General features: G+C 49.3%; 9 protein-coding genes and 1 long non-coding RNA gene across 29 annotated transcripts; 3 read left to right on the top strand and 7 right to left on the bottom strand.

Annotated features, from left to right (window-relative positions):
• Positions 1 to 41345: 41345 nt before the first annotated feature.
• On the top strand, positions 41346 to 112997 carry GPSM1 (G protein signaling modulator 1). Of its 3 annotated transcripts, XM_062590654.1 has the most exons (15): positions 41346 to 41447; positions 62865 to 63086; positions 63629 to 63764; positions 64058 to 64200; positions 65880 to 66003; positions 67193 to 67308; positions 67636 to 67791; positions 69716 to 69824; positions 72733 to 72859; positions 85855 to 85925; positions 89657 to 89836; positions 106721 to 106880; positions 110085 to 110293; positions 110657 to 110853; positions 111361 to 112997. In XM_062590654.1, the coding sequence occupies exons 1-14, from the start codon at positions 41389 to 41391 to the stop codon at positions 110843 to 110845; spliced, it is 2001 nt and encodes a 666-aa protein (XP_062446638.1). In that variant the 5' UTR covers positions 41346 to 41388; the 3' UTR covers positions 110846 to 110853; positions 111361 to 112997. The 3 variants fall into 3 exon arrangements, with proteins under 3 accessions (XP_062446638.1, XP_062446637.1, XP_062446639.1); XM_062590653.1 differs by having other exon boundaries at positions 110657 to 112997; XM_062590655.1 differs by lacking the exon at positions 89657 to 89836 and having other exon boundaries at positions 110657 to 112997.
• A 5548-nt stretch (positions 112998 to 118545) lies between these two features.
• Positions 118546 to 120622, bottom strand: DNLZ (DNL-type zinc finger). Its single transcript, XM_062591198.1, has 3 exons — positions 120425 to 120622; positions 119515 to 119654; positions 118546 to 118830 (listed from the first exon to the last, which is right to left on the bottom strand). Exons 1-3 carry the CDS (start codon positions 120617 to 120619, stop codon positions 118659 to 118661), a joined length of 507 nt encoding a protein of 168 aa, XP_062447182.1. The 5' UTR covers positions 120620 to 120622; the 3' UTR covers positions 118546 to 118658.
• Positions 120623 to 121047: 425 nt separating this feature from the next.
• Positions 121048 to 131412, bottom strand: CARD9 (caspase recruitment domain family member 9). Of its 10 annotated transcripts, none has more exons than XM_062590813.1 (13): positions 131326 to 131412; positions 129775 to 130045; positions 128503 to 128640; positions 127721 to 128046; positions 127076 to 127255; positions 126725 to 126877; positions 126090 to 126215; positions 125776 to 125967; positions 125152 to 125193; positions 124470 to 124518; positions 122941 to 123008; positions 122234 to 122328; positions 121048 to 121401 (listed from the first exon to the last, which is right to left on the bottom strand). In XM_062590813.1, the coding sequence occupies exons 2-13, from the start codon at positions 129956 to 129958 to the stop codon at positions 121293 to 121295; spliced, it is 1662 nt and encodes a 553-aa protein (XP_062446797.1). In that variant the 5' UTR covers positions 129959 to 130045; positions 131326 to 131412; the 3' UTR covers positions 121048 to 121292. The 10 variants fall into 10 exon arrangements, with proteins under 10 accessions (XP_062446797.1, XP_062446800.1, XP_062446799.1 ...); XM_062590816.1 differs by having other exon boundaries at positions 121048 to 121389; positions 122246 to 122328; XM_062590815.1 differs by having other exon boundaries at positions 126725 to 126874.
• Positions 131413 to 133238: 1826 nt separating this feature from the next.
• SNAPC4 (small nuclear RNA activating complex polypeptide 4) lies at positions 133239 to 152871 on the bottom strand. The gene is made up of 23 exons (XM_062590739.1): positions 152469 to 152871; positions 151458 to 151501; positions 150252 to 150410; positions 149533 to 149658; positions 148522 to 148600; positions 147797 to 147878; positions 146753 to 146857; positions 146024 to 146096; positions 145565 to 145729; positions 145065 to 145212; positions 144045 to 144151; positions 143664 to 143758; positions 143063 to 143157; positions 141708 to 141793; positions 140496 to 140894; positions 139798 to 139887; positions 139325 to 139568; positions 139149 to 139219; positions 138735 to 138833; positions 138463 to 138490; positions 135676 to 137789; positions 134689 to 134816; positions 133239 to 133750 (listed from the first exon to the last, which is right to left on the bottom strand). Exons 1-22 carry the CDS (start codon positions 152647 to 152649, stop codon positions 134697 to 134699), a joined length of 4710 nt encoding a protein of 1569 aa, XP_062446723.1. The 5' UTR covers positions 152650 to 152871; the 3' UTR covers positions 133239 to 133750; positions 134689 to 134696.
• Positions 152872 to 153114: 243 nt separating this feature from the next.
• ENTR1 (endosome associated trafficking regulator 1) lies at positions 153115 to 157079 on the bottom strand. Its single transcript, XM_062590740.1, has 7 exons — positions 156941 to 157079; positions 156690 to 156854; positions 156105 to 156178; positions 155238 to 155349; positions 154583 to 154645; positions 153725 to 153864; positions 153115 to 153287 (listed from the first exon to the last, which is right to left on the bottom strand). Exons 1-7 carry the CDS (start codon positions 157064 to 157066, stop codon positions 153194 to 153196), a joined length of 774 nt encoding a protein of 257 aa, XP_062446724.1. The 5' UTR covers positions 157067 to 157079; the 3' UTR covers positions 153115 to 153193.
• A 216-nt stretch (positions 157080 to 157295) lies between these two features.
• Positions 157296 to 164169, top strand: PMPCA (peptidase, mitochondrial processing subunit alpha). Its single transcript, XM_062590705.1, has 13 exons — positions 157296 to 157349; positions 157464 to 157633; positions 157734 to 157813; positions 158204 to 158286; positions 158614 to 158708; positions 158879 to 158979; positions 159384 to 159647; positions 159783 to 159875; positions 160277 to 160395; positions 160856 to 160946; positions 161370 to 161432; positions 161876 to 162020; positions 162305 to 164169. Exons 1-13 carry the CDS (start codon positions 157297 to 157299, stop codon positions 162472 to 162474), a joined length of 1527 nt encoding a protein of 508 aa, XP_062446689.1. The 5' UTR covers position 157296; the 3' UTR covers positions 162475 to 164169.
• A 216-nt stretch (positions 164170 to 164385) lies between these two features.
• INPP5E (inositol polyphosphate-5-phosphatase E) lies at positions 164386 to 175485 on the bottom strand. Of its 3 annotated transcripts, XM_062590703.1 has the most exons (11): positions 175432 to 175485; positions 173962 to 175115; positions 171681 to 171804; positions 170727 to 170824; positions 169890 to 170014; positions 169615 to 169734; positions 169123 to 169230; positions 168024 to 168185; positions 167559 to 167674; positions 166908 to 167044; positions 164386 to 165764 (listed from the first exon to the last, which is right to left on the bottom strand). In XM_062590703.1, the coding sequence occupies exons 2-11, from the start codon at positions 174816 to 174818 to the stop codon at positions 165632 to 165634; spliced, it is 1980 nt and encodes a 659-aa protein (XP_062446687.1). In that variant the 5' UTR covers positions 174819 to 175115; positions 175432 to 175485; the 3' UTR covers positions 164386 to 165631. The 3 variants fall into 3 exon arrangements, with proteins under 3 accessions (XP_062446687.1, XP_062446686.1, XP_062446688.1); XM_062590702.1 differs by lacking the exon at positions 175432 to 175485 and having other exon boundaries at positions 173962 to 175365; XM_062590704.1 differs by lacking the exons at positions 164386 to 165764; positions 166908 to 167044; positions 175432 to 175485 and having other exon boundaries at positions 167564 to 167674; positions 168056 to 168185; positions 173962 to 175372.
• A 385-nt stretch (positions 175486 to 175870) lies between these two features.
• SEC16A (SEC16 homolog A, endoplasmic reticulum export factor) lies at positions 175871 to 207685 on the bottom strand. 5 transcript variants are annotated; one of them, XM_062590661.1, is made up of 32 exons: positions 207597 to 207685; positions 200946 to 203528; positions 199650 to 200177; positions 198734 to 198879; positions 195987 to 196072; positions 194957 to 195092; positions 193968 to 194166; positions 192681 to 192858; positions 191761 to 191903; positions 190928 to 190989; positions 190559 to 190697; positions 190043 to 190285; positions 189607 to 189704; positions 188807 to 188888; positions 188496 to 188613; positions 188131 to 188242; positions 187733 to 187838; positions 187109 to 187249; positions 186898 to 187011; positions 186068 to 186272; positions 185630 to 185878; positions 184929 to 185017; positions 183548 to 183706; positions 182792 to 182869; positions 182506 to 182562; positions 181702 to 181813; positions 181261 to 181398; positions 180553 to 180653; positions 180116 to 180190; positions 179433 to 179492; positions 178436 to 178510; positions 175871 to 177521 (listed from the first exon to the last, which is right to left on the bottom strand). In XM_062590661.1, exons 2-32 carry the CDS (start codon positions 203451 to 203453, stop codon positions 177453 to 177455), a joined length of 6606 nt encoding a protein of 2201 aa, XP_062446645.1. In that variant the 5' UTR covers positions 203454 to 203528; positions 207597 to 207685; the 3' UTR covers positions 175871 to 177452. The 5 variants fall into 5 exon arrangements, with proteins under 5 accessions (XP_062446645.1, XP_062446640.1, XP_062446642.1 ...); XM_062590656.1 differs by having other exon boundaries at positions 199650 to 203528; XM_062590658.1 differs by having other exon boundaries at positions 192681 to 192798; positions 199650 to 203528.
• Positions 207686 to 208521: 836 nt separating this feature from the next.
• On the top strand, positions 208522 to 213224 carry LOC134148750 (uncharacterized). Its single transcript, XR_009960269.1, has 2 exons — positions 208522 to 208725; positions 212587 to 213224. It is a non-coding gene; the product is annotated as an uncharacterized LOC134148750 (long non-coding RNA).
• NOTCH1 (notch receptor 1) lies at positions 212913 to 255147 on the bottom strand. 3 transcript variants are annotated; one of them, XM_062591212.1, is made up of 34 exons: positions 254950 to 255147; positions 253408 to 253489; positions 239461 to 239723; positions 238792 to 239130; positions 234047 to 234169; positions 233590 to 233823; positions 233225 to 233380; positions 232897 to 233082; positions 232382 to 232495; positions 231575 to 231688; positions 230805 to 231038; positions 230530 to 230640; positions 229679 to 229871; positions 229256 to 229401; positions 228828 to 228941; positions 227503 to 227622; positions 226899 to 227051; positions 226186 to 226414; positions 225745 to 225946; positions 225476 to 225629; positions 224980 to 225164; positions 224403 to 224535; positions 223832 to 224089; positions 223638 to 223750; positions 222418 to 222989; positions 221182 to 221610; positions 220228 to 220376; positions 219403 to 219619; positions 218952 to 219042; positions 218515 to 218680; positions 217452 to 217747; positions 216882 to 217029; positions 216674 to 216771; positions 212913 to 216213 (listed from the first exon to the last, which is right to left on the bottom strand). In XM_062591212.1, the coding sequence occupies exons 1-34, from the start codon at positions 255005 to 255007 to the stop codon at positions 214744 to 214746; spliced, it is 7650 nt and encodes a 2549-aa protein (XP_062447196.1). In that variant the 5' UTR covers positions 255008 to 255147; the 3' UTR covers positions 212913 to 214743. The 3 variants fall into 3 exon arrangements, with proteins under 3 accessions (XP_062447196.1, XP_062447199.1, XP_062447198.1); XM_062591215.1 differs by having other exon boundaries at positions 223832 to 223951; XM_062591214.1 differs by having other exon boundaries at positions 229256 to 229395.
• Between the last annotated feature and the right edge of the window lie 24800 nt (positions 255148 to 279947).

The following is a 279947-nucleotide window of genomic DNA, read 5'->3' as shown; positions in this document are numbered from 1 at the left end:
CCTAATTCAGACTCTTCAATGCTTGTAGTTACCAGTGATGGCTTCATCTACAGGTTAAAGAGGTTTCTATAGGGTAGTCTTTTTAATTGCTTCAAATGTGTAATAGAAAAAAGGGAAGCAAATGGTTTTTTAATGGGTATACAGAGAGCTCATCACTTTCAAAGCCATATGAGGATGTCTCCTTAAATATTAACAAATAAGGTCATTTTATACAAAAAATTTACAAGCTAAATTTCTTGATGGTTGTCTGAATAGCTTTTAATACTACTAGTTGGGCCATTCTGAAGTATGGAAATCTCTTAAGATAGAATTTAAAACTGGGAAACATTTTCAACTTGCGCCTCAAACTGAATGATGCTGTTGCTGTTCACCTCACAGACATCTAATGGTATTGATCTCAAGGTGAATAAAAAGTTTGTTATACTCTGTTTTCGCTGCTCTTGAACATAATTTTCCTAAGTGTGGCTATTGCCAGATGCATTCGTTGTGTTGCAACATCGCGTGTTAAAGAAAATACCATCTGGCTAAACTTCATGTCCTCTTACATTATGATGAATGGCATTTTACTGCATACCCAGATAGCTTCAACGTTCATATGCTCAGTCGCTTTAAAAAAATGCTATTTATTAAATCACTTTCTGCTGCACCTGCAGAATCTCAGTAAAACCTTGTAGAATCTCTCTGACATATAATTAAAAAAACTGGGCTAAAAGTCTCATTTTTCTAATCATTTGAAGTTAGACAGAAGCACTTACTGCTGCTTTGTTCAAGGACAGCTTTTCCTCTTTCTGCCCATGTCAGCAATCAGTCCAAACCAGTTATTACAAAAATACATACTTGCAACTTTAAATACAGGCAAAACTTTAACTACACTAGTGGCTGGGAGTATATGAAGATGGAGTAAAAAGGGTCCTGAAAGGCTGCTGTGGAATGGAGCAACGGATCTGGAAGGATCTGATCGGCTGGCACCCAAGTGAAGGCAGTCCCTCCCCTTTCCAACACTGCTGCGCTGGCCCTATTGCCATTACGCTCTATTATTTTATGACACTCTTCAGATAAGGGAGGGGATGGGTGAAATGCCACCGAGGCATTTCAGTACTGTGTTAGCATGCAAGCACTGAGCTGTAGTGATGACACGTTAATGGCGATACAGAACGAGGTTGCCTAACCCCTGACACAGCTGAGATACGCAGCATAAGTGAATGGGATGGCTGAAATTCCCCTCTTTGGCCCTTCTTCAGCAAGACCTATAAACCAAGTGCGATCCCTAAGGAAGAGACTCTAAACCTGAAGGCTATGTTTGTGAACCCCAGAAAAACAACAGGCTCATCTGCATTCCTGAGTACTTCTGTAAATCAGTATTTCCAGGCCCATCAAATCTATTTCTTCTCTATGAATACATTTGGTATCTTGCTTGTCATTGAAGAGTAGCTGCTTGCTAAATTATGGGATTAATGTGGCCTGTACTGCTCCTGTCCTCTGCATATTTTGTGTTTATAGCTAAATCCTTTAGTGCATAAGGTTGGCCAGAGTTCAGCTTCCAGCCAGATGTTGCAGCACATGGCAATATCTCAGTCTGCTGCAGACACTTCCACGTGTGCCATCCCACACACCGAGCAGCAGAGCAGCTCCTGGCACCAGCTAGCATGAGCAGAGCCCGGCCTGAAGTCAGACCTAACCGTAAAGCTGAATTTTCGCAAAATTTTTCTCATCAATTACGTTCAATTCCCTCAATCCACTACACTTCTAGTAGGGATACCAAAGCCCAAACCGTTACACCAAAGCAACACAAGACCCCACAGAGCAAGAAATACAAAGAAGTCTACAAAATTTGTGGTGGCATTTTACAGGTAACAACACACTGTGGGACAGCAGCATGGAGAGGGATGAAGTCCTGACTTCTTGTTGTGCACAGGAAGACCATAGTATATTTTATCAGCCAGCTAATAAGCTTGTGAGGCTGTGGAAAGGAACCAGTTCAGAGGGGGAAAACTGGTATCAAAGGCAGTGAGAGCAATGCTTGTGCTACCTGCCACAGAGTTGAAAGGCACGCTATGCTTCAGCACTGCTGTCACTGCAGACTGCTTCAGAGATGCTCCAAGGCCGGTGATTGAGCTCACTGGAGCTCGTCAGGCTTTTGTAGAACTCAAAAGATGGTGTAGGATTTTGAATCAAAACACTAAGAGCTCTCTTATCTCAGAACTATCCGTGAGGAGAGAATTAGCTGAAACTGTGCAGCTACACTTCTCTGTTCTCCTCTGATTCCATTAATTTAATCATTTCTACCTCTCCTATAAGCAAGAAGGCAGCTCCCTCTAGTGATACAAAAAAATGTGAAATCAGTTGTTAAAGGGAAAGATAATTTTATGTATGGATATGTTTTCTTTGTGCTCCAGGTTAAAATTCTGCATTTGAAGAACAAAGGAGAGCATTCCATTTGCTTTCCTAATGCTAAGTACTTTAAACCTGTATCAAATGCTGAAGCTTCAACATTTAGAAAATACTTGTTTAACATGAATTTCAGTTTATACCTTGTTCTCTCTCAAATAAAGAAAGGAAAAACCAAGACTCTGGTTCACTCAGATGAGCTGAGTGATTTGTAATCCAATCACAAAGCTGTAGGAATAGATACAGTGAAAATGGTTTTAAAAGCATCCAATTCCCTTATTTAATAGCAATATAAACAACTTGGGTACCAGGCCATATTCAGAGGACATGTTGCAGTATCAAAGAAAACTGAGTTTAGCTCGCTGTGGAAGAGACCTGCTGGTCTGGCAGGAATGATGGAAAGGCTTTATGCAGTGGTGTCTCTGAGATAACCAGGATGTGCAAATCGCTTCCTCATCAGCTCAATTAGTTACAAAGTTTTGTGCCTAAACTGACTAAAGATGCATACAGCAGCTTCGTGGGCTATTTTCCAGTGATCTCTGTGGAGATGATCTGTGTTTGTCACAGCACACACTTACTGTGTTTGCAGTTGTGGATTTTATACTAACTGTGTTTAGAAAGAAAATTCAACTGTTCTGGACAAATTCACTCCTATTGCCGGCAGTAAATAGTTACAAATATTTTGTGAGCATCTGTTTCCTGTAGTGTGTTTTATTATAATTTGAAAATGAATTTTGTTATTTTGCCAAATGTGTTTACTACAGAAAAATTTTAATGCCTTTGGCGTAGCAATTAAGAGTTAGGTGATGCATGTATCTTTCAAAGTAAATATTTATGTTCTGCAGCAGTCATATAATTACACATCGTTATGCTGTGTGTGCACCGTGACTTGTGCCTTCTTCTGTGAAAGCGAGCAGAACCAGCTGACGTTGCGAGGCATTACAGCAGACAATGCCGCCCGCCTCTCACTATCCTTTCCCTGACCAGGGTGGGGAACAGAGCCACTTGTGACCCATATTTCAAAACCACATTGTCTTCCAAATGACAGTACTGTGCCTCATCTGCAGCAACATGTCCCTTTATCGGAACTGCTGGCTCACCAGCCAGCCGTGGGGTTGAACACAGACCCTGTCAGCTCCTGCAAATGCAGGAGAAGGTAACGTTTTCTCTTGGCGTGCAGACAAGGCAGCAGTTCCTGTTGTTCAAGTGGTGAACAGTGGATGGCAGGGTATTTTTGCCAGATAGTTCCCAGAACTGGGGCCCTTAGTTATTAATCCTAAATAAGTACAATGTCTTTTGCTTATGGTAAACTGTTCAGACAACAGACTTAGTGTCCAATCACATAAGATGCCCTCCTATTCCCTGGGGGTTGGGGAGAAGCATGGTAAACAACGCTGGCTTCTCTACCACCTCAAAATCCAATATTACTTATGAAATTTTGTGGGGAAAACAATGAAGAACCCTTAATAAGAGCAAAGGCTTTTTGTAAGTACTCTCTTTGAGGAAAGGTTATCTGATCTTTTTCTTTTGTGTCTGAAAAGCCCTTAAAACAATGCACCATCTGCTACTGTTTGGTAGAAGCAAGCAGAGATCTCTGCTCTCTGTGAACTATTGTGTGCTGTTTAACCCTTTCGGCAACAAACTTTCCCTTGTTTCCATGAACGCGCGTGTTCTGCGGAGAAGTCGCAGTGCTCTGCATGCTGCCTGTCTTTGGCCAGCCTCGCACGTTCCCGTCGGAGCTCTCCGTTCTGTCTGCGTCCTTTACCAGCCCCTGTAAACGGGCTGTGCCCTGGCATCGCTTGTTGCACAAGTGGGATAATATCCCATACTGATCTGACATGGTAATTCTGACGAATTAATCGCAACACTCCTAGAGACCTTCAGATGAAACTCCAAGGGACTGCAGCTGATAACACTGATCTGAATTGCAAAGAACTATTCATTCGTATGACATAGCATAAGGAATACCTTCTGAGGGTACTGAGTAACCCCCGCACTCTGCCACTTCTTTGGGAAAAGCCATCTTACCAAAGTCCCACTCAAAGCCACCTCGAATCGCAGCGCCGGTGGGCAGAGGGGCAGCGGGTTCGAATGTGCGGCTGTCAGGTGTCCCCAGGCTCCCTGCAGGAGTCTGGTTTGCGACTTCCTCTTGGTTCTGAGCTTTCGGGTGGGCATGCCCCTGAGCTGGAGGTTCCCTCTGTGCACTGTGTTAAGGCAACAAAAACATTGCTGAGAGAGTTTTTGAGGTCATGCACAAGTATAAACAATCTGTTGAACTAAAAAAAATGATCATTTCAATAAAGCTAGCATTTATTAAATTTTGTCAAATAAAAACAAAAGACTAACCAAGAAGTCATACTTGCCAGTGTACAAAGTTCCCTTTCTTGAACCTGGATGATGTTGAGAAAGCTAACAGCACTCTTCATTACCTACTCTAATTACTGCTCTGAAAGAGCTGGATTTTGTTCAACCTGGTGGAAAGTAGAAACAAGAACCTTGCAGTTCTGAGGCTTAATTTATTAGGGTTGTGTGGTACAATCTGTGCCCTTGTTAGTACTCAGTTGCACAATTAGCTCTGAACCTTGGCAAAGCTCTTTGAAATCTTTTTATGCAAGGTGTTGTAGAAACACAAAGTATCATTCTGTGTTCCTTAGGTTTCTAGGACTTGCGTGTGGCTATGGCCTAGTTAAGATTTGCTATTGATGTATGTTATTTAACACTGCAAACAATATCAGCACCGAGGCCTACAGTCCTGCCAAAGACCTCAGCTACCTGGTTGCATTTTGTTTTGATCTGTAGCTATTTGAACAAAAACTAAACTCTGAACTAAAACTCACTCATAGCTGGTATGCTGCATTGGTGCAATGTCCACCGTGTCCTTTCTAAAAGCCAGAACACGGCTTAGCTAAAAAGATTAGGAAGGAAGGTGTGAAAATGGGCATTTATTGTGCTGAAACACAGGCAGGGCGACTGAGACATATTGAACTGGTGACAGATGTTTTCTGCTTTATACGGAAAAATGAATGTGGATTTTTTTATCGGCAATCAGCTTAGGGAAATCTCATTTCATTTTTCTCATTAATAAGCTTTGCTTTGTTTTTCATGACCCAAAAACTGCTATAATGATTAGAACAGCTTCCGCTAACGCATGTCTTGGATGTTGTCTTCAGAAAGTGGGAGCAAAGGTGGCTGAGTGAGAAACAGGGGAGGTAACACGCATTTATCACAAGGCAATTCTAGTATTTGCTGGGCAGATGCAGCGAGCATTGTTTCTGCATTTGTGTTGTTTTGGTTTCTTAGTCAACTCCACTGTTGCTTTTGGCTCTTAAGAAACGCCTACTCCTCACTACAAATACTGATGCCAAGGCCCCGTTCCAGCCTTGCCTGGTTCCTGGGAGGGCTCGTGCTGCTATCCATGCGAGTCAATACAAACTCTCCAGAAAACCTTGTGATTACACAGGTACGATCAGCAACCTTTCTCATCTGAACACAACCAGCTTTGCTGTGGGCATAAATTATCCCAAACGGCAGATGAGGCTCTTTGGAACTGCACCAGTGAGAGGGATAGCAGTAGTGGGGCCGCAGCAGGAAGCAGAGCTGTGATGTAGCAGCGAACCATGCTGGGACATCGGGCATCTGTCTGCCTACCGCTTGCTCTGCCTTAGCCTGTGGTCCTGCTTTGCTCACTTTCAAAAATGAACTTGCTGCAAAGTATTATGAACTTTCTGACATCTAAGAGATACTGAATGTATGAGAAACCCACTTCTACAGGCAACTGAATCAAAACAAGCCTGAGATTGCATAAATGTTTTCTGGCAGTTTGAAGAATTACCATCCGTGGGTCATTTGCATTAGCAACAAATCTCCATCAGCCGCCCCTGTGGACTGCAGAGCAGCCGTGCATGAAATGGGAACATTGCTTACGGAAAGATGCACCTGTGGGGTTTCTTGCATGAACATGAATCACTGCTTTCACAGCTATAATTAAACATGTAAACACAAAACTGTGCTGTTGAAACTGGCTATAGGTAAGATCATGTTCAAGTGCCTTGATTTTGTAACACTGGATGTGTTGTATTTGTGAATGAAGCTGGCAAGCAGTCAGTTGTTAACAGGTGGCTTTGTTTAAGTGAACTCTTTTTGGGAGAATATTTATTCTAGCCAAATGTGGACTCATAACTCACTAACTCTGGTAGTGTTCTTTACATCATATATTTTTTATATGATCTCTTTACTGTAACTACTGCTGCATTAGAGGGAGCACTCAGCTCCCAAGGAGATGAACCTGGAGCTGTCCACAACTATAGCGGCACTGTCCACTGTAGTTAGAGCTAACTACAGTGATATTTTATCTGTATGTATCTCTCCTCATCTCGTGAAGAAGCGATTACAACAGAGTTGTAATTTATTGCTTGAAAGACTTTATTGGTGAACTTTTTCCTGTGATGCCCTGGGGACTTTGTTTGACTCTGCTGCTCAAAAACATGGAGCTTTGCTTTCTCAGTAATTGCACTGTTGAGGAGATCAGTGCAATTTATCTTCTTTCTTTTTTGTCTGATGCTTGTCCATTACAGCTGAAGGGCTATTCCCATCTGGGTCCATGGGGGTTCTGCACCTACCTTCCATTAGTGTGAATTAGAGTTGCATATAAACACACATGCCTTAGGACAAGAGTAATAGACTCTACCATTTTTTTAAGGCTGGTGGGCTTCGCACACTGAGGTGTAGTGTGTGTGCAACTGTGATACTCTTCAGTGCATGCTATGAGTGGTGAGCACTCATGTTTTATAAATTTGCCATCTACTGTGACAGAACAACTCCATAATCCTTGCAACTGATCCTTCAGAGCAGAAATCAGTCCAACCTTTGTGAATGCAAGAATTGCACACAAAGAACAGGGTTTTAACTCTCAGTAATTCCCGTAATTACTGTTCATAAGTTTGGTAAGCTGAGTTGTCTGGACTTATCTCTCTTATTTTCATTTTCCTTGTTTGCTTTGAACTGTAAAGCTGTAAACAATCCTCTTAAAAAGAATGCTGTGCCATATTAAAGGCATTTTCTATATGCATGGCAAAGTCCTGCCTTCAGTTAAAAAACAATGCTCTTCCTTCCACCACAGCTTCCTGCAGTTTAATATTTAAACAGATGGGAACACTGTGATTCATGTGGTGCGCTCCTGTTGCTTCTCCCCCCACCCCTGTCTGTCTCACTAGGGCCCAGTCTGCTCGCTGACTCCAGCACAAAACCACCAGTTCTAGTGCAATTACTCTGCATTTGCCTCTCTGTAAATAAGATCAGAAATCATTTCACTTCCTTGGCCCTTCTGAAGTAAAAGGCAAAGCTTAGCATGAGACTGGCTTTTCAGGTTACTTCCTTCTTGCTCCTCTCACAGCAGGAGCAACGTGCCAGGACAGGGAGGTTGCCATGGCCAGTTCAGTCCCAGGCACTGCAACTGCCTCATGGAGCAAAGCCCTGCCATCCCTTCTGGGGCAGGGATCAAGCAGCAAAAACGCCCTGTCTCTCTTCTCTCAGAATTGGAATTTAGGGACACGGCGGCATCCTCACTGCGACAGGTGTATTGTACAAATGTCCGTTCCTTGCTAAAGCCTCTCCAGGTCGTATTTAATCTTCCAGGCCTTGGGGATTTATTCTCTAAGGGAAGGCTTCTCTGCAGACAGATCATGTGGTCTGCGCTGGGACTCTGTGGCTTTGTCATTCTCTGATGGCTGAACAGAGATACAGTTTGATTTGGGGTTAACTATTGCTTTTGAGCTGACAGGTCCCTTCATGGTTCTCCTTGTAACCAGAGATGATACAAATAAGTCTTTGCTTGGTAAGATACAGGTTAAGAGCAAAGGGTTTACTATTTACTGTCAGCTACATGAAACATTTAATAAACATAGGCTGACTGAAAACTTAATCTACATTGATCTAATCCTTTTTTCTAAACTTCCTGTTTCAAAACATAATTTCCATAATTACCATGCTCTGCTATGTGTCTGCTCCAAGGAAACTTAAACGTTTATGCGTGGATATTGCTACACATATACACAACCTGTAGAGCTGCAGCAAACATCATTTCTCACCCATTTTTTGGAGCAAAGTGAGTGAAAACAATTACTATAAACAAATCTATAGTATTCAGTTGATTAAATCTCTCTTTAATCCCCTGCAAAAAAAGGAGATCAATGGAGATTTAACTAGGTACTCATAAAGATAATCAATTTACTCTTCTGTCAATGCCATATGTTAAAATACTGGGGGAGAAGGGAGATGCGACCTGCGTGTTACTTCTCAAACACTTTTACATCACACAACAATACCTCGTTATTCAGAAACAGATTCACAGAACAGAATACTTTCTGCACCCTTTTCGGCTCTCATCTTTGGCAGCACAGCTTAAAAAGGACAGAACCGTATTCATCTGTTTTCATTTAAGAGTCATCTCCTCCATCACCTCTCCGGAGGCTCTTGACAGTCCGCGGCGGGCGGGGCGGCGGCGGCAGCGGCAGCGGCAGCGGCGGCGGCGGCTTCGTGCGCGCCCCGCGGCGGCGGCGGCGCCCTGCGGCGCCACCTGGCGGGCGGCCCCGGCGCCGCCGCCGCCCGCCGGCGCGCACGGCGCCCGCCCGCGGGGCTCAGCTGGTCCGCGGCGGCTGCTAGTATTTTCCCGGATCGGGAAAAAGTGAGGCCTCCGCTCCTCAGGCAGCCCGAGCAGCGCCTTGGCTGCCGTTCGAGCAGCCTGTGCCGACATCACTCTCCCCTTCAGCTCCCAGTCCCACACCCCAGCCTGCTTACAAAGCTGGGAGTTTGAATCTACGGCAGAAGTTCTGCAGAGCAGCTCTCTCTCTCTTAAAAAACAGGACTTAAATTTTCCTGTTGATCTTCCAGCTCTCTACAAATAGGTGGTTCCCTTTTTCAGTATATCTTGTGTCAAAATCTGCCTACTTGGCAATTCTCTGGGTAAGGGATGAAGAGCAGTCTGACTCCAGGCTGAAATGGTGCTATTCATTTTAACTGCATGCGTGTGTGGCACATTTAGCAGAGAATAATATATCCAGATTTGTTTACCTTCTAGGGAGGAATCTGTGAGATGGAGAGGCTGAGCTGGTTATTGGCTTTTCGTGCAATAGGTTTATGTCCACCTCAGAGCCTTTATTCACCACAAAACCTTTTAAAAAGACAAATGAAAGTCTTTAATAAATATGCTCTTCATAGAAATGAAATGGTCCAAGTTTTGGCATCTATTCTCTGCCTATTTATGTGTGAGCACTTAACTTTCATATAACTCTTCTAATTCACAGGTTTCTAAGTACTTGGCATTAGGCTTTTAATTCTTTCTGCCAGGAAAACCCAGGCACCAGAATGTGATGTGTCCAAAATTAATGACAAAGCCACAGATAAAATTCATAGGTATAGTTTTAGAAGTGCAGTAAGGGGAGAAGAAACTCATTAGATCATTACCAAAGTTTTGCAGTGCCACAGCCTCCACTTCGATCCCATTCCCTCCTCTCACAGAGGGACTGACTGACTTTTCAGTGCTATCCAAAAACTCATATAAGAAAAGTCAGTCATTACTAACACTTTGCCTTTTGCAGAGGGTCCCCCAGGCTGCCTGTGCAGCTTGCTCAAGGCCTCTGTGGCTCTTCTGCAGACCAGATCTGAGAGCTGTGCAGAAGACAAGCCTGCAAACACTCAGGGCTCCTACAAGCACTCCTGCCAAGCAGTACAGATCCAGCCTGGAGGACTTGCTTGTTAGAGGTTTTCCAAGGCACTGCTGACTTCCAATAGCCAAGAGGAAATTGGGAACGAACACTAGCTCATAGCTCTGAAGATCTCATGCTACATTATCGGAGTGTCCCTGCTGCATCTTATCAGCGTGACCTACCTTTCAGGGTGTTGCTCAGGTCTTCCCCAGTGTTGAAATGTCTCTGTCTTGCACTACAGGTGATCCATGGTAATTTTTTGCTTGCAGCACTCATGCTAGATGAAGGAGTAGGTATTGTTTTCTGTCTGTCCTGGATTGTTGTTCCCTCAGCGCTACCCACAAAACTAATCTCACCCAGTCCATGAAATTCCCTATCCGATGATACACATAAATCATCAGGATTTGGGGCTTCCAGAAGCATCTGTATCGTCATTGTCCTGTCTTGCTCATCCTTGGATGTCTCATACGCTGAAGATCCTTTGAAAAGGTCTGAAGTTGTCTGTGTTGATATTTTGTCAGTAGAGTCTTGGACCCTGCTTGCTGCCTTCAGTCTCTTAGTTGCTAATTCAACCTTTTCTGCAAGTTCCCTGGATAGACTATGTATGGCTTTCACTCGATCCTGTTTGCTTCTATATGGAGAAAGACCAAAAGGCAAGTCCTTGGAGTCAGGTTTTGAATCCTGCCAAGGAAGAGAGAATCTCTGTGGAGGTGTATACAGAGCTGGAGAGCAATTCCTCAAATCCTCACATTTCAGAGAACTGAGAAACCAGCATTCAGATTCCAGTGGTGCTAGAGAAGCTAATGCCTCTCTCTTTTTAGGTGGTTGAACTGTTTCTGTAAGTAGATCCCTGTTTAAATAAAAAGGAGAAATGTCAGATTATAAAGACAAAGTAACGGTAGCCTTCCGCACAGATCAGTGTTCTCAGGTAAAGCACTTCACAAAAGAATAAGACATTTCCCTGTCTCTGGATACATTTACCAAACAATAGGATGAAGATGAAGCATGAAGTGCTGACAAGTAAGGAGAAGAATCAGAATCTTGCCAAGAGCTGACAAGGAATAATTATATTTGGAAATACAAAGCATAAAAGCAGGCAGAAATGTTTGCCTCAGTCTGGAGAGCCAGAGAGTCAGTCTCCTTCCATGCTCAAAGATTACAGAGCTGGGCCATGCACTGGAGAACTCACCTATTTCTAAGGAACAATCAGTATTTTTACAAGTCTTTAGTAGGCTCTGTTTCTCTCAGTAAGATCTCTTCCTGAAAGCTTTCCGTCTTTAATAATCTTGCTGAGGCATGGTGACAGTCTTAGACCTCCCAGTGAGAACTGTCACCATTCATTTAATGGGCTGGTAAACCAGCGCGTGTAGAGACTAGATAAAGCATATGCAGGTGATTTAATGCATTGGCAGGAGAAAGAAAATCTAATTTCATATTCTGAAACACAGACGTCCTGGCTCACACTGTTGTCCTGTAAACACTATGGACTTGGATAATGAGGCTGATTTTAAGGGGAGGTATCCAATCAGTTGCTCTATTTACTATAATTTGCGACAACACTTTGAAAATCTCCTGTGTGTGCTGAGAAAGAGGCTATCTAGGATGCTTTTCACGTCCGAGTACCTGCTTCTGGGCTCTTTGCATGGTAGGGTGTGGGATGGTTTATGCACCCAGGCCATAAAATTCTTCTCCTGGGTCCCACTACTGGGCTGTTTCTGAAACAAAAGCAACCGTTAGTTAAGTGCTAAATAACTACATAACGAGCATTTGGCTTTTGTTCCATTTAATAATTGGTCAACGTAATCAGAAAACTGCATATGCCAAATAACAAACCTGTTATTTTAGCTGAAGCAATGAAGATTTCCAGGCTTTTGACCCTGATGTCAAGGGTTCCAGCCTTACTAATGAGCCCAGCAGATCTTACCATAATTAGAATGGTAATTACCGTAATTAGAATGCTCTATTTTTCCAGATAAAACTCTCTCTCCCTGACACTTCAAAGCATTTGTGTGAAGTGTTTCATCTCCTGCACAGTGCTGTAGTGATCAGGACTGAGGGATTTTCAATCTACCACTCCTTTATGACTTACTTGCTCAGGTTTATACTGAGGACTTTCTTCTGCAGAAATTGTTTCCTTGATGAGCTTATGCTTCTGGTCAGAACATGTTTTCTTTCCAAAAGCTTCTTTCTGTTTCCTGTATACTTCTTGTAGCCTCTTATTTCTCATCTCCATAGCCTGCACCAAACACTTCTTCTCTTCCAGGCTTTTTTTCTTTCTTTCTGCATTTTTTTGATACATAAATTCTTGAATAATTTCAGGGCTGTAGGGGTGAGGTTTTTTCATGTTTGCCCTCCTATTTGAAAGGTGATTAACGTTTTCCTTTTCAGACCATTTCTGTGCCAGGCTTCTTGAGCCTTTCTGTCTTTGAGGAGAAGTGCTTTTTCCTCTGCTGCATTTTCTGTACTCTGTTTCAGCTCTCATTGGTGAAGATCTCATCTTTTCCCCACTGAAGGCAGAGGGAGTCATGTCCTGAACTCCAGGTGGAGGAGGATTGATCCCTAGGTATTGTTGCAGATCTACCTTTCCTCTTGCAGTACCTTTTGGGAGCCTGGTATTTCTGTGTTCATCATGATGTTTGCTTTGCAATTGTAGGTTCCTCAGTATTTCTTTTGTATCCCCGTCTGGTGTGTTTCTGCCCCTTTCAGCAGGTTCACTAGGGGATACCACACAGCTTTTGAATACAGGGCTTTTCCCCACAGGTTCATTTCCCTTTTCTCTAGGGCTCTGTTCCATCGCTGGCATTGCTACAAATCCTTTACCGGGCTCTATGAAAAGCATTTTGAAACAACAGTGGTATTATTACTTCAGTGATGTATCAATTCCTGTCTTTATCATGTGGCATCTCAAAACCTACTTCCTACTATAGATCTGAAGACTATTTGCACGTGTAGCCCAGGCTTGCGTACTTGCTATAAAATCCTCAGTGTTCTAAGGAGACGGCAAGCCTTTAAGGGCTAACCTCGGTGCTGCAGTGGCCAGTTGTACAAATGATGTGTGTTCTGTGGCCCTTCGAGGTAAACATAATTCCATATACAAAGGTAGTGAAACCCTTTATCTCATAAACATGCGTGTGTAGCCCAAGGAGAACTCAGTGGTCAGCCTTGGCCATAGGAAGACCCAGGGAAGCTACACAGCTCTGCTTGTCAAACCAGCCCAGCCGAGAAGCAGAGTGTGCTAGTACTGGGGTACCCCGAGCGGATGCTGTACCTCTGTCTGCCACTGCACTGTGCTAGGGAGATGCACCCTGTGTCATGATCCCAGCAAGTCTGGATTTAAGGACACAGTGCATTTACAGTGTCACTATCTTCAAAGCCATGGTGGACTCATTGTGCCAACTGACTGTGGACAACAGATTTAGTAGTTGTTCTGGGCAGTGAATTATTGCATGACAAGTGAATTATTGCAAAATTCTTTAAAGATAGCTGCTCAGAAGGAGCATTTGTTTCATCTGGTTTTAATCAATTGTTGGCCACTTTTTTGTTTGTGTGCCAAAACAGCTAATGTAGCAGTGAGAAGAAACTCTATCCAAGGTATTTGCAGTGATGTGCTCTTCAGCTGTGCTCTTCAGCTTTGCAAATTTAGGGGGTGGACCAAGCAACTTTCTAGCTAACTTCTGACCTTCTCTCCATGAAGAAGCTCCAGGTAGCTTTGTACCTGAAATGGAAGATTCATATTGAATTACTAAAACCTCACAAATTACTTGAAAGAAAATATTTAACTCTATTATAAATGTTTTTATTTATGATTGCCAGGAATCACACTCAAGATGTGGGGAGATCTAAAAAGCTTCAGTCAGAACACGTTTTTTAGAAAAGCCTGATACTACTCTGAGGCAAAAAGTTTTAAAGCACTTAAAATTTGCGGCTAGTCACTCTGCTAGGGTCTATTTGCCATCTGACAGAGAGCCAGTTCATGAATCAGGTAAAAGCAAGACATGAAGGCTCAGTAATTTCCCAAGGCTTTACCATGATCATTTATCACTGGTATCATGTTCACACAGCTGTTACAAGCTTTACTCAGAAACCAGTGACTCCTAAAGTCCTCAAGAATGCTAGAAAGAGGCCAAGGCACTAGCATTGGAGAGCATCATTCTCTGATGGCAGCTGTAGATAGTTGGTACTTGCTGGGTACTAACTAGCAGATTTGAGGACTGGAGGAAGAAAGATAGTGAAAATATGATTTTCCTTGTGATTACCTCAAACTCACCAGAGTAAACTAATTCATTTTTAAACTGGTGAGAATCAGCAGGATGCAGTGTGCAAGAATCAATGAATGATACTGGACGAGGGACCATGTATAATGCAAAAATAAATGATGCAGCATGCAGCACAAACAAATTATTCTTCCTTAATATGTGGTGTCACATAATAGACAACATTTATCACCGTTTTACTTCATAATTTCAGATTGCATTCACAGCATGCCAATACTTTTGCTGGCGTAATTATATATTTATAGCAAACACTTCTCCAGCAGAAGGTGACTAAACAGATACTTATTTGTTTTTTGCATGGAAGTTTCCTGCCTCAGAGTTTCCCCAAAGAAAACATTTAAGCTTTGTTTTAAAGAAAAGATTTTACACTTAAGTGGGTATTAGCCTATCCAAAGATATCGCTCAGTACTTAGCAGGAGTTATAAAATCATTTGACTAAGTTAGGCTTTTCTAGCTTCTATTTGGTAAACTTGTCTATGTCTTGAGCTGTCTGTGAGCAGCATCCCTGACAATTGCCTGCTAGATGAGAAGCACTTTCCAAGATTGGCTGGTTAAGGGAGTTGTCCTGAAATCCCCCTTCACTTTGTGAGTAGCAGCTAGAAGACAAAGCAATACACTCTTGGCTAACAGCCCTGGGCTTCCTACCGTGGCCAGTGATGGAGACATGGCCATCTACGCCAGCTGAATTTGAAGCAGCTTCCAAGATGTTCGGCCATGCAACTGGCTTCGCTGCCATCTCTGATGGCTCATCTTAATTTGTCAATTTGGGTCGTGTCACAGTGAATGGTATTTTGCAGACAAGGAAGAGCTTCACTCTCTGCGTGGTGAAGCCACAGGGAGCTGCTTGGGAGCCTTCAGCAGAATGGCTCCCTAGAGCTGGGTGGTTTGGCATGTGACAGCCCAACCCATGAAGCTACTGCCAGAATTGATTGGGCTCAGGAAGACTGAGACCTATCAGTGTTTTTAATAAAACACCTTGCTGTATTATTTTGCATTCTCGTTTAGCAGGAATAAAAATGAAGACGGATGCATTTATTTCATATGCTGTCTAAGTTTCTCTGAATGCAATAAACAAATTAGTATGTACATCTAACACTTCAAGTCTCATTTCAATTAAATCTTTTTTTATCTACCCGCTTTTTAACTGCAGTAACCATCATGCCAAGAGCATGAACATTATGCCAAGTTCAAGAACACCTTGAATTTCTGATGAAAACACTTGCTAGAAGGAAATGTTTTGATTTAAACATTCTCCTGTTTTTTCCAACCTATGAACAGATGAATATTTTATAGCTGCTGTAACTTAATTTTTTGTTAACTACAGCAAATTCATAATTCATCAAATTCTTGAGTACTCTGGCTCTGACCTCCGACCCGTCATTCATCTCGCTGTAGCCCTGCCTTGGCTCCTTTGCTGACAGAAACTAATAGCCAATAAAGACACCCTGACACTGGCAGTTACAATGATGAATGTTTCGGGTGGCATGGTCTTATTATGACCCACTCGCAGAGGAAGATCAAGCCATTTTTCAAACAATTCATTCAAACAAAAAAAAAAGGAGGGAGAAGGAAATTATTACATATTTCATGCATTTTAAATAGTACTTGGGTAACAGAGCACATGATGCTGCTATACTCATAATTTCATCTGCACAGTATCAGATAGCTTAGATCTTTTTCTTTCTGTTCCTCACAAGTTGCACATCCAGGACCTTTGACAGTGTAAAACACAACTGCTTTGAGGGATCTACATCCATAGCACTACTGCTCTTTGCCTTGTTCCCTACAAAGTTTGAATGCAATCATTTCTAATGCAAAATGATAGCATTAAAGTGGGTAAAATTACTTCAATGATTCAAACTTGCACTTAAGAGACATAGTTCAAGGAAACCTGTGAGTTAGTGATGAGGACTCCTGCTGCTGAGTATGCGGTAGGGTCATGGATAACTCATCTGACTTTTTATTAGTTTCATTCTGTCCCTATTTTGTGGGCCAGGAGATTTTTCCCTTTTGGTGGCTCTCTTAATTCACTAGAGAACACCAAACTGAATAGGTGACGGATGCTTCTTCCATCTGGACAAATGGCTTATTTTTCTTTTGGGTGATTTTCAGTCCTGGCAGGCTGGACTTCAACTGCTGTAGGCAATGGCACAACAAATTGTCAAAAGTACCAAAGCCCAGTTCTTCGGTAACGCTCGCTGGCATGCCTTTGGTGTGAATTATGCAATGAGCCCTGTGCACGTGGAGCCCAATGCATGGTGTGCAGAAGTGGCTTGCCAAACTTCACCAAAATTCAGTGGCAGCAAGTGACATGGGGTGGTCAGGCTGCCACCCTGTCCCGGAGGCAGCAGCACGAGCAGCCAGGCCCGACACTGGGCCTTGTGCCCTCGTGCTGCTGTGGCCACCTCCCCGCCTTGAACAAACGTTGATTTGCATCTGTCACCTCAGCAGTTTCCTTTGTCGCTTGTTTGCCAGGCCTAGGCCCTGATCCTTAACTGCAGGTGCTAAGAGTTGATATTATTTAAATAATCAGCTAAAAGTTTTACCAGGTGACTGTCTGGACGCTGTTGTCCAGATAGTTCTGTCTGTCATTTCTCATGATTTTCATCCTTACCTTTATCTGTCACTGCTCTCTCCAGAACTGATGACCTGGGTGAAGGCCGCCTCTGGCTTTGTGTTTGAATTCTCCATTCTGAGCTTCTCACTCCTTGAGCCAAAAGAAAAAGCACAGAAAAAAATAGCATGTAACTAAATCAAACTGCAAACATGAGAACTGTCACTGACAAATCAAACAGGTAACACAAATTCTAGGTGGCAGCTGCTAGCCACCTTTTCATGGCCAACTGTGCTCCTGGGAGCAACAACAATTCCATTTTCCCCATTTGTCGTGCCATGCCGTGCCTTGGGAAGCCAATTCAGACCTCCAAGTGTCCCGAGCTGCAATGGGTGAATGAGGAGACCCAATCCCACTCATTAGGAATGCAAAATTGGGAGCCTCTCCACACACACTTGCTAGCCAGAACAAGCAGGATTTCACTTTTTGGGGTGCTGGAGATGTCCCTGCAAAGAAAGCATTTGTGAGGATGCCTGAGGCTATGCCCATTGCCCCATCTACCCATTCCACGTCCCCTGAACTAACTGGGTGCAATGTGACACCTTCCCCTTTGGTGTCTCTCCGGAGATCCAGCTAACCTTTCTCTGCAGAATACACGAACATTTGCATACTCAGGCATGTGGCCTGTAACAAATTGTTAAGATACAGCATTGCTAACCTGGGATCTTGAGGGCTTTTTTATAATCCCGCCATCGTCCAGGGATGCTAAATTCTTCTCGCTGTGGTATTTCACACTCTTCATCAGGCAAGAAAAGAGCAGACCTCTGATTCACAGCACTGAAACCTAGACAAATAGATATCCAAAATCTGCTAGGCTACAAGCAGTGCATACACTTGTACTCAGTAGCACTGAGCTCCTATATGTATGAAAAGCAGAAGCAGGCTTCTCAGGACAGACTGCAGGACATCTGACTGGAGTAATATCTGGCAAAGCAGCTGTGACACTTTTTTTGAGCTTTAGAGCACAATCAGGCAAACCAAACTAGCGGCTTCTGAATGGAGAGCCTGGAGCTGCTCGTCTTTGGCCTCAGAGGCTGCCTCGGTTCTGCAAGTGTAACTGCTTGTCTGCAGTTCCCTCAGTTTTGTAAAATGATTTGAGTTAAAAAAAGAAAATAAACTAGCTGTCCTACTGAGAATGCTCAAAAGAGGCTCAGCAGGGACTGTGGCTCTGGCTCCTGTGTATTAGTGTTTCCAGTGATGCTAGAAAGTGTTGCCTGCTGCAGCTGAGACGGGGAGACCGTGTCATGCTGACAGTAGCACCCAGAGACCCAAAGGAAGCTCCATAAAGCACATCTGTACATCGCTGCAGAGGTGATTTAGGGCAGATCTAAGGGAAATGCCCATGGAAGCTGGTGGTGTGTGAGAGGAGTAAGAATTCAGTACATAGAGCTTTTCAGCTTGTGTTCTCTGGTCCAATACAGCCTCAGTAACCCCTGTTGGTGAAAGGAGAGCCCAGTGGCTGGGCTCCCCTGGGCAGCCCTAGGACCTCCCCTGCTCTCGAGTCCAGCCTGCTACTCACAGCGACCTGAGATCTTAAATCACTCTAAATCAAAGTGACAGGCCCAAATTTAGCAGCAAAGCAGGATAAGGAAATCTAATAATATTTGCTTTCAGATCCACACTAGTTCCACTGAATGAACTGTTAAATCCTCCGTAATGCCTCTGAACTACACAATTTCTGCTTTAAATCACCTGTAATGCCTCTCCATGTCACCATGCTGCTATTTCCCATGTGCTGACATCACCCATTTCATGCTTCATTTCTGGCAAGGGGCACAATGTGCAACGACATGGCAGACTGGAACAGCCACGCTGGCAGGTTAAAAAATAGAGTAAAATACAGGGACAGCACCAGACACGCTGAGGGCTTCTCTCGCAGATCCTCAGGGGAAGCACCAGGCCACTTGGTTCCTTTGTATACCTGCTTCTGTGCCAACAAATGCAACCAGAGACCAAAAGGCTGCTGATGCAGCTGTGCTATTTGCAGTGTGTTCCTCTATGGCAGAAAGGATTCAGTGCTTGGGAGGAAAGGGGAGAAAAGAATATTTTTGCAGCAAATTCTTTACTGTTATGTGGAAAGAAATTTATGAATTTATGCATGATGGGGAGTAAACTCAGTAGAGAAGTGAACTCAGCAAGTGGGTAGCTACTGATAGCACAAGGAGGCTTATAGCTCCCTCCTGGGCTGCAGAAATGAATGAATTTACCACATGGACACGGCTGCTGCCCAACATATCCCAAAGCATGAGGTGGAATCCCACCATGCCAAAAGACTACAAGGTAATACCCAGTTTCAGCCTTGCTCCATAGATGCTGGTCTGCTACTAACCTCTGTAAGCTGGAGCAGGAGGAGCAGAAATGACCTTGCGCACCATTCGTTTTTGTGGTGGCTCCTTGGCATGGGTGGCATTTGGGCACTTCTGCTCCTGCGCTGCTGCTTTCTGGTGTTGCTTCTGTGCCCGGATTCTCTCCTTGAGTTGCTCTAACTTCTGCTTGGGATTGCTCCTTGCAGGGGAATGCGATGGGTGATGCAGAGAGCAGGCAGGTTTTCCCAGTTGTGCTATTTGACTCCTCCTTGAATTTGTCTGGTCACTGAAACTGTCCATTCTTGGTGGGTACAGGCTCTCCGCAGGAGACCAGGTGTCGGCTGTGCCTTCTCCATCCTCAGCTTCCCTCCTGCCCGGACTGCAGGGTGCTGAGAGTGAGTCTCCCTCGCTGGAGAGAGGCGTCACCCTGGACGAGCCAGAGCTCACAGCATCACTCTCAGAGAAACAAGCCTGCGACCAAGCAGGAGGCAGAGCAGCACAATTTTCCCTTCTTAGGAAAAGGAAAAACAATATTAAGTAAGCAGGGTGCATTATTAGATTGTTCATTAGATTATGCTAGTGAATAACAAGTGTTTCTAGAACACACTCTGCTAGTGATCTCCCCTAGGATCAACATGTCAAATACCAGGGGTTTGGGAAAGTGCAGAAGGAACTCTGGTCTGATATGAGTTATTACAAGCGTGGGCTAAGGCAGATAGACGCACGCAGAGAGTTAATGTCAATGCAGTGGCTTGTTCCACTGGCTTGTTAGCATTTCCGAGGGTGAAATGATTTGGTGACATTTTCTTCTTTTTAGCAGAGTAGGGTGCCAAACTTTTTCTGAAGTCCTGCCTCCCAGAATTTGAAATCCCTTTGAAGCTATGTGTGCCTTGGCTTTTCCATCCCCTGACCACTGCATTTTTAGCTTACTATTTACCTGCAGGCCGGAGGAATCTCATTGCTCTTTTTCTCAGTCCAAGCTGTTTCATCTCCATTTCTCTCACCTTCTGCAGTGTGACAAAATTCTGTCAATGACAGCTGAGAGCTTCCTTAAACAATCATTAAATGAACATAGTCTACTTTACTGGAGACTATTCCCCACTCAGATCTGGTCCTTTGGACATCGAGCTGGATTTTGTTCAAAAGCAGTAAAGAGCCTTGGGACTGGCTCTGTCTGCACTGCAGTTCTGGGATGGAAAAGTGAGTTTACTCTTTGATGTGAAAGTTTCTGGTAAATATTTCAACCTGCTGCTACCCTCTGTCTACGCCATCCTAGTTGGCAGGAGAGGCTGAATATCTGGTAACTAGCTGGCATGGAAATCCATGCTGCCTTTAGTGCTCCTTGTCCCAGCTACTTGAGTAGCACCGTAATAAAAGCCGTTAAAGCGTGCTGTGGAGGGTCACACAGCGCCGCTGCCATTTAAACCTCGTGATGAACATCCATCTCATCTCCCCCCTCCCCGACTCAAGTGGCTCGGCAGCAAGCAACTAGGTCCACATACAAAGCCCTTGTGCTTAGGGAGGAAATAGTAGCTACAAATATTAAAAAGCTGGCAGCTTACACTGTTCCCAGCCAACAAGCTCTCTCAAGAACAAACACCCAGCAGATGCAAAAGTAAGTCTGTTGTTGTCATTTGTTTCTAGGCGTCCTGGGGAACTTTACACAGCTTCCTGCTTTTCTCTTATTCCATTTTTTCATGTGACTATGATTTTAAACAACTTAGCTATTCACTTCAAAAATGAACAAGCAAAACACTGTGTTTACATCACTTCAGTCACGCCTAGGAAAAAACTCTGCAGATAAAAAGCACAAGTAGCTTTCTCTTCGCTGTAGCTGGTGGACATTAACTCCACATCTTTTGCCTGGGCTCTCTGCAGCAAGGCGCGACTCCTCATGCTTTGTGAAATCCCGCTGGGAACATTAACAGCTATCTGATGAAAATATACATTTTCTTCAATAAAGAGGGCCTTTCACCCTCTCCTGTCACCTTCTGTTCCCTCCAGGACACCAAAACAGCCCCCTAGTCTCAGCAATATTTTCCCGTAACTCAGAACTCACCAAAGCTTTCTTCATGCCAGAGCTTTCTTCTGGCTGCCTGTGATTTGGCACAACTCCACATTTGATGATCAAGTTTGTTTTCAATCCTCTGTAGCTGTAAAAAGGCAGATTTTTCTTTTGAAGGAAGACATATGCTTTTTTTCTGTGGTAGCATTTTGCTGGCATACACTGCTTCTCTGATTAATTTTGTACTCCTAGTTACTTTGTAAATACTGGCATGCCTGAGCATGTTCCACGGGGTATTTCCTACAGTTGGGAGGAAAGCAGTGAACTGGGAAGATAAGAGATGAAATCAACTCTCACACCATTATTTACACTTTTCGCGTATACATGTGCCTCAGGGTTTTACCAGGCCTGTTCTGATGTTTTAAAAAATGGCATAAGCTGAGAGTAACTCCAAGCAGTAGCGAATATAACAGTGCAAAACTAGTGTCAGGCCTTGAGCGTGCAAGCAGCACCATGCATGGATAATATTATTCATTCATCCTAGTAATTGCACCATTACGATTGCCGCTGCTGTGCCTGGGGTAAACAGTACCCTGCTAAGGGGACAACAGGGCAGCCAGGACTCAGCGGATGCCCCAGCGCCGGGGGCATCAGTTATTATTCTGCCCTGGGCTTCAGTCACAAGTGAGGCAAACCTTTATGGGCTCTCGTCACTCACTCTGAAGAGTTTTGTGAAATTTAGTAAGATTCTTTGCTTTTCCCCTTATCCCCCTTTTGGCATTTAGAGAATGATTAAAGATGCTATATGCTCACTGCAAAAAAGAACAATTTAAATGGCATTTTTAGAGTACTTTCAAGCACATTATCTCCATGAAAGCAAACTCTGCAGAGGCAGTGCGCAGGTGGCTGACAGGGAGCACTACAGGTATGTGGCAGCCAGTGTCCCTGAACCACACTTACCACCGCTTTGGCTTTCTGAAGACTCTTCCAAGCCAGGGCCACATCTGTGGAAAGCAGAGATAAGAGAGGCACTTCAGCATCTCTTCACAGCTCTCTTCACTGTTGACGATTTCCCTTCATGCCCAGCCCAGAACAGTTTATAGAGTTGGTGGTTGCAGCACAGAGTTGCTCCTGGAAAATTGTGTCTGGGCTGCTTTTAGCTATCACTGCTTTCAATGTGCATTTAATTCTGTCAGAGCTAATGCTTATTCAGCAAAATCTTCACTTATGTTAGTTGTAGTTTTAGTTTTGCCTGTACTTAGAGAAGAGACTGAGCTGATCTTTCCCATTTCAGTCCTATTTGGTAGTACCAGGACTACTTGTGAGTGTGAGAACAGGTTCTTTCTCATGTGTCTTTTTACAGAAGAAACAAAGCAACACATCAGATACAGAGAACCTCCTACATTCAACAGAAATTCAGTCTTGGGGATAGCTTCAGGCTGAGGAAAATTCAAAGAGCAGCCCCCTCTGTTTGAAAGCAGCATGAAATTGGGAGTTTAGATGTTGCCATAAATCTTTATTATTATCTTTATTATCTTGTAACATGGAATCTCTCAGGTAGCATTTCCTACTGAAATGGCAAACTATTTCTGTGGGTTAGATCAATCCCCCACCTTGGTTTATATGGAAAAGGAACTTATTGCAAGCTGTCTATGGGACTAAGCAGAATAATTAAGAGAGAATTAATCTACTATCTATCTGAGGTGCTTGGGATATATCGTTACCAAAGTGTGTGAGCCTCACATGGTTACTCATCTATTTATTCCTCCAGTACCACAAAGGTTTGGGGAGATATCTCACGTCCTGGGACAGGACTCAGACAGCAGCTCCTCTTTCTCGCTCTTTTGTGCAGCTCTGGTGCATCTTTCTATCTGATACCACCTTTCTGTCAGAGCAGCTATCGGATTGCAAAATCCTCCTAGTGACAAGGTACAGTTTTTACTTGTTTGGCCAGTTGAGAGTACCCAGTTCCTCATCTGGGCTTTACCTTCATTAACCACATCAGGCTAAAGTGACAGAGCTTTTCTCCCCTAAGATCTGGGCCTGAGTTAGCTAATCTCGGTGCAAGATCACGCCAGCACTGTGGAAAGAGGGAGTCTGTAGCAAAGAGTTACAAAACTTTCCCACACTCCACATCTTCAAAATATTTGCTTCGTGGTGTTCAAAGTTATACAATGCAGATTAAACTAAACACTTAATGCCTTTAGATAAAGGAAAAGTCCTTGGTTTAAAATAAAAATATCCAAGTCTTTAACCATGATCATGTAGAGGAAAATGGAAACTCATTATTTCATAACAGCTAGCGGAACTGATTCTGCAGATGCAAAACGGTTGCTCATCTTTCAGTCATGCTGTAGATCTGATATCCATATCTAAAATAACCATGAGAAAGGACTAGTCATTGCTGTCCTTTGGGAACAGCCTTGGTCTTGGTTTTAGCTACTTTTTCCTCATCTATAATTGCTGTCTGCCTCAACATTTACATTTCGGCAGTGTTTGCAAATGTTGACTGTTATTAAATTTCTTGGTGTTGTGAGAGAGTCCTAGGGAGAGACAGGATACGGCACAAGGGTAAATATCCTGCTCCAGGCAACCACTACACCTCTAAACAGTCAAGAAAGTCAGCTCCCTCCCACATCCCCTTACTGCCTGGTTAACACCTTACCTTTCGCAGCCTTGTCCATGGATGGAGCAAACTCTTCACTGAGGACCTGTGCCAAAGCACCTAGAAAAGCATTTAGAGAGGATCTCTGAGAGGACTAGAGTATTTCTAGGGTGATTAATCGTAGGAACTTCTAAAGGAGGGTATGAGGAAGAGCTCAGCACAGAATATCCCAGTCTCTGCTCCTTCCCTGAGCTGAGCCACCCTCAGGCACTCGTCCCTGGCAGCAGCCAGGGCAAAGTAAATGTTCACCTGAGGTGAGTCCCCGGTCAGCCCCTGCCCTGCCCGCGAGCGTGCCGAGGAGGAGGAGGAGGCTGTGCAGGAGGTCCACCAGCACAGCTAGCCACCAGCCCTCACCACACCTTTGTTTGGGCCCCTCTGTGCAGGGCGACGGTAACGGTAACGACAGCGCAGGGAGAGGTGCTAGAAACTGGGAAGAAAAACAGCAACAAGAAGAGCCTCAAGGCTGATCTCAGCTTGCAAACGTGTGGCAAGGTGCCAACAGCTTTCTTGACAAGCATTTGCATCCTTTCCAGGGCAGCTGGCACCCTGGCAATGGCCTGTTTCAGGGTTGGGTGGCCACTGAGGAGCAGGAGAATAGGAGCAGCTCCACAGTTTGGGATGGAGAGAGAACATGGTGCCAGAGCGGGGAGAGAAACCAGACCTGCACGAGATCACACCTAGGACACCTCTCCATCCCAGGACACCTCTCCTCGCACCGTTCTGTGGGCTCACCCAGCCTTTGATCCTGTTCTCTGCTGCCCTCTCTGTCACCCCTGATCCCTCGGTTTCAGGAGAGTGGAGGATTTAATTCTGAATATTGGCTTTTATTTAGGAGGAAGTGAAATAAAAAGGTTTCTAGTCTTTGTGACTGCAGAGAAAAGCTTGAGCTAGTGTATAACGAAGGCTCAAAAAAAGTAGATGGAGCCAACTCCATCTGTGCTGGTGTGCCTTTTTTTTTTAAATATCATGGGTTTTAAGTCTGAGCATTTGAAATTTGGGGTAGCCATTCTGGTTCTTCAGGTCTCCCTGCTTTCCTCCTAGCATTCGAAACCGATGGGAAGGAACAGGCTCTTCAGCAAGCAGCAGAGGGCACACGCAGCTCGCAGACCGCCGAGGACGCGGTGCCTTCAGCGCCGGGAGGCTGCGGCTGCGGTCGCAGCCCTGGAGAAGGGCAGCAGCCACTTGCTCGCACACAGCCGCCGAAGGGCAGCAGTAGGAAAGCCCTGCTGTCGCAGCAGTTCACTCTCCTTTTCTGTTTCATGCCCTTTTCACAGGGCATCTTTCTAGCAGGCTTCACTGGGTGGTGGCATCCTGGCCTGTGGTCTGCCAGCTCGTGTCCCAGACCCCCCTGAGATTATGGCTACAGGTGGCTAAACAACCCCCAGGGCACCTCTCAGCTGGTGAATTTGCTCTGTCCTGTTTGCATACTGTCCATGCATTGCTTTGAAAGAGTTGGTCTCTGAAGTTCCTTTCACCCAAAGGTACTCACAACTAATTCTTGGATCTGCAATTACAATTGAACCTACTACAATCACTGTATAATGCCAAGACTAGGGTGATCATTTGATACTGTTTCTATTCCTTGGTTGGATGATGCTTAGACATTGGTTTCCTGTGAAATTCTTCCATTCATGAATTTTAAATTTCTTTCCCACAAATATTCTCTCACATATGCTGAAGTTTTGCAGTTCCCAAGACTATGCTTGCTGTTGGCTCTGAGATTTCCTGAAGGTACATAAATATAATAAAGACAAGCAAATAGGAAAAGAAACATTTCTTGCTGTCCTCCAACAGTGAGCACCAATTACTGCTGTCATGGGCTGAATTTCAGCAAAGACCCTGAGCAGAGGCTGTGTGTCCCGTTCGAGGTTCCAACTCACTGCAAAGCTGATGTACTGCTTCACCAGCTTTTTGGTTAATACTGAATTTGGCTCTTGTTTCTGTTTTATGTCAGTTATTTGTTCACGCTATGCAATGCTACTGATGTGCTTTAAGCAGCAAAGTCTGTAGGTCTTTTTATTACTGGAAAGTAGTTAGATGGTGAGGCAAGATACTGACACCACATCCTTTCATCTACATGGATCCCTGTGGTCTCTAAACAAGTTTGCTTGAAGAAACAAACTCAGGCTGCTAATCTAATAAATGTTACTGCAGTCTGTGCTCAGATATCTACAGTACTTCAGCTTTTCAGGTCTAACCAAACAAGGAATTCCCGAGCTGCGGACCAGAGTTGCAAAGTTCCCATTTCAAGATGTTCCAAGCCAACATTTTGACCTGATTATAGAGGTTCCAGTGCTAGGAATGCGGAGCTTGTCCCGAAAGGGAACCACAGCTATTCAGGGTGCCTGAGTGATAAGAGCCTTAATTACAGTCTCTGGGTTCACAGGCAGCCGTTGTGCTAGGCAAGCTGGTGTACTGAGGAGCGAGGACAGAGCAGGAATGTGAAACCTCAGCAGCGGGAGGGCAACTTTCAGTGAAAATCTGTCATTTGGGAAACTGTAAGAGTAACCACAGAAGTCCAGGGTTTGACCCACATCTGCTGAGTTCAGTTGACCAAGTCAGTGCCTGGAGCAGGAGAGCATGTGCCGCGGCAGGCAGCACTTTCCGCTGCGCACAGGCAACGCTTTGGAAGCCGCTCGGGTCAGACTGGCGTCTCTTTTGGCACCAGCCTTCCTTAGCAAGCTGTCGGCCTTGACGAGAGCCAGGAGAGTGACAGATTGCCAGCATGTTATGCTGCACATCTTGGAGTGTTAGACCACAAATCTGCTGAGAGATGAGGAAGTGAAACTTATAATTGGACCAAATCCTGCTTCTGCAGCTCATGCAACTCCCAAGTCAAGGAGCCAAGCCTGAGCCGAGGCAGCTAGGAGCAAATCCATCTAGAGCTGTACTTTCTATCTGCATGAGCAAAATGAGTCAGTCGTGTATGATTCTGTCCTGCTGACTCCACGGCTCCTATCACGTGTAACTAGGACAGAATTAGGCCCAGTGTTTTAGCTTATGACGCATCAGCCTTCAAGCACTGAATTTCCCCGACAGAGTTATTTAGACTGTCACATACAGGTTTTAGCTGACTAGACAGCCCCAGACTATTGCATCCAGTGGCCATCTTAAAGAAGCCAATTTCAAGTTTTTTAGGGAAGAATATTGCAGGGATCCTTGCAGCTCAGAACCTGTGAACAGAGATGCTGCTTACCTTGTTGCACAGCGTTCTACTGTGGAGAGCATCTTGTCAACGTGCGAGTCTGCCGGTCTTCAGTGGCACACTTACATGTGCAACGATGAACTAGGACAAAAAGTGTCCAGTTCTGCTGCATTGTGGCATCCTGAGCTTCAAGGTGGTTTCCTAGCACTTGTGCAATTCAAAAATAAGTGGACCTGGTAATTGCTCAACCCTGTAGAAGTTTGTTTGGAGTCTGAAGGTTGATTTGACACTGTTGAGGCTGCAGAATCTCCTCCCAGTGTCTTTGGTTCCTACTATAGTGCACTGTCACTGCTTAGGAAATATTTACAGCAATAACCCACAATGCCTAGCAAAATTCAGGAAGTTCATATATATGTGAACCAAGAAAAGAAATTCCTCCAAAGTCTGCGTGGTTTGAAACAGCAGTACGCCATGCAGTTATAGTTTTGTGCTCTCTATATATGTTCCAGAGGTCTTATAAACAGCAACTCTACTGTTCCTACAGCTGCGGCGCATAGGTAGGACAGTCCTTGCTTTTTCTTGTTAGTTGGCCCTATGTGCTTAGCTCTGAGTGTGTTAACAGGTTCCCTTACTGATGGGAAACATCTAAAGGAACTAAAAGGAAAAAAAAAAGATACTTGTTTGTTTTTCTTTTTCTTTTTCTTTTTTTTTTTTTTTTTTTTTTTACAGTGCCTGACTATGCAATTTATGTTGTAAAGCACTTTTCACAACATTTCCCAGTTAGCAAACAATCAAAGCACAAATCTAGACTTCGATTGCAAGCTGGATGTGACATGAATTTTATAGCAAGCATATGGTGGGAAGAGGCAGCTCATTAAAATAAAGTGTACTGTTCTGAAGTCTGACAGCCAAGGACTCAGACTACATCAAAGATCTGGGTATTTAGGTCCTTAATTCCTATGGATTTCAGGACATCATGGGACTGTTTGTTGCCCATATACTGCTACACGTCTATATCTGGCTCTTTTATCTCCCCATGCCTCAGTTCTTTATAAACAGTGAAAGAAAATATCCCTTCCCTTCTTAGCACTTTTTGGCTGACCAGGCTGTTTTGCACAAAGACACCCTAAGATACAAACATAAGGAACAGATCACTTGGTGCTACGGTTTAGAAGGTGTTAAACTCCACACAACCTAGTGATGAGACTGAACTTGGCTGCAGAATTTTTGCTGGTACCACTGTTCTTATTTATTTTTCATTTGACCCTAACAGCTCACGTGGATTCCCATGTTTTTAGGAATAAGCAGATACTTTCCCCATGGTGTCTGTCATACACTCAATTAATGCATTTTACTAATCAACGTGCAGAGAACTGGCCAAATGCAGAGAGCAGGCTACCACTCAGCTGCCCCAGGTCTAAGGAGGGTTGTGCTGCAGTGAAGAGATGCTCTTCTGCAGTGATTTCTGCAGCTAGAAACACAAGGAAATACTAAGCTTGTATTTTCCTACTGAGGCCCTGAAATGATAAGAATAAAGTATCAGGAAAACTAGACCTTCAGAATATCTGGATTTATGATGAGTGCCAAATGATGTCTGGAAAGGGGCAGCGAGTTCTCTTTATGTGCTTATATATATATATATATGTATATGTATATATATGTGTGTGTGTGTATATATATATATATATATATATATATGTATATCTCAATCATCCAGCTATTGGGGAAAAGTGTGAAGATAAGAAAAAACTATTTATTTATGGCCTCTTTTTTTCCCCCCATTGATAGGAGAGTATGTGAATGGAATTTGAAGCAACGGACGGTGGAGCTGCCTGTGCTGTGCAACGATCGTGGGAGAGCACCGGGTTTCCATGGAAACGGGCTAGAGTAAACGGGGCTCTCCAGCTGTACGGAGGGATGCATAGCACCAGCCTGGGACGAGGCAATTTAAATCAACGATCTTCAGGTAAAACAGCACGTTTCCTTGCACGTCATCTCCATGCACTGTAAAATGAAAACGGGCAGGGTGGGTGGAGGGGGAGAATGACAAGACGACAAGGTTTTCTGAGGTGTCTTAAACCAGACCAAACCCCGCATAAGCCAACACAAAGACTCTAATGTGTTTTGCTTCGGGCTGGACCTGGCGTGTGACAAGCAGGCGTATGTTTCCTGCGCATCAAAATGGAGCCATGGGATAGGCACAGGGACGTACCCCAGCTGCGCCCCTCGAACTCGTAGGGGAGAGGAGAAGCAGAGTCTGTTCCCTGCTTCCCCAGCCCCTCTGACAGCAGACGTTGTAGCTCAGGTACTCTGCCTGGTTTGATTTTTTGGTTTTGAAGCTCGAGGAGAGTCCATCTGGCTAAGACTATCCCTAGGCAGACCAGGAGGCTTTGGGTAGTTGGTGCACAGACACTTGTTAGAGGAGCTTTCTGAGGGGCTGGACACCTATTATCCTCTAACTGTCAATAGGTGTTTCAGCTGCTAGTGTGACTTTTTTAACAGATATGGAAAGGTTAGATTTTCCAGAGCAACTAGAATTCATTTTGGAACATCTCAGATATAACCCCCAAAACAGAAAGCTAAGGCTGTAACTGAGACAACTCATGCTGTAAGTAACAAACAGTGCTTCTGTAACAAGGGATCAGATGGGTGCAGAATGATTTATTTGTTTCAGATTCTCTCATTTATTGACATTCACATATAGTGATATATGGAATGGCATGAGGCAGCAACAATACTATTCTTGCAGTGCTGCCTTCATCACCATATGTTACCAAGACCTGAGTGACAGAGCCACTTATCTGCTGTATCAGACACTGTGCGCCCGTCCGATCCTGCTCCCAGATAAGGACAATGGTTAAACATCTCTAATATGCAGGGAGCCACCACGGGGCTGCTGTGTTTATTAGCTCTGCAGAACTGCATGCACTTAAGAAGGCTGCCTCCTTCATATCCAGGAATGAAACTCAATCTCATTACTCACCATGTGTCTTGGGCTTAGTGTGGCTGGATTTAAACATGCAGTTAGTGTGCAAGTGGGTACATTGGTGACGTCAAACAAAAGACAGGAAATTCCTTCCGAGTTGGAGAACACAGCATCCTTGGCTGCAAAGACTTACAGCCTCTGTACGATCCCAGGGTAAAATCATATTTTACCCTGTGCATCACAGCTCTCTGTTAAAATGTTACTTTGTTCTGCTTTAACCTTTCCACAGAGCATCAAACAGAGCTGTCAAGAATGACAAGATTTCAGTCTCTTCTTTCAGGGGGAGTTTTTGTTCAAAACTCAAATGGTCCAATCAAAATCAAAACTGAGGAATCGGGTCCTCCTGTCCTACCTCTACCGTTGCCTTTATGTCTTTGTCATCAATGCAGTAGAAGCTACCAGTAGACTTTCCACCTCCCTTTTGCAGAATTTCCTCTCTGAAGTGCTTTCCTTGTACCATCAACATCCTTCAAAATCCTGCCTTTCAGTTCTTTATCTCCACTCAGCTATTTGCAGGCCACTTAACACAGACCCATAAGCAATCATTTGCAAATGACTTAGTGAGAAGCTTTATCTAATTACCTAGGTAGAAACTCTTGGTCAGGCTAGTGTATTATGGTATGCACAGATGCACCATGACAGCTCATCTCTGATATACAACAGCTGTCTTGTATCAGAGTTGAACTGCTCAGTCCCAGTTAGGACATTAATACAGGCAACTATAATAGATTATTAAAGTAGAGGAGCTGTGTATATCTCACTTATCAACATGCCATGCCCTGAGGCCACTGACTCTGCTCACAAACCCACCCCATTTCCCTTTGATTGTTTGTTTTACCACCAGTTCCAAAATAACATTTTGTCAACAGAGAAGCAGCAGGGTAAGCTAACAAAAGAGATTGTCTTTTGCTTTGTTATGCTCTGTCCAGTCAGGTTGTCCTTAGATCTACTGCTGTTTCATTGCTACTATTCCCTGAGATGATAGATAGCACAATCATTTAAACTGGGATCATTTTTGACTCTGACTGGCACTTGTTTGTCTGGGCTTTTTTCCCCTTTCCAGATAATACTGTAAACTGGCAAAGATATTGCCTTATTATTCACCAAATTAATCTATATGTAGCTGAGTGCAAAGGAAAAGAGATATTAGCTGCATCCCCATTTCCAATGGAAAATAAATACAACATAGGTTTGAAGGCCAAATTCTCTGCTGATGTAAACTAGAAGAGCCCTGTTACTGTAAGTAGGCCCTCCCAGTTTGTGTAAGTAGAAAAAATGACACTGAGGAATTTCTATTTGCTTGCACTGAAGTTGGTGGACATGTTACACCTGACTTCAGTGATAGAAAAAATGAATCCTGGACACCTGGAAGTGCTGGCTATTTAGAGGCTGAACTATGAGCAAGGAGTACCAGCAACACGCAAGAGTGTGGTAGGAAAACCTGGACTTGTTTATTTACGCTGTCTGGTAGAAACGTAGTAAGTTTGTAGAGACCTAACCACATGCAAATGAAATCCTGAGCTGTCCTGAGCATAGCCAGGACTGGAAAGATTCCCAGATGCCACTTTTCTGTTTCTATGACAGCATCATTTAGCAGCTCTCCAGTGAAAGTCAAAAACAGCAATCAGAAGGTAGGCACACTGTTCTGAGGAGCCAAGCTACTACCTCAACTGCCTTTGCTTTTCCAGGAAAAGTTAGGGGATAGGATTGTAAATGCGGACTAACATCAGGCTTTGCTACTCCCAGACCTTTCCTTCAGAACCAGGATTATGTTCTTTCCAAGAGGCTAACACAGCCTTCAGGCTCGGTCAACAAAGGAGACAAATGTTTGATCTTAATAAACAACTTGAGCAAATGCTAATATTTGTTTTCTGCCTTAGGCAATACAGGCTGCTAAAGTGTGATCGATATTTCAGTACATATTACAATAAAAACATGAGTGCCACATCAACCATAATGCTGACATTCACCAACCCAGAAAAAATATCAAATATCAATAGATAAAACTAATCAATAGGTAAAATGAGTGGCCTTACAGATGTCAGAGACAGATTGTCTAATTAGAGTTCTAACGTAACACTGAGTAAATACTCTCACTCGGTGAATTTTGCATCAAACTGAGAACTTTTGTTTGAGCTGCAGCATATTCTTTAAGCATCATCTTTCACGTATCCACTAATGGAGCACTCAGTTTCTAAGTTAGTTGTTTCAATGTTTAATTACCTGCACTTAAACATCACATCTTATTTCTAGTCTAAATTTGGCTAGCTGTAAGTTCTGAATACAGGGTTTCGTTGTGCCATTTCTACTAAATTAAAAAGGTTTCTATTGTCAGAAATTTTCTTGTCTCTAAAGGTAACTGTCACCTTCATTAAGCCACATCTTAAGAGTTTCTAAGAAAGTTAAATCAAATGGGCTTCTTGGTTTTCCAAATTTTGCATCAGTCTGGCAGCTCTTTGCTAAACCTTTTCCAGTTTTCTGACATGCATTTTCAAGTGGGGACACCAGCTGAGATTAAAACACCAGGAATGTTCTCCCAGTTACAGGACACAGACACAATACTATTTCCATGTTTCACCTGAGGGTGCCCTGCTTACCCACGCAAGGACTTCTGTGTTCTTTGCTGCAATGTTGCTTCGTGGTCTTGCACTTAGTTTGCTGCCTCCCAGTGCCCATATAACCACCTCCTTGCCACTGCATTTCAGCACGTGGAGTTTCACCAGGTCTGCGTGATCTGATGGAGATGTGGTGATATTAGTCTGTGCTGGAATGCATGCAGCTCCCAAGAGTCCCACTCTATCAAACAAAATAATTTAAACTCACCCACTATTTGCTGCTGTTCCTCTAAATCATATATTTTCCACAAACTTCACCAGTAATGACTTTACATTTACTCTCCAGATCAGTGATAAAGATGTCGAGTAATGCTGTACCAAGACTAAACTGTGTAGGACACACGAGAAATTCCCCCAACAGATAATTACTTTTAGATGCATGTTACCCAATTTTCCATCCATTTAGTATAAGCTACATTGATTTTGTTAAGTACTATTTTTAACAGAATGTCATGCAAGATTAAGTCAGCCGCTTTGCAGAAGTCTAAGTCTGTTATGTCAGCAGAATTACCTTTACTAGCTGAATCTATAATCTCCTCAAAAGAAAGATTGCTTGTTTGATGAGCAGTTTTCTGGAGCAATGGATTGACATTCCACGATCCGTTTGATTGTGTCCTAAATTAGCATGGCATCAGTATTGGACTAACAAGGCTAAAGTTACTTGGGTCATCCCTGTTACTTTTCTAAAACATTTCAGTTCACTGCTAGCTTCTTTTCAGGCCTTTGAAACTTTCCTGGTGTCCTGCAATCTGTTTAAAACCCGGTCCGAAAATACAGATTATTACTTCTGGAAGTACTGTTTAACGCTGTCCTCATATTCTGTTAAATAATAAGTACAGACTTGCTGCAACAAAATGTGGGGAAACCAAACAAACAAACATTGTGCATCCTGCTACTTAGCAACATCGAGCTGTAAATGGCGATAGCTTTGCGTTTGCTTTCATTGCTGATTAAGAAATGGAAGTGTTTAGCCGTGAGGCTGTGTGGTTAGATTGCAGCGTTGGCTGTAAGCAGAACAAGCTTCCTGTCACAAAATGCTGATTTGGGGACTGCAAGGGGCTGCACTGCCTGTCTCACCGCAGAAGCCTCCACGACCTCACCCTGCAGTTGGCAACAGGGTTCCTTTAGCCATCTCCTCCTGCTTCTTCCGCTTCCGATTCTCAATTTTTGGTCAGTTAAAGAGAAAAACACCGTGCCTGTTACTTGCTGAGTGTTTGAAAAGCACTTTAAGAACCTCAGCTAAGCAACACAATTAAAGCGTAAATATTGACAGTCTGTTTTAAAACAAACCAAAACATGCTTGCTTGTAATTAACATTATTACCAACTGGTACAATTTAAAAAGGAAAGAAAGCCTCTCACAAAAACATGTATTTTCCCCCTGGGTCTTCAAGTATAACAAAAGATTGCTTGCTATTTTAGTTAATGCTAACAGGACTTTTTTCCAGACTTTCAGTAGGAGAAATTCGTTATTCAGATGTTGACTTTTAGAATCTGAAGTTGGTTTAAAAAAAAAAAAATTGCCACCACAAATATGAGCTAATCGTGACTATAAGCTCTGGGGTATTTGACTAAGCAATAAAGCTTTGATAAAACACCTCCAGGAAAAGCATCCTATTGCTGCCATTCAAGTCTTCCAGGCGCTGGAAAGAGCCAGTGCATGAATGAACCACTGGAGAGGTTCCCGTCACCTCGATGGCGGTTTGAGCCAAGTCCTCGGAAGCACTTCTGAAGCAGCCACCTTGCAGGCCGTCAAACGCTCCCGCAGCGGCAGCGAGTCGGGAGGGACCGTGCTCCACGGAGCAGATGCTCCCAAGCAGCGAGAAGCAGCGGTGGGATTTTACTGAGAGATGAAAAGGAGGTAGAAATCCGTGTGTTGCTCAAGCACGTCCAGCTGGCTGAGAACATCACCGAGATACCTGGAGGCGTGTGTGAGAGGAGATTAATAATGCCATGGCTGTTTGCATCCACCCCCAGCTGGCTGTCAAATATCATTCATCTTGGATGCTGTAGCCTGCTTCAGCCTTCCCGCCCGCCTGCCACTGCAAGGCAGCCAGGTGCGACCACGGGGAAGGAGGAGGGCGAGCACTGAGGCCGCGGCGCCAGGCAGGCTGGCCCGGAGCGAGGCTTGGAGCTGCCTCTCGCCTCTGTGAGCTGCATCCAGAGAAGGACGAGCCGAGGAGGAGGCTGGCGCGCCGGAGCAGGCCGATGTTGCAACAGGCACCAGCTGCCTGTGCTTGAAACTTCCCGAGTCCAAGCACCTTCCTAGGTGCTCTGTACAGAGAGTCATTTTGTTCTGAGGTAAAGAGAAACATTGATGCTGAACTAGAGGCACTGTTTTTTTGCATGCAAGGCATACAGGAGATTAGCACAGGGAAGTTAGGACAGCCCCTCCTCGTCTTGCCTAGAAAACGCCTGTTTAGCAAGCAGGGCCAACGTCAGACCATAGAAGATGAGCACTGAAACCAGAGCTCAGCAAGCAGCATGGTGGGAACGATAGGATGGTTGGGGTGGGATGGGATGGGATGGGTGGGAACCCATCTCAGGTTCTCATCAGGATGCACCAGCGTCTCGGCCAGGGCTGACTGGAGCTTCAGGACAGGGAAAAAGAAACTGTCCTCCCTCAGCATGGGTGGGAATGGCAGGAAGAAACAGGTCTTATGTCCTTCTCTATCCTCTCCATTGCATCAAACAAGCTACGGTCTTGAGGGCAAAGGAATTTTAAGCATTTCTTGCTGTTTATTTAATGAAGCATTTCCCATCCAGTCTGAAAGCCGCTGGAAGCAGATGAGTTCTGCCTCTTCCAAGACTGAGACGACTATTAATGAAAAGGAAATTCAGGGAGATCAGAGGCACAGGATGTATAAATAAGTACAAAGCTGGCAAGGCCAAATCTTGAACTGCTGCACACAGCCAAGCATACAAGAATGAAATTTGAGAAACGCATCAAGACCTCGATGTGTGCGTCCATGCCATATCAGGAGGAGAGAAGGGTGGGCATGAGGGGCTGGTGCTGGGTGGAGAAAGCTAACAGCCCTCCCGCCATGCTGCCTTCCAGGCTCTGGGAAGGAGTTTGCCGCTGGCTTTCCTGCCCAACAAGTATCTTAGCTGCTGCAGCCCAGGCAGTGCAGCTCTGCATGCGAGCATGAGCTCCAGAGCCGGTATCTTTGCTCTGCAGTGTCGCTCTTCAGGCACGCAGCCTGCACATGGCTAAATTATTCAGAGAAGCTTGTTCCTCAGAGCTTTTCCTGGGTCTCTGTGTTCCAGGTGCTTTTTAAAAGCTTTTTTCATGGTCAGCAAAGCAGCTCTTCACCTTCAGATAATCCGTACATATTTCATGTATGAATAATATTGCCAGCTGTGACTTTCTATGACAGGTTATCTGCAAGTCATAATAATCTTTTCTGCTTCTATTTGGAGAAGAAATAATGTTTCCTCACTGAGTCCCACTCTTTTGCCTTAGGATCAGATTCAGCAGAAGGAAGGATTGCAGAAGCCCTTGAGAACTCTCAGTCCTTTCAAGGTCCCGAGCAAAGCTCTGCAGCACAGCAGTTTTATTTAGACCCATTAGATCTTCCAGATCAAGGCAGGGTTCTGTTCCCTGAAGAAAGATATTGAATCTGACTTCTCTTAATATGTTGTTTTAAATAACAAGAATGGCTGAGCATTCCTGCTGAAACCCACCCGTGTCCCCTGAGGAGTTCCCTGCACACCCCTAGGCTGTTCTGAGCGGGCTGTTGCAGCAGCTCATATAATTACATTTTATGAAAATCCCAAAGCCAAAGCAAATGCTCCTGGTTCACACAGACTGCATGTGGCCTGGATTTACACACCAGCCCTGAGACCCTCCAGGGACTTTTTTTTGCTTTTTCTTTAGCAAGTCTAACGTCTCTCTCAACCATCTTCACAGTGGTTTCAGGCTTAATCAAACAACTTTGCTCGCAGCTCAGTAATACATTTAAGATCTTAAGACATTAATTCTCACTCCTTCCCCAGGAGGGATAGGTAAAACTTTGTTGTTTCATTTTCTCCATTTTAAAAACCAGCCCATGGCATCACCAAGAGTGGTGTTTCACAAGAAAGCAGCCCTGGCCCAGGCTACCCTGACCATCATCCCCTCCCTCCCAGTCCTCCGCTCCTGGCCTTGTGCCTGCATCTGTGCAGACACTTGCCCAATAAACTGGGAAGGAAACCAGTCCAGCTGAAAAATACCCACTGTGCATGAAGAGCTGGTCTAATGGGTTGTTCTTCATCTGGATCAATTCTCCGCTTCAGTTCAGCGTGGCCGTGTGAGTACTTGTGCTGGCCCCGTGCTGAGGAACCATGGGGGCGGCTGGGAAAACAGAAGCAGTTGGACTGTCTTAACCATCTACTGATCTAATCAAAGCCTGAAAGGTTAAATGACCTGCCTGATGGCACAGCCTTGTGCAGAAGAGCAGAGGTGATATAGATATTAAATCTGGGCTTGGAACAAGAAAATTCTCTTGTTCATTATGTCATGGTCTGTTGACATCTGTAGTTTTCTTATTCTGTATTTAATATTAAAATACAAATGGCAGTGCAGAACTTGCATATTAGAGCATGTCTGGTACAAAAGAGCCTGTGTGCACTAGCCTGGTTTATCCTGTCTCTTTCTACAACATTTTGTCACTTCGTTTTTTTCCCTTACCACAAAACTGCTTTTAATATACATTTTTTTTGCTTGCTTGCTCACATCTACTCACTTTAAGCTACTGCTCTTACTCTCAAAGGAATTTTGCTAATTGTGAATTCGTATCTATGTGTACTACTAAGAGTACTCTGTGCACTTCCTGAAACTTGAAGTAGCATTTATAAGCCTGCTCACATAAGGAAGTTACATCCACTGAAGTAATTTGGTATAAAAAAAAAAGGTGCAAACTTCCTCACAGATCCATTTATCTTCATTTAAATTCACAGCCGTAAAACCACCTTATATAAGCCAGGTCAAAGTTTCCCCCATTTTGCAATGTGATTCTTTTTAGGTTGGTTTATTTAAATTGGTACTATTCTGTTTATAGACTAAGATCACTGAATTGCCTAAAACATGAAAGAAGGGGACAAGGAAATTATTATTATCCCCGCGCTGATCTGGTTTATCTATTTTGTCCGTACATGCATTAGCACACCATTTACAGTCTCTCTTTCCTTCCCCAGTCTGATAGTGGTCAACTTTCAGCCTTGCTAATGCTTTCATAATCTTTTTGCGAGTGTGGCTGCTGAGGGCCTGCTTTCCTGTGGATGTGTTTCCTGTGATTGGACTCTTATTTAAGGGTGAGCTCTGAAGCGAGCCCCCTTCTGCTACCTGCCTGCACCCGTCTTCAGCCACATAACAACGCTGGAGTTATCGCTGCCCCCTTCTCTTGGCTGGCACAAGAATAGGTCTCTCTCCTCCATCTATCCTAACATTTTTCAAGAAGCTCATAGGGTCTCTCCATCTTCAAAATCACTGCCTTTCCTTCAAACTTGTTCAAAGTGAGTTATGACTTAAAACACTGTCTGTGAGACTGGATGCACCAGCCTATACGCTGAGATCACCTGTGCCTTCTGTCATAGGAAACTGCTAAAAAGTGGAGGAGAAGGTAGCCTGGTCTGCATCCATAGAAACACAGAACATAGCCTGCTTTTCCTTGCATGCTGCTTTTAAAGGCATTTAGAAAAAAAAAATACAGCAAACTTTTTCCGGGAAGCTGGACCATAGCAAGGTGCTGTCAGAATCTGCCAGTTACAAAAAAGCAGAACAAGAAGGCAGTTCAAGGTGACAGTGTTTGATTGCAGCTATTGCTAGTAACAGTTGACAACTACAGTGGCAGCTCAGCAGTGACTTCAGCTCAGGGCTGTTAGCATCTGAAGTCTGGATTACATTGCTCTTCTTGCACATAAACCCCAGCAGAGGCCAGCAGCAATCCACTTCAGGAGCCACACAAAAGCCTCCTGCTAATCAAGAGAGACCTTAGTGCTTTGGAGGGAACACCCAATTCCTTAAGTGTCTGGATGATGAAGACATCAAGGCAATGGAGCTCTTTTGTATTATGCTGTGATAGCCTTGGATATCAAATTTTAAAAGAAAAATTAAAAACTATTTAAGAAATTCTAAGGATCCTGCAACACTATTGCTTCGTGTTGTGATCCTGCCTGTGTTAATCAGTGAAGCAAAGTTGTATCTAGTCTATGTTCAGATCAGAGACACTCAGTAACTGGGAAGAACAAGATGATGCAGGTAATTTGATAGGCCTTACTCTTTTCTTGGAATTAGTGGTGCTTTAAGATGCAAGGAGCAAAAAGCCACTGGAGTTGCTGCTTCTCAACAGAGGTGTATAATGTCAGACTATCTACAGGCACTCTGCATCTCCTGCGATGCAGCCCAGCCCCTCTGTTTTGTACCCGATCCCCTTCCTCACAATCCATTCCCTTCTTTTTGCTGCTCAGTGCAGCAGCCCTGTTCATATTTAAAGATTATTACTCCATTTCTTCTTCATCGTACCTAAACTGAACAAATCGATTTCTCATACCTTTCTCCTCATAGGTCATGCCAGACACATTCATCTGCAGTCTCTCTAATTGCTCTGTGTGCTTCCCAATGCATGATGCAACGTGGACACAATTCAGCAGTTGGATTAGTGACATTTTTAAGGTGTTGGGAGTTTCTTTCTCTTTGCTGTCACGTAATTTGCCTATTTCATTGCAGCTGAGCATCAGATCTGAGTTGTGGCTAAGTTCCAAGCACTAGCAGGGAGCTTCTTGGCATGAATATGTAGGGTTAACCAAACCCAACCCACAGAGAAGTAATTGAATTATTTCATCTAATGAATTCAAATCTATTGTGACCTGTTTGCTACTTCTACAAGAAGAAAAAGAAGCTGAGTTTGTCAGATGATAAATTATCCATTGCAAATTCATGAATTTTAAGGCCAAAGGGGCCCATTATGCTCATCTTAGTCTGACCTCCTGCATAACCCAGGCCAGGGAATTTGACCCACTGATTCCTGTGGCATTAACATGTGGGTGACCCATTTGCTCAGAGCTCTGTGCAGTACCATTTATCCTGGCCTGAGCCCAGACTGGAAGCTGGCCTCCACCCTCCTTTCTTTTGCTCCCCTCTCCAGCATTGTTTCTCTAAAAGGCAATTACTCCATCTGCCCACATTCACTAAATGCCGACCGACCCAGCGCTGCGCCTAGCGCAGCAAAGCACCCTCTGTCTCCTGCGGTTAAGGAAGGGCCGTAGCCAGAGGCAACAGCAGCTGGTTTTCATTTTTTGCAGTAGCATTCTTGACTTGAAGAGTGGTTGGGAAGGAGGGGAGACAAACACACATTATGGATCTACCAAATTCTCTTACTGAACTGTGAGTCGTTTCCACACATTCACAACAGCTCCTCATGCCAGGATGTTTGTTGCTCTCAGTGAAACTACAAATCTGGGCGAAAACTGGCTAGTGAGCGGCATGGTATCGCAGCCTGGCCCCAGCTGGCTGTTTAGGGGGGTGGAGGGCGCTCCCTTTCCATCGAGTGGGTTGGAGCATGCCCAGGCCATTGGTATGCCTCCTTGGCTAGGAGGAAGCTCTCAGCATGGTGGTCTCAGCTTTTGCTGCTCTGGTTTAACTAGAGAATTGAGCATATTCCTAAGCAAGGACATGGATACAAGCTTGTTTTATGGTTTTGTTTTGGATTTAAATGCCCAATCAATTAGCTCTGTGGAGAGAGGCTTTTGTGGTTAACTGCTAGGGTGTTGCTGATGATGCCTTCCACTGAGCAGCAGCTCTGCTAGCTCTTGAGAGGGGCTTTTGTACAGGTCCCCAGAGAGAAATGCTCTAATAAGCAGGACCCAGCTCTTGGATCCCTCCGACCACAGGTTCCCCTTGGCTAATGTGGATGGAGAGTGAGCTGCTGGGATCTGCCGAAAGCTATAATTTATGCTTGTGCTTCTCTGGGGTGTCTCTGAGGGTAACAGTGTTCAACTTGGTGTTGCTGGATAAGCAGTGCTAGATTAGAGCCAGGCTGCGTGACCAGCCCACTAACTTTCATAGCAGCATCACAGGCCTAGGAAACAGAAGGAGCTAGGTGCAATGTTTGAAGATGACCTGCCTCCATCTCTAGATGCCAGATTAACAAGTAGTAAAGGCTCTAAGATTCGATTCGACACACTTACCACGGAAAGAAAGCTGCTGTGGGCCAGCGACACATCTTCCCCAGCTCCCAAATAGCCTCACTCCTCACTCTCGGCTCCTCAAACCTGGGGCTTAGCTGACAGTGCGCAGTGCCAACGAGCACCGCCTGGTGCAGGTGCCCCAGGAGGGCATCACCCTCCCACTCGTGTAACGGGAACAGCTGGGCACGGTCCTCTCGGCTGCTCAGCCCACCTGCCTCCCGGTGTGGGCACTTACTCCCTAGGACAAAAGGGCTTCAGGAAGCAAGGACGGAGGTTGGGTGTTGTGGACTCCAGCGCCTCCGCTCCGCGTGGGTCAGAAAGCGGCCGCGCGTCAGCGCTTTGCCGTGGGGCCGGCAGCGCCGAGCACCGCCGGGCCGCGCCGGGAGGAGGAGGAGGCAGGGCCGCTGCCGGCCGCGGGCTGACATCAGGCGGCGGGGAGGGGCCTGCCCGCGAGTTTCTTCGCTCGGCGCATCACTTCCTCGCCGCTGCCATACTCCGGTGCCCGGTGCCGGGCTGCCGCCCATGGCGCGCCCGCCCGGCGGGGAGAGCCCGCGCTGCGCCGCCCGCCGGCTCCACGCGAGGTGAGCGGGCCGGGCCGGGCCGAGCCGAGCCGCGCCGCGGCGCCGAGCAGCCCCCCGGGGCAGCCGGGCGAGCGGGGCGGAGAGGAGCCCCGGGGCGGGGGGGGGGGGGGAGCGGTGCGGCGGCGGTGCGGCGGCTGCCCCGAGGGGGGCTGCGGGGGCCGAGCCCCGGCCGTGGCGGGGCCGGTGCTGGAGTCGCGGCCGTGCCGGGCAGTTGCATGGGAGGCTCTCGGTCGCACTGCAGAGGCTGAGAGTCTCGGCTTCAGAATCGGGCACTACACGAATTCGTAGAAGGCTGGAGAAAATGTTTTCATGAACACCAGGCAGAGGAGCTTTGGGCTATCTTGCCTGCTCTCTTCCTCCTATTTTGAAGAGGGAAAAAAAAAAAAAAAAAACTCTGCTGGAGCCAATCTAAGGCCTTATGGTGTGTTTGGAGCACTGTTATTTACACTGCTTGTCTTCATTGCGGTTTATTTTTCCTTCTAGTAGTCAGATGTGGGGGCAATGCAGTATCTGGAGTAAAGACAGGGGGAACATCTCAATGGTCTGCAGTATAGTAGCTTTTCCTCAACTCTGTTTGTATGCTTCCCAATAATCTATGAACAGCAGCTAGTGGGTTGTCTAGTTTTAATGAGTATTGGTTCATTAGGACAGCAGGTGTTTCTTGTTTTTGTCATACTGTGTAGCAACTCCTGGGAAAATGAAGAGAACATGGTTAAAACTATTGGTCTGCCTACCCTGGTAGAGCCGTAGAGGAATACACTGGCTTTTGAACAAATCTAATCCTTTTTCTCATCCCCCCCCCCCTTTTTTTTCCTTGAAAACTTTCCAGGGAATAAACTTTGGTCCTTTTTATAAAACAAATCCTAGTGTGGGCTTCATACCTCTAACACATGCCCATGCAGCACAGTGAACCCTGCTAAGTGAAGGCAGAATAGAAGGGAAAGGGTAAACGTCCAGCGTCTCTCCTGCTGCTGCAACTGGGAGGGAGTGTGCTGCTAAAATTCCCTGCAGTGTTTTCCAGACTTGCTCTGCAGGCCTTGAAAGTATGTGAAAATGGAGCCTCCCTGTCTCTACTGCACCATTCACTGGAGAGCTGTAACTTAGTTTTTCCTTGAACTTCACTTCTACCCCTATGTAGAAGCCTCCAGCTTGAAGTAACTGACTGTCAAGTCCAGGCTGCAGGCCTGGCTGGGGCGCTGGGCAGCAGCTCAGGCACTTCGGACCCTTTGGGTAGTAAAGCCCATAATGACCAGCAGTGGAATCAAGTCTTGGTGTGGTTTGCTGCAGTAAGTGAAGGGTAAGGACCGCAGAAAGGAGCGGTGTGGCTGTCAGGGTGGGCAGGCAGCCCCAGATCTACTCTCAGGGGAGGGAGGGGAGAAAAATTACCCAAAGGAAGAAGGTGGAGTGGAAGGAAGTGTGTCACAGAGATGCAGTGAAGTGAAAATGTCTGTTCACTGCACCCCTTGGTATTTCCCTATATCCAGCCCACCCTAAGCAGAGGCATCTGTGCTGTTGTTCGGCTGCCGGCTGACAACCTGGGTGCTGATTTCCCCAAACCCTTTTATCTTACAGATACCTGAGTCAGGAGTAACTCTGCTATAGCAACAGTATGTGGTGTGCATTCTTACAAAAGTTTGTATGTGTCTTTTTGTTGGCTCTTACTAACCTTGCAGATGTCACTTACTTCTGTGCTTTTGGTACAGCACAACCATTAGTCTAGGAGAGGCAGGTTGGAAATATAGGGCTTTGGAGGCGTTTGAACAGTTGTGTCTGTCTCCAGGACTGGTTGGTCCATGTTTACCAGCACCTGGTGTTGAGCTTGGGCTCTCTGGCAGGGCTCATTGGAAAGGTCAAGTTCTGTGATTGCATCCACAAACCCGAGCTGAGCAAGTATCACATGAGCCTGTGCTGGCAGGAGATCTGTATACGATTTTTCTTTCCATGGGGTTTTTGATCTGGTTCTAATTCAAATAGATCCAGCTCAGTTGTGTGTAATGTCTGAGGACTTTGGCTTGATAGCCCCTGGGCTGCAAGACCTGTGCAATACTCCCTGCAGCAGGTGCTGTACTCTTCACCACTGCTGCACAACCCAACCTCTTATTTTTTTTTGTGCTGGCTCTCTGACCTTGCTGGCCAGCACCAACTCCACCAAAAGACTGCCCTGGGCCACAGTTCCTGGGAGTGCCTGTGCAGCAAACTCGCACTAGGGACAAGTCTACCAGTGTCCACAGACCTTTGCTTTTAAAAGACAACTCTGAAGGAATGGACATCTGGGAAGAGCATCACAGCACTGCCTTGATATCATGGATCTGATTGATCCCACACGGAAAGGACATTAATGTGGCAAGCTGGACCAGGAGTGCATCGGACAGGAGTGCATCGGAAAGCTCATCTGAGAGCACATCTTGTTCCTTCTGTCCTTTGGCCTCCATTTCTCTTTCTTAGCTTTGTCTTTTCTGGCGGTGCTACGTATTTTCCAATAGATCAGTTGGCTTTTATAATGTTTACTATCTTCTCCTGATTGTGGTGTAAACAATCTGTCTTGCTCATTATGTCACTATAGCAGGTACCTGACCTGAATGAATGTTGGGTAATTACAGTGCTCTCTTGGAGCACCGTGGATTTCTCTCCAGAAGGCAACTTTGTCACCCTCCGATTGCAAACTGAGATGCAAGAGTTGTTGCCCTTGTGCAGAAGGCAGCGAGAGAGGCCTCACCCATGTGTGATTGAGCATGTGGGTCAAGACAGGATAAACCTGTATTTGCAAGGCAAGGTAGGAAGAAAAGTTATGTATAGCAGTGTGTTCATCCAAAGATGAATGGTTGGGGTGGTCTGCCCTCTGGAATGGCTCATGTTGTTTTAATGCAGTTACCATGAAATAGTCTGAGCATTTTCCAGATACTATACTTGTAAAATAAACTTGAAAAACTTAAAGAATGGACTTGATGTTATGTTGAAAGCAGTTAGAGAGAAAAAGAATGTTGTATGTGTGGCAGTATTACTTGCTATAAAGATATGATTAAATACCACCTCTTAGAAAGGAGATAAGTATTTTCTATCTATCTACATGCAGAGATGAAAATTAGCACTACTAGCAAATCTAGATCTTGTTGCTCAGTAGGAATTTCACTGAGCTGAATGTATAAACCTTCTGCTGATAACTACTGGCACTGTATTACCTTGGGCTGGATTTGCGCAGCAGCAAAGAGCTCTGTGTCTACAAATCCTCCGAGCCTAAAGGTAGGAGAGCTGGTGGCTCGTGGGAGGATGCTGGAGGAAGAGCCCCATTACTTTGTTCAGTAGAACTGGCAAGAGGCTCAGGTGATGGAAATCCTTTGAATTTCCAAGAATACCTCTGATCTACTGTGATGGCAGCTATTGCAGATTCTGGGAATAGCTTCATGCTAGTTGATTTGGCTGCTGTGCTGCAGAGGAGAGACTCAACAGCTCATCCGAACAGATGAAAGCTGTTGTGTAAGCAGGACCTCTGTAGAAAATATGGTATTTTCATGGGCTGAATTGGTGCAATTTTGCAGACTATTTTACCTGCTGTTTGTGTCTCTGACTTCCTGGCAGGTTTCCCACTATCTCCCTATTCTGATACTCCAATTTGCCACGACTTTTCCCCTCTTTCCTCCGGGTGAGGATCTTCCTGCTGAAAGTGGCAGCACTGAGAGGTGTTGTTGAATGTGCTCTGTCCTGGATGAGCGGCTTTGCGAAGTTGGCCTGGTTGAAGCACCACAGGGAAAATGTGGTGTACCACAGGGAAAAAGCTAGGAATGACCCCCTTTTTGCCTCTCTCTACCCCACAGGTTGTACTTGAAGCTACTTGATTATTATGTTTGAAATATTATTTTGTTTCTTAAATTGAAGTCTGTCTTCTGTAGGCCTATGCAATCACTTCCTTTAGGCAAAAGGATGTGAAAAACAGGGCAAACATTTCTAAAATAGCTGTGCTGCATAATAGGTTGCCTAAGCACAAATTATATGATCGCTTAGCACGCAGTATTGGTTTTTGTTGACATTTGTTTTGGGACATTTTGAATAACTTGCTTGTAGTTTCAACATCTGAGTAATGTGGTCATCTCCAAAGCAAAACAAGCAGAACTGCTAGTCGCTGCTGCAGCAGGGCGAGAGGACCCTTGCTGTTTAAGCTTTGGACTGGGAATCACTTTCTGGCTATATCACACATTTCCCCAGGACCTCGGGCATCCCACTTAGTTCTTCTGTGTCTCACCTTGTGTGTGTAGGGGGGAGAGCAGCTCTTTCCCTTCTCCCTCCAGTCTCTGCCATTAACTGGCTGGTGTGTGTTTTGGGCAGGGGGTATTTTCTACCTGTGCAGTGCCTAGCATGGTGTGATCTTCATTTTCTGCCCTCTAGGTGCTGCTGCAATACAAACAATTGTTGTCTTGGGAGTTGAACTGATTCGTATGTTTGTGTGCATGTGAGTCAAATCGGTATGAAACACTTTTTCCTGTGCTGGCTTAGCCAGTTTGTGCTTAAGTCACTTGAGGCAGAGCTGACATCCTGCTTGGTATGTCTCTCCCCCCCCAGAGTGGGAGAGCTGTCCCTCTAGAGTCTTTATCCTGAAATACTTCCTGTGGTACCTGGGATCCATGCCAAAGGGATGGGAAAGGGAATTTGGGGGAAGGGATGGGGACTGGCTGCACGTCTTGGTTTGCACTCCCCTCCTCCAGGTCGGTAATCATCCCAGATGATCTGGCTGCTTCAGTGCTCTGCCACCTTGAGCAGGCCCAAGGGGACCCTGCCTTGTCCTGGCCCTGGGCTCCCTGCACAGCTCACAGTTTGTCCTGTTTCTCACTTGTTTGCAGCCACACATCTGCTTGCTGGCCAGCCAGGTGCAGGTCTGTCCCAGGCACTGTTCACCCAATGAAATCTTGGGTCCTAACCAGCACCGCTTCCTCAGCGCACATATCGCTCAGCCCTGAAATAACCATGCACTCCTCCCAAGGAGTATCGGGCGGGTCCTGAGCCTCCTTGTCATGTGCTCTCGTTCCAGCCCTGCTTTTCACTCTGTGCTGTCTTGCATCCTCTCCAGCAGATGTGGCCTTCAGTTACCAAAGAACATAAATTCACTGTATCTTTCTATCCTGGTGTAGTTAGTGTTCTGCTATTTGCCTTGTGCATTTGTGCTCTAGATGATGCCCAGACTTGCATTCAGCCTTGCTCTAGGAGCGTGTTTGACCTCTGCCAGGTTTTCTGCTGCAAGAAACTGGTGGCACCAAGTTTCCTGAGGTGGAGGGATGGATTTTATTTAACCCCTGATGCTGTTTTGCTCCAAGAGCAAACTTATCTCAATTGCTGCCTGTGTATACCTTGTTTCCCAGCCGCAGGCCTGCCCTGTGTCTTGCTTTGATTGACCAGCCCCACTTCCAGAAGTAAAAGCCACATCCCTGGTCCAAAAAAAGGCAAGCAAAGCCATGAAGCAAAAATATCTCCTGCCTCTGGGTGTTTGGGCTGTGGAGTCTGACCACAGCATGGGGCTGTGGAGCTCTGGGCCTACACTATTTATATATTGCCAGCAGGAAAGCTTTCCATTGACTGAGGTTTTCTGTCCTTTAAGATACTTTAATTAAAATCTTATTTGACAGATCTGATTTGCTAACTGGCTTAGATTCAACTTGTATAAATGGGATTCTTTTCCCTACTGAAAGCTGAAGGAGACATAATCTTGTTGGAAGGCTACTTGCATTTTTAAGTCCCAGCTCTGTTTAATGAAGTAAGAAGAACATAAATAAACAAAAACCTCCAACCAGAAAAATACCTCCCCTCAGCTGGTGTTAGTGCCTGGTGTGCAGAGGCAGGAAGGGACCCTGGCAGGCCGGGCTTGGGCGCAAGGTCGTGCAGCCACCCGATGGGCAGCGTGGCAGCTCCTTGGACAACGCGCAGCAGAGTTATGCAAGAGGCTAGGGAAGGAAGTGAAAAATTTTCATTACAATGTAGTTTCAAGGGCAGTATTAAATAAGCATGTTGCATTGCAACCCTGTGTTTAACTGATGTGTCCCAGGATGAAAAGCTGGGGCTGGAAGAGGCCTGACCGCAGTGACATCTGCCTGTGTCAACGAGTGGGGCAGGTGTGGGCTCTTTCCAGGGCTGAACCTTGGAGGTGCTGGCCTGGGAGCCCTCTGGGTGGGTGGCCGTACCCCAGGGCCCTGGGCCCTGTGAAAACCTGGGAAAGAGGGAGCAAGCATTTGCATTCTCAATATCCAGTGGTTCTTCCTTATTTCAGTGGAAGCCATAAATAGAGCCCTCTGTGGCACCCAAAACTTCAGAGGAGTAGCACAAACCCTGAAAGAGCTATTTGGAAGACAGTCCTGCTGCCTGATCACCACCTTCAGAATAGAAATAAATAGCTTAAATCTTTTTGCTATTCCTTCTTTTCCTTCACTGAGAGAGTTTTGCCCGAAGATGACAGGCAGGGGAACCACAGGCCTTTCCCTTCTGGCTCTGGGATTACAATGATACTTTTACAGAAGCTTAATCTCCCGTTGTGAGTCAGTAGCTCTGTGCGGCTGCTCAACCCGAAGGAATTTCAGATACCTCCTCGTCTCTGTTCTTCTCTTACCTTTGCCTTTGCATCCTCTGCAGCAGCTGGGTTAGTTTTGTGGCTCTTCTGCAGAAGTTTGGGACACTTTAGCTTCAGGTGCTGCAGGAGAAAGTTTAAGTGAATTAAAATTTGAGGAAAGCACTTAGGCTCATACTAGTATGAATGTAACAACTCAGTGTAGCAGCCATTTCATGCTGAGCCCAGGCTCCACCCAAGAGCAGATGTTTTGCCTTGGAAGCTCCTCTTGAAAATGCGTGGATAAAATCTGGCCCCATCAGTTGATCTCTACGCGGTTTGCTCTGAGCTCAGCTGTGCTCTTGGGAAGTGGCTCGGCATGTGCAGCGTTGAGTGGCAGTGCTCGCTTCCCACCTGGGGATCTGGCTGTTTCCCTCCTGTATTCAGGCTCGGGGGCTGCGTGGAGCTTGCTGCAGCCAGGGGAGACCCGCAGTGAGTTCCTGCGCTCTCCAGCGTGGAGCTGCTGGAGTACAAATTAGCTCCAGGGCAGACGTCTCCTCCACAGCCCCCACTGCAAAGCCAAGGTTGCTGTTCATGTGCTCCATTGGTGGAGAACCTGCTTGTGCCAGGGGAGAGCTGGGAAGCACCAATTAACGTTCATCTCTCCAGGGCCATCTGTTAATTACTGCCCCAGTTTGTATCACAGCACTGCCCAGTGGCCCCATGCCGCTCTGCCAGACCAAGCGGATCCTGCGAGGGTTGCATCCGTTCCAGGGCTTTAGAGCACCTGGTAAATATTAGCATTTTGTTGCAGCCTTTCTGGGAGCTGCTGTTTCTGTTCTCAAGGAGGAGAAGTTGTGTAGGCTGAGGGTGAAGGAGCGCGTGGGTGGCAATGCTGGGTGTCCTGGCCTTCCTCCAGTGCTGCCTTACCCGCATCGCGGTGAGGCTAATGGTGATTTGGAGGGAAGACTTCTGTGGGAATTGTCCTCATGTTTCAGAGACCCGTACGGTGCAGTTGCAGCACTCGTACTGCACCGTGTTACAGTGGTTCTGCTTAAAATGGGAGGGAGAGGAGGGCTGCTGAGAAGGAAGTCACCAGGTGGCAAACTAAGTCTCAGGTTTTGCCTGTTGACTCCACAGCGTAGCAGCACTTGGGTTAGGCGCTGGCTGCCAGTGCTTTGGGGAAGGTCCCATCGCTCCTGTGCTCCTGGCTGTCGTGTCACAGCTGATAACGCGTCAGAAAGCAGCTCTGTTCCAGCAGTTGCCTTCTGCAGAGACCTGTGCTGAGAAAGGGGCAGTGGGGATTGCACCTTGCTGCAAAACAGAGGCCGTCGGGTCTGGCTTGTTTACTGGCCGAGCCCTTGGCAGCACAAATGCAGGAACATAAACCACCAGTGACTAAAATGGAAATGCCTCGCACCATGAGCAGGCTGTGTTTCTCTTTCCTTTTCGACAAACGAGCCCATCTGATTTTGGAGGGGAGTAGCTTCGTTAGGAAATCCACAGGCCAGCATCTCATGGTGAGCGAGAAGGGACTTAGCTGTGTAAATGCAGGTGAATACCTTGGTTTCATGAGGCTCTGCGTGTGCCTCAAGACAGTTCCTGGCTTGTGATTTCTGCTGAATGTCGGGGTCCCTGCATGGTGGTGCCGCAAGGATGAAGGGTCACCCGGGAAGGACACTGGGTGACCGGCGTTGGGCTCCCCCTGTTCCTGAAGGTCCCTGGATGAGGCTGCTGTTGCTGCAATTTCAGGGCATCCTTCTAGATTTGCTCAGGCAGGATGAGCCCAGCCCTGCGAGGTGGCTAACCCTGTGCACGGGGGCAGGCTCGCGCGCCCAGAGACGGGGTGGCCGCTGTGATAGCGGTGCTGGTAGGGGAGGAAGGAAGGAGATGCTGCGCGGAGCTGGCTCCAAGTGAGAACTGAGTCACTTGTAAAGGCTGTCAGCTCTCCCAGAGCTGGTTGCCCGAGGCTAGTGCAGCATGCAGAGAGGAGACATTTAAATATATATATATATATATATATATATATATGCACGCACACTTATAGGAAAGAAAAGTAACAGCTCATAACATGTGATTGAAATTAAAAAAAATAGCAGTAAAGCTGTGTTGTAGAGAGTGTAACTGCTCCTGAAAGGCTCTTGCAGAGGCTGTTTGTGCAGTGCAAATGCAGCTACTCCACAATCCCCTGGATTAAAGCAGACAGGCTTTTCCAGCACACAAAATCCATATGGAAATGGTCTTTCCTGTGTGTCACCAGCTTCCACAGCCCACCACCCTTGCGTGTTAAGGTAAGGAGCTCTCTTGTCATCGTCTCGTCCTCGCTGTCGCCTCGGCTCCTGAAGCATGCGCGGTTCTCGGCACAGTGGCTTGCTTTCACTGTTCGATGAAGATGTCTCTGTGCAGGAGCCGAGATCTTCTGGAGACATGCATTATTCAGGAGCCAGTATAAAATGAACTCCTGTGATGTGGGCATGTGTGCAGCCCTGATGCTACGTCCTCCCTTCTCCTTTCCCCTATGGAGAAGGGGGAGCGGCGAATCTCTAGTTCTGTGTAAAGCTCTTGCAGTCCACTGTGAGGTTGCAAAGAAGGGGCTAACCTAAAATAGGTCTGTGGAGAGGTCTCCACAATCCATTCTTGATCTTTCTGTCATCTTACCTGTGCACTTCCCCTGGGCAGTGAGGAAGGCGGGTTGTGTAGCTGACCTAGCAGACATGGCTATGGGGGAGGCATAGCCATCGGCCAGTTGTTTGCACCATGGCTGAGTTGTGCTGATATTGCAGGGTCAGAATGAAGCCTCGTGTGGTGTTGTGTCCCAGGCTGAGGGAGAACTTGTCTCAAGCGTTTGCAGACTTAATACAGAAGTTCAGTGCAGTGGTGCCAAGCACTTCCAGAGCAGGTGTTACTGATGGAGCTAAGCTAGGACAGAAGTGCTAAAAATTCTGGAAAATGCGGTGGAGGATGAAGCTTACGTGATCCTCTGGGAGGAGTGAAACCAGCTTGCAGAATGCTGGAGCTCCAAGGTTTCTGTGGAGCTACTAGACACCTGATACAGACTGTGCTAGACAGTGGGTCTGTTCTCCTCGGATTAGCGAAACAGTGTAATTCTAACTTGCCTGCGAAGGGTGTTGCTGCGAGTTGGTGGCCTAGCCCGCTCCTGGGAATCCTGCTGTGCTTCGATATATGGGCTTGCAGATTAAACATATAGCAAGTGTAGCCTTCTTCCATAATGCCGTGAAGAAACAAAATCTACTTTTTAAGCACTGTCATGAACCTTGCCTGGGGCCCATGTTGTGCTGATTTAGGAGGGGAAACCCGAACACCCGCTGTTGGTGAAGGATTGCTGGCAAAGCCCAGGAGCACCTGCATGGCCGCTCTGTGGAGCGGCTGCTGTGCGCCCGTGGGGCTGGGCTGGAAGTGTGACTTGGAGCAGCCCGGCCTCTGCGTGGGGAAATCTGTGCCCAAATCCGCTTGGTGCCTCACTGCTGCGATGCTGGTGGGATGGAGGCAGATGAGGCTCCACATGAGGCTTGGGCAGATTTGCTACCTTTGAGTCTGGTTTTCTATGGAGGAGCTGCAGAGCTCTGTTTGGAAATGTTGGCTCAGGCTGCTGAGATGCCCTGACTGATCTCTTGGGGGACCTGTTTCCTGTGTGGGTTTCTTTTTTTCTTTTTCCCAATCCTCCTCTCTCTTGAAACCGATGTGGAACATCATGTTTATGAAATCCAGCGGGGTGCAGTGTGGCTGTGCAACAGCCTAGGAGAGCAACCCTGGCCTGTGCTGAGCTCTCGTTGATTTGCAAATGCAGGGTTTTTTTTAGAACACGTATATGTGTCTGGGTTTATTTCTGATTTTTTTTATCACCCCTGAAATTTTCAGGGGGAGCTTGACAATGCTTTTAACAGCCCTCAGTGTGAACTGGCTGTAGAAAAACAGGGCTTGAGCGGTGCTGTCTGCTCTGCTGCAGCTTTGCTGGGGAAGAGCTGTCCTCGTGCCTGGCACGCCTTCAGCCCGGCCGCTGGCTCTGCCCTCCTGCCCCCAGGGACCTGGGGGAGCCACAGCATCTGCTTTCCTTCATGACTTTTGCTGCTTTGGATGTAGAGTTTGAAAAGGGAAATTGCTGCTTTTGGGGGATTCACTGGGGCTTGATCAGTTCCTGCTGATCTGCTCTTTGAATGCTATAGAAGTGTGGAGGAGGGTCAGGTTCATGCTCTTTCTGACACTAATAGCTCATGCAAACCCCTTTCCAGTGTGAGCACTGGTGCTGCTGAGGGCTGCAGAGCATCTGCAGCCCCGGGAGGTCCCGCGGCAAGCTGTGCCCTCTTGGTGTGGGGCTGGAGGGAAGCAGGTGAGACGAGAAGGGAACGGAACCAAATTGGCTGCAAGTTGCTGAGAAGTCGGTGGGAAAACTTTTGGTGTGAGCTGTATTCTTGTCACCTTCTGCCCCACAGCGTGCCGATGGGAATTGGCCGTTTCCCATGTGCTGGTGTGCAGGGAGCACGCGGCCTCCCTGACCACTGCAGTTGGGATGATGCAAGAGAGGGTCAGGATGAGTCTGTCCGCGTGGAGGGAGACCGGGCAGTGGAGTGGATGGCCAGGACAGGCAGAAGAGGTTTCCTCTGTCCTGCCAGAGTGAGCCATAACTCGTCTCCCAGTGTTGATGCGACTTGGCAGCATCTCTTCAGTATGCAGTTGTTTTCCTGCTGCAAGCCCACGCTTGAAGGCGAGAGCAGCTTGGCAGCCTGAGAGAGGAAGAAGGGGGGGCTGCAGCTGAAGGGGCTTCCAGCTTGAAATGAGAAAAGACTTGAGCCTCTGGCCTCTGTTTCTGGGAAAACAAGACTTAACTTGACTTCAGAAAAGTAATTTGGGGATGGAGGAAAGGAAATCTCATCAGGCCCCTCAGCCTGCGCAGTTGCACAGAGCAACTGGAACAGTTTTGCTGGGTGGAGTTTGTCAAGCTGGGCTTGACCAGGGCAGCAATTGGGGCTTGCTGTGCAGCCAAAACCGCCTTACAGCTGGATTCCCAGCCTGCACGCAGACTTTCTCAAACCTTCACTATCACAATTTGCATTGCTCTTCCCCTGTGGTCCTTGAGGCCTCATCCCTGGGGTGATGAAGAGGATGGGAGGTCCCAGGCAGTCCCTTGTACCATCCTGGATGTGCAGGAGAGCAGCTGGGCCCTGTGGGTGCTGACTGATTGGCCTGTGATGTGTCTGCATGGGGCAGGCATGTGGGGTCTTTGTTGCAGTGGAGAAGAGGGGCCTGAGTTTGAACATCCTTACTTTAAAGGAGAGAAGCAGTGTAAGTGAGAAATAAGCCCCAAAACTATGAACTCAGCCATTTGCAGTAACAGATTTGGTATGAATGCAACCTTGTATATTGGTGGGTGAAAGCAGTTGAATAGCCTGAGTAAAAGAGGTAATAAGAAAATTGATTGTCCTCATGGTATAGCTGTTGAGGAGCCAACTGCTTGTAGACCTATTTGTTTTGCTGCTGTATATCATAATTGTAACATGCTGTATTTTATAGCAGGAGCGATGCACTGATTTAAATCAAAGCATGTATTTTAGTGAAAGGATGTGTTGACCTAATTGCCAGACTAATGGTATAATGAAAAGCCATTCAGACTGCATGTCCTCTGTTGCCCTCCAGGTTCTGGAAGTGACTGAAGGAAGTAGTGCTTCACTTCTGGGGAAATCGTCCCGAGAGCATTGTTCACTCCAGCATGATAGACTGATTTCAGTGAAGGCACTAACGCTGTGCAAGAGAGCAAATCCCTTCTAGAAGTCGGGAGGCTTCTCCTGTTGTGCTGAAATCATCACTGAGTCCATTTTAAAGTATCCTCTGTGGCAAAATACAAATGCCTCAAAGCTTGGCCCATTGCAAATGCAGGGCTTGCTCGCTTCTCTGCAGGGCAGGTTTCAGATGTTAGAGGTGCTCTCCTGACTGTGGTCTGCAGTTAGGGCGATGAGACATGCTTGTGATACTCCAGTGATTGAGCCTCCTCCTTTGTGTCTCCTGGGAAGAAGTCCTCACCTGTGAGTACTGTTAATCCGTTAGCATTTGGCAAGTTAGTCCTGCTGGCCTCTACTGGTATTTTCCTTTGACTGCAGTGGCAGCCGTTGTTGGTGTTAAACCCTTCTGATCCATGTGCAGAGGTTCTTCAGAAGCTTTGATCCTCGCCCTTTTTGAAAGTTAGTTCTCCTGTACAGTTTTGTTCCTAGACATCTTGATCAGTTCATGTGTTTTAATTGATTTAGCAAAGTTGAGAGTCAGAACATGGTTTAATGAGTTAATTTTCAAATTGATACATTCCTAATCATCATTCTCAGGCTTACCCCGGGGAGGATGCAACAGAGGCTTCAGGAGCCCAGACTCCTGGGTGCTTTCCTGTTCTCTACAGCTGACTCACCATGGGCAAGTTGGGTTCTGCTGAATCTTAGCTGCTTTTTTGCAAGGCCTGGACAATAACTACCCTCGCACCTTTGCAAGGTATTCTGTGATTCAGGGCTGAGGAGGCTCTGCACACACCAGTGCACCTTCACCAGTCACTTCACAAAATGTTGCTAGAACAGCGGGTGACTCCTATCTGCCTTCAGTTTTGTGTGTCCCTGTAAATCAAAGCCACAGAGAAGGTCATCCTGCGTGGCCCTAGGTCGAAGAGAGAGTCATGTGCTGTGCAAGCAGAGAGGCCCTGGGCGACTTTTGCTTCCAGGCAAGCTGTGGGGAGTTTGCATTTGAGTTTTTGACAATGACGCAGCTTGTTGGAGCCATTCTGAATTGAAATGGGGTCTTATTCAGCTCTGCTAATAAGAGGGTAAATGCAGCTAAATACAGCTGTTGTCCTCACTGTCATTTGGTATTTATTAGCAAATATGCAGTAGAATTGAATCCCTTGTAAGTACTCTGTAGCTAATGGTAGATAGCAATTAACTGAAATGAGTACTGTTGAGCACTGATGCTACCATCAGCGAGAAGAGGAGGAGATTTGGAGCCAGCACACAGAGCCAGCAGCTTCCAAACCCCCCCTTTAATTTTTCCCTCTGGGTTCTCCATTTCATGCCCTTATCAAAAGACTGCAGTGAAAATTGCTTTTTTTTATCATCCCTATCTCACATTCTTTAGAAAATGTAAAAGAAACAGACCCAGGGATTTGGAACTGATTTTGGTGCTAGAAAGGACTGGGTCTGTTTCATCTTTGGCTATTTCTCCCCAGATAAAATAAGATTTTTGTTTTCTTCCCCTCACCAAGATGGTGAAATGTAGGTGAGCCTGCCCCAGAGATGCAGCTCCCCATTGCCTGGGGATGGCAACTAGCTTCCAGATGTGCTTCTGGGCACCCTACTTCCTACCAAAGCTAGTTTGAGTCAGGCTGATATATCTTGATTTGTTTGCTGCCTTCCCTTGTCCGTCCTGATACAGTGCCTCGGGGAAACCCCTTGTCAGAAGGGGGTTAGTAGTTGGCCGTGATGGGGCTGAGGGCTGGGCGCATGGAGCTGCGCTGCAAGGGGAGTTGGCAGGTGGGTGGATTGGCATTGCCGGCTGAGCTGCGCAAAAACTCATCTTGGGAGTAGTCTAATCAAGTATTTTCATTAGTGCCTTTGCTGCAAAACAGAGCAGGTTGCTAATGGGTGTGCTGACGATGCGAAGGTACCGGCAGCGTGGGGAGGATGAGTATTGAGTAGTAGGAGCTGGATGACTGGCAGCTCTGGTGTCATAGAAATGTGTTGATGTTTAATGGTATGAAGTTGCAAGGTCATATACTTAGGAACTCGTAATAAGATTTTCTTCTCTGAGATGGAAGCAAGCGAGAGGGAGGCAGGCAGGCAGGCACATGTGGGTTTGCCGAGGGGACTGGAGCCTCCAGCCTGTGATGAGCAAAGCCCTGCTCGTCGGGGAGCGAAGCCTCTGCCCGAGCAGAGGCACCAACTGCCGCAGGTTGTGCGAGTGCCCCGGGGGACAGGAGCCGTCTAGCACAGCAGACAAAGGCTAAGCAGATATAAACTTACGGTAGATGAGCTTAGGCTGTACATGAGGATCTGGAACAGCCTCCTGCGTGGGGCTGGGCCGTCCTAGAGACCTGGTGGCGAGGGCAGCACCCTCGGATACAGGGTGACCCGGGGCGGTTCCCGCGAGCTGTGTCCCAGCGAAGGGTCTGTGAAACCTCCCTGAGGAGCTGGAGCAGCTCCTGCTGAGCTCTGCTAACGTGTCGTTAGTGGTTCAGATTCACTGGCTTTTTTTCCCATGTACAGAAGTTGTGCAAAGGCTGGGAAAGGAAATTACTAAGGGGGTGTAATTCCCTTTCTCAGACTGAATATTTTCTTTAAGGATGTGTGGGCAGTTATTTTTTAATTCATATTTACTTAGTTAAGCCAGTGAATGTGCTGAGCACCTGATAAATTCGATCTCTTTGATTAGAAAATAATGTTTCATTGCCCCTGTTGCCAGTGCTCTGAAATTAATTTATTTTCATATAAAATTCAATCAGATTACAAGTATGATGCTAAAATCTGTTGCATCATTAATTCATATTAATAAAAGCAAGTTTTAGACTAAGACTGTTTACTATTGTCACTTTTTTCCCTCCTGACTACCGATCTATCTGTTTGTTATTTTATTCTTGACTTAGACCTGCAGCAACTCTGGTTTGGAATGAGTTTTGCAATGGAGCCCCAGATATGAACCAAGTACTTTAAAATAAGCAGCTTCCCCTTGCAGGTGAGAAGAGGCTCTCTTGCCATGTGAGTTTGGCAGTGTCCTCACTATGTGAATTTTCTCCCTCCTTGAAGAGCTACTATTTTTTTTTTTTTTAAGCAACAGGCAACTGTCTCCTGGCCATGTCTTGTGACATGACATTTTCTGCATAGCCCGATGGGTCTGTTGTCAGCAGGGTAAGTGCTGTGGACGAGATGGTCCAGACAAGGCAGCCCTGAGTGAGGGAGAGGGAAGGTTCGAGTAAGAAGGGTTTATTGCTGAACACTGTATGATCTCCTCTTTCTCTGCCAACCAGCCTGCTTGGTGTGGATGTGGGGCTGATGAGCTGACCTGCGAGGGGGATGTAGCTTTGTTCACCTCTGGCATCTGGCCTTATCCTCCTGGCTGCACATGCTGCTTCAGACCCAGCTGTGGCCCAAGATCTTGCCAAGTAGCGCTTGGCAGGAGGAAGCCTGTGCTGTTTCCCGGGCTGGCAGGGAGTGACAAATGCAGTCATGTCCATACCGTGTTTGTGCATTTGGCTGGGGAGCCACAGAGACTTGAGTGGTGAGGGGGATGAAGTCTGGGAGATCTGACTGCAGCTTCAAGCTTCTGAACATGCTGTGAGCAGTGTTTCCCTCTGGGGACCTATAAGCATCACAGAAGTCCTAATTATAGTGCTGTTTTGACAGCAGTCATGGTAATTGTTGTTAATGGCATTGATAACACCTTGAGCTGCTTGCTGTATTTCTCTCTTGGCAGCATTAGCAGCATCCCCAGCACTCCTGGGACCCTTATTGCCTTCTGTATATTGCTGTGTTGCATGAAAACATTTGCTGCTTTAGAGTCCTTGTTTGGCTTATGTACCTTCTGCAAAGGAATGTTATTGCTCTTCAATTCTTCCAACTAGTTTGAGGCAGGCAAAAAGCAATGTGTGAGATATTTCATCATTAGTTGTTATCTGACAGTGATGAATGACCCTGGGAAAACCTGTTAAAGGCAAAATCTGCCTTCAGCTCAGTTATCCTTCAGAGAAGCAGCTGAGGAGGGAGGATGGGCTGGCAAGTAAACTGTTGCCTTGGAAGGACACTTGAGGTTCCCAGCTCTGCACTGGCTTGAGGAAGAGACAACTTCATCCTGTCACCGTATGGTGGAAGGTCATCCCTTTCCTGCCTCATGGGAGCATTGGGAAGCAACATCCATTCCTGTTTGTGAAACTCATAGCTGTCACATTGATGGGTGCCAAGCAATCTGCCAGTGTTATGCCACTCACTTGCTCCTGTGGCAGAGTACTGTGCAGGTTGCCTAACTTGTGTGTGGCCAAACATTGGGTTTATATTTGGCCTCTTACTGCTTTTAATAAAATTGTTGTTGTTGCCCTCTGTCATAAGCACCTTTATGAAAGGAACTAAAGTGCTCTGGGAGCCAGGCTTGTTGCTGTCTCCTGGGAAGGGTGCAATTGCAGGGGCTGAGGAACGGTGGGACTCGCTTGGCATGCCTGTTGGGAGCCAGGCTGGGAACTCCGGCTGCTGCTCTGTGCAGTGTTGCTCTCATTCCTTGGTTACAACTCTCTGCAGCTGAGCCTGTCATTGGCCTCTCTAAAGCTTTATTCTTACCTGGTAAGAATAGACATGGTCTATCATCTCCACAGGTTCAAAAGAAAACATTTTGCTACATGTGGTGTAGTGCTGTTCTGGTTTGGTACTTGGTGTGTTTTCTGGGAAGGTTGTCAGGCCTTTCTGTCTGCTCATGGTGGGCCTGGGATCTGGGACGGATGTGGCACCAGTACCTGGATATTCTGGATGTACTTGCAAATCTGTATGAGCAGTCTGTGCCCGTTTAGAGCAAGGCTTATGAACAGAGCTCCTCCAAGTGAGCCTGCGTCCTTCCCCCCAGTATCTCTGTGCAAACCCAGAGTCAGGGACCTACTGTGCTGTTAGCTATAAGGTTGAATGTGTGTTGGGAGGGAAATGCTTCAGTATCTTAGCTGGGGAGAGTAAGAGAAGCAGCTGATGTTTTGCAACGTCTCCCTTTTGAACCACACCATATGGCTAAGCCCAGCACCCTCCACTTGTCAGCAGTAACTTGCTGGCTCAGGAGGGAGTGAATCTTCTTTTCTGGTATTAGGTCATGAGTAGTAAGAGCCTGCTGAGATGGGGCAGGCCCTGGTGAGTTGCTTGGGTGCCAGCAGAGGAGAAATGTGGTGCCATGGAGGGTGTGGTGGGTTGTGCCCTCTCAGATGAGGATGTTCTAGAGCCTGTTTAAATAGGCAGGTGTGTGCCTTATGGGATCCTCTCTCCTGCTTTTACCTGGTCTTTAAGAACTGCTTAGGTCCTTTCTGGACCTTGCAAAGTTTCCTGGGTGCCAGATTGACAGGCTCCAGAGAGGCCTCATTCATCTAATGTGTGCTCCTGCCCAAAGAAAATCCTTTTCTTGGAGGATATGAGCTACTGACCAAATGAGAAGTTCACAGCAGCAGAAGCTGTTCTGCCCTGAGTGGAGTATATGGGCTCCAGCAGGAATAGCTGGGCCTGGAGACAGAGTGCTCTGGGAAGGACCAGTTCAGGAAGGAGGGAGCTACTTGCCTTCATCTCTGGCAGTCTTGTGGGCTGTGTTGGGACCCCTTTATCTCTCTGGGCAGCACTGAAGAGAGGTGAATAAACAAAGTCTTTCAGTCACTTAGGAACATTGATTATCGCACTCAACTCATCTGCCTGATCCCTGATACCAACAGAGGACAAAGGATATTTCTCTTAGAGGGAAGAGAACATTACTTTCTCTAACTCTTTGGAAATAAGTGTAACACTGTTTCCCCTTCTCTTAACAAGGGCAGCATGTGGGGGAGATGGAGATATTCCCAGGTTAACCTGTTTGAGATTCCAGCAGCTCACCAGGAATGTTGCCCTAGCAGATGGAGTGAAAACGTGGAGAGCCCCATGTTGCGTAGACATGATGCCCTCAACATCTTCAAAACACAGGCTTCTACTTGTGAACTTAATGATCTGCAAAATTCTCCCTAGTGACCTTGGCCATGCTGCTTGCTGCTGCTAGTGGGCTTGGAGCTTGGGTTTATGTCCAGACAACGTGAGACCTGCAGGAAAAGAGGTAGAGGAGGGCTCACATGTGATCTCTGGGAGGAACCGGGCTCCAACTTGAGTCTGTCAGTGCTTTCCCTTTCCTTTGCTAGAGTCTGTCAAGGTTAGTTCAGAGATGTATGTGTATCTGTGTGTGCATGTGTGTGTGCTATATATATATATATATAATATTTCCCTTAATTGCTGTTCTCAGTTCTCATCCCTTCCCATGGCAGCCAACGCTTGGCTAAGGGTGTTGCAGAGAAAGAGCCTCCTCTCCCTTTCCTGTGTTTGCTTAGGTCCCAAACTGAGCAGTGATGTTAATTAGAAAAGTCAGACATTCTGCAAAGCAGCCTGCTGAAGGACAAACAGATTTTAATTAAACTCTGTGTGTGTTGGAGGGTCATGTCACTGCGTTATGCCTGGATAGTTCCTATGGGAACACCAGGAAAGTGCCCAGAGTGTGTGTGTATCAGAATATAGGTCCTGAGGCACAATTTTCACTTCTGCTTGTTTTCACTGGCAAATATAGCCTGAGCAAGATGCTACTCTTAGCGTTTTACAACTTGAGTTTTGGTCCTGTAGGCTTCCATGGGATCCAAGGGATCCATGGTTTAAAGCTTTTTAAGTTGCATAGAAAACGTGGTCTGTACTCGACTGCTGTGAGTTAGAGAAACTGCTCTCCAGCTCAGTTTTCAGACTGTTTACACTTGATAAGCTCATTCTCAAAGACACCGTGGCTGTTGGAAGAGCTTTGTTTGTGTTGTAACTTGGACTGGAACTCTGTTGAAGTTTGCTTCTCTCTGCAGTCATCTGCTTGGAACTCACCATTGCTCCTGTGATAATCGCTCATTCCTGTGTTTCAAGTACTCTTAAAGTTCGTCTCTGCTAAGCTGCTTGGACTGAATCTTGCTGATTTGAGTATAAGGTCTTTGTCTTTCTCCAGCTGCCAAGGCGCCTTAAAGCTGTTTGGGAAGTATGGGCAGATATGTGCCAGGACTTGATGATACCACATATCTGTTCTAGTGATCTAGAACCTGTGAATGTTTGTTGAAGCTCGTGGGAGTTTGGTACCTCCCAAAATGCAGGAATGGGCCCTTCAATGCAGTGTGCTCTGGGATGAGCCTGTTCTTACCAGTTTTCACATGGCCTGGCAGCAGGATCGATAGAGAAGAGCTGAACATTTTTAGTAACTTTTTTTTTTTTTTGTGCTCCTACCAGGGAGCATTCAAGACGGGGACTGATGTTGCGCTGGCACAGCAAGCAGCCTTCCTGCCCAAGTCAAATAGCCACTCGAATGCAGGCTTTGCAGTGAGCTTGAAATCAGATACTTGTGTGGGAGTTTGGGGGGGCTCAAATGAGCTGTTTCACAATCCCTTTTTCCTTGTTATTCAACGGTTGTGGGGACAAACAGCAAGATGAGAGTGGCCCCAAGGGTGTTGGGAGGGAGAATCTGACACCAGCCCTTTGCTGCCTCAGCCTGGGCAGTCTGTACAGCTCATGGCTCGTGCACTGTCCTGGGCTGGAGCATGGCGTTCGCTTGCAGAGCGCTGGGTGCTTGGTGTCCCGGCAAGGCCCCGAGACCCCAGTGCTGGGCTGCAAGGGGCAGCAAGAGTGGCTGCAAGGTGGAGGCGTTTTTGGGGATCCAGGAGGGAACAGCTGCGGGAGGTGGCAGTTGTGCTGCTGTAGCAGCAGTGATCTGCAAGCTGTTCTCTTGGTCTGTGTGCTGCCATCCAGCTTCTTGCAAGCACTTGTTCACTGAGACTACAGTAGAAACTTTTTGGAGTATTTGTTATATAATAAAACAAATTCTGGTTTTGTCTGAGCCTTATTTTTCTGACTCTGGACAAGTTAGCTTCTGCCCCTGCTCCTGTGCATAAGTAGCAGGTATCTACCTTTTGGCCTTTGTATAGCTTTGACTTTTTAAGCAGATATAGTGGAAAGAAGAAAGCAAAAAGATCAAAGAGAGGCCTGAGAACGGAGAAGCAGCATGTGTCTGCTCTGCAACACGCTGTGTCCGTCCACCTTGTGTAAGGGCTGACTCGGCAACGGGCAAGACGTTTCCGTGTGCGAGCTTTCGAGCGCCCGCTCTGTCCCTCGTGAGGGCTGGTGCGGACGCGGGGCCGCCCCTGGCTAGCGGGGACTGCTGCACCTTAGGGACCTTGGGTGCTTCCTTCGCCTCAAAGCAGCGCCGCTGGCCTCGCTCCTGCGCCGCGGCTGGCGGAGCGCTCGCGCGGGCGGCACGGAGCGTGCCATTCCCAACGGTGTCGAGAAGCGCAAGGGCGGGAAGCGAGCTGGGAGGCTGACGTGCCGAGAGCGCCTGTGGAAAAAGTGACAGCAGGCAAGTTAATGAAAAGCAGACACCGAGCGCTGCGAGCTGCGCAGCCAAGAAATTCTGCACAGTGCGGAGTTTTCTCTGCTATCCAATGAAAATGTGTTACAATTTGGCTACCCTCTCTGTTACCCCTGGGGAGGGTGGCTCTGGCCCGAGTAGCCTGGGCACTTGGCTCCTGCACCACTGCGGAGAGAAACGGATGCCGTGTTGCTGCACTGGTGTGAACGTGAGGCCGGGGAGTCGGGAGGCCCAAGTTTCCTGTCCTGCTGCCTACCGTGATGGCTCGAGGGTTGTCTTCTGCCACTTGCGAGCATGGTCGGTATGTCCGGGGGTTCCTGTGCCTCATGCTCGGAGCTTAGTTTTTCCGAGGGGCTGAGCAGCCGCCATGCCCGTGGAAAACTGGTGTCCTTGTGCGCGTGTGTCTTGCGCAGCATGCTCGGCTGCCCTGGGAGAGCTGGCAAGGACTGAGGGGGTCTCATGGTTTGGAAATGGTCTGCTGGGACAACAGGAATTTTGTCTCCCTGTCACACTCTTACCTGCCTGCAGCACTTGGAAATGAGACTTATCCCTGGATGACTTAGTTCTTGTAAATGTTACCTATAGCTTTTAAAGTCTGCTTGGGCTCTGGCCTCAGCTGGTCTTGGCAGGTATAGGAGTGTAGGCATGTGCTGTGTTGGTTGGTTCTGCCTGGTGCAGTGAGTACAGGTGTACAGTGATGTCTTTAACCATTGCGTAGCAGTATGGGTACACTACTCTCCAAGCCCTAGAACTGGCTGTCTTGCTTTTGGCAGAATGGAGGCGTCCTGCCTGGAGCTGGCCTTGGAAGGAGAGCGTCTGTGCAAGGCTGGGGACTTCAAAGGTGGCGCAGCCTTCTTCGAAGCAGCGGTGCAAGTGGGGACAGAAGACCTGAAGACTCTCAGTGCCATCTACAGCCAGCTAGGCAATGCCTATTTCTACCTAAAGCAGTACTCTAAGGCCCTGGAGTACCATAAGCATGACCTTACCCTGGCAAGGTAAGTGTGTTGGCTGTGGTTCATCTTAATAAGCACAATCTGTCAGGGCTTGAGTGAAGGAAAGATCTGCAAGGTCTGTGCCCAACAGCCTGAGGAAACCTGCCCTAGAAATGAGTATCCAGATCTAGCCCTGAGACATGGCATGGCTGTCCTGTGGAAAACTTGGGAGATGACAAGACTGAGCCAGCCACCTTCAGGGCAGGGAGGCAGAGAAAGGGATAGGAGTATGAGGAGGGTGCAAGGAGTAACAGCAGGGTTGTGTCTAGCTCTCCCATCCCCAGGTCCTCTTTGTAGTATACTTTAAACCATTGGATTTGTGATACAGTTCACCTGAGAAAGCAGAACAGTGAGTAAGGATCTGTCTTAAACTGAGCAAGCTTATATGGAGCACCCCAGTTGGGCCTGTGGGCTGGGTGCTGCTGGATGTGGTACCCATACCGCACAGTGCTTCCAGGCTCACTGCAATTCTGCCTCCAATAGCTGGTGATTGAATGTACATGAGCTCTTTAAGAGCCCTTTTTCTTCCTCTGGTTGTCTTGCAGAACCATTGGGGACCGCATTGGAGAAGCAAAGGCAAGTGGCAACCTTGGGAATACATTGAAAATACTTGGGCAGTTTGATGAAGCTGTTGTTTGTTGCCAGAGGCACTTGGACATTTCTCAGGAGCAGGGAGACAAGGTAATTGGTTCCTGGCAGCCTACAGGAAATATTTCCTGTCTTTAAGAATAATCTGTTTGCAAGCCAGCAAATGTGACATGGTGGAAGCTAGCTCTGGAAGGAGATGAAGTGTAAAACTCCATTCTGGCTGCATTGCAGCTCTGACAGTAACAGCTGATGTGACACTGAAACTGGGGAAGGAAAACGTGGGCCTCCTGGCTTTGGCTGAACATCTCTGTCTAGCAATGGAAAGGTCCGTATTGCAATATGAAGTGTAACACCTTGTGATTCCCTATTTTTTTCCCCCCTTTTAGGTAGGTGAAGCCAGAGCTCTCTATAATATAGGCAATGTTTACCATGCAAAGGGAAAGCATTTATCTTGGAACATGGCACAAGACCCAGGCTATGTGCCTCAAGAAGTCAAGGACACACTACAGAAAGCTTCAGAGTATTATGAGTAAGTATCTAAGCCTGACCACCCCTTCCTCCTGCAGGGAGTAGGGCTGGTCAGGCATCAGTGACTGATAAAATACATACAGGTACGCCTTTGCTGAGCTCATCCTGCTCAGAGCTTAATCTGTTTGTGGTGTTCCTGTTTTGCTGATTAGCTTTCAGGATCTGCAGGGTAGATGCACTCTTACCATTAGGTTAATGATAGGTGCATCAGGTGAAAGATGACAGTATTACTAAGTGCTGTTGGAAGCCTTTTCCTTAAGACCTTTGAGGATGTGTGAGTACTGCAAGATGTTTGCTATAAAGAATGAGACTGGGAGCAGCATCTTTAAGAATCACCACTGACTGTCGTGAGTCTGAGCTTCCATGTGTATAGACTCTGCATGTCTCTAAATTCTGCTTTCCTTATTCCCCTGCCAGGTACAATGAATGTATAAAACAGGATAATGCTGGAGATCTGGGAGTAGTTGTAGAAAATAGATAGGGCAGCTATAAATCCCCTGGTCTGGACCTTAATATTTTGATAGATTAAGCTAGTGTACTTGATTTTGCAACTTAGGTTAGCAGCCTGTGCATGCTGTTTCTGCTCTTCAGCTGGCCAGCTGAGGCTTGTTGCAAGTGGTGCAGCTTGCATGCTTTCACATGTGCAGTGGTATTCTGTATTGGTGCAAATGTATGGGGGTTGAAATAAGACCCAGGTGCTTTGCAGACTGATACATACTCACCTGCTTGGAGGCACAGGGCAGTTTGGTAGTTTGCTACTCTGGGAGGAGCAGCTGTGTGAGGACAGGCAGAGATACAGAAATTTTATGCTTTGCAGAAGCAAAGCTGGGCCTCAGTCTTGTCTCTGGGGTCAAAGCTGTATGCTGCTGCCTATTTTTGCCTTCTTGTTTTATCAAGAATGATGTTTTGCATGTTGCAATGAATAAGGAATATTCCCTGGAGGGGTTCAGGTGTGACAGCAAACTCTGTTCGAGGAGCACAAGAAAGGGACTGCAAGCTTTTAAAAATTAGAACTAAAATTCCCCCTGGTATTATCCTGATAAAATTCAGTGTAGATCGAAGTGCAATCTGTGCAATTAAGGTCAACAGTCTGCTCCTGCTTTTAGCTATTTTTGGAAGTAAAACTAACTCCTGTAGTCCCTGCTGCTCTCTGCTGGCTATATTGAGAATAGATCCGTGTGTGTTGCTGCTGGGGCCGCTGGGAGCTCTGTGCTTGCTTGTGTGCGCTGTATGTGCAAAGGGGACAGAGAGGAGTAGGACGCCCGGTGGACACAGCCCTGGCTTACCAGTGTGGATCTTACTCCTGTTGCCAATTTTGTCCCTGTCCTGCTGGGGGAAGCTCTGTTCTCATGCTTCTTGTACCCACCTCTGCACTGTAGAGACTGTTTCTTATTTAATATGGGGACACGACTGGGAGTGCGAGCGCTTGTGTGGATTGCCTGAGGCTGAGCGCGCAGCAGTGACTTGCACTACTCACTCGATACAAGCTCCCAGAGCTCTTCAGAATGCACAGATCACCAGGCTGCTCTGCCATGGGGTGCCTGAGCCTGGAGAAGTTGGGCAGGGGCAATACCTTCTCTAGGGTTAGCTCCCTTTTCCTCAGGGCGCGAGTCCTTGCTGTGTCCCCTATGGCGAGTGTTGGCTGTGTGTAACCTGAGGTACTGCTCTGCTTCCTTTCAGGAGGAACCTGTCTCTGGTGAAAGAGCTGGGGGACAGAGCTGCCCAGGGCCGTGCTTATGGCAACCTTGGCAACACCCAGTACCTACTTGGCAACTTCAGTGAAGCTATAGCCTTCCACAAGGAGGTAAGAAATGGCCATGACACTTTTCTGGGGGCCAGGGATTGAGGGAACAGCCTTTCTTCCCAGAGTATCCCAGTGAATACAGGGAGAAGTGTGTCCTGAGCTGCTGTTCTCCCTCCTGGCTGAACATCAGGGTCTGGTCCTGCTGTGCTAACTCATGCTGAGCAACACCGTACCCCATTCCCCCTCAGCACCTAATGACTGGCTTGAGGAAAGGGTACTGTTGGCTTGGAAATACAAAGGAGATTTCCAAGGGCAAATTTGCAACTGAACCTAGCAAGGCTCTTCTGCTCTTAATTTGTGTCAGTATAAATTTTAATAAATGCAAACCATGAATTTAATTAAGCTGCTGAAAGAGCTGCCAAGCAGGAATAAATGTTGTTTGCAGAACATAATAAGCTTCTATAAAGCTTTACAGAGGGGTGAGGTGACACAGTCCCTGCTCACACTCAAATACAATTCAGTTTCCAGTTCAGAGTCTAGTTCAGTTCCTGGATGGTGGAGAGTGCTCAGCACCTTGGAAATTCAGGTCCTTTCATAGCTTTTCTGATTTTTGAATGTGAAAAGGTCTGGGGGACAGCAGCCAGCAGTGCTTTGGGAGGAGGAGTTTGAAGAGGATAGGAAAACTCTGCCCTGACTCTGTAGTAGGAACAAGTGCTTCAAAGCTGAGGGTGAGAGGTGGAGTGTGGGGAGCTGGTTGCAGGAGAGGCAGGACTGAGGGATGCAGGCAGGGTCCAGGGAGCAGCTACAGTGCAGATGGTGAGATGAAGCGTGCACATGTGCACGTTTACTCTGTGCCACAGCACAGTGAGATGTGACAGACATCCGTGTTCCTGGGTGCTACAGTCCATCAACCTCATCCACTCACTGCCTAGCTTGAAGCTCTTCATTCTCCAATTCCTTCAGCTACTGAAGTATGTGTGTAACTCCTTATGCACGTTAAGTTAAGCAGATGCCCACTAACCAGGCGGGAGTGGGAGTTAAAGGAGGCTGTAACTTCCACTTTTCCAAAGGTTCTACCCGATGCTGAATTGAAAGAGATTTCCTGTGGCATCCAGCTCTGATAGGCATGTGTACCACTACCTTCCTGGATGAGAGTTTTGCAAAACCAGAGAATAATCTTCTGGAAAACTTCCTGTTTAACAGAAACCTGCCAGTGGCTGGCCTATGCTCACTGATCTGTCTGTTGCAGCGCCTTGCTATTGCTAAGGAGTTTGGGGACAAGGCTGCTGAGCGGAGAGCGTACAGCAACCTGGGCAATGCGCACATCTTCCTCGGGAGGTTTGACATCTCTGCTGAGTACTACAAGTAAGTGCTGGCTGTTAAGGCAGGCTCAGGGCAGGTGTTCCCTGGAAATCCTGACCTATTGCAGTAATGCATAGGCTTGGGGGGATTGGTGGCAAATGGCGCACAATGGCGAGGTTAAGGACAAGCAGGTCTCACTATCCTGCAGCAGAGAACTGGCATTTGGGTAATACTGTCACCTGCCCAGCAGTCTGCAGCATGTGAGAGGCATTGTCATCAACCGATGCCACACTGAAGTAGTGACTTTTTCCTGCCACGTTGCATAGGTGTCCTGCAATTACTAGGTCTCTTCATTTGTTCCTCCTTTCTTTCTACCTTTCTCCCTACCAGGAAAACTCTCCAACTCTCCAGACAACTCAAAGACCAAGCAGTAGAAGCCCAGGCTTGCTACAGTCTTGGAAACACATATACACTGCTTCAAGACTATGAAAGAGCAATTGAGTACCATCTAAAACACCTGGTGATAGCACAGGAGCTGGGAGACAGGTAAGGGAGATCTCAGGAGATGCAGTTTGCACTCTGGCTCAAAGCACTAGCCCTTCCTTGTTGGTTTATTTTTCTCTACGGCTGGGGATGAAGAACTGTGATTTGTGTTCTCAGAGTGTTCAGAAATCTCTCAGAACCTGGGTAGTAGTGCAATCATTTGATAATAAAGCAACATGATTAAGATCTTTATCATGTCACTCAAGCTTTTTTTCACAGAGATCATGCCCTTTAAGCTGTGCAAGTGTGGGTTGAATTAGATTCCTGGTAAGAGGTACTTCAAGAAAACCATTGTTTTCAATGCTTTCCCTTCAGCTACTGCTATTTTCTCCCAGTGGGACCCTCTGAAGCTCCTCACATTCACAGTAATTACCTATTCCTTAGAAACCATGCCGACAGCACAGGTATACCAGCTTGTCTTCATTGCTCTGAGATAGTGCTGGAAGCTTCCACACTGAAACAAGCAGTGGTGGGGAGGCAATATGTTTTGCTTGGCTTCATTCATTCTCCTTCATTAGGAGGCTTGGCCTCAGTCTTCTCGGGAGGTAGTTCCTTTCTCCTGGATACTCTCCCTGTTGTCCTGGAGTCTCCCTGCAGCTTAAGTGACTTTGCAGCAGCCTTGTTCAGTCTTACTGTTAATGACTCTTTGGGAAGCTGTATCCTCCACTAGATGGAGCATAGACATTAAAATGGGAGTTGTGTGGTACTATGCAGGCAGTATCTGCTCAGGGAGGGTGTAATCCCACCCAAGGGTGAATCATGCTGTGGGGGTGCAGGCCTGTGGGCTCCTGCATTTCTGGGAACACACCCCATGAGCAGAAGGTATTGAACAGGATGACAAGAAAAATGTTGAAATGCTGATCAACCCGCCTAAACCTCTGAAAAGGGAGTTGCAGTCATGCTGAACCTCCCCTTGCGCCCCCATGTGCTTTTTTTATCCCATCACCCCCCACATCTGCTCGTTTGCAGAGCTGAGCACATTCTGCTGAGCAGGGTGGCTCTACCTGCTTGTAGAAAGAGGTGCCAATAGCTACTCCAGGGGAACCCTGGGTCTAGTGCAGCTGGGGGTGAGGGCTGCCTGGGGTGGCAGGGTCTCGTGTTCACCTGCTTCCTCTAGCCTCTGAATATAAGAGGCTGCACCCTGGAGCTTTGTGGAAGTAGGACAGTGTTTGCTCAGCTACTGTGTGCAGTTTCAGTTTGTGCACACATCCTGGGTGATGCGGTCCTGGCATTTAGCAGGAGAGTGTTGCAAGCCTGCAATGTTTTCTCCTTGTCACATTCTTGCTAATTTAGCTCTGGGCTGTTGTTGAACAGCAGGGCTGAATGTTACATGCCCTGTTGCTGGGGGCACCCATGAGCCTGTGCCTGTGGTGGGAACAGCTGTTTTCCTTCTGTGGACCCTCAGTGGGAGGGTGCTGAACATCTGGCTCTGTTTGAAGATGATCTTACTGAATTGGTTCCACTGGCCAGTGACATCCCTTGCTTGTTTTCTGCTGTTTTGCCCCAGGATGAGGTGAAGGCTTCAAGGGCAGATGCAGGCTGAAGCTGAAAAGGTGTATTGTGAATATCTGGAGAGAAATCTTTGCTGTGCAAGGTGGAGGCTGGAGATAAGTTCTGGCTCCTGCTCTCAAGCTAGTGCTCACAAATGGAACCAAACCATTTGGACTGTTGCTAGACTGCTTAGCTTCTTGTCACTTTGGGTAGAGACCCATTTCTGAGGCTGTTGCTCATCTCCTGATCTTATTGGCCTCAGCAGAATAAGAGCTTGAGAAGTAAAGTGCATTTCATTTCCCTATGTAGAACCTTTCTGTAGGTGAAAGCTTAGCTAGGAGACCTGACTCACTGCTGTCAAGAGGGAGGCCCTGAAAGGGCTGCTGTGCGGTGTCTTGTCTAGCATTTCTGTGTTTGACAATTTCCTGTTTTGCAGGGTGGGAGAAGGAAGAGCCTGCTGGAGTCTTGGAAATGCCTATGTCTCCCTGGGAAGCCATGAACAAGCCCTGCACTTTGCAAGGAAACATCTTGAAATCTCCCAAGAGGTAAGAGAAACTGTTTCAGATTAGAGGGAACTGGTCCTTCAGACTTTTCTTATGCCAGTAAGATATGTTGATGTAGTTCTTTAGCTGTTAATGCTCTTGAAAGCATGTCCATGTGTTGTTTCAATGCTGTCTCTAGGAACCACAGGCTTCCACCAAACTGTGGCTGCAGTATTTGCTGTGCATTGCTGTTGACTGATATTCCTGGGTGAGAAAAGACCTGGGGCCAGTTTTCTAGTGTGCTGGCCAAGCTGTTCTGCGCCCAGCTGTGTGTAGGAGCTCAGATACCTGCTGATGTCCAGTCCTTTAGTAAGCTCCCCTTCCTCTGAGAACAAGGCTGTGAGGTCGTGGCTGAGATCAATCTGGCGATTCTAACTCTGATCTGGCCTGGTTTGCTAGCGAGTGAAGTACCTGCAAAAAGCAATGCCAACTTCTGCCCTGTGGCTGCTGACTTGAGTGAACTTGCTGTGTTTTGGCACAGTGTGTACATGTGGCAGGTTATTTCCTTTCAGTGGAGCAGGGGTTCCTGCAGTGATGTGGTAAATTCTAGCATTATCCCAATACAATTGATTACCGATGACGGTATGAGCATAGCCTCAAGCTAACCCTGTGTTGGTGCAGCACCATTGGGGAAGCTGTTAGTGCAGCTGTGTAAATGTCCAGATTTGCTTGCCCAGCTAGCTGCAGCTTTCCTGATATAAAAACATGAGGCATTTTCGGGTGGCTCAGAAATACAAGAAAGCAAGAACGGCATTGTTTGCTCTTTCCAGTGTGTTACGAGGAAAGTGGCCATGGCCTCTTTAGTGTTCCCTAGATGAAGAAATTGCCCTTTTGAAGACCTAATTGAAATCATCATGTGCAAGTGCTTTGCGTGTTCTTCTGCCTGTCTATTAGACTGGCTAAATTCCGGAGTAGGACTGACATACCAGCCTAATTATGCACTTAATTATACTTATCAGACATGCAGAAGGAATACTGTTCTTTGGCACTGTACGTTTTAGGACAAATTAACTTCAGCTTAAGTCTTCTAGGAGCATTGTAGCAGGGGAGCGATTACTCAGAGCCAGATGGCAGCTGGCTGTGTGCAGCGTGGATGAGAGCTGACGGGAAGAGGGGAGCAGCAGTGGCCCTGGTGACTTCCAGGGGTGGAGGGGAAGCCTTGGGGGGCTTGCAGTGCTGTTCTTGTCCTGGGATGATGGCTGTGATTGTGGGGCATGTCAGGAGAAGGATACTCATGGCAGGTGGCTAAAATTCGCCCATGCTGTTAATTTTGGAGCAGTGCAGGGGCTGTGCCCGTTTGTTGGGAGGACCTGCATTAGCATCTAGTGATTCTGTTAAAGCTGATGTTTTAACCTTGAAGAAAGTTAGCTACTTCCACTGTTGTAGCTTAATCCTTCATAGTCAGTGGAGAGCATGCACCAGCATTTTGCCCAGGAAAACTTAAGCTAAACCTTTGCACACTAATCTTTACCTCTCCTATTGCCCTCCACCACTAACATAAATCTGATGGTGACATTTGAATCTAAAATGAGATCTGCCAGGAGCAACTACACCAGAAGCTGCTGCAGGTTTGATCAGAGGTTACTGCAGAATTTCTTTGGAAACAGCTGGATTAAAGGATGTATACCTAAAAATCTTGGTGTCTATCCCAGCTCTCAGACACTGCTCAGGAGGCCTTTCCCATCCCTGCATGTGGCAGGGTGCTTTTGGGAAATGGAGATAGCTGAGCTGAAGGCAGAAAATGTAGGGTTCTGCTACAGTGTGTGTTAGGCGTCCTCGTTGTTCTCCTGCCAGTTGTTATCTGGTGTTAATGGGGCCTTAGAGAACCTGGAATGAGTGGAAATCAGGGAAGCATTTAACAGAGCGCATCAAGGACTGTAAGACCTAACCAGAACATGGTAATTTCTCTGGAGATGGTGTCAGCACCAAATCTCTTGTAATTGGCAGGGGATTTATGGCTGGTAAGCTGTTTGATCTGGCTCCCTTTAGTGGTGCTTGGGGCTTTGTCATAAATAATATGAGGATTTACGATTTTGTTCTAGAATGGCTTATACTGCAGAGTCTATCTCAAAGGACCACAAAAGAGCTGTTGCAAGGCATTTAATAAGGAGTCAGCTACTCCAAGGAAACAGCAAAGGTCTTTCTCTGTCACAGAGGCTGTTATTTCTCTAAAGACGAGAGGCTGCTTCTGAGTGACCTCTCTGTGCTCTCTGGTGACATGTGGCACAGTAATTTTCATACTTGATTAACCTTTGAGGAGCCTGCAGCAGTGTGTCATGTGACTCCTCATGTTAGGTAGCAGGTGCCACTGAAAAGATCTCTTCCTGAAGGTCTAACATAGTGGGAGATGGGAGTTTGGAAACAATTCAGAAGAGAAGAATAGGAACTTGGATTGTGTCTCAAATTCGTTATCGAACGAGCCACAAGTAGGACAGAAATTCTCAAATTAGCATCTCATGATGTCCCTAATTCTTTTCCTTCCCTCCTCCTGCCTTCCTAGCAGGTGAAACCTGCAGGGTTGATTTAGAAGGGCATTATCCAGTGTGGCATTGCTTGAGTATGTCGTCTTTTTTGGAGCCCTGTGTGGGTAGATCACTAGGAACAACTCAAAGCTCTGTGGATCTGAGCCAGGAGAGAAGGGGGTTTGGAGTATCCAAGCTGTGAATGTGACACTGCCCATGTGGCCGGTAGCTGCGCGCCTGCCTGGTGCTCGGCAGCCACGGAAATGCTTGAGGAAGAGGGCTGAGAGCATCAGGGCTCTCTGCCAACCCGTATATGACTGACTGCAGGACAAACCAAATATAAACATGGGTGGTTTTGTCCTGACTTGGGGCTGGCAATCTTTGTTAGGGGCTGTTTGCTTAGCACACGTTGCCTTTTAAACAGCAGCCTTTTGTTTTTTACTCTGTAGATTGGGGACAGGAATGGTGAGCTGACAGCGCAGGCGAACATGGCCCAGCTCAGGTCGGCTCTTGGCCTGGGCCCTGGGGATGAGGACGGCACTGTGGCCCACCGTTATTCTGGCTACGAAGCGCAAGGTGAGTCCTCAGCACTGAAGGGCTTATAAAAGGTGTGGGGAGGCGCATGGGAAGCGGGAGGTGTTTGCAAGTGTCTGGGAAGGAAGTATGAGTGCTGGAGCAAGATGAGGCTATTAAGAACCTTTAACGGAAAGGCAGACTGCAAGGCATTTGCAAGAAGAACACGAAGATGAGCTTTTTGTGGCACGTTCTTATAGTGAAGTCCTGTGGCCCAGTCCTCCCCTGTCTTTCTGCAGCAGGATTGTTTCTGTGTAGGGCTGGTGTGAAATGCTTCCCCCAACAAGCAGCATGTGGGCAGGTTCTGATTCTCCTTTCCTGCTCTGTGCTTTCCATAAGCTGCAAAAACAGGGAAGGAGCCTGCCCTGGAAAGAGCACAGAGTAGGTTAACAGAACTAATCTGCATTGGGAATGAAATTCCTTGTGCTAAGCAGCAAAAACTTTTTCTCTTTAAAGCTCTGCAGTCCCCTTTTTACTGTTTTGACTGATAGAGCAAGCTTTCAAAAGGTGTCTGGCAGGGATTTTTGGATGCTTCAGTTCTGAGTAGTATCCGAGGAAAGAGCCTACAGCACTTGCTGTGAAGGCAAGTTGTGAGCATCAACATGCTGGGTGCTGCCTCACCCCTTGAGCCCTTACAGTGATGCTCAAGTTAGAAACAAAGATGTTACAAGACTTGGTCACAGCAGGCAAATTGGCATTCGTCACTGCCCTGGGTCGCTGTGCCTCTGCTCCCTGGGAGCGCGCAGCTGAGTCCCCGCCGGGCTGACGCCTCGCTGGCTTGCGGACCGTCTGGAACTGCCCGCTGCCGAAGCTTGTGGGTGCCTGGCATGGGGCACTTCCAGCTGGCTGCTCTGTAGCTGTGTACAGGCTTGTTAATTCACACAAATGAAATAGCATCCCAGGAGGTGCTTACTGATTAAATATGACCTTGTTCACACTGCCTCAGAAAATGTCTGTGTTCTTTTTCCTGTTGGTAACACTGGCTTAGAGATTGTGCTTTGGGATGCAGAAAGGCTGGCTGAGAGTGTTTGCTCTGCTTATTGATCTTGAAGGTGTAGCCTGCTATGGCAATGCTAAAGCTTTTCCAGGGAAGTCAAGCTGTGGCCGAGGGAGCTGGCATGCCCTGCCATGCCCCATCAGGAGCCGCGGTGGGAGCTGAACAGAGCTTCCTCAAAGGCTGTGCAGGGCATAACAGCTATGCCAGCCTCTTTTCCCAAGTCAGCTTCATCTTTGTAACTACTGATGAATTTATTAGCTAGGGCCTGACACTGATTTCTGACACCTCATTACTTGCTTCCTTTGGCAAATGATTTTTTTCTGCATGGGGGACAAGGAGCTAACCTTGCTGCTGTTCTTGGAACAGTGAAGTGTGGTGGAAGGGTGATGTGGATGCCAGCCCTCAGGCAGGGGAGTGGAGGGGTATGGGATGAGTACACTGAGGACAACATGGACCAGACACTGCTGCGTGCAGACACACATGTTTGACTAGATATGTGTGCATATTGTGTGGAAGAGCTGCAGCGGGGAGGAGCTGGCCCAGATTTATCTGCCCCATGGTTCTGGGAGAGGGGCTCTGCCATATGGTATAACTGGGAGTGCACAGCCTTTTAGCTGGAAAAAAATTAAGAAAGGGAGCACAGGAGTCTCTGCTTTTGTAGTCTGGGCTCAAACACAGCCTACTGTGGACTGTGAGGCATCATGCACTCAGCTGAGAGCCTCACTGAGTGAGGCTTGGGGAGCTCTTGGCACGTGAAGGTTAGGGCTTAAGGCATGTGGGCAGATGTGTTCAGTCACTGGATGTAGCAAAGATGGATGAGGCAGGAGAAGGCAGGGCCCATGGGCTCTTTCCTGCTCTTTGATCCAGATGTGCTGTGCCATGCTAACATCTGGACCTTGCGTTTTTTTTTCTCTCCTCTGGCAAAGCCAAAGATGCCCTGCTGGAGGGAGGGAAAGGGCTGAGCTGCGCTAATTAAAGGCTGCTCAGCAGAGGCTTTTGGAGATTACAGCAACCTCATTCATCTGTGGTGCTGTTGCTCGGGTGCCTAAGGTAGGGGCTGTTGTAAACACAAGGACAAAATGTCCTCTGAGGGGAAAACAGCAGTCGGTGGGCTCATGGGGCAGGGCAGGTCCCCTTTGCAGAGCGGGGCTTTCCCAGCTGGTGGGATGTGCAGCTCCTTGCCATGTCCCGGGAGCCTGCTGGGGGTAAAAAAAAAAAAAAAAAAAAAAAAAAACAAAAAAAACAGCTGCTGCTCTTGGTGACGGAGACCTTCCTGATCTACGGCAAGACAGGTGAAAAGGGCATGGGGTATGTCCCCAGCAGCAGAGTGGGAAGCAGCAAGCAGTGCTTTGAAGAGGTTTACCAGTGGGTACTCAAGGGGTTGCTAACTTGACTCATGTCTTCTGGCAGCAGCTTTCTGAAAATATCTCATGATTTTGTCAGTCGAGGTCAAAGCCTGGGCACAGCCTCTCAGTGGCTTTGCCCTTGTGCTTTGTTTTGTAGGAGAGTACCATACAGTTGGCCAGATCTGTTTTTGTAGTAGTTGCAGCTCTGTTTAGTGCAGAAAGTTGCATTTTGGTGCTTTGTGAAGCTGGAACCAGACTAGAAAGCAGTGGTGCTCCAGCCTGGAGGCATCTGTGTTTCAGGGCCATGGCTGTACAGCAGCTCCCACCTGAGGAAGCGAGTGTCACAGTGCTTGGACATGTGCAGGCTTTGACTTGTGCATCCCAGAGTAGGAAGGTGCCATCCTTGTTGCCTAGAGATTTGGGGAGAAGAGTCTAGTGCTCCTGGTTTCTTCCCAGCTTTTAGTCTGACGTCAGCTCTGTGGTCCTGAACCTCTCTGGAGGACAAGAGGCTACTAATGCTCTCTGAGCCCTTGAGGAGAAGGAGACTTGTTTAATGGCTGCAAGGCAGCTTGGTACCCTCCTGTGCATCCATGAAATGACTAGAAGAAGCATAATTATTTGTTATTAATAGCAGCAATTTACAGCAAGAGGAACATCTGTGTCTGTAATGGGAGGCAGGTGAGATGGAGCTGTGATTCAAGCTAACTTCTGAACTAGTCTTGATGCCAAATAAACCTCTTGGAGAGGAGAGCTTTCACGTTCCTCTGTCCCTTCAGGTTATTTTTCCTGCTTAAGCTGATAAAATGGCTGATAGGGCAGGCACATTATTGAATACATTACTGCACCTACTTGAAAGTAAAGCTTTGTACCAAAATCCAGTTGTGGGAAAATCTATTTAGCTGAAGAACCCTGAACCAGACCCCCAAACTGATGCCCTTTCCTGGTTATTTGCTTTGAAGTCCTGGCCCTTGCTTTTGGTGGCAGAGGTGGGGGAGGAGGGACTGTCTGATGTTTCCTCTGCTGTTTCGGCTCCTCTTGCTGAGCTCTTCATGAGCTAATTAATATTCTGAGAGCAACTGGATGTCAGAAGGCAAAGCTGGAAGCTGGGACAGAGGGGCAGCACTGGAAAAGTCTTGTGAAAGCAACGACCTTGTCAAGAAATGCAAACACAGAGAACTTAAAGCAACAAACTAAAGGAAGAGGGAAAGTAGCTTAAACACGAAACGAATAAAACGGGCAGTATCTGCTCCTCCAGAGCCATGGCTGCCCGGGCTCTCGGGACGGGTTAGCTCAGGTCTCCCGCATGCACTGAACGGCGCAGCCTTGCAGCATTCCTCTCCTCAATTCCTCCTTGTCTGCTCTCCCGCTGGAGGCTGGCAGGGCCGGGACGGCGGCCAGCTGGGCGGGGAGCGCAGGGAAGGGGCCCGCTGGCCGCCAAAGGGGTGGAGGCGCTGGGTGCGAGGCAGTGCAGCCCTGGCCGTCCTGCACAGCGGCGTCTTCAGCGCCTCTCCCAAGGGAAAGCTGACCCGGGACTGCTGCTCTTCTGTCAGCGGTGTGTGGGCCTCGGCTGTCTCTGCTAGGAGTCATCTAACAGCAGCCAGGTGTAGGTGGGGCAGGGATGCAGGTGGCCCAGGAGGCCTTGGCACAGGGATGCTGTCAGTGCTGTAGGCTGCTTCCTGGTGTGGTCTCCTCGCTGTCTGCACCACGCAGACACCGCTGCCCCGCGGTGCTGCAGTGAGCTCTGAGGGCTGGAAGGGATGAAGCCCTGAGCCTGGCTTCCTCTGCTCTGCTTGTCCTCAGCTGCAAAAGGGTAGGCACAAGGCTACTCTACTTCCTCGTGTTTTGCTGGTGTTCAGGAGGCCCTGTGCTGGCACCGCAGCCCTGCTCAGGCTTGTGCCTTCCAGTGGGGAAGAGGTGGGCAGCTGTGCCGGGCCATGCATGAACGCCCTCTCCTGCCTGGAGAGCAACCAGCTCTGCGTGGTGCTGAGTGTGGGTCTGTTTGTGTCCTCAGTGCAGTATTGAGCTTGTCTCCTTTACAGGAATCTTTGAATCCTTGGGTCAATTAGGAGTAGAAGAAATCTGCTTTCATGTTTCCTAGCCTGTTTGTTTATTTGCTTGTTTTAAATATCTTTGAAGTATCTAAGAAGTGTTTAGGGCTGCTGAGATACTCCCTTGGCCAGCCCTCTATTGATGCAAAGCAGCAACACTGCTAACCCTCGCCAGCCTGTGCCTCCGGCGGCGAGGCTGCGCAGGGAGGGACATTCCTCCTCCGCGGTTCGCCCACCCGCCTGCGACCGACTGCGCTGGGTGGCAGCCGGGAGACGCGGCTGTCTGAGCCCAGCTCCGCTCTGACAGCGGGCAGCGCTGCTCGCTGGGGCTGCAGTGTCTGAGCATGGAGAAGGCTCAGCTTCGGGATGCAGAATGCTCTGTCTGAGGACAGGCATATCCTGGGGTTATCCTTGCAATGGCACGGCTCAGGGGGCCTGAGGATTTTTGAAAGCTTTTGAGCATTTGGGGAGGAAGCATAGAAACACTGCTGGTGTTTTGAGTTTGCAATTGCTGTCCCAGTTAATCCCTATTGGGAAAGGATGGGAGAACCCCAGGCTGGAGCTGCAGAAAAGAGCATGTGTTGGGGGGGGATATTTATTGACAGAGCTGGCTTATCAGGTGTGAGCAGTGGCCCCTAGGCAGGGGGGATCTGCAGTCCCTGGGTGCCTGAGGTGCCCTGGCCAAGCCTGGCAGGCAGCATGACTGGAGAGCCTCCAAAGGCAGCAAGGAGGTAGCATTTGCCTTCTGCTCCACACACAAGCGTGGGGGCGATGACGCTAACGGCTTTAGCCTGAAGCCTGCCTCATTCTTACCAGTCAGAGAGAATGAGTTTTGTAGCAATTAAAATTGTTTAGTTTTAAACATCAACTATATTTGATTTGGCTGATCAGCTGCATTTGTTTATCCTTAAAACGAAGGCCTGGGGTTGAGCTGGTTAATTGGTCTATGTATGCAGGGTTTTAATGGATGAGATGTTGACTCCAGCAGAGCACCTTTTGGCCAAGCAGAAGGCAGGATACAGGGTGGCCTGTTGGCTTTCTGTGCTCAGATGTTCTGTGGAGCCTTAGCTCACGAGCACTGATTTGTGCTCAGAGCGCATCTGGGTGCGAGTGCTCCTTGCTTGCCTCTCCATAAGGCACCTGCAGGCAGCCCCCAAGGAGATTTGAGTGTGGTGGTGGCCCTTGCTGTGATGCAGAAGGGAGCAGGGCTGGAGGGATGGGAGTGTTGCTTGCACACGATTTCTTTGGGTAAAGATTTAGGATGTGCAAAGGATGCTCTTCATGGTCTTTGTAATGAGACCTTTCTAAATTTGAGTAACCTCTGCTATTAGAGCTGTTAAACGACTCCAGCAGCACTGATTTGGGGTGGAGAGGGGGGAGCGAACCTCTGAGTCATCTGGATTTAAATTGAATTATTCAGCACTCAGCTTAGACTGCCCCAGCTTTGTCTTTGTGAAGTTAAAAAGTATTCTCACTAAAGCATTAATAAATATCTAAGGTTATTCTCTCATCTTACTGTATAAGCAAGCCTCCTTCCTGGTGTAAATGTAGAGCAGAGCAAGACCTTTCTGTGTCACAGGAGAGAGTGCTCCAGGACCAGGGGAGATGGCATTGTGCTGATGAAACCCAGGTGCTTGTTTACTGTGATGTTGGGGGAGATGACAAGTGCTGGAAGAGCAAGGAGTAGGCCTGTTCTTGAACACTGTGGCAGAGAAGGCACGATGCAGCTTTTGGCAAAGCCCTCCGTTAAATCAAGCGAGAGCGAGCTTTTTGGGAACGGCCAGTTCCTTACACAAGCCGCCGCTCTGAGCCGGGAAGCCTGGAGCACTTTGGCCAGTGCCCCGGGCTCCTGCAGTGTCCCAGCTCTGGCAGGTGCTGTCGCTTCCTGATGGTGCTTTCTTTGGGCGTTTTTCTTTTTGGGGTAGCTAAGGTATAGGAAATGCCTCTGGTTGTGATGCTCTTCTGTTTAATGGCACGGTGGGAGCACTGGGAACAAGGTGCCTCTGCTCGCTGATTTACTTGCAGCACAGAGCAAGAAAGGGGCCAAGAAGACGAATTTTCTCTCTCACCCAGGTTGAATTACTTTCCACTATCTAAAGGGTGTTGAAGGACAGGATTACTGGCAGCTCCTGGGACAACTGGAAGGCATGGGTTCAAAGTCCGTGTGGACGGCCACCTCTGGGAGCTGGCAAGCGTCTCACTGCTGCAGGCGGCTGACTCCGATTCACAACAGGATCCAAAAGGAGGGTCAAGTACACTGTCCCTCTCTTCGGAGGCTTTTATTGTGTGCGTTTGATCCACTGCAAGGCGCTGACAAGTGCAAGAGTGTCACTGTTTCTCCTGCCCTCCCTGAATCAGTCTGTAGGACACAGCTGCCTTAATTGGGCTTGTTTAGCTGTTGGGGATGTTGCCTGCATTAATTATTGTGTGTCACCTTCTAGTTCAAACTCGGCTTCTTTTTGATCTCTGCTTGTTCAACACAAGCCGATAATGTAAGATTGGAGGTGCTGAGGATCTGCTGTCTCCTAGCAGAGAAGATCCTGCTTTTTGAGAAGAAAACCAGGTTTTCCTGCCAAGTCTTTCACTGCTGTTCTTGAATTAGCCCTGAAGGTTACACACTTCCTCCCAGTCTGCTCCACCCAGTTTGTTTTTTCTCTCAGAAAATACTCCTGTCCCCACAACTGTTAATCTGTTAAGCTGAGCATTGCATGGGGGAGGTTATGGTCATAGAAGTCCTCTAACACAGCTCCAAACTCCCTGCAAGCTCTAAGGCTTGTGTTTGGCTTCATTAGGTGGCAAGCAGTTGAGTGTATGCCTTGAGCGGGCTGTGCTTTCTAGAGCCTGCAAATACAAGCCACTGTATTCAGTTTTTGGCCTGTATTTGCTGAGGATTTATTTGCAAATAGGCCTTACTCAGCTAGAGAAAAAGCTAATGCCCATTGCAGATGGGAAAATTGGAATCAGTCATGCCCAAAACCTCAGCAACTGGTAATGATGATAATGATAATAAGACACAATCACCTTGTACCCAAAGACTGCAGCTTTCCTGAGCTACATCAGTTTTGTTCCTACTGGGGGAAGTGGCAGGCTTGTGCCATCTCAGTCTCCAAGATGGTCTTTTTTCTCTGATCTGTCCACATGGATGTGAAGGCATCTGGCATGTTGTCCAGAGTGTCTCCTTACTCATGTTCCCTGCTTGAAGAGCCAGCTGTGCGATATTGCTGTTATTTCAGCCAGTTGTTCAGCTGTCAGAGTTGATTCTGGAGGATGTAGAAGTTGGGTGATATGTACATGAGATGTCTTCTGCCAAATCAGGCAGATGAGCGTTTTGATTCAAGAGTGACTTTTTTACTGCATATTGTATTTTTTTTTTCTTGGAACAGTTTTACCATGGAAAAAAACTCTGCAAAATTGTTATTCTGGAAAAAGGTTTTTGTAGTGTTCAGGATCTGTCTGGAAAGCTGATATTTGCTCAGCTGTATGCTGTTCTGTGTGCCAACGAATACAGCACTTCAGAGCTAGTCAGAGCAAACACACTGGAGCCTGATCTTCCCAGCAGAAGAGGTTTCATTCCTGTCCTCTGGCTCCCAGCTCTGACAACAGAGGGTGAGAATGCATGGCCTTGCGTGGGACCAAAGCATTGCTGAGGAGGTCTGATGTGACAACACACAGCAACAGCCTCCCAACAGCTGCCCTGGCCCTTAGCTCTGGCTAGGCTGTATCCTTTTAGTGTCCTATCCTTTCAATTCTAAGCCCTATCTGCTCTTGGCTTTTGTCTGGACCAGGAATGGTGTTGCGGGCAACCAGGGGAGCCCTTGCACTGGTCCAGCTATCTGACTATATCCTCAGACACAGCAGGGACCAAAGAAGCCAGAATTCCCCTAATCCTCTCCCATCTAAAGGACAGGTGGTCACTGCTGTAGATTGACACACAGCAGCTTGGTGCCAGCATTTTATGACTCAGTCATTGTAAATAACCAATATCATTTGCTTTCTCTATCTAGAGAATAGTACTGTTCTATCCCAGTAACATCAACTGGGAAAACAAATGCCGGCATTTATCATGTGAGACTGGCAATAATAGAGGTCAAGTGGATTTATGATGCTGGAGCCCATTATCTGTTTGAAGAATAATTAAAGCCCTAAATGAGATGCTTGTCCTACTGGAGGCTTTTTTTCTTCCTCTTGGTGCTGTGCTTTCCCCCCTCCTTTCCTCTTTGAAGAGCTTGCTATAATAACGGAGCACTAGCTTAACAGAGACTTCCTGATTAGATGTCAGCAGCAAATGATTTGAGATGCTCTGCACGCTTTCTGATTTGCTCGACCATATCTCTGTGGTCACTTCTGAGCTCAGTAGGGTTTACAGACCTGTCTTTCCCCCTGAAAAAATGACTATTTTGTCTAATTTAATTGCATTCCAGCAATGCTAGGAGCTGTCTGCCTCAATCAAAGCCCTGAGATGCCGGGGTCTGTACAAACCCAGGGAATGCACTGTCCGGGACTGGAAGTCATCACGAGCACTGCACTTTAAATGCAGAGGAACTGTCTCTGTGAGAGGGGGAGGAAGAAAGATGGTATCTCACATGCGTATATTGAAGTAGTGCCCCAAAGAGAGAAGAATAGGGAGCAGTTGGGAGGATGTGATGGAGCTGGGGAAAGCAAGGCTCTTTCAGGTGCATGCGAGCGAGCGCGCACATGTTCTCCCCTTGCTCTTGCTCTGTTTCAGTAAATTTCCTCCCTTCCCAAGGTTCGTTGCTTCCTTCCGCGTTGGGAGATGATTGCTTCATCAAATTTGAAAATATTGGAATGTGAAAACTGTTAAGCTCCCCCAAGGAATCAAATTGCAAAGTTTCTCCTCCCCCCTCCAAAAGAAAAAAAAAAACCCCAAAACAACAACAAAAAAGCCTCGGTTAATGGTGGTGTTGATCATAAGGGGGGGAGGCATTCTGGAAAAAAAATATTTTAAAAAGAAACAACAACGCTGAGCACTGAGAAGAACAACATCTGAGGAGCTCCAGAAAAACAAGGCATGAATACAGCCAGTCAGGAGCAGTGCTCAGCTGATGTTCACAAGAAGGTTTCAACTGGCTCGATTAGAGTCCTCAGTAAACCTTAAAGACAGAGAAAGCATTTAGAAATGCCCCTGAGGTTTTCCGTTACTCTGCAGTAGGCTTGGTAAACATGCCAATAAATACTGGAGAGCGGGGGGGGGGGGGAAAGCCTTACAGAGGAACAGACTCAGGTTTTCAGCTGCTCGGTCTTCTGCACCCGCAGCTGCTGCTGCTGTTGGTCGGCACTGGGGAAAGAGACAGGGACAGAGTCGAACTTTTGCTGACTATTAGGCAGTATTGCAAGTATTTCTGGGAAAAATTACTCCAAGGAGGCTGGGCGGCGCCTCGGGAGCTATGCCTGGAGCCCGCTGCGGGCAGGTCCTGTGCGGAGATGGAAAGTTAGCGGGACCTTCCTGCCGCGGGGTGCTCGTGAGTATGGAAACCTCTCTGCTGCGCGGGCTGGCGAGCACGGCCGCTGCGCGGGAAGGGGAGATGCTGCCGCGAGCTTGCTGGGAATAACTGCCCGCGTCGAGCCGGCGCCCGGCGGGCAGCCCTGACTCAGAGGCGGCCTTTCGCTTCCAGCCGCTCGTTTCAGCGGCGCTGCTTGCCGCACCCGCGGCTCGGCTCGAGCGAGGATGGCGGAGTCTGGCGCTGGCACTTTTGTGCCTGAAGCCAGAGCCTGGCCCTAGAGCTGGTTGCTTTTTCTTCTGGAAGAAAATAGCTAAGTTGGACTGTTCCGAAGTTGCATTTGTAACTCCTGCTGCCTTCCCCTCTTAGCTCAATCAAATGCGAAATCCAAGCGGTAACAGAGGAACACCAGCATCAAACAACTGAAAAAAACAAATTGTTCTGCATGCCCTAATTGCTGGGCTAGTCTCAGCTGACTACATATATTAAATTAACAAAGGGGAACGCAGGTTTTCTCAGATCAGAGATTAATGGTTTCTGGCCTGCAGTTTAAGTGCTACTGCAAATGTATAAAAGCACCTGAGGATGGAGGTGCATAATTAACGACTCTTTAGACTGTTAGAAATGATCTGTGTTTATCTAATCAGACACACTTCACTTCTTGCTTTCCTGGAAGTGCCTGTTAAAAGCCGCGGTGACGCAGGCTTGCTTCCAGGTGCCAGGCATTGCTCTGAAACCCAAACGTACGAATGGATTAAATGTCTCGAGGTGTCTCTGATTCCAGCCCCATCTCGCTGTTGCATGCGTGAGACTGCAGTTGATTTTTGAGGCGAGGACCTCTGCTTTGCGTAACAGCTCTGGGGTTTCCCCGCTGAAAGCTGGCGTCCGCGGGGGCGCGTGAGGCTCCCGCAGTGCGTGGCACACGCAGGAGCGGTCCCGTATCCGGTGAAGCGGCCGCTTTGCCCACCCGCCCGGAGCAGGGCAGCTGTCTCCGTTTAATGGCAGGACCGTACCAGGTGTCCTCTCGGCCGAGCGCGTGTCCACCTGCGGTAACAAACGTGCTCAGGCAGCGAATAACCTTCGTATCAGCGTTTTCATTGGTGTCCGGCAGCGCGAGCCTTTCCGAGCCTGCTGAAAGGCGATGCTGCAAAGCAGCTCAGCCAACGTCAGCAACGGCTGAGACGACGGCGGTAGAACGAGGAGTTCAGCCTGCCTTGCTGAGGGTGGCAAAGTCCTTTTCTCCTGCCTGCTCCAAAGGGAGGCTAAGCCCCGTGTCTGAACCCTGGCCAATGTCAGCAGCAGTTGCCGAGCTTCCGGGATCAAATCCTGTTTTTGCTGAGCTGTTGCCAAGTGAGGAACTGGCTTTGCTGCATGAAAGAAGGTAGAGGTCGGTAGCAATAGCGGCTGCATATCGTTGCATGTTTTGCTTCCTCTCTGGTCTTGCTACAAATCTTTTTATCCTGGGCAAATAAACATCCAGTCAGCATCTATTTGCCTACCGCATCATTTTTTTCTTAACTAAAAGCCACATACTGGCACGGCCTGAAAATTAAGCTGGTGCTGATGGGCTTTTAGGAGTAGAGGCAGAAATGTGCAGATATGATTTGCTGATTTGACTCTTCGACTGCAAGAGGTAAATCACTTTAGCAAAGGAGAAGTGACGGGTAGGGAAATTAACTGTAGGTCATTTATAACTAAATTGTAGTTTGTGCAGCCTTTGGCAAAGCCCCAGCTGATCTGAACTTGCCTGTGTGTCTCACAAAGCTGTGCCAGGCTGAAGTTTTGACAGCAGCGGTGCCTTCGGAGTTACGGCAGCGCAGAGATGCAGCAGTCTCCTTTGGCGTTCTGGTACGTGCGGAGTCCTGGATGTGCATCAAGCAGGAATCCCTGCTACCTGGTGCTTCTCCCGTTCACTGGAGCTTGTCTTGAATGGCTTTGCGAGGTTTGGGCCGTCTCTCTTGTTAAGTTTGTCCAGCAGCCTGGGTCTGCGGAGGTTGCCACACTACAAGCGGCGGCATGATTTGATGGTGGTGGGAAAGCAGGGGAATCTTTAGGTTTGGTGAGCTCGTTGTTGCAGGAACCACACAGAGCTTCGTGGTTTCCGTTCTCAGGCTTGCTGTGGGGATAGCTTTCAGTTCACATGCGTTTATTCATGCTCCCCCAGGAGCTTCCCTGGGGGCTTGGAAGCTGTCATGGGACCTTGAGTCCCAAGCTGTTGTTTCTGCCCTGCTCGGTGTGGCTGGTGTGGGACGTCATGTGGCTCAGCTAAACCAAGGCTTCGGGAGAGATCAAGGAAGGGGAGCAGGAGGGTGAACGGGCAGAAGTTTTCCCAGGCGTGGTGAAGGCATCCTAGGGCTGTTTTGTAAACACTCTGTGTGATAGCGAGCAAGGTAGTAACAGCTGGAAGCAGATTGGGAAGAGACCTGTGGATAAAGAGAGTCTGGGAAACGGGAGTCAGACCTTGAACCGGTTTCCATCTAGTCTGTTATTTCTGCGATGCTGCATTAAAATGAATGTGCTGAAATCTCAAGCAAACATCACTGATGTTGCTAAATCTTGGATTTCATTGTGAGGTTCAGGGCAAGGTTTTTCTGCCGATTACGCTGGCTCTCTGTCCGTTTGAGAATATTTGCTCTTTCACTTAGTTTTCCAGCCCTCACGACTGTGGAGGAAAAACTCAAGGATGCGTCTCAAATACGGTCTTTGACTTAAAACATGAAGATAAACAAGAAACTCACAGATGTATTGAACTATATTTTTGTTACGATCTTTTTCAATGCCAGTTCCCTGACTGTTGTTGTTGTGGGAAGGAGCGGGGCTTGTTCCTCTTGAATTCCTGAGGCCTCATCTCAAATCCAGGGTCACAGTGTCACCCTGCCACTGGTTCAGTATCAAAAGCTTCACGTAGCCTAAGCTGTTCCTGACTGCGCTGCGATAGCATTTGAAAAAAAAAAAAAGACCCAAACAATAGAGAACAAAACATATCTGAGTCCCAAGGACGGCGCAGCTGCAACATCCTGTCCTTTTGACTTTGTACCACCACAGTGAGCAGGAGCTGAGGGTCTGCCACGGTTTGAATTTTGTCTGTGTGACATTAATGCTGCCGGTGAGTGACACCCTCCTGATGCGCGAGCGCGTTGTTTTTCAGGGGCCAGGCCAAAGAGGATCCAGCGAAACAGCATGGACAGCTTAGACCTCCTGAAGTTCCCTTCTGAAAAGGTAAGCAAAGATGTCTGGCTGGCCTCGAAGATTAAGCATCAGTAGGAATATGTAATGGCTTGTCGGCAGGCTTCGTTTGCGGGGAAGCGTGCAATTAGCAGGCATTGCTGGAGTTGGTGGGGTTAACCGAAGAGGGTTTCTAGGGAGCTTGCAGGAGAGGAACAGCTGGTCAAACTAACAAGACACTTAACTGAAAGCTGAAAAAGCCACTTTCATGCACTTTTGAAAAAAGCAGCCCTTTACCAGGAGGATGATTGTTAGCGTTTTAGCCCCATTAGCGGCTGGTGGCAAATCTTCGTCCCGTATTAGCCCAGCAGTGCCTCATTCAGCGCAGGCGGGCAAGGAGAGGTCGGGAGCAGGAGATGCTGCAGCACAGGCGTACTGGAGCTCACTTCAAGGGCCTCCAAGGATTGCTGTGCTCCAGCTCGCCGCCGGAAATGTCAGATCCGGGCGGATCAGCGCTTTCAGGGACTCCCCAGGGCAAAGGCTGTCTCTGCAGTCACCTGGGAGGCACTGAGCCTTTCTACCTGCAGCAAACATTTAAGTTCCTCAGAAAATCCTCCACCGCGTCCCTGGGTCTCTTCATGGGACCACACTGGAGTTGCCACGGGACTTTGTCATGCTGGATCCCCAAGGAAGCTGCCAAGCAGGCAGCTGCACTCTGCCTTTCAGAAATGTCATCTGTGTAAATAATATGTCTTTATCCATCACATTTACAGCTCTCCCAAGTGTCCCAAAGAGCATTTCCCATGTTACAGAAGTGAGAACTGAGTCACAGAGAGAGAAGCTCACCTAAGTTGTAGACAGGTGCAGGGGGTCAAAGTTTGTAAAAGCATTTGGGTCCCTGAATGTCCCTGCAGGCACTCAGAGCAGCTGGCAGAAGCTCCTCCGTGAATTAGGTTACTCTCTTTGGACATTAATCACTACGTACACTTGTGTGCTTTTGTTAATTCCCCCAGCTCTGCCTACTGGTGGTTTTGGTTCCTACCTGCTTTGACAAGTGCAACTCCATCTGTTCCCCTCCCGGAGCCGTGGTCGTTCCAGGCACAGTGACAGCCGCAGCTGCTGAGCGTTGTCTGTTTGCACCAACGTTGGTTGTTCCAGTACCCCCTGCCTCCCGGTCCTGAGCTCTAGGACTGGCCATGCAGGGTGAATGTGAGGGTGCAGAGAGCCGTGACAGCTGTGCCCGCTGGCCAGGAGGCATCCAGTTGTGCATCCTGGCCATAGCAGCATGGCCTGGAGCGCGCCGGCAGGGTGGGTTTCGCTGATGTGCTGATGTGTGGTTTGCTGACGATGCCATTGGCTTGATGCTCTTTGCTGTAAAAGCTGAGCCTTGTTCGATAGCTGTGGCAGGGTTTGGGGATTTCAAGGATTTCACGTGGTGGCTGGAGGAAGCGGGAGCTGTGGGTCGGTTGTTACCTTTGGAGTCAGAAGTGAGTTGTTCTACTCTACACAAAGAGGTCTTGCGAGGGGTGTGCAGGTTTGGGTCTCCTTGCAGCAGTATTCTGGACACAATTCCCCTTCCTCTCTTCGGCACTGTCTCCTGGAGAGGAGCGATTAGAGGAAAGAGTTGCTTGCTTTGACCTTGCTTTTGGGAGGTCAGTACGACTGCAAGGAAGGAAGCTGGGAAGTGAACTGTGATCTCTCCAGCACTGTTGCCTTTCTTTTTTTTTTTTTTTTTTTCATCCTCCCTACCATTAGTCTCTGCTGGAGACAGCTTTTACTGTCAGCAGGGATCTCTGTACCGGACAGGCCAGGAACCTTTGTGCAAGCACCTCTGCGTGGAGCTGGGAGGCTGGGCAGAGCATCCCTGCCAGGAAGCATCCCCGTCGGCCCCCAACATGAGCAGGAACCTGCTTCCCTCTTCGTTCTGCTGTCACCAACCTGCACCTTACTCTTGTTTTGAGCTTCTCTGGTTGTAACTCCCAACCATTGGTTCCCATTTATTCCTCTCTCTACCAGACTAAAAAAACTCTGAATCACATGCTGTTTCTTATCCTTAAGGTGTTTACATGTCATAATTGCATCATCTATTCTTTTTGCGATGAACTGAGCAGTCTGGGGGCTCTAACTAAGGCAGTAAGGTACTGCACGGAAGTTTCTTTCTAATTCTGAAATTGCCTTTTGAGGCGGCTTTTTAAAATGTGGCTGCAGTAATCCAACATTGGTCCTGCCAATAGCAGATAAGGAAAGGAAGCTCTCCTTACCCATACTCACTATTCCTGTTTGCCCTGAAAGGAAGGGAAGGTCATTCTGGCTACCCTGTCCCACCATGCTGAGCTGTTGGCATGCTGTGATTTGAGATCCTGTTCAGATCCTTGGTTTTTTAGCATACCTACCTTGAAGCCGAGCCTCGCGAGTCATCCCCTGAGCTGTGCTAGAGCTGCTTTCATCTGCGTGTGCTCTCTGTGATGAGGACACCCTGGGGAGTTCCCTGTGGGCTTTACGCGGGGTAACAAGGAGTTTTGCAGACTGGAAACAGCGAGGCCCAAAGCATCAAGCAGGTTTAGGCACTCAGTTCCCACTGGTTATGTGTTAACTGTCCCGTACCTTTAAAAAGTGCCTTTGGAGCTAAATGCTGCATAGCTCCTGCTGGTGCTTCTTTACTAGGGCCTCATCTGCGTGACAGCAGTAATGGGGTTGTTATGACAATACAGGCAGAGCTGTTCCACGAGTCTTTGACGGAGAGGGGATAGGGCTGTGTGCGTCTCGCGGGAAGGGCAGCGAGCAGAGAGGCCAGGCGTGAGGCAGGGCTTGGAGAAAGGCAAGGTGAGGAGGGACGAAATAGAAGGGACAAAAGCTAGAAATTGAGAGACACGTAACCTCCATCTCCTCAGTCTCTTCCTTTCCCAGCAGGGGCGTGGCAATGGTATATTTTTATACAGCAATGGGAGCACTGGGCACAACAAGCGTTTAAGAGAGCAAAGGAGGACAGCAGTGAGGGAACTAGTTGTAACCATCTGCTGTAATTAGTCATGTTTCCCTGCAGTCCCTCACATGTGGCACAAGGGCTGGCGAGAGAGCTGAACGGGACCCCAGCCGTTCACGTTACCCTGCTCTTTAGGAGGCTGTTGGGTAAGGGCCCTTCCTCCCGTAGAAAATAGAGGGAGAACCGTGCAGGCACGGCTCTGCGTGTGCTGGGAGCCGAAGCCGCAAGGTGGGAGCGCCGCGGAGCATGTCAGAGCTGTGTTTCCCAGGGCGTGACTGGGTTATCTGTGGATCCAGCGTGGGCTGCAACATGGTTGGGGAAGAAGTGAAGATACTGCAAGTGGAGGGCTTTGTGCCAAGACTTTGGTATCCTGGGCCAGATGAGTTTGCCACTGTGTTTGGAAGAGGTTTTAATGAGTGTAGTTGCCAAAGATCACTAGCAGTAGTGACTGTTTTGGAGCTTTCATCTATCATTCCCTGTGTTTGTAAATATACCAGCCATGTTTCTCCTTTTACATCTAGATTTTTTTAAAAGGAGGGTGCTTCTCCCTAAATATGGAGAAATTGCCTTCCTTTGTATGTTGTTTGGGTGATACTTCTCCAATTATTAAAACATCCACTACAGAGATGTGCAAAATGTCCTTGTTCAACCCTCAACATCACTAGTGTCAGCTCGCATCTAAACTCTGCGGTAATGACTTGCTGCTTCTGTGCCTCTCCTGTTCTACTGAAATGTGCCAGCAATTCTCCAGATAAGCTTGAGTTGAGCAATGTGTGCAATGACTGTTTCTTGCTTTCCCAAGGACCAGAATGGTGACAACCATCATGTGGGAGACCTGAAGATCTCAGGAAAAGAGTTCTTGTCTTTACCAGTGCGATCAAAGAAATACCGAGAGCACCAATCCAACTCAGAAAGAAGGTCCCACGGGTCGAGCACATCGCCGCTGGACACGAGTGAAGTCCGAGTCCAGGTGTCACAATCGGTAGGAAGATGTTCTTTCCCCAGTGCTGGTCTGGGAGCTTCTTCTAGCATGTTTGTTCCTACCTCTTTTATAAGCTGATGTAGGGAAGATAGTGTACCCTATTGGATGGAGCACAGGACCTGCATCTAGCTCTACCATTGGCTATTTGGGCAGCTGTAGGCAAGTCATTTCACCTTTCTGTGCCTTGGTTTCACTGTTCGTTAAGCAGAGCAATGGTATCAACCTCCATCTGAACTGTTGTATGAGAGATTGGTAGTCAGTGGTGAACAATCCTATCTGTAACCTTCTGCAGAGGTGTGAGAATTAGACCTGAACTTTCCTGAGTTTGGGACTGTCAGGATGTGATACTCTGATTTCTAGAAGAACACAGCAATTTGGAGCCTGTGCTTTGTGCAACCTAACTTGCCTGCTGATGTTCCTGAGGAGTGGGACTTGTTTTTGAAGATGAGCAGCCAAAAATGTTGGTTGCTTTTGCAAAATCTGGTGGCTTACATCTTCATCCCTCTCATCTTGTTCGTGGTCCCTAGAGAAGCAATGTGCAGTGAGGTCTCTCTGAATTAGTTGATCATCAAGCAGAGAGGATAGAAAAACGTTGGGTAGGAGCTTTTCTTTGGCAGCAAGCTAGCAATGGTCAAGTACACTTCTTAAAGGACAGGAGCTGTTGAGAGGGGCTGGCCCAGGTGTCTGACTTGTGGGCTACTGGCATGCTGCAGGTCTGTTGTTCAGTGCTGAATAGCTCTGCCTCAGTCTGTGCTTGGCCCCCCTGAAAGATGGCAGGGATCTGTGTCCTAGAAAGCTCTACATGGCCCTTTGTGTGTCTCTGCCCTGGACAATTGAGCTGTTTGTTATGCTGTTATCTTCTGGTTGTGTTGATGTTTATGTTGTGACATGTGGCAAAAACAACATAGTGGGGAGGTTTCCTGCAGCTGTGTTGGTTTTGTTCTCAGTCCTGGAGACTGGGATCCCACCCACAAATAATTGCATGTTTCTGGATCGTGGGAGGGGGCTAAGAGATACTTGAACTCAGAGATCTCAAGTGAGAAGCACCAAGTCCTCAGCTTGCTGTTGCCAGGAGATGGAATGTAACAGCAGAGATTTAATGATTGCACTGATGCTCTGAAGTATTTGGGCTTTTGCTTTATGCTGAGGCAGTAACTTGCTATCACAGTCCTGTAATCTTGCAGAGAATCCACATGGAATGAATCCAAGCCCAGAAAGATAGACCCTGGTTTTTTTCTTGGTATTTAAGAAAAGTAATAGAGAGTAAAATGTTTTCAAGCTGGGTAAGAAAGCATCTGAACTGCAGAGCTTGGGATGATGAAGTCTGCCTGTAGAGTCTGGGGTGCTTGAAAGTGTTTCTCAGAGTCCTCTGTTTTGGGGTCTGCTGGTTGCAGATCGAGCATGTCCTGCTGTATGTATTTGAGCACTGTATTTGCACACATGCATCCCTTTTTAATCAGACAAGTCCTGATTTTCAGTTCTGTTTTCGAACCGCTAGAGACAGGATTTTTGCCCTGACTGTTTCCTCAGACTTCTCTGAGCTGACTCTTCATTCCCAACAGTGCCCATGGAAATAGTCTAACAGGAAAAGCATTTCCTGCTGCTCACCGGTGCAAACATGATCATTGAGAAGGAAAACAAAGCTCAGCTGAGCCAGAGAGGAGACAGCAGCCTGGGGGCATCTGAGGGAATACAAATGCAGAAAAAAAACACTTCTGCTAGAAATAGCCTTGTATTTTTAACTCAGACACCCAGCCAGAAGCCAAACAAAAGCCGTGCTCCAACAAGAGCAAGGCAAAGAGCATTCCTCGGGAATTTAGCGATGAGCAAATGGGCTATGTCTGTAGACAAGCACCCACGGGACGTTGCCAACCACTGGTGACCTTGTGACAAATACATGAGTTGTCTGTGCAAGAGGAGCCTGGCTGGGCATTTGGGACCTGCAGGAGCCCAACCTCTTCTGTCTCAGGTGTCACCTGCCCACAGCGTGTGCTGGGGAGCGGTGCTGTGTGCTCAGCTCCCTGCTCCCGCTGTGCTGCAGGATCATGCCCTTGACAAGAACAGAGATGTGCCTCTGTCCTGCAATTGCTCTGATCTTGTAGGGAGGATTGCTCAAAATCGGGAGGTCGGGTGTCCCGCTCAGGAGCAAGGCTTGTCTGCGCTGGGATGTGCTGAATCCAGAACGAGCCTCCACACGGCTGCTGCGTGACAGCGTGCGTGCGTCTGTGTTCGGGCTCTGCTGGCTTAATTGCTTGGGGATGGGAATTTGGTAAATATCCAAGAAAGAGCAAGTGAAGGCAGAGACATGCCTGCCCCAGTGGCAGAGGTGCTTTTCGGACACTTGGGACACATGCGTGCTCCTGAGTCTCCTGGAAGCACATGAGCAGACAAGGGGCATGCTGTTGCTCACATCGTTTAGGGGTTGGGAGACCACACAGCAAGCACGCAAAGCTGGGGCTTGCTCTTGCATGGGGGGTGGCTCAGGCTCTACCTGGCTGCTGCAGTCTGCTCCTTTCACCAGCTGCTTTCCCAAGGTCTCGCTCCTGTCTGCCCTCATTTTGCAGCCTGTTTGTTAGCTCCCCACTTGCTCTGGATTTGTGAGCTGAGCCCTGAGAGACCATTTTTAATTCAGTTCACAGATACTCCTGACATACATGATGGTGAAACAGTGTAGTGTGAACTCAACAGGATGTGCAGGCAGCAGCACGTGTTTAAAATTGACATCTCCCTCCTTGCAGGCACTAGATGTGTCCTATTTTATCCCAAGAGGGACTAGATCATGCACTTGACAGGGCTCTTGGCTGGAGGAGAAGCGTGACAGCCTGTCTTACCTTTTAAAATGTGTCCCTTATTTGGTAACTAATAGCCCATAGCCCATAAAAATGCCAGTGAGAGGTGTTTGATTGGGTTTGTTTCCAGGCAGTAGCACTCCATGCAGAGTTACGCAGTGGCATCCAGGCTGCGCTCATTGTGCGCAGATGATCTTAATGGCAGCAGTGAGCTTGCGCAGCGGGATGCAGGTAGGACACCAAAGCTTCCCAGCGGTGCTCTCCACGGGGCATCCTGCCGTCCTTCTAGCCGTGCTCTCTGTGGGGCGTCCTGCATCCTTCCTGCAAAGGAGGCTGGAGCTCCTCGTTAGGCTTTGCCCCTGCTTGTGCACCCCTTGGTGTATTTATCTCCCTTTTTCTAATGGTTCTTAAAGCTTCTTCAGAAATCCAGGAGCCCCCCAGAATGGTGGCATAAGGCAGTCTGTGCATGCATTTGGGCAAGTGTAGAAAGGTGCCAGTGTGCACAGCAGGCAGAGGACCTGGGTGTCTCGGGAGCCTGCTCTTTGCAAGCTCGGTCCCTGCTGAGCATTCAAAACTCTGCCCGATCCCCGATGCTGCTGGCTGTGCTGCACGCCTCCTGTTTGTCGAGGCATAGAAATGGTGCCGGCGCCCCGCAACCCTTCCTACCTCAGCCCCGCGGAGGTGTTGACGTGCACCCAGCAGAGCCACGTGGCCTGTGCCAGCTGGTTGTCTTCAGTCCCTGTCCCTGCCATGCATGAAAAGCCCTCCAGAAAGGTGTCTCTTGCCAGGAGACTGCCTCGGTGGTGTGTTCTGGTAGGAGGGCTGGGTCACTTCAGGTGACTTTTCTTTTGTTTTCATATTTCTGCTGACAGTTACTGCCTTTGTAGTGTAGGCCAGACCTCAGGACAAAGAAAGTCGATGTCATCTTGAGGGTACTTGCCAGGAGCGAAGCGAGCCCTTCGTGCACGCTCTCCTTTTGTCCCTCTCAAAGGGAACTGAATGTAGCAGGTGCCACCCAAGATGGGGAGAGAGGCTGCTGCTCCCGGCTGGACCCTGCACAGGCAGGCTCTTCCTGCTCGCCGCCAAAGCTGGCTCTGATCAGGCTGCTTAGGCAAGATTCCCCCCAGATTTCTTATTTTGTGGGAGCTTGAAGACAAAATCCTCTCTAATCCATCAGTGAACAGCAGGTCCTTAATTAGAGGTGAGCTCTAATGGTTGCTCTAAGGTGCTTCTCTGGGATGTTAAAATCCCTACTGGCCCTTCCAAAAGGCACGAGCTTGGAAACTGTCCGCACGGTCCTGGGTGATGCTCTCCTGCAGCAGGAAAGAGCTGCCGGACATTTTTAGAGTGGACCTGAGGCTGGGCACAGGGATGGCCAGCGAGAGAACCTGATCGCAGGCCTCCAAGACGAGTGACTTAGTCTCTGGATAGTCTTACTGTCAGTGCAAGCGCTGGCTTCCTTCCAGAAGGGCTTTGCTGCCGTGCCTACCTCTGTCCTCCCCATCTGTACGATGGGGTAACGCTGCCTGCCTCCTACCCCGCGGAGGTTGCGGAGGTGTGGTGACGGCTGCAAAGCTCTTTGAGCGGTGGATGGAAGGAGCTGTGCTGTTATTAGCATTGGCGACGATGATGCTAATTACCAAGCTGCCGGGAAACTCCCCAGGGAGGAGGCGGGCGAGGGGAGGGGAGGCAGGGAGCTGGGGGATGGCGAGGAGCCCGGCCCTGCTGGGAGCTCACTCGGGCTCTGGGAGCAGGGCCTAGGTGTTGCCAAAGCCGTGGAGATGCTGGGCTAGATAGGCGAAGCCATGGCCCAGATGCAGGGAGAGAGGGCCGGGACCCTACGCGGGGCGCGAGCCTTTCCGCTGTGGCTCTGCGGCGGAGAGCTCCCTGCAGGAGTGTTGCTTAGCTTGTGGAGCAGAGAGACGGGCTTTGCTGTCGCTCGCGTGGCCCGGCTGCCGGGGCTTTCCGAAGGCAGGTAATTGCCTAGCGGAGGCTGGCGGTCGCGGAGCAAGAGGAGCTGCACGAGCCTGGGGAGATGGGGAAGATTCAGATCCAGCTGGTGGGGGCGAGACGTGTTGGGTCACGTGTTGTATCAGTAACAGACTCCTGAGCAAAAGGACCCGTGTCGGAGCTCGCTCCCCGTGCCTGCGGTCGAGATGGGCTGGATGCAAGCGCTCCCTGGGATGCGTGCGCCACGCTCCTGCTGAGCTTTCGCTTTTTAAAGTCACATCAAAGCGGAAGGTTTTGTACCACATGAAACACAGGCATCAAAGGCTTGGTCATAGGTTTCACCCCTCTCCTCCACCTCCTCCTCCTCTGTGCAGCAGGCTATAAGGCTTCAGCTCTTGACGGGCTGATTCACCGCTGCATTTTGCAGAGGGTTATCAGATGAATGGGCTTTCTCCAGTGCTTTAGAAATATGGCAGGACCACAGATCTGCAAGGTTGTCCTCTCGCAGACCCCTGCAGTTGTGCCCTGAAGCGTCCATGATCTGCGGGTGTCCAAGGCTGGCACTGCAGCGGTGAGCAGAGCCTCACCCCAGGCCCCTTCCTGCACCAAGGGAGAAGGCGGCCAAGCACCTCGGTGATCTTAGCAGTGTTAGAAACGGGTGCTGAAGCCACGTGTCCTGGATTCCTGCCGGGAGCCTTATCCCCCGAGTAATTTCCGTCCTCGCCAGGACGGCAGCTGGGGGGGCTCGCCTGCTGGCTGCGCGTCAGGGCAGGTTGCGGCTGAGCCCACGCCAGCTCGCCCCGGCAGCAGGGCTTGTGTCTGGGGCTGAAGGGCTCCGGCAGAGGAAATGAGAGGTTGCGGGAGGTCACCTCTTGCTGGATGTGCTCTTTTTTTGTAGAGGAGAATAACACACGGTGTCGAGCTGACATGGATGCTTTAGAGCTTTCTACTCCTGTGGAAGAAAAAGAGAGGGCCCATGGAAAGCAGAAAGCAAAAGGCTATGTATTCCTGGAGGAACTGCTGGGGAGGCGGTTGGGAAGTGGTGCCTGTTGTTCTGGCCCATGCAGTTAGTCTCTGAAGTCAATGGGATGGTGCACATGCCCAAGTTCAAGGGCTAAAGCACTTTGTTGGGTCATGGCCTGTCAGCTGGAGCAAAAAGCATGAAGAGGGGTAAAGATCAAGCCCACCCTTCTCCCCTTCACGGGGGTCGGTGCTCTGGGAACGGTCCTGTTGGTCTGGACGCACCTCTTCCCGGTGGAGTGCAGTAGCTGTGGGAGCACTTCCTCGCTCTTGAAACCCGCCCTTTACCCTGCCCTCAGCAGAGCCCACTTGTAGGCAAGAGATAGAGGAGCCTTGTTTGAATGCAATGAAGACTTGCAGAGATGGGTCGCTGCTCTGTTTAGACACTGAACAATTTTCAAACATTCTGTGTCTCCAAACATTCCCCATGACAAATGTTTTCTTAAGGCTTTTTTTTATGATTACAGTGAAAAACAACCATAAAAGAAGGGAAAATTTTGTAGATTATACCCCCTGAAGGCAGGTTACCAGAGCCCTTGTAATGGTCTCATCTCTCATGATTTACTAGTGGCTTGTTGGGTTGCATGAACAAGGCACAGAGCAGATGCTCTTGGTTGACCCTCACTTGGCCTCTACAAGAGCCCAGTTCCTGGAGTCACCTGGGCAGGGACAGAGTTGGGGGCAGTGTGGTGGCAGTGGCAGAGCTGGGCAGACAGGTCCTGCCTGCCTCTGCTGACTGATGTGTCACCTAGGCAGTGTTGAGATGTCAGGTGCCCCCATCCATCCCCCATGATGTCAAATTGGTCAGATGAAGGAGAGAAGGGAGAATTTGTAAGGCTGAGTGCTGGATGCAAGGCAACCACAGCCTGTGGGCACTTGCACCCTGACCCCCAAGCATCTTTTGCCCGATTATCTCGTACCATTTGGGAGAAGATTAAACTAACACTTGCAGTCCCCCCAGAGCTTGCACATGAGGGGTGAGGCAGGAACTACCTCAGCGCAAGGGCACCAACTGCACGCGCGGCCCCCCTCACCCCACGGCCCGCTGGCTGCGTAGCCTCTGCGTTTTGCTGAGCTGCATAACCCTGCCGTTGGCAATGGGCAGACTTGGGATGCGAACGTGCGCTGAGCCGGAGGGGGCTGGGGAAGGTGGCTGCTCCTGAGGCTTAGACTGCTCCTGTGGCACCTCGGGGCTGCTGTGCTGGGGTCGCTCTTTTGGGGGTTGTGCAGGTAAACACGGACGTGTGGCTAAGTCTTGTAATGCTTTATCCTGCTGTTGAGTTTGTGGGTCCTTCAGTGCCTCGTGCAGACGCTGACCTGTGAGATGTTTCCTAGCCAGAGGCAGGATGCCCTGGAAAGGTTCTTGGAGAGCTTGAGTCTGGCAGATATCTGGAGACTCCTTCAGAGGTTCAGGCTGTTCAGAGAAGTGGACAGTGATCTGGTTGCCTCCCCAGAGTTGTCTTTAGCTGTCTGACCTTTCTTTCCGTACACGTGTATGAGCTTCTCGTAAAGCACTAGGCACTTTCCTCTCTCCTTTAGCTCCCCTTTCCCTTTTCGGGTGGGCTGGTTGCACAGATGCTGCACGAGCTGGGAGAGGAGTGAAAGCCACGCTCCCAAATTTAGAGGGGAGGCACAGAGCAGAGCCAGAGTCAAGACACTTGTGTGTTTTGCGGTGCAGAGCCCTGATACTTGCTGAAACTTCAATGCTAGCTTGGGAGGGAGGAAAAATAAAAAGGTAGAAAATCTCTTCAAAATAACTGCACGAAGGTTGTGGGGGGTGGGGAGGCAGCAGCATTTTCTGGCTTGTGCTGCCTCTGCTGCATTCATTGCCTCCAAGGTAAATTATCAGTTTCTTAAATATTAACAGCTGCCAGATAATGAATTCCCCCTCTCTGTATTATAATGGCACTAAAATTGGGATTTGCCTTGATTTTATCTGCAATTATCCAATGAGAGTATGTGACAGAGAGAGAGAGAGGCACAGCAGAGCCGGGCCTCGTGCTGCTTTGCTGCTGCCGAGGGTCGTGTCGGGGGCTTGAACCTTCCTCGTGGGCAGCTCCGGGGCGCTGCGGGGGGCTGCCGTCTCCGTGCTCCGGAGCGCAGGGGCTCCGTTGTGCGCTCGCCTGCCCCGGCAGCCCCCGGCTCGTGGCGGATGGCCCCCGCCGCTCAGGCTCCGCTGTCGCTTGAGATTTGCTTAGGGAGAGAGCAGCTGTCTTCAGAGCGCTGCGCGCGATTCCCTGCGCTCTGCTGCTGCTCTGCCATCGGTGTGTAGCCAGCCCAAGGCTCTTTTCTGCTGTCTGCCTTGGCTACCTGGGTGGGGGGCAAGCAGAGCCCAGAAATGGGAGCCCTGGAAATGGCCAAAGATGCCTCAGGTGCCACGTGGACAACAGCCTGGCTGGATCTGAGAAGCACAAATCCTCCCTTCCACCCGCAGCTTTTGCTTCAAGGAAGGAAGCAGGCGCTGGCTGCTCTAACCAGCCGACTCTTGAGGGTAACTGCCCAGCGTGATGGGCTTTTCGGTGCCGAGGAGACTCTCAGTTGATGCTAGCTTAGTTTTGGGAAAGCAGCTGCTCTGCTGTGAGGCCCCTGAAGGTGCTGTGAATAGGTTTTCCATTTCTTAATTTAAGCCCAGAAAAGGGCCAAGTTGTGACCTCTGGGTCCTCAAGAATATCTGACCCTCCTCGGTGCAGAAGCAGGAGAAATGATCCCTGCGCGATGCACTGTGCAGCCTGGGACAAGGGTCGCTCTTCTCTCCTCCACGTGCTGCAGACAGCACGGAGGGCAAAAGCTAAGCAGAAAAGAGACCGTCACCACTTCAGAGAGGCAGATAGCAACTCCTACGCACCATGCGGGACTGATGTTGGCAGGGCAGGTGATATCTGCGTGGGCCGCAGAGCGATCGCATCCTTTATCCAGGTGACGGGTTGAGAACAGCTCACTCAGGGCTGATCACAGCCCCCCGGCGGTGCCCGGCCATGCTCTGTGCTGAGCACGAGCAAGGTGGAGGCATTGCTGCCTTGGTGCCAGTCCAGAGCCTTGTCATCCGCTTCAGCACTCGAGGTCCCAGAGATAAAGCTCAATCCCTTATCTTCCAGTCTTAAGGATATTCTTGTTGCTGGGACACCCTCTTTTTGCTTCTTCCCACTTTGCCTGTCTCCTGTTGCTACTCCTCCCAAGCTGAGGTCAGGTTGTGAATCAAAGCTGTGCACTGTAAAGAGAAGATAGGAGACAGGATTAAAACAAGTCTGTGCATGTGCTTCAAACGCACCTGGAGACAGATCATCCCGGCTCCCCTAGATGCAAGGCGGCTATCCAACCTTCGCTGGTGTCGATACGGTACCCACAGTTGGGATGCTTCTCAGATCTCCTGGGCTCAGGATCAGGGGATGGTAGGAAAGCAGGTCTGGGACCCTCTATTCCAGCATAACCAGCTACGTGTGGAAGCCTGGTGTGGAGCTAGGAGCTGTACGGAAAGGTCTCTCTCTTGAGGGACCTGGTCTAGCAAGGAGACAAAAGGTCCCCAGCTGGTCCTTGTCGAGGGCTACAGCAGGAAGTCTGCAGGGTGGCTTGTGCAGTGGTCTAGGCTGGGGTGAGTAACCAACATAGCAAACACATTCTCTTTCCAGCTGACTCACTGTAGCTGGATTTTCAGTTATTGGTGCTTTGAAGCCATAATTAAGGTCTGCCCTCCCCTTTGCGCAGCCTTTTCTCCCGGCAAATTGTCACCCGTCATGTGGTATGCGACAGTAAAAGAGATGTTGCACTCGCTATTTCCTAGAAACTGTTGCTTTAAAGAGAACAATACTAAAAAAAAAAAAAAAAGAAAAAGAAAAAAGTGATGAATTGAAGCCAGACCCAGAACAATAAAACTCCAAATGTTTGACTTCTCTCAAAATCTGGAACTCTTCACTCATTTCTAGGGTCTTTGCCGTGCCTGGGGCACTTTGAATATTCGCAGTTCTGGACTCTCACATTTAATAAACTGCACATGCCATAAGAGCTTAAAAAAATCCTAGCCCGGGTCCTCTTGGGTTGTAAATAAGCAGAACTCTGCTTAAATCACTGGAGCTGTGTTGACTCCAGATGACATAGGCCTCCAGTTATTGGGAATCTCGTTTGGTTTTCTTGCACGAGCATCTTCTGTGCTGCACGAGAGGTAGCCTGGCTGCACTGTGTTTAGCTTGGCCCTGGCAGAGCTGCAGCTGCGCTCCTGGCTGGGACCAGAGGGGATCCAGTACGTGGGCAAATGCCAGGGGACCCTGGTGGGGTCTGAGGCTGAGAAGGCGCTTCGTGCTCGCGGGAGACGTACCTTCCTGCTGCCGGACGTCTCTGCGTACGTATCTTCCCTGTGCCAGCAGCTTGTGTTTCTCATAGGTCTTTATAGAAAGTGCATTTAAAACCCAGGCAATGCGTTCCTATTAATACAGTTACTGGGTGACATTTAAGGACCTCAGTGTAGCAGCGTGGGAGTCGGACTGTACAGTCGGACCAGTTTTGTCCTGTACCTGATCTCTGATAACGGTTGTTGCCAGCTGCTGGACAGGGCTGCAGCAGCGGAGTCTGGCCCAGAACATGTAAATACAGAGCATCCCTGGGGCTAATTTGGCTTTAATCTGCTATTTCCCAGAATTTGGCAAATCGGAGACCTCCTGCAGCAGCACGTCCTGTCTGCGTCCTTCCCTGGAGCATCCTGCTCCCCGGCGCAGCCCGTCCCCAGCGGTGCTTTGGTCGGTGCCACCAGGCAGGAAGGTTTAATGACCCAGGCGGTATGTGGCAGCCTCCCCTGTTCGTGTGCCGTTCTCTAACCCCCTGCTTACGGTCCCCGTGCAGTGGCGGTCCCCTCTTTGGGGTTTAGGCCGGCCTAGGGGCGAGCGGAGGTTTCGGCAGCAGGAGGAAACCCGAGTGTGGGGTTAACGCAGAAATGTCGAGCTGCTGTTCACGCCTCACCTCCAGCCTGCATCCACGTTTCCCATTAGCAGTGCTATTTTCAAGCCTCCCAAAGGCAATTAACACCAATTAATCTAAAAGAAAAAAAGAGCTAAATAATGGGTTTTCAGAGCCCCCGGCCCTTCCCGTTCCCTGTGCGGCGCCCTCGGCCCCGGGGGGCCGCGGCCCGGGGCGTGCGGAGGGCTGAGCCCGGTCCGCCGCTGCGTGCGCAGGGGCTGCCGCCGAGCTGCTTGCGGAGACTCGAAACTAGGGTAAGGCCCCAAACAACCCCGTGCATCCAACTTTTCCATGCCGGAGCTTGGTATCTGGGCCACGGAGAAAGTTATGGTTCCTTGCAGTGATCGTTGCGCGCGAGAGGAGGGGAACCGGCGCCTGCCGAGCGGCGCAGCCTGCGCTGCAGGTCGGCAGTGAGCGAGGCCGTTGGAGGTGCAGCAAAGTCCCCCCAGGGTTTTTGCCTGAGTCTGAAGCTATTTGCACCCCATACTCTCTGGGTACCATCATGCGGAGCGAATCAGCCTTCCTGACTTTGCCTCCCCTAAACGCGGTGTAGTTTCATTTTGCCCTTCTTGAAGAGCATCTGCCAGAGCAAGAGCTGCTTTTTGCTGATGGGAGAAGCTGCTTCTGGGTTTACGTATGATTTTGCGTAAGCGCTCGACCCCTCTGCCCATCGCTGAAGTTGTAAAGGGCCTGCTCGCAGCCCCAGCATCCCGTAGCCTCCGGCAGCGCAGGGGTCCCGTGTCTCGTGGGGTGCCTTGCGTCACCCAGCCTTGATCCTGCGCGGGGCCTTCTAGGCGTTACTGGAATATGTGTAAATAATAATTAAAGCTTGGGTGTTTGCAACGAAACATGCTTACGTGGAGTTTAGACGTGTGTTGTGGGTGTGTGGGTAGATCCACCAGCTAACTTCACCCTACCAGTGTCCCCGCTGGTAAAGGTGCTGCATCCGTTCAGAAGTTTTAATACAGCACTGCGCTAAGAGCAAGAAGCATCTAAATAAAAGCACATTTCAAGCAAGCAGCACAGTTTGGGAAATCCAGAGACAAGAAAACTTTTTTTTTTTGCAAAGCGTTTTCAAAGCAAATTTGCAGGGAGGCTCCAGTTTCAGATGAGCCGGGCGCAGCGTACGGCACGGAGGGGGCATAGCTGCTGCCTGCGGAGCGCTGGAGAATTTCCATCGCCGGGAGAAGCGGGTCCTTCCGCGGCAGGCGCTTACTGGCACCTCTCCGCGCTGTCACCACCCGCTCGCCGGTAGGCCTGGAAGCAGGGAGGTTGTGTGGTCTAGTGAGCAGAGTAGGTGAGTGCGAGTTGAGCTCTATATATTAACCTTGTGCTAATTAATCGAGAATATGGGTTATGCTGTTTAAAGCAACGCGGTTATCTGGGTTTAACAAATTGCTCCTGCTCAGCTGAGACTCAGCGGCTGAGCGTGAGCGTGGTCCTAGTTCCGCCCGCTCCAGTTGCAAAGTCGATCGCTGCAACAGGTTTCAGCCGAATCGTTCTGCTGTGCTGCGAGGCCGTGTGTCGCGGTGCGTGCGGCCAGGCAGGGCAGCCCGGGCAGCGGGGAGCCCGGCGCCGCTGGAGCTCGGCCCGCGGGCAGCTGTCTGTAACGCGACCTGTTTTGAGCAGGTACTACCAGTTCTCTCCCGTTTCCGGCGTTTAAGTGATCCGCGCTGTCTGCCGGCAGAATTGCCCTCTGGAGCTGCCCGTCGTCCTCCAGGGGCTGGAGAGACCTGCTTGGGGTGGTAGCGCTTCGGCTTCGTGTCCTCGGTTAGTAACTCAAGCTATGGGGGCTCCGTCTAGGCCTGTGTTCCTCTGCCTGCCGGCTAGTGACAGCGAAACCTAACCTTGGTGTGGTGAACGCTCTCAAAACCCACGTGGAAAAATGCTTCGTTAACTGCAGAACGTTGCTGTAGCTATTTAAGGGCTGTTCGAATACCCTGACTAACATGGTGCCTCCCAAAGAGCAGCCCCAGGTAATTCCCATGCCGCGGACACCCGGGTCTCTGTCGCTGGCTCCCGGAGCTGTGGTTTCAGGGGGAAAAGTGCAGCGCCAGAATTAACGGGATCGTTGCCCCGACGTGGCTAAGCGGGAGTGGGCTGCTGGATCGGCCCGGCAGGCAGCGAAGGCGTCGGAGAGGCTTCGGGCGGGCGCCCGCGAAGGTGCCCCGCAGCCACGGCGCCGAGCAGCGGGCTGCCCGGGAAAGGGGGAGCGTGGGTGAGGTATTTTGGTTTTGTTTGAAACAATAATACTAGAGTTATTTGAGATCTCGACAACAGAGCCAGCTTTCAGCACCCGCGTTTATAGGGATGAGTGGGCGAGTTGTTTAAAGGGGGAAAAAAAAAATACACACTTGCGAACAGTCCAAGTTAAGGGTGATAATTTCATCCTGCGAGGGAAGAGCGGGGTGTGCGTCCTGTGTTTGCTGCACCGTGAGCGCGTTTGGCCTCCCCGAGTGCACACTCGAGTGTGCACTCACCCCTTCCTGAGGCGGGGCAGGGGGCTCAAGCTGCAGGTGGTTGTGCCTTTGCAGATCCCAGACTTCCCACTTGCTCCCGTTTGCTCCATCCTATACCCCGATGCAAAAAGTCGCTTTCTGTTTCTGCTCCAAACACCCCATCTCTTGCGTGGGGGCTCTGGGGTTGCATTTTTCCTGCCTTCTGCATTTTTTTATAGCCATCCCAAGTGCACCCCACTATTCGGGTGCGGGACACGGGCTCCGTTCCGGCTGGTTCGCCTCGGCCGGCTTCGGGCCGCCGCGCCGGCGGTGCCAGCTCTGCCGCAGCCCTTCCCCGTCCTGGCCCCTTCTTCTTGGTTGCTGCAATAGGTTTGGAGATGAAATCACAGGCTAAATTGCGGTTTAGCAGGTGAGTGCCCCAGTGGGCAGCGTGGTTTTAGGGGAGGATTCGCACTCGCCCCTTGCCGTCCGCGGCAAGGCGGACGCAGAGCAATCGCCCTTCGGCTGCTCTGGCGCGACGTGCGGCCCCGGGGGAAGCTCCTGAGCCCCCCTCTGGCTTTTGCAATGGGGCAAAACATCGGCTACCTAATAACAAGAGACGCGGCTGTCGGGAGCCGAAAGCGGCCCTGGGGCGCGCTGGTGCTTTGGTCCGGGTGCTGGTGCTGCGCCTGCCTGCGCGCGGCGCGCTCGCCGAGCCTGCGTGCAGCTGGAGTTCGGCAAAATTGATCCCGGTCTATTTTTAAGGTGAAGTGTGCGTGGTGGGTAGGAGGGGAGGAGGTGGAAGGAAAGCTAAATATTCACATAGCTCCGCCGTGCGTTTAAGAGCCTCATCTCGCGGCGCTGGGCTCGTGGCAGCGAGGCGCGGAGGGGCTGAGCCCCCCCTCCGCTCGCGTGCGGGCATCGCCGTGCCGTGCCGAGCTGAGCCGTGCCGTGCCGCCCGGGGCCGGGCTGCCGCCTCGCGCGGCATCGCGGGGCCAGCTGCGCTCTCGCCCCCCGCACGTCGCGGCAGCGAGCTGGGGAGAGCTGCTGGCGGCTGCGGGAAAGCCGGAGCTCGGGGAAGAGCTGCCTGCTGGCGGCGGTAAGTACGGCTCCGCTCCTCTCGCGTTTCCCCCTCGTGCTCTGAAAGCAAAGGCCGGCTCTGGGGGGGGGGGCGAGGAGGAGGAGGAGGAGGAGGAGGGAGATGCAGTGATGGAGCAGGGAGACGTCCTCGGCCGGGGCTCCGCGTGCGCCTCGGAAAGCAGCTGCTCTGGAAAGTTTGCAGGAACATCCTCGGTCTGAACTTTTTATTATTGAGACCGTCGCCGCCGCGGGGGGAGAGGGGAGAGGTGCGCGCAGCGCGGCCGCGGAGCGGAGGCCGGTGCCGCTGCGCGCCGCGGGGGCTCCCCGGCCGCTTCCCGCGCCGCCGGACCGGCGCTCCCGGGGAAGCACCATCCTCAGCTCGTCTTTTCTTCGGCAATTCTGCCCCCGCCAAAAAAGCTGAACTCAAATCCCAGGGTAAACTTTGGAGGTTTGCTTGCGTGCTTGGTTTGGGTTTTCCGTGATAAATAGAGAAATAGCTAGCGTGGTATCGGCTGATCCCGGGACGCGGCTCGGAAGCGTGTCGAAGAGCAGCCCCTGCCTGCGGGGAGACCCCAGCAGGCGGCAGTGGCCGAGGGCCGAGACCCCACGGGCTGCTTGCCGGCAGCGGCGTGGGAGGCGATTTAGCTGTTGCAATTAAACCTGCTACATTTGTTTAACGGCTTTCCTGAACCGAAGTGAAGATGGCTGAGGCGGGTCCGTCTCCTCAGGCTTTCCCCTGACCCAGGGCTGCTCCAGGCTGCCCCTCGGCAGAGGCCCCTTTCGAGGGATTTCCCCGCCGAGTGCGGCCCCGCGCCCGGGCTGGGCGAGGAGCCGCGGGGGCCCGCCGGGGCGGAGGGGCTCGCCGGGCTGCAGCCCCCTGCCGCTGCTTTGCACGGTGTTTGCAACGCCTCCGCCGCGTCTTACGCGTGCCGCATCCAACCCGGCGGGTTAAACCCAGCGTCCTGCCGACGGCCCCGGGCAAACGGCGCGGAAGCCCGGCTGCCCCCGGCTGGGGAGGCCGGTCCCCGGCGGCGAGCCCGGCCCGCAGCGCTCTGCTAGCCCGCTGGCTCGGCGCTCTGAGCGGCAGCCAGCGCCGGGGCGGGAACGTCACTCGCGGGAAACGGGAGCAAAACTTTGCCCGGGGAGAGGGCGCGATCCCGGCCCGGCGCGCAGCTCTGCCTCGGGTTAAACCCCAGGAAGGTTTGATTTGCCGGGGGGAACCAGGTGGCCCGGCCGCGGACCAGAAGGTGGGAAAGGCGAGAGGGGCTTTTCCCTCCCCGAGCAGCTCCCGCATCGCTCGCGTTGCGCTCTGGCCCGCTGCTAATTTTGACGCTGCCCTAAATAGAAGCTGAGCGCGTCTCATCTGCTTCGCTTAGCATACGGGAAAATTGTTCCCGTTCGTTCACTGAATCCAACTTGTGGCTTTAACCCGTTGGCATGAGTCCGTTTGTCTGTCCCCGTGTCCCCCCCCCCCCGCACTGAGTTGCCCCCCGAGATGAGCACGGCGCTGGGGACGGCACCAGGGCGCCCTTGACCCGCAGCCCCGGCCCCTCTCCGCAGCCCAGCGCCTTTCCTCAGTGCCGCACAGGAGCTTTGCGGGGGCAAACCCAGTTTTGCAATTTTTCGGCCCGTTTGTCGTGGTTGCTCCGCTGGCACCTGGGTGAGGGCACCGGCTTGGCGCTCGGGGGCTCTTCGGGAGACTGGCAGGTGCCTCCCTTATCACTGTGTAATTCTACAGCCCGCCCGCGAGGAGCACGTGCCACTCGGGGCGGGCTGCCGGCGCCGGGCGCCTTGGCACCGCGCTTGCAAGCGGCTGCCCAGCGGCTTAAATATATCGCTGCCGCGCGCAGGGTGCTCATTTGGGGCTCCTGCGCGAGAGCGCTTTTCCTGAAGAGCTCCTATAATTTCCTATAATTTAGCGGCATTTGCAGCCTGCGGGTCGTTGCCGCGGGTGGTGTTGTACAGACAGGGAGGCAGAGGAAGGAAGCGCCGGCGGCACGAGGCACAGTGGCCTGCGGAGGTTAAATTTAGCTGCCTGGAGAGGGAGGCTGAGCCGCGGCTGGGCACGGGACGGTGCGTCCGTGCCGTTCCCCTTGCCTCGGCGCTCGCCGGCTGTTGTCCCCCCGCCGCCTCGGCTGGCCCAGCAGCTCCGGAGCCTCCGGGGCGACCCAGGGGCTGCTGGCGGGGCCGCGGGTCTGCGCCGTGCCCCTCTCGCCGAGCCCGCGGTCCCCGGCGGGGCTGGGGCTCCCTTCGGGAGGCGTTTCGCCTCGCCCGGGTCGCGGAGAGGAGCACGGAGGGGCCCGGGGCGACGCCGTGATAAAGCAGCGCTGGATCGAGGGCAAAGGGATGCGTCTTCCAAGGGCAAAACCGCCCTCCGGGGCGCGCGTGCAGCGGGGTCTCCAGCGGGACGGGCCCTCGGCGATGCCTCGCTGGTGCGAGCTGGAGCAGCCTCCCAGCGGCTCTGCCCTATCCCGCTCCGGGGTGGAGCCAGGCTCCGAACCAAATAGCAGTGACCCCCGGCAGGCTCCGGGCTGCGACGAGCCACGGGCGCCGCACCGCCGCCATCCCGGCCCCCAGCAGACCAGCGCAGCGCAAGCCCGAGGGGTCGGACACAGGCAGTTGTTTGGGGCTCTTGACTCCTCCGTGTTTTACTGTCTTTCCAGAAAATCAACCGGACCCCTTCGGACGAGGAATGCTTCTTTGACCTGCTGAGCAAGTTCCAGAGCAACCGGATGGATGATCAGCGCTGCCCGCTGGAGGAATGCCCGGCGGAGGCTGCGGAGGCAGCTGCCACGCCAGTCCCTGCCCTGGAAGAACGAATATGTAAGTGCTGATGTGTTTTAAGTTGCTGTTACTAGGGGGTGATGCTGCTCCTGTGGTGTTGCCAGCTGTCATGGTTTAATTGCGAGTCGTGTTGTCCTGTTTTCCCCAAGCCGCAGCTCCCTGAACCTAATGATTCTGTGGGAATCTCCATCATTATTTACAGAAGAAAGATAAGTAATACTCTAAGAGTTGCTGAGGGAAAGGCTAGAGAACGTGAACTAAGGCTTGGAGAATAAACTGGCAAGAGAAATGCAAAATATAGGTAGATTTTTTCATTATGTATCTTTTGGAAGTCCTGACTTCTGAATGCTGAGGTTGGCACCAGCACTTTGGCCCTGCCAGCATCTCCAGGTGGAAGGGGCCGATGGTCATGGCTGAGGAGCCTTGTAAGAGCCTCTAGACCTGGGGCAGGCGGAGAGCTGGGCTGGGCTGAGTGTCACAAGCAGGTTAAAGCGTCATTGCTTTTTCACGTAGCGTTACCACAGAGTAAAAACTTCTGGATCTTGTATGGTTCTTGGATGTTGCGGTGAAAGGTGCTATATAAAAACAGGGAGAAGCCAGAAGAATGGATAAACGGTAGGCAGCTCAGAGTGCACCGACAGCTCGCTCAAAGGAAGGGATAAATTGAGGAAGCTGTCTGACAACCAGATCGGATCGGAGAGGCAGCCCAGGTCTGCGTTTGCACTTCAGTTTCGTGTCTTTTTTTTAATGAAACTCTGTTGAGGTCCTTTGTTTAAGCCAAGTTGAAAAGAAGCACTAAAATATGCAAGTCCCTCCTGATGCTTAAGCGCCGGCCAAAAGGACTCAAAACCTTTTATTTAAACTGATAAATTTGTTTATCAGTTTCCAAAAAAAAAAAAAAAAGAAAACACGAAGTGCAGACAAAAGAAAACACCTGACAAATCCCTCTGAATGCAACTGCAAGAGCTGCAGAGCAAAACAGCTTAGTGAACTCGCTGCCAGCGCCAGGGGCTGAAGCAGCGGCTGGAGCAGAACTGTGCCGAGAAGGGCAGGCGGTGTCGCAAGGAACGCAGGCTGGCTGCGACCTGGGCGGCTTGTCTGCCCTAAAAATAGAATGGAAACAAGCATCTTTTTGTTTTTTGGGGGGTTTTTTAATATGCATTTCTGATAGAGAAGTGTGTGTGGCTTTACTGCTGTGTAATTTAGGGGAGTGATTTTAAAATACTAAGCTTTCTAAAGAAGGTGCAAGTAGGCTTAAGTTCTGTTTAGCTGAGGCGTGTTTTGGACGTGTTACTCTGCGAGCTGGAGGAGTTTTAGGCAATTCTGCATCTCTGCAAGCAGGGGCTCTGGGAAGAGCACGTCGTGTCACGAAACTCAGGGCACGCTCCGCTTAAACGCTTGGCTTTCGCTGAGACAGTAAAAGCGATCGGGCTGGTTTTCTTGGGGGTTGTTTCGCCTGCCCTGGCGGGAGCGCGCTGCCTGCTGTTGGGGAATGCCTCCCTCCCAAGCAGCGGCGCGGAGGAGCCCACAGGCTCTTCCCCGTTGACTGCGTGCTGGCCCGGCGGCTCCGCCAGCTCTCTTCCCGACCCTTGAGAAAGGGCTGGGACAGCGGGTGCACGAGCTGTTCCCACCGAGGACTTATAGAGCCTGAAACCCACCCCGCCACCAGCCTCCCCCGGCAGGCCAAGCCCGGGCTGGCTCTTCTCCGCGACAGCTGAGAAGAACCAGGCCCCAGGAGTGTTTTCCTAACGCGTCCTGCGTGACGCACGTCCTGCAGCGCGTGACAGCCACCGGGTCTGCAGCCCTCGCCTTGGCACCTCTTCTGTTTGAGCTGGCCCCGAAAGGCCGCGGTTTCTGGGGGACTCGGAGGTGCTGCCTGATGAGCGGCCTCGCCAGGCCCTTGCTTTGCTGATTACCTGGCCCGTAGTTACACCCAGCCGCGTGGGTCGCACGGGGCGTCTCTCACCAAGCCCCACAGGAGGGTCTGGGGACTCTGCGCTCACCTGCAATCGCTGGTATCCGTAATTGCCGCCTCCTGGCCCTGCCCAGCCCTGAGCCCTGAGCCAGGTGCGGGCTGGCCCTAGCACAGCAACGTCTCTTGGCTCTAGGTGGAAACCAAAGTGGAACTAGCAGCAGAAGCTGCCTGTAGTTGTGTTAGAAACAACAGTGATTTCTCACAGGCAGCAGTAAATGTTGGGGGCAGCGGATCTTCTAGATAGCCTAGGCTGAGGTGGCACCTTTGGGTTCCTGTAGGAGCTGCGTGAAGTGCAGTAAGTAGCCTGGCAGTGAGCCTGGCTTGGGAGCGCAAAAAGCAGGAGATTTATGTGTGATGTTTCTGCTCTTTACCCTATTAAGGCACGCACTTACTTTCGCCCTTTGCTGCCCAGTGGATTTGTGGGTACAGCAAAGGCTTGTGAGGAGGATGACAGCAGTGTGTACTGGTGTTTTGACAGCCTAGCCCTATAAAATTGGAAGTGTTCGATCAAAGAGAAGCTTGATGGCACAGGGAACGCGCTGGAGGCAGCACGCGCGGCCCTTGGGAACTGCAGCTCTGCTGAGCCGGAGCGGTTCTGCTTGCCCTTTGGAAGGCAGAGCAGTGCCGCGCTAGGGTTTGGCCAGCTGGGCCGGGACCTGCGTGTAAGCAAGCTCCCGGCAGCGGTTCCTGCTCACCGCTTGTGCAGGACAACTCCGGAGATGCAGCTCTAGGCCTGCATGGGAGGCAGCTGCTGTAGATCGGTAGCACCTGGAGCCAAGTCAGGCCACAGCACTGGCCTGCAGGAAGGACTAGGAGTGGTTGCAAGCTGGGGCTCAGTTTGCAGCGCGGTCTGTTCCCTGTAACACTTTGCTGCTTTCATGCTAGGTTCTCCTCTGCTCTCTGGTGTTGCCAGCATTGGGATTGTTTCCCTCTGAGGACCTTCACATTCCTCTGCCTGTGGCTCTCACAAGGCTCTGCCAGGTAGAGAGCAGCCCTCCTTCCCCTTGCAGGGTGGAAGAAGATGCCCTTGGTCACAGTGTGTGCCATGCCCCCCACCCCAGCTCAGCTGCCAGGAAGACAGGCTGTATGGAGAGCTGTTATCCCTCGGGGCAGGGTGTAAGGCTCAGCTACAGCCTGCTTGGTTGAATAGCATTTTGGCAATGAGAAGGACTTGGGTTTATCGCTGAAAGCAGAGCTGCTGCTTAGGCATGAACAGGCAGAGCTGCGAAGGCAGTGACCCTGGGTTGTTCTCCTCTCCCTGCTAACAGCACAGTCCTCGCTAATGGCGTCTCCGCAGACGGAGGAGTTCTTTGATCTCATTGCCAGCTCCCAGAGCAGACGGCTGGATGACCAGCGTGCCAACGTGGGCAACCTGCCAGGCCTCCGGATAACACACAACAACCTGGGGCACCTGCGTGTGGAGGGAGATGCCCAGGAGCCAGGGGATGAGTTCTTCAACATGCTCATGAAGTGTCAGGTACCAGCAGCGCTGGGGGCGGCTATGGAGCTTGAGGAAGGGCCACCAGTTTCTTCTACACAGGCAAACACCATCCTGTGATCCTGCCTGCCCTAATATACTGGTGTTTGCTTTTACCCTCTACCCAGGGCTGTGCCTTGGCACTGCTCTACAAGCAGGGAGTGCCCTGGACTGGGTCACTGCTCCTCCTTTCACTGGTGCCCACAGTTGGGTTGCAGCACTGCTGGTGCCACTGCCCTGCACCCCACATCCAGGGAGTGCCTGCCTTGGCCACCTCCTGGCCACCTGCTCCCAGCCCTTTCCCTCCAAGACAGCACTGTCTTGTCACTACCCAGTCTCAGTGCTGCTTCTCCCCTCACGCAGTCCTCCAGGATAGATGACCAGCGCTGCGCACCACCCGACTCCATTCCTCGTGGCCCCACCATGCCTGATGAAGACTTCTTCAGCCTCATCCAACGCATCCAGGCCAAACGCATGGACGAGCAGCGGGTAGATTTGGCCTCAGCCCAGGAAGAGGCAGCAGAGGAGCAGCAGAGGCCCAGTTCCAGCTAAAAACTCGGGTTGGTTTGGAGGGTTTGTTTTAGTTTCATTTTGTTTTTTAAAAAGAAAATAAGCGTAGGTGGTTTCAAACCTGAGCACTCCTGCTCTACCACAGACTTCTCCCAGGAGCCACCCCAGGGACGTCATGTTGCACCTGGCTGGTTTGCAGAGGCAGTGTTACATGAAGGCCCACCAGCTGGGGGATGGTTTTTAAACATGGGTTTTATTTTAGGTAATGTGGCCACTGTTACACTGGACAAAGCACAAGGGAAGGTGACTTTGGCAGCCCCTTTGCTTGTCACCTAAAAACCCAGGAACTTGTGCTGTCAGCCAAAGGAGGAGCCCAGAGAGGGTAGTTAACTCCAGCCTCCAGTGTTTATTTCCACAACACTTTTAATTTGATGGGAAAAGGGAAGAGCCACCTTCTCATTTTGGAATCCTCCCATCTTGTCTGCATCATGAGATGACATAGATTGCTTTGGATCCTTCCCTGGAATATCTCACTCAACTTTCCTCTGCATCTACAGGAGGAAATGAGTCCAGGTCAGAGGCTACACAGGATCTTTGAAAACCTTACCCCAGCTCCAGCTGCCATCACATTCCCTTGCACAGTTAGTTTCTTCTGGGGTTGCTGAGGACTCTGGAGTAAGTGCCCTGTGCTATACCCTCTGCTTCCCCACCCCCACTCCTGTGCAGAGTTGTACCAGGACCTGCTGACCAAGAGCTAAGACTCTCCCGCTCTTAGCTTCTAGCACCTGGGGCGTTTGGAGACCCTCTAGGCATCTAGAGAACATGTGTGCAGCAAAGCCCCCTGAAAGGTAACTGCCAGCTGTGTAGCCCAAACTGCAGGCCCAGGATAGGGGCACCTGGATAAGAAGGAAGTGTCTGTCCATCTCTCTAGCACACAAACCAGACTTAGCAACTCATTGCTTTTGGTGCAGCTGCAACCAGAAGTCTCATACAGGGTTGGGCCCTGATGCGCAGGCACAGCAGGTGAGTGCACCCAAGGCAGGAGCCTGCGTTTGGCATTGACCTGCTTTGACAGCCAGCAAAATTTTCTGGCCATGGCTTGTCATAAAAGCAAGCAGAACCACCACCCCTCCCTTTGTGCCCAGCACCAGTGGGGATAATTAATAGCTCCTTCCTCCTCTTATTTCTCCTGGAAACAGTACTGTGCTGCTCCCATCCCCTGCACACCCTGGTAGAGCTGCTCGAGGCAAGGCACTCCTGTTTTGCCCAATCTACTTAGTACCATTTCAGCAAGAAATGGAGTCCCTTCAGAGCCCCAAGATAGGGTGTTAGCTGGGAAGTCAGTCCCAGCTCACACGTGGGTACCAGGAGCTACACTTATTTTCATTCCTCCTTTTTTGGAAAAGTGGGAAAGGCAAGGCCGGAGAGGAGGGAGCAGGGATCTAACTTCAGAAAGTAGAGTATCTTCTTTCTTGATTTGACCAGAGAGGCCATCTTGGATTTCATAAACTCCAGCAATGAGTTCTGCCAAAGTAGATATGTTCCTATAGAGAAATAGATTTTGAACAAATCAGCACTTTCCTAACTGAAATGCATTTAATGGAAACATTTCCAACCAGCAGTAAGATTTTTAGACCAGTGATGCTGCTCATCGGGCATTTAACCTGCCTGCACTGACCATTTGGAGGGGTAGCTGCATTTTACCTGCCACCAGGGAGCACTCACCTGCTGCACTGCTGCATGGATCACTCAGCAGAGACTCAACCTCCTTACTGTGGCAGGTCAAAGCTCTGGAGATGCTGTGCTGGAGAACCAGATAAGTGGAACCACCCAGCCACGTACGTACCAAGTTAGCTTATGTTTCTAAATGGGAGGAAAACGTTGAAGATGAAGAAGACTTGACCAGCTGCAGGAGTGGGTCTATGCAGCTCTCGGCCAGGCGGTGAACTGGAATCTGACCGTTAAGCTTTCAGAGGTGTTAATTATTTGCCATATACTTGAATGTATGAGCTTATTTATTTTTTACATGTGCATTTGCTAATGTCATTTTAATGGGGAATTTCCAACCCACAGGTACTTTTTTTTCTAAAAAATAATCTGCCAAATGAATTAATATATTAGAAACAAATACAGCTCAGTGGGAAAGGGAGGTTGTGCTTAATAAATATTTGTGTCTAAGCTTCAGTGACAAAAATTAATTTCCATTATTTTCTGGCCAACTGTCTGCTGTGCCAAAAGCAGAAGCCACACTGGCCTTCTGGAATGGGGTGGGAGGGCACGATGCTTTTTTTGTGGGAGACATCACCAATTGCAAAATGCTGAAAAGAAGTGTATACCCCCACCTACACATCCCTTTACATTAAAAGTACACATTTCTCTTAGGGAGCAGTCACCATCCCCAGCCCTGCCTGCCTTAAATGCACAGTACTATCTTACTGTACTTACTGGCTCTGGAGGAAGGATACAAAGCCCTGAGCATTCCCTGCCTCTGAGCAACAGCCAAAGCCCAGAAGTTACCAGGACAACAGAGCATTAAAAAGCAGTCCTGTAGCCCAGCCCCAGAAAAGACCTGCTTTTCTCAGTAAGCTTGAGCCCTCCTTTAGGAGTAGGGCTTAACCTTCCCTTTCAGGACAAAGGCAATGCTGCCCAGCCTGGGTTTTCAGCCCAGCCTTCACCTACCTCTATGCATATTGGCACCTGGCCCAAAAGCTGACTTGTTTCCCTGGCTGCAGCTACCAGAGAAGAAGGGCAGCGGGTGCTGTGCAAAGCCCTGGCATAGGCCCTTAGGGAAAATACTCACAAACCAGCAGGCAGCAGTGCTAGCTCATTGCAGCGCAGCAGGCCCAAGCAGCCTGTTAGACTCTGCTGGAAAGTGGGCCTGAGAACAGCAGATTCTGGATTCTGAGCCCTGTGAGAATAAAGCCAAGTCACAGCTGGTCTTTCCAAGCCTGGCTAGCTTGGGCTGGCCACTGCCCGTCCCAGTCGAAGATTAATGAAGTGCTATCAGTTTATTCTCATCAGGCAGTCTCACGCTCCTCCGTGCCTGGACACAAGAAGCTCTGTGCTAGAAGCCTCTGTGTCTGACTTGAGGCGAGCGAGCACCATGCCCCCAGGAACACAAAGGACAGAAGTTTAAATTCCTGAGAACACATGAAATTCCTGTAAGTGATGGAGTCTCACCTGCTGTCTCTGTCTTTAGCTGCTAGGGAAGGGAGCACGTGTTTTTCAGTAGATACAGCTTGCTCTCGTAGCATCCACAAAACAGAGGTACCCATTGTGATTAGGGTTAAAGGCTACAACTGGACTCCAGAGCAGCTACAGTGCATCTGTTTCCAGCTTTGGTAACACAGGAAATGTGCATGGGGGAGTGCTTGGGGAAGCAGGCATACAGCCTTTCCCTCTCCAAGCCACCTAGTCCAGCAGTGCGTGGTCTCCTGTAGGGAACTGCTCTCCAATGCCGACACCTGCCGGACAGACCTGGGATTGCTGCAGCTGTGCAGCAGTAATGCAGGCAGAGCGGCTCTCACCTAGCACTGCTCCGCTTTGGATCACAAAGTGCTACACAGCAAGGTGCCTGCCCTGATGCAGGTTTGGAGATGAAAATCAAGTCTGAAAAACAGACAGCAGACACACAAGATACTTATCATCTGTCCTACCCAGTTGTACAGATGCCCAAGGAGTGGGTTAAGAGGCAATTCTGATGCTAGGCTTGTTAGAATTTGTGTATTTCTCATCTGCCAAGTCACGTCCCGGTTGAGTCTCAGTGCTTACCTCATTCCTCCCCAGAGCCTCATGCTGTTACTGCTCCAGCAATCGATCTTCATCTGGCTGGAAAGGCTCTCAGCCTGCGGTAAGGGAGATGCTGGCCCAGAGCATCCAGGCACTGTAAATTTCAGCCTGGAGTTGGACAGCTTTCCAGGCTCTTCATAGCAATCTCCTGGGACCTGTTCAGTCAAGGACGCAGCCCTGTGGTAAGTTAACTCCTGCAAGGCTTTAGCACTAGAAGGCCCCTCTTCTTGCACGAAACAGCCCAGAACAGGACTTGCCCATAGAGCAGAGAAGTACACGTAGGGTTTAGAGTCACCCTCTGAGTTGGTTGTAGCCTCCTGGAGGAGTGAGTTGTTGTGCCTCACTGCCTACACTTCAGTGTACCACCTGGAGGCCCCAAATCCACCTACATTAGACACTCTGCAAGCAGCGTAAATAGGTAATGATTCACTTCACAACCCCCGTGGACCTCCCCTCCACTTGCAGTGACGCTACAGGAAAAGGCCCATACCTGCCCAACCACCACTTCAGTGAGGAAGGCAAATCCCTCTGGAGAGTCTCTCTAGGGGTGCCTCCGTGCAGCTGAGCCCTACAGAGCAGACAGGTGAGGCAGTGTTCAAAAGAGCCCTTGTCTGCTTAAGGCAGCAGGAAGCACAGCCTGGCACTGGGCACACCAACATACTCGTGCACAGTGGTAGCCAAAAGCAGCAGGGGCTATGCCACCGTCAGCAGAACGCACACGCGCGCACACCCCCACAAGGCTCCAATTGCAACTAACAGTACTAGACACTACTGCATCACTGCTGAGAATGGGCCAGAAGAACACGAGTGACCCCTGCAGCTAACGGGGCAATCCATCAGGCTGACTCCTATACCAATGGAATTAACTTTGGAATCTGAATGCAATACAAAAGAAAGACTTGCTGGAAGGGATTGAAAGCAACCGTCAAAGTATTTGCCATTTTCCAAACATGGAGTAGGAGTCAGGAATAGCATGACACCATGCAATGCTTCTAGGCATGTGCAAAAGGCTTTGTATTTGTAGCAGCTCCTGAGAATGCAGTTTACCACCCTTTGCAATTGCCACCTTTCATCCACACCTCAAAAAAAAAAAAAAAACACTTTTACCCCTGTTTGCTGCACCTTTAATTACTCTCATGTCATCTGCTCTGCTGCATCAGGCCTTCACTTCACTCCCCATCTTGCCACACCTCCTGTTCAGGAGAAAGGCTTTTCTTCTTCACTCTCCCAAGCCTTTGGCTAAAGCAAGGTCTACTGAGCTCCTCCTAGAAAAAGTGTGTTTCTTGGTCTCCCTTTTAATGAACAGAGAAGCGTGGCAGTATTTTTCAGAAAAAACATCCTCAAAAGTGAGCACACTTTTTACATGCAATCTATTATTAAGCAACAAATCTTTCGGTATTATATGCAAATTCCCTCACATAATACAACCCTCCCTCCCTCCTTCCAGCTGAAAACCCCAGAGCATTTTCTCAGGAAAAGCAGCAATTTCCTGCACGGTTGTACACTGCAGCCTCAGTGCTTTGTGCTAATGCGTCCCTGAGGGCCATGTTCGGCAAACATCCTGTTGGCTGCGGAGATTACGCAGGCAATGGTTAGCAGCGAGTTCTCTGCGCTCCGTACCATGCCCTTACAGATTTTTCAGCTCCATGCAATCTGCAACTTCAAGTTCTGTCTGAGATGCTCGCTTGCCTCTTCAGAGTGAGGGCTGCATTCAGTAGCAGAAGCAACAGCAAAAAATACGCAACTCTCTATCCTTGGAACTGGGTACTGCTGTCTCAGGTGACAGCATGACAACCTGCTCAACAAGAACTCTGGCTGCCAGCTCTAAGGGACCAGGACCAGCTTACTGTTCCAGCTCTATACAGCATCAGTTGCTAGAGAATGATAGACTGAAGAAATAGTAAAATGTGTAATAGAGAAATTTTGTTGATTTTTACAGTAATAGAGCAAAAAATTAAACTTTCTGTAGCTAGCAGCCCAGTAACAGGTGAGAAAAGTAAGGAAAACAGTAGTAAAGAAAAAAAAAATCAGGTTATAAACGAACCATTTCCAAGACAGCATGAATCCTGTAATAGCTCTTCTATTCTGCCCCATCAAGGTATTAGCACAATGGAAGGAGAATGCTGATTCTCGGGTTAAGGATAATAAAATTCAATCACTCTTCTAGCACAGTGCTAATATATGCCAACAACTTACAGCAGGGTGAATGTACAGCAGTCTTCCAAGATGCAAGACTCCTGTCTCTTAATTATTACATGGATTGCTCTATTATCTAGTTGTCTCAGAATGAGAGAGCAAGAAACCTGTGTAATACTAGGATTTGAATGTACACAAAACAAAGCTGGTGACTTAAGTTCCTGCCCTGCCCCTCAAAGCCGTTTAATCGCTCTGAAAACACATACCAACAGGAAAACATGACTACCTTCCTGTCACTCAGAACCACGCTTGTAAATTAACAAATAAAATTACTATAACACAAATAAAACTACTATAAACTCTTCAGATGAGTGAAACACATAAATTCATTAATACGTGCAGTGCCTTCACTGAATATTTGGCTGATTAAAGACCACAAGCACCTAGGTATGTTTGGCTGAGAGAACTGAGATTGTTCAGCCTGGAGAAGAAAAGGCTAAGGGAGATTTACTGCTTTCTACAGCGACCTAACGGGAGGGTTAGAAAATACAGAGCCAGATTCTTTTCAGAACTGCAGTGTTAGGAAGGAGGTCATGAGCACAGGTTGGAACATAGGAAATTTCTGCTAGCTATTAGGATTTATTTATTTATTTTTATAATGGGGATGGTCAAATACCAGAACTGGGGCCCAAAGAGGCAGTAGGATCTCCCTCCTTGGATATGTTCAAGACAAGGCCCTCAGCACCCTTATCTCATCAGACCCACCTCTGAGAAAGGAGCCTGGGCTAGGGAACTCCAGAGGTCTTTTCCAACCTGAATTATTCTTTATCTGATTTTAAAAACATAAGAAAGCAGATATTTTACTCTACCTCAGGGTAGTGGACCTCAAGGTAAGGTGAATTTCTTTTTAGCAGCCAGGGGGAGTAAGTCCTAGGAAAATGCAGTATGATTACCTTACCTCCTGTTTCATCACTACCCAAGTATTGTGTGTCTGGTAAACACCTACAGTTTTCATTTATGAAGTAGTTATTTTTTCTTCTAGCTAGTTTTAACATACAGCAGTAGCATTAATAAGGACCTCAATATCTGTCAGATAACTCTAAGACAAGTTTCTAGATGCTCTATTTATCTCCAATGTGCTTTACAAATACTAACTTTGCCTTGACACACATCCTCCCCCACACCAATAAGGAAGTTGCATAACCCCAACACCACAGTCTGTCTCCCTGCGTCATAGCCCAAACTGGAATTCCCAGTCGCGTGGGTTCAAGCTCCCCTAGGCTGGCACAGGACAAGTTATGGTTGCAACCCCCAAATACAGATTTTCAACCCTGTGACACTAGGGGCACAGAACTTTAACTCTGGAAGATGGCAAGGCAAAGAAAAAAGCAGCACATAACTGCGATAAGAGCTAGTTATCTGAAGCCTGGATCCTCACACAGGGTTATTTTGGCTTTGCAAACTTCCATACACTCAGTGCCCATCTCTCCTCAGTTTGTACTCACCGGCCTTTTTGCTCAGCTACTCTGCCATCCGACACCCTACCCATGAGCACTGCTTTCAGCTGCTGCTATACAACACTTAAAGGAGACCAGAAAAGGTTGCTAAAACCTCAGCTTAAAGCTGTACCTCCTTAAGCCAAAACAAACTGACAAAGAATTACTGGTTCTAGTCTCAAAAGAGAAGAACGCAGGATTCCTGACACTGTTCAAACACTCAGACTAGCTTTAAAGTCAACAAAACAAGTAACAGGCAAAATACCCACATTCCATCTCTAAAGACATTAGTCAAAGGCAAAACTACACAGAACAAAGACATAAAATAAGAAGGCCAGTGCCTCTTCGCATTTATTTTAAACAAAGACAACGGAAATTGTGAAAGAAATACTAAGTCTCTCCCTAGCATAAGCAGAACGACACAAATGCATTCATCAGGTCGGTCCCTTGCTGCCAGTCTCTGGGGGGGCTTCCCCACCTTCTCCCTCCGTAGGATGATCTTGTGACTTGGTATCTGCAGTGCTTTCCAGAAGCAGTTCCAGGGCTTCCTCACCAACCACACGTCTCACTTTCTCCCCTTTGGCTGCCAGGATTTCCTCGACATTCCTTAACAACAATTTGAAAATCAGCAGTGACAGCTCAGCAAAGGATGGCCATAAGATTAAAGTGTAGGCTCTCTCTTTTACGCTTCGCTCACAATATTAAAAACATGCAGAAAATCAGCACACAAGCGTTACCACCATATTTCTCCGTAAGGTGTTTTGGAAGTAGCTAAAACTATGCAAACCCCCTGGGAATATTTTTTATCTATTAGGATCAATAACCTAGCAATTACAGCTGAGCAAATTTTTTTAAAGGTATCTAAGGGAGTTAGAAATCATTGAAATCATAGAATCAACAGCATTTAGGTTCACATGTTTGAAACACTCAGACAGGGAAAACTAGCAGTGATTTAATAAGGTCTAAAGGAGAAAAAAAGAACATTACGCACAACAATTTATACGCCAACACCAAGGATGTCTGTGCATTATACAGCTCCCAGTTCTGCTTTAAAACATACTTTTAGGTGCTCAGTCACAAATAACATTCAATTTATAGCAGATTACATAGCTCAGTTGGTGCACTTTAAGAAGCTGGATGAAACAGAGAATTACATCCAACAAGAATTTTGCTTTTTTCTAAACCACACTTAAAAAGCATAAAAGAGCTTATCAGCTCAGGAGGAGGTGGGTTATACCTCAACAGCCTTTTTCCTTACTAAATGAGAGAGAGTGTTGCTCACACACCTACCTTTTTCCTTCCAGATCTGAAAACCATCCTAAGTTATCTGCTATGACGTGGTGATTCTTGCAACCAGGGCACTTCACTATTACCACGCCTTTATGGTAGGCTAACTTGGAAATTGTCTTTGCTGATCGGGTCTGACAAACCTACAGAGCAAATAAATAAAGATTTTATGACCAAAATGATCACAGCTGTTGGACCTTTTAAAAGAGACAGAAATATTTTGTTCACATGATTAAAAGATTTGTTTCCCCTCCCCTCATTTCTAAGTTTTGCAAGACAGCTTGGTCATGCTGTGATGATTTGTAGCTTTATACTCAGCAACATGCTACACACGTTTCCCTCTTCAGTCCACAGAAAAAGATGCAGCCTCACTTTGTCACCTGAGGCTGTCCAGTTCATCCCTTGTTTCTCTGTGAGTATCAGTTTTTAAATGTTTTCATAGCTTTCCATTATGAGAACATAAAACTACAAGATGAAAAGAAAACATTGATGCTTTGGGCAGTTCAGGTGCCACTGATCCGCGCGGCTGGAACGCCGAACCTCAGAAACTAGACCTGCGCCTTCATCCGCTTCGGGTTTACTCTAAAAATATCATAACTTCCCATAAAAAATACAGGTATGTGCTGATCAGAAACCACTGCTGCACAAAGGCGGCCAGCGGGCTCGCTTAATTTAAACACACTTCCCCACACGCGCGATTTAAGCGGAAACCAGCCTCCCCCGTGGCTCTTGCGACAGAGGCGGCTGCGGGGCGGGCGCCGCTGCCGTCATGTGCCACAGGGGATCTTTTTTTCCCCGGGAAAGAGCCGTTTCCTCCGTGCCCACGGTGCCCGCGGCGGCCCCTCGACGCCGCGCGCGGCCCCTCACAGCGGCCGCGGCCCCTCACAGCGGCCCCCTCGCGCCGCCCCGGCACCTTGCAGGTGTAGACCAGCTGATAGTGCGTAGCCTCCAGCCGCCCCACGGGGCCCGGCGCGGGAGCGCTGCAGACCCAGCGGCGCGGCGGCCCCCCGAGCGCCGGCACCGCAGCTCGGCGCCGCGGCGGCAGGTAGCGGCGGCCCGCGGCGACGCGCAGCAGGGCCTGCGCCGCCGCCCGCGCCGCTCGCTGCATGGCGCTGAGGCGGCGGCGGCCATGTCGCGTGAGGGCGGGCGCCACCCACTGTCGTCACGGCCCCGCCCCCCGCCATCTTGTTCGCGCGCCCGCGCGCACCTTCCCGCCTCGCCTGAGGCGGCTCCGCCCGCGCCCGGGGCTGCGGTCTCCTCCTTCAGTTACCGGGACTGGCAACCCCGGGAGGTGAACGATAGCTCGAGTTAATGGATTTGAGGCCTTTTTCCTGGCATAAATAATGGCTTCCTAAAATCCCCCCCCTTCCTTTTGCAAAAACACTAGCTTGGAAAACTAGACAAGTTAGAAATAAAATAGCTCATACCTGGGCTTTTTCCCTAAAACAGCTAGTAGTCTCCCACTTACTAGGTCCTCAAATATTTAATCTCTGTTCTTTTTATTTATGTGCTGCATGCCTCTTGTAGTACACTGTTTCTAAACGAGAATAAAGTTCTGGAGAGGAGCTGCAAACCCATCAAGTTCATTTAGGGCATGTAGCACATAACAGGCAGAGATTCAAAACACTGCAGTCCAGTCTAGGGCCTTAAACTTTTTAATAGTGATGCTTGATTAGATGATTTTAAAGTCTAAGCAGTCCCTGTGAAGTCACAGAAATAGATGAGCGCGCTGCAGCCCCCTGTGCGCCCCCACGTTTCCCTTTCCAGGTCAGGTCCTGCTCTTAGGAGCCTTCAGTGTCCGTGTTGTCGCTGCCGGTGGTGTTTTCCCAGTCTGCTTCGTGGGGTCTGTTCTTCGGTACCCTTCTCATTGCCTTTTTTCTGAAAACAAGACTAGACATTTCATTCTGGAAGATCTTTTTTCCCCCACAAGTGACATTTGAATTGCATATTGAACATCCCCAGTAAACTCCAATACAGGTATAAACCTGCTTAAGGGTTAAACAAACAGGACCATTTATTCACCCATCCCACATCAGCTGTACTTGGAAGCAAGTGTAGGGTAAATAAAATAGTATCTTCATCAGTTTACACTATTTCTTGGGTTTTGGACAGTTGAAGAAGGTAAGACATCCTAACCAAAGGTCCTTAGTTAATAAAACTAGTATTGTCAAGAGCAGAGCTGTTTACAGCACTATTAGGAGCATTTCTAGTTAATCTGAAAACTCAGGTCTCTATCTTGCAAGGGTCTTACTGCTCTCGTCTCCATAAAACCAGCACTCAGTAAAGACACTAGACATTTGGAAAATGGGCCCCGAAACAAGAGCGTTGAAGAGGACTGAGGGTGAAAATCTGCTCCCATTCACAGTAACAGGAGTATGGTCTTGGATGTCAGAAGTGTGTCAGATGGATATCACTTGCATGAGAGAAAACTACCAAATTTATTACACTAACACAGCTTTGCAGCCCTCATATTACAATGCTGTGGAACCATCTGCATGGTTCAGTGTGAATGTGATGGTTTCCACCTTGGCTAATGCTGGTACTTAAACAGAGGAGTCTCAACCACTTCAGCTAGAAGCATGAGCCTCTGATAAGAACTGTAGTAAATTTACATCCTCCATGAATCAAGCTTGGGGACAGGGGGAGGACAGAAAAGAGGAAGCATATTCAACAAACTCATCAGTTAAGTCATAGAGATAATGTCTATATTAGTTCTGCTTACTAAAGGCCAGACCTTCGGTAATGCTCAAAGCAGTCTTTCATCCTCCTCCGCTCCTTTTCTGCCAGATCCTCACTGCCTGGGCCACACTCTTTGAACTGGAAGAAATTCAAACAAATATGAAACAGATTCACATGAAGATCAGAATCAATGGTAGCATCACGTAGTGCAAGTCAGCTCTGTAAAGAGCGTGTTAGAGGCACTAAACAGGCCTTGAACTGGCTTCTTACATCTACCTGAGCCCTGAAAAACAAAGTATAATGCGTTCATTTCTAAGTTGTCCACTATTATGTGTGCAGGATGATAATACATCCCTGTTTCACACATTAAGTATCACCATTCTGCATTCTCTCCAATGTGTAAAATTGAAATTCTATTTGCTGTACCAACAGTGATACTGCAAACTGTTAAACTGTTTTTTTAAAAAAAACAAAACAACCCCCCCCCCCCCAAAAAAAAAACAGCTTTAAAGGACAAAAAGTAATTAGAACAAGTTTCCAAGGCCAGGAAAAGAAATAACCAGCAGATGAGTGTTTTGCTCTTTAGAGCTCACTATTTTTGGAAGGTGAATTTTGCATGAAACACTGCTTTCCTGGAAAAGCAGTAGCTGCTTCCATTTTTCTCAAACCTGGTAAGTCAATCACTAACAATAGCTTTAAAGATCACAAACTTCAGTCAAAATAAAGAAAAGCCCACAAACATTCTCTTACACTAGGTGACTCTAGAGGCCGACTACTCTCTCGGTTGCTAAATTGCTGGTTTTGTCCTTCAGTGCAACCTAAGAGAAACAAGAATTACAGCTTTAGTTACAATTATCCTTGCATAACTTCTCCCTCCACTAGTTTGTCAAATAGCAACAGCTATAATATAGCAGCTACTCAGTGATACACAGTGTCAATGGCAGAACTGAAACCAAACCTCAAAATGTTGAGGATTCAGTCCTGCAGTCAATGCACAAGAGTCCAAGAGTCTCTGCTCATTTTACTTGACCCCCAAATCTTGCTTAGGATGATGCAGTTCCATCAGGTTTAGAGACACCAACTTTCTAGTTTCTGCTTAACTATGAGCAAAATGAACATTTGCAAAGCAGCACTTCTGCTTAGCATTATTAGAGAGCCAATCACGTTAAAGATGACCAGGAAAATTCATGTTAATCATGATTCTAAACACAATTTGTCCCCATTCCCCCACAAATAAGTTGTGCCTATTAAAATATGTGACATCAGACCATATTTTAGTGGAACTCATCACACAGTGATCAGATACTATGGACACTTGACTTTGAACCGAGTTCTAGACTAAAATAAGGAAAGACCTTTTTTGGATCAATGTCGTTTAACCTTTTTAGCAGATCTCCCATCTCAACAGATCTTCCAGGAGATCAGAGCAGTTTCTCCTACTGTGCTAGTTTCCTTCTTTTCTCAATATGTTTTGAAAGAGAATTTCAAGCTCTTAGAGGAGCCTGTTAATTCCTCCTCACTGCTGAATCATTTCCACTGGGGATGCCACAAAAACAGAACCAATAACAGTGTTAATTTCATGGTTCTGCTTTTGTGAAAATAACCTGCAACATTAAAGGGAGGAGGGGAGGAAAGGGAAGGAAAGGGAAGTAAGGAAAGAAAAAATCTTGGAGAAAGCCACATGGTCCAGCTGAAGTTGAAGGATATTTATGCTGTTTTCAGCTCTGCCACAAACACAAAGTATGCTGCAAAAAGGTATTCAGGAGCTGTTTTTCACCATGTACCAGATGAGTCTTCCTAGAAAAATTCATTAGACAGATGCCCTCTGTCTTAAGGATGTAGAAAGATCTAATGATACTGGTTTTACCAGGTCATTCCAGAGTTCAGCTATATGAAGACCCTTTCAGAATCCAGGTGGTAAAGAGAAAGCATTTGGAGCTCTCTCTCTCCAAAAAGCTTTGCAATTATTCCTAGGGATATATTCTCCTTTTTCTAAATGAAAAGGGTGGTGGTATGGCAATCAAACCTTGGGAATCTAGAAGCCTTAATTTGTGGATATCTATTCTGAGCCATCTCAAGACGACCCAATTCAGAGCGCCAAATACACTCCACTGAGAAGCATCTCTCACAAGCCGAGTCCCCAGACAGACTACCTCCAAAATTTGAGCTACAGAGACTTATTTTTCACTAAAAATGAAAAGCAGGGATGTCTTTTCCCATGAAATCCTAGACCTTCATCTCAGGAATTCTACTTTATATTTTCCCAACAAGAGCCTTACGTTTATTATTCAGCTGCATATCTTCATCTAGAGGACCGTGAAGAGTAAGCTATGGGACAGAAACAAAACAAGAACATGAGAACCACCCCATATTCTGTCTCAGTTAATAGCTAGGAACAGATGCATAGGCAGGAGCATAAGAAACAGGACACATGCAAAACAAACCTTTCACTAGTACATCGCACTTGCTGCCCCAGCAATACAGGGGACTTCTTGAGTCAGAAGTTATGAAACTACTCATGGATTTATCCTCCATGAATGCATCCAGTTCCTTTTGGCCTCATTTATACTTTTGTCCTCCAATGTGAGGGTCACTTTCATGATGAAGCTATACAACGAGTGTAAAGTCTTTACAGATCTCCCTTGGGTAGTAGCAATAGTTAATTCTGCCTGTTCTCCCACAAGAGATACAATTAGAAAGAACTCAATCGTTCAATTCCTCCAGTTAGCTTAGAATTGATGTTTTGTCAGTTTTGCTGACAAATGCCATAACTGTGTCCCTGCATTTAGAAATCTCAGGACACTGGGAGAATCTGTCGCTGGTCTATTTTGCTGCCTCTGTACTTTTCAATGCCACTGGAAGGGGTCTGAGACATGAACTGGAAATTGCTACTATTTGAGAAACTCAGCACATCTGAGGAATCCAGAATTATCCCAGAAAGAAGTGAGGCATCCTACTTACTTCCTGTGAATCTCTGAAGGTGGTGTCATCCAGGTCAGAAGTCTGAAATAAGAAAGCCCATAAGTTAATCATTTCTTACAAGAAAGGAAGTAGCAATAAGGGATATAAAGAAGACTGAAAGCTAGAAACAGAAGTGTGGACTTCCTCCCTCCTACAATACTGTCTGACCACTTGGAGAAGATACACAAAATACCACGGTAATTAAAAGCCCTTGTACATCCAGTTTTATTCCAGAAACTTTTGCACCTCCCACCTTGCTCCAGTTTAATCCAAATAGCTCATATGTGGTCACTATTTTGAGTTCACGGTTTGGTGGTTGAGCATCCCCTCATCATCTTTGGACATACTCCAAACACAACCAGGAAAGGCCTCAGCTTGCATCACTCCAGCCTATCCCTGCCTGAAACCAGGGTGAGCCAATAGAATCTGTTATGTTTTCCATTTTTCTAAAGTCAGCATTTCCATGCAAATAGCTTCCCAAGCAGCTGGGGGAATTCAAACACTGCTTGTTGAATTCAAACTTGTTCTGGACAATGTTAGGATGGAAGGCCTCCTAAGAGTCACATTCTGAGCCCATGCTCAGCTTTTCAGCACTTTGTTCACATAACATTCCCACGGACATACCGGTGTCGGCAGCTCCAGTTGCAACCTTTTCAGCTTGGCTTCAGCAGCCAGTAACTGACTTTCCTTTTGGAACAACTGCAGTTGCATTTCATCACATCGCTCCCCCAGCTCCCGAATCTGCTTCCGGTAAGCATCCCTCTCAACCAAGTTTTTGGAGTACTGCGTATAGAATTGCTCTCGGGTCAGGAATGCCTGATGTAAGGGGTAATAATATATCATGGTGCGTTATATGGCAGTACATTGACGATGACAGTATCTGCCTACTTCAAGCAGCAATGCAGGAAGGAGCAGCTCCAAAAAGAATGTTTTATCACCTGGTCTCTTTCTGAAGCCACTTCCTGCATCTGTTGCAAGACAGCTTCAATCCGCTTCTTGTACATCTGAGAGTCCTTCCTCAGAGACATGCACTGTAGCTCAAGCATCTCTTTTTCCTCCGCATACTGTTGAGACAAGATCAAAAAAAAAAACAGAACAAAAAAAAAAACCCTGCATGTGGGGAGCAAGTCAGGGATACACTTTCCCCACCGCTGTTCTGTACCAGAGATTGCTACAGCCAGATCTCCATGCAACGCCAAAGTTCAGCCAGGAGCAAAGCCAATAAGAAGGCTGGTCAGGATGACTAAGATGACTGCTGACATGATGTATTTACATGCACCTGAACAGTTAAATCATAATATAAGCTCCCATCTTCCTCCAGAGCTGAGGCATGGACTATTAATTGACAGATATATCATCAACAGGTAATACTGCTAATGCTGCAGAGAGAGAATATTAAAATATTAGTATGCCTTTCTCCTCAAACTATACCACAAGCAATAGAGTAGGAGTAGCAGGGACTGCTACTGAGCAGTTCCTCTACTCCATAAAGATGACAGATTTTACTGCAGATGCTTCATCTGCCTATTCTTACCCCTTGCCCCCCAGCAGGAATTTTTCCTGCACCACATACTTTGTCTTGGAGCACCTTGGCTTGTCGCAGCTCCTTACGAAGACTGTAAATGGTATTTATCAGCTCCTGGTGTTTTTCTAGCACCTGGCTACAGTCATTCTCCAGAGGCTCCTTGGAGAGACTGTTCTCCAAATTCTGTTCCCTGGCAACCTGCTGGACAAAGAAGAAACGGACATAAAGAAACCAGCTAACTCCATATTAATTTTCTCCCCAGAATTCTACATACTCTATTTGACTTGAGAGAAAAGGGCCATACATGACCCACACGATCTTCACTGTGGCCTCCTCACTGCCCTGGCTGCTGCAGATGATTGCATCACAGGAGTCTCTATCCAGGCATCCCCGACCAACCTGGAGACTGTTCTCCAGCTCCTGATTCTTGGCCAAAAGCAACTCCTTCTCCTGCTGGATCTCCCACATCACCTCGTGGCTCGGGCGCTGCTCTATGGCATGCTTCAGTTTCATTGTATGCTTCCTCTCCAGCTTGCAGTCATCTTCAGCCTTCATCAGGCTGTGTTTCAAATGATCAATCTACAGGAAGGTTCAGAGCTAATCAGTAACAAAGAGAAATTTCTAGCCTGCAAAAGCAGTTTTCTTCTGGCAGAAATCTCACTCCATTCCCCAGACAAATATGGGGCAAGTTCCCACCCCAGTCTGTTCTCCTCAGGAATTTTGGTGCTCTGGGGACTGGAGTCCTGTCTGTGTGCTGAACGGGTACAACACCACACTGCTCCTGTGCCACCTTGGTGAGAGGGCCCAGTCCTGAATGGGAGGAAGTTTGTTAACTCCTCACAGCCAGCTTATAATACATAGGCCTACAGGGCCGAGCTAAGCACCACGAGGAGATGCTACCTGCTAGAGAACACACAGTACCCCATGATGGACTGGTTCAGACCCTCCTGGGGGCAAAGTTAAGTCAGGTGTACAGCACAGCCTCTCACAGATCACGTAAGGAGGAAGCTCAAAAAAAAAAAAAAAAAAAAAAAGGTATATGACCTCTAGGAGCAGGTCCCGATTCTTCATGAGGGCAGCGCTCTTCTCCTCACTTTGCTTGGCATAGCTCATTGCCAAGCTGTAGTTCTCATCTTTGCACTTCCGCAGCTCTTTGCTCAGCATGTCCCTCTCCTCTCTCATTTTCTGAGCCCGCTCCTGGTGCTTGTGGAGCAAGCTGTCCCTCACCCACATCTCTTTGATCGTGTCCTCTTTGGTGCGCAGCCACTTGGTGAGCTCCTGGGCCTTCTGACGCTCCTCCTGCACAGCACTCTGCAGCTTCGTGATCTCATTCATCAGGAGTTGGCTCAGGCCAGATTCCCCAGCAGTGTCTATTGGGTAGGCAGGCATCAGCCAGTGCTGTCCTGCCTGCTTCCCCAGATACAAACAGCACAGGCCCCCACCTCCACTCCCCACTTCTCCCTGCAGCTGAGGATCATCACAGGCTCCCCTCAGGCTATGCACAAGTGCCCAAAGCCCTTAGGACACATGACCAAACTATCCACACTGTCTTGCCCCTGCCCTTCCCGGCTCTTCTGCTGTTAACAACGTCACTGACAGAACAACAAGCACAAGGAAGAAACAATTCTTCCTACTTCCTCCTCCAGGTCCAGCCTGTGATACTGTCTGGGGCTACTCTTACCAGTTAACCCAGACGCTTCACAAACGCACAGAGAACACTCCCAACTCTGCTTACCTGAGCGGGGGAGATGGACAAGCAGAGGTGAATCCCCCCTCAAGCCGCAAAACATCAAATGAATAGTTGTTTTTCATAACTCAAGCATTACCTATAATCATAGAGAAAACCCTGCTGGGGTCCTTGCCAGTTATTTTCTTATACAGTTGTGGATAATAAAGCTCAAGACTCTCAAGAAATGCCTCAAAGCCCTTGTGTCCTGTCCGCTGAAGAATATCCAGAAGAACACCTGAAATAATAGCAAGAAGCTTTTTCTATTCATCTGCTTATCTCTTTACCTATTTCTAAGAAAGTAAGTTGCTTCACCTTCCCACCACATGCAGGTTATAAGTCTCCAAAATCAAATTTCCAGGCAAATCTCTAAGCCAATTGCCAAGTAACTACACAAGAGTACTGTCACTGTAGAAGAACAGTTATAAATTAATATATACTCTGTAACCCAGATTTCAGAGAGCCGGTTTATATCATCCTGCCAAAGACTACAGAAAAGGTGTGTTAAAATGATATACCACAACAGTTGCTGCAGCTCAATGCTCTGCTCCCAAATATCAGAGGTAAATATGGGGGGGAAAAAAAAGGTCATTAGAACAGCACACATGACTAAAGAGGAAGCAGAGACAGGCCAAAGAGAGCCTGGACTAAAGAGACTTTGAACTCAATTCCCTATTCTTTTCAGAAATACTCTGTCCCAAATCAAACACAGGGTGCTTCTCTTTTGTTTTCTGCAGTTTCCCAGTCTGTAAATAGGAAAAATAAATCTATTCCTATGTACTACAGTCAGTAATTTATCAATAAGGGTTAACAACGCAACAACGTGCTAATAAGCATAGTGAATTTCAACTTTCTCTCTGGTCCTCTTGTCCTGTAGGCCAGGGCTCTACACAGACAGCCATGAAGAATTCACTTACATTTTTTGTCAGCGTTCAAAACACCAGAAGATAAGAACAAGGACAATAAATGGTGAATTAATCTTGGAAATACTGAATTATAAGATTATAAGATTATAAGATTATAAGATTATAATCCAGATTATAAGAATAGCCCAGTGGATCAGACCAAAGCAACTCCCTTATGCTAATCTAGAGTTCAAGAACATTAAAAGGCTACTCGTCCTCTATGTTCCCGGGACTCTTACATAGCTCAGAAATGCACCAACAGTGTCATCTCAATTCCTCCTCTCCCCTGCAAAGGTGTGCTGGGGAAAGAGGCTGCACAGCACTGTCTACAACAGTTCAAACACAGGTAAATAGTAGATTAGAAATGACTGTTTCCTTCAGGCCTAGCATATTAGTATTTATATTCCAGTCCTCTGCCCAGAGCCAACAGACTTTATCTAGGGAGTCAAAGGTTGCACTTCACCCACCTGCTTTCCGTTTGCGCATGACCAGGCTGGGGTCATTAAGAATTTGTTCCTCATCATCAGGGCTAATCACCTGGCACTGGCGAAGGTACGGTGTTATATGGGAAGGATCTATCACAGAGATCAGCTTCACACGGAAGTTCTCCAGGTTATTCCAACATGTCTCATCATCTTCTTCTTCCAACATGTTGGCAAGTGGTCTCCCATGTGGTCTTTAACTCAGCACTTGCAAATTACTTATGGAACTTGGTGATATGAGGAACTGCAGTCATATCTGCAAAAAGAACATGCTACTAGACTAGAGATACTAGCACCTGTGGGGCTAGAACCAGTGCTACTGATAGAAGCATGAGGGAGAATGAGTGTAAAATTCTCATTAGCTGCTGCCTCTGCCTTCCAAAAGGTTCACACACTTCTTCCTCCAACACACAGGACCTGGGAGAGCCATGTATTCTGTTCAACCACACAGGCACTAAGCATAACATCCCTGTCTTCAAAAGGTTCAGTGAAAATCCCTAGTGGCAATAGCCTTAACCGCATTCAGCTGTGATCATACAAAAGCAGTTTTTCTAAATGCTGTCCTTCCTCCATGTGTGAAGAAGGGGAACACAACTGCATGTAGTCTTCATTTTAAACAGTGGTATAAACCATGCAGGGTTACTTAATCAGGCAGCCATGAGGTCAGCTGCCTCTCATACCCACATCAGGTTTTCCATGTGCAGCTACAGCAGTTTATGTTCACAAATACCACATGCCTGACTGTGAAACACAGATGCACTGAAAAGTCTTGTATGCATTCCCACTAATGCAGAGTGCTTCTGTGTACTTGTTGAGGGGGAGCTTATCGCAGTTCTCCCCAGCAGCAGCTGCACCTTGAAGTTAATGGTTGCCACACACCTGCCTCCCAAGAGCGCTCTACCAGAAAAACTACTCCTCCTTGGCTGAGAAGCACAGAGATAAAAAGAAAACTAAATGTTTCTTTGTCTGAAGTCAGTCTGTCTATCAGAATAAGAAACTAAAATAATTTTTATTTCTGTGTCCCTTTGCAGCTAGACTGTTTCATAACAAGTAATTTCTGAAATCCCAGTCATTAATTGCCACACTCGTACCATGTATGTTAGTTGACTGCAGGAGCCATTTCTAGGGGCTCAAGAAGGCTGCCAATAACCTTGACACTCATGTTTTTGCTCATTTTGTTTGCTGGGAAAAAAAAAAACACAGTTATGACTATCAGCAGCTATACAGGGGCTGGGATTTTACACACACATCTCACTGCATCTCTTCAAGGTAATCTGAAACCTCTACTTGTTTCTCTGCTCCTGAAGAGACAAAAATTCCCCCAATCTTCAGCACATACTTGCAGCACTTCATGTTGTCAGATAGATTCAATGGGCTGGATTGATGTTACTTATCATGGAAAAAAACAGCTAGTCCCAGCAGATTACAAGTAGAAATACATTCCTCTGTTGATAAATACTACACCCTTCCTTCAGGGCTGTAAAATCAGAAGGTTATCTCTGTAAATAAAAGCCATTCTGCATTATGTGGACTAACCTGGGCCTGTGCAGTCAAAAGCCTTCTTGTCTCGCTGTCCTCATACAGCGGCACTCATCTGTGTCATGTCTCGGAGAAAACCCTTTGTCTTTCCTGCATTAACAGTCTGGCTAGATCATTCCAGGAGCAAAATCAGTTAAGAGAAAGAGAAAAGGGGAAACTACGCAACTATATTCTGACATGGGGTGGAGAGGGAGAAAAAGAGGAAGCCAGAGGAGATGAGGGAGGAGAAAAACCCTAATTGTTATCACTGCAACTCAGCAGCATTACCTATGCAGTCATCTTTCACTCTGCCTTGGCTTTCCAATCTGTTATCACTGAAATACATCGAGGAAAGCTTCCTTCCATAGTGGTTAGAAACACAAACATGAGTTAGAGTCACAGGCTCAGTTCTGTCCAGTTGATTTCAGGGGACAACACAAGTCACTGAGACTTAGAAGTAGCCTTTCAAGATCAGTCTTTCAGCAGTTAATACATTTGGAACAGGAATGCAGATGGCAGCAAGAACTCTCTTCCTGGTTTAGAGTTCAGCTGGAAGGGGTGACTTCTGCAGTGATGCCTCTAACTTTGGATATCCTTAGGCTTCAGGCATAATTATGACAACTCAGTATTTTGAAAGAAAGGGAGTCAAAGTCTTGGTAAAGCAAGGAACATAACCCACGATTCCCAAATTACAGGCTATGGCTCTAAGAGTAATCGAAGGAGCAGTACAGAAAGCAGCATTGTGACAATCTTAAGTATCAACATACCTTCGACTGCCTTCACCCCTCCCCACAATCCTAGAATTGTAGCTGCAACAAGAACTCACTAACAGCCTGCTTTTAAAAACATCTTGAAAATGTACATGCTGATACCATGGCAGCATGACACATCTTCCCATTAGCTTCCCACTCTACTCTTTGTTCTAGTTTCTAAGTTTCTAGAGTTTTCTCCATGCCTGTCATTAGGAATGAGGCAGAGATGCTCAGAGATTCTACAACACTGGGCTTCTTATTAGTCATTAAATTAGCTTTATACTAAAAAAAGATGCAATGCCTGTATTAGCTATGTCCTCACTAAAGGGAGGGTAAACTGAAAGTCTGCTAATTAATCAATCTAGGCAGGTTCAAGGATTCTTGTTCGAAATTGATCAGTTAATCTTCAGTCTTTTTATGTATTTAAAGGTAGCTTTTTCTGATAATCGTATAAAATATTTCCACAAGTAGTGGGATTACAATAAGGGTCTCTCGAGTGGCATTTGCAAAGGACAAGACTCATTTAGAGCACAGATCCCAGGTGCTACCAGTGCCTCATGGGAACGACCCTGTGGTGAACGGAGCACAGAACTGTATGGCAGACTTTCATTTCTTGGAAAAAAAAGTGATTCATCCTGGACTGTAGAAGATAGAGTGTACACTGAGAATAGCAAGCTATTTCAAAATCCTTCCTCCTGCTCTGCAGTGTCTTGGCACCCCAATTACAGCAACGTTGGTGCACATCATTTCCCCTATGCACCCACACAACTCTGCTGAAGAGGCCAGAGTAGAATTGTACTGCACAGCACACTGCTCTTGGGAAGCTTAGCCAGTGCAGTGGAGTGGAGCACTCTACAGCTCTTTCCCATCGTGTTTTACCAGCTTTGATTCAGCTTCCCCTTGCACCTTACCTTCTCTGTAAGACAGAAATCCCTGCTTTCTGAATGAGGAAATAACTTCTGCTAAGTGATTTGCTGATGGCTGCACAGGGCAGTCTATGAAAGAATCAAAGTCAAATTCAACCTGCACTTTTAGCCACACGCACATTAACTCGCCACATCCTCCTTAGCTTTTGTTCAAACACACTTCATTTGTTAGTAATCACACTCATACACACAGGAAAGCACTACTTACCAGAAAAAAAACAGAGGCGCTAAATAATTTTTTAAGTGAGAAAAATAAAATATCTGTATTTCAACAAATACTCAAAACACATTTTGATACAAAATTAATCTACTGCTTATTCAGCAGCATTATTTCAGTCAGTTACTTGTCAAACAAAAATACTGTCACAGCACTAAAAAAATACCCCTCAGTGACCCACATATTCTAAATGTGGACAAACATTCATATAAATAGTGGCTGACACAAAAAGGAAATAAATAACTAGCATTGCTGGCTTCCCCGATCTTCAGCAATCTTTCCCAACATTATCTACGGCAGACATTAGTTTGAACGAGAATGAGATTGGTCTGTGCCGGAAAGACTTCCCTCCCAAAGTTTTGTTTCATTATTCGAAATTTGTTTAAATACAGAGACTTGGTTAGGTGATGGAAAAAGTCAGTGCAGTCATTTCCCTTTCTTCCCCAGGTCTGTCTGGCCAGCTTGTCGGAAGTGTTAAAAGTGAATAGTGCAAAGAATAGCTGCTACTGCCATGTAGGAAGGCAGACCTCATTTCACTCAAGGGACTCCTGTAACAGAGCACAAACAACTCCAATTAGTCACAGAACTTTTCTGTAAAAGTTATCACTTGAGATTTCCTAAAACCAAATTTGGGGGGGGGGGGGGGGGAAGTATTAAACACAAACAATCTCATCCTACAAGCAACCAAATCAACATAAGCTTTTTCAGTCCATTCCACCAAAGGCTTCAACATATGTTAAGACACTGCAAGCTTGTGCCCTACAGAAACTTCCCTGTTATACATGTAGAGGAACGAAGCCCAAAGAAAATCCACAAAATTGTTCAAAGACAAGGTGCTAAACACCAAAAAAAAATCACCAAGTGTTCTCAAGCCCCATTTTCTACCAATATTAGACACAATTCTTTGCTTCCTTTGAAAGAATTGCAAGTCAGGCTATGGAAGATACCAAATTACACAGAGAGATGCGGCTACCTGCACAGGACTGACAGGACCAGTGGACAACACAGAGCAAGGAGCTCCACAACCACGTGGGATTTACTCTGGCTTCTACTGCAAGTGTTCAGTGCTCGCACACATAACCCCTTTTTCACTAGTAGCTGCCTAGGCTCTCCTGTCCTACAAATCACGACTCTCTGTTATTCTATAGGTCTCATTCTAGGAGTCAAAGGTGTAGAGTACTACTGATTAGGTATTCTACTAATTGACAGTTGCAGGGACTAAAAGGTTGCTAATTGTTTGAATTTAACAGCTTATATATAAATAATTTTATCAGGCAGACATAAATCATGCCTCCCCACACAATCAAAGCACTTAATCTATGATTAACTGCTGATTACAGAACTCCATCTCAAGGGAACACAAGTCAAGGCCATTTCAGTCTCCTTCTAGGTCACGATTCATTGGCTCAGCTGTGCCACAGACAAATGCATCTCTGGTTCTCTTTTCTGAGACACGAAATACAGGATTCACAGAGCAGTTACTAACATATTCCCTTATGTCCTCTTCCTTTTCCTGAAGCGGGCACTTCTCCTGATTTGAGGAGGAGTAGCATCAGTCACATCAGTGCAGGAACCCAAGGTGGACTGTGAAGCCATCTCTTCAGCTTCCACGTCCTGCAACATAACATAAACAGAAGACAGGATCCTCATAATAATGCAACTCCTGATTCAGTGTGCAAGAAAACCCCTTCAGCTATATTTTAGTGTTTTTGAAACAGTCTTCCATTTTCATTCCAGAGTAAGCACTGGGCACAACACCCTACCACCAGTATCACAGCAAGCACAAAGATTCCCGCTTACATCACATTTTCAGAGTAAAACATTCAACCAACATTAGCATTTCTTCCAGCAGAACATGCTTCTGCTACCACGATCAAACTAGAGCATTCCTACTATAGTCTTTGTCCAGGCACAATTTGTTAGAGAGATTGTGCCTGCCACACACTGCCAACGCCAGACAATGCCCCAGACCTCGGTCAACGCAGACTTCTGATTTCTCATGAATCATACACCCACCTCAAACATTCCACTGAAAAGCACCATTAAAACAAACTAACTACCGTGTTGCTTTCTGCACTGGACACACAGTCATCCAAAAAACAGGATAGAAGGAAGGCTGGTTGAAGATTATGCAGGACTGACATTGGCAATAAGACAAGAAAGGCTATCTGGCAGTGAGAAATTGTTGGTGATTTTTGGACCGCTGCTCACAGTTCAAACTAAACTGAACTTGACCCAGATGCAAAAATCAGAGCCACAGTGGAACAACTACTGCAGGCTTCTACTATGGGTAAGTTCCAATTTTTAGACTTATTCTTTTATCAGCTGCAAAACTATGCTTATTGAAAAGAACCATTCAGGATCAAATTTCTGTTCCACTAAGATCACTAGGGTTTTTCCCCTTTGATTCCAGTGGAATATCGTTTAGTTAGCAGTAACTTTCTGCTTTTAGCATCCAACAGCTCTGTTTTACCTGACTCAGTAAGTCAGCATCGTCTCCAGGCTCAGCACCAGCTGTCCCATCCAGCTGTACACTTGTTAAGTCTTTCCCACAGCTCTCTTCATCTTCCACTTCCTTCTCACTCTGCCACTCCTCTTCATCACTCTCTTTGTATTCCTTCCTGCTAGCCGACAGGGTTGTTGTCACTTTTGGAGGAGGCAGAGTTGCTAGCACAGCTGGGAGTGTAAAGGCTGCTAGGAATCTGGCTTTCAATAGGAGATAAGCAGGGTTATCACCAAGTTTCTGCTGTACCAATTCACTGATAGCATGCAAGTCATCCCTAGCCTCCTCATCGTGACTTGCATCAGCAGGCAAAAGACATGCTGCACGCTCTTCTAGAGCTGCCTTCTGCAGAAGTAGCTTTGAGAGGGTTTTTAAATTGCACAGAAAAGGTGGCAAATAAGGCAGCCTGGTTTGCAGTGATGGTACCTGGACACCTTGCTTCCCATTCAGCCATTCCTTCACTAGCACCTCATCTTCAAGGGAAATCAGGCTAAAGTCAAGCAGATTCTTTTCTGCACTGGAAGTTGTTGACTGTGGCAGACTGTCAGCAGGCTGTGCTGTCGGTGGTTTGCAGGCAATAGGCCGGTTTTTCAATACTTGGGCAGCAAAGCAATTAGAGTTACCTGGGACATTGCTATGAGGAAGCGGATCTCTTGGCTGGAGCACAACTGCTTCCATGGTGGTGTTTGCATTGGAAGGTGATTCGTCTGTTGTAATAGAGTCATGGCTCCTTCCCAAGTTCATGGGACTTGGCACAGAATGGGAATCAGATCCTTGAGCACTTGCAGGTGGCTGTGTCTGCGGCAGCAACAAAGTATGCAGGGTTGGTGCATCAACTGGAAATGCCATCTGATTTGCAGAGCAGTCAGAAATTTTGGGGAATCCATTTGAACAGGCAGGTGTTGCAGAAGTGTTCAAAGGGCTGCATCCAGAATTAGCTGAGGTTGAAGGTAGCAGCAGTGTGGAATGGTTTAATCCAACCATCTTTCCCAACGGTACCCCTTCAGCTAGCTGAGGACTTAGAGCTTTTGTCCCTGTACTGCTAGCAGGGGAGACGCTTGCTCCAGCTGGTACAGGAGGCACTCCGAAACCACTGGAACCATTGCCATTGCAAGTCACACCTGCCTCACTTTGATTTCTCACAGCAGCAGCTGGCAGTCCTTGAATACCCACAACAGTCTGCACAGAGGTGGGAAGCAAAGCCTGTGGTGTTACAACCCATGTGATAGGCAAAATGCTGTTAGTAATCAAAGGGGAACTAGTTTGTGGAGTAACAAGAGCAGGCAATAGATTGACTGGCCTCTGCTGTGGCCCACCACCATTTAGCTCACAGGTAGTTGCTGCAGAAAGAGACACTTTTTTGTTGCTGGACTCCATGCCAACAGGCAGCACTGTAATTTGATGTGGCACAAAAGCTTGGTTTTGCAACACTACTGGAGCTGAGGTACCAGCCATGACCTGACCATTTGTCCTTCCCAGATCTGGGGCCTTTTGCACTGTAGCTGGATTCACAGCTGGAAAACTCCCTCCCTCAGGACTACTTTCAAAAGCTTGCTCGTTTAGTTCCTTACTGGACTGTGCTTTTGTCCCTTGGGAGGAACCAGGGCTTTCCACAGCTGGTACTGGTGAGGAATGGTTTTCAAGCACAACGGTAGTAGAAGTAGAACCTGCAACAGAAGTAAATGCTGGCAAAGGTACTGGTGCACACTGTACTTGGCTACTGGTACAAGCAGCTGCTGCAAGTTTGCTCTTTACTTGTGCAGAAGGAATGATTTGCTGTGGTGGATGCTGGATTATCATTGGCCCCGAAACCAACATCTGTGGGGCAACAAATACTGTTCTCTGCATAGCTTTCTTTGCCGCGGATTCCCTTAGCCTTTTCTCCCTCAGCAATTCTGAGACAGTTTTAGGCTTTTGCCTTTGAACTTGGGTTTGAAGAGCTGCCTGTGTGGCAAGAGAAGGAGCACTGCTCTCCAGAACAGTAATGGAAGTCTGCTTTGCTTTTAAGGCAACAGGTCTCCTGACAGTGCTCTTTGGTACACCTCTTTGGGAGTTCCTCTGAGTGCAAGGGTGCAATGAATTGCCTATGGGGGGGGAGGAAAAAAAAAAAAGCGGGAGTTTGAGCAGGATTTTCAAAGAATGAAAAGACTTTAAAAGTCATTCCTCAGCTATTAAATATCACGTACTCTGCACAAGCAGCAGCAGAATTCCCATTTAAGAGAGACAAGGAGTTCCTGCAACCCTACAGCATGGATTTAATCAAGCCAACTTCTGAGGTCCTCCAGACAACACTGATACAGCAAGCTCAGCAATCATTCTGTATTGACACAATGGTTTTCCCAGAAATCACATACAGGCAAGAAATGCGCTTTAACACTGCACATGAGAAAGTGTACTCTCAGCATAACACAGGCACTCCACACCAGCCAGGACGACAACTAGGAACTGGGGCTCTGGTCTGGGCCAGCATCGTCACTACAGCACGTGGCCAGCACCTCACTGGAGGAAAGCATCAGTGAGGGTTTGCAGAACTGGTGCCACAGTTCTCCCTTTCCTTTCAGTATTTTTGCTACTTCTTACCAAAAGGGTAACATACTTAGCCAATAACTGAAAAAAATCTAAGAGCTAGCAAAAATGAGCAAGACAATGTGGTTTTGTTCCAAAAGCTTTCCTTCAGTTAAACTGGTGCTTAACATTATGATGATGAATTAAGTGAAAGTCCTTGTACATCGTAAAAATAAGTGTTCCGATAGGTACCTGAAGAAGTCTCCACATTTTGGGAAGCCTGCCAAAAAATTATAATAAATTATACTCTGAGATATCTAAAGATCATTAAAACAGCATAGACATGAATCAAACCCACATCCTATACACATGACCACGCAGACAGCATTTTATTGCACTTCTGAACCAAAGCAAGCTGGTAACACACACTCACAAACAACAATTGTCACAGCCAGTTAAAAGTGTCTACTTAGAATCAAGGCTTAAGCAAAAAAAAAGGATTAAAAATAGAGCATATGCAATACCTGCTGAGGCCTTCTCACACTAGCCTTAAGGAGCTCTGACTGCCTTAGCCTTCTCTCACGAATAACTTTCATGCAGCCATTGGTATCAATCTGAAAGAGCTGCAAGATGAGAACCGTATTAATGTTTGATTCAGAACAAAGACATTCTGATGGAGACAAGACGAGACAATATGGATGGGAGAAGGCTTCATGTGAAAGATTCTGGGAATGTTCTTGTACTTACAGAAATATTCCTGATGGTATTAGATTTGGGGTATAGCATTTAAGATCATTCATAAGCCAAGAGTGACTAATCCAACAATTACACAAACAGTTTAACACACAAAAATAAACCATTTGTTTAAGCATCTAATACACAAATAAAGATCACTACTGTTCTGAAGCAGAGAATGCCATTAAGATAGTAAAATCTACCTGAATGAAAAGCGTGAACAGGGGAGTGCTCGTGAGACTGATGGACCTAATCTTCTCTTGAATGGTATCAGCTAGAAAAAAGTCCAATGTGAAAATTAGCTGGGCGTTCACTAATAAGAACTCAGAAAGCGGGGGCAAGAAGTAGAAGGGTCCTACCCTTGATGGGTCATCTCTACCTTTAGTCTGATGAAAAGCCATCTTCCCACTTTGCAAGGTGCAAGGCAGCAGTACATTGCCTACCCAAGGTGTCACAGCCATTAGAAGCCTTCTGTCAAGGTTTATTCTTTTCAAACGCTCTCTCTCTTGACGGAAAGTTTTCTCCACGCTGTTCTGCAGTCCCTGAGGCCCTTGGCCAACAGGTGTACTAACTCCAGGTAGTTTTGTTGAAGGGGTGGCAGAAGGTTTTACCATCTGTGATTGCTGGGTAGGAATAAATAAATAATTAGGGGTTCAATTAGGAAAGTTCTACCATAATTACTCCTGGGACATACTATTCACAGGACTCCATAGAATGCATGATTATGAAAAAGAGTTATAAGCTTTTCCTCTTGGACCAAAGCACAAAATCTGTTATTTATCAAATAACATTTCCTGTTATAAACAGACATGCAGTGCTCCCACTGCAAGAGCAGACAAGACAGAAACTTACATGTTTCCTCTGAAAGTACGTGTTTTTTCTTAATGCTCTTCTCACATTATCCAGGGTAACCCGCAGCACTTGCTTTCCACATCTGGAAGCCTAGAAAGTATACAAAAAGAGAGAAAAAAGGAAAGTGTCCCACAGAAAATGACTTATGCTAACATTATACAAAGAAGATTTACCATTCGGTACTGGAAGTATCTTATTATATTAAGCTGGCCCCGAAGTGCAGGTGTTTACTGTATTATTTAGTCCTTGTGCACTACCACAATACCAAATGTCCATTTTATAAAAGCCCTCCTGTGAGGTATCTACAAAATCCACAAACTGAGGGTCAATATTTATTGGACGATTCTCTTTGCATTTTTTAGCCTAACAATACAAGAGAAAGGAAAGAAAGAAGGGAAAGGCACTCACATTTCCCTAAATGTCCACTAGTAAAAATAATGCTGCATCTATAAACAAAACCAAAGAATCTTTACACTAGATAGGCACTCACAACCCTTGCACACTGTAACACCCATCACACGCTACCTCTATAACCAACGAAGTTGTCAGTGCAATTGGCCCTGCAGTCTGTGGCTATGCATGCAATTCTTAACATGAAAAAGAATCACAAAACCTTTGCAAAGATTAACTTGTTTCCTGGTGATTTTTGATCTGAGCGCCAACCCCATTAAAAGCAGAATGAGTATCCCCACAATCACCTTGGTCACTTCTTCTATGGGATTCTTCACACTGATGTCAGTTGAATGTGGATGCGCAAGGCCCCTCAGGATGGTGTTCAACTCTGACGATTTATCGGCAACTCCATCCTTGCCTCCATCAGATGGTGCATATGGAACTTCACTGCTACTGATCTTCGCATCAGCGGTCATTGGAGAGAAAAGGGAAGAACTTTGGCATCTTCCTTTGTTTGACTCCTGTGGGTTTGCCCGTGTCGGTATCCACAAATCAATGCTAGGAAAAGCGCATTCCTCCTCCTTGTTTGTTTCCTCCTCTGAACTGTCCGTTATCTCCAGTTCTATGTCTTCACTGCTACTCTCTGAAGAGCTGGAACTCTCTCTGCATCCATGCCGGCGTTTCTTTGGCCTAGACCTTTTTTCCTTAGTTAAAGAGAGCACAGACAAGCCTTAGCCAAAGTCCTGACTTGCAAACCTCTTAAGTTAGTACTGAAAGTATTAAGTTAAAAAGTTTTGAGGAGTAGGATCCTATCAGTAAGCTTTAGTCTCCAAATAGATAGTTCTGCTTTACTTCTAAGATTAAACAAATCCAGTACAATTCAGTTGCCTTTGGACCCAGATTTTTAGTGGTTCACACTATTGTATGCAAAGAAGAAGCTACTGGTGGGGACGTGTCAGATCTTAACACTAGCTTATGTGGAGGAAAAAAAAAAAACAAGTTCAGTTGCCCTGTCTCCACGCATTCAGGCATCCAGGAAACCTTCCCCAGGGCCAGGAGCCAGATTTTAGAAACTGCACATATAGCAGCCCTACATTTGAGATGCAGTACTGCAGAAGAGATACCTATAGGTGCTTTGCTAACAAAAAGATGATGATATTTCAATAAAGCCTCTAAATAAGCAACTAGAGTTCTGGAGTGCCTTATACCAAAACAGGAAACTCATGAGGTACCATACATAAAAACCTAAATATATCACATCCTTATGAACATTCCAGGACAATAAAGAAATTCTGGATGGAGAGCAAATACTTTTAAACACTTTTAGTACTGAAGACCTTCTGAGCAAAGGCTGCCTTAATGCATCAAAAAATTAGACCCTAAACATTTATGACAAAAATCTTGACTGTGTGAAATCAATGTCAGCTTTACTATTGTTTTCACAGAATATCACTTCTACTTTAGAGAACCTTATTAAAAGGAGATGGGCTTTTGATCTAGCAAGATTTTCACAATACCTTAGACCCAATCATGAGTTTCCACTTGCTTAGACATTGGGAGCCAGTGCGATGTGGCAGTTCAGAAGCTATTTTACTCCAGTGACCTAAAAAGAATGCAAAGTAGAGCAAACCTATTAATACTCCACAAACTGATGAAACACTATTCCTTTTCCACAAAATCTGCTAGACATTAATATTCAGATGCAGGTAAGAGGCTTTTCACTGAACCATCTTTTAAAGATGTTTTAAAAAACAAGTGAAAAACATACCCCTCCCAAGCTGCTTAGTGAAACGTTGCATCTTCTCAAATCAAAGACAGCCAGACAGTAACTGATCTCCTCAGACTGGCATCAAGTTGTGCTACACGTCATTTAGGAAACCTAACCCACCCGGCTTCAGAAGTATTTGATTTGCATATAATAGAACTTATGTACATAGCTTCATGGAAACATTTGAACAAGACCGCTGCACTTCAGTGTCACACCAATCTAAGTGAAAACAGTCTGACAGGGGTAGAGCAAGTGCAACATTACATAAAAGAGACCGTTATCTCAAAACAAGCCTATGGATAGCTTAAAATTATGCTTCTATTGAGCTGTTAAAAAGTGTCCATCTTTCTTTTAGTGGTACCTAAAAGGATCAGGTAGAGGAACCTGTTCATCTACACTGAGAAACTTAAATTGACCATACACAAAGAGAAAAGGGCTGTGAAATTCAGTGTAACAATAGGGATCGGAAAGAAAGAGATTAAGAAAATTTCTTTTATCTGAAATAAATTGAGGGGTTACTTGTAGCAATATGCATAAAACCTCACATTATTCCAGAAGTGATAGACCTTTCCAGTGTAGAGTATTATATACTTATTACACGTAAGAGAGAGAGTTACTATATGAATGTATTGCAAATGCCCAATGCCCATGCTGGTCTTGAAGCAAAGTTCTCACTACTATACACACACCTAGAGTTAGAAACTGCAACAAATGATGAAAATCCTAAATAGCACTATAAATTCCCTCACATGAACTTTTAGAAGAAAGCTAAGATTGAATGCTGGAAAGTTTCTATTTGTTAAGGAAAATAGCCTTAGAGAAACTACGGGAACAGAACTTTTTCCAGGCTGTGTTCCTTTTCTGATAAGCTCTCCTCTAAACAACCAGGCACTAGAGCTGTAACAAATATGGCTATAAAACTCTATTATATAATCCTTCAATATCTGATTTTCCAGAAACAGACTATGCAACATAAGTAAGGTTGCAATCATTAGTAGGATGCAGAGACTGCTAATGTCAGGCACAGGATTTTAATTAAAATGGAAATGAAGGCAACTCAAAAAAATTTCAAGATTTTAAAGATGAAGCCATAGTAACACTTACCCAGCCCATGCTTTTGCACCAGTTCAATTAGTTGCTCCTCCTCTTCTAAACTCCACTTGCCTTTCTTTACATCACAGTGCAATGCTTTTAAGTACCTTCAAAATGAAAGATTACAGCAAGAATCATTCAACTTGCTCATATAATTCTGATCACTAGTGCATAATCTAAGACTGAACAAAGAAAGCATCCTTATCAAGTCTTTCCTCTTGCTACAAGGTCCATCCCTACCCCTTCAATACAGCACCTCTACAGTCCCTTTGTTTTCAAAAATACCAGGCCACATGACTAAGAATTACAACAAGCAGATGTAAAACAGGTCACTAGAATTAGGACAAACTGCACTCTAACAGTCTCCTAAAGTCAGGTCCAATGCTGAAAAATCACTTAACACCTTTCTTACCATTCGTGTTCAGTTACAGGCTGTCACTGACTAAATCGGTTTCACAGAAACAGATAATACACAACCTTCTCTCCCTACCTTTACTCACTCAAGTTTGATGACCCCTCTGTTTGGTGTAAGCAAAACAGATTCATAAAGTAAGTTACATCTTGTTTCAAATAAGAAATTTGAAGGCACAGCTGCTATGTTTAGTATACTGACCGATCTCTGCACTGAGCATCGCTTCTTCCCGGTACTTCTGTTCGAATTTTATACCAGTCACGGGCTCCGTACTTCTTAACTGCAGCCAACAACATCTATATTAATTAGACAAAGCAAGAGTTGAAATTTTCACCAGTAATAATGCTAACAGACCGGAGACAGAAGCAGTTTTATCTATTTCCACTGTGTAGTAAATCAGGAAACAGAAGCATTTGGAAACTTATAAGCCCTCCTGACTCGTAAGCTGTCTGTCTTGATCCATTTTACATTTGTTTGTGTAGCTGTTAAAGCTTGGATGTATACAGACATGCAGCATTTCAACAGTCTAACCTTCCCACATTTTGCACCATGCAATTCTAGATATCAGAGAAAGAAGCTTACAGCATCTTCCTCTGGCGTCCAGGGTCCTTTCTTCAAACTGGGATCCACACTCTTTGTCCATCGGTAAATCAGCTGGGTAGAATCTCTTCCTTCCATATAATAAGCAACTAGAAATTTAAAAGTACACATCAGTCTGCTGCAGACTGTTTCTTCATTTACTTACATTGTAGCTGTGACATTTTCAAACAGTGGATTGCCATGAAGTATTAAATCAGTGTGAATTTTTAAACAATGATATTTAAAAGAGAACGGCACACACAATTTATTACCATTTATAATAGCATTATCCATATTATACATAAAATGACCACAACAATCTATCTTGCATTGCCTCAGAACTAAGAAAGGTTTCAGCTCTGATACAGATCTGACAGGTTCAAGCCATCAAGTGTTTGACTCACAGGTGTGGATTTAGGACTTCAGACACTTGGTTATAATTCTCAATTTGACTCAATAGTTACACCGCTTTCCACACTTCTGTGGAACAGACTGCAGTACTATCACCTAGAAAAGGCTTTTGGGCATAGCAGCAAAAACTGGTATAATAGTTGACTTCCTAATAACTCTCAGCCAGTTTCAAACCAGTTTGAAATATAGATAAAGATTACAAGAGATATGAAGCTCTTGCAGATATACTGAGACTTGCCTGTAGGTAAAGAAAAGGCACTGTATCACTGCTCCCACTAAGGTAAAGAGATACAAAATTCAGGTTTTCTCTTTCATTCTTCTCACCAATACAGGGTTTCTAGCAATCAGTATGTATACAGTTTTCAAACCAGCCAACAGCACTGATGTACATTGCCCAGATCACAAGCTAGAAAGGTAGGCAGAAAATGCAGACAGAACTGGGATTATTCTGGCAATGGAAGCATCCGTAGAAAATTCTTTGAAACAGAGCACACTAGGTGTTCTTAGCAGGCAAAAGCATTAACAGACATAAGCTGGGGAAAGTAAAAAAAAAAAAAAAAAAAAAAAAAATCATGACAGGTGACTAGAAGTTCTTGCTTGTTAGTCACTTACTTTTCTTGTATGGGATATGACTTCCAACTCTCATCTCTTGAATGAGATCTGCAAGCATCTTGTCTTCTTCTTTAGTCCATTCTTTCCTTTTCAAGTCCTTGTTATAGGCTTGATACTTCTGCAGGCACTGGAACGCAGTCCTGCTTGTCTTAATAAAAGGAAAACAAAGCTCCTCAGGTAAATGGATATTTATGAAGATAAAAATAAGACACTAAGCCTAATTTTTTTGTTATTAAAAAGCTCTCAAACTTCAGTGTTTATAAAACCTCTACTTATTCAGCTTAAAAACAAAACAAAACAAAAACCCACAAAACATGTTTATAAGCTTTCTCAGCATGTAGAATATCAAACTTTTGGGGGGTTTTGGATTTGAAGGCTTCTCAAAGATGTTCATTAACAATGAATTAGTATTAACTTTGGTTTTGTAAAAGATTGATATGAGGCACATTTAAGACAGAACTGACTTTTCACTTCTTCCTTTTGAGCTTAGAAAACCTTACCCCCAGTTCCTGGGCTATAGTTTGCCAATCCAGATAATTGTGATTAGCAGCTATTTCCTTTAGCTTCTCTATTTCCTCCTCAGTCCATTCCTTTTTGTTGATGCTCGGATGCTCCCAATTTTGCCAAAACTTCCTCAATTCTTCTGAACTACGATGTCCATCAAACTAAGAAAAACAGCAAGAGTCAGCTTTGTCTAGTAGCTAAGACTGAAACACAGATATAGGGAATATGTTTTGTAGACTTCTATGTATCTTAATTGCTAAATTATATAGAATTAAAACATCAAAGTAATAACATCAAAATTTTAAGTACTTCTGTTCTTGCCAAGTTGAAATCACACAATAGTCGAATTCTAAAAACTTGTGATGAAAAGTGATGGCAAGTAAACCAGGCAGGTAGTTCTCAAGAGACGAGACACAAATGTCACAAGTAACAAAATAGCAAATCCCCCAGCTTACATGGATGTTCGAAATTTTCTCCCAGTCATGCTCATCGAATCTGTTTCCAATCAAGTCACTTTCTGGGAGTTGGCTAAAGCAAGTCAGGTACAAAAGGTAAAAAGGGAAAGAATAAATCACATTAAACAGTTAATTAAACAATCAATTTCGCTGCCTGATCTTGTTTCTCTCAACTCTTACTGATTTCCATGACAATTGAAGACTTACTACCTCATACCATCAGGCTCTTAACATCAGTAACTTCGTTCAAAACAAAGTTTCTTCCCTATTGGGTTTGCTCAAGTGCTTTTACTTGAGCATAAACAGTGTACTCTTCAAAAACAGTTTCCTGTAAGATGATATTTGGTTTGGCAGGAGAAACTTACTATTAATGTAAGATCAAAATACATTGCTCCATATGTACATTAAAAAGAGTAATGCTCAGAACTACTAGAATCTAGAATTCTCAGAGCCTTCTGCCTCCTTGTTGCTAAAGCAAGAGCTGTTTTGAGGAGCATCTCTGCAATAGCTGTAAATATTACCTTTGTGTATCAAGATCCAAAATATTCTTTTTTAGTGAAGAATTGTGGAGATGAGAGCTCTGAAGAGTTTGAACAACATTTATTAACCTCTTAAAAGAAAGCTTTCTCCAAATGCCATACCCAGAAGTGCTCAAGGAAGGAAGGAACTTTAAGAGGTAAACTCCAAAAACAGACTTTCATTTTCACAAATAACAAAAAGAATTCTCACTTAATTGCCTCTATTTCTCGCTCCGCTTCTTTGATTTGTTTTTCCAAGATCTGTTTCTCCATTTCTGTCTTGACTTTTTCCAGCTTCTGATTCCAGTAACTCAACCTGTGCAAAGACATTTTCATCATTACTTAGCACAGCTAGATGAGAACAAGGTCAATGGCAACAGAAGAGGTAGGGGAGAGAGTTTCCCCATTAATGTCACTATTTCCATGAAGTTAATTTCTGCAATACACAACCTTTTCTGCCAGATTTTCCCACATAGCAGACTTAACGCCCTACTTCTGCCTTTTTGGTGCAAGCTGTTGACCCCAAACAAGTTTCAGATTAATCATTTGGGTATTTGCAGAAAACTGACAATGGCTGCAAGAGCAATTAACAAAGGCACAGAAATTTCCTGTCAGCTGGGAGCCATACACAGAATAATACTGACCAGGAGCAGGACCTGGTCTCTACAATAAACTTATTCTGGGACAACACTAAGACGTCCTTAGTACGCATCACAATTCCAGCTCCAAGTCTTGTAGGCTATAATAAGTTATACCCTTGTGTTAATGGGAAGAACTAAATGGCTATGAAATGCCACAGTACCTTCAGGATATTAAACCTCTCCATCTGCTAGTTATTGGCAAAATTACCACCAAGGTGTTTAAAGCCTGATCTCCATTCTGTAGCCTGTTGCTTATGGTCAGAACAGTACACTCCACAACCCTTCAATACTGTGTGCTGACACACAAAGATACATACAGATATATACAAAGATACATACAGAGAGGCTTCTGCCCTGCAGTACTGTCATCCTCTGCACTGGTGTCCACAGGACAGGGAAGTTTGGGGTTCACTGCTGTAATTTACAGAATGACTCTACCAGGCCAAAGGGTGACAGTCGAAGTTTCCCTGCTAAGGTTGTAACCTTATTGAACTGCAAAGTTATTGACAACCCAAGAATGTGCTGAAGGAGGATTAAATATACTCATATTCACTCTCCTTCCTTAAGATGCTAAGTTCTCATCAGGAAAGAGATGATTTTTGCACAGTACTTACTTCAGTAACTTTGGCTGAAGTAGGCGCTGCAAGCGGTCACTTACTACTGATTGTTGCAATAATGTCTTCTCTCTGCTCTTCCCTAAAAAGAAGACAGCAATCTGAGTAGGGTCATTAGTGCAAGACCATTTCCAAGAAAAAGGGAGACCTACTGCTTTCAATTGTGCTTTTAAAGTATCTTGTACATTTTCACTAGAAGTTCATCTTCATTAGCTACATATTTACTGCTAACCATGAGGGCGGGCATAAGTGCTATCAGATAGATAGATTCTCCCCCCACCATTTAAATCACCAATGTCACGCCTGGCTTCGGCAAGTCACAGCCTCTTGCTTAACTTCATTCAGAAGAGGTCTTGCTAAGGTTCATTACCTAAGTAACCATACAGGTGGATGTAACCATCTAGTACTCTAAGAGCTTCTTGAACTTCTCATCTCAGTGCTATCCTTGCCCCATCTCATTTGTTTGAGTGTTCATAGGACAAGCAGTGTTATGCATCACAACAAATGCAAATGAAAGCAGGAGGTATGTCATCAATCTGAATCAGTGAAACAACTCATAAAGCATCTCATCTATTCTTAACCATTTTTTCTGTGGATCCAAGCATGGAATATCAGAAGTGTTAATGTTTCACCACAGATGGAAGGGGGAGAAAAAGCTAGTGATATGAATATATCCATTTGTTACAGCTCTTTTAGAGCACTGAGCAACACACACAGTTTCTTACATTTTGTTGCAAGTAGTTGTTCAAAGGATTTTATGCCTTGAGCTGCCTTTTCCCTGGCATCTTCATTGGAAGGAGGGCCCTAATAAAGATTGAAAGTTAAATACATCAGAAGAGTCAAATATACTGAAAAGGGGCACTTGCTTTTTAGAACTGTAGCATGAACTGTTTCAAAAAGAGACTAGCAACTCAAACTTGTGCCAACTGCCACACTAGATTAACTGCCACATTTTATTAATACTAGTTTACAGATAATCCAGAAGACATTATAAAACAAACAAACAAAAACAAATACAGATAGGTACTTCAAGTGAGTAAGTGGCCTGCTTGTATTAGCTGACAGCTGACTGAAGCAGCATTTTGAATGTAAATACACATATCACCCCTTTTTGTACCAATTTAGCCTACAGTACCACTATGGGCAGGAATGAACACTACAATTATCACTTATTCCTCGAATATTATATTCATATGTATAGTGATGGTTGATATCTTAGCTACAACCAAGAATCAGGATCCCCTTTTGCAGGCAACCCTTTAAAAACACATTAAAAAAATGGCATTTGCCTCAGAAAACTCTGTTCCAAAGACATTCAGGCTTCAACAAGTATATTAAACAACAATGTAGAACTAATCATGAAGATGAAGATAATGAAAGTTAAGTTGAGAACAAAAACATTCAACTGTTTTACAGCTGGAATGTCACACCTCAGAACTTGCTTTGAGATTTTATAGCAAGACATGCATTGAACAAACATTTCAAAATGGTACGTTTGTATTCTGCTTGTCACATGTAAAAAATGTCCAGACCTATTCTCTTCAATTCTTCTTGAGGATATTATCTTGAGAAGACAGGAAAAAGTAAGCAACAAGTGAGCTTTTTGCAGTCAGAAGATTGTGAACTCATATGACAATGAATTTTCAGTTCAATAACATTTACTCAGAAGAGAACGCAAGGCACAATTTAAGTCTATCACTTACATATTAATACGTAACATAATTACAGTTACTTACAATTCCTGTTGTTTTATCCTTAAAGTACGGCTTCATAAAATGACCCAAAAATATATTTGCTGGTAAACTTCTGCCATCTCCTGCTTTTGCTGGTTTTGGACCACCAAGCTCCCACATGATTTCCTTCTACAATACAAGAATTAGTGAAGCATACATATGAGTATCTCCTTGAAATTCTCGCATTTCACAGAGCAGTGGCTGAGCCATCACAAACATTCCAAGCTGGGTTCAAGCAGTCTGCAGCACCAGACCGTAAATTAGTGCATGTTTCATACACGGGTTTTAGAACTTAACAAGTTTGTATAATACAATACAGAACACGGGGGCTGGGGGCAGGGGGGGACAACACCCTATCTTGATTTAACAAGCTAAACGCAAGATATAAAATACTCTAGTTGTAGCATTTTTGGCGATAAGAAACCAGGGAAACTGGAGTACGAGTATAAGTTATTTGAAGGGCCAACAGTCAGGTGACATGGATTTGAATTTCATTTTCTTCATGACAGTTGAGTCCCCCAGTTTCTGGCCAAGCAAGCTGGTTACTACACAGGCATACATATAGCAGACTACATCTGCTGCAACTGATTCCAGTGGTATCTGTGACGCATTAGCATTTTCTGTGAAGTTTTACTGCAATGGGCTTGATGGGCAGAGGAAGAGGCAGCAAATGGCAATCCAGAAAAGCACAAGAAGAAACATTTTACTCCTGTTTCACTTACCTGCTGTTCTTTGTTTTGTGCAATCAAAAGTTCAACTTCCTCAATCTTCTCCTGGATAACTTCCTGGTACACATGGTTCATCTGCAGACATGTTTCTGGATCCTCTGGGAGACTATTTTCAATATCATCATCACTACTGTCCTCTTCCCTTTCCATTTCCTTGAGGTAAGAGAGGCATTTTAGAGAGTTCAAGGGGAGAAAAAAAAGTGAGAGAAAAATGCTTGCTTTAAAAGTAAGTATGTAGCACAGTAATTATTTCACCCAATCCTTGCTTATGCTAATAACTGTTTCTCCCTGACTGTCATTTTCCAGACCTCAAGTTGTCAGCCTTGTCTAGCTCCCTTTTTTCTGCTCATTTCAGCATTCAGTCTGCTACTTGAACCACAAAGACTGACTCCAAACCTTGCCAACAACCGATCTTGTGCCATCAACTGCAAAACTGCAAGTAAACTGCAAAAAAGTAATGCTGCACACTGGACTCCTCCCAACTGCTGAGTCAGTACCATCCTTTCATATTTCCACCTCATTTGCACCTCTGCTGAAGCTGTTCTGCCCTTATGTTTTATTACCACATGCTTCAGACACAATAAAGCATGGCTCTGAGTTTCATGAAAGTGCTTTATCAGATATGAAAAGACAATAAATTTTGTACAATCAGCAGATCTGTCTTCACAAAGAAGCGTCTCCTTTATTCTGCTGTACAGATGTCAACATATTTCTGTGTTCTTATATGGAATCTGAGAAATTACTGTATTTAACATAACATCAAAAGTAATAGGACTTGTAAAAAGTCTTAGTATTAAATTCCCCTATTCTACAAATCAAGCCTTCTTCAGGTACAAAGAAGTGAAAAAAAACCTTCAGCCTGTCATCAAGAGATCTTTTTCTCACGTGAAATTCCTCTGTTGCCTCCCCAGGCACTGACATACTTCCAGTGACAACTATCAGCCAAGATCAGCAAGCACGAGAGCAGTAAGGCTTCTAGGCCTTGTAATTTGTTTCAAAATTAAATCTCTGTACCACATGTGAATAGTAAAGACCTGGGTGAGAATAACTAAGTTTCCAGTTCTTTATTAGTCCTTCCTGAGCTACAGAGACAAGCCAATTGCCTAGATTTCCTTGATTTTCCACAAAATTCACATCCCCTTGCCTCCTCCTCCCTTCAGTTGGCAGATAGAAGGATATGCTTAAAAAGAAAATGGTTACCGTTTCAGCATGGGAATCTGAGTCATCATCTTCAGCATCATCATCTGTTAGACAATAAACACACACATGCTGATTGCAGTGAAAAACAGAAGGCCTCAAAAACAAAGACTTCTCAATTAACACATGCAGAATAGAGCACCACATAGTAACTCAGATACGAGTATCAGGGTTTTCAGATACTACCAATATTCTCAAACAAAAATGATACTTATACTCCGCATATTCACTTTTTTGTTCCAGGGCAGGAAAAATAACAGCTCCTGACCACTATGACAAGAATCAACTTGCATCTTGGTCTTAGAGATCAATAGTAAAATAAAGACTCCACAGTGCAGAACTGAGTGAATGCTCCAACCCAACAAAATCAAACTTAAAGTTTGAAGGTACCTAGCAGCCCTTCCACACTCTCCAGCAATGTTTGCTTTTGTCCTCAGTGTGGCTACCGAGTCCTGGCACATTCCTTGGACTTGCAAGATGAAAACACTGGTGGATGCAGTGGTTGCAACAGACACCACGAGTATAGATGCCAGAACTTTTAACTCCCCCTTCTTTGCCATGAAAGCTGATTTTTTAAGAGGCCCACCCAGGAAGACAAATAGGTTGGCTCACAACAACGGCCTGTTTAAATGGATGAGACAAATTATACAACCAACGGCGTGGGAAAAATCGTGCTTTAGCCCTTGGCAATATCTGATGGGGCTGTTACACTTCCCAATTCAGCTCGTTTTCTCCTGCTCCGACTCAGGAGCTCCAGCGGGGTGCTCCCGCCAGCCCCGCTCGCTCCCCTCCTCCCGCTCCGCCGCGGACACACGCCAAACGCGGGCGCAAGGCGCTTCTCCCTCGCGGGCAACGGCTGAGGGAAGCCCTGAGGGAACGACTCGTCTCAAAGCTTCCGAAACTCGTTCCCAAGCACCTTTTATTGGCGGTTCCCCGCGCGCCACAGAGCTCCCGCCGCTGCTGGGCCTGTCCCTGAGGGGAGGCCGGGGGCCCGCGGCGGGGGGGCGGCCCTACCCGTGCCGGAGCTGAGGCTGCACTCCGAACCCGCCGCCCCGCCGCCGGGCTCCAGGCTGCGCTCCAGCTCCTCGATCTCCCTGCGGATCTTCTCGCGCTCCGCGTCCAGGTCGCGGCCGACGGGGAGCGGCGCGGCCCCAGCGGGCCGCGGGGGCCCGGCCGGGCCCGGCCAGCGCGACATGGCGCCGCCGCCTCCGCCGGCCTGCTCCGTCCGCCACGTGACCCCGCCCGCTGCCCTCCGCCCAATCACTGCCGGCCGCCTCGTCCACGTGAGCTCCCGCCCGGCGCGTGACGCAGCGCAGCCAATGGGGTGCTGGGGCCGGCCGGGCGCGTTTCCCGCCGGCGCGCCGCCCCACGTGGCGGCGGCCCCGGGCTCCGCGGCGGGAAAGGGCTCCGCTCCCACAGTCCGCGTGCTCCGCGCGGGAGGCGGCGGCAAGCCGAACTCTGCCAGCCAAGAGAGCCGGCGTGCTCGCGGGACACCCGTGCGCAAAGGGAAGAGGGTCTCTGGTCCAAGCCTAGCCAAAAAACAGGCGTAGTCCTTGTTTACTGCGGTCTTGGTGGTCCCCTGGCTGCGGCCGTGCTGTTGGTAGAGGTGGAAAGGCCAGTTCTGCAGCAGCGCGCCACGCCTTTGCACAACATAGTGACGTGGAATATGAGAAAATAATCTTTAACTAGCAACTTCTGTAAGAAACCAGAGTTCTCCATCTGAGTCCATTGTTGTCGTTTTACTGTCCATCATCTGGCATTTCAGAAATTCGGTCTATTGATTTAAGGAGATCAGCAACAAGCTGCAATGATTCCGCTCCAGAGACCAGCTGCCTGTAATTTGGGAGAAGTGCAGTATTAGTCTTACATCTAGGAGAGGATAAAGTACACAGGCACTGTTTTGGTACAGTTTATCTATGCAATTTCACTTTTCAAGCAGCAGTTTATCCGGACTGCAAACTTGATTTGTTGAAGGGAGAAAAAAAACAAGAAGTGTAAGGTTTTTTACATTAAGTAAAAAAATCCTAAGACTTAGACATCTTAAGTATTTCTAAATGACACAGTTACCTAAACTACAAGACAAATAAGATGCAGATAAGGAACAAGAATATGGACTAATCTGATCCGATCTGGCATGCAGAATACAAGAACTTTTAGGATAAGTTTCAATCCTACAAAAAATCACTGGAAAAGTTCAGTACTGCCCTTTCCATTAGTACTAAGACAAGCATATGGGATAGTGTTGGATGAGCCTTTTTAAAACATCTTACTTTATTGAAGATTGAGAGTTTGTTATAACCGTGAGAAGATTCTGTAAGGCAATATCTGCATTTTGTTTCATTATGGCCAGACTAGCTGACTGGCCTGACCTCAAGGCTTCATTCTCTGTCTTGTAATTTTTCAGTTGAACCTTGACAGGGAAAACAAACAAAAAAACAACATACTTTACATGAAAATAACAACAAGAACTTCTAGTACATACTTCACAATTTTAAGCAGGGTACAGCAACTAATGGATAAATACTTAACAAAATTACTCTTCAGAACTGGGAAGAGATTCTTTCTAGGCAATTTCAGATTCAGAACTACAGTTTAGAAGCCTTTGTTTATACTGAAGACACATGCACCGTTTCCATGATACACTGCTATCCAGCAGCCTCAGTTCTGCTCGTTTTATACACTCAACACCAGAGTATTTCAGTTCTGATAGCAGGGAAGGAAGCAGTTATTTGACATCAACATTATCATCTAATACTACACAGGCTATACTGAGATACCTGTAGTTTTTCTCAAGCTTCTTTCTCTTCCCTCTAAGGCATTTTCCTATAGCTAAATACTCATTTGCCTTGCTGTATTACAGGTATTCATAGCTTCAAGATATCAAACAGCATTTGAAAATAACATTAAACTTCAGCAGCAAAACCTCACTACAAAACAAATACCACATCTCACAGAGATGAAGCTTACAGTTTGCATAGGCACGATAGCTCTAATCTAGAACATTTTCTATAGTATCCTCTGGGAAAAGTGAGGCATAGTTATCAATATCCCTTTTCTGGGCTACATTTCAAGATAGATGTTTTAAGGGTTTACTGAGTGTACTGTAACTGAAGAACAGAGCTTCACACCTGAAGTAATGCATTTTCCTGTTTCAGTTTTGTAGCATTGTTCTCTGCTTTAACAGCCCGTTTCTGAAACAGAAAAAAATATAAAATATATATATCATAGCGCTGATTGAGGTTTGAGGCAATCTAAGGAATATAGGAATGGATGATTCCAGCACATAGCTTGAAGTGACATGATTTGTAATTTTACACCTCTTGCTCTGAAAATATTACCAGATGGGGACAGTGAACTGACTCTTTCTTTCCCAACATTTCCTTTCTAATATTGTCACCTACAACTGCAGAGTACATTACCTCCTGCCATTTTTTCCTGGCTTAGAGGAAAAGGTACTTAGTATAAATAAACAAGCAGGAAAAACAGTTCTTAGTTCATACAGGGGGTTTTCAGAATGCTGCAAAGAAAAGCAATTGAAGGTATTGAATATAAAGATGACACTTCTGCAAAGATCTCCCTTTTTCTAGGTAAGAGATTTCTAAACTGACTCAGTCTTGTTATAATGGAAAAAGCTGAACCCACATCACAGTTTTTCAGTGCTAGCATTGCTGAACCAATCACTTAAGCTTCCTGAATTAACCAAGGGCAGAAGGATAAGGAATGGAACTGCTTGGTCCAAGCTATGAACACTCTTCTTCTAGTACAGCACACACAAACACCTACAGTCATCAGCTGGAGATTTTGTTCCACATGCTGCACCATTGCTTCTAGATCTTGAGCTTCTTTTTCTTCTTTAATTTTATTTTCCTCTAGCTTTCTTTCAAGTTTTCTCATCCTTTAAAAAACAAGAGACAACCTGCAGTAAGCACTTGTAACACTAAGGTCCTTGGTAAGAAAATTCTAAAAAGGGATCAAATAACTCTTCCTTCTACATTATACAAAAATGAAGTCTCCCCACAGAACTAAATTTCTAGGCTGTGGCTCAGGGGATTTGTTTGTTCAACATCCATTTGCATTAATAGGGATTACACAGCTGTACAGAAAACATATCTAGATAAGTCAGTCTAGATAAGGTTGTGTTCTGAATCAGTTACCCTACCCTGAAAGTACTAGATGCCTCACTACTAGCAGCAGCGTGATGCAGATGGTTCAGATAGGAACTTAAGAAAGTCCTACCTCAAATCTCTGGATTGTTTAACCTCAAGAAATTCAAACCTCCTAATACCAAGCTGATCAACAAACAAACAACTCCCCGCATCTTTCTTGTGTCAAAGGAAACAGATAAAGATTCATTACTTTGTTAATTTGAAACTTTATGAAATGCTTCCTCTCAAGCTCTGCCCTCATTCACACTAACCACTTCAACTGAAGTATAAGCCACCCAGTCATGCTCATCAGACGTCAGCCTACTTATTCCCCAAGTATTTTTTCAATAAGAAAAACAGCTTTATTAGAATCAAGCTTCTAAATAAGCAGAATAGGTTTCAACTACATTTTTCTTCTTTAAAACTGCTGACTCTTTCCAGTGAGCACCTCTTCTAAGGTAACTTGTTTACATGGTTGCTTTCCCTCATACTGCAGTTTACGCACTTGTCTGCTTGACTTTCTGAGAAAATCTGAAGCTTATTGATCTTGCTTCTCAAACTGGCATTCTCTTCTTTCAGCTAAAAAAAAAAAAATCTCATTAGAACCGAGGCTGGGGTTTCACAGTACTTCTAGACAGCCGAATAAAATACAGAAGCATCCAACTTTCTCAATTCTAGTGCTGAAAAGTCTTGTGCTATCACATGCCAACTTACCTTCATTTAACTTGAGCAAACGCCACGGGGCACAGGAATGAGGCACGGGACAGCTAACGCAGGCGTGCGCCCAATCCAGACTGGGCTAGCAAGGCCTTACGGGGCGAGGGCACGAGGCAGCCACCCGAGTGGCCCGAAAAGCGGCGGGACACACCAGGCAGCAGAGCTGACTGCTGCCGGGCGGCTTCCCCGGCCTCCTCGCCTCCCTGAGGCGGCTCTCGCACCGCGCCGGCCGTTGTGACCAAGCCGCTGGCGACAGCGCGCCGGGACAGCGCTGCGGGCTGATAAGCGCCGCCGCAGCGACCCGAGCAGCGGGTCTGGCGCCCGCCTGACAGGAGACGGGCCCGCGGGGCGGCGCCGAGCGGCCGGGACCCACCTCCTCGTAGCTGGGCTGCCGCGGCGGCGGCGGGAGGCCCTGCGGCGGGGCGGCCCCGCGGCTGCCCGCCGCCTCCAGGTGGGCCCGCTCCACCGCCGAGGGCCGGTAGCTCCCGCTCCACTCCTCATCCTCGCCCTGCGCCTCGGGCTCGGGGCGCGCCGCGGCCTGCGGGGCGAGAGCGGCGCTGAGGCGGGGCCGCGCCGGGCCGGGCCGCGCCCCCACCCGGCCCCGGTTCCGGGCCCGAGCCGTACCTGGCGGGCGGCGGCGGCGGCCCCCCCGCCGCTCCGGGCCTTGCTGCGCACGAACTCGCGGAAGGAGAAGGGGTTGGGCTCGGCCTGGCCGCCCGCGGGCGCCTCCCCACCCGCCGCCGCCGCCATGGGCGCCGCCGCCTCCCGGGCGCCGCGCCTTGGGGGGGGGCGGAGCCTCGCCGCGCGGGGAAGGTACCGCCCCCTTGGGAGCAGAGCCAACCAGCGAGCGGCCGGCTCAGCCCTCCTCCAATCGGACGCTTCTATTCATCGTCCCGCCCTTCTCGTGCCGCCGCCGCCAGCCCAATCGGAGGCGCTCTATCCGCGCCGGGCGGAAGTGAGGCTAGCCGGGTGACGGCAAGATGGCGGCCGCCATGGCGTGGCTGCGGCGGGGCGCGTGGGGCCCGGCGCGGCGGTGAGCCCCGAGGCGGGGGGACGGGGCACGGGGGCGGTGCCGGCCCCGCGCGGCGGGGGGGGGGGGCTCGCTCCGCCCGCGCCCCCCCCTCACAGAGCTGCCGGTGCCCCGCAGGTGCTACAGCGGCGGCGGCGTGCCGCTGACGCGCCCGCTGCCCGGCGCCCCCCAGCCCGTGTTCGCGGCGGCCGGCGGCCGGGAGCGCTTCGAGACGCGGGTGACGGCGCTGGAGAACGGGCTGCGCGTCGCCTCGCAGAACAAGTTCGGGCAGTTCTGCACGCTGGGCCGTGAGTAGCGGGCCGGGCGGCGGGGGGGGGGCCCGCGGCCGCGCGGCCCGCGCCGCTCAGCGCCGCCCTCCTCCCTCCCTCCTTCCCTCCCTCGCCCTAGTGCTGGTGAATTCGGGCTCCAGGCACGAAGCGAAGTATCTCAGCGGCATTTCCCACTTCCTGGAGAAGCTGGCCTTTTCCGTAAGTGCGGCGTTCGGGGTGGCTCCGTTCCGCGGCCCCTTGGCAAACTCCGCGTGGGAAAAAAAACAAACAAAATCCCCCAAACGGCCCCCAAACCGGGTGTCATCGGCGCGAGTGGCCGGGCCAAGGTGGGAAAACCCAGCCGAGTCCTCGCAGCAGCAACGCGGGTTTCGACCGTTTAAACTGGGGTGACACTGTTGTTACGGCTATAGTTATATTTTTGAAAGTCAGGCGTGCTTTTGCCTCAAAACATTTGAGTGTTTGGCAAACAGTCTGACTTTACAAGAGCTTTTAGTGTGCAGGAGATGAGTTTCCTTGCTCTAGGCCACATTCTGTAATTGTGAGCAGTTACCACTTTACTAGTTCATAACGCTGGTCTCTTATTCTTAGTCTACAGCTCAGTTTGCTAGCAAAGATGAGATTCTCCTCACCTTAGAAAAGCATGGGGGTATCTGTGACTGCCAGGCATCAAGGTATGACAGTTTTTTTTTCCGTACTCTGTTACCTGAATGGCTGTAGTGTCAGCAGTAGCTTGAGATGACTGAATCTTTGCTTTCCTGGCGTGTGAGAGTAAAAGCCGCTTTCTGTTTCTGACTAGAAGAAATCTGCTATTTGTAGCACCTGCTGAGAAGCCACAGGAGCGAACCTGACAGTGATGAATGTCAGTGCTATCTCATGTTCAAAGCACTTAAAAAATAGTGATCTAGCAGCTTTATCTGTGATTTCCCCTAGTGTGTTTGCTGAACGCTCAGACATGTGATTTCTGAACTGAATGCAAAACCCATCTGCTTGCGTTGCAGGGACACAATAATGTACGCCGTTTCTGCTGATGCCAAAGGCCTGGACATGGTGGTCAACTTGCTGGCTGATGTAGTGCTACAGCCCAGGTTATCAGGTCTGAGAACATAAGTCTGTGTCTCAAAAAAGCGGTCCAAGGGATGACTTGCTAAGTGGATTTTAGAATTCATCATTAGATTGTGCTCACCAAGAAGCTTAACAGTTCTCATTTAGCAATTGCATATTTTGTGTAGTGGTTGTTATGTCTTGCTTTCTCTCTTACTATAGACGAAGAAATTGAGATGACTCGAATGGCTATACGATTTGAGCTTGAAGATTTGAATATGAGACCTGATCCAGAGCCTCTACTAACAGAAATGATCCATGCGGTAAAACACTGACAAAGCTATCTTGCACACAGCACACTGTATGGTACATGCTGCATTCTCTTCCTCAGCTTCAGAGTTTATTTTAGACAGCTCTGCAAACAGATTTTTCTGATATTCAAATAGATTTCAGTGGGAGAAAGGAGAGTTTTGCTGTCCCTTGTTTTGAAATCCTAGATTCTGCACATGTGAAAGATCTCTAATTTAAACTAAAATTAATATAACTTATCTTTGCTGACATGGGTTACAATATGTTGTTAACTTATGCTGATATAAGTGAAATGATGCTCAGCCTGTCCTCTCTTATGTGTCTCAGTCAGGTAGGCGTAATGCTGAAATAAAAAGAAAGGTTTAGATTGAGGGGGCAAAGTAACATTTGTTACTTTAATGCATCTGTTTCCTTTTAGGCAGCCTACAGAGAAAATACAGTTGGACTGAACAGGTTCTGCCCAGTAGAAAACACTGGCAAAATTGATCGGGAAGTCCTCCATTCGTACCTGCGCAACTACTATACGCCAGACAGGATGGTGCTGGCCGGGGTGGGGATCGAGCATGAGCAGTTAGTGGAGTGTGCCAAGAAGTATCTGCTTGGAGTAGAGCCAGTGTGGGGTAGTGGAAAGACCAAGGACGTTGACAGATCTGTGGCTCAATACACAGGAGGAATTGTCAAGGTAAAAGATTGCATACCTGTAGCCAAAACTGACCATAACAGGCATCAGTTGGGCAACAGGTTAATAATCTGCAATTTATCAAGCTGCATACAGAGGTGAAAATCAGTCCTAGTAATTTGTCTTCCTTTCCTACAGGTTGAAAAAGATATGTCAGATGTGAGCCTGGGCCCTACTCCAATCCCAGAGCTTACCCACATCATGATTGGGCTAGAAAGCTGCTCATTTTTAGTAAGTCTCAACCCCAAATCCTTCGTTTACATGTGCCTTGTGCCTGAAGAATTTCATACTGCTATCTCATCCTGTAAACACTGGTACTGTTTTGCTGCTGATGGTGCAAGTGTATACAGGCAGCTTTTTCACGTAACAGGTGTTTTGGGGGAGGAAGCTGGGAAATATGGGAAAAATGGGCACAAATGTCAGAATGTGCTGTCATGGAAAATTGTCATGCAAAATCATCATGCATCATTAGCCAGATGCCTCTCTGACAAAAGCACTGATTTTATATTCTTCCTATACATTTTTTTTTCTTGACTCTTTTTTCCTAATTTTTCCTCTTTACTGATCCCTGGCCCTTGAGAGCCCTACTAGGTCTCTACTATTAGTTGACTGAATTTCTTGTTGCAATTCAGGAGGAAGATTTCATTCCCTTTGCAGTATTAAACATGATGATGGGAGGCGGTGGCTCCTTTTCAGCTGGAGGGCCTGGCAAGGGCATGTTCACCCGACTGTATCTCAATGTACTCAACAGGTTTGTTTGCCTTGCTTTTTTAAAGGATAGCAGAAAGACAGCTTTCTCATAGTATGCTCACAGGAAAGGCTTCATCTTTTGAAAGCCAAAACACTTAGGTTTTATATCAGCTTATTCTGCTTGAAACACGTGGGACCAATGTATCGGCAAGCATTTTGAGGATGAAAATAATAGGGCAGAAGTAACCAGGAATCCTATCTAATCCATCCTCTCAACCAGGGAATATCAGCAAAATTGGCAATAGGTACCAGTAATTCTACTGTGTATTGTTCTCCTTCTGCTTTCAAGGATGCAAATAGAGAGAAGGAAATAGGTAAGATGCAGAGATGTCAGAGGCAGGCACTAATAACCCATGAACACTGCTGAGAATTCTGTGCTTAGCCTGAAAATGGGCTGTGGGGACTCACTGTCTACTTTCTAGTTCTATGACATTTAAATAAGTATGTTTGTGTACTCACAGGCACCACTGGATGTATAATGCGACCTCATACCATCACAGTTACGAAGATACAGGTCTCCTGTGTATTCATGCCAGTGCAGATCCAAAACAGGTACGTAGCCCCGCTGTGTTCAAAGACAGATGTCCTTAAAAAGTAACTGCATTGCTTATTACCAAATTGTAATGTGGTAAGAATTTTCATACTCTGAGATAAATTAGTGGTAGCATGTGTCTATATAGAAAAGTCAGTTGGACCTGGGGATTTCATGCCACTTTGCAACATATACATAAAGGACAGAGAGCAATGCTAAGTCTTAGAAGGATTTTTTTTTGTTTTACTCCAGCGAAGGGGTTTTTATAACATTGCAAAACTATGGGAATCTGACAGAATATTCTTCTCCAATTTATTTAGTTCTTCTAGGCTAAATCTCCAAAGGGAAAAAGTGTCTATTCATACTAGCTGTTGAACACTTTATGTGACATTAAGAGAACAATTAAGCATTGTTCTAATTTTCTTTCTAATATGTTTTTCTAGGTTCGAGAGATGGTGGAAATCATTACAAGAGAATTCATCCTAATGGCAGGAGCAGTGGGAGAGGTTAGCAGCCTAGCTTGCAAATTATGCAGATGGTCTTTGAGCTGAACGTGCTAAACTAATGAATTCTTGAACAGAAGTTTTTCACGTGTGTCTGTAAAAGAATATGGTCATTTTAGCAACACAAAGAGGAAGGTGTTCACAAAATTGTTAAATGCTGTATATTCCTTCATAGCAAATCTTTACAGCAAAAGACTGACCTATTCCTCATTCTTAATGTCTGATGTGCACTAAGAAAGGTTTACCTATTAACTGTTCCGGTGCCTTTTTTCCTTCTCTGAAGCTGTACGTCTAGGTTAAAGCTCAGATCCATCTCCTTCATGGAGTAGAATGTGGCACTAAAACCAGCGTCTCTGTTTTTTTCCAGGGAATGATGGTATCTTGCAGTAGAGAGCAGTGGTCATACTTGTTTGAACATTTATTTTGTATTTGTTGTTTCTTCACAGGTGGAACTTGAGCGAGCAAAAACACAACTGAAATCCATGCTCATGATGAACCTTGAGTCTCGGCCAGTTATCTTTGAAGATGTGGGAAGGCAAGTGTTGGCAACAAACACAAGGAAACTACCTCACGAGCTCTGCACACTCATCAGTGAGTAGACAGTACTTTCCCTTGCCTAGACTGAATAGTAGTTATGTTCTGGGAGTGGCAACTTAGAGCCAATTATTGCAGCACAGATGAATTGCCTTAGAAAGCAGGATGGCATAAACACCACAGATGCATATTTTAAATGCTTGCAAGCTAGCACAATGCTTCTTCTAAAGTCAAAAGAAAAGTCAAAGACCTTTTTTCATAGGTCTCCAACTCAGCACCATAGCAAAGCTGCTCTTTGCTATTTAAAATGTGCTTGTAACATCTCTGGCTTTCATCTGCAGGTGACGTGAAACCTGCCGACATCAAGAGAGTGGTCACTAAGATGCTTCGTAACAAACCAGCTGTGGCTGCACTGGGTGACTTAACAGATTTGCCCACCTATGAACACATCCAGACAGCACTTTCTAGTAAGGATGGGCGGCTCCCTCGGATGTATCGGCTCTTTCGATAAATCAGCACGTACTGCAGGTGTCTAAGACAGACTTTTTTTTTTTTATTTTAACACTTGTTGGATTGTAATATTGCTGCACACCCCCCCCCCATACCTTTCCAGGCATACTGTGCAAACATGGGATTATGCTACAGCTGAACAAAACTGTTTTGGAATATTGGACTGTGAAGAGCTCGTTATGTTGTGGACTTACAAACCATCCTGCCTCTGGATGAGTATTTTTTCACCCTCTGAGTAGATTTATGGCAGAAGATGCCTGTATGCAGCCTTCTCTTGGCACTGGGGAGAGCACAGCAAACTGGAGTATTTATCTGTAGGTGAAAGCACATACCTGAGAAGGAGTAAGTGTGTTACTGCTTAATAATATTGCAAGACCAGTCTTTTTGGCAGTATAGGTAGGGCTGCCACAGGGAAGGCACCCATGTGTGCAGCCTGCCCTTCCCTACCCCGTGGCCCCGGCACCCTGCCGGTGAGCCAGATGGGATTAAACCACAGGGGGCTTGAGGCTACACTACTCTGCTAAAGGCAGTGTGTGTTCCCATTAGCTTTCCTTCACAAGGCTGATCCAAAGGTTACAATCCAAATCTACCACATTTGTTAGTTAAAACATTGATTGACATAAGTTCAGTTTAACAAGTCAGTTGGCCTGCTGTGACGCACACTGTGAGCCCACAGCCGTATGTGGGCATAGGAAGACTGAAAATGCTGTTAAAGGGTTTGGCTTACATAGACGAATTCAAAGAATATTTATAGCTGTTATCAAAGTGGACAAATACTTGGTCAGAATTAATTTGGAAAATATCAATTATCCCTGTACATTTAGGCAACAAGCTTCCTGCGTTCTAGCTTTGTTAGAAGAATCATGGATCATTTTGTCAGTGTAACTTACCTTCAGTACTACACATTGAAATCATATGTCTGGAAATAGGTTGATAATTTTTCTAGAAAGAACTCAAAGGAAAGTAGAGTATAAACAATTCCTGGGAAATCCATAGAGGGAGATAGAGTTATGCAAACTATGTGGACATTTATTCTGGGATGAAAGCAATCCTATCCTTCAGTTTATTTCACTAGCAAGTGGATTATGGTAAAGAATAAAGTGCTTTTTCTCCAGAATTGGTATCCAAGCAAGAAGTCACTAAAGTTGCTGCTGCACCTCAAATTCATACTCTACAGTCTTCAAATTGTTATTCAGGTGAACTGAAGAACTTGTAAACAAAAGACCTAACTGTCAGTCTCACAGCAAAGATGGAGCTTAGTTAGGAGTCAACAAAGTGAAGATGGAAAGATCATAATCTTTGAAGTGATTAACTCGGGGAAAAAACAGGAAGCTGTCACATACAGAAAGAGACATGAAGCTAAGTGAAACAAATTTGACATACTGGAGAAACTGGCCCGTAAGAGAGGAGATGTAAGATCTGATTTACATAACCCCCAGCATCTGGTTAAAAACATAGACTGCTGTATGCCAGCATTTCACTGGCTTGGTATGTATTTTCAGGAGCAGTCAAACTGGGAGCAGAACACTAGGAGGCAGTTACTGTCTGCTTTATCCCCATAACTTCCCTCATGCAACTGGAAGAAAATATGTTACATTGCTTCTTACAGAGCCCGCAGTATGGAAGTCTGTATATGCCTCTGTCCTGATCAGTTGTTGTGTACGTTTGTAAAGAAAATAAACAGACTTTTACGTGACTAGAGCAAGTAGTAAGTAGAAAGAGTTCATCTGCTGATGTCTGTCTCTCAAACTGGCAGGTGAAACTCACTTGGTTAGCAGTCCCAAAGAAACCTGTCCACCATCAGGTTAAGAAAATTAGGCATGTTATCATGCAAATGGTTAGCATGCATCACACAAAGGACTTGAGTTCTCACAACCTTACAACAAGAGGCGGTTCTCATTTAAGATACAGTATCAATTTATTTTTATTCCTTTAAAAAGAAAGGAAATCCAAATACCCGATGGCTACAGACAAGCCAGTGCTGTAAATATTTGTACAGAACAGAACTGTCTTGAACAGGTTGCATAGTTAGCAGCACTTCCTCCAAATAGTTTGCTCTGTTTTTTGTGTAGTAAGATGACTAATCCATGCAATCTGTGCCCATAAAGAGTTTTTCACTATTAACTGTACTTACTTTCTACCAGCACCATACTGGTCCCTGTAGTATCTTTACATGTAAGATGACACTACTTTACTTCAAAAACAGCAAGTTATTCACAGTTCACTGACTTTGGAAAATAAAAACAAATGACATTTAACTCATAGAACAAGAGGGGATGGAATTAAGCTGATCTGATTTCCTGCAATTTCTCTGGATATTTTCTTAGTATTCACTTGATATCTTAATCATTTTGGTGAAGCATTACATACTAGCTGTATTTAAACCATTGTTTTCAACTACAGTCTCCTGCTGCTGAAGGCCCAGCAGCATTTTATCACCCTTAGGGAGGACAAATGAATTGAGGAATGGATTGTTTCAAGAAGTCTCAACAATCAAAGAAATATACTGGTTTGAAAAATTAATATTTACCCCCTTAGTAACAGAAGGCCTATAAAATAATTAATCAAAGGCAATAGTTGCACACTTAGAATGTACAGTAGTACCTTCATAGAGGTCTTGCTCTAGAGGGCCAAGAAGCCCAATGCGGGAACACTGTCCTCAGACAAAACTGCTTAAGTTTCCCTAACTGGTCCCTGTTAAGCATTTTATAGAATACCATACATTTGGCTGCAGATAAGGAAAAAACCCACAAAGTAGATCAAATCAAACAGACAAACCAACATTTTCACCTTTCTGCAGAATTTTATGTCACCTGCCCCCAGTCGGGCCAATTCCAAGGGCTTGCACACAGTGTGTAGTCATCTTAAAACAAAAGAGACTGCACTGGGCTGCTTCCAAAGATAATACGGTTAAAAATAAATCAACTGAGTCTGTTCATATGGATGTCCTAAATATCTGACTCCCTTTTTCTTCAGCAAAACCACTTGAGCTGTGTGGATTAGCTCACGCAAATGAATCCAGGGTAAGGTTTAAGACATTCTTTACAAGCCACAGCAAATGCCACAGGTGCTTAACCAGACGATTCCCTGGAGACTTTGCCATGGCCTGAAATCTTCTTTCAGGGCAACTCTAACACAAGCATTGCAGAGTTCTCAGTTCAGGAAATGCTACACACGCTGCTGGATTTTTGGTCCTTTTGCTCTTGCCGTTTCTTAAGTTCCCTTGTAATCCGTCTCTTTATTCCGATTAAATAGAGCTCTCTGTCAAAGAGCCCCGCAGCAAGTGGAATGCTACAACATAAACAAAAGCAGTAAGATCAGGGCTCAAATTTGTTTTTCTTGTTGGCTCTATACTTCCCAATTAGTCTATACAACAAAAAGCAGAAAAGTCATTCTTAACTTCTTGAAGCAGTCAGCTGTTGCTCTGAGAGAACATGTGAAAGTCCTTTTCTACAGGAACAAGCTAAGGGTTTTCACAATGTATGAGTAGTACAGGGAAATGCACCTTCAATTTAAGCATGGAAATGCCTACATTCTTAAGGAATATGCACGAAGGACGTTGGTCTTTAGCCTTAACACAAAGGATGGGTAGCTGAGAAACTAAACTGTAAAATCTAGGTTACTCTTAACTTGCTGTATTCATAGGCCTTCCCATCTCCAGAAATACCAGGCTGGAATGGTTCACGTTCAGCACTTCTTACCTTTGTCTTCTGCGCAGGTCAGAAGAAAATCATAGCAGCCCAATTTCAGTGACTCTGCAATACTTCTATTTAATGGGTATTTAATACCCATAAGCCAGAAAAAAAAAAAGATCCCAATTCTAATTGTACTGCTGATGAAGTGCTTTGAGAAATTACTATTTTCTGGATACCTCAGTCTTGAATTCCTTGAAGATGCTACTCACAGAAAAGAGACATTAACTAAATTTCAGTGACTTACTTGATCAAATTTTTAAAGTTCTACTAGCATCCCAGCCTACAGTTGGGATATTAAGACACCTGAAAGATCTGAAAGTACTCTGCAAACATACAGCTATGTTGAAATGCAGTCACCACTGGGAAGGGAAAACAGAATTGATCCTGAAAGGGGAAAGAGGAACAGAAGAGGAAAATTTCCCATGCCGACAGGAAAAGCAGTGAGAGGTCTATCTCAGATAAAAGACAGATTTATAATAAATTGCAATGGATTCAGTTTTCTCCCTCAGATGGATTAAGGGACCCGGCAGCAGGGATTTCAGATCTCAGCTGCATGGTTTAAGTGCTCTTACTGCTCTGACCACTGACAGGATATTGTATAAAACACAAAACAGGCTGCAAAGAGCCACAGGGGATTAACTCCATCTCAAGAACTCTTGTGAGAGCAAGTCTTAGCAGGCACATGTCCTCAGGATCACTGCAGCCACGCACAATCACACGGACTAAGGAGGGCACTTACTTGTCTCTGCCAGGCCTCACTTTCACACGGAACAAGGCAAATACAGGCCGATGGTCCGAAGTTTTGATCACAGGACAAGAAGAGTACTTGACAGCATGGATGTCATCTTTGTGCCGACTCCGGTATATAACTCGATCCTGATGGGCAGAGATGGGAAACCAATGGTAACTCCCTTTACTCACCCTGCAGAGAAGTACTGTTTCACAGGAGACAAATGTGTTCATCCATCATGCCACTTAGTGGAATTAAATGACTTTGAGAAGGATAAATTCACGAAGAATGTGAGAATGTGTGTCTAGTCCTCACCAAACTCACTGGGTGGACACAGTCCCAATAACAGTTGTGTGCCTAGCTCTGAGCACAAGGGATAATGTACTATATTAGGCTGTAAGGCAGGGAAAAGTAAGATTAGCAGTCTGTACCAAAGTTTCTCTGTACTCATGCACTCAACAATCCCTTCTCCCAAGCCAGTACCATACGCATGTTGCCCTTGAGCGATATTAATTCTCAGCATGACTGTATCTTATGCAGACCAACTGTGGCAAGGGGCATATCCAAGATAGCTTTTTAATACAGGTGGGAATCCGTTTTGGAGGCATGTATGTGGCTGAACAGCCTTTCTATGAATGCTGCTATGAAATCATCTCTTACCGTGTACGAAGGAGTCCTTTGTTTGGAAGTGGTGTCATAGCTGTCCTTTCCTATGTCAAACTTGTAGGAAGGACGGAAATGAATGTCAGCCTCTCGGAATCCTTTGAAAATAGACCCTGCAAGGGAGGAGAACAGCATAAACAACTAACGCCTTTTTCCCAAGGACCTGTCACACTTTAAGCATTTATTTAATACTGCTTAACTATTGCTGACTAGAAACTGCATCCCAGCTAACATAGGAGACAAATGAAAGAAAGAACAATAAATCGCTTGGCAGATGACACAGCAGACACAGAAAAACGCAGAAGTTCCTCCTACTGACTTATCACCAGACTTGACAACTGCTGATTTCTCTTTTTTAGGGAGTCCAGCAACAGAAGGCAGTGAAGGTCTTCGGGAAATTGGCTGTAAATATTCTTGTCCCAAGAAATTTGGAGGCTAGGGAGAAAAACAGCTGTCCCTCACCCCTACTCATTTCACTAATAAGCTGGTCATACTCCAGTAGCTTGGACATGTCCTTTCCGAGGTTCTGCTTCAAGATGGAATCCACAGTTTCACGATCCTTATTTAGTCGGAAGTTGAAGTCACCAAACCAGAATACTTCATCAAACCGAGTTGTGACATCACCTGCAAATTCAAGCCAGAAGTGTCAGTATGGAAATAAGCATTCTGAAAAGGCAGACACTCTTCCCAAACCTTTCTTCCCTGATTCTCTGAGTTTTGAGGAAAATTAAAATACTGATGTAGCTACATGCTCATTAAAATTAAACTCACTTAATTATTTTCAAAATAACAGCTATATTATCCATAGTTTATTGAGAGTACTACTAGCTATGTTTAAGGAACAAACAAATTATTTCTTTTCACTACCAAGAGATAAAATACTATATATGTTTCTCCTTTGATCATCACAGAATGAGATAATAGAAAAATAGTAGAAAATAAAGTTTTGGTCTGAAAAACAGACCAAACTTTTGCTGTAAGGCCTAAAAATAGTTTGAACACAGAAACCTAATGTTATACTGCAGAAAAATAAATTCATCTTTCTAGACAAACAGCTTAGTTATGTATCTAGATGTCATATTAACAACAGAGTATTAAGAGACAACAGTAAAATTTGGCCAACTATGTTGAATTCATATACATACATACATATCTATGTTTACCTACATGTGTCTGTATAATATGAAATAACGTTCTTTGTGCAAGTTTTTAAATAGTTACTTCTACTAGTTCTAGAAAACACTTCGCAAAATTGAAATATATCCATAGTATTTTTAAAAAACACCTCAAAATTATCTCATTACCGTTCTGAGAAAATACGTCACATTTTCAATTTCCTCCTGCCCCTCCTCCATTTCAACTTTTTCTCTCAAATCTCACCAAAAAAATGCTCCATCTCAAAAAAAATCAGGCAGCATCCTCACACAAAAAGACTTGTGATCTCTTTTAAGATCAACTCTCTCAAAGAAGCAGACCCATTCTCTCTCCTTAGTGTAGGGCAAAAGACAAAGCACAAACTCTGCTCACTTGCACTCACACATAACCACGGTTTCATGCTTACTAGAACTGGATCGATATGGATTTGTGTCCGGAACATTCTTGGGAAGTGCAAGTGCTTGAATGGTTTTATTGTAGTCCAGCTTCCTCTCATTCACTTTACTGTCCCCAGCTGAAAGACAGAAACCCCAGTATTGCCAATGATGCATCATTTTCATTCAGTAGCCATTTTTGGTTGTAACAGCAATGTCCAAAGGATGTTAGACATTTTCCATGTGTAAAAAACAATTCCTTGACCTGGGGAGCATAAGGACTAAAAGACAATCACAGAAAGTGAGCAGAAAGGCAAACAATTGCACAAAAATTAATTTTTGTATTTGTTTTGTAAGTTTGCTACCAAAAAATCCCCCACTCCAAGCATTCTAAGCTCAACAATCTTGAGTTTTAACTTCAGTGATGTCTTATTCCTGCACTCCTCTGCCGCTTTTTGCTCTTGTAAAGCAGACCCACTCCTCCCTCAGTCAGGGCCTTTCTACCAAGCTTGTAAATGTCTCACATGTGAAGTGGGAGGTAATGAAGAGAAAGGAGGTCCCAAAAAATGTGAAGCAGATCCCCAGAGCTCCTTTGGTTTTGATTTGAGACACAATTCGAGTTGTCACTGTGGCATATTCCACTTCTGCAAGGAGAAAGAGAAGCAGCTGTTACAGAAAAGCCTCTGGAGACAGGAAGCAGGGAAGTCAGGAGATAGACAGTCCTGGGGAAAAGGACATGACACCTAATGGCAGCAGTCCTTTTATCTCCCCACTCTCCAGCTTGTACTGGACCACACACCTGAGCAAAACCAGATTAGGTCCCTTCGAATGAAGACTGACATGTAGAGCACTCCATGCGCGGCAGAGTAGAGCATGACATAGTGAGGGCCTAGTGTCTCCTGGAGGCGGATCTCCCACTCTCTTCTACAGGAGAGAAGAACAGCTGGATCACAAGAACAGGACCAGAGACAATAACCAAGAAGGGAAATGAGCACTGTGAGAAGACAGCAATCCCTCTGATGAAGAAAACCATGCAAGCATAAACAGAACCTCCCCTGCAAAGCAACACTGTAAGGCCGATCAGCCTGGCGGGTATCCCTTGGTGTGTCATGCAGCAAAATCTGCACATTGGTGAGAGTTAGTGTCGCTGTACTGAGCAAGTCTGTACTCCAACTCTGAGGAAAAACATGTCCCAGTGAGAAGGTATCTTAAAACAGCAAGAACTGACATGAAGTTTCAACTTGCTCTTCTGGTGTCATTCACTATCAGACAGACTAGAAATTTTGGAGCCAGGTGTTGCTAATGACTGTAAGGTTACAAACTAACAGGCTGCTAGGGAGTTAGCTCACTACAGGCAAGCTCTGTTTCGGATCTGTGGTAAGACGCTGACTGAAATCAAACAGGAATTTTGCTATTAGCTTCAATAAGAACAGGACCAAGTCCTATGTTTACAGATTTTGTGATGTTTTCCTCTAAAATCAGTTTCCCCTGGTACTTATGCATTGAATTCACAGACTTAAAGGATAGCTTATTAGGAATACTGAAAATATGACTAAGAATATTTCCAGACTAATTAAAAAAAGAAAGCTACTAGTTCACAAGAAAAGAGGACAGTTCATTACACTGTTGTTGCTACCTGTCTGGACAGCCTTCTTGAACTCCAATGACATACATATCCTGGGCATAGTCAGGATCCATTGGTAACAAGAAGTCATCCAGATTCACTGGAAGTTCCTGTTAAGAAAGGGTGGAGGAGAAGAAATTAACATTATTAATTATGCAACAATTTACTACAGAAGTAGAGTAAAAGTCCAGGAAAAGCTACAAGCTTCAGGGCACATGACAACAATTCAGGCTTTCAAAAAAAAATGGTTACTAAGTCATAACACTATGAAGATACACAGACAGGAAATAAATTTATACACAAGTAGAAAAGGAGAAAATATATGTGAAAAAAGGAGGAAGTAAGAAATGACCAAACCCAAGATCTGTTAATGAGGAAAATAATTAGTATCCACTTTAAGTTGAATGATGCTTTCTGTTACATTTTGGGCTCATGCAGAAAAGCGGTTGCTATAGCTGGAAGAAGGTGGCTATGGACATACAAAAGTCTGATCTTTGTGGGGCTGGACACCTACAAATTTATTCAATCCACCAAGGTGCTGCTTGTGCTCTTCCAAGCATAGCTCCTAAATCACCTAGTTGAAGCAATCTCAAATTCCTCTGCTATGCAAAGATGTAGGCAGGAGGTTATGTTCTTTATTAGAGATGTTCTCTTCATAAGCACTAAATCATTAATCATCTTCAAATGACCCTAATTGCAACAGAGCGTTAGGGAGCTGCCACAAAAAGCTGGAGTGTCACTAGCAAGTTTCTCATTGCTTTTGTACCTAAGGTCTAAGGAATCCCATTACAACAGCTTTCTTTCACAAAGCTGAATGTGTGCAAGAGGGTCCTTTGACTTGATAAAGGAGACAAACTCAGGTTGATTGGGAATGCAATCACAAACAGAAAAAAGATATTGCACCGGTCCCTCTAATACACAAGGGGAAATTGTAGAGACTTATGTGCAAGACTTATGTGCACATACCTTCTGACCCTGCATGTTCCAGGTAGCCACAAAAATTCCAATATTCCGATCAGGGAAATATCGGCTAAGTTCTTCTGCTCCCAGTAAGGCACCATTTGCCAGAAGACTGCCTTCCAAGTAGCTTCTGTAAACAGAAAGCCCACAAAAGAGCATCTAAGCAAACAGCATGACTATCAAAATACTGTTTTGTAACACCTGAATCTTGTGTTAATCAAGAATATACCTTCAGCTCAAGAAAAGAACATATTATCTATATGTTGTTTTACTTGCCTCAAGTTCTACCAATTTTTACAACTTTCAGCAACTTGAAGTTAAAACGTAAATGACTTCCAGGGAAACACAAGACAACTCAGAAAAGAATTTGGCAAAGGCACTAGCACGTGATGGATCATCTTTTATGAAAGGTGCTCCATGACCTGTCACACTCCCAGCAGCCATGTTTGGTTTATGCTGATGCTGTCAGCCCAATCGCAGACCATCCCCTTGGCACAGAGGAGCTAGGACTGAGCGGATACAATATGCCTCCAGGTTACAAACTCTGAGGCTGCTTCAGCCATGTGCCAGCACTTGTCTTCAGTGCACATCTCCCAAACATTCCTCAACTGGAAACAATCCTTGTGGAGTATTCATGTCTCACAGGCAAGAGAGCAGAAATACTGTCACAAACCAACCTTTCAAAGCCAGGACACAGGTACGACACTGAGAGTGATACCACACAGGTTATGTGATCAGAGGACACAAGACTTCTGAAGTTTTAAATTCCCCTAGCACTCATCTCAGACACAAAGTAAAGAGATCGGCTTGACATTTGAGTATCTTGAAGCAGCTCAGTTTACCTTTCAAACACGAAAACAGCACTACCACTCCCCTGGCACTAAAGGGCTCCTAATCAAGGACTCAAACACACATTCTTCCTTCACTGCAGCTTGGCGAATCAAATTTCAAATAAAAGATTTCTTGAGTCCTAGGTCTAAAAGCATTTCACATTCCAAACTGCCACACACCACTTGCCTCTCCAGAGAATATGCTGCTCACAAACAAGGGATATTGGCAAAAGGAGAGCAGGTTGAATAAGCACTTTTAATCTTGCTTAAGCTCTGCAAATAACGATTACAGCATAATGTCAGTGAACGCTGGGCAATCTGCTGGTCTACCCAATACTTCATCTGACTGTAACAGCTGTTTAGAAGAAAGCACATGAAAACTCGTCAATGACAAGCCTTTTTCTTTTCTTTTTTTTTAACCAGTTAGTAACACCTTAATTTATCTCTCTCTCAATTATTTTTCCTGCATCACTGACTTCCACTGCTTTTGAATTATTTCTGAATCAATGATTATACTTACCCCTCAATATCTTGCAGATTATTACGTACCTATAACATTCAACTTTTAACTGAAGACTTAGCACACTTTACCTTTTAACACGGTTCCTGCCCCATGGTATTGTCAATAACACTGGCTGGAGTGTTTGAGCTCTGTGCTGGGAAGTCTTTACAAATAGAATTTCTGCAGCCAATTACAAGAAGAAGATTCAATTCACTAGCAAGCAGATGAGAATATCCATGTCAGTTCCTGACAATCAATAATTTAAGCTTAATTAATAATGAAGGCAAATGAGCAACCAGAGCTGGAGGAGGAGGTCAGGACCACTGCAGGAGAAAGTGCTGTACTCAGATCTGAGTGGAATCACAGTTTTCTTCAAGAGATTCTCTGCCCCAGCTGCTCCAGGAATCTCCTGTGATACACCGGAGCAGTTTGTAACATATGATCCTGTCAGAAGCCAAGCAAGCTCAACACTTGCAGAAGACACTCAGCACCCTACAGGACAGTGGCAGGCACATGTGTGCAACTACTGCATGACTGCTGCAAGCTAAAGTTTTTGTTTTTTGTTTTTTTTTAATGTTTCCTGCCAGTTAGCACCTCAGTTCCAGCCCAGTGTTCTTTTAGGTTAAAAAACCAGTTATTCCGAACCATTAGCACCTATAGCTACCATTTAATTTTCAAAACAGCTTACTGAAATATTTACAAGAAAGCTGACAGAAATCTAAGTCTTTTTTTACGGAAAGTAATGCACAGCACAAAGAACACAAAATAGAGCATTTGAACTAAACTTTTCACCTTCATACTGAAGTCTTCACAGTAAGTTAAATAACACAGAACAATTTTGTCATTTATCCTTCAGTCAGAAGCTCTCTACCTCAGACCAACAGGACTCTCCGGCAGCTGCCTGCCTAGTAACAAATACCAAACCATCTCTGACGGGAGAAGCTGGGTAACGTACCTGTTTCGAACATCCTTGGCACGAATGGGAGTGAGCAGGCTGAACGAAGATTTCATGGAGTCTGTGGAGCAATTATCATAGACCATCCCGCTGCCAGGGAGCCTCGTATCACTCAAGCTGCTGCTTACCCTCCCAAACTTACGCCGAGAATAACGTTGATAATCCACACAATCTGAGTCAATCCTATTAGTTGTTCTCAGTGCGTAAGAGGCCACATTGAGCTCCATGGGCGGCAGAGGTCGCGTAGGTGTTATTTGGGACAGCCGGGGTTTGCTGCCTGAGAACGCTTTCCCTCGCAGAAGCCCACCGAAGGCACTGGAGATCTCAGAAGCTCGTTTCCCCAGGTCACCAGTGCCACCTCTGCTCTTCTCCGTGGAACTTCCTTCTGAGGCATCTGGTGAACTGCGCAAGGAACTCTGCTCGCAGCACTGGTCGCAGGGGGCTGCCCTACCCCTGACAGCAGGGCTGAGGGACGTGTCCTGTAGGGAACCATTCGAGGAACTCGTCTCGTTGGGATCAGTCAGACTTTCCTGACTCGTTCTTAATCGCCTCCACCTCCTCCAGTTTTTCTCATCCAGAGAGGCTGCACGCTCCAGCCGGGGTTTCCTAGGAGGTCTTGGGGTGATTGATTTGATTCGCATGTTGGCTTTGGCTTCCTCTGGTAGAAGCTTTGACGTTTCATTTAAGGAGCTGCCCGTACTTAGGGTATCTCCAAAGGTAAGCACCCCACTGTCACCAGCCCCCTTCCTCGCTGCTTGGCCAGTTTTTTTAGCTTGCAGGTCCTGTACTGCTCTGCTCTCTGGGCTCTGAGTAACACATGCCCCGGAGTGCTGAGAAAATCCATTTAACGTATTCATTCTCCTCCCGGCTACCACCTACAGACACTGCTCCATATGGGAAGGTCCTCACAGCATCGTTTTCTCTCCCCTGCTTACCCCGTAGGTTCAAAAAGCCAGAAAGGTGTGTAATTTGAAGACCGTTCAGTCTCTAGCTGGGAGCGAAGGGAAGGCATACATTGAGGCGGACACATCGTTTGCAGAATTGCAGAAGGTGGAACACTTGATTTCCCCAGAGAAACACAGAACGGAAGCGTGCGGAGCTGAGCAGCCTCTTCACAGGACCTCGCGCTGCAGCCGTTCAAACCGCTACGGGACCTTGTCAGAAATGGAAAATAAAGGAGGAAATAACACCGGTTAAGTGCAGGGCAGCGAAATGACTTTCCGGCTGCTAGAAAACAGTCGGAGATGGGAACAGGCTCCTCCAGGCGCCGGCTGCGCGTTACTCGTTAGCGCGGAGGAAGCACAAAACCGCGCCGCCGTCGCGCCTTGTCCTTCCGAGGCTCAGGCAGCCTCGCGGCCCGCCCGGGCGCGCAGCCTGGGCCGCTCGTTTGTTCCGAGCTTCCCCCCGCGTTTCCGTACAGAAAATGCGGTGGGGGGGGGGGATGAAACCCGCGAGGGCCCCGCGACGCACCTGCGGGCGCCCCCGGCCGCCGCGCGGGCCAGGCCAGGCCCGGCCTCGCCGCCAGGCCCCGCCGCGCCCCGGCCCGGCCCTAGCAACGGCGGCGGCGCCGCCCCGCCGCGCCAGCGAGGCGCCGCGCGCCAGCGCGCCCCCCCCCGTCCCGACCCGCCAGCGCGGCGCCCCCTGGCGGCCGGAGGGCGCGCAGCACGCGGCGCCCCGCCCGCAGCGGGCGCTCTACCCTCCCCTCCCCGTTGAGCTCAGTCCAACTCCGAATCTGCGTATTGCAGAGATGCTCCCCAAAAACAGCTCCAACACCGAAGATTACCCCTATACCTTCACAGCAGCATCTAAATCCGTTTCTTTCAGTGCTCAGCCCACTTCCCAAAGGCACTGGAGAGTCTCCTTCGTCCCACTGTCCCTCACTAAAGCAGTAACCACAAGGAGTAAAATGTGAAAGTGCTCCAGAGCGCAAAATATTTTATTTAAGAATTTACAGTGTCAAATCTTACACTTAGGAAAGATAGCCGCTCCCAGCTTAGAGGAAGCCTTCTTGAAATCAGATGTTTGGCAGTTTCTACTGCAAGGAGAAAGAAATAGCAGCACAGCTCAGCCAGAGGAAGCCAAGTGTCTGTCCAGGTCTTAGGTACAAAAGAAAACCCATACAGACTGCTGCTGACCACGTCTGGGATCACGCATGGACAATTATGCACAGGTTTCCAATTCCCCCACACAGCATTTTCTCCCCCTCCCCTCCCAATTACATATAAACCTTTTAGAACAAATGTAAGGCTATCCAGACCTCCAATGTGGCGTTACTCAGGAAAAGACAAACAATCAGGGGCCAACACTGGTAATTCCACATTCATGGTATTTATACTCATGGGCAGAAATTCAAGTAAAATCAAATAGTTTTGGTGGCAAATTCTAAATAAAAGATGGCCTATGATTTAATAAATATTTAAAGTTCATTTTCTCTCTGTGGATGATTCAGATTCTTCAGTGAATATGAATGTTGCATATCATGGTTTTCAAGATTTCCTACGTTAAACCTCAAGCTCTTAAAGTCCATTGGTAGAGGTCTAATCCACCTACTTGTAGCATGTTCAAAATTCAGCTGTTAGCTATTTAAGACCTTGGTTATTTTAGTAATGGAAATCCAAGAACAGAGTATTACGAACAGATTCTGGCACCTAACAGGAAGAAATTTAAACAACTTCCAAGCTGTTACCACCTTAATTACGTAGTGCCAGCAGTTTGAGAGAAAGCAAGTAACCATATTGCACTTAAAAGAACACTCACTCGTCAAATAGTACAGCATTGGCTATTATACAGAGAGCTTCTTTCAGACTATACAATTTGCTTTACAAGTAATCTAAACCACAAACTACATACATACTAGATAAGATCCAAATCAAATTAGTACTAGATTACAGTCACAGTTTTCATTCAATATAGGTCAATTTATTTGGATGCGCTGTGGCCCCCTCTTCCCCCCTCCCCCTTTCCAAAAACAAACTAGCACATCTTGAACTTCATACGTTGACAAACCAAATCTTATTTTATAAGCATTAAAATTGTGCATGGTCCTCTTAAGGCCACAGAGTGTTATATTACAATGTGGACATGTATGTCCCCGACTGGGAGGGGAGCATCCTTCAGAAATTAAAGAATCCCTGAAACCTATGTCTTTGAAAGTCACACTAGTAGGTTTAAAATAAACTTAAGGAATCAATTGCCTATGCAATTTACAGTTTTTGTAACAGACAGCAGCTATTTCCTCCCTTACGTCTATTCTTTACCACAACAAAGCTATTTCTAGCCAGTTTTTAAAAGGAAAAGTTACATATATTTCATGTTTGGTAATTATTTGTGTAGATGAGGTGTGAGTAGCGAGACTCATGAAAAAAAATCACCCATCATTAATTTACTGGCATGTCAACTGCAAGCTAGTACTGATGCATGTGCCATAAGATTGAAGAGTTCTTTGTATAATCAGAACAAGAGCGTGAATTTGAATACAAAGCCATTGTATTCTACTTCAATGTTGGATACTTTCTCTGTCCAATTCTTCCCAGCCTTGAACTTCCAGTGGCTGCAGGAGACTGAAAAAGGAAAATAGAAATTTAAAAACAAACAAAAAACTCTCAAAAGCCACCATTGAAAAAATGTCATAATGCAGACAAAAATACAAATTAAGTTGGCAGAAAGTTTTTAATCTGTTAACTTAGACAGGAACTAGACTGGTCTATGTGCACATCCAACATTCTGCATGCAATGGATCGTCCAGATTGAAGCCAGTAAAACAAAATCAAAACACAAAGACTAAGAGGGGCGACATTCTCCTTGTCAGGCGATGGTGAACATTTCAGAGGTCTGTTGAAGCACCAGATTTTCACAGCAGTACACATTTAAACAATTTAATTTTTATGGTTCTACCACAGCACAAGAAACTCATTCTGTAGTAGCAAGAGCCTTGTTTCATGCACAGCAAGTGTGCTATAAAGGAGATACCTAGCCTGCTGTGAGACTGCCTCTTGCGTCATGCTAATGTTTAAGTCTGCACACTTGGTTTGAGAAGAATGAATAAAAGACCACAGAATAGCTGTTGCTAATTTCATTACTTTATCTTGCAGAATTCCCAAATGCTATGAAGGCAGGGAAAGCAGGGAGGCAAACCAGATGATGGACTGGATTATTTTAGCAACAATATGCAAGAGCTGTACGTGATGAGAGGTAACCAGAAAAAAGGAAAAAAAACAAAAGAAAAAAAAAGAAATACAGTGATGAGTCAAAACATTAAGAGATGGTAAGATAGCTGGGAGAAGAAAAAGTAGAGTTTGTACTGATATTTAAGGCCACATCAAGTTACTTTCTAAGGGTAGATGTCAATTGATATCAGTTAAAGCAAGAAGGTCCTGCCTAATTGTGATTTAACCAAGCAACACTTCACTTTCTTAACTCTCAGGGCAAACCAGTCTACAGTTGTGTTTAAAGTAAAAATGATGCTTTTTCTTACTTGTGCAAATTGAGAAGGATTGTAGAACTGTACTGTTCCTGCTGAAGGTCCCCCTGAAGGTGGTACAGTGGGAGGCTAAAAAGTAAATTATATTAAAGTTATGGAACTGCAGAGCTTCACTGCCTCTCAAACTTGGTTTGCTTAGGCACACAAAGAAAATATTCACAGTAATAATGCCAACAATATGTACAGAGCAGCATATTGTAACAACTGCAAAAAGTGCTGGTACAGTTTGCATCCATATCTTTAATATTACTTGCTTAATGTAGGAATTGGCAAAACAATGTCACATGCATAAACTGTAGATAGCTCTGAACATCCAAGGCATGCAAAACCAAAACAAGACACCAGTGCGATTTCACTGAATTAGTATCTCCTGCTTTTGTTAGTAGACCTTAGGACTTGCCCCAAAATAAACAGTCTGTGTCAAGTTTTGCTTTACTATGAAGTATCAGAAAGAGTTTGTGTCACTCCTTTATGGTGACCTTAGAGTACTCGAACTTACAGTAGAGATGAAGCATTCCTTTACTTCCTACAGGGGCTTTTGCAAATGAAATAGGCAATGGTATCATTACAGGTATCATTTGAAACTGGCAACAGCAGTTTTTTTCTTTTTTTTCTTGTTTTTCTTTTCTTTCATTTTTTTTTAAGTGTTCGCCTTTTTATATTTTTTATTTTATTTTTAAGTATTAATTTATTTTTTAATCAATTGACCTCTGGTATCCCAGGGAAGAGCTGATCACAATTACTAAGTGAATTACTTAAACATAATAAAAATCATGTCTGGATTATGTGCATCCTCATAAACACAAAAAGGTTTGAAGACCCTGTTTGAGCATTAAAAGGAACACTGCATCATTAGTCACTTTTAATGTTATTTCTGTGAAATGAGGAGAGAGGAAAATGGCTAAAAGTAGCATTAGTAAGTATTTGAGCAAATGCAAAATAAAGAAGGGAAAATAAGTTAACATAAATGAGAATGGCCAGCCACATGTACCTGATTAAAATGCTGGCTTACTTCACGTGATAATGAACTCATTGAACTAGAGCGCGAAAGCTACAAAACAGCAAGAACACACAAATACAAAAAAACACAAATAAAAAAGTCGTCATGCATGTCACTGCCCCAAGCTTTCAGTTGTTTTATTTCACTTTAAAGTCTCTCTGCCAAAGGTTAAACCAACTTCAAGTTTTTTTAAAAAAAAAATTGTAGAGCCAGAAGTTAGTTTAAATCAAAAGGTCTTCTTAAGCACAAAATTATGTAGATACAGAAAACATTTAGTAGGAACAAAGGTAATGTTATTCTGCCTGGCATATAGCAATTTATTCTCCTTTTTATGTCTCACACTTAATATTAGTGAAATTAAATGCATGCATGAGGCAAGAAGAGACCCTCAAACTAATCTGACATTTCACTCTGAAAAAGGCTTGTTAAAGTCCACTTATATAGAACAAGGAGATCACAACACAAAGAAAGACATGGAGATTGAGCTTTTCATATAGACTTAGAGGTCTTTTCTGTACAATTTTGGAGGCAGTCATATGTTTCTGCCTCAGCTAATCATCCTCAATTGAATCAGTTACTTGCTGTTTTAGATGGCCCAGGTTAAGTGCACTACAAATTAATGGTTAAAATATGCTGCACAAGTCATTAGCTGACTCCTTTGAATGAAGCCTTACCTCGCCTGACTGGGAGCCATCAGGGTTGGAAACAGGAAGCCCAGATCCAGGTGGAAGGATTGTAGGGTTTAAATACTAAAGAAAAACAATGCACTTTTATCTATCTTCATTATTGTATCTCAAAGACCCATTATGATTAGCTCACATTAGCTCACATTTCTGCTGTATTGACCCCATTGAAAGAAAAAGATGTTGCAATATATAAAGCCCAGATAAAACATGCCCAATACGGCTGCTTCCTGCACGCTTGGTCCCTTCTCTGACACCATGCATACATGGAACTTGGAGCACTGGCAAGCTTGGAAACACCACTTTTAGTGAGCTTCACACTTCCATTTGCACTTATGTTTCCCCCTCCTAGTTTTTCAATTAAGATTTAGGGATTCCCCCCCCCCCCCCAACAATTTGAACTGCATACAAAAGACATTCTAACCCACCTCTGGATCAGCAGCTGCAGCAGGATCTGTGCTGGTTTGATTTGCAGCTGATGTATGCTCTGCTGCTCCACTGCCTTCCGGAGGCTGGGGTTCCCCTGGGACTACAAAGGAAACAGGATACAAACAAACACACTATATCAGGGAATTTGTCTTAACAGGATGAGAAGGAGGGTCGTCAGCAGAAATCAATTTCTACAATACCATTTTTCTCTCAGGAAAAGAGGACAATGTTAATGTTTCCAGATGCTTCAGTCTTGCTACAATAGTGGGAGATGCATACAGCATGAACAGATAACCTTAGTTATCCATATGCAGTATCACTACATGCAACACAGCATGCAATGAAAGTAAAAAGCAGACTGGCAAGCAAATGCGCAGGTAAGACATTCCCTTTCCTTTCTTTCCCCAAATATCAATCCTATAACTAGAAAGAAGTGAGTAATAGATACTTGGCAAGGCAGGAATACTGCACAGTTCAAATTTTGCTGGTTAGATTACCCAGCTGCTCTGAAACAAACAACTTTGTGGAAGTGGGCTTTATTAATTAATTTCTTTTACTGCAGCTTCTAGACCGATTCCACTACTAAAAAAAATTAGAGTTAACAAGATGCACTGAGTTAACAAGCGTTTCTTAAAGGCTACATAATATAGACTGGCAAAAGGGACTCTAAAATATCCCCTTCACAAGCTTATCTACTCATGACACACCTGTGGTTGGTACAAAGAGGTTTGCAGGGATTGGCATTGGTGCCAATGGAGCAAATAGGTCTGATGGGGCAGGCACAGCAGCACTTGACTTTGTTCCGCTTGGATTCAGGACATCAACATAACGAGCTCTGCTTCCCGCTAAAACAGAAAAATCCAGAAATAACAGAAAAGGTCACCTCTCTGCCTGTTTTGAAGAGTCAGCTGATTTCAGAATCGGGGGATTCAGGGGATACGAACAATAACACCTACGTCACAGAACGACTGTGATAGCAATTACAGCGCAGAAGCTGGACACCAAAGTCAACACTGGCCACAGCTCCACAGTATCAGTTGCCAACTATTCCCAAACACTTTCAGAAGAACCAAAACTTCTGTTTTATGATTTTATGAAAGAGAAAGTCTGAAGTCTTCCACACCTCAAGCAGCAAAGCTGTCCATTACCTGCTCTTCTGGAGAACATGTTGACAGGAGCACTAGGTGGGCCGCCAGGCCCAGGTGGAGCAGTCTGAGGAACTTTAGGAAATCCTGCTGGAGGTGGTGGTGGAGGTTTACTCTGCAGGGAGAATAAAAACCAAAACAAACAAAAATCCATCCAGATTTGATTGAGGATTTCAAATCAAGTCTTCAGCTGCCTTCAGAGTACATAAAATTGGATATACAGACATATGTCCCGAAGCATGGATCAACATCCCTCAACTTTTTTAATCTGACAACTCCTTATCTAACCTCAAGGAACTTCAATTCATCTACAGTCACAATGAAAGGAGTATCAACACCAGTGGTTCTTATTATTTGTTTGTGTTTTGAGACAGATCTAGAATACTTGACCTTCAGGGACAAGGACGGACAGAATGGTTGACCTTCTTTGCTTCAGAATGTATTGCTTTTTCAAAGTCAGACTTTTTCCTCCCTTTTTGTTCTCTGAGTGCAGCAAATCAACTGACAAGCAATTGTCTACGTGATGTCAGCTTCTATGGAGAGATACACTGGACTAAAATTTTGAGTAAATTCATTTTTAAATTCTATCGTACTTACTGGATCCAGCTACATAAGTAACTGAGGACAGAAATGATTCCAGAAAGATGTAGATATAAAAATGTGAAATCTTATTATTAGTTTCCTATGTTGCATATTTTAATTCAAATTCAAAGATGCAGCTCTTAAGAGCCAATAACAGGTTAAAAAAATTGTAAGTACGGATTTTACAGTTTTCCCCTTAGAAAAATAGAGTCCTCAGATTATTACCTCCTCTTCTGGTTCATCCAAATTAACCCAGCGTTGTTTCTTTTCATCCCAAACAATCTACAAGGAAACCACAGTTAAAGATTAGGTGTTCAGTTAAAGCTGGTTAAGCCCCCCCCTCAAAAAAAAAAAAAAAAGTTTTTTAAGAGTGATCTCAGAATAAGCATATTTTCAAAAATTTTACACATAATATTTGCTTACTTCTTGTCAAAACAACATTCATCTGTCATCCAAGAAAACAACTTGAACAAATTAAAATGTATATAATTTTTTTGATTTAGGGCCTTACTGATTTGTTCTTGTCATCTGGAAGGTAAGCTTCATTCTTTCCTTTTCCCATTAGCCAGCGAAACCAGTTTGCACCACTCTAAGAATAAAAATGTCTAGTTAATTCTCTCAATACTCTGTTTACAACAGATTCAAAGAAAAGTTCACATAACAATTCATTTTCTTTTAGAGTCTTCAACTGCAAGCCCATGGAGTTGCAACTAAGAAAAGAAAAAAGACACACAGGAGAAAGATATCCTCAGCTAACTCAAGTTACTCCTTTTTGATAAAGGGAGACAAGAAGGACAGAGACAAAGCTGATATACACAAACAAAAAAAGTAGTCCTTACAGATGGCAGCCTGAGAGAACAGGAAATAAGAGCCAGCCCACAGAAATGACATAAGGAGGGAAATAAAACAAGCACTGTGATCCTAGGAGTAAATCCACTGTGGTAGATGAGGGGAGTAGAGGAGAGAAGAGAAGGAGTTTTATTGTTTTTAGCCGAGGAAAGTGACTTTGAATTGATTCCCAAAGTAAAAAGGAATCAGCAGAGCAACGTTAAGTCGTGTTTCAGTGCATGTACGAGGCAGTAAGTGGTAGCGCTCTGCACAATCTAGAATTTAGGTACATAAGAATAATCTCTAGAGGTTGCAATAGCAGAAACAAAAGTAGGACCTAACACTAGTCAGGGGCTTTTACCTCCCAGTCCAAGGCACTGATTTATCACTTATGCAAACAGTCTCCTCTACTTATAGACACCTTTCTTATCAAGTTTACCTTTCTAGGTGCTGGCTCATTCTTTATTTCTTTCTTAGTCTCTTTCCTTTCAGGAATGGATGGAGGAGGAGAGGGCTGTTTTGCTGCAGAGTTGGATCTCTCTCGTCCCACAGAATGGACAGAGGACTCTGAAGTAGTCCTAGATCTTCGCCCACCGGCCTATATTACAAATATACAGAAGAGTATAGTCTTTGCTGCTGGAGTGAATGAATTAATTTTATTTTGCTAAACAAATTCCTTTGAAAATTTAGTAACAGGAAGAGATAAAGGCACCAAAAAAAAGCAAAACAGATAAGAACAAAGATTTAGTGAAAGAAACAGCCTCCTCATGGCATACCCTAGGTGCTGGGGGCTGAGATGCAGATCTGGATCTTCATCCTGGTGCCTAATTAGATATAAAGCCAGCACACATTTAACAAGCAAGTAGCTAAGTATCTGACAACATTCATTTTCTATTACTATTTCCCATACTACACAATATATTCAAGCTGGTTATTTGAGTACTTTTGTGTCCTCTGACAAGTAGGAGGCAGAAAAAAAGAACTGAAGTCTGGCTAAGTAATTGCTCTACCATGTAACCAGTCCACTCAATTAAAAAAAAAAAATCAAGGCACTGCTACAATGCTGGTATGCAGGCTTTTCAGCCTATAAGAGGAAAGGCATGAAAATACTGTGCCACTAGAGAGTAGCTGCTGCATTTTATTTTTCAACAGTATGTTATTCTTCTAATGTTCACATAGCAACTCTGGCATTAAGAATTTCATTGCTTCTTTTAATTGGAATAGTTAACGTTAATTTAGCAACTAATAAAGGGAGAGTATTTTTTTAAAAAAACATCCCAATTAAAAATGCTTATTTTAATTCTTTCAAACAATTGCCACTTCAAGAGACTAAATTAACTCTCAAAAAGATAATTTTAGTGATAATTAGACAATGAAAACATTATGCACTTAAAGGTTTTGGTATTTTGAGAAAACGTTTTGCACTTCACCAGGCATGACTAAATGCAAGTCAATATTGTGCTTTTTAAAAACTCAGCCACAGAACTGGTCACTCCCAACTACAAGAGGATCATTCTGGGAGGTAGGAAGGCAGGGAAGAGAAAGAAAAAATGAAATTCTCCACACAATAAGCTTGATTTTTCCACTCTCTACTACTTATTTTTTTTCCTGAGCAATTGTCTTAAAGGAAGAAAATTAGGGCTAAAATTTATCCAACAGTTCTTCATTATTTATTCGGGGGATGGGGGGATGGGGAGGGTGGAATTAAGCTTTGAATGTTGTCACTGAATGCCATTTCAGAATGCCCCAATACACTTTGTGTTTGCGAAGACTAACAATGATGCTAACACTTGATGCAGAAGTGTATGAAATAAGGATACCATGCTAGCCATTCTGCCATAGAAATCCTCCTCTCTTTGATCTGGGAAAGCATTTCGTGATGGAGACTCCGGGGCAATTCTCTGCATTCCTTAAAAAGTAAAATTGGATGATGTTAATAAAAACACTTTTTAATACAAAAATTTTCACTAGTTACAAGTTTTGCGCTGTTCTTTAAAAGCTCAAGATTTTTTTACATGTACTGAAGTTGCTATGATTTTTTTCTCCCCTTCCAACTGGATGGGTATCATGTTTGTTCTAAATACAGGTCAGATCAGGCCAAGAGATGCAGCCATCAGTATGGAGCAGAATTAGGTTCTTAACATCTCTTACACAGCTCTGCCAAGTTGTGTATGTCTGCCTGAACATGTGAGAATAAAAACTCATCAAGGTCCTTGAAGCTGCTGTCCAGAGGCAGAACTCCCTGAGACTCCAGCCACAGATCTTGCAAACAGAACTGCCAGTTCCAGTTTATTTCCCAAATTACTTGCTGGGACTAAAACATAATTTGGTGATTCTGACCTCTCTTTTAAGCTATGCCCAAACTGCAAGATTAATACTAAAATTTTTCTTAGAGAGTTAATTCTACATTTTAAGTTTCATTATCCAAGAGATTTGATTCACTATTTTCAAAATATTAAGATTATCCTACGAAATAATTTCCTTTAGAAAGGAAGGAAAGGAATTTACAGAGAAGACAAACCTGTTTCCTGGTTTGCAGGCTCTTCTGACCGTGGTTCGGTTTCTTGTGGTGGCCCTCCTGGTGGAGCTGTCGACCCTAAATAGAGTGGTGATGGTTCAGCTCCATATTGATTTGGAAATCCAGGAGGTGCAAAGCCAGGTCCTGGACCAACAGGTGGAGGACCCACTGAATAGAAAGGGACACTTCGAACAGCTTCCTGGTCAGCAGGAGGAATCACAGCAGCCGACCCATCAAGTATAGCTTGGGGTGCTGCAGCACAAAAAAAGTCAGGAATTTTAATTAAACTGAAGTTCCAGGGCATGCACATTTGCCAGTAAAAATGATACAACACAGAAGTGAAATCTCACTGTTTCCATGACCCTCTTAAGAGGTTTCTTATACCAGAAACCCAAATGTTCATTCTCTTCTTTGTCATGAAGGAGGATACAAAACACTAACCTGAAGGCATCAGCTGCACACTTTGCATCTGTTGTGCCATACTGGGCAATAAGGATGCTAACAATGCATTTTCAGTACCAGGACCCATGTCATGGCCGACTCCTGCTCCATCACACTGACTGGCATGGTCTAATTCAGAGCTTGGTGTGCTACACGCATACTGTTGTGGGGTAGATCTGTCTGCATTATAAGCTATTGCACCCTCCTGCACAAGAAAGCAAGATCTTGTTAACTCTTTCAGATGTTAAGTTCATAAACAGGAGAACATATAGCAAAGGAAATCTTAGAGAGAAAATAGCGCAGATAATTTGTTAGTGTTTAGCCAAAAATTATTTGTTGTAAGCCATTTGTCAAGTTCAACCAAAACACTTAATGAAAAATTTTGCATAAGTTAGTTAAATAGATCAAGCTTTCAAGTTTCTAATGGATCTTTGTAAAGAAAGGATGTACCTTCCCTTCCAAATTTTTTTTTGATACAATTTAGCTACACTAATCCACACACAACCTTTTTCTGGCAAGCAGATCCTTTGCTTATAACTGGAGTTATTACACCTCAACAAGCCTTCCAATTCTCCTTGTGCTAAGTGCTAAGAAAAGTCTCTCTCTCACAATGTACATCATCCTTTAACTACTCTGCAATGAGCCTTAGGGCGCTAAAACATGTTACATCCACTTGGTTTAAATCATAACATTTGTGTTTTACAAAGCGACCTTATGATATATTCAGCTCATGTTTCTACAGTCAGTAGTATAAACAAAAACACTTTAAAAATTGAATATACGTTAAACCTTAAAAGGGAATACTCCATCTTGGCAAGCACATTCTGTACCTTGATCTGTCCATCCACGTGTCGAAGCCTTACTAACCATGAAGGTTCTATGAAGGATTCTTGTTCTGGTTTCTCTTTTATCTGTGGGTCAAATAGGCGTAGTTGCGATGACATCTAGAAGAAGCATTGTAAAGAATAAGTTAACAGGCCAACAAGAAGGCAACTTTAGCTACAGCTTACAACCTGCAATAGGAAGTCACAAATATGTTACCTGGATTAGCTGGCCAATAAGTACAGGTGAATAGTAATGTGGATCTTTAAGGATAGTTCTTGAAATTACTTCACAATAATGGAAAGCCTGAGCAGCAAGTCCCATTTCAGCTAGGCGGCAAGCATAGATGAATTTGAAAACCTAGAGGATGCAAGCAGGTGAAACAAGTGATCAGAACACTTTTAGAAACATCAAATGAGAGAGTTTGTCATTTCAGTCCAAAGTTCAGATACACCATTGTATCTATACTAAGTAGGTTTAAAAAAAAAAAAAAAAAAAAAACTCCTGGCCCTGCCTCACCACCCCAGTCTCCCTTGACATTCGTACCTCCTCTTCCACACAATATACCATATGAGAGTAATTTATCTAATGCAAACAAATCCTGCTGGATTTTTCTTTTGGGTTATAGATTTACGATAGCAACGGAATTAAAAATTTGCAAGTTCAGAATGCACAGATCGAAGTGGAAAGAAGGTTGACTCAGTGACAAAAAGGGAAAAGCTACCCTGCAAAACATTACTTAAGAGAATTTCAGTTTAGAACAGATATAGTATTTTCTATGCTGGAAAAAACATATGTGAGACAAGCACCTGACAAAACCTGCCAAAATAAACAGTTCTTCACCTGGAAATTGGGTAAGCAATCAGGTTGAGCTCCTAGTGACTGAGCATATTCATAGGCTTCTGTTCTTTGAATGGCTTCATTGGTGGCAAACTTAAAAAAAGGCAAGCTATTGGGGAATGAGAGAAGGAAAAATATTAACTGACATTGAGATTATATATACTGTCAACAAATACAAATCTGTAAGTTTGAAATAAAATGAGAAGCAGCACTACTAGGCACATAGCATCAATAACTTCTGTTCTTAAAACAAGGAGAGGTCATCAGAGAGCTATCTCAAACAACTGTGGCTTAGTGATGACAGCAGACACACCACAACTCAGTCTCTCAAATCATTAAGCTTTTATTTTTATATTTAAAGTCATTTTTTAGAAAACAAACAAGAAAAAGCTAAGCCAAACCTATGATTTGATCCAATTAAGACAAGCTTTGTTGTTTTCCTTGTATAAACTCCAAATCCAACCTGGGCCATAAGGTAACAAAAGTGAGCAGCATCCAGAAGGCCTTTAGAAGCTGTAAAAAAGAGACAGAAGTCAGGATATTCTCTCCCAGTGTCCCATCGCAATTCAGTGTCCCATATTGTTCTGGCACTGCATTCAAATATAGCTTCACAATACAGACAAGTCCATACAGAAGTACAGAAGTGTTCCACTTTACATTTTAAGCAGCAGTTGTTTGTTTCCCCCCCAGAAAAATTGCTCAGCAAGCTGAGCAATTAAAATTTTCAGTAGTTCAATCATCACCCTGTTCATTTCCCAAGCGTTACCAAGAGTGTCTCCCATGGTAGCAATGGTCCTGGATTCCAAGTCCATGTTATTGGTCAAGTTGGATAACACCATTGCTAGATGCGGCCTCCAATCTCCCCATTTCTCATCGCCACAGCACTAAAATTAGAAGAATTACTTAGTCACAGCAGTGACTGGAGCTCTGCACAGGTAAGTGTTTCAACTGAAAAAGGACTAAAATCAACTTATCTGGCATTCTAGGAAAAGTAAATGAAAAAATTATTATTAGGAACTACACTACTTACTACAGCACCTATTTAAGTCTCAACTGCAGCTTCAGCTTGAATCTTACCGTGGATGCAGCTGGCATCCTCCCAGACATGAGTTGGTAAACAGTTTGCAGAGGATCATTAATTGGGAGACTGTTGGCAAATCTACAGAGACATCATATAGAAAAACAAAAACCAAACACTGTTGGTAAGCTGTTAAAAGGTACTTGAACACTCAGTTCATCCAGCTTAGTTTTTGAGAAGGGAGTGCAATTTGAAAATACTACACTGAATAAGCAATTGCCCAGTGGGTAACATCCAAAATCAAAGCATAATTAACTAACTGGATCTACCACTCCTGACGTGTCAGTCCAAGCTAGGAAAAAACCTCATGATTCTCCCTGTGCCAGCTGACTAGGTTCAGCACATGCTTTAAAAAGCTGGGGAAGCAGAAAAAGTTTAGCTGTCTACAGACATATACATGAACATATTGCTTCTTCCAGTCAGGGAGAATGAAGGGTACCACAGAGTTACTTTGCTTTAGCCAAACTGACAGTTGGTTCTCGCAGTTTACTCAAAGCCTGACCAACACCACCCATCTGGCAAGCCCACTGATGACATTGTTTAATTACCCTTTGAAAGAATGAGTGGCATAGAATAACTTTTCAGGCTCAAGCTCATGGCCAGAAGACACCCCCTCCCCCCCAATAAAAAGCGACAGGTGACCTGAGCCAACTACATATACAGGTAAAATGAAATTTTTTGCATGACCTTTTAAGAATAACTCAGAATTCTGACGTCAAGATTTCTGAGCACCCAGTCTCTACCTCATCAGTAGAATAAGTAGTTCATACCATACTAATCAACAAGAACACCACTGTACCTGGTCATAACTCTTGCATGCGTTCTGCTGTCCATTTTACTGGCAAGTAGCAGAGCATGACCCCATAAACCATGCTTCATGGCTGACTCCAAAGCATCCTAATTAATACAGAAATTATTTTACTAGGGAAAGCTTAATGTACAGCTTAAATCAGCTTAAACAGTCAGTGATTGTTTTATGTTAGTACTTTGTGACTGAATGAAAAATGGTTGTTCAGGTCAAATGCCAGCATGTTAATACAAGTTTGTTTTAATTTATAAGCTCTAGGGCAGGATATTTTTCAATTAATACAGTGTCGTGAAGTATTATATATATGGCAAGCCGCAAAAACGATTTTCATTGATGCAGGAATACTTAGCTTTAAGATTTATGTCTAAAAGTTAAGTAATCAAAATAAAATCCATATAGTATTTGAAACAGTAGCATAAGCATTTACCTTCTTACGGCCATAAAGCAGCAATTCTCTGAATCTCTCCGTCTCTTTCTCAAGACTGTCAATTGTGGTTATAAGACTGTCTGTGAGAAATGAGAGCTGGGCTTCACCAGATTCCTCTTCGACTTGTTCCAAAGCCTCATTAGTGAAATCAATCAAATTTGCTTCATTAGGCGATTTCCCAGGAAGCCACACTGTTTTATGATCTCGTAGCAAAAGTTCAGCAAGATCTGTTCCCACTACAGTCTATACATGGGAAAAACAAAAACAAACTAAGAAAACCCCAATCATATTAAGGATATTGTAATTCCGTTACTCAGCATTGTCTTCATTCTGTCACTTAAACAACAATGGGTGAATATCAGCCCTCTGAGTATCTGAAGGCAAGTTTCCCTGTTCTGCTAATCAGTGAACTTATCCCAAGGTAAGTCACTATACACATATTTCTACCTTTCACATAAACACTATTTCATGTAGAAAATATCTTAGGATAGATAAAATTCAAGTGGTAAGACATACCCCGTTCTGCCTGCACAACAGTACAATAAAGTCCCAAAGCAGACTTGCAGATTCTTTATCAATTAGATTTTCATTCTGAAAGCACTGTGTAGCTTTATTTTGTGCAAAATTAATAACATCCACTTTATGGGTGTCATCCCTGGGTAGGGGGGAACAAAAAAGGCATTTAATGAGACAAATATAAAATATTCAGACCATTATGGCAAATAGCATGAGGAACACATTTAAAGCTCATGTATTATTTAAGTAAGTAAAAAGCAACAAATATTTTGAGTCACTTTAAATCCTTTAATTTATGGGCATTTAAAAGTTCAATAAAGAAATGAAATCTGAAAGCATAAGTCACTTTTAAGATCTGTAAGAACATACTTAGCAAGAGGACCAGGAAATGCTCTCATCTCTTCTTGCTCGGGAGAATGTTGCAACATAGTCTGAAACACAAATATAAATCAAAAAAGAATTCTTGTAACTATGAATTACACTCTAAAAATGGAGAGAAAACAAATCCACAGAACTCCCCCCATGGACCTAGGCCTAATCTGTACTGTAAGCAAGGCTACTGCTCTTCAACAAAATGTATACGGTAACCTGCAAAAATAAATGGTAAAGTCTACTTTACATGGGAAGTTGTTCTGTAGCATCACTTGTATGAAAAATGAATTCAGTTTTACTACAAAAATCCTTCTTGCATCTCCTTAAATAACTCTCCAAATGCTGTTCCAGCACTTGTGTAAAATTCTACTTCTTTCTAGTGGCATTTTACCAACAAATTCTAGTCTTACCACGTAAGCCAGTCCTTTCTTATCTTTTATATGCTTAAAACATATTCTATTTCTTCATAGATGCACAAAAAAAGTAAAAATATACTCAAGATATTTAATCCCTCATCCATCAAGAGGACAAGCTAACTTTAGCTCTGTTGAGATTGTGCGGAGAAAGCATCATCTCTATGAACAGCAATACATTACAAAGAAAACTGAACTCTGGCCTTTCTGTGAAGAGTACAAGGAGCTAGGTGATCTAATCATGGCCACATCAGCTTTTAAGGTTATCATTTTATTTACACAATTATGATCCAAACACAAACAAGTAAATACAGAAAAATACATCCATTGACATAAATAACTTCCTGGTTTTTTTTGTGTATTACTGTAAGTCCCCTTCCAAAAGAAAGGTTTGTATTCTGAATTTTAAAAAGTTACCTCCATACTGTGTACTTCAACTAGAGCTGGTTGTCCCTCTGAAGGCAGGTTTGGCAACACTTTTATTAAGTACCCTCCAGGACCAAACCTAGCACAGATGTGAGGCACTGAAAACTTCTCAGGTGTTGAGGGTCTTAAAGGTACTGAAGCAAGGAAAAAAATGATAAAATAAGCAGCAGCAACCTGACTTGCAACATCCTGAACTTAATATATTTATCCAATTCAGTCATCTGGTGGTTATTAGTGAAAAAAAGCTTGACATTTTTGTTTGGCTAAACTTTATAAGCAACAGTTAATCAATTTCATTATACTCCCAAAGATCTTTCAAAGATTTGCAATTGCAAAAACAAAATTAAAGAGCCTTAAAATCCACTTGTTTTTTTAAATTCAGGGTCTTTACTTGTTTACCTCAAACACATTTCTGTGATCTGTGTACATATACATGATACATCTTCAAAGAGCTAATGATACATTTCAACATACTCTAGAAAACCTTTTCCTTAGGAAGAGTGTTTCATTCTATGCAGAAAGGGTAAAAAATATTATGGAAAAATCTGTAGTTAAATTTGAATGATTCTCCATGAAGCACAAGCAGTATAGTCCAGAATTTGTATGTTCTAAAGAGACATTTACAAATGCAAGTATGCAATACTTCATAGCAAACACCATCTAGCTACTCCTATTTTGCGATATACTCAGATTTCAGCAAGATACTAACCTCATGATGAAAATAAACAAACAAACAAAAAAAAAACTTTACTCAAAACTACTATGAACAATGTTTTTCTTGTTAATAGGCTCAATGAATACATGAAAGAGTCTTATATTTAAGGAAATACTAATAGAAGAGCAAACTACTATTGGTAGACAACATCACAACCATAGTATCTTCCCTCCACCTCCCCCCTTGGTGCAAATACCTTGTTCTACAGATGACCATCCAGTTTCAGGTGGGTAGCCATAATCTGCAAAAGGCTGTTGGCCATCAAAGTTAGCAGCATATCCGCCATATGGATAATCTGTGTGGAGTGACACTGCCTGCACAGTAGTTTCATATGCATTAGCCGTTAGATCATGGTTACTTCTATACAGCTGGCTCTAAACAGATCATATTAGTAATTGTTAGCAGAGAGTAAAGTTGCATGAAGCAAGCAACATAGCAAACATGATGCAAGAGACTGAGCATTTTTTCCTCCTCTCACTTCATTTCTTTAGGTGGTTCTTAAACAAGGCTTACCACATCACTGCAAAGGACTTGCACTTGGGAAAGCTGCCCAGCAAGTCACCTGGTTCTAACAGGCTACAGAGGATAATTAGTATCTCTTAGTGTTCGTGTTTTAATTACTTTTTGATCTGTTCATATTCAAATGTATTCAGTTATCTTACCACAGAATATCTACGTGCCTTGGGTCAAGAACAGCACTACAACTTTCAGGGTGAAGTGTTGCTGTACCAGCAACTATAGATCAGAAATGTTCATCATCTTTCTTGACAGAGAAAATCTGACCTGAATAAACCTAAAGGTGCCTAAAGATTAATGCCTAAATGACCTCCAATACTACTTCCAATATTATTTCAAAATGGAGTTCAGACTGGAAAACCATCTAATCTTCCAATAGACTTGATGTACTAACAGGTAAGACTATAGCTAGAAAGATACACTTGACTAGCAAAGAAAATTTATCCGAATAGTCTCTATATTTTTCAGGTATTTGTATTTAGGGCATAGATACAGGAATAATCAGAAGCTAGATTCATTTTTTGTTTTTAAATACAAGATAGTATCATATAAACGTTGAGTTAGTCCAACAGGTTGCAAGTTCAGTATTAGCTCTCATGCTTGTGATGAGAGAAATGGTGTAACACTGAAAGCCAGGCACAGTATCAACTACAGCCAAGCACAGCAAGGGCAAGGTTCTGACAAACAGCAAATGGATTCAGCAGAGGATATTTTCCACTTCTGTATGTATGGCAACTTGCACAATGTATTAAGTTCAAAACTGTATCAGAAAGCAGTCTTAACTTACAGAATAAGAGTTTTCAAAATGCATCTTCCTCAAGCTAAAAATAGAAATATTTTTGTGTATTTTAATTTCTCACCCACCCCTAACACAGAGGACTAAGGCTCATAAAGATTAGCTATCAATCCTGTGCCCAAGACCAACTCTGCTACGAGAAAATACCTGATGTGTCCTTTTGAAACTCACTTGTTGAGAATGAGAGCTAAAACTGCTCTGGTGGCTATGAACACTACGGGAGCTACGGAGGCTATGAGCAGAATGCTCACTGTGGACACTGCGTCTGTCAAATTCATCACCATATGGATCTCTGTGAGGTTCAGCTTCATCATCAAAACTTCCAGCAAAACGAGGATCATACCGCCAGTGATCTTCATAGCGGTCATGTCTGAAGAACAAGGAAATACACAATGCAAAAATAAACATAGCCACCAATATCCTAGAGGAAAGTAACTTCACTGCATACCTATTAAGAAGAAAATTGTACTTAACCTCAGAATGACTTTTAGATTATTTCTTAGACTGATGTCTTTATTACAGTAAACCCACTGACATTGCCTCAAGAAGCTCATCCAGAATATTCCAAATCAAGACCATCATTCTCCAAGCCTGTTCTAAGAAAACCAAAAGTGCGTGTGACCTATCTGAAAACAAGTCCTATTTGCCTTAAATCCTCTTCCCAAGAGTGACATGATAGTTCATTCTTTTTCCCCTCAACTCCCTCTGTTAAAGGAAAAGAGGGAACCAGCAACATACACCCATGAAATATTTGTAATATATTTTAATAGTCTTTCACAGGCAGTACCTGCTCTTCTGCAGTATATTACTGGGAGGATTTTGCTTACAAAGCCACATAATACCATGAAACTCTGAAGTATGATGCAACTATCACAAAAGTCCAAAAATTCTGAAAGCTTTGGGTCAGATCTTCAGCAAATAAGGAAATGTTTCTGTTAGCACACAAGTGAAGCCTCAGTCCTTGCCTTAACACTTATCACCATAACCTAATTGCCTGGTGGCACATTTGACTATGACTCAGCCCTGAAGAAAGTAACACCAAATTCTCCCCCTTCACGCACACTTCAATCACTGTTCCTCTGAACATTATTAGCACCTAAGCTCCACTCTGCCTTAGATCTGGAAAGAGCACTGCCAGGACATGGATTGAATGGACAAACCTGTTACCGTATGAATATGCTTCTCTCTTTTGGTAAGGGTTATGTTCAGCATCATACCAATACCTCTGATCATAATTTCTAGGATCTCTGTATCTGGGGTCATACGCTGAAGAATAGCGTTCCCAACGACTTGGATCTTTGAAAGATGAAAAGAAATGGTGTAGTTATTTGAAGACACTACTTATAAATATTCTCAATTTCTTTCTCTTTATTTACATGCTGATCTTGTCAGCAGCCCTGAAGCATATAACAAAACCAAAATAACATACTTAAAGCTGTATGAGTATGTCCATTCATTTTACTTATTAGATGAGTTTAAATAATATGTTTCACATCTGTCAGATAAATATTGTTCTTATATACTTAGCTAGACACTCTTTAAGGTGACAGTCCCTCAGACAGACCTTCTCTAACAACTTTAGAATTTAGTCAGAATACTGTAACAATTCAACAAAAAAATTACAGCATCTTTGCTGTCAATCATTAGAGTAGACAAATTTTGTTCAAAATCCAAACAATTATCTTCAGATTATCGACCAGTATGTCACTGTGAGCATTCAGAAAACTATGCACAAGGCCAAATTCTGAACATAAGTCAACTTCTGTTTACACTACCCATCTAAAATTTACTTTACATGTCTTGCCAAAGGTTACATGTTAAGAATAAGAGTCAGTAAATGTCAGACTTGCAACACACTGAAGAAAACCATTCTGTACACTAGCTGTGGTATGCTTCCATCGTGATTAGGAAAGAAAAACAGAAGTCTAGTAGTAAGAATATAGCTCAGTTTATTTTCTATTACTTGTGCTGGACAAGAAAAAAATACAAGATGGACAGCACAATATTCAGAGCTAGAATAGTCCCAAGATCAATTTTCAGCAAGCACAACTTTATTTTCATTAGCTGTGGAAGAGATAACTTTAATAATACAGAAAAAAATGTAATAATGTTCAATTTTAATCTTCCCCATAAATATTTTTCTAAACCAGAAGTTCATTATATATAACATGCAGAGCACTGACACCTTACCTCCATAATCATACGAGTTTGAGTAGTAACCTGAATAATAATCACTCCATCCACCTTTTGTATAGTAATCTTCAGCATATCCCTGCCTGAAAGAAAGTGCACAGAGTTGTTATCCCTCCTGCAATGATGGTATTTTCTCTCCTTAAGCCAACACAGGATATGGAGAACTATAATGCCACAACTGGACAGCTAGAGTATCAAATTTAAAATAATGCATTTACAGGAAATCAAAGAATCATAAAATTAGAGCTTACAAACCAATACATCATTGAATTACTCTGTGCCATCAGAAAGCTGACAGTTGTTACTGCACAATAGTTTAGTAGCTTTTGTAAATTGTTTCAGCGGCAAGTCTTGTTACTTATGGACAATTAATCACAAAAGCTACTGCCATAACTAGCATCCTTTGAATGGTCTCAAAAGAGAAATGAGTCAAAGGGTAATGAATCAATTGCTCCCTCAGTTTTAGAAGTGTTTTTATATTTCTTGTGGAGTTGGAAAGAGGATGAGAGTCTGGAGAAGAGGTCATTAAAACAGGTTAAGACAATGTACTAGCACTGTTGTGGATAACCCTGAACAGAGGGTTTCAGTCTCTGGGGCTGTTATTGTAGCGTCTTTCGCCAGCATTAGTCAGGAGCAAAGCAAAACCAAAAGACACTGCAAAGTTACTTTCACCCTTCTTTTATTATTTAGCTATCAAAGAACTTAATATTGTATCACATTCTTGTTCTGCTTGAAGCTGAGACAAACCTGTGGCTGTCAAGTGCACAGAATGCTAACACTGTAGGGCTAGCACTGCCACAATCCCAATGGTTCACTCTCATTCTGCACTCAGTCTGTCTTTCAATCTGAGCTTTTCAGTAAATGTGGCTGTTTTGAGTGTTAGCACATTCATATATTTAGTACTTCAGTGAAAAAATGAGATACAACTGCCATCTCAATACTATTAAGTAACAGAACGCATCACTACACAACTAATTCTGGGCCTCTTCTAGTTATTACTTTTCTCAATAGTCTTGGATGAATAGTCACATTGCACTAGGAAAGGCTCATTTCTTAAACTGAGCAAAGAGAAGACTGAGTAAAAGCATTCCTTTTACAGAGCCCACGTTAGAATACGGATTGTTCAGATGAAGAAAACAAGCACAAGAACCAGACTAAATACATCAGAGTAAGAGACACTGCACATACAGAAGAATCACAACACCTGTAGTCACTGGAGTTACTTTACTTTTGATGGAAAGATGTTGCTGTTACTTTAAAAACTATGTGCCTTTATTACATGTCATCTTTGCGAAACCATCCTACAATTTTTGAAAGAAAGCCTGAAGAGGAATGTTAGATAAGAGCATAGTAAAATGTAGTGCAAGTGCAGACACATATACACCCATGTGTATATGCATAGGAGGGAAAGATTTAATGACAATGTTGAATGATGGAAACTTCCAGGCTGTTCTACAACAAACTAAACACACAACTAGCAGTGCAAGCCCCAAAGTGGTCAAGCAAGTCAAGTGATATTCCTCATTGGAACAACATGTAGAAAGCTTGCTAACACAGCACCTACTTTTGCAGAGCAGGAGACTTGATCTTATCAGATCAAGTTTATTCATCCATCTTCTCAGTCCCCTTCAGAAAGATGTTATTCCTCTCCCTATCTCCTTACCTCCCCCAAATAGAATTTACCAAGCTGCATCACCAATCCTGAAATACTAAGTAAAGGTTTCAGACACACATAGTCACACTGACTGTTACTCCTGGGCTCTGCTGCCCTGCAGTGCCATGCCACAGCTCACATCTGACGGTACTGTCGTATCATAAACGAACACTGACTGAGCTGCTCATAACAGGCTTTGATCTACCTACAGGAATTTTAAACGCAAAGCAGTATTCACCAAGCAGAGTGCTATCTTAGTGCTACTAGAGGTCATTAACTCATCTTACTACATCACAGTGCATTTAGATTCACTTAAGATCATGATAAAGTCATCACATGGAGTCATTGTTTTGCACTCAAGGCCAAAACTTCCTATAAATGTTTCAGAGGTGGTAAGCAGAATTTTATTCTTTTAATTTGAAGAATACTCCACAAGCAAAATACCAAAGAACGAGACACAAACACGTTCATATAACGCCAACAGTATACATACTACAGTTTGGGAATTCTGTGAAAAAAATCTTACACAGTTAAAGCAATCATCGAACAGATCAACCTGACACAGCACCAGGTACCATTAATTCGATTCATTGTTTCTGTCTTCTGAGAATCTAACACACTATGCATTAGTAGGCCACACACGCTGCTATGCTTCCAAAGCAAATCCCAGACCAATGTACAAAAGTGCCATTTCTTAACATAAGTAGGGACTGGTATTTAAATGTTTGCTAGAAACTAAATTAATATCAATTAACAAAGTCATAGTCTACACTGCTCTTCAACTGCACACACACAGAAGAGTTAACCTCAGTACTGATTCTGTTGCAATGATTTTCTGCCTGAAAGAAAAGCTAACAGCCACCCAGAGAACTGAATGAAAGGAGTAGAGGGCTTCAGCAACAGAAAAAACTGCCAGAATTGTATCATTATCCTTTCTGGCACAGCATTTGATACTCTATCTTTCTACAGTGGCATACAATGAGTTCTGGAGCTCCTTCACTGTGGCTTACGTTACAGAGCTTCATGAAGCATAACTACATGCAGTACTTCAGTACATATCAAATCTGTACTCAATGTAAGAATTGCATACCTAGAAGATGGTCTGTCAGAGCAATGACTGGCTCTGGAACTAGGACGTTCAGGCTCAGGATACCGATAGCTCCCAGGCTCTGTATACGCAGCACTATTGCTATCATAGTGCCTGTACCGTGGGTCATACTGTCCATAGCTATCCTCCTAAGGAAAAGAAATCAACATGTAAGGTAAAAGGCTTCCTACCTCCAAAAATAAAAATCAGGCAAGCAATAAGGCTTGTTCTTTCAAGATCAATTCCAGACTTCCTTTTCCCCCTTAACACAAACAACCTTGATATCTGAAGAGAAGCAGATGTATAGACTATAGTGTAGTTTTTGGTACCTATTGTGGTAAAATAGGCTCAGGTTCATCACTATTCAAAACTTAAGAAAAAATACACACACACACACTACTTCTGAATTAAAGCAACTCAGCCACAATGTTGGTTACTCTACTAAACTGCCAATAACTCAGCCAGCAGGTAGGAACGAAATTTGAACACCTGCACAGCTAAGACAGTTATAAATGCTAACGTTTTCCAAATAAGCCAGTAGGAGTGCTATCAGTTGATAACTGTGCCAATTGGAATTGATATTGGCAATCACATTACATTCTAAATACCTTTGTAAAGTCACTTCAAGACCTTACTCACATCTTTCAGGTCAATCTTTATGACTGAGGATTATCATATTCCTGATTCTGCTTTGTGATACATATCCTAAGTTATTGGATTCATCAAGTGGGAGCACAAGAATGAGTACCAAAAGGCCTTCCACACCTTTTCATGTTACTTTGGATTTTCCCTAAAGTTAAATACTTAATACGAATGCTATACTGAATGCTGATCATAACACCACTGTAATTCAAAGATTAAAATTACTAATATATACTGAGAGCATAGGAAGGGGGAAATAAATAAATATTTACTCTACCAGGTAATAAAGATGAGCTGCTGTTCTGGGGTCTGCAGGAGGATAAGGTGGTGGATACGGAGGCTGGTAAGCATCATAAGGATGTCTATAGTAGTAATAAGGATTTTGTGGTGGACCAAAGGCATCCTGAGGAGTCTGAGGCAGTGGTGGACGCTGCAGATCTTGTTGCACGCTTGACATGACTGAATGACTGGTGGTAGGAGCAGCTGTGGAAGTCTGAGCACCTGATGACTGTCCAGGTACTGGTTGCTTATAAGGGCTCATCTGATCACTCCCTGTTGTGAGCTGAGCTGAACTTCCCTCTTTGGGACTCAAAGGATGAGAATGGTTAACCAGCACCTGGTTCTCATGCTGCTGTGATTCCTGCATGGCTTTAGTCCCTGCAGCCATCTGGTAGCTTGGAGGAGCTGAGGAATGCCCAGATGATGTTGGTTGCTGCATCTGAGTTGCTTGCATTTGTGCTTGAGATGGCATTGCTCCCTGTATAGCTCTGTCTGATACAGCCTGATATTGTATATCTTTCGTTACCTGTTGATAAAAACGTCGTTTGTCATGCATTTGGGGACCCACCTGACCAGCACTGCCAACTGGCTTTTGAGGATATACTGGACCACCAGAAAGCGACTGATCATGCAGCTGTACAGAATTACTTGCACTGCTTTTCTCCAATGTCCGTGATACTGTGAAGTCAAGCACTCCAGCAACTTCTTCTTCGCTATTTGAATTATTTGTGGAATTATTAGCCTGCACTACAGAATTAACAGTTGGGACTAGTGCACTTGCACTTCCACTGGGGAGATTTGTCCCTGGAGAAACAGATGAGTTAGGCCCTGATTTGCTAGTAAATTCAGGAACAAAACCTTCTGAATTAACATTCGTTTGACCACTTGGAGCCAAATTAAGCGGAGTTTGCATCAGCAAGTTTGCAGGCTGATTAGAGGCAATATCAGAGGAATTAACAGGGCTTTGCAATAAATTATGGTTTAACAGATTAGTATTTGGAAGTGCATTAACTAACAGAGATCCAACTTGCATCACAGGTAATGGCACATTTTCCCCAGAGATGATCCCACCAGCATGTGAAGTTTGGGGACATATTGCAGGCTTGTCCCCAACCCCAGAATCCTTCATTGGCCGATTGTTTTCATTTCTGCTTAGCTGATTAGATAAAGAAATAGAAAAATTAATTGGCTGAGCTAAGTTATAGCTTTGATTAGGCTGAGCAATCAGGACAGGCTGATTTTGCAAAGACTCTGTAGGTGGAGAAGACAATAAACTTGCATAACCAGAACTTGCCTGAGACTGAAGTGCCTCCTCTTCTCCCATTTTGGGAGGATTCTCAAGATTTTCAGAAGATATATTTCCGTCCTGGGAAAGCTGCACTGCAATAGTTCCTGGTTTGTTTGGCTGCTGATTAGACAGGCCTTCTTCTGGTGGTTGAATGACTTCTATTGTTTGTTTGGCAGGTACATACACTGCAGGAGCAGCAGGAGCTAGAAGAACATTTCCCCCAAAATTAGGTAACTCGTTATGAGCCCACAAAGTTGTCGCTGGGCTGTCACACTTCTTAACTGCTCCCTGAGCTCTTGTTGAGGACCTTTTCTCAGACACTGATTGTATGTTTTCTGTACCAGATCCAGAGTGCAACATATTTCCAGCTTCAACAGTGGAAACTGCATGAGGCAGTGGGTGTACCTTAGGCATGAAAATGGTTTCCAAATTATCTGGTGGCTGTTCAAGATTACCTGGGGAGGCAGCTGGCATAGCTGCATTTTTCTTGGTATTCTTTTGGTTTGGGTGGTTCTCTCTCAGTTCTACCACCATCTTTGCTTGGTCGATCTCTGCAGGTTTTATCCCAACTCCATGGGACCTCACCGGTTCAAAAGAGCTATTTACACTTGTCTGAAATACTCCTGTAGGCTTAGGAGGACTTGGAGTTGGAGGCTGGGAGAGATTACCATGGTAGTTCTTGTTCCTGTTTAGCTCACTTGAATCACCTCCCAAAGGAGAGGAGTCAATCTGTTTAAAGAAGCTCGCAGAAGATTCTTCATCAGGCTTCCCACTTTCTTGCTGAATGAACGTACCAACTTGCTCTTGAGGTCTTGTTGAGCTAGAAGCACTCCTATGGCTAATGTTGCTATAGTTTGAAGATACGCTATCTGGTCGGACAGGATGAGGTAATGAATCAGGTGCCTCCAAATTTGGTCCTCCTTCAGCATGGCTCACAACAGTGTTCTTTGGAAGCATCTGACCTGGTAAGGATCCGTATCTGTACAGATCAGAACCGGCAGCTGGGGATGAAACATTCATGTTCTGTGGTTCACTTGGCAGCACTTCCTGATTCTGAATGCACTCCAGGTTCTCAACGTTTTCATATTGCGTCCCACTGTTCCCAGATGTGTCACTAGCATGTATTTTGTCATCACTAACAAACATAGAATGCTTACTAGTCAGTATATCCTGTTGACTGTTTATAGCTTTAGGAAAATACTGGACATCCATTCCTTTCTGTACCATCTCATTGGCTGAGCCTGTACCAGTCTGCACCTGAGAGAGGACGCTAGCTGCAACCCGCTGGGGATGCGCTGGCTGGTGATACAATGGTCCTGAATTTGGCTGACAAGCAAACTCTGTTTTCTCAACCATGTAACTTTTTTCAGATGAAAGTATTTCCTCATTCTCTGCTTCATCCCCTTTGAAAAACATAGAGAGAGTTCCTGAATCTCGATCTGTGAGGGTAGGTCTATTTGATGCTTCAGACATATCTGGAGACTGCTTTGGGGGGTTCTTTTCCTGAGCTGTGGGAATAACAAAACTGGTGTCTTGCAGTGGTGGCTGTGGGTAAAACTGCTCTTGGTAGGATTGATTTAACCAAGAGTTACTCATTTCCGTGCTCTGTCTAAACACATTTCCAGGCTGAATGCTGTTCATGTGATAACTGCTACTTGCAGAGTTGTTTTTCCCATTTTTTTCGCAACCAACTAACGAAGGTGCTTGCATGATATTTTGTGGAACAGCTTGGTGCGCAGGACCCTGCTGCAAATTTGTCTGTGGAGAAGGATGAGAAGTGCTAACAGAAGACTGAGAAGTGTTATGAACGTCAATTTGAGAAGATGGCTCAGGATAGGGCACAAAATTTTGAACTGGAGACTGCAGGTTCCCTTGAGCAGGTCTCCACTGAGACATGGGCTGCTGAGGAGGTGGAGGGAAGAGTGCTGTTGCAGTGGATCCTGGAGGAACATCAGTTGGTTCTCTATTAATATCTTGCCTACCTCCAGGTTTGCTTGATGTAGACCCCATTCCAGAATGCCCACTGAAAGAATTCTCAAGTGCTGCTCCTGTATTATAATGCAGTGATACTGCAGGCCCATGGAGTCCAAGATCTACATTTGGATGCATTTCTGTAGTACTATTTATAACATATCCTGGGGGTGGTGAAGAAGCTTGAATATTAGAAAACATACTGGTATTTATTCCTGCTTGAGATACAGGAGCTGATAGAGACACAGGCAGTCCATGAGGATTGTCTCCTGCATGTGAAGGATGCATAACAGCTGGTTGTGGAAACACCGCTGGGGAGGGACTTTGCACAGCCAATGCATTGCCCTTGGATGGATTACCTAGGGGGGAACCCTGTGGCGTTTGTCTGCCAAATGCAAAAGGGTCTGTTACAGGTTGCACTGGGGCAGCTGCTGCATTTGCTCGTTTACTGAGTGAGCTGTTTCGCCAGTACATGTTCCGAGCAATGCCTGCAGGAGGAGGAGCTACTGCTCCTGCCGAAACAGTCTGTGGAGGTTGCTGCATGATACACTTCTAGCAGAGCCAAATACTAGACGAGGAACTATTAGTGGATGCTGTAGACGGATTCTTTCTTCCACACTATAAAAGCAAAAAGATGACAAATCAGCTTCCTATCTCACATTAAATAAATGCAGTACTTAAGGCATATTTAGTTGAGAAACAAACTTACTGAGAAAACTTGAAACTAAATGAAAGATATCCTTATATTCTCAGAACTCATAAGAAACTGATACATAACATTGCATCTCTAAATCCAAATCCAGTATCAATACGTTTTAATGCTGCTTGGTAACAGTGCACACTATTTAACAATAATTTTAACAAATAGCTCCAAGTAAAAGTAATTAAACAGTTTAGTCCTGCACAAATTTTAAAATCAGAGACTGTCATAGCACCAATGGGATTATATTGTTATATTCCCTAAACGTGTTTTAGGCATTACACATCATAGAGCAAACATAGCAGCAGCCAGTCTACAGTAGCACCTGCAAACAGTACAGCAAGTCAATGTAATTAAAAAAAGCAGCTGAGGAAATACTATCTAGATCTCAAATTTTGTTAGAAACTATATTCCTTCAGCTTTCTTGAATTGTTGCTCAGTATGAATGGACCTTCTGATAGGTAAAATGAGAAGCAAGCTTCTCAAGAAAGAATTCATCAGATGCTATTCCCCTCAAGAGAACAAAAGTCCATTTTTGTTTTAACTATTCTCCTAAACAATATTTTCTTTATTATCTATTTTGAAAGGCCATTGTGTCTCCATCACAAATATTCTTTCTTCTAGAAAAGTGCTGCAAAATAATAAAATTGTATTTAAAAATATACAGTTAATTCCATACACCTATTTAGTTAATCAATGCCCTCACTTTAGTAGGAATTTGGCATAGACAGTGTTGTGGTGTTACACTGCAGGGTGGAATGGACAGGTACAGAAGTATTCTGGCTCTGCCAGCAAGAACTTCAATCAATACCAGTTAGGAATCTGGTGCACATGAAGCTCAATAAACTAATTAGGAACACGTATTTTTCAATTTTATCACTGCTGACCAATTTGGGGAGCAGGGGAGTTCACAATATTAGAATTCTTCTTTACTGCTTGTCCAATTCAACTTGGTGAAGCTTTTAGCAATGTATAATAGACTTGTTTTCTAACAGTACATCATAGTGTGAAGTACCCACGGCAGTTTTGTCATACCAGACACTTCCATTTATAGAAGACAGACAAAAGCTGTGCAGTCTAATTTTTAACATTCAACATCCTGTTAGTAAGAGTAACAAGATGGAAAACCAGAGGAGTCTGATGGTTGTAACCAAGCCAAAATTTTAATAGGTACAGAAAAAGCTCAAATGCAAAACACTTTTGGCTTTTGGTTTAATAAATATGCACACTGAGCAAGCACTACATAGATATTTTATAGAGCTTTATTAAAAAAAAAAAGCATACTGACCAATAGACCAATATGGTGGTCTATATAGGCTTTATCAGACACTAGTACAACTTACCCTAAGAAAAAGTCTCTTCGACCCATCATTGCAGAATCCAACACTCCTATGCATAATCTAGGCCCCTCTTTCAGAGGGCCTGAAGTGTCAGTCAACAGAACTGAGGTGTCTCAATTTTTCCCACATAGCCATATATTTTACAGAATACAAACCAGGCAAAAAATGCTAGGTTAAGACTTAATTTTTAACATTTTTGTTTTGTTAAAATGTAAAAAGGGATGAGACACAGACTTCAACAGAAAAGTATTAAACAGAAAGCTTAGTTTCATGTATTAGTTGCATTTGCCTTTAAATTTCTTTCTAAAATACAGCTGCACATTGAATTCACACCAAGGAATACTTACTTATAGAAGGGTTTTAGTGCATTGCAATCATTTCTCCTATACTGATACCAAGCTGAAATTTTTCCAGCAGGGCACGATTACTGCCAACCAGGACGTTACCAGGAAACCCTGCCCAAGGGTCTACTTCAGTTTCCACACATTTAAGAACTCCCAGACATTTCTCTAAGACTCTTCAAACATCCCCATTTATTTTTCATCGTGTTCTTTATTGTACTAACTGCAAAAATATCCCTCCCCACAAATAAACTAGTGTTTTTACACAATACATTGCAAAACAGAGGAGAGGGAAGCTAATAAAGTATCTGCCAAGACAGTTACCTACTGGAAAGCACTAACTTAACTGAACAGAACATTGATATCTAGCTAACAGTTCTGTTGTTAATTGAAAAGCTATCTGTGAAATATATCACAAATAACAAAAGCCAGCTGTTCTGTAACTCAGATACTCTCTCCTAAATTTCTAATATGGACTTTGCTCCTTACAGTGTCTTATCAGATGTACACAAAGAACAAAATCCTAATACTTTATCCCAGTCTTATAACAACCAGTGTCAGTACTTAGCTAATTAAAATAAGCGTGCAATTCTGCTTTTAACTGCTGTCTTGCCATTACTACAAGATCTCTAATGTTATATAACAAAGGTTCAATAGGAGGGTATCAGGTTCTTTGCAGAAGAAAAGTTTAATATTAACAGACTGCACACAGTAGTAAAAACATGCATGATTTAACAATTTAAGTCCAAATAAAATTACCGTGATCATGTCAGATACTTTAAATGTGAAATACAATCTTGGGATACTGACCCTCCCCTCCCCTGCCCCTAATCCAGTGTTAACAGAAATGCTGATTTTAAGAACATTATGAATGAAAAATAACTACACAGCCTAAGAGTCAACCAATTCTTTGCTTTCCTTAGCCTAGAAATTCTTCACTTTCAGATGGTTTATTAATGAACAATGCAGAGCAGGCTGCTAAGCATTAGTCATCAGAAAAACAACTGCAAAAGTTGTTTCCAAATATACCAAAAAATATTACTAAAGAAGGAGACAAAAAAAAAAGATTAGAACTAATGCTAGGCAAGACAATCAATAAACATATCTGGTGAGCTGTATAAGCATGCTTGATTTAAATCCCTCTGCAAAAATTTATCTGCATGAAGTAGTAGTTTATTTGTAGGGACTAGTTTAACACTATCTCCAAGGGACATACACTAAATAAGTTGCTCTTAAACAAGAGTATATCCACAAAGCAGGTTACGGGGCATTAACATTAACTCTTATGGGCATCTATATATATACACATACATATACACACACAAACACATATGTATATGCATGTATGTGTGAAACAACAAATAATGTGTTCATGTGCACAATCTCCTAATTGAGAACAACATGCATAAAACAAAATCATGCAATCCCAAAGACAAAAATAGATTAAAAAAATGAACTCACACCCTTAAAATCTAAATAGCACTTAATACACTGTTTTTTCAGACTTTTTTTTCAATTGTAGACAGTTACATATCTATGCACCGACTGGATGACACTCAAACTGAACACTTACCTATTGCAACATCTTTACTACTGTTGAAAGCTTCCTACCAGCTATCTCACAAAGGGTAACTATAAAATATGAATGTTACAAAGCATAAAGGGCTCCTCTTGAAGCCAAAACACAGAGCTCAAAATGAATCACAGACAGTGGCAACAAAAATAAAAATTTCCATATGTTTGTAAAGGAGTACTACAGCCCATTACACCGGCACTAGATTACTAGCAGTGCTGCTCTAGTAGAGTACTGGCCCATTACACCAATAACGGTGCAGACCACGAGCCTGTCACACCAGTAATTTTCAGGGAACTGTGCTACTAAATCAGTACAAATTTCTATTCAAATAAAGCTCACGCCTATGACACTGCACAACTTGGGGAGGGGGGAATCTGCTTTAGGGGAATTTTAAGTGTCTTGTTAGAGCAGGCACGCGGCGGCGACAGCCGAGAGACGCTTCTGATCACAGCGCCCTGCCCCCCTCTGCGCCGCGAGGCAGGAGCCAGCGCACCTGCGGGCGGGCCCCACCGCGCCGCGGGGCCCCGCGGGGGCAGCCCCGGCTGCCGCCGCCCTCCCCAGCGCACCGCGCAGCGCGGAGCCGCCGCCCGCAGCGGCGCTTCCTCACCACCCGCCGGCCGAGGCCCGGAGCGGCCCCGCGGCCGCACCGAGAGGCCGCCGGGGCACCCGCCGCCCCTCACGGCCGGCCGCCCGGCGCGCTACGGCCCGTGCCTTAGACCCCGCCGGTACCTGGCAGCCCGCCGGCAGCGGAGGCCCCTCAGCACCGGGCGCCGCCCCCCATCGCGGCGGCCTCCGCGGCGCCGGCCCCCTCCGCCGCCGCCATCTTGGGACATCCGGCTCCGAGCGCCGCCGACGTGTCACGCCGCGCGCGCGGTGACGTCACGGCGCGGGCGGGCCCGGCACCGCGCGCTTGTTTGTGTTTCGCTCACACCGCCCCCCGCAGTCCCCGCCCCTTCCGCCTTCGCGGCGAGACGGCTTAAAGGCGAAGGTGGCTTAAAGGGGAAGGTGGCGCGGCAGAAGTGTCGGCGGACAGAAAACGAAGTCGGAAAGCGGAAGCCGCTTTGACTGCGCCGCGGTGTGGCGCGTGCGCAGTGCGGCTGCGCCCTCCGGAGCCGCGGGTTCGAGTCCCGCCTCGGGAGGCTGCCCCAAGACTGAGTGGGGGGACCCCCCTTTTCTCTGGTGGGACCCTCCCCCCCCCCCCCGGTGGCGGCTGCTGTGCCGGGTGTGGGGCTCTCAGCATCCCCTTCCCCAGTGTTCCCAGCCCTTAGCCCCAGTGCACACCCCAAGGTGGCTGCCACGGCAAGGCCCGCCTGCATGGAGGCCCGCGAGAGGCCTGAGGCCTCCGTCAGGCATGTGGGGAATCATCCTTCCCTCACTGGGGTTTTTACAGAGCGCTGCCCCTCGGGAACCACGTTCCCACGGGGAGCCGGAGCCCCTTCCCGGCAGGCCTCGCCCCGGGGCCCGCGCGGGTTGCCATCCCCGGCAGCCTCCGTCGAGGCCGGACGCGGAGCGGCCTCCTTGGCCCGCCAACCTCCGCGGAGATCCCCCGAGCCCCCCAGACTCCCCGCGGCTCCATCAGAAACGGCGGCGCCGGTTGCACTGGCGGAGGAGGCCGCCAGGGTGGGATAAAGCACCACCGGCGTGCGCCTGGCGGAGGGAAAGGGCCTTCGGCGGGCCCGGCCGCGGCCTGCGCCCCGCCAGCCCGCTCTCCTCCCCGGGGGGCTTGTGGGGCCCCGAGCGCTGGGTCGCACCGGGCCGCCGGAGCCCAGCGCGCCGGAGACCTGTGGCAGCAGGTACAAGAAAAGCGCGGCCCTCCTTCACGTTGTTGGTGGCCAAAGTCCCGGTCTCACAAATACAGGTGGGCTTAATTTCTTTTCTTTCTTCTTCTTTTTTTTTTTAATTTGATGCTTCATCATGTCAAGGGGATATTGATCACATGGAGGACTAGCACACAAGCGTCCCAAACCTGCAGGTGCCTGGTGCCGCAGTCCAGCCCTTCTGCGCGCTGCTATCGACGCGATGCATTTATTTCGCAGGCTTACAAAAGCACTTTTCCGGAGAAGTGCGTGTTCCATTTTTAGCTGGGATAGTATCAGGATATCAAACACCATTATGCGCAAGCCCAAAATCTTCACTCCGCTGTACTCTGTGTCCTAATTCTGCTTTGAGGATCTGTTTCACACGAACGCAAAGCTTTTAAGGGGGGAGTTATTGTTCAAACGTAAGAACGATGTCTTGTTTACGAGAGCTTGTGTACAAGTGGCAGCCACGGTGCCTGTATTGTCACACTCCACACTGAACAACAAGCTTTGGAGGGGAAAATACAAATGACCTAAACAAACATCTTAATCAAGGGTCATTATCAGTGCAAGAGCTGTTTTCTGCACGCTTGATCATTAAAGCACAGTAATATCCTCAAAGTGCTGTCCAAGCAGGGGAAGCAGCACTTTGATGCTGCTGTGGGAACCAGAGGCAGCACTGTGATTTTTAAAGTGCCTTTCATCTCTCTCTTTTTGTAGGAACATTCTTATAAACCAGCTTGTCAAATACCATTTCCCTACACAGGCGTGAAATGCAGATAAAGCCCATGTCCTCCCTGGATATTTTCCCCAACAGGTATAATCTGAGGAAACATGATTTCAGTTAGCCTGACTGGCTTTTTAAATATATAGGTAAATATCATCATCAGCTTACACTTGTATCTATAAATATCTATTTATATTATATATTTAACCTATATACACAATTCAAGCACTAAGTTATGATGGGATCTCACTTTGACTGCTTTCCTGTTTAATATACAATTATATAAAAAAATTGTTACATTAAGATATAGAATCCCTTTCTATCATAAAGCTTTATAACTGATTTGCTGTACTAGTCAATTGAAACTAATTTTGGACTTGAGGGTGACACATCACAAATAAGGCACGTTGAAGGGAGGAGAACAGCATGTCCTCTTCTCTCTCCCTTTTTATCAGCTTACTTGGGGTACAATACAAGACATACTGACCTTTGCCATTAAATTCTGGTAATATATCCAGCCATATTGCAGGCAACACAGCCCTGCCCCAGAGAGCTTGCACTTAAAAGCTTGCTCTCCGCATTCAGAAACAGGAGCAATAGCTAAAGGAGAGTTTCTCTATCACTATTCTGTGTCAAGTTAGCCAACTAAGACAAGCTGAGCTTTGTTTATTTACTCAGTTGCTGACTTTATTCAGACTACCCCAGCCACATTAACCCAGGTGTAATTGGAGAGAGGCTGCACCCTGGCTGAATTTGGCTCCTTGTGTGCATTCTTAAGGGGGTGATTTGAACTGCAGCAAGAATTCAGCAATCAGGATTCAAACAGCTGTTAGCAACTTTCCAAGCAAACACCAATAGCCTGGAGGTAAAAGCAATACAGAGTAGCAATTTCTAAATGTCCCATCTAATTGAGCAGGAATAATGAAAACAAAGAATAAAAAATCCAAGCCCTCCAGCATGTAAACAAATAGTTCAGATGCACTGGTTTCTTGGTTCCTTGTAGCAACAACCTGCTTACCATCAGAACAGCTCGGTGCTAATCTCGTTTTGTGCAAGCACTTCTGAACTCTTCCCTCGTCCTAGAATGCCATTTCCTTGCTTCTCAGCTGTAGCTGTTTTCACCTGGAATCCCCAAACAGCTGTAGTTGTCGTGAACCATTCATCTCCCAGCATTTTTTAAAGACAAGAGGGCTTGAGCTTGCAGTCAGACAACATTGGTTACTTGGAAGGGGCTGGGAGGAGCTGAATACAGAGTTTGTGGGAAAGGCAGGAGTTTGGATGGAAAAGTTGAAAATGGGACCATTTTTCTTGTTTCTCATTTGACTTTGCCTCTGTCCCAACTGGAGATCTGTGACCCCCAAGGTTGTCTCCTGTACCCACCAGGGACTCCAAGAGGCAGGGATGAGGGGCTGGCAGGAGTTTGTGGGGCATCATGCGCCTTCATAAAGCAAAGACTCATAGGGCACTATTAACTTACCTCCCACCAGGAGAATATGACATATCTTTACTCCTCTAGTGCTTAGGCATCCTTCTCTGATGGCTGTCTTGAATTATTCTGTGATCAGTTTATTGGTGTTTACTCATGTGCCAATGCAGACCTTTTTGTTTTGCCTCCTTCCTAGGTATTTAGCCCTCTCTTCCCTTTTTCTGTCCCTCTGACCAACACTCACAGATTACAGGAAATTACATGCTTTGCAACTCCTCATTTCTTTAAACTAGCCAAGTGTATTTAGTTACCTCTTGTAATGTCATGTGTTTTGTGCATCCTCCTAGCCCTTTTTTGCACCTGTTCCAGGCGAAATTCCTGTCTTGACCCTGGGTGACCACTGTTACATCCTAGACCAGATAAGAGTAGGGGAAGGAGGAGGTCTTTCCAATGCCTCATATTAACACGTGTATATCCTGGTTTCACTGAAAATATGTAGGCATGCAGTATTTGCAGACAGACATGGGCATGAGTACTGTGCAGAGCATGAATGGTGGGATGAGCCTGGAAGGATGGGCTGCATGGGAACAGTAAGCTGGATGTTCCTAAACATGATTCATGGCCTGCACACGTGCAAATTGTGATGAAGGCAGACACAGTTCATCCCGCATATCCCAGATGGGACACAGTGAGGCACAGCCTGGGGAAAGGATGTGACTAAGGAAGCCTGTCTAGAGCTAAGATAGGTATCCCTAGTGGTCATGGAAGTCCTCACTAATGAACCACCTCCTTCTGGGGGGAGATGAGGGATTTGTTTTCAAAGCAGCCCTTTCCACTAAGTTTGCATGGAGGGCATACTGACCATCACCGCCCTTGCATCCAAAGGAGCTGCATTTCACCCTTACTTGAAAGCACACAAAATGCTTGGAACTGGTAAGCATTACAGAAACCCAAGAGAATGGTTCACTTAAGCTTACATTGAATGCTAAGGACAGATGATGGGAACACAAGCATTTGCTATGTCAACTGGGGTAGCTTTTAGAGTCTGACAGAGGACTCTTAATGCAAAAAGAACACTGTGGCATTGGCTTCCAGCCAGCTGTATGGCAAATGTTTGAAGACCCTGAATCCATCCAGAGCTGGATACTTGGTGCATGTATGCACATGCCTTCTCCCTCCCTGGCTGTGGAGCAGAAAATACCAGCATTCCAAGAGCTACCAGGCTTATCTGATGTGGGAGGAGGTCTACAGCTGGCTATTTATATCCAGGTATTTGAGGACTTTGCAGTTGCATTGTAGAGTCCTCATGGGGAAAAGGAACATTTAAAATAAATTACCTTAAAACTCCGAGTGCACCAAATACAGAAAGTGTTACGGTGTGACAAGGTTTCTCCACCAAGTGACCTAAGCAGTACTTTCACTTTGGTGCTGCATCTCCCTCAGCACTGTCTTTAGATGTCTTTTGTTTATGATATATGCGCAAGCGACCACATTTGAGAGCTCTGCCATATGCTGTTTTGTGGTGAAATAGGAGGCTGTATACATAATTCTTAATACCACTCATAGAGGGCTCTGTTTCCATAGACCCTGTGTAATTAAAAGCATGTGGCCATTATTCACTCTTGGCTGTCTCATCAGCCAGAGAATCCCCCTAAAAAACTAACAGTACTGATAAGGAGACAGTGCTTTTAAGTGACAGAATAAAGTATTTGGAATGTCTGTGAAAAAAAAGGTTGTTTAAAACATTTCCACTACTTCCCATTTTAGATCCTGACCTAATGGCAGAGGCACCTGCTGACATGAGTGTCTGCAGCACAGGTAAGAGACTGCCTGGGTCGACTCCCGTCTGGGTTAGAGCCTCTTCAGTCCCCTCCTGCCTTGCTCGAATCAAACTTCTGAAGTCACTGAGTGTTTTGCGCAAGTTAAGGAGAAACTTTCATTGTTCAAAGCCCTCCCGGATCTGTAAGGCAGAGAACACGTTAGGAGAGTACCAGCACGCAGCCCTAAGAAACAGCCCTCCAATACTGACGGATAATGGGTGCCGAGCCATGGGAGCATTTCAACCAATTCGCAACAGAAACACTAAGTTCCAGTTTTAGTAAAATCTAGATGCCCAGAAGCATCATTTATTGCAAATCAGTTAACCAAAAAAATACATCATTTTTGCAAACTACAACTTTGCATGTAGATAACTTTATTACAGAAGATATCTTTTCTTAAACTACACTCTAGTTTATAAAACATAGTAAAATTTAACACCACGTGATGTTTAAATCACTCATGTTAAGGATGTCACAATAACAACGCTCTGAAATGTTAACTAAAATGAGTGTTCAACAAAGCTTTGTGCTTTGAGATATATCCATTGTTTTTTGGTGTTCTAATAAACAGGAACAAGGAACGTTTCCCTTTTCTTAGGTTTCCTTGAGTAATTGCTGTCTATCTGCATGTCTCATATGCATATCTAATCATAGTCTGTCTCCTTAACTTTGCAGCCAAGTGAGGGAAATTCCAACACCTCTATAAGGTGATATATTTATGATATATTTAAGACTTGATCATTTAGATTTTTGAAACAAAATCCACCTTTTCTTTAAAAAAACATATTTACAAACATTAAATCTGCCACAGGCGTATACTATATTTTACATATTTTTCTTTTTGTGTGTTCCCCACACCTCTACAAAAGTGTACATCAATATAAAAAAAGATGCATCACTCCAGACTAACAAGAACAGAATGTCAACGTTTCCGAACACAGGCTCGGCTGCGCGATCCGTCTGCCCTGCTGCTGCTGCAGTGCAGCGTCCCCCCAGCCTGGCAGTGCCGTTGCTGAACACCCAGCAACCAGCACTGCCGCAGGACCTGCGTGTACAGGTGAACACTTGGTGGTGGCAGCGTTAAAATGCTTTGTACTTTCTCAGCCTGTCTGCATTAACAGACAGGCCTTCTTTAAAATAGGTAAGGCCATCCTTAAAATAAGGATGTGGTTCTAAACGTTCAAATCTCAGCATTTATTTCTTAAACAGTTACTCAACTGCAAAAAACAAAACCAAAAAAGATCGCCTGTAAAGATATTTAAAAGTAAAATGAAGTTTCCTTTGTGTATAAACTCCAATTATGGGTTTGCTTTTTAAAAAGTTTGACAAATATTCTTTGTTTTTGGGCAGCATTCATTTTTTGTAGATTTTTGTTTAGCTTAGAACCTGTTGTTACAGGTCTATAATCTTGGGATTTTTGATCATAAAAATCATTTAAATATATATTTTTATATATATATAAAAAGAGAGAGAACAAGAATTTCTATTATCAAGGCAAATGTACAACTACATAATACTGAAACTTTAAACAAAGATTCATGACCAGTACCATAAAACGTCCTCTCCGATATAATGGTCAAGGAAACATTTTAAAGTACATTTCAAAAAATCAGTTCATACTTAATTTTTTTCCCCCCTAAAAAGCAGTAATTGTAGTTAATTCTCCCTTTCCCTTTTCTTTCTCGCATCTTTTTCTGGGTTGTAAGAGAAAAAAAAATAAGTTAATAGTATTTTGGAATCATGAATCATTGCTTATAGCTTTAGATAAACATTTCCTCTCAAATTAACACAATGAAAAAAACCCCCCAAAAAACAAAAGAGAATGTTCCGTAAAAATCTCATTTTTTTGATTCCTTGGAACACAACTGATGTGTCCCACATTGAGTTCTTAACAATAGAACATATAAATAAAAAAGGCAGTGTTTCATGTAAAATAAAAAGTACATAAATAAATACTAAAAAAAAATTAATTTGTCTTTTTATTTTGTATAAAAACATATTTTTAAAAGGATCCTTTAATAAAAGCATCCAGTGTCATTTTAAAAAAGATCTCCCTTGAGCTTCTAATTCCCACTGAGCATCAGCGTCTCTGAAACATGGTCTTTTACTTGAAGGCTTCGGGGATGTGTCCCATCTGTGACTGCATACTTGTGGGAGGGCTGGAGATCCCCTCAGACCAGTCAGACACATTGGAATGAGGAGAGGAGCTCGACCACTGGTCTGGTGACTCTGGAGATGGTGTTAGGAATGGGTGATCAGGCACCTGGAGCTGGTGGCTGGGAGTGTTGTCCATGGGGGAGGAATAACTGTGCTGAGAGGGCGGAGTTAAAAACTGTGTGGTGGTCATGGGCTGTGCAAGGGAGGATGGCAGAGGTGTGGGCAGCATCTGGGAATCTTGAGGCAAGATGGTGTGGACTGCCATGGTACTGCTGCTCACCGGCTGCATGTCGGGCTGGCTTAGCTCGGTACCAAGAAAATTTTGGCTGATGTGGCCACTAGCATTGGAGCTGGGGTTGTGATGCTGTTGTGGCTGCTGCTGCGGTGGCTGCTGCTGGGGTTGTTGTGACTGCTGCTGCTGCTGCATGTTTTGTTGCTGCAGCTGTTGTTGTTGCATCTGTTGAAGCTGCTGGCTCTGCATCAGGTGAGGCTGGGAAGCCAGCCGGGTGTTAGGCATGGCCTGATAGCTCATCATCTGTGATAAGCTTGTGGTGGGCAAGCCATTGTGCAGGGAGGTCATCATGCCATGCTGAAGGCTTTGTGTTTGCTGATGCGTCCCTGGTTGCATGTTGCCTCTCATTGGATTATATTGATTCTGGACCATGCCGTTTTGCAGCCTCGTGAGCCACTCACACTGCCCATTCAGACTGGCACCTCCACCAACGGAGAAATTCATTGGGGCACTGCTCATGACTGTGCTGGGGCTGGAGACAGGCAGGTGAGAGAGACGTGGTGGCACGGAATCAAAGGCCATCCTGCTGGAGTTCCCCATGGCCATATCCTGCTTCCCAGCCATGTTGAGATGGTTGATGCTCATATGGGCATCAGGCATGCCTGGCAGATGATTCAGAGGCATGGAAGGGGACTGCTGAAATGGAGAGGTCATCAGTGGAGGAGAGGCTACATCTGACAGGTACCCATGAGGTGACTCCAGGGAGTCTACTGGTGACAATACACTGGAATTGTCAAGCAGGCATCCTTTTCCATCTTGTGATTTTTTCCTCCTGGCTTTGAGGTCTTTGGAATCCTTGCCATTGCAGCTCATGCCCTTGGTGCTTGGCTTCCTGGCCTTCTTACCCTGGACAGTGGGTTTCAGGTTGCCAATGTAGCTGTTGGGAGAGCAGAGCGGTGGGGACAGGGTGGGAGCCCCCAGCGGGCCATTGTGCAGTGGCGGGCTCCGCACCAGGTTGTATTCATCCAACAGCCTCACGATGTCGTGGTGCATGCGTTCCTGCGCAATGTCCCGTGGTAGCCTGTCCATGTGGTCTGTGATGTCGCGGTTCGCAAAGTGGTCCAGGAGGATTTTGGCAGTTTCATAACTCCCTTCTCTGGCTGCGAGGAACAGTGGGGTCTCCTCCTAGAAACCCAGCAAAGACAGTTGGTTTTATGTTCACAGATTCTCCTGGCTAATACTGTCCCGAGCTCCATGCCCAAAACCATGGAATTGGGTGAGAGAGACTTGCAACTGTCCCTCCTCTGGTGAGGTTTTGCTGCTGTCTGTTCTAATTCTGCTGAGCCATCTCTTTGTACTGATATCAAACCAAGAACTCTACGAGTGACCCATAACATGCAGGTAGATGGCCACAGTAACATTGTATCCTACCCCTCACCAAGCACTGTACAGGCCATCAACATCACCCATAAGACCAAATCCCACACTAGTGCTTCAGGTTAAATCCAACAGCTTCAACCACAGCAGAACAACCAAATGAGAATCTCAGTGCCAGACAATCTTGAAGTTCAGGCAAAAATTGCCCTTTAACATACTCATGAGGCAGTTCTTTTCCTGTGTATTTGCCAGCCTAGAAGACCCCTACCTTATTGTTCTGCATATCCTTATTGGCACCATTCTTCAGGAGGACTACTGCAGCTTCAACATTATTCACAGCAGCTGCCCAGTGCAGTGCTGACTTGCCTGTGAAGGAAGACCATGAAATACAAGATGCATTAGCAAGTGGTAAGAGTAATAGCAAGCAGCCTCTTCCTTCTGCCTCTGAGGAGGAATGTTTTAGTTGCCTGCAATACCTAGATCATCCACAGCATTGACGTCTGCATGGCAGTTGATCAGATCTTCCAGCATGCCCTCCACAGCCAAGCGAGCAGCCAAGATCAGAGGAGTGGTCCCATCATGCATTCGGGCATCAAGATCAGTTGCTCTGTTTCTAATAAGAATCTGCCGCAACAAGATCAAAGCACAGGAAATGCAAACATTAGGAGAGACGGATGGCAGAGACTCCAGAGAGATACCCATGTGTCACAGCTTAGCATCCCCCTTCCGGGGCAGGGTCCCTGGAGTCACCCCTTGCTGTCCAGGGCAGGTGTGCATCAGGAGAGCAACTAAGGGATAGCTTGCACTGATGCTTTGCTGAGATAAGAGAGGCTTCACTCTTCAAGACTTCACCACTGTACCTTGCAGGGCAGTAATTACTAGGGCAAAACCGACTATAGAATAAATTCTCATGGAAGTTATGACTTCGTCAAGCAAGGGCAGGGTCAGTCGTATGACTGACAACATGTAGCACAGGTAGTACTTTCCCCTACAGACAGAGGAGGACAGCAGAACACCTCGAGTCTAGTGGCTAAAGATTAAAGTACCTGGAAGACTCCTTGGGCATCAGCAGAGACTGCTGCGTGAAGAGGAGTCCTGCCCATGTTGTCCTGAATGTTTGCATCGGCACTAGCCTCCAGCAGGCGCTTGGCAGCATCGGAGCGAGAGTACCTGGCAGCCAAGTGGAGCGCTGTCTCACCAGTGCGGTCAGTCTGGTTGTGTAAGCTGGCGCCTTGGTAAATGAAATCTGAGATGACCGCCGGGGCATCGTCTTCCTCTTCACTGTTGCCAGTCTCTAGCCCTCCACCGCTGCATGAGGCGATCATGAGGGGGGTGAAGCCATCTGGGAAACACAGAGGAACTCGGTGAAAAAAAGCTTTACCCATCTGTGATGCAGACAGCTCAGTAAGATGTTCTGCTTGCAATAGCTGCTTATTCTCATGGGTGCATGAAGACTGAGTTCCTGATTGCTTCTAAACATGAAACATGAATATCCTTCCTCTGATATGGATCTGAAATTCCTTAGTGGCATCTCATCACTCACTGTTCTTCCTATTTTGTCTGCAAGCTTGGACATTGCAACATACAAGGTGCAACCTATATGGAAGATTGCTGAAAGCAAACTTTGGTACAGTACAGCATAGCCTTAAATATTTTAATTATTTCAGAAGACAAATTCACAGTGGTGGGGTAAGATCAAATGTTTTGAATAATTAAAAATCTATTTACTATTAAAACAGTTAAAGAAAAGATGATCTTGAAATGTGCAGTTTGGCAGAAGGGGAGGAATCTTGGATTAGCAGAGAGAGAAGCTGGATGATTTAATAGCTACTTTTTCTGTGTCCTCTAATTTCCATTGCTGTGATTAAACAAAGAGATCTTATGGAAAGCAAAATGTGAGAGGGTCTGCCTATTTAAAGCATGCAGAACAATAACCATGCAATGTAGAAAAATGGCTAGCACTGACTCCTTTACATTTGGCTGAGAGGGTAGTAACAGGCATGTTAGAAATAGAAATAGGTAGGTCTGTCTGGAATTGCTCACCTGCAAGGAATGAAGATTTTAGATTAAGTGACAAGTATCAGAGCAAGAGAAAGCACTCCGCCTTACCAGGACCTCTAACGTTGACATCCATACAGTCTGCATCAATTTCACCTTGTGGTGGAGTAGGTGCCATAGAGGATATACGAAGGTCAGCTGCATCCAGGTGCTGCTGAGTCCACTGTCTGTGATCTGTCTGATCATCTGTATCAGGGAGCATTGCCTGCTCCTCAAACTGAGAAAGGACAAATGAACACCAAGAAAAATGCAAAAGACGAGCGTAGGAGGACAGAAACAGAGTTGTAACTTGGAAAGTTCTGCAGGTCACAAAGCTGCATTTGTCAGACACAGGTTTGAAAAGGAGCCTTCAGGAGTGGTGAGCAGCACAGGCTGGGCCCCTACGGGTGCTCCATTCTGTTGTTTCTCACAGCACTCTGCTCTTTTCGTGTCAAAACCGAGCAAACAACTATTTGCAACACAAAAAGGAAGTCTTGCACTTAACCTACCCTGAACTTCTTGGTGTCCAAGGTCTCCTCATCACCCCATTCATTTTGGTTGTCATCCATCAGTGTGCCATCTGAAGCATTTTTGAGGGGTCTTTAAAAATAAAACCATGCAAGAAATTAACTCCTCTGCAAGAACTGGTGTGTAATGGACTGTGTTTATCTACATGCAAAAACTGAAACAAGAAATGAACATGGCAATTTCCAGAAAACTTCCCTCAAGCTGCTTTTTTTTTTCTTTTAAAGCCAAGTGCAAATAGACCATGAAGCAGTTAAATCCTCCTCCAAACTGGCACACTGTTTTCCCCATGCAAGACTCTAAGAAACCTTATTCTCCTCCCCCCCATTACGAGATGATGCACTAAAGAACAAAACTCGAATGAGTTCTTTTGAGAAGAGCTCCCGAACAGCCCCAGTCCACTGTGTTTAATGGGCTAACAAGCAGATTACTCACTTCAGTCCAACAGAATCCTCCCCAAGTGGTTCTCGTCGCTTCTTCTTGCTCGACTCTGTCACTTTGAAGCCTTCAGGGAACCAAAGCTGCCCATGCTCCCTGCGCCGCTTACGAGATACCAGTACCCCCACGCCAATGAAAGCAAGCAAGACCAGTGCAGCCACCACCACATACATAGGATACAGTTGGGAGTTCCTTGTGGGCTCAGCTGTTTCACCTAAAAAACAGTGGGGCACAAAGAGATGCTGAGACATTAAGCTGCATAGCAAACCAGTGACAGAGTGGAAATGAAGCAAAATTAGTTAATAAAGGTACCTAAGGCTGATCCAAATCAGCTCCCTCACCCCCCAAAATAAGGTCATTTTATATGCTATTAATCAGAATTGCAAACTATCGGCAAATTCTCCACTGCGCAAGCCAGCTGCATCAGGAGACAGCTTTACTTTTTTCTCCTTTAAGGAAAAGGATTAGCAAACTTCAAATCATTGCGCTTGCATTGAGCTGTTAAGACAAAAGGATTTAGGGGGGATTTTCAAGATACAAACTTCAACTCCTTGCATGTCACTGATTGATTGGAGCTGGTTGATTTTTTTTCTTAAACTTTTACAGCATAATGATTTTGAAATAAACCTGGAATAAGCAAAAATAATAAACTATTTTTTTGTATTATTTTAAAAAACAGACTTAAGGAAAAAATAAATGCAAGGTTATAAAAACCAGAGTGTGCCCAGGTACATTATCTGAGCCAGCTGACAAATAACCAGACATGGATAAGACTGGAAAGTTTCAGTTGTCTCTTGCCTCCATCTGGCCAACTGCACTTACTTTTAACAGCTTCTATTTTGTAGGGGATGTTCAGGTTGCCAAGGGAGGCCAAGGCACCCAGGAAAGCCGCCACATCAGTTGCACTCTGGAAGCACTGGGAAGAGGACTGGATGCATTGACGGTTATCAATTTCCAAGTAAACGATAGATCTGTGTGAGAGAAGAGTCAATGAAAAATAAGGAAGGATGATCACACTGAAAAGATAGATAAGACCAGTCTCCCTTCCCTCCTTAACCCTACATCAGTGGCTATTAGAAGGGAGAACTAATTTCTTTACTTCTCTGTGGCCCAAGCCCTGCAGCTCACACTGATGGTGTATTGGATTTATCTGAATGAAGTGAAGTCTAACTCTTTGTCTACAGGAGCGCACAGCAGTCTCTGCTTAACAGTGCTTTAAAATTACCCAGATGCTACAGCTTCTTAAATAAGAATGCTATATGGGAGCCTTTAAGATCTTTTCACATCAATTTTCTTGCTATAACTCCTTTGGTTTCAAGACTTTTGATTGAGTCCACAGAGAGAGAGAAGGCTGGATCTATATGTTTATACCAAAGATCTCCAAACGCTTACAGTTTGCAGTAATTGAGTTTTACAACAAAGCTACAGAAAGCATTTCCCAGGGAGAAACTGAGGCTTAACTTAATGACTTCCTGAAGTCAGACAGATGGTCAGACCAGCCTCTGCTTCCAGGCCCCACCCAGCCCAGTCCCGGCTCCTAACAATACACAAGACTCCTTTAACCGTGAGAGCTGCTGCAGCATTGTAACAGGGACTCGTGAGCAATCACTCGCTTTTCCCACATACGAGCAAAATCCGGTTTCTATTCATACAGAAAGCAACATCTAAATACAATTATCTGGCCTACATCCTTTTCTTCATAGCATGTTACTATTATCAACGCAGAAAACAAAGGCTGCTCAGCAAAAAAAAAAAGAACTCATTGATCCCCCTTACCCTCTGATGTCCATCTGATCTAGCTCTCTCTTCTGCCTTCTGCCAGCTCTGGAGTAGAGGCTGGTCTTTACTTTGTTGATGACAGCACTAGACATATCTGACCAGTCCTCTGTTGACCTCTTTATGTAATGCTTTTTCAGCTCTTCCTCATTGCCATAGTATGGAAAGATCATATACTCTCCCTTAGGGTTCTTCTTGAAGACCACGTTGGTGTGCAGCACACGGCTCAGCTCCCGGAGGAAATTGAAGGAATTGTTCTTCAGGTTCTCCGGAGTGATCAGGACCACCACGACCAGAGTGCCGTCTGCAAGCTTCTCTGGCATATTGTTGGCACAGTCCAGACCATCCCATTCACACTCAAAATTGTTGCAGCCCTGGTCACAATGACCATCTGAGAAGTGATCTTTACAGTACTGATCATACAGAGGGCTGCGCAGAAGAAAAAGAAAGGCAGAAGGATATATTAGACTAAGTACTGCTCAGATTACCTGTCTGCTGAGAAAATAATCTGTGTTTCACAAGGATATCTCTTTCATGTAAGCACTACTCATCCTGATGGACACTAAACCGATTCACATAAAAGGGAATTGTTTCATGCAGCGCTGCAAACTGTACACCTCTGGAGGGTGAAGGATAGCAGCTGTTAAATTATAAGCAGCATTTTATGTGCCAGAAAGCAAGGACAAATTACTGTGACTCAGAGAAGATGTAGGGACACAGAATAGTTACTCAAACCAGAGTTTGTCCAGGAATCCGAGACCGAGTTCCCGCTGTTGCCAAAAACAATGTTTGGTAAATGCCTGGATGCTAACATCATCATGCCTTCTGGCTGGTCTTCCATCTGAGCTTTCATTACACTAAAACTCACTGTGTTACTCTAGTGGTTTACAGAATTTAGTGGTGAATGCCTGCAGGGCATGATGGATGAAGCAAGGATAGCATGGAAGATATTCACCATGGCATGATACAGGCCAGGATAGGGAAGCAATCCAGAAAGAGGCAAACACAGAAAGCTTATAAGTGGATATAAAACTCAGTAACACCACAGGGAAGCATGGTGGCTTGAGATGCAGCCCCATATACAGCAGAACAGCATGTGGAAAGCAAAATAAGCTATAAAATAACAGATCTGAACTTCAGAGCTTTAGCAGATACAACCAGAAAATATCCCCAGATGATCAACATAGAGAGAGGTCACGGCTTTAAAGCAAGAGGACCAAGAAGCAAGTCACTTACTTGCACTGCCCTTCATATTTCTGGCAGTCAAAGCCATCGTACAGACAGCCAGCATTGTTGCACTGAGAGTCGCACTTGCCATCGTTGAAGTACTTCCAGCACTGCAGCGACTGGGAGCAGTTCTTCCAGGGGTCATTGAAATTGAGGGAGCAGTCACCTCCATCCCAGCCACACGCGTGGTTGTTGCATTTCCCATCACAGATCTTGTTGCCAGCATACCCTGCACAAACTGCAATCTCACACTTCTCCTCGATTTTGGGTGGGATGATATCCTGCCCAATCCCACCTTGGAAATCAAAGTCAAGGATGTGGCAGTTGAGGCCATTGAAGTTGGCAGGGCAGTTGCACCGGTAATAGGGGGAGGCATCGCTGAAGAACTCGCAGGTGCCCCCGTTGTAGCAGGGGTTGGAATTGCAGGGGCTGCTGGCTGGGTACTGGCACTCAGGACCCGTGAAGGCTGGTGTGCACATGCACTTGGAGCTCTTGTGGATGGAGATGCAGGTGCCACCGTTCAGGCAGTGCAAGTTACCGCAGGTGCGGGAGTCATTCTCGCAAGTGGCACCAACAAAACCCTGGGGAGGTGACAGCAAGGAAGGAGTTAGGATCACTGATGTAGCCCTGATAGTAGCATAAAACACTCATGTGTTCTGGGAAACTAAGTACAAACCTAGTTAATCAGATAGACATAAACAGGGCATAGATCTGGGGCTTCCCCTGAAACTAGTGATGGACAAAAATAGTCCAGAGCATAAACCTTTTTAGACCACCCCCCTCAAAATGAAAGGGGGCTCTTCTCCAAAGCTGGCTGGTCCAGCTTCACGTGGTGCAAATAATGGTCCATCAGGCCAGGTGGAAGGGAGTCTGTTCTACAGAGCTACCCCCCATACCCTTACGGCTCAGCCACCTCCTTCTCTTTGACAGTGACCCAGCCTCATTCCTGGTGAGGAAGAGAGGGATACACCTCCCAGTCGTGAACACCTGCAACAAACCCTCTCCTCTTCATGCCTGCACCTAGCTACCCCCAGAGGCTATAGCTCCAGAGGCAATACTGGGCCCTTTACTCTGAGAGTTTTGCGAGAGCCCCTATCTACTGCTGGAAAGAAAGGATCACCCAAACTGGTGATATCTTACTTAGCTCTCTGCATAGGGCTGATTTGCAGGGCTCATGCAATATCTTAGGCCTGTGCACTGCTCACCACAAGAGAGGAGCAGATACGTACCGGGGGGCATTTACAGATGAAGCCACGGCCGGTATTGCTGGCAACTGCACACGTTCCGCCGTTCTTGCAGGGTTTGCCCTTACAACCATCTACCACTGTGTCACAGCGGCGCCCTGCGAAGGGAGGAACGTGTGTGAGACGGCTGGGGGTTGCAGGGCTGGGTGCTGTGGGAGCGGGAAGGACGTGGTGCTCACCTGTGTAGCCAGGCCGGCACTCGCATTTGTAGTCATTGACACGCTGCACGCAGTTCTGGGTGCCGCGCGCGTCACAGGGGTTGGACAGGCACTCGTTGACATCTCCCTCGCAGCGCTCCCCTACAAAGCCAGGGGGGCAGATGCAGCTGTAGCCACCTACCCGATCCGTGCACTTGCCATTGTTAAAGCACTTGGGCCCCAGGGTGACAGGATCAAAGAAAGGGCTGCAGTCATCCACATTGATTTCACAGTGCACCCCTAGAGAAATGGGGGAACAACCCACACAGCTCATCAAACAGTATCGGGGTGCCCGGTGGTCCCTTGAGTGAACCTCCCTGCAAAGGGGCTGAGCCTGACCAGTTCAGAGGCAGTTTAAGCCACTGTTCTGGCAGGAAGCATGCAGCACCATGCAGCTTGAGTCCAAGGTTACGTGGCCTTGATGGCTAAGCTAGCAAGCAAACACAAACGTCTACCATTGCATTTGCTTCTGCTAGCCTGAGCGGCTAATGAGCAGATACCAAGGATATCAGTACTCAGCCCACTAATGCCCCAGCCTGGGGAATTAATTTACCTTGAGTCCCTCTAGGGCAGGAGCATTTGTAGGTATTGATGAGATCGATGCAGGTTCCTCCATTCTGGCATGGGTGGGACAAGCATTCATTGATCTCTTCTGAGCAGTTAACTCCATGATAACCAGCCACACACTGCAAGAAGAGAAGAGGGGAACTGTTAGAGATGTTCACTCCAGTAACAGTCCCATTCGATGTGAGTTCCTAGATGGTTCCTGGGATATGTGAACACCTGATCTGTTTCAGCCCCTGCCCTCAGGAACTACCATAACCCCACTGAAAGGGCCAAACACATCCTTTGCTGCCCTCACCCTGTGCCGCAGCACTGCATGGGAGAGCAGCTCCAAAAGAAACCCAGGAAACACCCTCAGCCTTTAATTTGGCAGAGGCATTATGCCAGTCTAAAGTTTGGGTAGCTCCTTTTGCAGAAGAAAGGCAGTAACTGGCACTTTCTTCTGGTGGGTCTCCAAGCACAGAACAGGCTGGGATCCAATTCAATCAGTGATAGAACTGCTGCAGGCAGGGAAGCACCCAGAGCCCTGCTCTCTCTGCTGGGGGGGTGCCCAGCATGACACCCACCTCACAAGAATAGCCTCCGAGGTAGTCCGTGCAGGTGGCTCCGTTTTGGCAGGGGTTGGGGGAGCATTCATCCACCTGCTCCTCACAGTAGCTGCCAGTGTAGCCAGCCTGGCAGCGGCAGAAGTGAGTGTTGCCAGTGTCCACACAGAGCCCCGAGTTCCTGCAGAGATGTGCTACATCGACACCTGCCAGGGAGAGCACAGTGAGACACGGGGACCTCAGCAATAGGCAAGCACCACAGAGCCAAGTCCTGGCCACACTTCATCCCATGTGTCCGACTGGGAATGCTGCAGCCAGGATTGCAGCCTCTGGGGTGGTGGGTGCACACTACAGCATTCCTTAAGATCATTCTGCATTGTGCCAAAGATCCCCCAAACAAGAACTCAGCTGCAGAGCCTAGCAGCACAGGTGACTATTCCTGGGGATACAACCCCAGCCCTGTTGAGGCTGCACATGGCTGCAGGATAGCAGACAGTGATGGCAGAGAGTTAGTTACCTTGCTGCTTAGCAGCCACCTCACAGGAGACACTGGGGACATCACAGTAGAGCCCTGTCCATCCACTGTTGCACTCACAGCGGTACAGGTTGTTGGTCTGCCAGCACTTGCCTCCATTTTTGCAGGGAGAGGAGTTGCACCAGCGCACCAGGTTCTAGGGAGAGGAGAGTAAGGGATGGAGGGTCAGATACAGCCAATGTGTATTGACAGCCACTGGGATCAGCAGTATGAGAGATGCTGGGGTAACTGGCAGGCCAGGTGTTCTGTACCTGGCAGTTGAGCCCAGTGTAACCCTGGGGGCAAGTGCACTTGTATGTCCCGTAGCTGTCCTGACAAGTGCCCCCATTCAGGCATGGCTTTGAATCACACTCATTGATGTCGTGCTCACAGTAACTGCCCGTGAAGCCAGGTGGACACATGCAGGTGAAGGTATTGATGCCATCCACACAGGTCCCTCCGTTGAAGCAGGAGCTGGGAACACAAACATAACATTCCCTTGAGTCACCGTGGTTTGCCCTCAGGTGATGTGCTCCATGCTGAGGCCCAGCAGCAAGGCCCTGCGAGCACAGAGCACGAGCAACAGGCCCTCTGTAAGGCTTTGCCCAAGGTTACAAGGCAGTATAGGGACTTTAGTCCTGATTCAGCGTAGGTAGCCCAGATAAAGGCTGAGCCCATAGCAAGTACAGTGCCTTGCATCTCCTGGCCAGTACCTCTCCGTGCAGTCTGGTGTGTTGTTCTCGCAGTGGATCCCACTGAAGCCAGAGGGGCAAGTGCAGGTATAACTGTTGACACAGTCAGTACAGTTGGCACCATTCTTGCAGGGATTGCTGGCACACTCATTGATGTCTTCTTCGCACTTGGGCCCACGGAAACCAGCCAGGCACTCGCAGAAGAAGGTGCCAACACCATCAGAGCAGGAGCCACCGTTGTGGCATGGATCTGCATAGAAGGGAGAGGCACATTAAAATGTAAAGAGTCCAGCCCCAGCACAACAGCCCTGTCTAGAAGCTGCCCTGCAGCATTGCCCCAGAGCACAGGTCCCTCTGCTGCACAGAGGGCAGGGACAGAGCCAGCAGACAGGCAGAGGCCAGCTCAGCAAAGAGCCACCTTTGCTCTGGTAACCCAGGGCAAGGAGTACACTCCTGCCTATTGCCTGTACATCACTTCCCCCCATAATCTCCTTCTTGTTGGCTACTGCTGTGCCTTGGATCGATGCAGATCAATTGAGGCACGCTTGAGACATTCAAAACACCTCTGAGCAGGGCTTGGCTCCATGGGAGCTCTCTCCATGTGCCATGGTCTGCACCTGAATAGAGGCAGCAGCCCTCTTCCGCACAGGGAGAGCTCATCTTGGGCCCAGAAGGGGCTGAGGATTGCTCGGGACAGGGCTGAGCACGCTCCCCAGAGCAGCCCATGGTCTTACTTGGCTTGCAGTCATCGATATCGGTGTCGCAGTTGCGGCCAGTGAAGCCTGCCTTGCAAAGGCAGCGGTAGCTCCCGTTGGTGTTCTGGCAAGTGGCACTGTTTCGGCAAGGGCTCTTCACACACTCGTTGATGTCGATCTCACATGTCTGACCTGCAGTACAGAATGGGGCAGATACTAAGGGATTGGGAAGCACTGGCAAGAGCCCTAGGGATGCCACTCCCGTGGCCCCTAGAAGTGTTCCTCACTGCCCAATTCAAACCAGGGGCTGGAGCCCTCACAGCAAACAGCCGTTGTGAACAGGGCAGGTGATGGGTTGTGTCCAATTTATCCCTGCTAAGCGACAGGGGAGGTCTGAAGCTCCTGTGAGCATGGACATGGTGCAGGGCTACTCCCCGCTGACGGGTCGTGCAGGCAGCTACATGCCCTGTTTCCACACCCCTGCAATCACTCCCAAGCAACACTCCCACCTCTCTTTGTTCTTTCATTCCCCAAGTAACTGAGGAAAGAAAAGCACCTGAGGATGCTAGTTATGATTAACCCTGCTGGCTGGGACTATCCTGGCGTGGAAATGCCAGGCCAAGCCCTGGCCATGCCCTGGTACCTTGCCAGCCAGATGGGCAGCCACAGGAGAAGCTCTCGTAGTCCTCTGACTCCCTGCATTCGCCACCATTCTTGCAGGGGCTGTTGGCACAGGGGGCCAGCACATCCTCACACGTGGCTCCTGTGATGGGACAAACACGAAGGGCTGACGGCCTGCCCACACCCTCTCATCCCCCTGGAAGGGAAGGTGGCAGAGCCCGTGATCCTCTCACTATGCCCAGCACCCTCCCCAGGTGTCCTGAGCCGCTTTCAGCCCTCGGGCAAGAGTTTGGGCTTCCTCTGCAGCCCCTGGGGCTGAGCTCAGCAGATGGAGGCTGCAGGGCCATGGGCCTGGCCTCCTGGACCCCTTCCAGCACTCCTGGGAGGTTGGGAGTGCCAAATCTCTCCACTATCCTGGGTCTTCTGTGACCCCCAGCTCCCCTCGAACCCTTCGAATTGTTACAGCTTGGGGTCCATTAAAAAGCTGCATGCTTCGTTTGGAAGGGAAGGGCAGTTTGGGGTGTCTTTTCCCCCTTTGCGCTCCCCCACTCAGCCGCTTTTCCTGTTTACGCCCAGCCAAGGGACACATTCCCTGCAAGCCCTTATCTTCCTTGTCAGCCAGTATCTCCCAAACTGGCCCTTGCTATTTTCCAGAGCCTTCCACTGCCTGCCTCACCCCTTCCCCATCCCCCCAGGGGTTTCTATGGCTACTGCCGAAGACGGGAAATGGGTCACGACTTCCTACAATTGTGCACAGGTTGCCGATTTGTGCAAGAGGAAGCCGGAGGCCAGCAAACAGGAATCAGGTCAGCAGAATCCCCCCCAGCCACAGGCCCTCGCATGGGCAGGCTGAGCTCTGTTTTTCCAGCAATTCGGAGCAGATAACTAGGGCTGCTCGCTGCATGGACCCACAAAAGCAACAGGGCCGAGCCAGAGCAGCTGCTGTGCATTTTCCCCCGCCGCTCCCTGGATGGCTGACGGACAGGCTCCAACTGCGACTGAGCAGCCCTCGCCTCTCTGTGCTCAGCCCCCTTGAGCAGGAGAGAAGGGAGGAAGCCCTGGCCGACCGCTTCCGAAAGCTCCTTCACGTTTCCTCTAGTGAGGCTGGGCTGGGCTGCGGCATGGGGAGGTGGAGCCACCGCTGCCGCCCTGCACGCGGCCGTGCACACCGCGGGCAGCCCCAAACTCGCAGCCGCTGCAAGCTGCTCTAAGGAATTCTGCCTGCTGAAGAGCAGGTTCGTTACACGAGCATCAGAGACTGATTTGCAACTACACAAAGCATCAGCCCTGCAGGAGCCCAAGGGATTGAGTACTGCCATTGGTGGGGGGAGCTATCTGCTGTCTCACCTGTATAGGGCAGGAGGCAGTTGCACTTGTAGCCAGCGACATCGTCAATGCACGTCCCCTGATTCAGACATGGGTTCGAAGCACATTCGTTGATATTAGTTTGGCAGTTGGGTCCTGCGTTAAAAAAAAACAAATGTATGTGAGACACTGGCTCTGCTGGAGATGTCATCGTGGGAGGGGGCCAAGGGTATGCTGGGGATGTGGTGATGACAGAAGCACATTCTACTCTTCGCTCAAGCTGTGGGAGCCTGGACTCTGTTGAAGAACCCTAAAATAATTTGCGTTACCACCTCTCCCATCAAGACCAGGTATCTCTTACCGACACTGCGAAGCCACCAGTACACCCAGCATCATGGGGATGTCCACCCAAAGCTCCACCCACACCCTCCATGGAAGGAATCAGGCAGCCTCCTTGGATTTGCCCTTACCACTGAACCCTTCCCTGCAGGTGCAGATGTAGCCACTGGTCATGTCCTTGCAGGTGCCACCGTTCATGCAGGGATTGGATTCACACTCGTTATTGTTAACGTCACAGTTCGTCCCACTCCAGCCTGAGTCACAATCACACCTGTAGCTTTGGGGAAAATTTAGAGCATAAGATGCAGGATTTGGTCTGACCTTGCCATCACCACTGCCATCAGCCTTCACGTATTTACTGTAGCAACACCAAACCCCTAATCGTGTTTACATAGAGAAACACTCTCCAGGACTAGCACAGAGCACGGAATAGCACCGACACTGGGGATGGATGCTGGTCCTGTATCTAACCCATCATGAGCCCCAGTTTCCTGGGGCTACCCTCGGATCCAAGCAGCCTCCATGCAGAGCAGCACGCGTGCCCTCCAGCCTACCCGTTGAGCCCATCGTGGCATTTCCCATGGATGCAAGGGTTGCTGTTGCACTCGTTCACTTCGGACAGGCACTTGGGGTCGTGGAAGCCCTCGGGGCAGAGGCACGTGAAGCCGTTGATGCCGTCCTTGCACGTGCCCCCGTTGTGGCAGGGGTTGCTGGAGCACTCGTCGATGTTGACGTTGCACATCCGCCCTGGGGAAAGGGGAGAGCGATGAGAAACACGACGCGCAGCACCGCGTCGTGGCGCCCGGCCTCCCGGGGCCGCGCAGACGGGGCAAATCCTCCTCCGACCGCGGCGGCAGCGAGGCTGGCGGAGGCACGAGCCTCCCGCGGGGAGCCGCGCAGGAGGAGGAGGAGGAGGAGGCTGTGCCCCGGGCGGCACCAGCCCGGGGTGCTGGTGGGGAACAGCGCGGAGGCCCGATCTCAGCCCGTAACCCTACCCGCGGCGGGCGACAAAGGCAGGCCTTGTTCGCCGCTCCCGGCGGCGGGCGCGCGGAGGGGCCGCGCGGGGCAAACGCGCCGGCGGCCGTGCAGCAAACCAGTCGGACGAGGCGGCAACCCGATACCCATGGGAGCGGGAGAACCGCCACCGAACCCCTTTGATTTTTTTTTTTTTTTTTAATTATTTATTTTTTCGGCCTTGCGGGGTTGGGGCTGGAATCGCCAACAAGGTCCAGGGTGGGGGGAGCCGAGCTTCGCCCCTCCGCCGCGCCGGGGAGGGGAGGGAGGCGGGCCGGCATGTCTGCTCACACGTCACCCTGGGGGCTCCTCGTCCCTCCTGCCCACTCCGTGCCGCGGGAGGCCGGATAAGAGCCGGCTGGCGGCGCGGGCGGTGGCGGCCTCGTCTCACCTGTGTAGCCCGGCTCGCAGGTGCACTCGTAGCCGTTGATCCGGTCGATGCACTTGCCGTAGTCGCAGGGGTTGCTGGCGCAGTCGTCCAGGTTGATCTCGCAGTTGGGCCCTGGGAGGGCAAAACGGGGCGGGAGGGAGGAAGCGGGAAGGGGCGCTGAGCGACGCCCCGCCGCGCGCGGGCCCCGCCGGCGCGGTCTCGGCGGAGACCGGCCTGCCCGTCGCGCCGGCGCGGCTCGGGGCCCGGCGGCGGCGGCGGCGGCGGCGGCTCCTCACCCGTGGTGCCCTTGAGGCAGAGGCAGTTGTAGGCGTTGTTCCTGTCCTGGCAGGTGCCGCCGTTCTTGCAGGGCTGGCTCTGGCACTCGTTGATGTTGACGTCGCAGCGGTGGCCCGTGTAGCCCGGCTGGCAGAGGCAGGCGAAGGCGGCCACGCCGTCCTTGCAGGTGCCGTAGTGGCACGGGTCCGGGTCGCACTCGTCCACGTCGACCTCGCAGTGGGCGCCGGAGAAGCCTGCACGTCGCCGACGGGGCCTCAGCCGCGGCCCCGGCCCAGTCCCCCCTCCTCCGCCGCCGCCGCCGCCGCCACCCGGCTCCTCCGAGCGCGGCTTCGCCCCGTCCCCGCCGCATCCCGCCCTGCCGCCCGCCCGGCCGCCCTCCCTCGGAGGCGAGGACAAAGTGCGGCTTTGAGCGGGCCCCGCCGGGCCCACACAGCCGCTTTTCATGGCGCGGGGAGCGAGGCGGGAGCGGGGGGAGACAACGACACGGGGACTCGGCATCAGCGAGTCGCTAATGAGAGGCCATTCAGCCGGAAGATTTCTGGCGGGAGCCGCTCCACAAAAGAGCCACTGTTCGGGGCCGCCGCCTCGGGTTTCGGCCGCCTCGGCCCTCCCTCCCTCCCGGCGGCGAGGGCTCGAGATCCCCCCGCCTCGGGGCCGCGCGGGCGGGCATTTCCCTCTTTCTTTCTCTCTCCTTTTTTTTTTTTTTTGAATAATAATGATAATAGCAAGTGCCCCGCGCCGCTCCGGGGCGGGCTGCGGGCGGCCTGACCTTCGGCGCACTCGCAGCTGTAGGCGTTGGGGCCGTCGAGGCACTTGGCGCCGTTCTTGCAGGGCGTGCTGGCGCACTCGTCCACGTCGAACTGGCACAGGTGCCCGCTGAAGCCTGCGCGAGAGCGACGGGTCGCACGCCCCGGCCGCCGAGAGCGGGCCGCCCCCCAACCCCCCGCCTCCGCGCGCCTTCGCCTTCCTCCCAGAAAAAAAAAGGGGCGAAAACGGGACCGCTCCTCCGCGCACCACCCCGCCGCCGCCGCCTCCCCTCCCCGCGTTCCCCACGGCGGGCGCCGGGTTTCCATGGGCACGGCTCTGTGGGGCCCTGAATGAGGGGCTGCGACCCAGCGCCGACCAACGTCTGATTTACATCTCTAGAGGAGCAAAGTCTCTGAACTTCAAAACCGCCTTTCACGGATTAACCGTCTCCCCGCTCTCCGCTCCACCCCGCGACTTTGACACCTCATTCAAAGCCGCCGGCGAGGCCCCCTCCCCGGCACGCCAGCCCTCCTTCCCAAGGAGACGCCTTTTCAAGTGCAAAGCCGCGGACGGACGCACGGACGGATGGGGGTGGGAGGGGGGGGGCTCATCCCATCCCCGCTCCGCCGGCTCGCTCGAGCGCCGGCGTCGCCCCGCGCACGGGGAGCGAAGCCTCCCCGCAGCCCGGCTTCCCCGGACGGGCGCGCAGGCTGCAAAAAGCCGAGCGGCTCCGATCCGAAGGGAGCGCCGATTCCCGCCGGGCACGGGATTCGCTCCGGCTTTGCTTCCGCTGCAAAGGCCGGCGGTGGGGCGATCGATGCCCGCGTACCTGTGGGACACTCGCAGTGGAACTCGTTGATCTTGTCGACGCAGTTGCCGTTGTGCAGGCAGGGGCTGCTGGCGCACTCGTCCGTGTTGATCTCGCAGTAAACGCCCTCGTAACCTGCGGGCGAGAGGCAGAGTCTAGGAAAAGCCCAATCCTGGTGCCCAACTCTCCATTCCCCGTATCCCCATCGCTGCAGGAGGCCACAGAACCTTCACCAAACAGAGAGCTCTTTTTTTTTGCTTCTGTCCCTCACCAAACAAGCTTCTCATGGCTACTAGCCCAAATCAGTCCCGAGCTGCAGCTCACGGATGCCGGGAGCCCTCCCCTCGCGTGCAGAGACTCTGGGAGCGCCGAGCATCCCGCCAGGACACAATCCTGTCCAACGTGCTTAGGTGACCCCACTTGTGCAGGGGAGTTGGACTAGATGATCTCCAGAGGTCCCTTCCCACTTCAACCATTCTGCGAGTCTGTGATCTCTCCCCCGCGCGCAGCAAGGCCGCGGGTGCCCCTCTACCCACCAGGCATGCAGATGCACTGAAATTCTCCAATTTGGTCCAGGCAGGTGGCATCGTTCTGGCAGGGATTGGAGAGGCACTCGTTGACGTCTATCTCGCAGCGGGGCCCCGAGTAGCCCTGCAGACACTGGCACTGGAAGGACCCTTGGGTGTTGATGCATTTCCCCGCGTGCTCGCAAGGGTTGGCTCCTGAAAAATACCAGCGTTGTTTACAGGATGCAGCTAGAGAGCTGCTCACAGTCCCCCAGCCACACACGAGGTCCCCGCCTGCGCATTCTCCAGCTGCTCCTCTTCTGCTTGACCAGCTCCAGGGCCAGCCCCCAGCACTCACCCAGCGAGCACTCGTTCACGTCCTGGTTGCAGGCTGGCCCTGTGTAGCCCGAAGGGCAGGTACAGATGGCCTTGCCGTTGACAGGATTGGTGTCACAGTTGGAGCCTTCATTGCAGGGGTTGCTGATGCAGGCATCATCGAGGTGGCACAGCAAACCTGGGGAGCAACAGGTACACTCGTGTCAGGGCTGCGAGCCATGCAAGTCACGACACACCAAGGCCTCTGCAGTCATGCCCTAGAAGCCAGCAGCGCAGGAGAAGAGCCCAGGGCACGCATGGGGAGCTGCCGGCCCATGTCCTTCCCAGCCACCCCAATGCACCCTCCACACACCCACCGCGAGGGGCAACGCAGGACAGGGGCCTCACCCGTGCGGCCGTGGGGGCACTCGCAGTAGAAGGAGGCCACCCGGTCGTGGCAGGTGGCCCCCTGGAAGCAGGCAGCCATGGCGCAGTCGTCGATGTTCTCGCTGCAGTCCTCGCCGGTCCAGCCGTTGACACACACGCAGTTGTAGCCACCATGGTTGTTGTGGCAGGTACCTCCGTTCTGGCAGGCGTTGGGCATGAGCTGACACTCATCCACATCCTCAGTGCAGTACTGGCCTGCGAGGGCAGGGAGACACCAGCGTGAAGCTCAGCACGAACGCAGCTCCCACGCTCCTGGGCACGAGCTCTGAGGGTCAGGGTCACGAACGCTCCTCGTGCCCAACATGGGCAATTCTGCGCTCGGTGAAGCAGCACTGCTTTATCCACCCTGCCTGTGGCATGCCCCGGAGCAGGACCCAGCTCGGACCCACTCCACCCTCGCTCCCTGCAGCAGCGTTACCTGTCCACTCCGGCGGACACTGGCAGTTGTACGTATTGACGCCATCCACGCACGTGCCTCCGTTCTTGCAGTTGTTCCCTGGACAGTCGTCGATGTTCTCCTCACAGTTCTGACCTGCAAAACCTGAGCAGCGGAAAGAGCCAGATCTGTCATCTACTACCAGGTGCAGGCACATCACCCTGATGCAGCCAGGACATCTTCCTGCAGCACCAGGGAGAGAGGGGGTGGCGTGGGGCACTGGCCTCCCGCAGCGCAGCCAGGCCACCAAGACCATCACCGGCCTCGAACTGAAGTTCACATCCCAAACAGTGACTCCCCGAAGCCGCGCATGGAGCAACAAGGTCTGGCTCCGGTGTGGCACCCATGCAAGGAAAATACCTTGCAGGCACTGGGTGCGGATGCGCCGCGGCACCGCACAACGTGACGCAGGCGGTGTGCCGCCTCGCTCCCCGTTAGCGATTAACCTCCTCCGCCGGGGCGATCGCAAGTGCGCAGCCTCCCCTGCAGCCAGCCCAGCCTGCTGCAGGTTACTAATTAACGTGTGCCATCAGGCTCCCTCCACCACCGGCTTTGAAGTGGGCCGCCCGGTTTCATCTCGAGCCCCGTCCCACCTCCCGCAGGGCTCATCTCTGATACCCAGCTTGCCCAGGAGGGAGCAATCGCAAGAGCCTGGCAGCCGGCTGCTTCCTCCGCGCGGGGCAGACGGGGCGTCCCCAGCGCGAGGCTCGGCTTGCTCAGGCCCGGAGCACCCCGGCTCCGAAGAGGCTTGCCCGCAGCGGCGGAGGATCCGGCTGGGATATCCGCCCCACCGACTGCACAGTGAGCCAGGACGAACCAAGACTGCTCCCAGCAGCGCTTGCAGCACCAGGCCCTGAATCACCGTGTTTTAATTTAACGTTTAAAGAACCTAATAACTAGCATTTCCCCCCGGAGGAGAATTCTTCGCTTCTAAGTTTCTCTTAGCATGAATCACAGCTCCCAGCCCTATTCTCCGCACAGCCTGGCTGCTTGGTTTTATTTTATTGCCTCCACCTGATAGCGTGGCACACACAGAAAGGGAGCAGCCCCAGACCTCTCCCCACCTAGCAGTGGATGCCAGGCCCTTATCAGGATGCCTATCAAGCAACTCGGTCCCCCTCCTCCCCGCCAGCTCTTGTGAACATTTTGAACCGTCACTTGTCCTTGTTCCAGGCTAAGAGCTGTATTTACTGTAAACACAGCCCGGCACCCTTGCCAGCGGGGCCGGTGACGCAGGGGGCTGCGGCTGTGCCCGCTGCCCCCGGGACAGGCGCGCTGGCACCTGGCTGCTGTGGTGCAAAGGGCATGCACAGCCCCTCTGCGAGCGACCCGCCAAGCCGGCCGCGCTGCTTGGCCCGGCTGCACCTCGGGACAGGCACTAGCCAACGGCGGCTCCACGGCCAGGCAGGAGACCAAACGGCCGGAGCGGAGCGAGGCTGGAGCCCATGCAGCCGGATCAGGACGGCTGCACGGCTGACCCCTCCAAACCCAACCCGGGTACGGTGCCAGCTTTCCCAGATGGTGTCTTTCCACGGGAAAGCTTTCCCTGGGATGAGCCATGCTGGCACAAGGGGCTTCTGCAGCTCAGGTGAGCACCTAGGTGCATCTTCACCCCAGCGCAAACGTGCAAACTCCCCCAATTCCACCTGCGCTCAAAGGTGTTCAAAGGCCTTCTAAAAATCAGGATCGGGCTGTTTACACCTGCAGAAACAGCTTAATGTGCTCACCTCTGTTTTACAGGCAAAGGGATCAAGGTGCACAGGCTTCTGGTACTAGTCCCAGGCCAAACAGGAGGAGCCCGAGCCTGGCGCACGACCCAGGGCCCTGGCTCCCAGCAGGGGGTTTGCCCCCTCTCTCTCTCTCTTAAGGGCTGTATCTCCCTCTTGCTAGCGTCAGCCCCATCGTATGAAAAGCAGTAACAGTTATTTATGACTGCTGGTAGGAGTCCAAAGCAGATAACGTTGAGTTGCGCCTCGTTTTTAAGCAGCTGGGCCGAGACTGAACAGCAATAACTGGCAATGTCTTAGATACCAGGATTAACTCATTTTGAACCATCCGAATGAGTAATTAGTACTGCAATTACTTTAAATTCAGCATTGCATTCTGCAGTGATGGCATGATAAAACGGACGAGATTAGATTAACTTTAAGAAACCTGGTACAGTGAGGCTTCTCTGGAAATGAAAAGGGGACATTGTTTTCTGATCTGCTGCACTACATACCAGGATATCAATCACTCTCTTATCCTGTGAAACAGCCCCCAATCCCTCGTGCCTCTGCCAGAACCCGATACAGCACTTGCAGCGAGACGCATGCCTGCAGTAGCCCGATCCGTGGAGGTGCTGAGGGAGCTCACGGTCCCTCCAGAGCCACCCTGCAATTCATCCAGGGCCATGCCACCCAGTGGGAGGCAAACCAGTTAATGCAGCATGCAAATCTGCTGGAAGCAGCCCGTGATGCCACAGCCAGGTGTGAAAGCACAGCAGGATTTCCCCCCGGGGGTGATACCTCACATGGACGTGCAAGATGCTTTGGTTGCTCTCGGGAAACTGCCTCGTCAGCAGTACACCTGGGAAGGGCCAGCGCTGCGGTTTGCCCCGCCACCCTCTCTGCCTGCCCTCCCCAGCGGCACCGCGTCTCCTCCGTGCCAGCGCTCGGAGCTGCCTCCCACCCAGCAGCCAGCAGCACTGCCTTTGCCGGGGTATTTCCAACTGCAGGGCATCGCTTCCAGGAACTCCCCGCTCATGTGCACGCTTGCAGCTCCCTGCGCCGACTCCGCAGGGCTGGACCGTCGTGCACGGGCTCACCCATCTGCCTGGCCTGGAAGGAAACGCTTCCTTCCCTAGGACTGCTCGCTGGGGCGAGCTCCCAGCGCCTGGCTAGCTGTAAGGACAGGAGGTTTACTCCAGCCTGGGTGAGCAGTCGTGGGGTGGAGGTAGGAAATCTTAAAGAGCCCTGGCTCTTTTTGATGGATTTTGTGTGTCTCCTGAATTATGACAGCCCAAGCTTTGGAAAGGGGATTGAACCTCTTGCTCCTGGGCCTGTGTCAGAGACCAAGATGAAATCTCCTCCTGGGGCAAGTTTGCCCACTGCTTGCGGGGATCTTGCCCGTTCCCCTGGCCCTGCTCAGGGCTGCAGGCAGGACGCGAGTCCCGGCCCTCCTCCTGCTCCGCCAGGTACAGGAGACCCGTCCCAGCCGGAGGAGGTGGGTGGCAGAGGGAGGCCACAAGGCATGTCCAAAGCAGAGACGGGGCCAGAGCGACGCGGGGTGGAGGAACGAGCTCCCGCTGTAACCCCCGAGCACCCCCCGCGGCACAGGGAAAAGCTATTTGCCTCCTTTTACCATCCTGCCCCCCGACAGTGCATAAGGACCCGCCACTGAGGGGTTACGGGCGACAAAAGGAGATAAAAGAAATCCCATAGCTGTTCCGCCGCACGAAGATTTCTCAGGCGGCTTAACGCCGCCGACAGCATCTTCCCGAGAGGGAGGCCAGATGCTTCCTCTCCGCGTCCGCCGCAGACAGGTGGAGGAGGCCAGCTTGGGCGAGCAGCGAGGTTAATCCCCCTGCAAACAAAGCCCGGCCGCCGAGCGGGGCGGCGGCGGCGGCGCTCCCGGACGGCCGCTCTCCGGCAGGAACCTCACCAACGTCATCCCTCCAGCGCGGGTGGGGAGGACGCGCGGGGCAGGCGACCACGCTGCAAACCGCTGCCCCAGGGAGGAGGCGAAAGGACTCGCCGGGGGCATTTTCACAGCCTCTCTTCTCCCTACTGGCTCCTGGGGGGGGCTCGGCTCCCGTGCAGGGGCCCCGATGACCCTCCTCCTGCGAGATCCCGGTCTCCCCGTGCGTCCTCCCAGCCCGCCCAGCGCCTCGGCTGCGCCCCTTTCTGCTCTGCTCCGGTGTTTGCCGGCCGGTGCGCGGCGAGCACGGAGAGGGTCTCCCTTCCCCAACTCCGCTCACACGCGGAAACATACCAAAATAGCTACTCCTGGATAATTATTCCATTCTGGAAGTGGATTAAGCTAAAGCGGAAAAAGGCACTCTTATTCTGGAATATGAGCATCCGCACAGGGGCCTCTATTGAAACAGTTGTTTTGGAAGAGCTATTTTGGTGAATCACCAATACAAAAAGCCCCCAGATGACCTCTCCTTTTAAGGGACAGCTGCCCAGCATCTTCCCAAACCCACCGGGTGCAGCTCGGCTCCCGCTACACTGCGGCTACTTATTTCTGTCATTCCCCAGAGCAGCAGTAACTTGAGCAAAGATTCGGTGCTGATTGTTTTCATAAAGTTTTACAGATTTGCTGAACTTTCTGCATCATGACAGCCCACAGAAAGCAGGATAAAAACCCACTTCCTAAGAAAAATGTCAACTCAAACAAAATAACTGCTCCAAAGCGTTTCTCTGTTTTACTCCACCCCAGTGCCTCAGTATCCCATTCTCAGCACAGCTGCAGCAAAGCTGGGCAGCATCTCACCCTCGCGTTATGCAAAGGCAAAAGGTCCAGAGCAGCCAAAGGCAGCTTTCTCTATAGGCTCTTTGGGCATAAAGCCCTCACTGGAGCCAGGTACCTGCATATCTTAAACAGCCTGGGCCACTGGGACTTGCTGAAGGCCGCGCAGGGCAAAGGAGCAAAAGGGAGCTGCAAAAGGGACTCCAGTCTCTCACTGTCTCCTTGTAGCAACCAAATGGCCAGAGCAAGCCCATCGACGGGAAGGCAGCCCCTACCTGGCAGACACATGCAGTCGTAGGTGGTGTCGCCGGTCTGGCGGCAGGTTCCCCCGTTCTGGCAGGGCGAGGGATTGCAGGGCACGTAGAGGTGCTCGCAGTTCTGCCCGGTGTACGCCGGCTTGCAGGCGCACTGGTAGGTGCCGACCTCGTTGATGCAGCTCCCGCCGTTCTTGCAGATGAGAGGCGAGATGCTGCACTCGTTCAAATCCTGCTTGCAGTTGGCCCCGTGAAACCCGGCTGTGCAGCGGCAGATGTAGTGGGCCTCGAACGGGACGCACTGCCCTCCGTTGGCGCAGGGGTTGGAGGCACAGGGATCGGCCTGCTGGCAGGTTTTACCTAGGGAGCAAGGAGGACAAGAGGAAGGATGAGGATGCACTGCAGCTCAGGCGTGCAAGGAGGGAGATCTTCGTGCTGGGCAATCCCAAAAACTGGAGCACCAACCCAGCTCCGTGGGGGGCTGTGCAGGAACCAAGTGTGTTATAGGGGGGTCCAATTAATTCCTCCCACTTGCCCACCGCAAAATCTCCATCCGTGCAGGACACTTGCGGCTAACAGAGCTGGGGCCTTCCAGGACCACGCACCTCCCAAGCCGGTTTGTAACTCAGGTTTGCAAACCGCCCCCAAGAAGCGCAAAGGGGCATGCCCGTCCCAGCGCCCCGGCCTCACCTGACCACCCGGGCGGGCAGCGGCACTTGTACTCGCTGAGCGTCAGCAGGTCGCAGGTGCCGCCGTTGCGGCAGGGGTTGTTGAGGCAGACGTTCTCGCGGGGCGTCAGGCAGAGCTCGTCGGTGAAGCCCACGCGGCAGGCGCAGGTGTAGTCCACGGTGCTGCCGCGCACCACGGGGGTGCAGGTGCCGGCGTTCTTGCACGGGGAGCTCAGGCAGGGGTTGGGCAGCTGGCACCGGTCGCCCACGTGGGCGCCGTTACACCTGGGAGAGAGACAGAGCCCTGCTCAGAGCAAACCCACAGCCTCTCCGCGAGGAGAGGTCCCTGCCCCGCGCGACGCCGGGACGCCCCGCTGCCGGCTCGGGGCAACGGGAACGTGCACGCGAGGTTTGCGGCCGGGCAGGCGCTGCCGCGCGGGGACCCGGCCCGCCGTCCCTGTGCGTCTGCTTTGGCAATCGAAAGGCTCTGTCCCGACTGCTCGGGGCTGAGCTGCACCTTGAGAGAGGAGGAGGATTAAAGAGAAGCCTCTGACAAAGGTTTCCCCCATCAAGGGGCCTGCTCAGACTTGCAAAACCGCAATCGCCAGTGCTGACATCCTGCTTTTCATCACAAAGTGCTTTTTCTCCTTCCCCCCTCTCCTCTTGCTGAAGAGGAAACCAAGGCCCAAGGGGGACGCGAGCCGCCCCGTGCCGCCGGGAGGACAGCGGCAGAGCCGGGAGCGTCCCCCGCGCCTCACCTGGGGCATCTACAGCGCCAAATGGAAGAGGAACCCCCCGGCCGGTGCATCGTGCCCTGTCCCTGAACCAGGCACCAGGCTCCCGCTGCCCTCGCGCCCCCCGTGTGCGCGGAGCGGCCGCCGGCTCGGCCCCCTCGGCCCCCGGAGGCGAGGGGAGGGGAGAGCAGGGGAGGGAGGCGCTCGCCTCGCCGGGTTGCATCCGACCGGGGGGATCCGCAGCCCCGCCGATGCCCAGCGCCAAATGCCACCTGCACGCTGGGGCACGGAGCGAGGCCGGGGCGAAGCTCTGCGAGCCCGAGGGCACCTCGACATCAAAAGATCCCAGAGCCAAGGCCCTTCAACACCTCCCTGGCACAAACCGTCCCGCTCGGTGTCTTTTGTTCGGCGTTTTCAACACAAGGCGCTGCGCGTTTCTCCCTCTGAGCCGGGCTGCTCACGTTACGCGCCTGCAGAAGGGAGATTTATGGTGCCGGCCGGGCTTTTGCCACGCTGCAACGAGCGGCTCTGCAGGACGGGCTGGCGGGAGGACGACGGCCGCGGCCGCGTCCCGTGCCGCGCTGCGTGCGGATGCTGCGCCAAGGCGCGCAGCCCCGGCCCGGCCCTCGCCCCTCTCCTCGCCCCGGGGCTCCCCGTGGTGGGGACGCCCGTCACCGCGCCGGGCTCGGGGCGCGCAAGCTAACGGCACGCTAGCAGGGCCGCCCTCGGAGAGCCCGCGGGGCCGCCGGGCCACGCGCAGCCCGGCGCGTCTGCACGCGGGGCATCGCCGCGAGGCCCCCCCCGGGCGCCCGGGGGCTCGCAGCAGCGGCGGCGGGGAGCACCGGCGCGGCCGGCCGGCGCCTCTGCAAAGCACCGGCGCTGCTAACGAGCCCCAAACCTGCAGCCGGCCCCCGCGAGAGCAACAGGCTGCCGCGCCGGAGGCAGGGACGACGTCTCCTCCGGCTCCCCCCTCCCTTCCCCTGCCCCCTCTCCCCCCCTTTTTTTTTTTTTTTAACCCAATTCTGATTTCATTGTTGAGGATTGTGTGAGAATTTGTCCGGATTCGGCGACATTTTGAGTTAATGAGACGGCATTATCCGGGCCCAATGAAAAAGAAAATGCGGATAATAATAAATCAGGGCATCTGCTCGGCGCACAAAGGGCGCCGGGAGCAGGTGTGCATGCTAATGAGCGCCGAGCAGCTGCTGCGCGCCCGGCCCGCCGCCGCCGCCGCCGCCGCCGCCTGCCCGCGGCCCGGCCCGCCCGGCCGGCCCCGCGCGGGCCCCCGCCGGCGGCCGCCTCCGCAGCCGGCGGCCGCCCCTGAGAGCGGCCTTTGTGCGGGGCGTCCCGTCCCGTCCCGTCCCGTCCCCCCCGCTGCCGCCACCGCCGCCAGCCCGGCTCGGCTCGGCTCGGCTCGGCTCGCCGCCCCCCGAGCCCCGGGGCTGGCGGCGAAAGCACGCCGGCCGCCTGCAAACCGCTGCGGCGTGCAGTCAGCCGTGAAAGCCGCGCCGCACCACACGCACGCTTTTTTTCTTAAAACAATCCCCCGACGCGGAGGGAAAAGGCAGAAAAGAAAAAAAAAAAAGGGAAAAAAAAAAAAACGCGGGAAATGCTGCTGCAATGCTGCGATGCCGGGTCTTAACTAGCGCCGGGCGCCGGAGCCTCCCGCCCGGGCTGCCGGAGGTCTTGCAAGGGGCGACGCCGTGTTAACGGAGGGGTGAATTACGGCCGGGGCGGGACGCCCGGGGCGGCAGAGCGGCACCCGCGCTAGCTCAGCGGCCGCAGGGCTCCCGCGCCTCCGCGTCAAGAACCCCCCGAGGTTGCCCGGGAGCGCAGAGTATTTATTTTTATTTTTAAACGGCTTTCTGCCTGTTCACTCTCCAAGGCGGTTGGCTGACGCGGCCAAAGCCGGCAGGCAGCGGAGGGCGCGACGGCCGCTGCAGCGCGGGGCGGGCGCCCCGGGAGCCGCTGGGCACGGGCGAGCGGGGCCGGCGCGACCCCGCTCCTGCGCCTTCCGCGCTGCGGGGGCTATTGCCAGGCCTGAACTGAAAAAGCATCAGTAAAGCCGCTTTCCAGGGAAAAATAAAAGCAAAAAAAACCCAACGCAACCAGAAAGAGCCACACTTAACACCCAGCGCCGCCTGCTACGACCGACGCGGAGGGTTACGTTGCACAGGTAAACCCATCGCGGAGAAGCGGAGGCCAGCGCGGGCAACGGCGGCTCGCCCCGCCGAGCTCCTCGCTGCTCCTGAGCAACGGCGTTTTCCTTTCTTTTCGATGCAAAAGCTGCTGCTGGCAGAAATCTCTCCGTCACGAACGGCGACGGAGCGCACACGACCCCAGCAGCTCCTGCGCTTGCAAGCGCGCCCCGGAGAAGCGCCCGTCCGCAGCCCTGCAGGCCCGAGCGCCCCAAAATCGCGCTGTTCACCCCCACGTTGGTAACAGAGAGGAGGCAGGGAAGAGCGCTCCTGTGAGCTGAAGCCACGGGCCAAATTTCAACGCTGCCAACCGGCCGTTTCATCAATAGCCAGAGCTCCTGGAGTCCTACGGTAAGCTGAGTCTCTGGAGCCGCATTTAAAAGCCCAACAACCACAGCAGCTTTTGAGACTTGCGGCTGCAGAGGAAAACCAGGAAACAGGGCTTGCATGCAAAGCAAAAGATCAAAAACCAGGTGAAGAACAAGGCCAGCCTGAGATGGATTTATTTTTCAGCTCTCCTGGGTTTGGAGAGCCTGGAGTCAGCAACGCCGGCGCTCAGCCTCCAGCCTCTCTGCAAACCTTGGCACAGGTCTGCCTGCTTCTGCAGGAGCCAGATCACCCCTGGAAGCTACCCCAGGCACTAAAGTGTTATTTCTGCAAAAAACACCCGGGGAAGGGGGTTGTTGCTCACAAGCGAGCGGTCCCGGAGAGCTCATCCTCGCCCTGCTGCAGCCCGTCAGGAGAGCCCGGGGCTCGGCGTGTGCTCGGATGCAAGATCACTCTGCGGTTTTTCCTTTGGCATTTCCCAAGCAGGGCCACCCAGACCAAACCCAATGCAGCTCAAGGGAACTGACATAAAAGACATTAAAGCTGCACTTTAATTTTATATATATATATATTTTTTAAATATATGTTTTGGCAGGACAGGATGGGTGCTTCAGGATGAAAACATCCCAAAAAGGCCATCAGAAACCAGCTTCCATGCAGCAAAAGGGCGCTGAGCTCCCTGCATCACCCAGGTCCAAAGGATCCTCCTGAAAATCTCTGCCCGCGATGGCGCAGCAGTGACGCCGGCCGCCCGGGCGACACGAGCCCTGTTCCCAACTCCAACAGGAACAGCTAAAAACACCAGTGGTGCTGGCTGCCCCGAGCAGGCGGCTCAGAAACGTTTCCGTTGGTGCATTAACCTGGTGAAGAAGCACCAGTTCAGCTGCGACGCAGCCCTGGACTTCGGAGGCTCCGGCAGGCAACGGCCACCGACGACTCCAGCCCCGGCGCCGCGCAGAGGAATGCTCCCCTCTCCAAAACTGCAAGGCTCTGGGGTATCTTCCAAGTGATCTGACCCACACGACCCACGCTATCGCCCAGCAGGCTGGGGAGCGCCGAGAAAGCAGCGGGCTGCCGCTGCCCGCGCGCGCTGGGCGGGTGCGAGCGCCCTGGTTTGCGCCGCCCGAGCGCCGGCGGCTCGCGCGCGCCCCAGCGCCGTTGTGTTTGGAGGGGTCAGGAAGGGGCTGGTGGCTCGATTCCCACGACACCGGCCCGTGGCGAGCCTGCTCTCCTCTTCAAGCTCTGCTTTCTCGGCATCGCACGCAGAGTGCAACGAGGGGGCGGCGCGACGGACAACACGCAGCGCTCCCCATCCATAAATCTCCCGCGCGCTTCGCCAGAGACGTGAAGACCGATGCCGGCGGCCTTGCCCGGGGTCGGACGGCACGTCCCAGCGGACGACGGCCTGGGAACCCCCCGCTCCCACCGCCGCGCCCCGGCCGACTCGCTACGCGGCTCAGCGGGGCCGCCGGGGTTCGTCCCCCCTGCCGCGCGGCCTTAACAACTTCCTCGAGACGGCAACGCGCTGCGGCATTTCGGCAGGGCTCCCCGACGCGCTCCGCAGCCCGAGACCAAGCAATCGGAAACATGAACGAATTGCACGAGACGCGGGACAGGCAGAGGCGGCTGCACGCTGCTCCGCCGCCGCCCTGGGCTCGGGGTTCCCCCGCTGCCCTTTTCTTTGCCGCCTCCCCGTCCGCAGCGCGCGGGGCTTCTCCTCCAACCTGCCAGCAACAGGTTTCGCGGCTCCGGCGCTCGCCCTCCGCAGCAATGCAGCCACTGAAAGCATCCCGAGGCAGATGGTTCCCTGACCTTTAGCCCAAGGCTAATTCAGGAGTTTTGCTGTTTTCCTTTCTAAGCTAAGCTGCCATCTGCCACCGCCGGCACAGATGACGACCAACGGCCCCTGCGCACGCGGGAGGCGGCGAGGGGGCTGAAAGGTGCCCCGTGCCCGGGGGGGGGGACAGGACGCTGGGCTGCGAGGAGCCTCCCAGCTCCCTCCCGGCATCCAGGCTGCCTCTCCCTGTCCTCACCCGTCATGTCACCCCTTCCTCACCCTCACTGTCCCCACGTGGCCCAGGCGGAAAGGGCTAGCGGAGCCCGGCGATGCTGCAGCACCGCGAGGAAGGAGTTTGGAAACCTCATGCAGTCAAGTGGTTTCGAGCTAGCTGCCAGCACGGGATCCTCCTATCTGCAGCTGTGAAGACGCAGATAGCGTCACATCCAGAGGAGACTTGCTCCAGCACGGCCTGGGCAACGCAAAAGGAGTCACAGCTTCGAGGGGGCCAAACTATTTGGATCTCACCTATTTGCCATAACCAAAAGGAGAGTCTCCCTTCGCTGCCTGCGGCCCCACGGACACGACACGCTGCTCTCAGCCATCGAGGGGTGGCACGAGCGCACCGACGCTGCCCACACCACTCTGCAAGCGCCACCCTCGCGCTCGCAGACAGCATCCACCACTGCCTGCTTCCACACGCCTCTTCATGCAAACAACGCAAACCCAGCAGTTACCAGAGCTCATGCATCCAGTTTTTTTTCCAACTGTTAGACATCCACCCATAAGAGTCACTTTTCCAGTTGTGCCAGTGGCTTTTTGCCTGGCACAGACTGGAATCAACACCCCAACTTTCTTCTGAGGTTGCACCTCTTCCCCCAACCCAGGTTTCTGCAGTGCCTGGTGCAGGAGCCTTGATCCCCACCAGTTCTAACCCCACTGCTGGTACCCTGCAACGGAGGGCTGGTGCTCACGGGAGATACCTCAGCGTCTCACAGAGAACGGATTCGTTTCCTACTCTGTCTTGGTCCCTCATTTATTAACACGTGCTCTGCCCACAGCATCCTCTCACAGGGCATGCACAGCTTCTCCATTGTCCTGGGCGGCAGAGGACACGGGACTTCTGGCATGGAGGGACAACTACGGCCCCACCAACATCTCCTGCTGCAACGGCAGCAATCGTATCACCAAAAACTGGTGCTAGATTGAACTGGCAGGGTACTCGATAAAGTCCCATCCAGGTCTTACTTTATTAAACACTCCAGGACACTAGCCTGGGAAAAAACAAAAAACAAAACAAACTCATACAAGGAGGTTGGTTGGCAAAGCAGCAGGTTACTTCAAGTGACATCAGGTTAATAAAGCAAGAGCAGATCTACAGTCTTGCTTAATTAAAAAAAGCAAACTGCAATCCCAAGTCTTTGATGTGTTTTTTTTGTTCCATTTCGTTTTTGACCTAACCCAAGCCATCTAATTGAGATCTTAAGACCCAGACTTTCATCTGGAAAGACACTAAAGGAATTCCCAAAGCTGGATATGCTCATGGTCAGGGGCAAGGGGAAAACGTGCTAGAGCCACTGCTCTTCTCACTAGCATGGCGAGGAGAAAAAAAAAATTTTGCTTTGTTTCTTAAGTAGACGTTAGTCAGGACAGTGCTGGAATCAACGTTCCCATTGTAATGAAAAACAATATAATCCCATTACTAAGCAAAGTGGCCAGGCTATTCACCAGCGATAGCAACCAGCTACCTGGGAAGGAGCTGCTTTTCAATGGAGGTTCATTCACAATAAACATGAAAGATGTCTAAGGAAGAGCCCAAGACAAAACTCGCTTCATTCCCACCCTCAACAATGGGTCCTATGAATTTTTTTTCCCAGCTGATTTTTTTTTTATATCCTCTGCTGGTGTCGGTCCGCCCAGCCCCATTGTTTGTGGGACGGGACTGGTCTCCCCCGCCGCAGCCCGCCCGGCTCCGCCGCGCGCTCCCCCCGTTGACGCCGTTCTCCAGCTACTTCGAAAGGAAGGGCTCGTTTTTGAGGACTGTTTGGAAGGAAATGCTTCCAGAGGTACCCATCCCACTGGCACCCCTGGAGAACAACCCCCTTCCAGAAGGCAAAGCTCGTTTTGGAAAGACCCGGCTGCAGCGGCCCCGGCCGTGCCCGGCTTTGGGGCCGGTTCCACGTGCTCCCGAGCTCCGTTTGGTAGCGCCCGGGGCCCTGGCACACACTGCGCCAGTGTCATCATCTTGCTACGACATGACAAACTCCTTTTTCCCCCCCAAACCAAGTTTTGGCTGAACACTGAGCTGCCTGATCGCCGGAAAAGGAAAACTCCTGCCAGGAGCACGCGTGGCCCCTATATCCTGCTCTTCTAATCCTGAAAACAAAACCCGAGATTAACATCCGAACACTACCAAGAGTTTAAACCACCTGTATTTAGCTCTGGCGTTTATAAATAGGAGGAGAGGGGCGTTTCACAGAGCGCATTGGCACCCGCGAGGCGCAAACCCCTCCGAAAGTCAGGGCGATTTGCGCCGGGGACGTTTCGGTGGAGCGAGCCAGACGGACAGGAGAAGGCAGCCGGGAGGAGGGAGCGAGCCAGGGTGGCTCCAACACCCCTCCGCACCCGCAGGGACGCAGGAAGCCGCTGCCTTTCCCTCCGAAGCAAAGAAAAGCCCCCTAAATAATAATAAAAAGAAAGAGTTGGGAGCTATCACAACCTTGCTCCCAGGGAGCCGGGAAAGCCGCCGGTGCGGACGGAGAGGTGCCCGAGGCTGCCGCTGCCGCGGCCGCTGGCTTTAACCAAGGCAACGGCGAGCAGCGGAGGGAAGACGCTGCCTTTCGGCACCTTTTGCCTGCAGAAATCCCTGTGTCAACAGGCGGCCGGGGCGGACAAAGGGCGCCGCTGCCCCCGGCCCGCATTCCTGCGCCGCGCTCCTTGGAAACCCACCTTTCCCGGGGAGCAGCGGGCCCCGTGAAAGGGCCGTCTGTCGCCTTTTGACTTGGGGGCTAACATTTCACTAGGAGCGAGGGGCCGGGGCCGGCCCCCGCCGGCACTCCCCCCGCCCTGCCGCGCCGGGACACGGCTGTGCCGCGCCGAGCTCGGCGCCGTGCCGTTATCCGCCGCAGGCCCCAGGAGAGGGTATTTAATGGTTTAACTGCCCCCAAACGTCTCTGCAGCCGACGCCAACCGGACGCTCGAGGTCCCTCGGGTGCGCGCGGCAGCGCAGAGCCGGCTCCCCGCAGGAGCCACGTCCAGCAGGGCCACCAGCCACGGCTCGCTGGGCAAGCAGACGTGGGACGGGGCGGGCGACGAACGCCACAAGCTCCTTTCTGCTCCCCGTGGTGGACGCGTGAAGCACCACCCGGCAGCCCACGCGGGATGCCGTGGATTAGCCCGTGCCTTCCCCCAAAACTCAAGAGCACCAAGGCGGTGGCCGACGGGGTGGTTTGGCCACCCAACAGCACCACAAAAGCCCAGGACGAGCAGGAGGAATCAGCAGCAGAAGGCAAAGCTACGCTCTGCAACCACTGCCCATGCAAGTCTCTAAGCTTGGGCCGGATCCTGCACGGTCCTGGGAGGCCCAAGCAAAGCCTGGCACTGCCAGAAGGGCAACTCTTGGCTACGCTGACTTTAGATCAGGCCCAAAGCAACTTGGACCTCCACCCCAGACCCCAGAAAGGTTGGTAACAGCACTTCTCTTTGGCGGCTCAGCCCTCCCAGCCCACCGCCGCACAGTGGTTTGCCTGCAGCGTGCCCCACTATTAAATAAAGGCAATGTTATAGCATCATTAAAACTTAATATATCCATTTCCCTATAAATACCATTAAATTCAGTTTTTTGGAAGGGAATTAGGGTGAAAACTTGTTAAAAGAAAATGATTTACGCACAAATAAATTTTTGCAACTTGACTGAGCGTGAAAGTTTCCCATTAAAATGCAGCTCCGCTCTCTTTGCTGGAAACGTGCAAGAACCTAAATCGCCAAGGCCTAAACATTAACCATTTAACCGACTTTTCCAATATTAACTCCGGACTGCCGTGGGGGAAGGGGAGGACGCGCCAGGTGAACGCCAAAACTAGGCTATAAAATCCCTGCGCGAGGGAAACGCAGCCCGGCGCAGGTCCCCGCGGGGCTACGCTCCGAGCGGCCCGTTTCGGGGGCCGCGGGGCCGGCGCCTGGCGCCCCGGGCACCGGCAGGTGGGACGCTGCCCGGCGGGCCGATCCCCGGAGCCCCCTGCCCGCGGGACCTCTCTCAGCACCTTGCCCGCGAGGACCGAACGAGGGGACCTCCAGCTCCAGCGGCGCTTCAGCCTCCGGCGCTCGGGCGCAGAACCGCACGGACCGCGGCGTCCCGATATGCGGTCCAAAGTTGTCATCTGCAGCTCGGGGATATTTTAATCCGTCCGGATCCAGAGCGTACCAGCTCCCGCTTACTGCGCCCCGCGGCTACTCCCTAGTTAAACACCCTTATGCCCCATAAATTGCACATTGCTCTCATGTACGCAGGCTGTTACCATTCGGGACACCTTGAACACGAGCAAAACGATGGTCACCACACCTCCGGGCCTGGAAAGAGCAAGTTAATTTCCAAACAATGTTATTTTAAAACTTGCTAACTGCCTGCTGATTATGTTATCCACCCCTTAATTGGCGAACGGCTTGGTCGCGGAATGACTTATCCATGTTTCCCTCGTGCAACATGCTATAAACTGTAACGGCCTCGGAGCAGAGACCAGCTGGAACAAATGGACTAATCCAGAAATACAGCCCTTCACCATCAGGGGGTTGTAACACGGAACGGAATTCAGGGAAATAAAAACATAGGCCATATGCCAAAACCGGTGCTCTACAGAAGTTGTGCGAGGAGCAGACCTGCATCACAGCGGTTCCCGAGCACCCAGCCGTGCAGGACCGAGCCCCCATCCTCCAGGCTTTGCTCGGGCCCCTGAGCTCAGGTGATTACAGCCAGCACAAACAGCTCATCGCCTCTGGATCCGGGAGAGCTGAAGAGTGCGCTCCTCTCCACAGGCATCACCCCACCTTTCCTGCTCATCTCAGTGCTGCAGGTACCGGCAAGGGACCTACGGAGACACCTTTTGTTGAGCAGAACCAGTGCTGGCCCCCAACCCAAACACAGCAAACACAGCTGGCTGGGAGAATTTCATCACGGTTATCCAGGCAATGTGCAGCGGGGGGGGAAAGGCAAAAAAAACCTCAGACCAACCAACAAAATCCAAGGGCAAGTTAGTAGGGGTGAGCAGGACCACTTGAGACAACCGTGATAACCACGAAGACATTTGGCAGAGAGCAGGGACGTAAATAGAGGTTTTTCTAGAAAAGAGCTAAAAATCACACTGCTATCCCAGTGGCTTCACCAGCTGAAGTTCTCAGCAAAGTGTCTCCTCCAGTGGAATCTGCAACAGGTGACGCTTTCGTATTTCTAAGGCACCCTGTTACCCATTTCCACCTTGTTCTTTCCGAGAATGAGATCAGACTTGAAACAACCATCAAGAGCTCTCAACATGGCTGAATCACCCCTCGGCTAGTTCTTTAAGGGCTTCCTCTGGTTGATTGTTCAACACTCCACCCTCTTCCTCTCCAGCACCGAGACTGCATTTTTTCTTTGTTATTATTTCATGGAAATAACGTTGGGTTAAAGCACATGAGAAAAAATCAGACCAAAAGGAAACTTCCGCCCTTTGCAGCGAGATAACAATGACTGAGCAGTGGAGTAACTCAAAGGGTAGAGCGAGCTGCAAAATATAGATCACTCCTCCGGCTTCCTGGTTGTCTCCAGAAAGAGTTTTCAGCTAAAATAATCATCTCTTGCCGCTACGGTCCTTCCTTGAATGCTTCTTCCCAGTTCACCCACTGCCCATGGCAGCTGCCGGGGGTGACGCACGTTAACTCACGGGCCGTATCCCCGACTGAACTGCGGCGCTGCACTGATTCATAAACAGAGGAAGTACTTTAGCAAACTGACTTTTCCCCCTTTTCAGTGCAAGCCTAGTGATTAACTTAACTTACTCCTTTCCTTTGCAGCCTATTTGGCTTCTCTGGGCAAGATTACGACAACTCGGCCCCAGCCCCTCCGACTTCAACAGTGAACCGCTGGTGGAGCCGGGTTTGAAACTCAGCCCTGTTTCATGCCATCTGCTTTTAACTAGTGGAACAAGGGAGGTCCTGGGAATAAAAGTCACGTGGCGTAGCAATCTAAAATCAGCCCTACTCATTTGCAGTGATGCCAGTCAAAATCATAGTTATCCAAAAGTCTAATTAGGAGCTATCACTACAAGCCCAAAGGATCTTTCAGAAAACCGCATTTTGTCTGGGAAAATGTCTTAGTCAAAGAGGAGCCTTTTCTGGAAAGCCACAGTTCACCAGCACCATGAAACCGCACTCCCAACCACCGCTGTAGCCAGCCACCATCTGCTGCGCCAAGCCACCCATCAAGCAGACTTTTTAAAGCTACAGGTCTGGCACAAGTGCCATGTGTGGAACAGAAATCCCCCACGCCACCAGCTAGGGCCCTTACAAGGTGCACAAACTTCTCCGCCCTCTTAGAGCGCTCAACGATCCTGCTGCTCCTGCCAAGAGGGAAAGTAGCTCTAAAGGCTGTTTAATTAGGCCGCCTCTGTTGCAAACCCTCGGGCCGATCAAATGCCCAGTCCTCTTCATTCAGTCACAGCTCTACGTGCCCCGGCTTGACTGGCAAGGGGACAAACAAGATAAGGGACCTGCAGTCCTGCAAACTATCACTGTAAAATAATAAAGGCAGAGAAAGCGCCTCATTTCACACTGGTGATTTCCTTTCCCTAACAGGACTGATAACTCCAAAACTGAGTTATCAGAGCCGTCTTCGAGTAACCCAACTAGCTCTCTCCTGCGACAAACGCCAGGACGCTCGTCCATCGGAGCAGCTTCTCCTTCATACGCTATTTATTTCACTCCACTTTCTAATTGGATTTGTGGGGAAGCACAATGGAGCTTTATGGCCAAACTTTGTTAAGTGCCAGGCCGAAGGGAGATGTGGCCAGCAGCCAAAATGGTGCATTTCACGCAGGCGCCAAAGGGCAGTGCCAGCTTTTCTGCGTCTGGTATCTGTGTTCTTGGCTCTGCTTTGTTTAAGAAGCTTGGAAGCAAAACTCCTCGTAAAGAGATATTCAAACAAGTGAAAAACAGGATTTTGCTAGCTGCTATCAGATATGTTGAAAAGTTGCATCTCATCTAGTCTGTCAGTACCTCTAATATCTGCCTTCATTGCCCATTATACGTAGGCTGTATGGGACAACCGTTTCAACATAATGCGAGCGTGCACCTTAGCTTCCTGCAAAAATGACTCACACATACTTGCAAAGCCATCGTGGTGCCTGCAGTCATAACAGTCACTTATTTGCAGCTATCAATGAAGTTCTTTAAAGTTAACCTTTTCTCTTAAAAAACCCTCACAACCCTACTTCAGGAGCTTTCCCTCTGCATAGTGCTCTCACACATCAGATCTAATTAGATTCCATCACCATCTGCACATGAAATGTAAATCAGGAGTTGCAGAGACTTAAGAAAAAAAGGAAAGAATGACCACAAGGAAAAGGAGGGGTGTAAGGTTGGGGAGGGGGGCGGAGGGTTGGGCATTCTGGGAAGCCATACATGATTAGTCACACAGCATTAATCTGCCTCCCTTAACAATAGCTGCCGAATTTCGACCGAATCCCAGCTGTCGCTCTTTGAATGAAAGAAAACAAGATTTAGAGCGTCAAGCGTTGGTAAGGGCTTCTGTGCAAAAAAAAAGTGGCGTGCATTCATTAGTAGCTCACAAAGGGACCCAGCCTTTGTCCATTAAATTGCTCATGTGCCTGATTGATTTGCTGATTTATTTTCACCAAAGGGTTGGGGGGCTCAGCTTGGAGGAAGGGGGTGGGAGGTACCCAGCTACTGCGCAGAGTAACGGCGCCCAGGCAGATTTGCAAAAAGCAACACACATTGTCAAGGAAAACTGCCATTCAACAGGTTGGGATTGGAAATGCCTTCAGGTTTCTCCGCAGAGAAGAACTTCCTATTTGGAAATCTAGGGTGGGTGGGAACATCTCCCTGCCTGCTCTCAGCTTAGGGCACGTTTAACAGGCGGAGGGGAAATCTGGCCGGAAAACAGAGTCTTGCCCATTCAGATTTCTTTTATGGAATAGTTTTTAAAAGGGAGCTGGAGTCTTATTCATTTCTCTCGGTTATTGTTCCCTGGGAGCCTGGAGTGAATCGGCCATCGCTGCGGTGGGTCGGTTGGTCCTTCAAAGAGTCCCAACGTTTTACACATCCGTTTCCCCACAATCAGCTCGGAGAAAGCTGCTTCATGTGTGCCAGATCCTGCAAGGAGCCCTGGGCTGGATCCTCAGCCTGGCACCAGCTTCGGCAGAGCTACAAGGAGAAGGTGGCCCTGCTTTCCTGCCTCTCTGGTGGCCTGCACAGAGCGTAGCCCCAAGGGGAGCCATGTCAGAAATGACCTCTCCAATGTGTATGGAGATGTTCCCCAAAACTGTGCTGCTAATTGCTGGGGTGAAAGAAACCAAAAGGCAACGCTTTGGGGTTGGAGGGAGCCGGGCCTGGAGTAACTCAGAGGCAGACCATCCTCCCACCATCCAACGAGCACTGCAGGCCAGGGCCAGGCCTCACTCCTGCTCCACCAGCATCAGCAGGGCAGTCTGGATAGGTAACACCAGCAAAACATGGCCGTTTGCCCATGTTTTTCCATCCAGCTAGGAACAAAGCCCAATCCTGCCCAACTCCCGGCGACTCCTACACAAGCAGGTTATTCTTGCCACTCAAGGAAAGAAAACGCATCTTGCCCTATTAAATCCAGAGCCTTCAAAGCAAAGTCAACATGCATGTCAATACTTTGGTCTAGGGAGATGAAAATCCTCTGGCTCCTCCATACTTACTGGCACACCTCAGTCCCGTTGAGGAAAGTTTCACACTTGCCCCCGTTGAGGCAGGATTCGGCAAGCTGCGTACACCGTAAACCTGCGAAGAGGAGGAGAGCGTTAGCCCGGGAGCACGAGCAGCCGCACTGCCGGGCGCCCCTCGCCCCACCGGAGGGGGACAAGCCCGCGAGCGAAGGTGACCTGCCGCCAGCAGCACCCGCCAAAGCCTGGTGGCCACCATGAAGCCTGGTAGCCACCACGGTGGCAAGAGGGGGGGTGGGGGGGCTGATCTCTGGGCAGAGGAGGGTTGCAAAGGCAGCAGCCGCCCGGCCCTGGCTCCCAGCGGGGAATGGCTTGCCTAAAAATAACCTTGTGGCGGGTTTGAGACTAGACTCTGCCTCCTCAGCACCTTCCCCAGGGCCCAAGAGGAGGACTGACAGAGAAAAACACCAGGTCAGGCCCTCAAGTGACAAATGCCATTTGGGAAAAACCATACGCCCCGGGGCCCCTTAGTTATCATTAGCTCCGTATCGAGATGAGTCGCTCGTCACAACTTGCTGTGAGTAAAGGTTTCAAGGTCTGGCGCTCGGCGCCCAACTCTGCAGCACGGTCACCGCAGCGACTCACCGAAACTCCCGGAATCGCTTCCGATTTCTACCAGGGCTCAGTGTTCCCCCTCTCTTTCCCCGCTAGCGTTTCAGGGGACCCGGCGCGGTGACACCGCTGCGCAGCCCGGGCGGTTTCACACCGCGGGCGTTTCAGCTTCGCAGCCCGACAGCCGAGAGGCGAAGGGCTGCGGAGCGCCACGCGTGACCGCGTCCCCGAGCCCCCTCGCGGCGCAGCTTCCCCCCGGTGGGCCCCGGCTCCCGGCCGAGCTGCGGGCCGCCCCGGCGCCGAGCAAACGCGGCCCCGCTGCCGCCCCGTCGCGGGAGGCGCCCGCAGCACCGCAGCCGAGGGGCCGCGGCGCTCGGCAGGGCAGCGGGGGGCTCCTTCTCCCGGGCCCGACCCCGAAGGTCCCCCCGCACTACGCGGTGAGGCTCCCGGATCCCGCCCCCCCCCTCCCCGGGGGCGGCGAGGAGGGGCCGCCGAGGCACCCAGGTGACTTTCAAGAAACAGGAAACCGAGCCTCATTAAAAAAAAAAAAAAAAATTGCAAAACGGTCGGAAGCCCTCGCGGAACGGCGGGGAGCGCAGCTCGGAGCCCCGCGCCCCCCCGCACCGCGCCTCCGACCCCGCGGGTGCCGAGCCCCGGCCGCACTAGGGCACCGAGCCCGCTTCGCCCCGTCCCCCGCGGCGCCGAGCTCCGCTCCCGCCGGCAACCGCGGTGCAGCCGAGCGCGCAGCCCGGTCCCGCCGCGTCCCGTCCCGTCCCGTCCCGTCCCGCCGCGGCTCCCCGCGGGGCGGCAGCCGCTCTCCCGCCGCTCCTCCTCCTCCTCCTCCTCCTCCCGCGCTCGCTGCAAACTTCCTCCCGGCGGAGCCCCGCGCAGCCCCGCGCCGCCGGGCCCCGCCGCTGCGGGCCCCGCTCCGGGCGGCGGGGCCCGGCGCGTCCCGGCGGCCCTCACCTCGCGTCAGGGCGGGCAGCAGCGCCAGCAGGAGGCCGGGCACCAGGAGCCGCTGCATCCCTGCTCTCGGGCTCCCGCCCGCTCACAGCCGCATAGATCCGCGGGGCACCGGCCGCGCCGCCCCGCCGGGAGCCCCAGACACACCGCGCCCCAGCGCCGAGAGCGCAGCGACTCCGAGCGCCCGGCGCCTCCCGCGGCTGCTCTGCCCCGGCGGGCCGGGCCGGGCCGGGCCGCGCCAGGGAGGGCGGCGACGGCGCGGGGCGGGCCGGGCCGGGACAGGCCGGGACGGGACGGGACGGGGCGGCCCCGCCCGCGCCCGCCCCCGCGCCCGCCCCGCGCCGCGGCGCGACGCAGCGCGACCCCGCCGCTGCCGGGACCCCCGGCGGCACCTGCCTGCGGGGGGGCGCGGGGCCGTGGGCAGCTCCCGGACACCCCCGTGCAGCCCCCGTGCAGCCCACCCCTGCGGCCCCCGCCCCCCCAGTGCAGCCCCCCCAGCCCCCGTGCCGTCCCGGTGCAGCCCACCCCTGCGGCCCCCGCCCCCCCAGTGCAGCCCCCCCAGCCCCCGTGCCGTCCCGGTGCAGCCCACCCCTGCGGCCCCCGCCCCCCCAGTGCAGCCCCCCCAGCCCCCGTGCCGTCCCGGTGCAGCCCACCCCTGCGGCCCCCGCCCCCCCAGTGCAGCCCCCCCAGCCCCCGTGCCGTCCCGGTGCAGCCCACCCCTGCGGCCCCTGCCTCCCCCAGTGCAGCCCCCCCCAGCCCCCAGGCTGTCCCGGTGCAGCCCACCCCTGTGGCCCCCACCCCCCCAGTGCAGCCCCCCCAACCCCCAGGCTGTCCCTGTGCAGCCCACCCCTGCAGCCCCCACACCCGCCAGTGCGGCTCCCCCCAGTCCCCGTGCTGTCCTGGTGCCGCCCCAGTGCAGTCCCCATGCCGTCCTGGTGCAGCCCACCCCTGTGGCCCTTGCACACCCCGATGCAGCCCCCCCCCAGCCCCAGTGCTGTCCCGGTGCAGCCCACCCATGCAGCCCCCGCACAGCCCCAGTGCAACCCCACACAGCCCTTGCACTCTAGGGTGCAGCCCCTCTCCCTAGCCCCAGTGCAGCCCCTCTTGCACCCCTCACACAGTCTTGGGCAGCCCCAGGACACCCCCAGCAGCCCCCCCCCTCCAGCCCTGTATAACCCCAGTGCAGCCCACCCATGCAGCCCCTCGCAGCCCCATTGCCGTTTCAGTGCAGTCTCTGCACAGGCCCCTGCGCAGCCCCACACATCCTCCCCCGCGGCCCTGTGCAGCCCTGGGGCGCTGACCGGCCGGCTGCAGGGCCTGCGCCGGGGGCCGGGCGCGCGGCGACGGAGGGGCTCTGCGTGCCCGCCTGCTCCGGGGCGCCGGGGGCTGTCCCGGTGCGCGGGGCCCCGCGGCCTCGCCGAGGCAGGTGTTTGCAGGTACGGCACGCCGTTTCCTATCGGCCATTACCATACCTGCACGGGCGGTTAGGCACTCTGCTTGGGGAGGATGTTGTTTGTTTTGTGCCGTGAACTAATGAACTTGCCGGCAGAGCCCTGGCCGGCGCAGCGCGCTGCATCCACAAACAAACACGGAAACGAGTGCAGGCAGGGAAGCCAAACCGCGGAGGCGGCCCGAAGAGGCGCGCGGGCTTCCCGGGCGAGCGCGCGGCTGCGCGCCGGTGCCCGCGCTCCCGCCGGCGGCCGGACCCTTGCCCGTCCCGCCGCATCGCAAATTGAAACCAGGCCACAACTGCAGCAACCCGAGCGCAGACTTAAGCGCTTGAACTCCTGTTTGCGTATGTTACCCCGGGGCGATGCTTTTCAGGGGGTTTCCTTGCCGGCGGAGCGTTGCGCCAGCCGCGGAGCAGCGCCGCCGGAAGCAGCCGGCGCGGGGGTGCTAATGAGAGCCGCTTCCTCGCCGGGTTACCGCGGGGTCACCTCGCCGAGATGCCGCGCGGCGCCGGGGCGGCCTGCTCGCAACGCCGGCGGAGCTGCGCCGCAGCCCGGGCGAGGGGAGGGGGGGACCCCCCGGCGCGGAGCCGCCGCCGCGGTGGGCGGAAAGCTTGGAGCACGGGGAATTTGGGGTGTCACGTCCCGCGGGGACGCGGGCGCCCGAACGCCGCCGTTGGCTCGGCAGCTTGTCCCGGCGCTGGGCGCTGCGGAGGGCCGTCGTCAGCGCAGCCCGACGCCGCTTCCCCTCGGCAGCCGAGGCGCTGCCAGCTCGCCGCGGGCCCCCGGCTGCCCCCGCCTCGGGGGACCCTGCTGATTTAGCCGGGGCTGTTCTGGGCCAGCAAACGGCTCTTTTACAGCTCCCGGCTCTCCTGACAAATCCGGGGAGGGGGCGCGGGGCCAGCTGGCCCGCGTTTGGCGCAGGCGTGGGAAGAAGGAAGGGAAGAGAGAGGGGCTGCGAAGGGTTAACGGGAGGGAGGTGACACCCATCATCTGCCTCTCTCATCACAGGGCACCTTGGGGCCCCCGGGGCTCATCCCTCCCGGGCGGGCCGTGCCAGGCCTGCTGTTATCCCACCGCTTCCTGTTGTAAATTATTTCCAGAGCAAGTGTGAAACAATTAACCAAACCGAAGGGCAGAGCCCGCTCGGGAGATCAAAGGAGCGGGCCCTGCAGCGCTGCTCCGCTGCCGCTCCGCCCGCCGAGCAGAGCGGGCCGAGGGCCGGGGCCTCGCCGAGCCGTTCCCGAGCACGGAGCACGTGCGAGATAGCTGCAGCGTTTCGGCTGGTGCGAGATAGCCGCAGCGTTTCGGCTGAGCGCTCGGGGCGGCGGTGCCCCAGCGCGGGCCGGCCCCCCAGCGCCGCCTCCTCGCCCCTCTCTCTCCGCACGCCGCAGCCCGGCCGGCGGGGAGCATCTCCGCTCTGCCCGCCGCGGAGCCCCGTGAGCGCTGGAGCCCGCGCTGCGGCCCCTTGGGAGGGGAAAAAATCCCCCTGCCCGGTTTCTCCAGGTGCTGGACGGGGGCACGAGCGTCTCGGCACGAGGATGACACCTCGGGCGAGCCGGCAGCGCCGCGGGAACGCCTCCCTTTAATCTGTTAGAGCCCTGTTCCCGGAGGGAGAGCGGCCGGCCGCTGCCGCCTTGCCTCTTCCAGGCGCTCCCTGCGGATGCTGCTAGCATGAAGGGGGGGGGGGAAATACGGAGGGAGGCAAAAGTCAGCGGACAGCATCAATCTTTTTTCAATAAGCAGTAAATATGACATAAATCCGGAGGAACTTTTCATTTTGAGTGGTCTTCAGGGGTTAAAAATAATGGGATTTTAGGTACTTTTAAAAATAGCGTTCATAAAACGCTTCTATTAGAAACCTTGGCACGCGTCCATGCGATTCGTGATTTAAAAACATAAAACCTCCACACATGTTTAAAAGTTTTAATAAGTTGAAATTAAATGAGCTAAACTCTGGGAATATTTTTTTGTTACTGCAAGCTAAGAAAATTATGTCCGTTAAGCAAAACTTAATACAAATATAAACAGGTAACGCACATCTGTAAATTATTTTCATGTCTCCAGGGGCTGGAAAAAAACCTAAGTGAGACCAGCATTCTTATATATATTTTGCCTTGACAGCTCAGGAAAAAATTTGCCAAAAACCAGAGTTAGAGCACTGGGCTGGCGTGGGAAAGTTGGTTTAGTGAGAAATTTGCCCTAGGCTATTTAAATAAAAACAGGCGTTTTTTTTTTTTCTTTAATGGCAAATGCCTGTTAAAGAGAAGCAACGCAGCTTCCAGCCGCCTGAGTAAGTGGCGTGCCCACTTCTTCGTGACACCCTCGTCTCTCGACCGCCGCCGTCGATGTTTCGCTCTTATGCGTTTGGTGCAATACAAATAGGTCCGATAAGGCGGGCGCCAAACTGGGTCTCGCCTGCTTCGGCCACCGCGCTCGGTCTGGCACCGCTCGGCACGCCGGATTCGGGAACGGCGAAGTGGTTTCGCCTCTTCCCGGTGGGACACGCACGCGCTCGCACGCAGACACACCAAAAAAAGCAAGTTCAGTCATTACACATGAATCAAAGCGCGAAGATCGTCCTGGAAAGTCTGAGCGGATAAAACCTCGGAGCTTGCGATGCAAAACCACCCGAGCCAAAGCTGCCCCGTGGTGGGATTACGCCGCAGTTCCCAGGGGCACCGGGGAAATGAGGCTGGATTTGCAAGGATGGCCTGAGCCCTGGCTCCCTTTTCTGCCTGTGCCCGCTCCGTGGCGGAGCGGAGGGTGTCGCGGCGCTCCTCCGGCATCGCCTCGGCCCCTCCGGCCGGGGCCCCGGGCCCGAGCCGCCTTGAACGCCAGGGTCGCTCGCGGCCGTCGCTCCCAGCGAGCGATTCCCGGGGGGCGATTCCCACGGGAGGAGCGCCGCCGGAGGCCGCGGGGACGCCGGAGCGGGGCAGCGGCGCGGAGCTCCCCGCGCGGCTCGCCGCCGGGTGAAAGGTGCTGCGATTGCCCCATAAAACTGGCGTCACGTTGAAAGCACGAGCGCCGTCACGGGCCGCGCGGGGCGGCAGGTGTTAGGCAGCCGTGCCCCGGGCCCGGCGGCTCCTTGCGCCGCCCTTACCCCCCTCCATAAACCAACCGACGCGGTCGCTGCTGCGCAAACAGGGGCCGCGGGGCCAGCGGGAGCCCCCGGCCGCGCCGCCCTCCCGCCGGCGTTTTCCGTCGAAAACTTGCAGCTCTTTGCTTTTTCTGCCGCTCTCCCTGTAGGGCCTTCTGCCGCTCTTCCCGCAGAGGTGAGCGGGACTTTTCGCCTCTGCAGCGAGGAGGCCGCTTTTTGGAGCGCAGGCTCAGACTTTCTGGGGTATTTGCGTTAAATAATTGAATCCCATCGCTCGCAGCGGCGAAAACCCGAGCGGGATTGCCTGCGTGCAAGCCCGGGCACGAGCCCCGAGCTGCATTTCTGGACGGTGAAGCGATGCCGAGCGCATCTGCCCCGGGGCTGGCGGGTTGCACCCTTCCTTCCCGGGGCGCGGAGCCGGCGGCCGAGGGGTGCTGCTTCCCCCCGGCATCGCCCGGCCCCGAGGGAGCCGACGCGTCCCGGGAGCGGGCTGCCACGCCGTGGAGGGGCCCCCAGGCACCTCTGGGCCTTGGCTTGAAATGTGCCGAAACGGGGCACACGGGCAGCACGCAGCGGGCAGCTCCGCGGCGCCGGGGCTGAGCGGGAGCCGAAAGCGAAGCACAACGCCGCCGGCAAGCCGATGCCGCCGTTTGCATCGCCCGGCCGTTCGGACGGCACCGGCGCGCCGCCGAGAGCAGAGCGCCGGCTCCGCGCCGCGGCAAACGGCAGCCGGGCGGCGGGGACGGGCCGCCCGCGGCGGGGCAGCGCGGCCGCGCGGCGCGGGAAGCGCCTCCTCTCCCGGCAGCGTCCAGCAGCGAGAGCACATCAAAGCCGGTCCGATGGCAGCGAGTAAACAGGAAGGGACGGAAAGACAAACACGGCTCCTTGCAACCGTCAGAGGAGAAAAACAACTCGCTCCCCGGGCGGGAGGAGGTTTGCTGCCCTCTCGGCTGCTCCCCGGGGGACTAATGTGGCAAACGAGCCAAACGAGCCAAAAGGGCTCGGGGGGCCTCGGCGGCCTCACCGCGCCACGATGCCGGCCGCAATCCTCCTGCAGACTCTCCCGGCTGCCGGCGCAGGCTCCGGGCTGTGCCTTCCCGTCAGGGCCGCCGCAGGGGGCTTTGCAAAGTTTTGCAAAAAAAGTTGTAAAAAAGCCCGCTGTCCCGCAGCACTGCCTTGGGAGCGGCTCCCACGGCCCGGCCGAGGGCGGGATGCCGCCGCGCTCGGCGCTGCACCGACGCGGAGCAAACCGGCCGTGGGAAAACTCCCGGGGGACGAGGCCGCGGCCAGGCGGAGGCCGGTGGCACTGGGCTGCTCCGGGCCGGGCGGGTGTTGGCTGGCGGCAGCGGCGTCGAGGGCAACTTTGGCGCCTGTCGCCGCCCCGGTGCCGCGCGGCGTGTTCCCACGGCCGGCTGCACCCCCCCCCTCCAGCGCCGCACTGGGTCTGGGTCTGCTAATAGGATTAGGGGCCTCGCCGCCTGCTCATCCTGACCTAATCCTGCCGGGAGGGGAAAAGTCAGGATCGGACAAAAGGCCGGCGCGGCCGCGGTGCGGGTGGTCCCGCGCGGAGCCCGGCGGCAGCTCCCGCGGCGGGAGCGGGAGCGGAGCGGCACAGGCTCGATCGCCGCTGCCGAGCAGCTGCTGTCCAGCAAAGTTCCTGTTTTCCAGCAAAACCCCTGACTCAGGACAAGCAGGCGAGGGCAGAGCAGGCGCGCGGCCGCGGGCTCCGGCCTTCCCGCTGCCGGCAGGCGCTTCCCGCCGGGAGCAGCCGATGTTCACGGAGCAGCCGAGCCAAACGCCAAAACTCCAAAAATCCAGAATTGGGTCAAAGCCTCCTGCTTTACAGCACGAGCCAAACTCGGAAGCTGGGAAAACCGGAGTGCAACCTTCCCCGGGGAGCGATCGCCGCGGGGGCCCCTCGGTTTGGGCGCCCGCTGCCTGAAACGTCCGGCAGGAAGAGGAGGGCGGCCGGCGCGAAGAGGAAGGCTGCCGGTGTGGGGAGCCGCGGGCGTGCCGGGAGCTGGGCTGCACAGGACGGTTTTTTCAAATCCGTGCTCCGGGGAGGAGGTTTGCCAACGGAAATATGTAACTGACTGTAAATAATGACTTTTATCTTCAGAGGTGCCCGCGAAACGAGTGAGCCGCCAGCCGGCGGCGGAGCAGCGCGCGGGCGATTCGGCGCAGGTGACGGGGGGGGTGTTCGGTTACCGGCTCCCCGTCACGGCCGGAGCCCCCCCGGCGACTTGTGACAGGTTCACAAGCTGAGAAATGTGGTGCTTTGCAAGGTTCAGTAAATATTAGGACTACTCCTCCCTCTTTCTGGTGCAGGTTTAATTGCTGGGATAATTCATGAGAGCGCTAGGAAAAAAATAAAAGCATCTGGGAAAATAGGACCTGTTAAACAGAGGCCATTAATAACGAAATAATTGTTCCCCTGCATGTGATTCAGACAGCTGCCTAATTGTTAATTACCTCGATATGAGAATAACAGGTAATTACGAGGCTGCGCTGTGAGTAACTGACTTTTTTCTCCCGCTTGGCTCTTTGCTTTCGGCGAACGCCGAGCTGGAGCGTGCCCCGGCAGGCCACGCCGAGCTCCCCGCGGGCGCTCCCGGCCCAGCCCCGGGCACCGGGGAGCCGCGGTGCTTCGGGGCCCCTCCCACCCCTGGGCGCAGACCCCAAAATACGGGGGGGGGGGGGTGAGCTGCCCTCGGCGCTGGAGCCGGGCCTGGGCCACCTTCTTGCCGCGGGGACCCGGCCGCGTTGCCGGCTCCTCCGCGGGGCTGCGGTCACCGAGCCAACAAGGAGCAGAAGTTATCGGTGACCTTGGGCATCAAAGTCCCAAAGATTACTGCGTTCAGGATGCATTCTTGAAATACTTTATTCCCATTTGCTGGCTGCATAATGTACTCTCTTTGCAAATGCGCTCTCACAGACGCAAACACACACGCGTGTGCATGCACACACACACACTCACGTGCATGCAAACACACACGCATGTGCTTAGAGACCCCAGATGAGCACCGGACAGAGGCAGGGCTCTGCCTTAAGTCTTTTTGGCCCAAGATATGTTGCCGTGTTCCCTATTCCAGGGGTAAGAGGATGAAAAAATAAATAAGCCTTGCTGAAGGTGATGATAACATCCGTGCGATTAGCGATGCTGCTGCTAGTGATTTGCTGCTGCTGGTGGAGCGCGATTTTCGCCTTTGATTCCCACCAGAGACGAGAGACCAGCCAGCAGATCGCAGGGCGATGGGGGAGTCTGAAATGATGAGCGTGGATGGGGACGTCTGAGGCTCGGTCAAAGGCGCAGGTGGCCCCAAACGTGCTCCCGTCCCCTGTTTCGCCTCCCCGCGCCAAGCGCGTTTGATCCTCTCCGTGCGGTTTGCGTCGCGGCTCGCCAGCGCGCTTCCCGGGAAACGTGGGAATGCTGGTGACCCTGCGTATCGCGGCTCATCGGCCCGCCGGAGAGACGTAGGAGAAGCGCTCAGGGGCTGATTTAAGCGCAGCCAGCGACGGCGAGCAGCGATGCGGGAGGCACGCGCGCTCCGTGGGCTCGTCCTGGCGTTCGTTCCCCTTAGCGGCGTGGACCCGGGCAGCGGCACGCCAGCCGCAGCTCAGCGCGCAGCCCTGCGGTTTTCCTTCCCGCATCGCTTTACTTTATCCAGCGCTTCAGGTTTCGGCAAGCGAGAGTCACGGAAAAAAGCCGCATCCAGAATCGCTCTGCCCGGGCCGATCTCTGCCGCTTCCCTTCCTGTCTGCGAGCGCGCGGCAGGGAGCAGCCGTGCCGCCCTTGGGCAGCGAGGGCCCCCGCGCACCCACTGCTTTGCTTTGGCACTGAAGATGCTTCGAAACTTCACGCGGGGCATAAAATAAGGGATGCCCCAGCGGCGGGACCTGCGGCTGCGAAGGAGCCGGGCTCCCGCGGCAGCAGCTTCGCGGCGGCTGCGCCGGGGCAGCCGGGGGCACGGCCGGCCCCAGACCCTGCCCGCAGCGAGGGCAGGCCTGTATTTTTCTAAGCAAACAGCCGAGATACTCAAAGAGGCTAAATATATATTTTCCATTGAGGTCCCTGGTGCAGATGATAGCCTGGAGCCTAAAAATACATCCCTTTGCATTATGCCTGGTCCAGAACGAGAGCGCGCCCGGAGCCCCATGCCGCCCCTCCATGCGACCCGGCGGCCCCCCAACCGGGGACGTCTTGGGGCCCCCCGACACACGAGCCTCCTCCAGCAGGACCTGGCTCGTCCTGCCCTCCGCCGCCAGCGCTGCGACCGCTGTCACACCTCGAGTGAAAGAACTTATTTGAAAGAAAGGGGGAGGAAGAAAAAAAAATACCCCAAACCCTGTAAAACTGAAATCGTCGTTCTCCTGGGATGCAGAGGCTGAAATATTCCCATAACCTTTGCATAACGCATTGCTCATGTCAGGCCTCGGGAGATGGGAATTAATAGCTCCGGGGGCGCAGGCACGGCCCGCGCGCGGGCTCCCCGTGCCGCGCCGGGTTTTCCTTCGCTTTGGGCTCGCGTAATTCTTGTTTAAAAACACGCAGAGAAAAAGAGCATAGAGAAGTCGAAGGATATTTGTGCCAAACAGGAAATATTCAATAAATGTTTATCCGCTGACACAACGGTGGGTTTTGCAAGCGCCGTGTGGGTAGTTTAAGGTGGAAGGCGCAGAGGGCTTCTCCCCCCCCGGCTCTGGCTCTGCGGTTCGGGCTCTTTCCGCAGCCCCGCGCTGCCGCGGCCCCCCTGCAAATCCGCTCCTTCCCGCGCCTTTCCCGGCCCCGCCGGCTTTTTTTTCCCAACCCTCCCTCCCCATCCCCCCCGAGAAGATGTGAAAAATAGATCCATCTGGATGCTGTTTCCACCCAGGCACCGGGCCCCGGGGCCGGGAGCCAAGCGCCTGCGAGCGGCAGCCGTGGGAGCCGGGAGGATGCGACGGGGAAGCTGCGAGAAAAGCCCCGGCTCGGCAAACCTTCGGCCTCGCTCCGCCAGGAAGCGCCGGGACGCGGGCACAAATCCTGCGTGCCGGCGCTGTGCCGGGGAAGCTGCCCGCCGCCGAAAGCGGCAGCGCTTGCCGCTCGCTCCGTCCAAAAGCCCGAACTCCCGCGGCCGAGGCTTTCCCAGCCCGGTTCCCAGAGCCAGCTTCCTGCTTCCCAGGCTTCGGGCGCCGCGCGGCTTCACGCGTCGGCTGGGGCCGAGCAGGGTCCCGCCGCACAACCCGGCGCCGCGCGAGTTAAGCCCGGCGAAGCCGCCGCCGTCCTCCCAAATACAATCGGCCAGGAAATAAACAGGAGCTGCTGTTTGTGTCGCTCCGCGGGCGGAAAATGAAAGGATTTCCTCCGGCCAAGGCGGGAGCGAGCCCCCGGCACCCTGCGCCCGCTGCTCCCCGAGCCCCCCCTGGCAGCGCCGGGATCGGGAGCAGTCCCCTAGGCTCTGCCGGCACTGGCACCGGGATCGGGCCCCTCGGCTCCGCCGGCGCCGGGATCGGGAGCAGTCCCCTAGGCTCTGCCGGCACTGGCACCAGGATCGGGCCCCTCGGCTCCGCCGGCGCCGGGATCGGGAGCAGTCCCCTAGGCTCTGCCGGCACTGGCACCGGGATCGGGCCCCTCGGCTCCGCCGGCACCGGGATCGGGAGCAGGCCCCTAGGTTCTGCCAGCACTGGCACCGGGATCAGGCCCCTCGGCTCCGCCGGCACCAGGATTGGGCCCCTCGGCTCCGCCGGTGCCGGGATCGGGCCCCTCGGCCCCGCCGGCACTGGCACCGGGATCGGGCCCCTCGGCACCGCCGGCGGCTCTTGCGCGGCCGCGCGCGGCGGCACGAGCGGGGCGAGGGGGCCGGGGCGGCTCGCGGCCCTCTCCCGGCAGCGCCCTGCCTCCTCGCCTCCAGCGGCCGAACCTCGCCGGAGCAGTGAAACCTCCCGTTTCCTTACTGTTTAATGATATTTGATGACTGCGGTGTCAAAACAACCGTACCGGATGAGCGGAGAGAAAATAAACACGAGGCAAAAAACCCCACGGCGTCCCCCGGCTCGAGCCGGTCCCAAGCCCTGCCTGGCCGTCCTCCTGCCTCCGCTGCATTTTCTCACTGCTGTGTTTTGTTTTTTTTTTTTTTTAACCAGGGTGCGATGGGAAGCCCCCGACGGCACGCTCGCGCTGCCGACAGCGCCCTGTTCCGCCACGGCCCGGAGCAAAACGGGCCAAAATCGGCCAAAACAAGCCAAAATGAGCATCTTTTTCTTTTTCTCTTTTTTCTTCCCCCCCCCTTTCCCTTGCTCTTTGGTAACCGTAAACTCGCTGAAAGGGCCCCGGGTCGGATCAGCATGTCGGCGGCCGCGAGCGCGGCCCCCCGGGCAGCGCCGGCGTTTCCCTGGAGGATTTTGCTTTCCCTGCACGTGCGGAGCGGCTTTGCCCTCTCTCCCCTCCTCGTCCCTCTCCTTCCCCCGCTGCTCGGATCAGTCCGTCCTTCCCCTTCCCTCTCGTGCTATTGCAAATGCAAATACAAACGCAAAAAAAAAAATACGGATAGCAAAACGGCGCCAAGCTCCCGGGGCAGCCCCCCCCCCGGACCCCGGTGCTCGCGGGGCCGCGAGCGGCTGGACGTGGCAGCTCCGCGAGGAGGAGGAGGAGGGGGGAGGAAGCTGTGCCTGGCTGCTGTTCCCAGGCAGAGGAGAAACTGGGTGCTCGGCGAGCCCCCGCCGTCCCCCAGCTGGGGAGCGAGGCATGACGCTGGGGTGAGAGGCTCTGCCCCGTTCCCGGGCAGGAACCGAAACCGCCTCGTAAGCGGGCGGGAAAGGCTGCGTGGGAGGGCGCGGGAGCGGCGCCGGCCCCGCTGCGCCCGCCTTCCCCGCCGCTAGCTCGGTTCCTAGAAAACCAGCTCCCGGAAGGTCCAAGAAACAGGATTTTGCCCGGCACGGCTTTGCAAACGGATCCAGGAACGATAATAACGAAGCGGCCGGCACCACGTTGGCGTCCTCGGTCATTTTTCTCGCACGTCGCGGCTTTTCCCCTGGGACAGCCCCGCGCCCGCCGCAGGGAGCGGGAGCCCGAAGCGGGGCACGCCGCGGAGCTGCCCCGGCTCGGGGGCGCCGGGCCGAAGCTCCCTGGCCGTGCCCCGGGGCTCCCCAGCCCATCACCCAGGCCTCTAGCCGCCGGCCAAAAATGGGAAGTGGCACCGGGCAAGGAGATGCCTAATGAGAAGCAGTATAGCAGGGCAAGGGAGAAGTCGCTCCATCCTTGCTTTAATAGGTATCGCAGATAAGAAATCACCCAGGACAAACGTTTGGGAAAGAAGGGGGAGAGGAAGCGAGGGGGATCCCCCTGGGAAAACACATACATGTTCAGGCAGCGAGAACAGAAGTGCTCATTACTCATGAAAAAACAGAAGTTCTTTTCAGGCATCGGCTTCCAGTAACAAAGCCAGATTGATGGAAAAAAAAAAGTGCTTTTATTTTTCCTTCGCCCATAGAGGAGCTAAAAAAAGGATGCAAAGAATAACTCGGAGAATGCCGAGAGTCAGCTGGGGGAGCCGGGTCCCGGGAGCTCTCCGACAGCGCGCCGCCCCCGGCGCTCCATCATTGTGCTCAGGAAATCAAACAAGCGTGCTATTATTTATTCGGAGGAGGCATCGGTTTCCGTGTGTTTTGCAGAGGTTCGCAGCGAGCCGGGAGGCGCGCCGGGGCCGCTCGCCTTCCCGCGGGGGCTCCCCGAGCCCGGCCGCCCGCTGCGCCCCGGGGCCGGCCGGTGCCGAGGACGGGGTCCCCCCCCGCGGCCGAGCGGGGCGGCCGGGGTTGGGAGGGGGGGACCCCCGCGCCCCGCGCTCGCTCCCCGCCGGCAGCCCCGGAGGGGGCCGCGTTGGTATGTCGCGCGCGTCGCGGCTCGAGCGAGCGGCCCTCGGCGCCGCTCCCCTTGGCAGGCAGAGCCCGCGGCAGGCACAAAGGCGCGATTGTTCGCAGCGATTCTGCCCCCGATCGCTCTCCGCGCCGGCTTGCAGAGCGGCGCGGCCGCCCCGCGCGAGCCGGCTGACGTCGTGAATCCAGCTCGCGCCGCTGCGAGCGGGCAGGGGGGTGTCGGAGGAAATTAAATGTTTTCTTTGCGGGGGGGGGGGGGGCGGCGAGTGGACGCTGTGGTCTCCCGCCGGGGCGGGTGACGGACCCGGGGCTGCGCTGTCCGGCGCGGCGGCGCGGAGGCACGTTGAAGAGCAACGCCCGGGCCCCGGGGCGCACGGTCCCCGTGCGCGCGCGCGGTGTCACGGGCAGCCGAGCTGCTCGCGCTGCAGCTGGAGCCGGCCCAGCGCCGGGGCGGCGAGCCCGGCAGCAGCTCGTGCCCATGCGGGCGGGAGAGAGCCCGCGCTCGAAAATTGAGGTCAGCCCCGGGAGAAAAAAAGAAAAAAAGCCTTCCTGAGCTGCGGAGAGGCTTTCGAAAGCCTTGGCCATGGGGAAATTTCATGTAGGAGAGCCCGAGGTCTTTGCTCCCACGAGCTGCCCCGACAGCTCCCCGCGGAGCTCCCGGCTCCCAGCCGGAGCCCCGGCTCCCCTCGCTCGTGGGGGTGCGGGGAGAGACGGGACCTTTCCTGCCGAAGCGCCTCGCGTCGGCGGTCGACGCGGCCGCGTGTTGCAGCGGGGACAGGCAGGGGAGAGGCCGCGCGGCGGGGCGGGAGCCTCTCCACGCACCGTACCGCGCCGCGCCGGCGGGATCAACGCCGGCTGCCGCTGGCAAGCGGAGTTTTGCCACCCCCTTGGCTCCTCGGCAGCATCCGCAGCTGCGGCGGGGGGAAGAGCAGGGGCTTGGGGGAAAGCAGGGTGCCGCGGCTCCGCGGCGTGCGCTCGCTCGCCCCGGCCCTGCCCACGGGGCGCCGCGGCAGCGGGCTGCGGGCGTCCAAAGGAAGCATCTCCCGCAAGCGCGGCCGGCCTGCAGGCACCCTGCGCCACCACCCCTGCAGGCAGCCAGGCCTTCCTCCGGGGGCTCCCACGTCTTCCTCGTTCGTCTCTAACCAGAGCCGCGGATGTGCAGCCAGGTGCAGCTGGGCGGGCGCACAAGCAGCGCCCAGGCGCGCTGGGGCACCACGGCGCGAGGGCCAGAGAAGAGGTAGCTTAAAGCGATCCCCGAGCCGGCAGCCGAGCAGAGCGCGGAGCGGCAGGAGGCGCGGCGGGGACTCGGCTGCCGCTCACGGCGCGAAGAGCCGCTGCGGGAAGAGAAAGAGCGCGATTTTCCCGCAGCGCCCCTCGCTTTGGCACGCAGGAGCCCGCGGGCGCGCCGGCCGCACGCGCGCGCCGCGCAGGACGCCGGAAATCCCGGCTCGCCCCGTGGGCACCGGGAGTTTCCGGGTCGGCCGCTGTGCCGGCCCCGCGTGGGGCGGCGTGGGGTGCCGCTGCGGGCGGACGGTGCCGCCGAGGGAGGTCTGGCAGCCGCCTCGCACGGAGGGGTCTCGGCGCTGCGGAGGGAGCACGGGCTTCGGCGGAGGCTTGCACGCCTCGGCAGGAGCCGCGCGGGGTGCAGGAGCATGCCCAGATCAAAGAGGGAATTTAATTAAGATTTACGATAGAGTGAGATAGCGAAATGAGCAGACTGGGGCTTTCACCTGCCGAGACGGGGCCGGCTCCCTCTGTCTGCGTCGGCACGCCAGCGTTCGTCTGCATTTTTAAAAAGAGCATTTTTTTAATTGATCCAGCGCTGGAGTAACACGAGGGCAAACCGTAGAGGCCTTTCCATGTCTGGGCCTCAGCTCTCCCGCAGAGCCCCGGGTCCTTGGGGCAGCCTGGCTTTCCCGGCGCCTCCGGGAAGCCGGGGCTGGCAGAGCGCTCGCGATCGCGGCTGCGTCGCGGGCCGGCCGAGCCGTCCTCGCCGGCGCCCTGTGCCGAGCATCCTCCCCGGGCGCTGGCAGATCGTTGGCTCTCTTTCCCCTAAGTGCCTCAAGCCTTCCCGGGCCGCGTGCAGGGGGGAGGCTGCAGCTGGGGCTGAGCCGGCGGCGCGGCGCGCTCCGGGGGCCGAGCCCGCAGCTGCTCCGCGCTTCCCGAGCGCGTGCATCCGCGCCGCCGGCGCCCGCGGCAGGAGCGGGCGCGCTGGCGCGGAAAAGCCGTTTGAGGAAGCGGCGGCAAATAAATCAGGCAGATGGATCCTGAATTCAATGCTGCCCGGGAGAAAGGGGCGCCTTTGTGCGGAGCGCGGCGCCGGCGCCAGCCCACCACCTGCCCCGCCGGCCCCGCGCTCCCGGCTCCGGAGCCAGCGGCAGCAGCTGGCCGGGCCGCCGCGAGCCGGCGGCTGCCGAGGGCGCCCGCCCGGTGCCCGCTTTGAGGACGGACACGCCGCCGCCGCGCGGCGCGGGGCGCTCCCCGCCGGAGCTTTTGCTCCCGCGACTCTCCCTGCCCGTCCTGCCGAGGGCAGGGGGACGCAGCGCCCCGCGGCCGTTTGCTCCGATTCCTGGGATGCTCGGCGTGCCGCAGAGCGCGGCGCCGCGGGGCTGGGGCCGCCCAGCATTCCCGAGGGCCGGAGGAGCCGGGAGAGGGGCCCGGGCACCTTTGATCCGCCCGGCGCCTTCCCCGCAGTTGCTGGCCCGGATTACGGCCCCGGCTGCCCCGCGCGCGCAGCTGCGCCGCGATCTCCTTCCCGGCCAGCGCAGCTGCCGCCCGCGGCCCCGGCACGCCGGCGACGGAGGGGGAGCCCGGCGCCACCTCCCTGCGGCCTCCCCCTGCTCCCATCGCTCTCCCTGCGGTTGGGTGACGGTGACAGCAAGGTGCCCGGGGACACGTGGCAGTGCTTTAAGGACGGAGCAGCCCCAGAGGGTTTGTTTCGGCTCTCCCTGGCTCAAGAGGGTTCCTGAGACGGGAGGAGAAGCTGGGCCATGGTGGAGACCTGGGCCATGATGGGGACCTGGGCCATTGGGAGGACCTGGGACATGAAGGCACCTGAGGTGGAGGAGAGCGTAGGTCACAGCGGGGACCTGGGCCATGGTGGGGACCTGGGAATTGGTGGGGACCTGGCCCATGGAGGTACCTGATAGGCAGGAGAGCTTGGGCCATGGTGGGGACCTGGGACATGGAGGTACCTGATATGGGGGAGAGCTTGGGCCGTGATGGGGACCTGGCCCATGGTGGGAAGCTAGGCATTGGTGGGGACCTGATTTGCAGAAGGGACCTGGGACACAGCAGAGACCTCGGACGTGGAGGGGACCTGAGATGCTCTCAGGACGCGGGACGTAGAGCCGTGGCGGGGCCGTGGGACGTGGTGGGGAGCTAGGACAGGCCCAGCCTGATGTGCAGCTCCTCCCTTCGCTCCTCCAGCCGTGACACCCGTGCTGGAAGCGCGGCTGTGCTGGGAGCATTAGCTGTTTCCGGAGAGGAAGATGACATAATTTGTCACCCAGAATAATTCCCTCCTTAAAGCCAGCCCTGCCGTATCTCCCGACCGACGGCGAGGCCCCGGCGTCCCCCGCTGCTCCCTAATCTGCAGCCCAAGGCGTGGGGGCTGGGGGGGCTGCAGCAGAGGTCCGGGACTTCGCTCGGTTAAGGCGAGCTTATTGCAAACCAGCGCAGATTAGGAGGGATAACAGCTCCGAAGTCGTCCGAGTCCCTAATTACGTACGTTTAGCCGAGATGTTTGGCAGCAGCATCAGAAAGGAGCTAAAGACGCCCAGTTCCCGCTTACCCCCAAAATAAGTCCAAACAGACATGACTTAAGCGGGAAAGCGGCCCGGGGGCAGCGGCGGTCGCAGGCGGTATTTTGGGGGGGTTTTGGCAGCTGAGTCCATTGCACCTGGGGGGGGAGGGGCTTAGGGGCAGGACGCCTGGGTCCCTGCTGCCCCCCCCCCCCCAGCTCCCGCCGCCCTGCCTGGCCTCCGCTCGGTGTTTCCCACCCGGAGCTGGTTATCTCCCCCGCGAGGGGCCTGGAGCCATCAAGATCTGCTCCAAACAATCGCTTCCTTTCCCAGGCACCTTCCAAAAAAAAAAAAAAAAAAAAAAAGCAAAACAAAGGCAAAAAAACAAAGAACCCCCCAACAATAAAAGAAAAAAAAAAAACCCCAACCCGCTGCAGCGCGTTCTCTGCCTGCCGACCCGCTGCAGGCACGGCCTCGGCGCGGAGGGCCCTGCGTGGCCGGGCACCGCTGGGACGAGTTTGCCCGTTCTCAGCCCCGCGCTGGCCACGCTGCTCCGCCTCCACGCTGCCGGGTTGCGACTCCGATTGCATCCAAGAAACCTTGTTCTCAGCTGCTGCCCCAGCCTGGGGCGGCTGCAGCCGTGGCCGTGGCTGCCCCACGGGGGACGGGACACCGTCACCACCAAGCCGGCTGCTCTGGTGCGGAGGGTCCCCTCTGCCCGCGGAGCCGGAGCGCCGCGGGAGCCCCGGCACCGTTCCCATGTCCGGCGGCCCCCGGGGAGCCGCCGAGGGGCAGATGCGGGGGCTGGACCCAAGCAAAGCCTTCTGCCGGCGGGCCGGGCAGCGTCGGCGGCGGGGGGCGTCCATAATTCATGGGCTCCGCACCGAGCCGCCGCCAATTGTTCCCAGGGCCCAGCTCCGTCCCCGGGGACGACGCCAGCGTCCGGCCCCAGCCCCCTGCCCGGCCCCCCAGCCCTCCCTGAGCCCCACACGTATGTGCCCTTGCATGCACACATGTGTTCTTGCATGCACACATGTACTCTCGCATGAACGCACGGGCTCTCGCATGCGCACACGTGCCTTTGCATGCACACAGGTGCCCTCGCGTGCGCACACGTGCCCTTGTGTGCACACTCGTGCTCTTGCATGCACACACTGAGGACGGCCTCAGCGGTGCTCAGAGCCTCTGATCTGGCCCGTCCTCCGCCCGTTTTCCTCCCAAAAGCTGGACTCGGCGGCTGAAGTTTGCAGGGGACCACGTGGCGTGGGGGGTGCAGGCACCACGCTGCTCAGCACCGCGGGGCTTTTGCGACTTGGGAGCCAAATGCTCCTCCCTTGTGCTCAGATTTTCCCCTGGGCAGAGCAGCCAGCTCTGTGCGATGGGAGCAAACGGGAGGAAAAACAGCCGCCTTCCCGAGGCCAGGGCGCTGTGCCTGCCCGATGCACCACGTAGGGTTCCTTTTCCTACAGATTTTGCTTTTTGCGTGTTTTGGAAAAGCCCCGGGTTTTGCAAGCCGCGGGGTCTTTCGTAAGCGGAGGGAGGGGGAAGTTTTGCAAGGGCACAAGACCTGCTCACGCCTTTTGCAAACACTCTTGACCTGCGCCTTTGCGCTGCCTTCCGCTTTCTGCCCGGAAAGCAGGGGCCGAAACGCCGCTCGGGCTGGCGCGCGCCGCCGGAGCGGGCAGCGGCCAGGGCCGCGCAGCGGGGGCCGTTCCCGCCATGAGTTTGCTCGGGCTCAGCCGAGCTCTGGCGCGGCGGGGGACCGAAATCGCGCCGTGGCGGATGTGCAATGCCCAGCCGGCCGGGGGCACGGGCAAGCGCAGCTGCCCCGGGGCTTGGCAGCGGCCCGGCTCTCCGGCATCTCCGAAGGGGACGGAGAGAACGCAAGTACGGAAGCGGGAAGCCGCTGTCGGAAGCGCGATGCAGGCTCGGGAGGGCTGCGCGGGGGCAGAGCGTGGTGCCTGGCAGCCGAGCGCCAAGCGTTGCTCTTGGCTCCCTTTCCTCCCGCCCGTGCACAGCGCGGGAGCGGGAGAGAGTCCTGCCACGGGCGAAGTCGAGGGAGAAACTCCGCCGGCTGCTCCCGGGCCCGCGCGAGGCCCCCGCTCCCCGCTCCGCCCGCGGCGGCAGGAACGGGCCCTTGGCGCGGCAGCGCTGCCGGGGGCTTCGCCGCTTTGCCCCCGCGCCGGGAATGCAAAGTCCGCCCCCGGCGCGGGAGTTCACGGTCAAAGCCCCTTTTGCAATGCGTGGCGCGAGCTGTCACCGCCGCGGCGTTACAAGCAGGCTCCTTCCGTTGGAAAGACGCTTTTCTCTTTCTGGGAAACCTCGGCAGAGGATCATTAATCACGAGGCGGCGCAGAGGCGCTTGCTCCGCGCCGAGGCACGGCTTGAACGCACGGCGCAGCGGCGGGGTTGCTGCGCACGCGCTCCAGGCCAGCCTGAGAGACCCGCCGGGCTCGCTCCGAAAACCGGCGGGCATCATTTCTGTCTCCAGACCGGCTACATACGTGTTTGTGCATGCCGGTCCGACCCCGGCTTTTCAAGTGCAAATCTCCTGCGAAAACGAAACGAGTCCTCAAACCCGTCGCATTGAAATAAGCTGTTCCCGCAACATCTACCGGGAAGCCGCGCGGAGCTCGCCCCCGGTTCCCGCGGCGGCGCACCCGGCGCCCCGTGCCCCTGCGTGCCTTGCACGGCGGAAGCACGCGTTACGGCCCCGCGGGAGCCGCCGCCCTCGGCGGGCGCCTTCGCCGAGCCGCCGCGCAGCCTCGGGGAGCGCGAGGGGCTTCGCACGAGCCCCGCCGCCCGGCGAGCCCGGCGGGCGCCTTCCCGGGACGCGGGCGGGCGCCTCCGCTCTCCGGCCGCCCCGCGGCGCCGGCAGCCCCTGCTCGGGTGCAGCGCCGGAGCGGCGGGCCCCGCGAAGCCGCGCCGGCAAAGGGCGGCGTTTGACTCCTGTGTCAACATTTGGAAGAAAAGGGGGGGAGGAAAATCCTCATTTCTGTCAAACCCTGGGAACGTGGCTGCTGGGAGACAAGCGGAAGCTCTGTTTCTTCGCTGAAAGGCCCTTTGAAATCTGGTCGCCTGCCAAAAACCGATAAAAACGATCGCTGTTCGCGCAGCAGAGAGGCGCTCTGTTGGAGCCGGCCCCCGGCGCCGCCCCTCGGCTTCCCCAAAACGCCGCCGTTCCGCGGCGCTCTGCCGGGCGGACGCTCGGCCGGGCCCCCGCGTCCCCCTCGCCGCCGGGTCGCCCCCGGCTCTCGGGCTCCCCGCGACGAGGGGGACGAGGCGCGGCGGCACCGGCTCGCGGCACGATGCCCCCTCCGGCGCCCGCGGCTCTCTCTGAAGGGCGCGGGAACGGCGCCCGCGCCACCGTCACTGTCACCGGAGCGAGCAGCCCGACGTGTCGGGGCTCGTCCGCTGTTTATTTACAAACAGTGGCAGGTTTCCAACGAGCTCTTTTCCTCCGCCGTGCTATTAAACCCGGCGCTTTTGTGCCGAGGCGTTGCCCGAGCCGGGCCGCGGCTGCCAGGGCCGTCGCTCCGCGCGGCGAGCCGAGCGGCCCCGCGCAGCCGGCGGGCGGCCGTCCCCGTTGCAGCCTGGCTGGATCTTCTCGGCAGGACAGGGGCAGGCGGCTGCTCGGCGGCGGGCGAACGCACGGGGCGGCTCTGCGTGGCCCCTGTGCGCTGCTCGGCTCGTGCCTGTGGCTGAGCCGACAAGCCAGGCACGGTGCACCGGTGCGTAAGCCCTGCAGCAGCTGCTGGGGAGGAGAGGCTGCAAGGGCTGCAAGGGCTGCGAGGGCTGCAAGAGCTACAAAAGGCTGCAAGGGTTGCAAGAGCTGAGAGGGCTGCAAGAGCTGCAAGAGCTACAAAAGGCTGCAAGGGCTGCGAGGGCTGCAAAGAGCTGCAAGGGCTGCGAGGACTCCAAAAGGGCTGCAAGCGCTTCAAGGGCTGCGAGGGCTGCAAGAGCTGCAAAGGGCTGCAAGGGCTGTGAGGGCTGCAAAGAGCTGCAAGGGCTGCGAGGGCTGCAAAGAGCTGCAAGGGCTGCAAAGGGCTGCGAAGGCTGCAAAGAGCTGCAAGCGCTGCAAGGGCTGCGAGGGCTGCAAAGGGCTGCGAGGGCTGCAAAGAGCTGCAAGCGCTGCAAGGGCTGCGAGGGCTGCAAAGAGCTGCAAGCGCTGCAAAGGCTGTGAGGGCTGCAAGGGCTGCAAAGGCTGTGAGGGCTGCAAGACCAGGCGCCGTCAGCCTTGCTCGTGGCCCTCGCTGGGGGGATGTGGACAGCCCATTGCACTCAAGCGTTTGCACAGCAGCTCTCTGGGACACCAGGGCTCCCCAGGTTGATCCTGAACCAGGGCTTGCACAGCAGCCGTGCAGATTTTTAAGGGCAGCGTGGGGGCCCTTAATGTCCGTCCGTCTATCTGAGCTCTCCTGGCTGCTCCATCACTGCGGTGGTGACAACCCCCATCCCTCCAAGTGCTGCCTCGGGGAGGACGAGAGAGGGAAGGACTGTGGTGGGACGAGCGGCCCCGCGCCACGGGAAGGCCAGCGGGCCCGCGGCGCCCGGCCCCTCTCCTGGCCGTGCGGCAGGTCTCTGCCCGCGACAGGGCACGCCGAGCTCCCGCCTGCCGCGGGGACGTGCCCGGGCATAACCCGCTCCCCTGCGCCGCCGCCGCGGCGGGGGCCCAGAGATCCCACGGTGCGGAGCCGCCGCCTCCGCGCGAGCTGGCAGGTGGAGCGCCCCGGGGCACAATTCCCCATCTAAACCACACGTGTCCCGGCTCCGATAAGGAGGCGAGAGCAAGCCTCCGGGGCCCGAGCGGAAACTTGCCTTTGCTGGGAGCGCCGGAGGCAAAAAGCGTGTGTTTTGCTTCCGAGATGTGCGGCTGTTGTTTTTGCACACTCGAACATAAATAACAACAGGAAACACGTGCAGGTTCTCCATTAATTGGTAGAGCAACCAGTTCCCCGGGTGGTTTTTACCTCCCCCTCTCCCAGAGCAGGAGCGCGGCGCGGAAGACGTGTCCGCGGCGTGCCGGCGCCGGCTCTCCGGGCGCCCCGAGCGGCTGTGACACCGATTTCCAAGGCGGCTCTGCCCTCCCGCCCGGGCTCCTGCTGCCTGGCTCAGCCTCACCTGCGTTTAGGAAAACTTCCCCGTACGCCGCTGCGGCTCGGCGTGGCGCTGGAGCAGGCGCGTAGCCCCGCTTGCCCTTGCAGCCGGCCTCCGGGCTCCTGCTCCGCGGCCTGGTGCAAGCGCTGGAAAGGTGCTCCGGGATGCCGTGGCTATGGATCAAGCCTACGTCCTGCGGGGGCAGCCGGTACCGGTACCGGTTCTGGAGGGCCCTGGGGCTGATAAAACGCGCTTTCAGGGGGAAGCACTGGAAACATGGCCCTCATCGCGCAGGCAGGACATGCAATTTCACACCGGGGGCTGCGGAGCCTCTTGCTGCAACCCTTCCTGTCCCGCGAGAGGGGGAGAAGCACCAGGAGACGCTCCGGGAGCATCCCGGAGCTGGGAGGGAGGCGCTGGGCTCTTTTGCCCCCTTTTTTTCTAATGGAAATCAGGCTGAACTCCTCTCCACAAGCCACAGGGGCTCCAGCTCCTTCCCGGAGCGCTGCTCTCGCTCCCCGTAGTCGCCCTCTCCCGCGGGAGCGCCGAGGAGCCCCATGCCCGGCGGGTCCCCGCGCCCAGCGCTCCTGCCCGGCCCGAGCCCGGCACCCGGGCAGCATCTCCGGGCCCGTGGTGGCTCATCGGCTGAGCCGCGGGGAGCCGGCTTGTGCCCGGACGTGCCCGCAGCCGGCTGGGAGAGCCGGGCTGCGCTCCCTGCGCTCGCTCCCGTGCCGGCGGCGTGAACACGTGGGCTCCTCGGCTGTGGGGATGGATAGAGAAACTGTCAGGGGGCACTTGTGCTTGTTCAATTTGCTTTCAAACTCATTTGTGCTGAGGACCCATCTCAACCAGACTGTTTGCTTAACCAGGTATGTTGTTGTTGAGCATGAAACGGGCTGTGCCTGGAGCTTGCACGGCCTCCGTGGGCATCTGCACCAAGCCAGGAGAGCATGAGTAAGAAGTCCCAGTGCAGCCTGGCCATGTCCTGAGCACCCACGGGCAGCACTGTGCCGAACACGTGCAGGCAAGCCTGAGCCTAAAATCTTGCCACGTGGAGGGATGGAGGAACCCAAAAAGCCCAACTTCACCGTAAAAATATCAATCATCTCAAAACATCCGTGCGATGCTGATCCTTCCCTCCTTGCCTGGTATTTTCTCACGCTCTGGAGTTGGCAGCAGGCGCTGGGAAGCAGTGTTGGAACTTGTCCTGCTGTCCCATCAAGGCCGTTTATCTCCCCCATCGAGCCCTAGAGCTGGAAGAGCTGCAAGTAGGGGCAAGGCACGCTCCTGCTTGCCGCTTTCCATTGCGTCACTTGAGCATGGGCTGAGCGATTGCCCGAGGGCCAGATCCCACACACACCACCTTGCCTGGTCCTGCACGGCACAGGAGTGTCCTGGCAGCCTGGTGCAGCTCCACTGATTATCAGGACCTGTGACCTCAAGCGCCATTGGGAGCCCTCTCTGGTCCTCCCTCCCCTAGAGCCTGCAAGGAATTAAGGTGTCACGGCTCTGGGCTGTCCCAAAGCCATCGTGTCCAGGCGTTGCACAGCCAGGGTGTCTCCTGGATGTGACCCTTGCTGTCTGGAGGACAGGGGAACCACCTGGGAGTCACCTTTGCAGCACAGCAATGCCCCAAGCCTGTTTGGTTGCTCCAGCCAGGGTGGTGGGACAGGAGGGGACGGTCACAGCTGCCCTCGCTGTGGCATGACCAGGCACCTGCCCTCGGTGTTGTGGATGGCACAGCCCCGAACGTGGTGTGCTCAGTGTGGGATCCTGCTCAGAGCAAGCCTAGTTAATTAAAGCAATTAACAGGCAGGCTGCTCCCTTGCCCCTCCCTCCCTGCTCCTCTATGAACGGATGGGTTTGGAAACCCGGCCAGCCTGCTCTGCACCCTCCTCCTGCCGCCGTGGCTCCCGGCCTCCCGCCTGGACACACAAGGACGGGACCCCCCGAGCCCCAACCCAACCTGCAGCCAAAGCCCTGCAGAGCCCAGGCGGGAGCCCTTCGCCGCCTCGGGGCTCGTGCGCTCTGCCTGCGCCAGGGCCTGGGCAGCAGCATGGCCCAGCAAGGCTTGGCCGGCCACGTGACACAGCATGGCACGGCACGGCATGGCATTGCATGGCACCGCATGGCACGGCACGGCATGGCATTGCATGGCACCGCACGGCACGGCACTGCACGGCATGGCACGGCACGGCATGGCAGTGCCACTGGGACCAGCAGCGCTGTCTCCTCCACCCTTCCCACCTCTTGCTGTGCCTTAGGGCAGGGAGATGTCCCAGCCCTGGGCCCTGGCAAAGCCTGCGGGACGGGGGCTGCTTGCCCACGGGCGGCTGCGGGGCCGGGGGGTCGCCAGCTCTGCCGCGGGGCCGTCGGGCCGGGCTGGAAGGACCCCCCTTTTCCCCGGGAACCCGGCCCTGGGCGCTGGCCAAGAACACGCTCTGATCAACGGAGGAAGCAAGAGCTCAACAAAACCTTACTTTGGGCCGCGGCGGGTGCCGCGGAGAGCGGCTGCGGGGCAGCGGGCTGCCCCCGAGCGCGGCCCGGGCTGCGGCAGAGCCCCAGGGCGCCGCGGCTCCCGGCACGGCGGCCTCTGCAAACCAACCAGCCCCGGGGGCAGCGGAGCCGAGGCAGGAAACCAGCCTGGTTTCCGACGCTCTTCTGACTCAAAGCGTTTCTGCCGTGCGGGTGCTCTGCTGTCTAATAAGATGGCTGAGCCCCTGCTGCCGCCTCTTCCTCCGAGGTGACGCTGGCGGTGACACCAGTCGAGGCTCTGTCCTCTACTCCACCGCCCAGGCGCCCGGAGCTCGCGGGCAGCGGACAGTTTGGAGATGGCTCCTGCCCCGGCGGCGGCGGCTGGGAGGAGACGGCGTCGCCGCGGCCGCGTTGGGCGCGTGGCGGTGGGGACTCGCTCGGCCGCGGGAGCCGGGGTCTGAGAGGGGTTGTGCAAAACCCCGCTGCTGGATGGAGTTTCTCTTTGCAAAAGCAAGCGTTAAAGGACATTCTTTGGGGCCCAATCAAACCATTTTTTGTTCGATTTCATGTTAATTTAAAAAGCAAGCAAGCCCCACACTTAAAGGGTATTTCAAAGCAGAAAGCCCTCGTGGAGCGGAAAGCTGCAGATTCTCGGTGTGGAAAATGTTAAAAGCCAACAATCAAAATATTTGTCTTTGGCCAGCTAAGTACTTCCTTTTTTAACAGAAAAAAATAGTTTTGTTCAAAAAGATATCACCAGGATCCTCTTGTTTCCCTGGGCCGAGACCTCCCCGCAGGTTAGCTCCTAGGGCGGGCTTCGCCACCCTGGAAAACAACCGAGCCTTCCCGAAAAAACGTCGAGCGGCAAAAATAGCAAAGCTGCAAATGTTTGTGTACGCCGTTAATTTCCCGTGTGGGTCATTTCCTGACGGGCCGGGGTGGGAATCCGCGCGCACGGCGTTAAATCAGCGCCGGGCGGCTCGCGGGGCTCCTGTGCGCGGCGGCGGCCGAGCGGGCGCCCCGCTCGCCTCCTCGCCTCGGCGCCGCCGGACCGCGGGACCCGGCGCTTGGCAGGCAGGATTTAAAAAAGAAAAAAAAAAAAAAAAGAGGAAAAAAGCAGAAAGGGCTGTTTGGATGGCAAGAAGTCAAGCGTCCCTCTGCACCCCGACCTTCGCTGCGCGGGAAGGAGGGAGCGCTGCTCGCGATAAGGGTTGTCAGCAGGAGCTGGGCCGGGTCGGGTCGGGTCCGGCCGGGCGGCGGCAGCGAGGGCGCGCGGCTCGGGGCTCA

Source organism: Rhea pennata, chromosome 18 (assembly GCF_028389875.1).
Source record: "Rhea pennata isolate bPtePen1 chromosome 18, bPtePen1.pri, whole genome shotgun sequence".
NCBI lineage: Eukaryota > Metazoa > Chordata > Aves > Rheiformes > Rheidae > Rhea > Rhea pennata.
The sequence above is the reverse complement of the archived record's forward strand: the minus strand, read 5'-3'. Positions and strand labels throughout refer to the sequence as shown.

Excerpts from the sequence above, each read along its gene's own strand:
- GPSM1 (XM_062590654.1), top strand. The coding sequence starts at position 41,389 with ATGGCGCGCCCGCCCGGCGGGGAGAGCCCGCGCTGCGCCGCCCGCCGG. Across the intron at positions 72,860-85,854 it reads TTCTGGCTACGAAGCGCAAG|GGGCCAGGCCAAAGAGGATC; the intron begins GTGAGTCCTCAG and ends GTTGTTTTTCAG. Across the intron at positions 89,837-106,720 it reads GAGTCCAGGTGTCACAATCG|AAAATCAACCGGACCCCTTC; the intron begins GTAGGAAGATGT and ends CTGTCTTTCCAG.
- NOTCH1 (XM_062591212.1), bottom strand. The coding sequence starts at position 255,007 with ATGCAGCGGCTCCTGGTGCCCGGCCTCCTGCTGGCGCTGCTGCCCGCC. Across the intron at positions 233,824-234,046 it reads GTGTCCGCCGGAGTGGACAG|GCCAGTACTGCACTGAGGAT; the intron begins GTAACGCTGCTG and ends CTGCCCTCGCAG. Across the intron at positions 231,689-232,381 it reads CCACTGCGAGTGTCCCACAG|GCTTCAGCGGGCACCTGTGC; the intron begins GTACGCGGGCAT and ends GCTCTCGCGCAG.
- PMPCA (XM_062590705.1), top strand. The coding sequence starts at position 157,297 with ATGGCGGCCGCCATGGCGTGGCTGCGGCGGGGCGCGTGGGGCCCGGCG. Across the intron at positions 158,980-159,383 it reads TAACAGAAATGATCCATGCG|GCAGCCTACAGAGAAAATAC; the intron begins GTAAAACACTGA and ends GTTTCCTTTTAG. Across the intron at positions 161,433-161,875 it reads TGGCAGGAGCAGTGGGAGAG|GTGGAACTTGAGCGAGCAAA; the intron begins GTTAGCAGCCTA and ends GTTTCTTCACAG.
- INPP5E (XM_062590703.1), bottom strand. The coding sequence starts at position 174,818 with ATGAATACGTTAAATGGATTTTCTCAGCACTCCGGGGCATGTGTTACT. Across the intron at positions 170,825-171,680 it reads GGAACATGCAGGGTCAGAAG|GAACTTCCAGTGAATCTGGA; the intron begins GTATGTGCACAT and ends CTTTCTTAACAG. Across the intron at positions 167,675-168,023 it reads TATTAGTGAAATGAGTAGGG|GGTCTATTTTCAAAGGATTC; the intron begins GTGAGGGACAGC and ends CCTCCCTTGCAG.
- SNAPC4 (XM_062590739.1), bottom strand. The coding sequence starts at position 152,649 with ATGTCGCGCTGGCCGGGCCCGGCCGGGCCCCCGCGGCCCGCTGGGGCC. Across the intron at positions 146,097-146,752 it reads CGAGAAATAGAGGCAATTAA|CCAACTCCCAGAAAGTGACT; the intron begins GTGAGAATTCTT and ends GACTTGCTTTAG. Across the intron at positions 138,834-139,148 it reads TGTTCACGCTTTTCATTCAG|CTCTTTCAGATTGATACCAA; the intron begins GTAGATTTTACT and ends CTCATCTTGCAG.
- CARD9 (XM_062590813.1), bottom strand. The coding sequence starts at position 129,958 with ATGTTGGAAGAAGAAGATGATGAGACATGTTGGAATAACCTGGAGAAC. Across the intron at positions 128,047-128,502 it reads GGTTTTCTCTATGATTATAG|ACACTGCTGGGGAATCTGGC; the intron begins GTAATGCTTGAG and ends CCTACCCAATAG. Across the intron at positions 124,519-125,151 it reads CCTTCAGAGATTCACAGGAA|CTTACTCTTCACGGTCCTCT; the intron begins GTAAGTAGGATG and ends TCTGTCCCATAG.
- DNLZ (XM_062591198.1), bottom strand. The coding sequence starts at position 120,619 with ATGCAGCGAGCGGCGCGGGCGGCGGCGCAGGCCCTGCTGCGCGTCGCC. Across the intron at positions 119,655-120,424 it reads AGCTGGTCTACACCTGCAAG|GTTTGTCAGACCCGATCAGC; the intron begins GTGCCGGGGCGG and ends TTTGCTCTGTAG. Across the intron at positions 118,831-119,514 it reads TCAGATCTGGAAGGAAAAAG|GAATGTCGAGGAAATCCTGG; the intron begins GTAGGTGTGTGA and ends ATTGTTGTTAAG.
- ENTR1 (XM_062590740.1), bottom strand. The coding sequence starts at position 157,066 with ATGGCGGCGGCGGCGGGTGGGGAGGCGCCCGCGGGCGGCCAGGCCGAG. Across the intron at positions 156,855-156,940 it reads CCGCCGCCGCCGCCCGCCAG|GCCGCGGCGCGCCCCGAGCC; the intron begins GTACGGCTCGGG and ends CTCGCCCCGCAG. Across the intron at positions 153,288-153,724 it reads AACTCTCAATCTTCAATAAA|GCAGCTGGTCTCTGGAGCGG; the intron begins GTAAGATGTTTT and ends CCCAAATTACAG.
- SEC16A (XM_062590656.1), bottom strand. The coding sequence starts at position 203,453 with ATGCAGCAACCTCCACAGACTGTTTCGGCAGGAGCAGTAGCTCCTCCT. Across the intron at positions 190,698-190,927 it reads TTTCCTGGTCCTCTTGCTAA|GGATGACACCCATAAAGTGG; the intron begins GTATGTTCTTAC and ends CCCCCTACCCAG. Across the intron at positions 178,511-179,432 it reads TAAGCCAGCATTTTAATCAG|CCTCCCACTGTACCACCTTC; the intron begins GTACATGTGGCT and ends TTTACTTTTTAG.